At 41.1% G+C, this 228,569-nt stretch overlaps 12 protein-coding genes across 18 annotated transcripts; 6 read left to right on the top strand and 6 right to left on the bottom strand.

The window, feature by feature from the left end:
* Nucleotides 1-9,606: 9,606 nt before the first annotated feature.
* Nucleotides 9,607-18,076, bottom strand: rhcgb (Rh family, C glycoprotein b). Its single transcript, XM_069701928.1, has 11 exons — nt 17,784-18,076; nt 14,811-15,000; nt 14,114-14,264; nt 13,489-13,636; nt 13,200-13,366; nt 12,888-13,025; nt 12,389-12,525; nt 12,120-12,244; nt 11,871-11,944; nt 11,411-11,478; nt 9,607-10,723 (listed from the first exon to the last, which is right to left on the bottom strand). Exons 1-11 carry the CDS (start codon nt 18,004-18,006, stop codon nt 10,690-10,692), a joined length of 1,455 nt encoding a protein of 484 aa, XP_069558029.1. The 5' UTR covers nt 18,007-18,076; the 3' UTR covers nt 9,607-10,689.
* Nucleotides 18,077-21,781: 3,705 nt separating this feature from the next.
* gdpgp1 (GDP-D-glucose phosphorylase 1) lies at nt 21,782-23,817 on the bottom strand. The gene is made up of 2 exons (XM_069701834.1): nt 23,664-23,817; nt 21,782-23,206 (listed from the first exon to the last, which is right to left on the bottom strand). Exon 2 carries the CDS (start codon nt 23,196-23,198, stop codon nt 22,101-22,103), a length of 1,098 nt encoding a protein of 365 aa, XP_069557935.1. The 5' UTR covers nt 23,199-23,206; nt 23,664-23,817; the 3' UTR covers nt 21,782-22,100.
* Nucleotides 23,818-24,459: 642 nt separating this feature from the next.
* Nucleotides 24,460-32,260, top strand: LOC138622835 (titin-like). The gene is made up of 4 exons (XM_069701927.1): nt 24,460-24,576; nt 25,034-25,148; nt 25,508-31,756; nt 31,924-32,260. Exons 1-4 carry the CDS (start codon nt 24,556-24,558, stop codon nt 31,956-31,958), a joined length of 6,420 nt encoding a protein of 2,139 aa, XP_069558028.1. The 5' UTR covers nt 24,460-24,555; the 3' UTR covers nt 31,959-32,260.
* A 1,100-nt stretch (nt 32,261-33,360) lies between these two features.
* On the top strand, nt 33,361-35,197 carry LOC138622834 (calcium and integrin-binding protein 1-like). The gene is made up of 7 exons (XM_069701925.1): nt 33,361-33,514; nt 33,907-33,941; nt 34,046-34,145; nt 34,291-34,444; nt 34,527-34,645; nt 34,779-34,867; nt 34,976-35,197. The coding sequence occupies exons 1-7, from the start codon at nt 33,464-33,466 to the stop codon at nt 34,995-34,997; spliced, it is 570 nt and encodes a 189-aa protein (XP_069558026.1). The 5' UTR covers nt 33,361-33,463; the 3' UTR covers nt 34,998-35,197.
* LOC138622833 (RCC1 domain-containing protein 1-like) lies at nt 34,973-37,563 on the bottom strand. The gene is made up of 8 exons (XM_069701924.1): nt 37,262-37,563; nt 36,921-37,136; nt 36,655-36,814; nt 36,427-36,548; nt 36,228-36,332; nt 35,740-35,907; nt 35,623-35,652; nt 34,973-35,494 (listed from the first exon to the last, which is right to left on the bottom strand). The coding sequence occupies exons 1-8, from the start codon at nt 37,458-37,460 to the stop codon at nt 35,319-35,321; spliced, it is 1,176 nt and encodes a 391-aa protein (XP_069558025.1). The 5' UTR covers nt 37,461-37,563; the 3' UTR covers nt 34,973-35,318.
* A 43-nt stretch (nt 37,564-37,606) lies between these two features.
* Nucleotides 37,607-44,659, bottom strand: unc45a (unc-45 myosin chaperone A). 3 transcript variants are annotated; one of them, XM_069701921.1, is made up of 19 exons: nt 44,547-44,659; nt 44,206-44,398; nt 43,137-43,312; nt 42,948-43,037; nt 42,640-42,807; nt 42,209-42,377; nt 41,909-42,079; nt 41,651-41,822; nt 41,202-41,502; nt 41,027-41,121; nt 40,701-40,842; nt 40,334-40,474; nt 40,067-40,194; nt 39,923-39,989; nt 39,706-39,819; nt 39,491-39,606; nt 38,710-38,827; nt 38,469-38,624; nt 37,607-38,372 (listed from the first exon to the last, which is right to left on the bottom strand). In XM_069701921.1, the coding sequence occupies exons 1-19, from the start codon at nt 44,568-44,570 to the stop codon at nt 38,085-38,087; spliced, it is 2,829 nt and encodes a 942-aa protein (XP_069558022.1). In that variant the 5' UTR covers nt 44,571-44,659; the 3' UTR covers nt 37,607-38,084. The 3 variants fall into 3 exon arrangements, with proteins under 3 accessions (XP_069558022.1, XP_069558023.1, XP_069558024.1); XM_069701922.1 differs by having other exon boundaries at nt 44,536-44,602; XM_069701923.1 differs by lacking the exons at nt 37,607-38,372; nt 38,710-38,827 and having other exon boundaries at nt 38,487-38,624.
* Nucleotides 44,660-49,933: 5,274 nt separating this feature from the next.
* Nucleotides 49,934-65,292, top strand: man2a2 (mannosidase, alpha, class 2A, member 2). 3 transcript variants are annotated; one of them, XM_069701899.1, is made up of 24 exons: nt 49,934-50,183; nt 51,692-52,285; nt 52,401-52,638; nt 53,085-53,342; nt 53,465-53,609; nt 54,735-54,906; nt 55,146-55,273; nt 55,608-55,781; nt 56,278-56,464; nt 57,269-57,446; nt 57,782-57,984; nt 58,656-58,838; nt 59,020-59,134; nt 59,250-59,320; nt 59,412-59,577; nt 60,719-60,955; nt 61,190-61,312; nt 61,602-61,716; nt 61,858-61,991; nt 62,106-62,247; nt 62,612-62,745; nt 63,620-63,814; nt 63,907-64,020; nt 64,519-65,292. In XM_069701899.1, the coding sequence occupies exons 3-24, from the start codon at nt 52,507-52,509 to the stop codon at nt 64,669-64,671; spliced, it is 3,459 nt and encodes a 1,152-aa protein (XP_069558000.1). In that variant the 5' UTR covers nt 49,934-50,183; nt 51,692-52,285; nt 52,401-52,506; the 3' UTR covers nt 64,672-65,292. The 3 variants fall into 3 exon arrangements, with proteins under 3 accessions (XP_069558000.1, XP_069558001.1, XP_069558002.1); XM_069701900.1 differs by having other exon boundaries at nt 51,695-52,638; XM_069701901.1 differs by having other exon boundaries at nt 51,692-52,638; nt 63,910-64,020.
* A 5,216-nt stretch (nt 65,293-70,508) lies between these two features.
* furinb (furin (paired basic amino acid cleaving enzyme) b) lies at nt 70,509-150,604 on the bottom strand. Of its 3 annotated transcripts, none has more exons than XM_069701902.1 (16): nt 150,109-150,604; nt 140,797-141,076; nt 109,838-109,936; nt 101,896-101,991; nt 100,094-100,222; nt 99,459-99,535; nt 87,679-87,767; nt 84,199-84,371; nt 80,471-80,683; nt 78,178-78,278; nt 76,436-76,539; nt 73,634-73,751; nt 73,189-73,368; nt 72,837-72,964; nt 71,941-72,069; nt 70,509-71,461 (listed from the first exon to the last, which is right to left on the bottom strand). In XM_069701902.1, exons 2-16 carry the CDS (start codon nt 140,971-140,973, stop codon nt 70,749-70,751), a joined length of 2,526 nt encoding a protein of 841 aa, XP_069558003.1. In that variant the 5' UTR covers nt 140,974-141,076; nt 150,109-150,604; the 3' UTR covers nt 70,509-70,748. The 3 variants fall into 3 exon arrangements, with proteins under 3 accessions (XP_069558003.1, XP_069558004.1, XP_069558006.1); XM_069701903.1 differs by lacking the exon at nt 150,109-150,604 and adding an exon at nt 149,767-149,854; XM_069701905.1 differs by lacking the exon at nt 140,797-141,076.
* Nucleotides 150,605-151,321: 717 nt separating this feature from the next.
* On the top strand, nt 151,322-159,362 carry accs (1-aminocyclopropane-1-carboxylate synthase homolog (Arabidopsis)(non-functional)). The gene is made up of 16 exons (XM_069701892.1): nt 151,322-151,443; nt 151,616-152,277; nt 152,383-153,137; nt 153,223-153,282; nt 153,384-153,454; nt 153,585-153,654; nt 154,628-154,694; nt 155,326-155,423; nt 155,613-155,690; nt 155,896-155,996; nt 156,488-156,577; nt 156,685-156,730; nt 156,856-156,997; nt 157,390-157,532; nt 157,706-157,859; nt 158,897-159,362. Exons 2-16 carry the CDS (start codon nt 151,635-151,637, stop codon nt 159,313-159,315), a joined length of 2,937 nt encoding a protein of 978 aa, XP_069557993.1. The 5' UTR covers nt 151,322-151,443; nt 151,616-151,634; the 3' UTR covers nt 159,316-159,362.
* Nucleotides 159,363-159,374: 12 nt separating this feature from the next.
* On the top strand, nt 159,375-163,738 carry LOC138622819 (uncharacterized). The gene is made up of 4 exons (XM_069701891.1): nt 159,375-160,513; nt 160,649-160,851; nt 162,168-162,359; nt 162,800-163,738. The coding sequence occupies exons 2-4, from the start codon at nt 160,659-160,661 to the stop codon at nt 163,111-163,113; spliced, it is 699 nt and encodes a 232-aa protein (XP_069557992.1). The 5' UTR covers nt 159,375-160,513; nt 160,649-160,658; the 3' UTR covers nt 163,114-163,738.
* An 11,067-nt stretch (nt 163,739-174,805) lies between these two features.
* On the top strand, nt 174,806-180,005 carry rag1 (recombination activating 1). The gene is made up of 4 exons (XM_069701833.1): nt 174,806-174,857; nt 175,864-176,212; nt 176,297-177,423; nt 178,258-180,005. The coding sequence occupies exons 1-4, from the start codon at nt 174,806-174,808 to the stop codon at nt 180,003-180,005; spliced, it is 3,276 nt and encodes a 1,091-aa protein (XP_069557934.1).
* A 2,478-nt stretch (nt 180,006-182,483) lies between these two features.
* Nucleotides 182,484-184,085, bottom strand: rag2 (recombination activating gene 2). The gene has a single exon (XM_069701831.1). It carries the CDS (start codon nt 184,083-184,085, stop codon nt 182,484-182,486), a length of 1,602 nt encoding a protein of 533 aa, XP_069557932.1.
* Between the last annotated feature and the right edge of the window lie 44,484 nt (nt 184,086-228,569).

The following is a 228,569-nucleotide window of genomic DNA, read 5'->3' as shown; positions in this document are numbered from 1 at the left end:
CGGGGCAGCTGGTCAGGGACCTGTTGGTGAAGTCCCCGGTCGGCAGGGGTCAGCGGGGTCATGATCTGGACAGTCCCCCAGAGGACAATAAACAGGCCGGAGAGATGCAGGGGTCAGAAGCAGCCCGAGCCAGAACCAAAGGTCAAGGGCCGCTAATTAAGTGGCTATTTCCTACTACTCCCAAGTGACCCCTGGACTCAGAGAGAGACAGGGAAATGCACGAAGAAGTCAATATAAAGGAGGTTAATAAAACCTGTTAACTAGAAAAAACGGATTGGAGCAACACACAATAAAAGACAACAGTGGGTTCGCATAGTTTTACATGAGGGAATAAAATACAATATACTTTTTTTTTTTTACATATAAATATACCATGACATTACAGCCTATACATTTTCCCAAAAAAGTTAAACTTTTTTACACATTAAAACATCTTCAGATTAAAACCAATTACTGCTTCTTTAAACGAGAGAAACAGCCTCTCGGCTCAAGCAAACATTTTGGAGGGAAACTAGGAGTCGGTAGGAGCTGTTTATGCCTTTCCAGCTCGTGAATGAGCCTATGTGTATGATCCTTTAGCATAAGAAAGGAGATGGGGCCTGTGAACTCCTCTGACACTGACCTTTCTCCCAGGATGTGAATAGTATCACTCAAGGGCTGCGCGGCCGCCTTTCAGTCAGACCTGAGCCCTGCCCTCGCCTAAACTTCTAATCAGGCTGATTTAATGTATCCTACAAGTCCAACGTCCTTGCCACCCACCCCACCGCCGCTTCAGAGGAGTCACTGTGCAGCCATTTAGTGCAGGCGCACACAGCCCTGCCTCTGGGCCCCTGCACTTTGGTAAGTTAGAGGAGCTGGTTTGAAACAACAGGGGGCCCTTTCTCCTCCCAAAGAGTCTGGGTCTCTTTGTAATCAATTGGTTCCTCCACCAAGGAGCTGTTGCTTAAATCCAAACTGTTTGGGATTTCTTAGATTGTGTAAAAACTAAAGAAGAAAAAGATCCATACTTTGACGTTGCATTTATTTGAATTGTTGTTTTTTTTTGCTACCCCCTGAAATGAAGCGTCTATTAAAAATTGCTTGCATAAAAATAACTGAAATAAATAAAATGATACTATACATTTCATTATTATTATGGTATGATATAAACACAGTTCAATAAGAAATAAACATTATTATGTCATTGTCTGGTGGGTGATAAATGCTGTACATTATAAAATGTATAAACTATGTGCATATGTAGGCCTACATGTATAAATAACTGAATAAATGTGCTTGTAGTTGTTTAGTTAAATATCTTTGTTGAGCTGTTGATCTGTCTGTGTCATTGTATAAATGTGTTTTGTCTTTATGTTTGCTATTTCATGTTGTCATTCCTTGTAGGCTATCAACACACTTGGTCAATAAAGTTAATTGAGATTTTGACAAAGTTTACTCTGATTTTGAAATATTTCTAAAGAAAAGTAATCCTATAAATTTGAACTGAATTTCAAGGTAGAAAAGTCATTTTGCAGCATGTACTGTGTGCAGCCGTATAGGCACCTTAAATGAAGCTCAGCGTTACAGAGCAGTGCTGAAAGGACAGCGCCACGTGGAAACTGATCTGAGAACAGATGAACAAGATCTTCTACACCGTCATCTCAACATGAAACATCTTTTCTGGACCTGTTGTAAAATCACCACAGAGGGCAACATATTATTCAAATGGTTTTCTTTAAAATGTTTCTGTTAATAAATTGTTGTGTGCCTTTGTTTAGGGCTTTGTGGAAACTAGCCTCTGGTTACAATCTATAATCTATAAACTCTAAGATTTACTCATAGCCTCATAATTTTACAAAAGATTAAACAGTTTTCAGTTGCTTTAAAAAAAAAAAAAAAGAGGATATATATGACTTATCCTAATATTTTGTTAAATAAAAAAATATTGCTCTTGTTGTTGTTAATGGTAATTTACACTTTCTTTTTATTTACGAATACATGAGTGTTTACAGTTGAAGTGCCTCCTCCCCTGATTGGTGCAGCATGTCCCGCCTCTTGTTGCAGCTCCTTCCCTGGCTGTAATACAGTTAATAGACGAGCTGTGTAATGTACTGTGGGTCCTCTGAGAGCCAGCCTCTACACGCTGTGTAATCTATCAGTTTTCTGTTACAGGCTACGTGGTACATAAATGCTTGTCAGGTGGGATTTCAAATGGTAACAGTTTTTCAAAATTAAGAGATATAGGTGAATGTAATATTTGTTTTAATGTAAGGGCATGATGTGGAGAGACGTTATGTTACTGGAGTGTGTGGCTAACTGATTGTCTAATGCTAAATAATTAGAAACCCCCTCTAGAGTACACTAATACAATGACTCCTGTGTTAAATAGGCCTGTGTGTGGCAGATATTTTATACCAGAAATAGTCCAAACAGCATATAGCCCACATTTTTACTTTGACTCTTTTTGAGATTCATTTTAAAAACGTATTGGATTTTGAGGTAACATATATTTGTTTTAGTGGAATGTTGTAACAAAAATGAAAAAACACAGTCGCAGCTTAGAGAAAAGGCCAGTTAAAAAACACAATCAATCAGTTCTGACACGAAGTCATTAAATCATCAGCGAAGCATTAAATCATCTCTAAAATTGGCAAATAAACACAAGAAGGCTGCAAATTACTGAAAGAATACAATCTTTTATAATAACTTTTGCCATTGTTGCTACTTTGATGTGTATTTCACATATTTTTAATCTAAGGGGGATCCAGGCAAAATTATTTTCCATCCAAAATGTGACCTCAGTAGTGGCTCTATAAGAAGCTTTGTTCATCTTAAGACGAGAGGGTAAAGAAGCAATCAGTTGATAATCTGCAGGTCAAGGTTTTGTGGCAAAAATGAAGAGGAAAATCTGATGTTCCTCCAGAGTGAGGCTGAGAGAGGAGAGGAAGTTTTGTGTGTCTCAGATTTGTAACACTGTCTTTTGCATATATACAAGTCACTGTCCATGTCCACGGTAAATAGGGGCAACATTAAGAGTGAGATAAAACATCTGCTGCTGCCACTGCTGGCTTTGTTTTGTCCTGTGATGATGATTAAAAACTGTTAAACTCCAATATATCTTTTAAAGAAAACAGCCGATTTACAAATTTATATCTGAAAACAGGGAGGAAGAGGATCAATGTATGTTGTTTTTTTTATTATTAAGAAAAACCGAAACTTGAAAAATAAACCAGAAAGTAATTCCAAAGACAAAGGCTTCAGGAGACAGTAAAGAGAGTGGGTATTATGTGAGAGAGAGCAATGAGCCCATATTGAGATCCAATCAGTGCGCATGCTCACAGTGAGGCGTGGAGAGGCTGATCAGAGCTGCACAGAGCGTGGGTTGGCATCTTCCGTAAAGCCACGTGAGGCCTCAGCCATTCCCTCCACTCACAAATCTGTTATGACATGCCAGCAGCTTGGTTGTGATTGGCTGAAGACAGAGTGAGTCAGCAGTCAAAGGGGAAAGGTAAAAATGTAGCTTGTAAATGGTATAGACTGCAGCCCTGAAGCAGATTCGGTTGATCAAAAAAGTAAAATTTGAGATGTAATTTAAATCTATATTTCTGCACGAGAGAGAAGCGATATGCGAATGTAATAAAATCGAAACATTTGTTTTTATGGGCTTCATGTCTTGCAACAGTAATTTCTCCCGGAGGTCTTCGGGTTCGTCTCTGCAGGAATTCAAAGCCACATTCCAACAGGCTGATTTTAGGGTGATTTACCATTCGGCATTTATATGGACACAAGGGACTCGAACCGTGTCTGATGTGTGGCTGCTGTGTTAGCCTTTGACCCCAGACTGTCTGGAAGGCCACGGTGACAGAGAGTCAAGGTCGAGGGGAAGGGGGGGATGGGGATGGAGATGGGCGTGGGCAGCATCCGACGGGTGGAAAGGCTCCCCTGTCTGGGAGTGCAAAACCCAGACAGTCCCAGACGTCTAGCGAAGGGGACACAGTGTCGTGTGTGAACCCCTTTAGATCCCCTCGTCCTGCCCTGTCTGTTCCCACTCACCTCTGTGGCCCCGGCGGGGGGAACAGAGGCTGCTTACGCCCCGAGACTGGCGGGACGATGGTTCACACGCGTCTGAATATCACTAATCCTTCAGATGCAGATAAACACCAACCCACAGCCTCAAATATCCCCTTTAATTTACAATCTGCTCGTCTGTCTCTCTTCGATATAATCTTTAATCTTTACCGCCGACAGTAAAGCTCTTCTTTTTTTTTACTCAAAACAACTCCTAATATATAGTTTGTGACAGTTACATTTTACTTATTTCATTATTTCCATAAAAAAATGAACACTTTTAAACTACAGCCATATTTGTGTACATATACAGTATACATATACCAGTGTTTTACTTTTAATTCAATTTCTAGTTAAGATTTTGTTATTTATGGTGCCTATCCTCCACATTGATGTTCATTCAAAATTTTAAAAAGCCAAATATATTGATGTTTACACTGGATTCTGAATTTAGGCATTTATATAAAACACGTTGTGACATATTAACCTGGTGACTTTCAACCTTTTGGACCCCTTTTTTGTTTATTGCGGCCCTTTTATGAAGAGAGATTTATCTCCTCTGAATTTGATTTAAATAACTGTTTGAGGCCCAAATCCAATTTCAAAAGAAAATACAAATTTGAGTAAAGTCAAAAAACAAAATATAACGTGAAGCAGAACTTGTTTTATCTACTTAAATCACATCTTGATCCCACAGATTTATTTTGTGACTCTTTGAGGGTCCAACCCCTCGATATGCAAACACACTGGGGACTAAATTAGCTACTGTAGGCTTACATAAAATGCTGCTTTATACATTGATGCACCAGAATTAAAAATCTCATATTGCCATTTTCTGTAGGAGATTAAACTTTTGATGTCTTGTATCTTTGCAAAACGTGTACTTTCACTTAGTGACACCCTCTAGCTGTCTGGATCTGATATGTTCAATTAAATGCTTAAAATTACACTGACATCCCTTTTTTTCCTCATTGAAAAAAAACCAAAATTCATTGAAAATGTAAATATTTTGCATTTGAAAGGTTTGTCTGTGGCAGGGTTTTCCCAGGTTTCAGGAGGGCTTATGTGCTGTGGCAGTAGTGCAGGGTGCAAAGTTTATAGTGAGGCTATAGGTGGTGTGAAACCTAAGTCTCATAGGAAAATATGGACATAAGATAGGCTACTTCACTATGAAGTCAAGTCTCAGCGTGTGCAGAGTAGTTTTGGTTTCCAGATAACAGCTGCGCTCCTAACTGTACCATGATAAGCTTTCAGAGTGGTGTTTAATTTAAGATAATTCAAAGTGAGCTCATACAGTTTCATTCATAAAATTCATGGACACACTTCTGAGGTTCAAACATTCAATAAGCAAAATATATTTTCGACTAGAAAGGGGCTTTAAGCGGGACTTTAAAAAGCATTTTATTTTACCTTTCTATTCTGTCTTTTACCTCAGCAGCACCTCCAGTCAAAGACACGAGCACAGTAGATTATTACAGGGTGATTGAACATCATTGTGCAGAAGCAGCTCCCTCTGCAGGTATGAAACCGTTACATTTTATTTTTTTTATAGTGCCAGGCAGATATGCCTCCAAACCCCCTCTGTTCAACCTGCCATCCGAGAAACCTACCACACACACACACACACACACACACACACACACACACACACACACACACACACACACACACACACACACACACACACACACTTATCCAGACACACACATTCACGGTCACAGTCATAAGGCCCCCCAGACCTCCCGGGTGATCCGCAGTGGAGCGTGTAGCCACCTGTCAATCACCAGATCCCGGCCGCCTTAAGAGAGACATTTCGTCTGGGACAACGGCAGCCCGTCCCTCCCCATACATTCTGCCTCCCCTGGCAACCATCGCCGGATGACTGAGAGGCTTTGTCCCCTCACAACGGGAGTCCACCATTGAACCCAGAAGCCCGTAGCAACCAGAATTAGAGGGTGCCAGAAAGGGCTCTTTTTCTGTGAAACGGGGGTGAAAGCTCTGTTCTTGTCCCCACGTCTGGGATTCATATCACGGGCATGAATGGCGTACCCTCCTCCTTTTAAATGCTGGTGTAACGGAGCGTATGAAGGGGCTAGCGGCGAGCGGATAGGATCATGGTTAATCTGCTGTTCCTCTCCGCTGTGGTCCGATAGGGACACTTAAGCAGCCTCTGTGGCGTGGGGAGGCCTGGAGGTACCTGCGGCGGCCGGAGCTGGGAGGTTCACCACCAGGTCTGCGAACACTGATGGAAGAAGTACTTACACCCTTTACTTAAGTAAAAGTAGCAATACTACAGTGTAAAAAATACTCCGTGTAAAAGTCCTGCATTCAAAATCAAACTTAAATTACAGTATTCCATTTAAATACTGCAGCTGGAGTTACTTTTATTGACTTTACATGACATAACATTTATATTTCGTAGCCTATCTGAATCTGCAAAAATAACTAGTAACTAAAGCTTTAAAAAAAATAAATGAAGTACGAAGTACAATATTTACCTACAAAATGCAGTGGAGTAGAAGTATAGCATTAAGGAGATACTAAACCAAAGTACCAGAACGAAACAAATGTACAGTGTACTTGGGGGAATGTAGGCTTACTTACTTTCCACCACTGTGATCAGCACTGGAACAAGTACTGACATCATGAACTTAAATCATCAACAATATAAAAATACTCACCAAGTAAAAGTCCAGAATTTCTTCTTAGGTAAATCTGAAAAATGCAATTAACCTTTAAAAGTTTAAGTTCTGTTTCTGCAGAAAAATGTGTAAGTGTAGGTATGAAGGTGAAGGTTATAAAAGCCATGTGGTGAAGTATCAGTTCAGTGGTCCCCAATTTAAAGGGTACTGAAAGTATCAATGCCACTTTGTAGAAATATAAATTTCAAGATGAAGTCCTGCATTCAAAATGTTAATAATATATGTTATCATCATAATTACTAATGATCAAAAATAGTAGTCTATCTATAATTGAGATATGTTTCATTCCTGTTTTATTATTATTAATGTAGGAGGATTTCAGCGCTGCACAACACTGCTGCAGCTGGTGAAAGATTTTCCCCAGCTTAATATATGGCTGTACAATGTTATGTTGCCTGAGCTGATTGGCCTTTTTGCATGAAAAATCTGTAATGAAACCACTAACCATAATTTTTAAATGAATGCGGTGTTTCAGAATATCAATAATTTCTGCTGAAATGTAGTGAACAAATATAAAGTAGCTTAAACTTGGATCCCTCGAGTAGAGTAAAGTAAAGTAAAGGGTCATTGGAAGCTGCTAAAAAATTGGATGCATGTCTTCACATTTATTGCAACTTGTTATTAAGGACATTGAATAATCGTGGCTCTTTGGGCCTCAGAAAATATATTTAAATGGGAGGATCTGAGAGGTTTAGAGGGGAAATGAAGCTGGTGGAACCTGTAACAACCCAAACTGTCGACATGTGGCGCATGGAAACTTTGTATCTGTGTGTTTGTAGTGGCTACAAATCAAAATAATTTGTAGCCACTACTATCTAAAAGTACCATATATTAAAACCTTATTGCATATGTAAAATCTAAATATATCTGTCCAATAAATGCAATAAAAAGTACAGTGTTTCTGTCTGAGATGCAATGGAATATAAAGTAGCAGAAAATACCTCAGGACTGATGGTGGGAAATATTTGCTTTATGGTTTGGTTTATGGATTAGCCATCACAAAGACAGTCCAGGGCTTAATGGTCAGAGACGTTTTGAAACTCCTGCTGAGGAATCACCTTTAGGGGACACTGAAGCTGCACAAGACGTGAGCAGATTAAGTATAGAGAGGAAAGAGGAAAGGGCTTGAATAGTTTATGAACAGTTTTATGGACTTGTGGTTGCTTTCAAAAGGGATTTTACTGCTCTCTTTACAACAGAGAGAACATAGAGCCCTGAATACTACTCTAACCACTGTAGATCTTCGTAACTGTAAAGGGGATTCAGCCAGGTTTTACTGCACAGTGACCGACACGTATCTATAAACTGAAACAATCACATGAACATGTTGGCAGACTGCGCTTAAAAATAATAGAACAAATGCCAGAGAGCCACAACCAAGTGCTCCATCGTGACCTCCCACGTTCTATTTACCCTGTAGTGTTCTGTACATTTTACATTGCCAATGTGTAGAAGATTACAAACTAATCTGAACCTACAAACAACATCGCTGGCATGCAGAGAAAACATGCTTTTCCTGGTATGTTCTTTATCATTAATGAGCGTTGCTGCGGCCCCCTGTATGGGAGTATGTTTTGTGCAGCTCCCATTCTAAGCTCCCATCCTGCACCCTCGTTCCCACCCTCGACCTGTCAATCAAAGATCATGATTGAGCCCGGCTGGCAGGCAGTCAGTCATCAGTAAAGAAAGTGAGGCCTCATTCTGTGTCCGGACCTCCCCCCCTTTTCATGCCCCCTTGCGTCCTCAAGTTTTTCCATCTCACCTTCTCTGTGGCCTCTCGGTCCCTTTTTCCTCCCCTTCTGTCCCTGTACAGTGTCCCCCTTGTGGAAGTCACATCTGTGCCCAGTGTCTGTCCAGAGGAAGGTAGACTTCTTTAAACATGGACATAAGGCCAGGTTACCTCAACCTCAGAGCGGAAGGCCTGGTATCATTTAAAAATAAGTCTGATTTAGTTTTAACAGGCCTTTGCATTTGTCCTTTAAGTGGCTGATGAATAAACATGAGTAAAGTTGGGGCGGGAACTGCACGGGGTAGCATGAGAGGAGGCCCCGGTTTGTGTGTGTGTGTGTGTGTGTATTTGGGGGGGGGTATCGAGGGCAATGGGTGAGCCTTTCTTCCCAGCAGGGCTGCATCTCGTTTAATTGGAGCACTTGTGGCACCATTACCTCCTTTACTCAAACACGTTACTGATGACAAAAGAAAACAGCGCTAAGCCTGCCTTTGTTAGCAAGGAGACGGGATGAGGAGATGGATTCCTCGCTGCAACTCATGTGTGGGAATCATCCACACTCCCACCATGAGCTGCTTCTGCTGCTGCTTGTGACCACAGAGTGATGGACAGAAAGGCTGCTTATCAGAAATAAACTGTGGTGAAACCATATTTAGTATTTGTCGACAAACTGGGCCTCATGTTCTCTATTGGAAGATTGTTTCTGTCAGAACAAATCTGGCACTGCACATTTCTACCCATAAATGTGCAAACGAATGCACTTATATTGAGTGAATGACTTCACAGGAATTCTCCTAACCAATCAATTTAAAATGATTGACTCCGGCATACGAGTTCAGCCCTGTGAGGGACTTTGCTCTTTTGCTACACTTTGACCCAAGGTGACGATGATAAGGCTGGTGTCTTGTTTTTGGTCACCACAGTGTCCCCAGAGAGCAATAAGGGTGTGACCTTTAGCCTCAGTCCGACCCCGCTCAAGAGGGGACGCTGAGGGGCTCTTCAATGAGGGAAATACATGACCTCTCGGGCTTTTTAATCAGTAAATCTATAATTATTTCATCCATCGTTTAATGCAAAATTTTATTTTAAAGTGGTTAAATTACAAAAAAATATATATATATTGTAGAGATGTAGGTATAACACATTATGTCATTGCAATAGTTTATTAATAATTCTTCATTAATTTTCAAAATGACTTTACAATTAACAGACTTTTAAAACAGTATGACGAGTATAGTACTGTGTATAATTTCTAAATGTACAAATATCAGCTTTTGAAAATATCATTAATTTTCAGATCAATAACTCTTATAACACATTATAAGCAGGTATGTGTTAATTAATGTATTCATCAATAACTATAATTCCTGATGACCCAGAAGTGAAAAATGTTCTGCTGGACTACACTTAGTGTCTTAAAAATCATTTATTAAGTGCTCATGTGTTTCTAATAAACAAGAAGTGTTAAGGTAAGGTGTTACCAAATATTCTTTATCACAGCATAACTTAGTTCAAAACAAATATCACAGCTTTTATGTTTTAAAATTCATAATCAGTAACCTGATAAATAACTCTCATTGTCAAAATTCTCCATGACGACACCCAAAAATGATTCACGTTCTGTTTTAATGCAGCTATGCAAATAAACACAGAACAGAAGAAGCTAAATCTGCCTGGAAGTCTGTGTATTCTCTTCAGATTTTTTTACCTGCAGCTAGTTTTGTCACTCAGACTGAAACAATTTAGATGAGAAGAACAAAGAGGTGAACTCTCCAGTGGAAAATCGTACAAGTGTAACTCAACTTTTGAAGCAAATGTGCCTTTAAATAGTGTTTTGTGTAAATTTGACTCTGAATTTATACATGAGCCAAAACAATCCAAGATAATGCTATTTAATAGAATATTTGACTGAATAGGAATTGATTTAAACGTATAATAAATGAAAGATCTTATTCAGCTGGCAGATACACATTTAAAAAAAACTAATTTAAACAAACTAAGCCAATCAAGATTTTAAATGCAGTTATAAACTGACAATTACCAAAGTATTAATTGATATATCAATATTTCACATCATATTATACTGTATTAAAAAGAGCTGGTGTTGACTGGTGTTAATTGTATCAAATTAATATTTCAGTCCAGCGGGAGAATTAAAGAAAGAAAAAAAGTGCCATGCAGGCAGGAATCCATCAGGATCGAGGCCTAGCGTCAGTTCTGCTCCATGGTGAAATTTGACACCGCTCTGGGGAAAGAAATACATCACGTGTGAAAAACAATGACACTTCAGAGAACACGTAGCTCATTGTATATATGTAAATATCATCACATCAAATCATATCTTTAAATAAAGTGTGGTGGCTTTCATTTGTGACTTGTCCTGTAGATGTTCCTGTGCTCATTATGAAACAGGCTGGATTACGCTGAAATTAAAATTCAATCATTAAAATATTATCTGATTGGAAAGCTCTGCTCGTGTTTTCTAATAGTATCATTTTTATTTCCACTGTAAACATGACTGCTGTTGCATAACCTCAAGGTCACTTCGAGGAGACAAATATGTGGAGCTGTGCTGTGAAAAACACCCATCAACAAACAGCTCAGGTGAGCTTCACTTGGAAGCACAGGATCTGCGTCAGCGCTTCATAATCTTGCCCATGCTGAGCGGTTGGGGCAGTCTGTGTGTCTCTGTGGTGTCATGCTGTCTACAACCAAAAATATTTTAAAAAAAACAAAGATATTACCAACAAAAGGCAGGAAGCACAATGAGCCACATTCAGTCCCTCACGTTGGGCTCTGCTGCCCCCAAGAGGACAGTGATTGCAACATATTTTCTCAACAACAAAGGTAGCGGCTGCACTTTGTTTGCTATGAGAATAGCATATTCCCATGGCCAGAACGATGTTGACATATAAACGAAACAGATACTTACACATCTTTGTTCTGCATGTGGTTGTTGTACTGCAGGATTGATGGGATGCCCTCGTCATCTTCTGGTAACTGTAGGCAGAATTTAAACACTGTGATGCCAGGGGGAAAACAATACGCATGCAGACTACTATTAACAAAGATTGTTTAATGTCCGAAAATTTGACCAGTTTCTTGAGGCGATAGAATGACATTTGATCATTTGGAAAGGTAAATAAAAGGGTTGGAAAAAAGCCTCAGGGAAATATGACAAAACAGTGAAATGTTTCCAATAGCAAAGACCAAAATGTGTTTTTTTTTCCATTTGTGTATCTCCTAAAAGTCATTTTAAAAACAAAACCATTAAAACTTGTGTATTCTTTGTGATATGTTTTGGTCATTCTGCGCAACTTGGCTGAATTACTGACTGAATTGTGACTTGGTATTACTAATGCTCTATGTAGATTTAAGGATCTGCCTCTCACCTCCCAGTACGGCTCATCATCAAAGCAGTTGTCATCTGCAGGATCTCCCCAGATAGGTAATCTTAAAATAAAACCTTAAAAGAAGAATAAAAAGAAAGTAAAAGTCCAGACACAGACAACACACCTATCTGTGTAAACACACCTGTCTTATTCAAACACACTGACATCCCAGTTATTAAAGTACATATTTACAGTTATTCTGTGAAACTGATAGGGGTTTGATAAACCTAACAGTGTCGTGTTACCTACCGACAAGGATGCCTCCGCCTATACCAAAGCAGATAGCCACACAGAGGCCTGCTGCCTGGTGACCGCCCTGCTTTGCAGGTACCATGTTTTCGAAATCATCCTTAAAATCAAAGGTGTTGATCAGCCTGTAATACAAAAAACATTCTCTTTTTTTTACAGAACATAAAATACAATTGGTTACAAGAATACAAATATTACTAATATCAATGATTGACAGGAAAAGCAGCCATGGCCTCTGGCTGCTGGTTTGTAAGCAAAGAAAAACTCACCCTTCCCTGCCATAAACGGACTCTGTTGCAGCTGCGGCAGTAATGGCGCCCACAATACCACCTATGACTCCTGGCATGGCATGGAGGTTGTGGATTCCACATGTGTCCTGGATCTTCAGGTACTTCTCCATGAATGGCTGAAAGAGACAAATGGGGTCACTGAGTTTTGCTTGAGTTTAAGAATACGCAGATTATGACTGACTGTCGACTTCAGAGCAGTAAAAACAGTAGAAGTAACGAGTGGCAGATTTAGGAAAACACCAAAGCCTTTCAACAGTAATCCAACTAAGACAAATATAAACTAAATTGAAACTAAATAAGTAAATGAAAATTGTAAAAGATATTTTAGATAAGCACATTTTCATACACTTAAAGTGTTTTGCAATTTCAAAGACACTAGGCCTTTTTGTAGCTCATTACCTGTATTGAATAATGATAACTTAAAACTAAATTGTAGCTTATCTCATAATAGCTTGAGCACAATGGAAGAAGTTCATACAGAGAGGTAGATATATCCAAGTGTGGAGAGGATACCACAGCAAAACCCCACGATAAGAGAGCCATAGGGCATCAGCATGAACTCCGCTGCTGTTCCTACGGCAACGCCTCCAGCAAGTGTGGAGTTCTGAATGTGAACCTGAGAAACAGGTGCAGAAGGAAAACATATCTTGTGTTAATAACAGAGGAAATTGTCTTCAGTATGCAGTTACAACAAATGTTGGAGTTTGCTCAGGTGGGACAAATGTCTGGCAAGTAATTTTGGATAATTTTCTTCTTCCGCATTGCAGCTTTACAAATATACACATTGCACCATGTCTAGTTTTCCATGCTTCTGAAAGAGGCTGGAAACAGCGATAGTAGTGAGGACGGTCGAGGCCAAAGCCAGGTAGGTGTTGATGGCGGCTCTGTGCTGCCCGTCTCCGTGATCTGTGATAGCTGAGTTAAAGCTGGGCCAGAACATCCACAGGAAGAGGGTGCCTGTGCAGAAAGCAGGGTGAGGGTGGAGACACTGGTGAAATCAGTGCCTTCAGAATAATGGGAAGTATTGTGAGAGGAAAAGGAAATCTCATCAATCAATAGCAAATCTATGTATGACTCACCAATCATAGCAAAGACGTCTGAGTGGTAGACAGAGCCCTGCAGACGGCTGCTCTGGTCCATGTCCGGCCGATACAGCATCCATGACACGGCAAGACCATAATAACCTCCAAATGTGTGGATCACCATGGAGCCACCAGCATCTCTGGCCTTTAGGAATGAAAATATTGGCATTAGTTGTAATAGCAATGTAAACATTTGTTAAGCTATTAAATATTAATATTAGACTAAAAGATGAAAATCTACTGTGGGGCCAAAAATTCTGATTTATTAATTCATCACATTAAGTTCATCTTCAACATAATCACCATTATTTTGTGTTTCTCCCCATTTTTCATCACTATCTATAACAAGAAGTAGATTCTAAGTTGTTTATACTCCAGATGTGGTGAAACTCCGTAGCGTCATGTCAGTGTCCTACTATGGGATTACAAGGATGCTACTAAGTGGTTACTTTAGCAGCTGCAAGGTACCTTTCATTAAAAAAATAATCAAACAGAACAATGTACCCGTCTGACATCCATATATGTCGCAGAATTTATAGGATATCTCTACTGCAAGTCTGAGATTTTGGTTGGTTGTAGCAACATTGTCAGCAAAGTCACGTGATTGATTGTTACAACTTACATGTATGAGATTCAGGATAATATATTCCTCTACGGCAAACAGTGTGACCCCAAACAAAGTCAAAACCATCAGCTGGACTGGACTGACTTTACCCAGCAATGCCCCAAAGGCAATCAAGCAGCTGGCCACACAGAAATCAGCATTGATCAGGCTGAGGAGGTAAAACAGAAAAATTTAGTGAAATAAATCGATACCAGATCATTAGTAATGTGTGCTGATCAAATAGGGGACATTTTTAAATCGTAAACCTTCCCAGGAGTCACTGAACCAAACAGTTACCTAATGTTGAACACTGAACAACTTAAACACTCTTATGTACACAAAGACCTATCAGTGACTTGGCTACACTTCAACAGTATCATCATTTCACATTAGTGTGAGTTTCTGTTTACTTTCCAAACACAAACACTCACTCGAACGTAACTGGAAATACCTTGGTAACATTGTGTCAGTGATACTGGTGTCTCTGTCTCACTTTTTTCTTCTGCAAACCATGCAGGTGGAAACATATTCCCAGAGGACACATATTTCCCAGAAGTTAAACCAAAGAACAAGAAGTGATGTCACTTTCTAGTGTTGTGACCTTTTATGAAATATCACTGAGATCCAAGGGTCTGTTGTTGGCTGTATACCATCGTCAAAATGAATAATATGAGAGGATCATTTGAACTCTTAGACAATAAAACTCAACAATTACTTTTCAATTCCAATTTTGATCTTCCCGTCAGTGTCCAGTGAGTGGAACCAGCCCTGCATCAACAGTGCCCATTGGAGACCGAAGGCAGCGATGAGGAAGTTGAAACCCACTGCGCCGAAGCTGTACCGCTTAAGAAACGTCATCAGGAAGCCAAATCCGACAAAGATCATCACATGGACATCTTGGAAACCTGCAAGAGAAAGACCAGAGGATGAGGCGGGTGAGAGGGAATGGACCTGTGAAGGGCTAAAGGGATGGCCCAGTGGCTCAATGGTCGTAATATTTTTCCTCAAGTGAAAGAAATACATGGATTTGATCCCAAACACATTTTAGACGATGGTTTAATACCTCTTGCTGTCTACAAACATAAAACTATAAGTAAATGTGTTATGGACTGCCTCACTGCCCAGTATCAAATATACATTACAGTCTGTGAGCAAAGGCAGCAAAAGAATGGAAAGTAGAAGCTGAGACAGCTTACAATGTGTCCACATCCAAACAAATTGGAAGCAAATTAAGAAATAAAATAAATACTTTGGAATTTAGAAAAGATTTGTGAAGCAGCCTGACTTTTTTCCCGGTCATGTTAGGATATTAAGTGTTTAAGTTGTTTTTGTCACACTGTACTTTAGTGTAAAATTATTACCCATGCTTGTGTCTCTTTGGAATGGGTGTATGAAACAAAACGAATTGTGTCATAATATTAAATAACAAATACACCCAACAATCTCTTTGTTATTTGCTTACTCGGATACTTGTGGGTATAAGACCTTTTATCTTGTAAATAATAGATTCTTTCTAGATATATACTTATGAATGAATTCACACTCCTGTGGAGAAACTGTATACAGACAGTTTGATTTTATAACAAGACACCACAGTGCAGGTAACATGAGGGCATCTTGGATAATCACGTGCACATGACATGACTCAAGGACGTTTCAGTATGTATTTACTGTTCCTTGCTGATTAGACATGGATATGTTGCTATATCAAGATACTTTATACGGGCTCTAATCCTTGACCCGTAAAGGGACAAAAAATATCTCTGAAACAGACATAGCGGTAAAAAGACTGAAGAGGGCACGAATGAAACTCTCATGTAACTGAAGCCTCTGAAGCACAAATAAGACCTGCACCAAATTAGGGACCAACTATTTAATTCAAAATTATGTTTCTTTTGGAAATAAATTCATGGACTTAAAGGCCCATACATACATATACAGGTGTGTGTTTATATGTAAAAAAGCACAAGTAAAACACTGGAAAGAAACAAATATAAATACATTTAAAGGTTCCACTTTTCAACCTTTTCCATGTTGTATTTTCAGTCTTGGTATCCATAAAAATATATTTTTGTGGTTTTAAGTACCAAAAACCATCTCTATATAGTTTTACATCTCATCTCTTAAGCTCTACCAACAACGGGCTGTTTTGTGTCTCTGTCTTTAAGGCACATTTATATCAGTGACACTCACCTCTGATTGGCTGACTGTTTCTGTAAGAGACACATGCCCAGGCCAGCCATATGTTTTCTTTTGGCTTGTAGCTTTGCTAGCCCCTCGACAGAATAATCACTCTGTGATTTCTTCAACATAAAAAGTTTGACATTTGGCCTTGCTGAGGGCGGACAATTGACATGAGCTTGAGTTTGTGACATCACAAACTTATGGAAGTCCAAACGGTTCTGTTGCCGAACAGGAGCTGTGTGGATTTCTCTGTGGACTGAGCGTATTGACACTTTCACGGTAGCACCTAGAGCTGCTTTATAATCTAAAAAGAAATGGAAATCTGAATTTATACAATATGGACCCTTCAAATAACTTTAATCACGGACCACATGACTCCATTGCAACTGAGTATCTCAATCTGCCAAGAAAGACCATTCGATAGGCTTGAAACCTTCAAAAACTAAAAGTAATTACTGAACAAGCACAAATATAAAGATTTGCTAAAACAGCAAAAACATATTTACAAAAAACATAAATATATCAAGCAACTATTCAAACAGAGGAGTGACAAAGAGCTTGGTCTGCTGTTGAACATTTTAATTTACAGCTACATGTGGAGCAGTTGGCTCTTCTTCGTGAGCCCCCTAATATCTGTGATAACCAGGAAACAACAATATGTGGATACCAGCATTTGGCAGTCCGTATTATTTACAGCATAACACTGGAGCCGCCAGACACGTTTCAGGGACTTTAAAACACAATAGTTTCCATAGACAAATTTGCAACACCCAACCGACTGTGGTTAACACTCGATCACACCCGAGTCAATGCATTTTTTACAGGCAACAAAGGCTTCAGATGGTTTAGACTGTCTTCATGTCAACACTGACAATGGACGCTGTGCTGGAAAACCAGGTACCGTGACTAAAAGATCGGGTCTTATTGGCCTCAGATGCAAACTGTGTCAGGACAGACATTTATCATCTGACATCCAACACCACATCTGAGATGGTTTTATCATAGCCTGACACTGACACTGTGAGTTGCAGGTGTGCTCACAGTACAACCACAACTTTACAATACACTCTCTTTAATCTCTCTTTAATCCAAACAAACCACTGCATGACCAAAGTTGTTTTTAATCCAGACAGGGAATTAAATGTGGACCTGTCAGCTATACAGTTAAATTTGAAAAAGTCTCAGGGGAGTCAAACCTCCGGGGAAATATGCACCTGCGAGTGTCAGATCCTTGTCAGCAATGTGGGAATAACACAAAAGGTCAACACAATCTGAGAACTATCATCAACCTGGTAACGCAAAAAGAAATCTTACTACGATAAAAAAAAGACAATTTACAGCCATATATATATAAAATAATAAGAGATATCTAAATGTTCATAAATATGTATCCTTAAAGCGCTTCGAGACAAAAAAATTAAGACATCAAAGTGTTTCTTCAGAAATTAGACATTTGTTTAAGAGAAATTTTTTAAAAAAGAAGAAAAAAAATGAAGTCACTTACTTGGATATCTGAAGTAGAAGTCATTCTCAATGTCACTTGATATATTTTCAGCTTTTTTGTACTCTATCCAGTGCGCATCTGATTCGTTATTGTATCGAATAAAAACCCCGAACAAGATGATCATGGCTGTTTGCCACACAATGCAAACCGCTGGAAGACTGATGCGAACATTGGTATTCTTTTGACGGTCACACAACTCCCTGAAGCTTTGAACACCACCCATCCTTTCTGTCTCGTTTAGATCTTTAAAAACAATAAAAAAAGAGTCTCTAGACAGCTGAATTATTCAGTTGAGCTGCCGTTTGCAAAAGTGAGAGACACTTTCAAGGCCTGAGCATCTTAAGCTCAAGTTCAGGGTCTGCTGTGAGGACACTCCCACAGTCACTCCCTCCACGCTGCACATGGAGTTTACTCAAATTTTCAGTCGAGGACATGTGCTTTAAGGAAGTTTAGATCTTTTGATTCTACTGGAATGCTTTAATTTGTTATATATTTATACTTTTAACAGTTATAGACACAAACACAAGACCAAAACATCAAATTCTTCTGCTACTCAGGATGTGTGATCAGAGGAAACATGGTTACATGCCTTACATTCTGATCACACGTGAAAAACAAGATATTTACTGTGACATCTTGCAAACAGACTTTGTTGCTTTGATGCGTCTGCTGAAGTTACACAAGGTTGCAATAAACTAGAGGGATCACTCCCTTTGAAATATTCCCGAAACATCCTCCCTCAACACAAACACGCTTTGCATGTCAGACCAAGAAATACAGTCAAACACGTGAAGCTTTTCTCATCAGCAAATATACAAACAGGCTTCTGTCGGAGGGGTGGGGAGCACTCGCACCTTCTTTATACAGGAGCAGGTCCTGTGAAGCATTAACTGTAAATAATGCGCACCATGCTGGGCCCCATTAGAAAAAGGTATGACAGGTTTGACTCAGCCAAAACGCACAGACAGGTTTCAAGGTTGAGACAAGTGTCTTCTTATTTCTTTTAGTTTTTTTTTTTCAAACAAACGTGTCTATATTCTGCACTGCTGTGCAAGCTTATCTCATTATAATCAATTTTATATTTAATTTTAATTGTTCAAAGAACTCAGTATTGAAAGTAGATTAATCAATCTGTATTAATTAAAACTGCGTGGTTCTGCCCAATATGAAAATACACAATATACATGATTGGCAGCTGCTGAAGATGTTTGAGCTTAAACTAGATAAAGTAAAGTGGAAATAAAGTTAATTCATCCACAGAGAAGTGTTTTATGCAGGAGAGTGTGATAATATTTAAAGAAACAGCTCAACATTTTGGTACAAACAAATACGCCCATTTGATTTATGAGTTATGACACATGTGCACATGTGTACAGTGAGTATGCCGCAGGAGCAGCCAGTTAGCTGAATTTAGCCTAAACAAAAGAAACAAAGGTAAACAGTAGTGGTGGAAGTACATTTACTCAAGTAATAGTACAATTGAGGTATTTCCAGTTGACCCCTCTGATTTATCTGCTGTCCCTGTTTATAAAACTGCTCATAAAGTAATTTGAACTAGCTCCACCTGCAGCAGCTACAACAGTCACACTGATGCTTCACTATAAATAAACTACTGTCTTAAATAATAATAATATATCATTTAGAGCGCCCAAACCAGTACTTTTACTTTTATACTTAAACTACATTTGGTTGCTAATACTTTTGTACTTTTACATAAGTGGATTTTTTTTTTCATGCAGGACTTTTACTTGTAATGGAGTATTTTTACATTGCTGTATTTTACTTCAGTACAGGATCTTAATGTACCACCACTGGCAAACAGCTCGCCTGACACCGTCTTGAGAAACCAAAATCCACCAACCAGAATCCTACAGCATGTTAATTTGTTTAATTCCACACAAAACAAAAGTGTAAAAAAACAACAGGTTGCCATTTTGTGGCGGGTTATGTTTTAATCTATCATGGCAGTGTGACGCTGAGTAAAAGTGAAGACTCCAGATAACATAAGATGTTGTGAGCTTGAGAGATGTTGATAGGTGGATTTTGTTTAGATTTTTTTTTTCCAGTCTTTACGCTAAACTCAGCAAACTGCCTGTTGGCTCCACCTTCAGGCTCTCATCTAAATGTTGGCAAGAATACAAATAAGTGTACTTCCCAAAATGTCAAACTATTACTCCAAGAACAATCTGAGCAAAAGTGACTCGTCTTTGTAAATGTCTTTGTTCATACAGTATATTTATTTACTGCCTGAAATAAGTAGCATTTCCTGTCTGTCTGATCAAAACTGTCTTGAAGTTTTTATAACCGTCTCACCATGAGGATTTACTGTTTTTCCGAGAGCAAACTTTCACCGATTACTTTGGACTAAGTAACACTTACAAAAGAAAAAGAGGGAATGGATACGCATGGATGATGATGATGATCCTGACCAACTTGTCCTGCACTTGTATGTCGTGTTGAGAAAGTCAAATAGACAGGCTTTCAGAAAATACAGCAGGTCATGGGCTTGTTGCTCTTGGACAAAACTGTGATGACAAATCTGCATAAAACAAGTAAGAAAAAACTATGTTAAAAACTTCAACTCCCAATCAACTGCAAAAGCAATACCGTTGAAAAAAAAAAAAAAAATCATCTCAATGGGAGAAAAGTGAGTATGTCAGCAGCTAAACATATATATCAATGCACCGGTGTGCACTCACCGATGAGGAACCTCATTAAAATGAGTGAACCGGTATCTACGCTCACTGATCTGACTGCTCAGCTCGGTGCGGCTGCCTTGGTGATGTCACTCTGGCAGATGATGTGCTCTTCAGGGATGATGTGTAGCGCTGATTCGCTTTGATCGGAGCACCGCTGTCGGGCTTGGCAAAGTGAGTTCTGCATCTCTAGATTCAACAGTGATATCAGAGCTTCATAATGCCCAAGCATTATTTTTTCTCTCTTTAGAATGAGGGGAAATGTGGAGTGGATATTGTGTATGTTTTATTAATGCACCTCACTCTTATGTATCCTGTAAGAGTGAACTATGCTTCACTGTTTGTGATTATTCTCAGCGGATTAGGCCTTTAATCGTGAATCTATGGCCATGCTGTTGTGTCTAATGACTTGTGGCATTGTTAGTAAAGTAGTGGACATGCGGTTGAATCTGACTGATTATGACCTATCGCAGATAGATTTGCATCAGTGTTCTCCGATATATAAAAACACGATGCAGAAAAAGATGCTTGAGGTCATTTACAATCTGTTCTGTTTGTATGTTTATTATTGACAAGTGTTTGATGAGAACATTTTTGTCAATTTATCAATATTTTTTAATTGATATCTACATTTTTTTTCTTTTGCATTGGTATTTGTTAAGGCATCAGCCCGAAAAATACCATACCGGTGAAGTTTGCTTAGAACTGTGACTGTCAAAAGAAAGCACAGATTGTGCACCGCAGCAAACACAGTGATTATGGACACTTGCATTGTTTTTTAGACCTTAAAGTCTTTCTCACATTGTTGTCAGCACTATCTGTAATTTTCAATTTACACAACTGTCCTGTCAAACTCTCCTACTCCTGTGACTATTTCCCTTTGCATAGAGAACATCCTGAAAGCAATACGTATTGTGTCCTGTACATTATATTTCTTAAAGTAATCTGCCTCCATTAACAGGTAAAATCCACTTTTCTAAACCTCCTGCTCTTCTTGGTGTTGTCCCACTAATTAGGGCTCGACCACATATCAACAGGATTATCATTGTATGGGAAAACTACATGTTCCTTATGTTACTTTGTCAATAGAGATTACATTTGGACCTTCTTCACACAGCAGATATTTGGAATAGTGTAAACACAAATTCTAACAAGTGACATTAATGATTTCTCTGCGCCGACACACCTGAAATGTGTCTTGTGAAAAGGGTCCGTTAATGCATTGACTTGAATCAAAGCCTCAACTGAGAAGTGAAACTCACAAGAACAACAACAAAAAAAGATACAACCCTCATGTTTTAAGACACAATATTTTTGGCATTTTATTTGATACTAGTTTTGCACAGTCTCAATCAAAAATATAATTAAAATAAATCCAAATATTTGCGATCCCATTTATTGTTTAGTGGAGGCTGTGAAACCTATTCAGCAGGGTAGTTGTGTGCACATCCAGGTGCGGGACAGAAGATTCAGTGAAGTACTTCAAAATAGCCACAATCCAGTGTGAAGATAGTCCCTCTGTTTATTCATTTATGCCACCAAATCGTAGTAGCTTCCAGCGTCGTTGGTTTGCAACTCGGAACACAAGATTTAACACGGCACTGCAGATTTTGTCATTACATTATGAACTCATTAAATGATTAGTGAGCTGCTGTTCCAGCCTGTGAAACTCATCATCAGGCAGAAGATACTTCTGTATTATATCGGTGACATCCTTCTCGGTGGTGAGCTCATAGTCCTTCTTGTTCTTAAATGGTAAATGTCCAGCCAGCTCGCAGAGAGCAACGTTGAAGGCAGATTCCTCTTTGGCACCGAAGCAGGATATTCTGGGCCATATAGCAATACGCACGCCTTTTCTTGACCGGCGATCCTTTCCACTCTGTATGCGACCACATGGTGGACTTCCTCTAGTCAAGAACAGGTTGTGAGCAATATTATCGTCCACAAGAAAGTCTGTGACTTGACAGATGGTTCTCGCCACCGTCTCCACCTCCTCCGATTCTGCGTAAAACAAAAAGCCTGCAGGAAATTCCAGCATTTGGTAAAATCCTTTTTCAGGAAGTAAAGGCTTCACTGCCATGGATTCTATGTTGAGGTTGTGGTTTAGGTAATATCCATGAAGGTGTAAGTGATTGACAGATGCAAATGCTCCAAGGCTGTTGAACCCCACACGAAAACCAGGGTTGGAGCTCAGGAGCACAGACTCAATACCAACCTGGATAGCGAAGCGTGTCAAGATCTGTGGGAGACAGCGCGACGGATCCGGAACAAAAACACAATGTCCAAACTCCAGAGGGCTAACATTGACTAATACAACCATCCTGCACGGTCGACACAGCTGTCCATTGTCAGGCAAAGCCGTACCTCCCTCTGTCCCCTTCATCATCTCAAATATGATTTCATCTGGATTGATTTTGTTGAAATTAAACTGGTCGGCATTGAACTCCTGCTGAATGCTCAGTATCTCCTGAGGTTTTCTTCTCTCCAGTCCTCTTTGAACATTCAGCTGAGCCACATAGCCACGCGGGCCCGGCAGGATACGAGTTTGCAAGTCACCCAGATGGTAGCGGAAGAGACCCCTGTCCATCCTGTCTGTCCAGCCGGCTTGGATGGCGGCGTCAAACTTTGCTGGCGGCGTTGCCATCGCGGGACAGTTTCCATCGCTCAGACTCGTATCAGCGACAAAGTCCTGGTGGCTGTACACAAACTGGAGGGTCATGGCTGGATCTGCTTAGTGAAACAGGAAGGCGTGAGATGTGACAATGGAGCTCAGTTAGGTGTCATCCTGCTGAATCGTCAGATACAGAGTCTGGTCACATGTGGAGACTCTGAACATGAACTACTCTGTCCTCAATTTCATTGATAAACTGTTTAGTTGTTTATTTATTATCAGTAAAAAAAAACAACAAAAAAAAACCCGAGGCTGGACATTTGAACTTGATTTCTCAGTTTGGTATGAATCAATTAATAGACAAGTTGCTAGACAGTTCAATGACAGCTCTGAAATCGAGGTCGCACTGGTGGAAGAAAACACGTCCTACCTTTATACTAACAAACGTTTGAACATGAGAAATGAACCGGCCACTATACATTTCACACGAAGCAAACAGCTTCAGCGGACCTACACTATAAAGGCTGATCATGACGGAAGCATTATGTTGATTCAAATTTATCGTGTCCTCACCTCAGCTTTATTTTGACACCGCGTCAACGTCAGCATCTGGAAACCCACAGCAGATTAAAGGCACAGCTGCTTGTATCCACATGTCTGTTTTAAATACAGTCAATGGTATTTCTACAATCACCGGCCGGTTAGGCTAACTTCTTTGGCCACACGTGCGCTTCTTCGTTGGTGTTTATTTATGTATTTCCGGTTCATTTTATTTTTCAAAATAAAAGTTTCTGCAAACGCATGTATTTGCATAATATTTTTGTCAAACGCATTTTATGGAACATATGAACATTCATATAGTTGCATTTTAATGTGTTTTTACGAAAAAAAAATATTAGTTTGGTACAACGATTAATGTTACATCCTGTAGGCGACATACTCCGTAAAGCAGATCCCTGTAGATTTCATGAATTTATTTTTAATAAAAGTTTATATAAAATATTTTGTATCCCTGACTCACCACTGTTATTGTATGGCGCATTCAGGACAGCTGTTTCTCACTTAATGTGTGCGTTTGTGTATGTGTTCATTGGAGGGTGGGTACCCTTAGACCCTTCAAACACGCACAGACACATGTATTTATCTAAATTGTGAAGTGATATGGTGAACCCTCTTGTCACAGGAATAGCAGGTGCACAATATTTAACTGTTGAGCAACTTTCCAGTTTTTCCGAGCTGACCCATGTTGTCTAACCTAATTTTGAAAGTATGAGCAGCTGGCCAATCCCGCCCCATGCTTATTTTAGTCACTGCATGCTTCAGGAGATAAAGTAGGCAGTGATTGGCAGAGCAGTGTCTGTCAGCATTAGAGTTTTGGGACACACCACACTCGGTGGATCTTAGCTAACCAACTGAGCAAGCTGAAGTTTGAGTTCACATTTATTTCTCCTGTTTAAGTTTGAGGATGGAAGCAAGCAAAAATGAGGTAAGTACAACTATATTTGAAAACCAAAAACTTTAAAGTAAGGTATTGTATTATCACAGAAAGAGTTAAGGAAATCCTAGAAATTGCTTTTTGTTGAACTGTTTTCTTTTTTGTATTTTACCAAAGTAAAATGTTTATTGAGAGTATTAAGCGTTAGATAATAATAGAATTTCATCTGTTTGGCAGAGCAGATGGCAATCTGGTCCACCATGACTCAGTTATTTTTAACACCATCAAGAGTTTCTGTTACTACACTAACCCATTACACTCACTAAGATGGCCTACAAACTTGTTTAACGGCTTTGTATAACAATTTTTAATGTGGACAAAAAGCTACATCTAAATAACCAAACAACATAAGGGTCTTTGAAAAAAGGGTAAAATATTTTGCCCTGTTTCAGAGATTGCCTGTCTGTTCCTTCACTCTCTGACAGTTTTTTACCATTGTCTCTTGTAGGCGGGAGGAAAAGCAGAAGATAAAGCTCCCTCTCTAAATATAAACATGACACAGGATACTGATGCAGAGCTCACAGCTGAGGGTTCCCAGTCATCCTCCACGCTCATTGTCCAAGGTATGTCATGCATTCATCCCACATTGATAACATACTGCATATTCAAACTTTGCTTTAAATTGAGATGCAAACATGTTTTAAAAAAGTTATTACAAATAGTGTCAAAATATTATAAACAAATCCACAGAATTATATTGCTATGACCTACTTGATATACAGCATGCCAGATTTTTTTCTGAGGCCAAATTGTCTGAATACACAATAACTGAATGCAAATAAACTTAAAAATTTGTCCATAATTCAATATGTATTCACCAAAGAGAATCCATGTTTACTTGAATATATGCCATGTGAGTCTCTCTACACAGTGATTCTATTAAATGCTACGTCTACTGCATGCTTGTTTCTCCTCACATCAGGTCGACCCGCTACTTCAGCAGAGAACATCCAACCCACCCCTGTGACAGATAAGGAAACCGCTGTTAAGCCAAATCTCCAGATAACTTTTAGCACATTCACTGTGAAGAACGGTGACAGTCTAAAAGTGGAGATCCCAGTGTTTGGGCAACCAGTTCCAAAGATTGAGTGGAAAAAAGATGGTCAGCCGGTTAAAGAAACGTCGAGGCTAGAGGTTTTAAGTACAGCATCATTAACAGTCTTTCATATCAGACACGCTGCCAGGGAGCACTCTGGTCAATACTCTATCACAGCAGGCAACAGTGCTGGAAAATATACAGGAGAAATCAGCGTGGTTGTTCTTGAAAAGCCAGACCCACCCATAGGGCCGGTGAGGATTGATGAGGTCAGTTCTGACTATGTAACCATCTCATGGGAGCCACCTGAATACACTGGAGGCTGTCAGCTCGACAACTATGTGGTGGAGAAACGGGAAAATACAAGTACAGAGTGGCAGACTGTGTCAGCAACAACAGTAAGAACCACAATCAAAGTTACCAAGCTGAAGACAGGAAGTGAATACCAGTTCAGAGTGTTTGCAGAAAATAGGTATGGAAAAAGTACTGCAATCACCTCTCCTATCGTAACGGCACAGTATCCATTTAGTGTGCCTGCTGCTCCTGGCACCCCATTTGTGTCAACTGTGACAAAGTACAGCATGGTGGTTGAATGGGAGCCTCCCGTCAGAGATGGCGGCAGCCCCATCATCGGCTATCACCTTGAACGTAAAGAGAAGAACAGCATTTTATGGACCAAGTTAAACAAATTTATCATGACTGACGCTCGCTTCAAAACAAGTGGACTGGAGGAGGGCATTGAGTATGAATTCAGAGTCTTTGTTGAAAATATTGCTGGACTCAGCCCATCTAGCAGGATATCTGAATGCTATGTGGCAAGAGACCCCTGTGATCCACCTGGTAAACCTGAAGCTATTGTCATTACGAGAGAAAATGTCACACTTCAGTGGGCGAAACCCAAGTATGACGGTGGAAGCACCATCACAGGGTATGTTGTGGAAAAGAAGGAACTCCCAGATGGCAGATGGGCAAAGGCAAACTTCACCAATGTCATTGACAATGTGTTCACAGTCACAGGTCTGACAGAAGGTCAAAGTTATGAGTTTAGAGTAACTGCTAAGAACGGCGCTGGTGTTTGGAGCAAACCTTCAGAAAGTGTGACCATCATTGTGCAGGATGTCATTGAAGGGCCCTCTGCAGTCATTGATCCTAAGTTCAAGAGCACTACTGTTGTGCAGGCTGGAGAGACATTCGTTATTGAAGCTGATTACTTTGGGAAGCCTCTTCCTGAAGTATCGTGGCTGAAAGATGGAAGAGAAATTGACAAAGTTACACCGAGAATGGAGCTCAAAAACACCCTCACCCATACAACTTTGACTGTGAGGGACTCCACACGAGTGGACGGAGGACACTATATCTTGAGCCTCACAAATATTGGTGGAACTACATCTATTCCAGTTAATGTGAAGGTCCTGGATAGACCTGGTCCTCTTGAGGAACCTCTAAAAGTGAAAGTTGTCACTGCAGAGAAGTGTAATCTTCATTGGAGCCCCCCTTTAAATGATGGCGGTGCCTCTGTTTCCCACTTCATCATTGAAAAAAGGGAGACCAGCCGTGTTACATGGACAGGGGTCGAATCTCATGTTGAAGCTGTCAGCTACAAAGTGACAAAACTGGTACCCGGCAAAGAATATATATTCAGAGTGGCTGCCGTGAACAAATTTGGTGTTGGTGAATTTCTGGAATCAGACCCCTTCATTGCGCAAAATCCTTTTACAACACCCAGTGCACCTTCTGCACCTACAGCCAGCGCTGTGACTGGTGACTCTGTAGTGCTAACATGGGAAAGGCCTGAGACTGATGGAGGCTCAGAGATTGATGGCTTCATCTTGGAGAAACGGGACAAAGATGGTGTCAGGTGGACTAAATGCAACAAGAGAAGACTAAATGACTTGCGTTTCCGATGTACGGGACTCACAGAAGGACATTACTATCAGTTCAGAGTACTTGCAGAAAATGCTGCTGGCGTGGGTGCACCCAGTGAGCCAAGTGAGTATATAAAAGCATGTGAAGCTACTTACCCACCTGGTCCACCCACCAACCCCAAAGTGACAGACTACTCTAGCACTAGTGTGTCTCTGACCTGGTCAAAGCCCATCTATGATGGCGGAGCAGCCATCAGTGGATTTGTGGTTGACATGAAAGAAGCCGCAGACGATGAATGGATTACATGCACACCAAGCACTGGTGTTAAGGACACAAACTACACGGTGAAAAGACTACGAGAAAATGCAGAGTATAACTTTCGTATACATGCAATGAGTGCTGCGGGAGTAGGCGAGCATGTGGACCTACCTGGGTCTGTGGTAGCAGCTGAAAAACTAGAGGCGCCAGAGATTGAGCTGGACACTGCCTTGAGGAAAATTGTCAACGTTCGATCCTGTTCCACATTACACCTCTTTGTCACCATCAGAGGAAGACCAGAGCCTGAGGTTAAATGGTCAAAGGAAGGTGGTGCACTAAGTGAGCGTGCTCAGATTGAGGTAACAAGCTCCTACACTGTGTTACTGATCGAGAACGTCAATAGAAACGACACTGGAAAGTATGTGTTGATGGCTGAGAACTGCAGTGGCTCCAAATCAGCATTCATTAACGTCAGAGTGTTGGACTCTCCAAGTGCACCAACAAACTTGGAGATAAAGGATGTAAAGCGAGACTCTGTGTCCATCTCCTGGGAGGCACCCGTCATTGACGGCGGAGCAAAGATTTCACACTACATTGTAGAAAAGCGAGAGGAAGCCAGGAAGGCATTTACAAGCGTCTGTAGTAACTGTGTGAGGAATTCATATAAGATTGACAATCTACAGGAAGGATGCTTCTACTATTTTCGTGTGCTGGCGGTGAATGACTTTGGCAGTGGACTGCCAACAGAGACCACTGAGGCTGTTAAAGTGTCTGAGGTGCCTCTGCCCCCTGGCAAAATCTCTCTTATCGATGTCACTTGCAATGGTGCAAGACTCTCTTGGGAGAAGCCTGATCATGACGGAGGAAGCAAAATCACATGTTACTTTGTAGAAATGCAAGCTAAGGGAGATGACACGTGGATAAAGTGCTCAGAGAGTAAAGCACTAGAAGTGACTATCGATGGGCTGACTAAAGGAAAGGAATATTTCTTTAGAGTGAGTGCAGTGAATGAAAAGGGAAAGAGTGAACCAAAGTCCCTGTTGGCACCAGTTGTAGTTAAGGATACGAGTGCTGAACCTGTTATTAATCTGCTGTCCAACACATTCAGCGTGAAGGCGGGAAATGACCTAAAGATTGATGTCCCATTCAAGGCTGTCCCTCCACCAACAGCAGCCTGGAAAAAAGAGGGCAACGTGCTGAAAGAGACAAGCCGGGTAAATGTGTACACATCTGACACAACATCTCAGATCATTATCAAGGATGCAACCAGGATAGATGTCGGTGTGTATGAGGTGACCCTGACCAACTCTGTTGGAACCACATCTGCTGAAATCTTTGTTAATGTTTTTGAAAGACCTGGACCACCTACTGACCTCAGTTTGGATGAGGTGAGTGCTGACTTTGTGTCTCTGTCATGGCAGCCCCCACATTACACTGGCGGATGTCAAATCAATAATTATGTCGTGGAGAAAAGAGAGACAGGCAGCACAATATGGCAGACGGTGTCAGCTACAGTTGCAAGAATATCAATCAAAATTTCCCGTCTGACACAAGGCACTGAATATCAGTTTCGTATCGCTGCAGAGAATCGCTATGGAAAGAGCCACTTTGTGGAGTCAGAACCTGTTGTTGCCCAGTATCCCTTCAAGCCACCGGGTTCACCAAACAATCTTCATGTTGTGCAGGCCTCAAAGTCTGTAATGGTCATCGCTTGGTGCAAACCAGACAGTGATGGTGGCAGCCCTATTGTGGGTTATCATATTGAATGTAAAGATCAAAGCAGTATTCTGTGGACAAAGTTAAACAGAGGACCTGTGACTGAGAATCAATACAAGGTAACAAGTGTAGAGGAAGGTCTGATATATGAGTTTCGGGTCTGTGCTGAGAACATGGCAGGTATTGGACCCTGCAGCAAGGCATCTGAGCCTGTAGCAGCAAGAGACCAATGTGATCCCCCTGGCAACCTCACCGTCACCAATATAACTAACACTTCAGTTTCGCTCTCATGGGACAAACCAGAATATGACGGTGGGGCGAAAATAACAAGTTACATTGTCGAGCACAGAGAACTGCCAGATAGTTGCTGGCTTAAGTGCAACTTCACAAACTTACAGGACACCTTCTTGGAAGTGACCGGCCTCACAGAAGGTGAACAGTATGATTTTCGTGTTATTGCAAAGAACGCAGCTGAGCTCTTCAGTGCACCCTCTGAAACCACCGGACCGGTTACGGTACAGCATGATGTGGAGCCACCCAAAATTGTCATGGAGGACAAATTTAGACAGGTGGTGGTTGTCAAAGCGGGAGACCTCCTGAGAGTAGATGCTGACATCTCCGGCCGTCCTAACCCAACAGTGTTTTGGTTGAAGAATGGTAGAAATATTGGCACCAAGGGGAGGGTTGAGATAACTGCAACAAAGATGCACACTGCTCTACTTATCCGAGAGAGTGTAAGAAAAGACTCTGGACAATACACTCTGACCCTGCAGAATACATGTGGCACCACCTCTAAGATTGTCACCTGCAAAGTGCTGGACAGGCCGGGTCCGCCTGCTGGACCTCTGGAAGTGTCTGGACTCTCGGCAGAAAAATGCATGCTGTCATGGGGACCTCCTCATGAGACTGGCGGTGCGGAGATCATGTACTACATTGTCGAGAAGTGTGAAACCAGCCGTGTTGCCTGGACCCTTGTGTATGGTGACATGATGGCAACTACTTGCAAGATAGCCAAGCTGCTCAAAGGAAATGAATACTTGTTTAGAGTGAAAGCAGTGAACAAATATGGGGAGGGTGAGACGTTGGAAAGTGAGCCCATCAAGGCCATGGATCCCTTTACTATCCCGTCTGCTCCAACGGATGTTGAGGTCACAAGTGCAACCAGTGAAGTTATGACAATCTGCTGGAAGAGGCCTGAATCCGATGGAGGTAGCCGTATCAGTGGTTACATTATAGAGAAAAGGGAGAAGCAGGGTGTCCGCTGGGTCAGGGTCAATAAGAAACCAGTCTATGACCTGCGAGTCAAAGCTTCCTGCCTTCATGAGGGATGCGAGTATGAATTCAGAGTGTTTGCTGAGAACACTGCTGGTTTAAGTGAGCCCAGCCTCCCATGCTCACTCACCCTGGCAGAGGATCCAAAGTTTCTACCCTGCCCTCCAGCAAAGCCCACCGTAGTTGATTCATCCAAGTCCTCCATCACTCTGTCATGGAACAAGCCGATGTTTGATGGCGGAGCAGCAGTCACAGGGTACAAAGTCGAATTCAGGAAATCAACAGAAGAGGACTGGTCCGTTGGTGTTCACAACACAGATAAGACAGAGTTTACAGTAACTGGACTCACAACGGAGGCAGAATATATTTTTATTATCAGATCCATAAATAAGATTGGCGTCAGTGATCCCAGTCCTGAAACAGATCCTGAATTGGCCATGGAGAGAGAAGAGGAGCCGAGGTTTGATATCAGCCCTGAGATGAGGAAGACCTTGCTTGTTAAAGACAGCAGCTCTTTCACTTTAACTGTGCCCTTCACAGGAAAACCTGTTCCCACTGTGACATGGGACAAAGCAGATGTAGATCTGAGAGTCAGAGGAATGATCAACACCACCAACTTTGCCACCTCTATCACAGTGGAACGGGTGACCCGAGATGATTCTGGGAAATATGTAGTCAAACTGCAAAATGTCGCTGGATCTGCCTCTTTGACCCTGAGCGTGAGGGTTTTGGATTCACCTGGTCCACCAACTCACATAACAGTTAAAGATGTGACCAAAAACTCTGCTACGTTTACCTGGGACATCCCCGAGAATGAGGGCGGGGCCCCTGTGACGCACTACCTTGTCGATATACGGGACATAAGCAGAATGGGGTGGACAAGGCTCACAGACAAATGCCGCCGATTGTCCTACAAGGTGTCGGACCTGGAGGAGGGAGGAATCTACTTCTTCAGAGTCACAGGGGAAAACGAGTATGGCATCGGGGTTCCAGCTGAGACCAAGGAGGGAACGAAAATGACAGGTAGAATCTGACAATAAACACATTATAAGAATTGTTGTAGCTTACTTAATATGAATCAAAACCCTTGTTAGTGTGATGGGTTTAGTATATTAAACAATTACAACTTCACCCGCACATTATTGCAAGCTGTTTTAGAAATATAACCTGTTTCTATTTTTCTATTCCAGATACAACAGACTGGGAAACTAACCCAGGAGCTTAACGTATCTCCTTCCCAGTGCTGAGTCAATAATCCCCTGATCATCTCAGAAGATCTTTGTCTCTGTCTGATCTAAACTTCACTAAGTTTTGTTTTGAGTTGTTAGTTTAACTATAAATATCGGTGAATAAAATAAACATGGTATGGTAGTGAACACTGTATGATAATATAAGCAACTTCTTGTTGTTTCGTAGGTATATTATTACTGTTTTAAACTTTTTAAATGTTTGTTAACTTGTAACTTAACTTGCATTGCCAGCTGCTGTTTGAGGTAAAACTACAATAAAGTGAAGATGATGTGAAAAGTTACTTGCTTTACATAACCTGTTAATCAATTTAAACTAAACCAAAACAATGAAAAGCAGAGATAAGTAAATGTACTTTTTTACTGTAATATTTGAGGTAGAATAATGGAGCTCCACTTGAGTATTTCCATTTTGTATGCTTTTTACAATCCTGTAAAGTGACAACATTATTGTATCATTAGAGACAGCACGAAACCTGAACCTGAAACGTTCTGATCTTATTCTATGAGGGTATAGGTACTCCTGATACTTGAATATATTTGTCTGCACTACTGCACGTGGTGTGACATCCTATCTGAGGACCTACCTACAGTTTGCATATTCATTTTGACACCAAAGAGCGTGGCGACATGTAATTGTAAATGCAACAGGGGGCAATGTTTCACTTCTTGCATTTGAATATTTTCTGCTGTGCAGCATGTTAAGTCTCTGCTAAATAAAATGTCAAATAACATTTTCATTATCAAATTGTTAGAAAATTGCATTTGAATTTTAATTGGGACATTGAATTAACTTAAAAATGAAATATTGTCACCTGTACAGTGTGATGCAATTTTGAAAATTAAATTTAAAACACCTTTTCATGTAGAATTTAATATGGACAGAAAACGCCCATACAAGTATGTGAGGAAGGGAAATTGTATAATCGCAGTATGATTTTAATTCTCACTCAAATAACTCATACATACATGCAAAATTAGAACCCTATTTTGGAATTGGCCTATACTGTTTCGTTTTTAGGTTCCCATTATCATGATGATTTTTCCCCTTAGAGCCTTCTATTGAATTCTTCTTTCCTGTTATATTTTAATTGTTACTGAACAGAAAAAAATACACCAAAAATATTTGTTTAAAGTAGTTTGACGACCAAACTGGAAAAGTGGAAACAAGAACCGAACCACTGTGAGAGTCAGATGATTAAACTTGTGAACTGTGTTGAAATAAGGCAAGATATTGAATTGAAAAGTTAAAACTAAAGTATTTACTTAATGTCACCTGTTGACCCTTGGTGGGAATTGTTTGTAAGAGCGTCACTATAGAAACCGTTACGTAGCGACAGCACAAAAGGGAGAGAAAAAAAAAACAAGGAACGCTCTTGCCAGAAGCCGGAAGTAAGCCACGCACAACCTGTTAGCTGTCCAGTAGTTCGCTGGGTAACTATTTACAACAACAAAGCGACATTTTCGAGTCGAAAAGCTCGATATGGGAACGACGACAAGTCATCTTGGGAAGGATTTGCTGTCAGAATACCAAGTAAGTGCCGAAAAGAAAGTCTCCCCAAAAGAAAATATTAGTTACGTAGTTTAACCGAGTTGCTAAAGTTGAGAGCTGTAGTTTTTTTTTTTTACCCCCGTAATAACCCGAGGATAATCGTCGTGGCTGTCGTAGCTTCACGTTTTAAGACTAAATAAAACTATTACAGCCTTTTCATCAGAGGAACAGGATGATTTACTCTTAACAGTGTTAAATATTTCTATAAACTAAGCATAACATTAGTGGTAGATGTATTGAGAATCACTTGTATGATAATGAAAGCTAAAGTTGGTGCTGATGTCAGAAAGTCAGACTCATACAAGTATTCTTGTGTGGACATTTTTTTAATTTTGGATTAATCAATTATTGTTGTCAATAAAATTACTTTTTAGGAGCTGACCTTCCTGACAAAACAAGAAATTCTTCTGTAAGTGTCGAGAATCACAATTTGCTATTTAAACAAATGCATTTTAATTATTACCAAATACATGAATATAACTTTTGGCTTCTGTTTTTTTTTTTTTTTTTTAGGGCTCACAAGAGATTCACTGAACTGCTCACGAAAGATGAGAAAGATCTTTCAAACACCAGAGTGTCAATGGAAAGGATTCTTACTCTGCCCGAGCTCAAGGTGAAAAGACAGTTTAAAAAAAAAAAAGAAGAGAAAATATGTTATGTGATTTGGTTCATGCTAAGTGAGGAGGGATTTCTATTCAGGAAGAAGTGCTTTAATTACTGATAAACTGTACTGACCTTTGTACTTGTTCCTGTCACAGTCTAACCCATTCAGGGAAAGAATATGCCATGTCTTCTCCACATGTGAGCAAAAAGACGGAAGCCTGACATTTGAAGACTTTCTGGATCTTTTGAGTGCCTTCAGCGACTCCGCCACACTGGAAATCAAATCCCACTATGCATTCCGTATATTTGGTAAATAAGCTGATAAAACACAGGCTGGTTAATTGTGCACATATGGATATCGATCTTTGCCAAGTGGTTTTGATATTTTCAGACTTCGATGACGATGGAACACTCGATTGTGGCGATCTGGAGAAGCTGGTTAACTGCTTGACCGGTGACACGGATGACACGAGGCTGTCCTCGGAGGAAATGAGGCAGCTCATCAACAATGTGAGTTCACGGAGGCTTCTTGTCTTTGAGGTTGCAGAGAGGCACTCTGGCCAGTTGAATCAGTGGGAAGTTGCGGGGCGGTACACCGATGTGTCAGTGGCCTGAACTGTTGTTTTCTTTGCACGTCGTTTAGATTCTTGAAGAGTCGGACATCGACAAGGATGGAACCGTGAACCTTTCAGAATTTCAGCACGTTATCTCAAGGTCACCGGATTTTGTCAGGCGAGTAGAAATCCATCATCACTGATTATGTACATCTTATTATGTATCTTTACTCAGCACAATTTTGCTCGTTCTAACAGCTTCCATTATTATTCAATTTCCTTACAGTTCTTTCAAGATTGTGCTGTGAAGACCTCTAACAAGCTGTGGAAACGCATCGCCCTTTAATTCTATATATATTGTTTAATTTTAACTCTGACAAATTTTAAATTCTTGTCTTAAATTATATTTACCTGTAGATTTTATTGCCTTAACTGTTTTATGTATAATTTGTGGAAAATGACCCCCCTTTTTTAATATCAGTAAAAAAAAATTAAAAGGTTTACAAAAGGTTTTGCATTTGTTTTTTTTATACAGACATATGACCAAATAACATATTACAAAATATATGTATTTGTTGGTATAATTTACACTTCCTGGTCTGTTGGCCAAAGTTCAATGTCCATGTTAATTAGGTGGATTCAGTTGTATTTTTGGGAGCTACTTTCTCCTTGACAGCAGCTGCGAAAGTGTTCCATGTCCCACACACTACGTCAACCACGCGCATCTGCTCGGCCTTGAAAAACTCCACACGCTGGGGCTCGTCTGAACTCATTAAAGTTTCATGTCCAAGTTGACCATATTCACCTGAGAAAGATAGGCAGAAAAGCTCAGCATACACTGACCATATTAATGTTACGTTTCAGTTTGATTGGATTGGTACCGCTCCTGGCAGTGTTTATTAGATTTTATTAAAGTTGTCGACTCAGACTTACCCCAGCCCCAAGTGTAAAGATCACCTGTGGCTGAAATGAGAAAATATAAAGACAATGACACCGATTTCCCAAAACATATTCATCAATGTCAACAAATTGTCAAAAGAGATTTCTTACTTGTTACTGCGGCCGTGTGCCTGGAGCCACAGCTGACAGTCTGGATCTCACACGATGGAGTGACATCCAGCAGAGCTGGGAACGCCTGGATTGATATGAATACCTCTTCACGCTTCTCTCCCTCTTGTAGCTCTTCACCAGGAGATGTGCCAACATCGTGGCTCAGTTCTGTTCGATACAGTCGATGTGAGCAAGATTTTACGACTCAAGAGGTTACATTTAAGTGGTTTCAATATGTACATAACAGGCAACATACAGTAAATTATATACTATAATTACAGGGATGGTACATCCACAAACACCTTTCCCATACCCATCTTTACCATGATAAACAGATTTTAATGTTTTTCAGAGGTAAAAACCTGGCACGAACCATTCATAGATAGCAGTTCCGTGAAAATATTTATATTGAAATTAGGATGGATGTAACTATCATATATGCCATAGAGTAAACTGCATAGTGACCATTTAATCCTGACGGGACAGACCTGCTTGTTGGCTGCTTTTCTGTTGTGATGCTTTCCCCAGACCTCGTGAAGGAAGTCCGAGCTGGCCACTCTCATTCCAGCCCCACACATAAAGATCACCCCCGTCTGTGGACAAAAAAAAGAGGTAATTTGCAGTAGTTTTCCTCACAAGTTGTGGATATAACCTTTTGCACTGCCCGGATCTTTACTTTACACTTACCACTAATGCAGACAGAGTGCCAGCCTCCTGAAGCCACAGAGTTCATAGGCATCCCCAACAGTGCCTCCACTGCCTTGGGCTCCTCCTCAGAGGTGAGACCTCCATGCCCCAACTGTCCATGGCTGCAAAAAAAAAACAACAACATATAAACACACACAAAAAGATCAACATGTGCATGAGGGTATTATTGCCCAGATTTTCAGATGGATGTGTGAGTATGAGCTCTACCTGCCCTGTCCCCAGGTGTAAACAGCACCAGTGGCAGAGAGCAGGACAGCATGCTCTGCACCCAGTGCCAGGCTCTTGGCTTTCAGGTGTGTGGACACGGAGTAGTAGAAGGGAAATTTTGAGGCTACATATCCTCCAGGGACCAATGGGAATTTTACATCTATAGCAAAAAAAATAAAAATAAAAAAGTGTAGACTGTTGAGCCTCCGTCATTGCACACAACACGTACCTTGTAACTGTAAACAAATATCAAAAATACGCGTTACCAGAGCTCTCTGACTGGGTTTTTATCTCCATGCTCCATGACGGAGTATTGTCTTTCTTCTGCAAATCCCAGGATTCAATCCTGTCTGGGAAAGCGAGGATCAAGTGCGATTCACTGATGGAGGCATCTTTACAGCCGCGGCTCTCTACTGCAGAAATCCCACAGCACTCACCGGAGAAGGATGTCCCGAAGCCGGCCAGGCACGCACCGGTGTCCCCTTGCAGACACGGCAAAAATAACAACGAGTTTACGGGTAAATAAAGAGTGCTCGTCTATAAAGCCCGTTTCTATTTCCTCACCCGGAGCTGTTGTTCAAAGTTATTTTCTCTCGGACAGACTTACCATCCAAATGCAGAGATGCTCTTCGACTCCAACTTGCTCTGATTTTACTCGTCTTCGAGAAGCAGTCCACGTGACAGTTTATCTCTTTTGGATGACTCACTTTCACTTCCGTGATAGCATCGCTGCTCTCTTCTTTATCGGACTTCTCCTGGACGCATATCTGTCCAAACGCGTTAAAGCCAAACCCAAACCAGCGCATTTGCACAGCTTCACCTCGCGGGTGGTTTAGAAACACTCTTTGAGCGGCGCGACGCAGCTGTCCGCGTGATTAAACACTCGTGAACGCACCACCAGGAAGTAGTGCGCATGCGCGTCTGCGTAGCGTCACAATAACTTCACAGAGAAGATGGGTTAACTCAGCTGCGCAAGACAATGCAACTGTAGGTTTATTCTTTACAATCAGTGTGTTCAGTCCAAATTATAAAACCACAAACCGTACAATCAACACACTGGAAATGTAGTAATAGTAGTTATAAAATAATGAATAAGTAGTGTGTTAGATAAAGACAATCATTTTGTGAATAATAATGTCACTACTAAAATATTTGGACAATTAAAGGAATGGACATCTTAAGTAAAGAATGTATAGAGGTATCTTTTTGTTTTTGCATGCACACAATGTGAAACTGCAGTTAAATCTCCCTTGTGATGAAATATTACTGGTTTTACATTTATCACATTTCTTCATTGACTTTCTTACTGTTTTTGCAGGTTTTTAAGACACATAAACATTTCCTGCAAACATGAAATGACTTCACCAGTCCAGCATAATTCTTGAAACACTTACTGCCAGAAGGCAGCTCCACACCCTGCAGCTGTGTTTTTAGGATTCAGTTCCTTTGATCTTTTCATTTCCGTCCCCGCTTCTGATGAGGCAATACTCTACGGCTTTATCCAGACAGCTCTGAGCTGCGTTGGAGACAGGATCCGGTGTCCCCTCCCCTCCCTTTGCAAGGACAGAAAGAATCTCCAGAACTTCACTCTCCATGAGTGTCTCAGCCAGACTCTTCTCCGCCTGTATCATGTTCAGGATGATGACCACTCCACGATGACGCAGGTCGGTTATTTCACTGAGCAGCAAAGCCTGAAAAATCTCTAGCCAGTGGCTTGTCTGTGGAAAAAAAAAAAGGACAGCAGGAGTCATGTGAACTAGAACAAAGATTAATTATACTGTATGAGGCTGCTTTAAGTTTTTTTTTTTCCTCACAGCTAAAGGGATGCGGGCGCAGAGCCCCGGCTGCTCATTGGTCAGCATGGCCAGAGTTCCTGCAGCAGCTTTCCGCAGCCTCTCGTCCTCCTCTCCGCTGTAAAGCACCAGCAGCTTCAGACGGTCATTACCCACGCCCAGATACAGCCTCTGCACCTGAGGACACACCAAACAGCCGCTGCTGTTAGATTGACTTTTCTTCACATTCTTACAATAGATTCTATTGTTAATGATATCTCACCTCTTTACTTAAAATCAAATTACACATGCACTCTGTGGCAGAGGCTCGGATCAGGTTGTTCTCCTCGAACATGTAGTTATCAACTTTGGTTACAGCTTTCTCCTTTATGATCTTTTGTCTGTGAAACGACAAACCTAATGAATTCAAAAACTCTAACACTGTTATGAAAACTGTGATAATAAGATATACTCAAACAATAAATAAAACAGAACCAGACTTGCTTGCACAATTGCATGACTTTAAAATTAATTATCAGTTTATGCAGTGAAATCAGCTTTGGAGGGAAATTCAATTTCAGGGGTCAACCTTCAGTGACTTGAAATACTTTAACCTGAAGAAATGTGGCATGGCTTGGACTTGCTCTGAATAATTTGGGACTTGTATTTTTTATTTGCTCTCCAAATGACTGTTCATTTATCAAGTCATAGACTAAGTTCAAATGAAGTCTCAGTCACTTGGTCTTGTCCCAAAATAATTAAAAACAGCTTTGGTGGGACTGTTTTCACAGCATTTACACTTTTTTGGAGCCAAACTATGGTCCTGTGTGCCAAGCAATAAAAAAATAAAGAAAATCACACATATATAAGGAACTACATTTATGACAACACTTTTCCATTTAATTGCAAAAGAAATTTTGCAATATTTAGAAAACGTGAGAATGAAAACTTAGAATCTATGTCTAAATCTGTAAACACTTCATAAACTGTGTTACATGTGTCCAAACTAAAATTGGCTGCTTTGCACATGTTTTCTAAGGAGAGACTTCCCCCTAGTGGCCAACCTGAGTCTTTCACTGGTGCCGGCCAGGTTGGTGAGAGCCATTAGCGACTCGAAGTTCTGCAGCACGGTGCACTCAAGACTCAGAAGGATGACAAGTGGGCGCACCACCTCATAGATCTGACAACAAAATGTAAGTCAAGGTTAAACGAGGGAAGGAATTTATATTTTTTAACTGAAGTGGCTTTTTAATGGCTGTTTTTTTTTTAATTTATTTACCCTTTCTCCTGGAAAGGCGATCTCTGGGTTAGATGTGATGGTTATTTTTGCCAGAGCTTGAGCAGCTTTGAGTTTTCCTTCTTCCGTGTTGTCGGATGCAAGTGGGATGAGAGCCTGTGGAGGAGAACAGCAAACGTAAATCATTTAAACCTCCTAAAGCGAGGGGGTTGAGATCAGTGTGCAGTCTAAACTAAGTGTATTTGTCAGGCTGCTCTACCTTTCCTCCACCGTGCGCCACCACTGTGCCTCTGTCTTCCTGTCGTTCCACCAAAGCCAAAAACACCCTGCAGTGAAAAAATATCTTAACCAAAAAATCTAGAGAGAATGGCTCGTGAAAAAACAGCAATTACCATTATCCTACCTGGCGATACATTCCTTACAAGCCTCGGTGAGGGCAGCACTCTCCTGCTTCACCATACACACCAACGCAGACACCACACCAGCCTCCAGCAGCTTCGCCAGCCGTTTCTCCACAAAGGCAGGAGCATCCTGACATAAACATGCAGGTAGATTTAAGTGAAACAGCTTCTCTTATCTAAAAAATATGCATGAAACATGAGCTGCTGGGCAATAACAATATATGTTGTTGGGTACTAGCTCTACATGAAAACAAGCATTTAAACAGTACCTTGGGATGCTCCTCAGGCACGTGCTGCTTTGCATACTTGGCCAGCTCAACCATTTGAGGGTCTGGCTTCTCCACTTCATAGCTGTTAGTGCAATTCACTAATGTAGAGCTCACAGCAAAGAGTACAGTCTTATCCTCAGACTGCAGGACCACAAACAAACACAACAGGGCTGTCAATGCTTCACAGCCAACACCAGTATCATGCAATTTACTGAGGATCGTCATGGTTGGTGATTTTAAATACTACATAAAAAATAAATGTCACAGTAACTACCAAGACCCTCTTCAGGCAGGAATCCGATTTCATAATTGCCCGGTTTTATCCGTGTATGTTAAATATTAAAAGAAATACAATAGTCATTAAAACCTTTGCCAGTTCAAACATGGCTAACAGAGCATCCTTGTCTTCCACTAGGTCCATTTTCACATCAGCATCAAAGGTGAGGTAGGCAAGACCTTCCACAGACCAGCGGCGGGAGGTCGGGGGCAGAGACTCATTACACAGCCATCTGACAGAGAAAGAGGTACAGCTTACACATACAGTTTACGTAATCCAAAATTACTACCCAACTGTTTTCAAACATGCAAAGAATTTGACTTTGATTGAGAGTCTGATGAAGCCAATGTAGATCAGGAATGACACATCTCTCTTTATCTATACCCAGGTCCAAGATTCAACTCAGGCAAACATACTTCCTGCACTGCTTTGCGAGTTTAAGCGTAGATCCCTCTGCAAACTGCTTCATGCTGAAATCTGTCCCGCCTGCTGATCCAAGCTTGCACAATCCCTGCGTAATAACCCACACAAAATGGTTAGTTACATCTTTATTTGGAAAAGTTATTTTCTCCAACTATCTGCAGTACTTACCACGAGGGCTCTCACGCGTATCCTGTCATTCTCGCTCTTCTTGTAGAGGTCCTTCAGAAGGGTCACTCCATTGGCTGTGATGAAGGATGCTCTCTTGGCTTTGCCTGCAGCATGGATAAGAGCCTCCACCGCTAGCTGCTGGTGAGTTACATCTTCGGAGGCACACAGAGCGATCACTGCATCCATCATTCCTGACATTTCCAGAGTTCGGTTACCCACGTCACTCGGGCCTTGGAGGAGGACTGATACTGTTTGGATGGCTCGCAGCTTGGCATCGAGGCCGGATTGGCTGAAGTGTTGCCTTCCAGAAAAACATCAGATTCAAAGAATTATCAAGGACTGCCAGGTTTGGCTAAGGGGCCTTTAATAATGATTTTTCATGCTGACAAGTTACTGCAGTGGAAAAGCAGTTCTTAAATTAAACAAGCAAGTTTCGGTGGTCAACTCACTGAACATATTCTTCACATAGCTTGTTGAAGTTCTCCCTCTCCTTGTCGCTCTTCAGATCATTGTAGAGTTTGCTAAGCAAGACAGAGCAGCTCATGTGAGTGTTGTCTGTAAGAGGTGGTCCTTCTGAGAGCTCAGGGACGGTGCCGGCCACCTGCAGGATTTTCTTCAGCCCTGCAGGAGAACAAGGAGGCCTTTAATTTGGCTGCAATGATGCCAGACAAATAGATATGTGTGGCAGCAGGTCCAAAGCCACATACCCATGTCTACCACCCATAACGTGAGGGAGTTGTCAGGGTTTTTCAGGGACTTGCGTGGTACTTGTTTGACCAGGAGGTTGATGGCGCTGTCTCTGCCCGGCCCCGACACATTAGACGCTGTCATCATTTCCAGCAGATGGCGTAGCATTGAACGTAGCTCCATGGATGGTTCTGTGTCAATTTCATACAATGAATCACTATGCACAGAACAGAAAGCTGATACATACAAAAAGCACTAGTAAAAGGTTAAGTTTCATGAGTGTAGCCTAGTCCACAAACATTATCAGAGTGCAAACTCACCAGGAAGTATGGCTTCATCTTTCCCTCTGATCTCTCTTGTCATGCCCTCTGTCAGAGCCTCAAACATCACCTGCAGCAGATGGCAGGCAGCCAGAGACACAGTGGAGGTTCCTGATCCCATTACTGCACACAGCTGCTCCATTCCCAACTCATTCACTATAGCCATAGTCTGGGGAAAAAAAATTGAAGATGTCAGCAATAAAAAGCTGACATTGAAGATTGAAGTTTTACTAGCACAGTGAATTCACTCTTGTGTGGTTGTAGATATAGATCAGCATCTGTTGTCGACCAGACTTTACAAGAGATGGAAACAAGAATGAATAAAAACTAAAGGATACACTTCCTGTTTTATCTGTTTGTTTGCGTGTCTTTTGAAAAATGACCTTAAAGATGATGCCGTTGATAACTTTAGAGAGAATTGTAACACTTACTCTCGACTGATGTTCAGTGCACAACCCAACTAATGTCCTGAGAGCAGAAAGGACAACCTCCTCCACCTCCGACTGAAGCAGTTTCTGAATTAACTTCACTCCATCATTACGGAAGATCTGTTCGGCTCCTGCCGCGTCTCGAGATAACACCACCAGATTCTGAGCCGCCTGAGATTGATGAAAAGAACTGCATTATTTTTGATGAAATGCAGCTTAAGAGACATATCAAGACAAATGAAGAAAAATCAAACACATTAAGAGTGAATTACAGAAATTTCTTAAGACGCTGCCTCATGGGCCACTCTTACCTTCAGTCGATCTGTGTCTTTGGCAGATGCATCTAAGAGGAGGGAGAACATTTGCTGCACGCGACTATCTGTGGAGTTTAGTTCTGCTGACTAAAGGGTCAAGAGAAAAGACAGTAATTAGCAATAGTTTCATTAAGGGGGCTTCTCAGATGAAGACAAACCTTCATGACCTGATGAACATCACATCACCTTTATTTGGATCTGTGCTCCCAGCTGTCTGAGCAGATCCTGGAAAACTTTGTTTTTGGGCTCCAGCTGGGCACACCTCTGAGCATCCAGAAAGGCCTGTTCAAGCCGACCAAGTTTCTGACAAGCCTGGGCCCTCCGAAACCTGGCTTTCACATCACCCGGATCAGTGTCGAGTGCTGAAAACAGAGACAGCATTAACGATCACCATAACTCAGGGTTTGTCCATAGGTTTCTGGGGGTGCTTCGGTCATGACTAAAAACAATGCATTCTTACATAATTCTGGACAATATTTATTTTAAATAATTTTCTATTTGCCTGCAATTTTCTCAACCTCCTGTAGTCTGTAACCAGCAGCCAGCAGTAGGGACAAATATGGATAAAATGTTATCTTTATCTTTGAACCTTCTGGTCCGCAATTATAAATACTCTTATCTGTTTCTGTTCATTCAGCTTAGGCACTGTGAAAAAGGTAGGTAGGTAGTTACTTTATTAATCCCCAAGGGGAATTTGTTTTCGATACAGCAGTATACAGGAAAGCAATACAATAATAATAAAATAATAAAAAGCAATAACATAACAGCAAAAAAAAAAAAAAAAAAAAAAAAAAAAAAAAAAAAAAAAAAAAAAAAAAAAAAAAAAAAAAAAAAAAAAAAAAAAAAAAAAAAAAAAAAAAAAAAAAAAAAAAATAATATAAAATGCACAGTATTTTAATTATAAAATGCACTGTATATACAGTATATATATATATATATATATATATATACATATATATATATACACATATATATGTGTATACACACACACACATATATATACATATATAAACAACCAAGACACTTGTCAAAAGCACTTGGATGCTGCGCCTAAGAGTTATAAATGGAAGTGAAAACCTGTAACTACATCAAATCCTCAGACAGTTTTCAGACAGTTCATGCAACAATTCAATTTTATGTATTGTATAAAAATCACCATGGAACAGCCCCCCCTCCCCCCACCCCCGAGCTCAAACAGATAGCCGAGTCCATCAAAGATCGTGTGACTTCTGCAGGAAACAAAGGATTGACCGACCTTTGGAGGCATCAGCCTCGGCCTTGCTGCACTCCTCCAGCTTCAGGTAGCAGGCAGAGCGGTTGCGGTACAGAACAGCGGTCTCTGCCTGGATGTCACTCAGCTTTATTGCTTCGGTGTAACAGCAGAGAGCACCGTTCATGTCTCCCGCCTTGAAAAGCGCGTTCCCCATCTCCTTCAGGGCTGCGGGGCCCTAGATTAAAAGAGAAAAGGTGAACAATGGGACCGCGGGTTGAAAGACGTGCTCCGAGCAAAATGAAGCTTGGATAGTTAAGCTAAACAACAACAACAACAACAACAACAACAAAAAAAGGCTAAGCAGCTTCCTACTGTCGCCTTACCTTTTCTCCTGCACTCGTATTCATCTTCGAGATGCTTCACACAAACACACCGTCTCTTTGTCCGTTTACTATGAAGATTAATTTCATTCAAACACAAACACTGCCGATTTCTCTTCACGTCTCGCTGAACTGGAGCACGTTGATGACGTTTCCACACTGACCCCGCCCCTCCTCCCTACGCTGCATTACCATATAAGGAAGCGAGCAGCCAAACCTTCTTTGTCTCCACCTCTCCTTTGTTTGGTTGCATTTCCATTCTGCGGCTTTTCTCAGTCCACAAAGACACAGTTAGGTTAGGTTAGGTTAGGTTAGGTAGTTACTTTATTAATCCCCGAGGGGAATTTTTTTTTCGCTACAGCAGCATACAGAAAGCAATAAGATAATAATAGAATAATAGAAAAGCAATAAAATAGCAGTAAATAGCAGTAAAAAAATATAAAATGCACAGTATATACAGTATATATATCTATATATATTATATACAAACAACCAAGAAACACAGTCAACAGTGTTATTGTTATGTGATGAATATATCAAGTCACTTGCGTTGTAAAAGAAGAAGGGTCGTAACAGCATTTGGGTTGCCAGGTTGTGGAACATTGATTTTGATGGTTGGACTGGGGCCAAATACATTTTTCAATTATTTTTTAATTTGTCAAAATTGTCAAATTTACAGTTTAGAGAGAAAAAAAAACCTTTACTAGACTATACAAGTCTGGAAAACACAACAGTAATACAGTGCAACAAACATACAAACACCACATTTCTTTCAAACCCTGGGTGACCAGTTTTGCACGTATTGACAAGCATATTTCAACATCTGCAGCTGTCAGATAAATATAGTGGCATACATACTACAATATTTGATAGTGAAATGTAATACAGTATACATATGGTCACATGAAATTGACAATGGTTTTTCTCTATATCAAAACAATGGGGGTGGATTCATTTTTTGTGACAAATTCAACTTTTGGACCACGTTTGGAATAAAAGTATTTGCGTTCTGAATCTCAGCATATGAATTTCAAAATCAATAACATTGCAAAGAAATATGTTTGTGATGGAAAAAAAGGATTTGTCCCTTCCTTTTGTTTGCATTGTGTCAAGCAGGCTCCGAAAAGTTTCCTTTGTTTTCTGTCTTATTTGCAAATGATTCTTTCCGCCTCTCATTTGACGACTCCCCCGTGTCCTTATCTTGTGACCTACAACCAACTCTGTATTTTTGCAGATACAAAGGGAATGGGGGGGTGACTGTCAACTGTTTGTCACACTGTATAAAAGCTGCCTTAAGGAAGAGGACTGTGGAGAACGGAAAATGAGGACGGCGGAGGAGAGGACCTGCTGGGGAAAAGAGCCATGCTGGAGAGGAATGCTGGGGGGATGGGAGAGGCTGATGGAGAGCACTGCTGGGGGGGATGGGAGAGCCCTGATGTAGAGCCCTGCTGGGGGGGAGCACTGCTGGACACCTCTCTTTGAGGGTGCATGCAGTTGCTCTTTCTTGCAAGAATAAAATGTCCGATGTGTTTGATTTTGAACCAAGCCTCTTGAGTAATTTTTTTCCAACAGTTTGCATTATATGCAATGTATCACCAGCTCTGCTTTGTGTAACAGTGCAACCACACGGATTAAAAGAGTGAAGGAAGTATCCTGTTATGTCCTGCATCAGTCCCCTGGGAAACTCCCGTTTACCAGGACAGCCTAGCACTATTGTTGCGTGTCCTCCGTTGCCTTGGAGACAAGATGGTTCCCTTTGGGCTTTGTGCTCAGGTACACCTGTTAAGACTCTCACGTTACCGTGGCAGCTTTGTTAATTTAGAAGAATATCCAGCATGAACAATTGGTATACGTTTCCTTGGGCCTGGGCTTGTCGTCAGGCCTCGTTCATAGATCTGCAGGAGATCCACGAGGCTCAGGGACAGCACCTGTGACTCAACAAAGAGCCCCAGTTTGAAATCAAAATCAAAAGCAGCTGTGTAAACATTTGTTCCTTATCACCGCTTGGTTTTCTCTGGGGGGTGGTTATGCTTTCATAGCAGGATTCTGTCATTACTGGTGTATTTTCTGGAACCAAACCTATTTTAAATGGCACTCTCGCATATATACCTTAATTATTGCACTTTGAATGTTTTCATAGATACCGTGAGAAGTTATCGGTCTCCTGTAACTGAAGTGAAACCAAAACAGTCCCATCTGTTCCTGTCATGACAGTCTCCAAATTAACTATTGAAATGCCAGCTAATCTCCTGTTTCCATAAACATGCACAGTTTTTGAATGACCCATCAAAAAACAACAATGTGACTCACCTGCAAAGCACCACTACATTTTTCATGCAGGATTTGTCAGGTGCACAGTAATTCTTAGCAGCAGTCAAGGAAGATCTCTCAATACACGAATGGTTCAGACGGGAAGCCACTCCATAAAAGTCATAACATTTTTAAAGCTCTGTATTTCTTTTAAAAATCACTCCGAATGGAAAAACGTAATGGTGAGCCTGAACATCTTTAACTTACGGAGGCACGTTGGTTTTTAGTCATCCCTTTATTACAGCATTTCATTTATATGCAAAATTGCAATATTTATTAATTTATGCTCTAAATCGGTTAAGTAAGAGGTGAAAAGTGGACATTTATTGTTATGGATTCTTCAGTCTCTCACATACATGAGAGAAGTAGATCTATATTAGCAGAGTTTGAGTTATTTTTTTATTAGGGCCCGAGCACCGACGGTGCGAAAGCCATATTTGTTCTTCAAGGAATTATTATTCCGCGTTATTATTATTCTCTGTAAACAACTACATTTTTGGAGGCTTTATCATATTCAAAAACTCATGAAAGTTGGTACACGCGTCTCTCCTGGCGTATTTTAGTGGAGTCGTGAGGCCAAATGCCCCGGTGGCTTTCTTTTCTTACGGCACGGTGGTGCAGTGGTTAGCACTGTCGCCTCACAGCAAAAAGGTTCTGGGTTCGAATCCGGTCCTGGGCCTTTCTGTGCGGAGTTTGCATGTTCTCCCTGTGCTTGCGTGGGTTCTCTCCGGGTTCTCCGGCTTCCTCCCATCATCCAAAAACATGCACTTCAGGTCAGGTTACCTGGCGCCGCGGTCGTGGCAGCCTGCTGCAGCATCTCCCCCCTGAGAGCCCCCCTGCTGTAGTGAAGAAATTTCCCCTAGGGGATTAATAAAGTGTATAAAATCTAAAAAATCTACATGCAAGAAATTCGGTGGACACGTGTATCAACACCGAGATGTCCAAAAAATTTCCAACGCACAACTCAACAGGAAGTCTGCCATTTTTGATTTAGTCGCCATTTTTTGCCGATTCACACGTTATCTTTTAACGAACTCCTGCTACAGATTTTGTTGGGACTTAAAATGGAATTAAAAGTTATCAAAACCTCACGAAACTTTACACATGCGTCAGGCACCAACTTTCGTGAGTTTTTGAAGATGCTCCGACCCACTGGATCCCCGGCATGCAGCGTGCAAGGGCCCGCATATCACTGCTTGCAGTTTTAATTATTATTTTTGTTTTGTTTTGTTTAGACGCCCAAAGCTTGTAAGTTTTTTTTAGGGGGTAGGAGCACTTAATTTTAAATTGATTTATACTCTGTGACTTTCCTTGCTTTCAGCCTATAACAAGCAAAAGTATGCTACATTTTTTCATCAGAGAAGATAATCAAACAAAGTGCTGTTGACAACTACTATCACATTTACGCCCACCCACACCCATCGCCTTGGCTACACGTGGGTGTAAATGTGGAGGAGTGTAACAACGTAGACTACATTTAGTTCAATAATGTACAATTTCATGTACTTGTAGTTACTTGAACATTTCCATTTTATGCCGCTTTATACCTCCACCTCACTACATCTCAGAGGTAAATTTAGAACTTTTTACTCCACTGCATCTGTCTGATAGTTTTAGTTACTAATTAAACAGTCAAATTTGATTATTGCATCATCACAAATCTGAAAACAGTAATGTTTTTCTAAGCTTATTGACCTTTAAAAGATATGTGCTTCTCACATGACACCAGAACATCCAAATTATCTTATAAAAAGTGATTAATTACTGCAGTTTAAACTACCCAACAGTATAAATAAAGTTAGCGCAGCCTAATATAACCAAAGCAGTAAAATGCACATTAATGCAGAAGTGATATTAGTCTAAAAACATCATGCAGAAAAGCACTGACAGGGAACATTATCTGCATGTTTACTTTTACTTTTGATATCCTACTTCATGCAAATCTTTCTGATAATACTTAAATACTTTTGAATGCAGGACTTTTCCCTCGAGTAGTCTTTTTTCACTGTGGTCTAAGTAGCCGACTTTTACTAAGGACGTGAATACTTTTTCTGTCTGTGAACTGCTGACTGTAAATATTGAACCGATAAATGAATTTAGAAAACATACTGCAACCTAAGCCATGTTAGACTAAGCTTTGAATAGTGTTGAAGAGTTAAAAACGTGGCTTTACAAAGCAAACGTTGTCTCCACTCACGGTAGTTTTATAAGACGACAATAATTAGGATATCATTTTTTTTAATTACTTTTATTGTAATTTTTTTTGGCCATTATCTCAACACATGGCTGACAGATTATAGAATAATTAGGTTAGGTTAGGTTGTTACTTTATTAAAATTTTTTCGCTTCAGCAGCATACAGGAAGCAATAAGATAATAATAGAATAATAGAAAGCAATAAAATAGCAGTAAAAATATAAAATGCACAGTATATACAGTACAGTATATATCCATATACAAACAACCAAGAACACAGACAACAATAATAATTATTCACAAATTTACAAACTCGTGTCTAACCGCAGACAGCAAAACTGATGCGTTTACAAATGCCATTTTGGCGCATTTATTTTAAAATCTGCTGAAGCTTGTTGGTCAATCGCAGGCTGACAATGCGCAGCTCCTCTCTTCCCACAAGGCTTTGCGGCAGCTCAGCTGCGCTAGCTGCTAAACCAAACCTGCTAGTCCAGTAGGTAATCTGTCAGCCCGGAGTGAAACGGACGCAGACCGCTGGGCTCTGCACTCTTCCGGAATACTCTCCTTTTAAAAAAACGGGGTAACGTCACATTTTGTTTGTTTTTGTTTTTTTCCATTTGGTTCTCAAAGAGAAGAAGGAGGAGGGGGGAGAGAGAGGAGGGGGTGGGTAGGTGGGTGTCCCAAGGTCGAGCGTGAATGTTAGGCGAGAGGTTTGGAGGGAAAAAGAGGGATATTTGGTTAGCCAGCAAATACCAGCACCGCGTATTGTCTTCACGTTATCGAAGCTATCGACCGGAGCAGGTAGAACAGCTGCGCCCAGATGTTCTGTCCCACTCCCCCCCCTTTACCTCCCACCCCTCCAGATGTGTCACTCTACTACCCGCAGTTGTCCGGCTCTTCAACCCAGTTCGCGGACCAGTACGACCAGTCGAGTTGACACAACTTAAAGAGCACGTCTGATAGCTAGTGCTAGCTGGGGTTTTTTTTTTTTAGTGTTTTTATTTTTTATAGCTTGCATATTGGTGATGTGGACTGACTGACTGCTGGTTGAACGTCTCGGTGAAGTCGGACAGAGGACGTTTAATGTGGTTCAACAAGATCTGGAGCACGTTGCAGTAGCTGCACGGGTCCAAATGTAAGTTTTTTTAGTTTTTTTTTATTGTCGCCTTGGCGAGCTGCCCAGCGATAGCTGAATAAAAGTCATTAAACCTCCGGTGTCACCAGTAAAAAACAACAACAACAACAACAACAAAAAAAGAAGTACAAGCTTTCCTTAATTTAAATTTTTTGTTGTTGTTGTTGTTGCAATTTTTCATACCAAAATGTAAAAAAAACAACAAATCTCATGTTTGTTTTAAAACATTTTTTTATTATTATTATTATTATTATTTTTTTGCAATCTTTGTACAAATTAAACAAACAATGCAGAAAACTAAACAAAGACAAAAAAATATTGGAAAATGTCCCGTGACCCGGAGAACTATTAAGGGGAACTCTTATCATTCATCTACAGGCGTGTGAGGAGAGATATCAACAAATAAAATGTGGGGCAAAGACTGTGTTACCAATGCTCAGAGGTTGCCTAAAATTTGTATATAATATCTTTTCAATTTCAAAAATTATGGTTTGGCATTTAGCATGCGAAGGACTTAACAAATACATTTTTATTTGAATGCAACTTTTTCAACTCCCGCATTGGTGGTGTTGTCTGATTTGTCTGCTAGAAGTACACTACTTCCTCTCATCAGCAGCGAATCTGTCTGATTTGTGTACAATGAAACATAACAGGCAGGTTGTTGACATGGCATTTTTTTTTTTTTAAGTATACTGCTGGATGAGCCCAGGGTAGTATCAACGGAAAAAAGAAAAGAAAAGTAATACAGTTAGGTCTAGAAAGTGGTTTCTTTCTTCCGCAGTCTGTGTGATCTGCATTATTGGGAGTGCTGCACAGTGTAGTAAACACTAATTATTTCAGCTGCTGTTATCTTATCTGTCTGGATGTCATGTTTGGGTCCCAGTAGGAATAAATGTCCCAGATTGGGACATTTTGTTCGGCATTTATTGTGGGACTAACATGGGATAAGAAAAAAAAATGCCAGCGGTCCCATACAAAGCAGGGCCATGGATCATCTTGCACACATGCATAATTATATCATGAATAACAGGGACTGTTTCCCTTTATGCTCAACTAATGTGCTGTCATGTGAGCAGCTTAAGATCGGTTGTGCACTTACATTTTGTCAGATGAATGCAGGGCTGTAGTGAGCTGTGTCAGGCAGCCCAGCTAACAAAGCCTCTCATGCTGGATGTATTCTGGCACAGATGATCGAAGAAATAATCGTCTTCCTGCTGACTGTTTTTTTTAGTCAGTCTTGGCAAACGTAAGTGCCAGGTATTTATCCCAACTCCCTGTGGTAATACTAAAATAGTCCCAGTCTGGGAAATTAATGGATTTTGATCATTGATTTGCACACAAAGGAAAATATAAACACCTGTTAGTGGTGTGCTAAAACACACTGTGCTCAGCTGGAGTTTCTCCCACCTTGTTGTCATTACATGTCAGATCCCCCTAAAAAAGCATCACTCTGAAATAGTAGGCTGAATATGTTTTTGCATGTTTCATTGATCTGAAATTTTCCTCAGCAGAAGAAGACCCTCCAATGTGATTCCAACTCGTGATGAAGGACAGACGCACTTCCCATGCTGCCACAGTAGATATGCAGTCGACTATGCCACAGAGAGAAGAATGACATTTGCTTCATTTTAATTCCTGGAGTTGCTTTGGGCAGATTTTAGGCCTGATTAAAAAAGCTGCTGTTCTGGGCCAAGTTGGTCTTTTTCTCTGCTTGTTCCTTTACACTGCCACAGCCTAGTGTGCAAACTGTTATGGCATTGGAAGCCAATTGAGCAAAAGGGGACGCTGGCTGCACTGGTGGATTAGACTGTGCTGTGGGAGTGGGGACTGGACCAGGAGAGCAGACCCACAGCGACACACATCATGCTGCAGGGACACTAGGTTCCCTGTTCGAGCCCCCACTGTGTGGCGCTTGTTTTGTTTTTTTCTTTTCCTGCAATCTCATCGATTTGGATGGTTGAGCACAAGGGCTACTTTGAAGGAGTCCACCGGTGGCTGTGGTTTGGCCAGAGCTGTCAGACTCCTTGCCAGCTATTGCTGATTTAGCACCCTTCCCCACTGCTACCACTGCCGTAGCCCCCTTCGATGTGGTCTCCAGTATGGTGAGTGGAGGCTACAGACATCGCAGGAGTGGAACTGAATCATGAACACCGGTGTAGTTGGTTACTTTCCATCATTTTTTTTTTGAACTGTGAATGGTTGCATTCTGGTTTTCAGGGACTTTTTTCTCTGTGCTGAAAAAAAAAAAAAGACCTCAGCCAAGGTCATTTAAAAAAAAAAAAAAAAAATTGAACCCCCGGAAAGAAGACCGCTCGAGAGGAGGATGAAGCTCAGGAAACAGGTGACAGTGTGTGGAGGGGCCATATTCTGTGTGGCTGTGTTCTCACTGTATCTGATGTTGGATCGAGTCCAACATGACCCTGCAAGGAGACAGAATGGCGGGAACTTTCCCCGGGTAAGAATAATTGCTTTTGTGGTGGTGCATATCTTATGTGAAAACCCTCACAGTTAGTTTTATAGCACTTCTGTTGTTTTCACTTTTTCATTGTTACATGATGCACCAGAAGTTGTACCATCATAAATAGACATAAATGTCTCCAAGACGGGCTGGCTAATTACTCTGTCTTTTTAGTCTGTAACATAAAACTTAATCCGTGTCCTTGTTTTGAATATTAAAAGACAGAAACATCCAATCATGAATTTAGTGTACTGTATTTACAGATATACTGACTGGAATTATAAGTCTCTTACTTACTTTTGTTACTTTCATAAATTGTCCAATTCTTTGTCTTTTAAACTGAAGCTTTTTTTTATTAAAACAGTGGAGAAGAATGTGGGTTTGTCCTGCAGATGTTTGGTCATACAGCTGTTTTGACTTTATTATATTTGTGTCTGTCTTAGAGCCAAATCTCAGTCCTGCAGAACCGGATAGAGCAGCTGGAGCAGCTCCTGGAGGAAAACCATCAAATCATTAGCCACATAAAGGACTCTGTGATGGAGCTCACAGACACAGGAGCTGTGTCTCCCAGCGGCCACCTGCCGTTCAGAAGTGCCAACGGTTCCTGGGTCCTACCGTTCGATGGCCGTCCCACTTTCCTCGCTGTCAAGCCCCAGGATTGCCAGTTCGCTGTGGGCAGCCACGGTCAAGCAGACGTTCAGGTGAACCGACTACACTATCACATGAAATGCAGCAGACTGGTTGTTGTAGCTACACTGTACGTTTTACGCTGTGCTTATTTTTGTAGTCTTTCTAATGAGCAAACAATTGTGCTTCACTTTAGATGCTGGATGTGTACTCCCTTCTCAAGTTTGACAACCCTGATGGTGGTGTATGGAAGCAGGGCTTTGACATCACGTATGAACCGGATGAGTGGGCCAATGAACCACTGCAAGTATTCGTGGTTCCGCACTCTCACAATGATCCAGGTGAGTTGACTCGCTGTCACCTTGAAAGTCTGTGTGATCAGACTGGTTCTTGAGACACAGCCTGAAGCATGTCTGAACAGTTTGTTTCAAGAGGTTGGAAATAGTGTTTTGTTTGTTCAGAAAGAGTCGAGCCAGTTACTTTTGGCCTCACCTGAGTGGGAGTGTAGTTATAGGGATGCAGCAATAATTCAAAATGTGATTCATTCGTTCTCATTATTATTACCATAATGCTGGCATGACTGACAGTTTAGCCACAAACAATGGAATTAGGAAGATATTGGCACTGGAGCACTGTACCTATTTATAGACGGAACAGGCAGATATTTTATTTTAGACTGACATTTCCATTAAATTTGTTTACCAGCCTGCTTACTAACTTGACAGTTATTGATATGTTGACAGGTTGCAGAGACCTGCAAAATGTGTTCATCAACAGTAGGGATCGGCTTCATTTTGAGCTGCATTTAGCTAAAATTTGCTGCAAAGTTTTCTTAAGTGTTTTCTATGCAGTGTTAAATGCCCTGGATTTATTGACAACAGTTGCAGTAGCAGAAACCATGTTGTTAGCGTGCAACAAAGACACGTGTAAGCAGGGCCAAGCCTAATAGGCTCATTTCTCTAAAAGCAAAGACGGGATTTTAAGGGTTTAAGGTAAGCAGGTCACACAATGCGTAACAAGTTGTTGACAAATAAATGCAGTAGTTCTGTTGTCGTTCATTTAACTATTTCGGTTTAAGTGCCATTACTGAAACTGATTACTGCAGATTGATGTGGAACTTTGATCGCTGAAATATGTTAGTCTACAACATGTGTGATGACCATTTGACTGTATTTTTATGAGCGGCATTACTCTCCACTGTTGCACATTTAAAGTGCTTTTTAGGCATTTTCTCAGAAACCACTTTTTCTAAATGGCTTTCTGAGGGGAACAGCTCCACTTGAATAAAATATGAGTTTTATTTTTGATCTGTTGCAGCACTCTTTCCACCGAATGTCTTTACCTGCCCTATTCTTCATGTCAGCTGGCTGGATAGGGCCGGGTAGGAGTGTATTGTTTTAGAGTCCTATTCATGGTGGACATTATGTTTGCACAGATTGCTTAGATTCATCCTCTTGTGGTGTTAGGCTGGATCAAGACTTTTGACAAGTACTTCACAGACCAGACGCAACATATTTTAAACAACATGGTCGTGAAGTTGGCTGAGGATCCTCGCAGGAAGTTCATCTGGTCCGAGATTTCATTCTTCTCCAAGTGGTGGGAGACTGCCGACATACACAAACAGGAGGCCATGCGCAAGTGAGTCACAGCCTTGTGAAGCACACAGTTTTGCCTTTTATCTCTTCTCAAAAAAAACCAGAGAATTAGTTGTGATTTCTTTGACGCAAGCTGGCCCTAAGTCCAGTACTTTCCTCAGCGGGTGGTATCTGCTGGCAGATTGTGGAATCTCTAAAAATAGTTTATCTGACTAATGTGATTCTCCATGTTAAGGGCTGGATTATCCTCACCTTGCTTTCTTAATCCTTTCTTTTCTACAGACTGATCCTTGGAGGACAGCTAGAGATTGTGACAGGAGGCTGGGTGATGACAGATGAAGCCAACGTTCACTACTTCGCTATGATAGACCAGCTAATTGAGGGACATCAGTGGTTGGAGAGAAATCTAGGTACACAGTCGATCAGAGATTACTCCCTATTCAAGCAGTTTCATTTATATTCAGAGGAATTATGCTCAACTGTTTAAGATTCTCCAGTCTGCCTAAAAATGTTAAAACGTTTGACTTCACATGAGTCTAAACTTAAAATCGTACGACTCCTCACAGCGCCTGAAAATGAAATCTAAACTTGTCGTCGTACATGCAGCAGATGTAGCCCCTCTCTCAGTGGGTGATAAAATGCTTTGTGCTTCTTTCAGTGCATCCCGCTGTGCAGTGATTTCCTAAAAGATGCATTTCTTCCTTCATCCGAGCATAGATTTGAAATACTTGCTTTCTGTCATAGGTATAACTCCTCGCAGTGGGTGGGCGGTCGACCCTTTTGGTCACAGCGCTACGATGCCATATCTGCTGAAGAGGGCCAACCTGACCAGCATGCTCATCCAGAGGGTCCACTACTCTATTAAAAAACACTTCGCTTCCACCCGCAGTCTGGAGTTTATGTGGAGGCAGGCCTGGGGTGAGTGGACCAGAGCCAGCAATGTCATCTGATTCATGTGCTTATCTTCGTTAAGCTCATTGCAGAATGAGTCATGCCACTTGCCATGGCCGTTGAAAGAGTGGGGAAATTTTGGAAGGACAACTGCTGTGTAATGGCCTCAGAAGAGCTGTCTTCATTATTATTTCTGAATGATTTGGATGCCAGCCAAACATTTACTCTTCATTTGTTCCTAATGGAAAAAAATCTATTTGTCAGAGCGTCTGGGGAATCATTTTGTTATTAAATGTTGCCAGTTATATTTTGCAGCTTTATCAAGTACAACTTTTAAAAGTCCCCTGAGAACACTGTTGACGGGAACTTAAATTGCCAACAAGTTTACGAGCTCCAGTGTGTCTCTGATCACAAATATCACCTTTACTCCAAGCAAAACACCCCACCACACCTTCTGGATCAGTTGCAAGAGACGGATCAACAATCGATGTCTCTAAAGCTTTGTTTTTTCTTTACTCAACAGACTCTGGGTCAAGCACAGATATCTTTTGCCACATGATGCCGTTCTACAGCTACGATGTGCCACACACCTGTGGGCCTGACCCGAAGGTCTGTTGCCAGTTTGACTTCAAGAGGTTACCAGGTGGTCGGATAAACTGTCCGTGGAAAGTGCCACCAAAAACTGTGGTGGAGGCCAATGTAGCAGAGAGGTGAGCTTTTACTTTGTGTACGTTTGTATAGGCGCAATGGATAGCTCAAGACATCCTGCTGGACTTTAGGACACTGTAATTGTGAGAAATTTATAGTTTTATAGACCCAACAATTGATTGAATAATCATCTGACAAATCAGTAATGAAAATAGTTATTTACTGCTCTAATACTGGCTGGACGATTTTGTAAAATAAGAAATGTCATATGTTTGGGGTCATTTTGAAACATGCCTCCATTATATAATTTGTTTTTAGAGAGCTGACAGTCTAATCCTCAGCCCTAAAATGTCCCCACAATATCTATTAAAAACATTTGATTTCTTTTATGTTTCTGGCAAGAATTCGGTAGTGGTGAGGGCATCATATCTACAATGTTGAAACATTTATTCATTTTTGTTATAGCATCGGTATTCAGCTTCAACTGCGCACACGGACACACAGCAGATTGGTCACTGCTGGTACAGCTCTGTTTTCTGTAATAATCCCTTACAAATAAACTCAAATTGAACTTGCGCCAATGACAACAGCCAGAGAAGGGGAGTGAACAGAGGGAGACAGGCATAGACTGCTGATAGTCCTGCAGTCACATAAAGAAGTTTTAAAGGACTTAAAAGAACTTTCCAGAGGACAAATTCCAGTGGTGAATACTCCCAGGGCTAATTTCATCTTCATCTTTCCAAGGTCAAAGTGATTTCCTTGAAACCTGCTGTATGCAAAGCAGAGCAGCTTGGATGCCAAGAAAGATCTCCCCTCAGTTGTTGTTTTTCTTTTCTTTTTGTCCTTTTGTCCTCCTCCTCAAACAGGGCACACCTGCTCCTGGATCAGTACCGTAAAAAGTCCAAGCTCTACCGCAGCAAGGTACTTCTCGTTCCTCTGGGAGATGACTTTCGCTATGACAAGGTGCTGGAATGGGATCAGCAGTACATGAACTACCAGAAGCTGTTTGACTACATGAATTCTCAACCGGAGATGCATGTGCAAGTGAGAAAATAATTTGTCAACTGTCAGAAATTGTGTTGACAAACTCCCCCCCCTCCCCCCCATCCTTTTCATTGTTTTCGAGCATCTCAGCATGCGTTGTACCAAGTAGCTCAGTGTACAAACTTTATTGTGCTAATGACTCGTGCAGTGATATTTTAACTTGCTGACAGAACAAAGAATCTGTCTTGTCTTGATGTTTGGTTCAGGAGACGCCATCTGAGATGAAAGGCCCATGCATAATAATGAAAAATAAAATCTATGTCTTCTGTTCAGCTCCGTTTGAATAAGGACTTCTTTTTTTTTTTTTTAAACTGTCTGTCATCTGACTCCTCCAGGCTCAGTTTGGGACTCTCACTGAATATTTCGACGCCGTGTACAAAGCAAACGGAGTGGCCCAGGGATCCAGACCTGCTGACTACCCGGTGCTCAGTGGAGATTTCTTTGCCTACGCCGACCGTGAAGACCACTACTGGACTGGTTATTTTACCTCCCGACCCTTTTACAAGAGCCTGGACCGTGTGATCGAGTCGCATCTCAGGTTGGGCAGATTTAATCACACATCACTGATGTCTGACATTCAGAATCTGAAATGTGTCAGTAGTGTTCCTGCTGTTGGTAGCTGTTAATGAGGGTGACTTGTGGTTTGAGGTTTTATTTGCATTGCAAACAGGATGAAGGTTTGAGCATGCAGTGAAAATACAAATACATGTGCCTATAACATCCTCTATACAAATTCAAGGCAAAGTCCAAATAAGCAAAACAAACAAAAAAAGGACTTGAAACTACATTTGCTCCCAAATGGGTAGATGAGTCTTTTTAAACTATTGACAATCACTAAACAACAAGTAAATAAAGGTTAATAATGTTCTGACACGGTTTAAGGTTTGCATTATTTTGTTTGATGTAACAACAGGCCTTTATTATCAAATGCAACATAAAAAGCTTTTAATTTTTTTTTTTTTTTATACACTGTATAACAGACTTCACTTCACAGGTATGTTACAATAGTGTTCACATAGTCATGAAATCATTGATTAGGCCTTTGATTTTTATTTAGCTCTCAAGCAAAACGGCAAAACAAAAATCTAAATGGGTGTAATGTGTTTGTAACGCAGCCTGATCATGTGAACACGCCTTTTAACTGACTGAAGGAAACTACTGTTACGTTAAAGGTCTTTTCAGTGATGACGTTTTGTCATTGTACTTCAGGGGGGCAGAGATCCTCTACAGCCTGGCAGTTGCTAACGCTCGGCATGCGGCCATGGAAGGACGCTACCCGGTCTCAGATTATGCCCTGCTGGTGGATGCGAGGCGGACGGTCAGCCTCTTCCAGCATCACGATGCCATTACTGGCACTGCGAAGGAAAATGTTGTTATCGACTACGGCACCAAGTAAGAACCGGAGAGTTGAGGAAGAAATGACAGAATCCACTCTTCAAAAACCCCGTGCCTCCTCTTTGTAATCCTGTCTTTGTGGTTGTGTTAAACAAACCGGTTCACTACGTTTTCGCAAAACCAGTTTTCCGAGGTGACCGCTGCAGTGAGCCGTTAATTTGTTCCTCCTCTTCCCTAGATTACTGCGTTCACTTATCGGTCTGAAGAGGGTGATCATCAATGCTGCACATTTCCTGGTGATGAAGAACAAAGAGTTTTATCGCTTTTATCAGACGGAGCCCTTCCTGGAGACGGTAAGAGGAAACACAGACGGACATTTCTGCCACCTAATCACGAACAGAATAAAATAAAAATAAAAAAAGAAGGTATATTTGTGCCTTATTGACTGTTCAGTCAATCCTCCTGCAGGATGACAGGCGTGCTACTCAAGACTCTCTGCCTCAGCGCACTTTAATCGAGCTGGACCCAGCAGGGCCGAGGTATTATCTGCATCCCCTCACATCTTTCATCCCCTCAGCCACTCCTACACCATCCTGTGCTGATGATTGCTTTCTCCCATCTCTCTGCCAGGTACCTGGTTCTGTTCAACCCCATCGAGCAGGAGCGGCTGTGTGTGGTGACTGTGTTGGTCAACACCGTCAGGGTGCGGGTGCTCACTGAGGACGGACAGACGCTGCCTGTGCAGCTGAGTGCTCAGTGGAGCTCTGCCAGTCAAATGAGTGCAGAGGTGTTTGAGGTAAGGTCCTAAATTCATCGTAGCGATATTGGAATATCATTAGCGGAGCAGTCGCGTCTGCACAGTGCTTCATTAGTGCTTAGATTGGATCTGTTCAGCTGCAGCCCTGACGGGCTCAAACCCAACACGCTGTAAAGTCATTACGATTACATCGTGGAGAAGAATAGACTTAAAGACATTGACCAACATATCCTGTTAAGACAAGCTGGAAGCTGGCACTGTGCAGGAGATGGTGATTTGTAGCTCTTAAAGGGGAAAGTGCAGTAAATTTATACAAGCGGAAGTCCTCGAAGGTTCGACGGCATTATTACAAGCGCAATGCTAAACAGGTGGAGCCCTCATTTAGCTGTGTCTGTGCCATCATTCGAATTTGCCTGGCAAGCTCCCGTTGATAATATTTGCATGCATGAAATACAAAACCAACACACAACTTGGATACATAAAATAACAAAAAAAATGCCATGTTTTTGTACATGTTGTCCTCTGCATGACAAAATGTTGACTCATGGAATCGGAGCAGCTGAAGTGGTTGTAAAGTTGTTGGTTTGAGCACGACAAAAGTGTAAGAGTCTCCAATCGTGTGTGTTTATGCCAAAATTGTAAGTTGCCTTAGAGAGAAGCATTTGCCAAGAGAATATAGTACATTTGATGTAATTAACATCAATTTAGCAGCCAGTACTCAGACTAGAATTTAAACTTCCTTCAGAGTTTACATTTTCTCTTTTACATCTACATCCAAGCCAGCGCCAGATGTGTTCCCGGTGTCGAGTCACCTCTGATCATATACTGAATATGCAGTAGTTAAAAACATTCACTCTGCTGCAACTTTGTATTTCATTTCAATTTGTTTTGCTCTAATGAAATTCTCCCCACCCACAGAAGGTAATGAATTTAAATGTAAAACAGAAATAAAAACACTCATTACCACCAACTCCCATCACATTTTAATTACTCTTGCGAATGTGTAAATGCTTTTAACTTTTAATTAATGGCTCTTGGTCAACACTTGCTATTCTCATTAACAAGGAAAATGAAGCCTGCACTTTAAATCACGAGCTTTTTGTGTCTGGTCACGTTTATTGGGTTTGTGACTGCTTTTCTATTTGATTTATATCTAACTGTTTATCCGCCCTGTGTCCAGGCAACATTCATGGTTCGTCTGCCACCTCTTGGTCTGGCGGTTTTCCACGTCTACGACTCCCCCGACTCGCCCATGACGCTGCGCTCCGACACCGTGCTCAGGCTGTCTGGTCGGGACGTCACCGCCCGGGCCACCGACCCTCTTCCTGTGCGCTCCCAGCAGGCGGACTCTCAGACCCTCTACATCAGCTGTCAGTCTCTGACACTCGGCTTCTCCGGAACCACCGGCCTGCTGGAGGTCTGACGCGTTTTGATCTGCTCATACTTCTGTTGACTTGATATCTGGATTCAGAATTGACTAATCTGTATTAACTTTGATCTTTTGAAAGAAAAAGCCTGGGGCTCGATTTCGTAATAAACTCTGTCTGTTTGATCAAAGCGAACGCGGCACATTTTGTCGCCACTTTCATCTCTTCCTTAATTTGTCATTTTATTCTCGCTCTCTCTTCCTCTATTGCTTTTTCATTTGCAGAGTATCAAGCGTAAAGACGATCCTCAGGAAGTGAAAGTTCAGATGCAGTTCATGGTCTACGGCACTCGTCCCTCTAAAGACAAAAGCGGAGCGTACCTCTTCCTACCGGATGGAAAAGCGAAGGTATTCTCTCGGTTCTGCATCGGGCGTTTACTTCCCTCTCAAAAGGCTTTGATCGAGTTTCCCCCAGAGTGTCATGTCATCGTATCATGCTGGTAGCTGGGAGCAGAAACGCAGGCAGACTGGGTGCTGCTTCACATCTTCTCATGATTTAAAGACAACAGAGCACCGTTACCGTACCTGGCTGCTGATTCTTTCCGTGACTCCTTCTGCTTCTCTCGCCGTTGTTCCTCTTCCTTATCTCCCATTTTCAGCTCGACTTCTGCTCACGGTCGTCTCTTCCTTCTTTCAGCCCTACATCCAAAAAGAGCCCCCTGTGGTGCGCGTGGTCGAGGGGCCTCTTTTCTCGGAGGTGGTGGCACACTACCAGCACTTTCAGCAGGCCATCCGCATACACAACGTGCCAGGTAATAAACACACAGAGCTGCACACTGGAATCAGTTCAGTATTGGTTTGTTTTTTTGTGTGTGTTTTTTTTTTCCAAGATGTAGTTCATTTTAATTCCCTCCGTGGGTGAAGTTCGGTTCTGAATTGTTTTGTGTTTCCAGGGGTGGATGGGTTATCTATAGACGTCACTACCATGGTAGACATCAGAGATCAGACCAACAAGGAGCTGGCCATGCGACTGGTCACCGACATCGACAGCGGAGAAGTCTTCTACACAGACCTCAACGGCTTCCAGGTTGGCCTCATCCCGAACAACGAAGAAGATTAACTTGCATTTCTTCAGAATATAACACGATGTAACTCTGATTTTGTTCATATTTGACGTAGTGTGTCCATCTGCGATTTTTAGATTCAGTCTCGTCGACGCCACCTGAAGCTTCCCTTGCAAGCCAACTTCTATCCGATGCCCAGCCAGGCGTACATCGAGGACGGCCATCACCGGCTGACGCTGCACACTGCTCAGTCTCTGGGTGTGAGCAGCCTGGAGAGTGGTCTGTGTCGTTTTACATCTCATTCGGTGTCGTGCCATTTTTCTTCATGCCATCTTTTTAATGGAAGTGATCTTTTGAAATGCGTGGCATCTTTCTTTGTTTACCGTCTCTGACCATTTGTGTCGTAGGATTCGAAGCACTTATCTCTCCCTCTTCTCCCTTAAGAGCTTCCCAGAGAGCAGAACAGTTTAATACGCTCACGTCGGCGTGCGGAGCTTACGCTTTTATCATCGTTACGCGCAATAATGGAGGTGTTAGTAAATGACGGATAGCACGCGGTGTTCGTGCGCATCGACTGATGCCTCGCGGTTCAATACGCGGGCTTTGCGTTGAAGCTGCCGTCCCTGCTCTCCCCCCCCTTCAGGGCAGCTTGAAGTGATTATGGACCGGCGACTGATGCAGGATGATAATCGCGGGCTCGGTCAGGGCCTGAAAGACAACAAGAAGACGGCCAACCGTTTCCGCCTGCTGCTGGAGAGGAGATCCACCGGCAACAAGGTCAGTAAGATGACAGCGAAGGTGGTCATTTGAGAAGTTGCCCATCACGTCTGACTCGGTGTGTGTGGACTGCAGCACAGATTTGGTTTTCACCGTGTTATCAATAACGCCTTTCTTCATGTTTTTTTTATTTATTTATTTATTTTTTTACAGTCCTCATTACCACCCATCTGTCTTTTTTTGGTATCTTCTCCTTTCTCTAATTGTGTTTCCTTCTCTTCTCTTCTCCACCTCATTACCCTTCAGCCTGATGGCATTCTTGCCAAACTCTCGTACTTGTTTCATTCTTTCGTCTCTCGATTCTCGAGTAACGGAGTTCAAGAGGTAACGTTGCCATGGCAACAAAGGGGATGCTTGTTAGCGCGCATCATAGCTCTAGTTCCAGTTTCACATCTTTTTTTTTTTTTTTGTATTTCTTCCCTCCACCTCGTAGCTGTAGCCAAACCGGTTCATCTTTATGACAGCACCACTGAAAGAAACAAATGATATCATTTATCAAATAAATGGACGCTCATCGGAGGGCGCCGGGTGCCGTTTTTATCACCCAGCTCTCCATTAAAGCTGCTGATGGTACTTGGGCTGAAGTGGAGCTGGCCTGCCACGCAACATCACGTTTGACAACACTGTGACGCTCTTAATATATAATTTGGCATCACAAAGCTGTGATTAGAGTTCGTCTGGACTAGAATTAGAAGTTTCCCTCCTACTCCGGCACACTAATTAGAGCCTTGTTCCTCATGTAGTAGCACGAGAGCATCTCTAGAGGTGACTCATTGGAGCTGGAAGAGTTTCACTGTCAGTCGTTTGAATCTGTGTGTGTGTGTGTGTGTGTTCCCCCCCCCCCCCCCCCAACCCCCCCCTCTCTCCTCCACAGATGACGGACAGCGCAACAACCAGCTTCCCGTCTGTACTCAGCCACATGACCAACGCCGTCCTGAACCACGAGGTCCTGGCGCTGCCCGTTCTGCCCAAGAGACGGGGCGTCCCTCCCCTTCAGACCTTCGCCCCTCTCAAGTCCATCCTTCCCTGCGACTTCCACCTGCTGAACCTGCGCAGCATTCAGAGCCAGGTGACGAGACGGAAACGACCCGACGCGCGCGCAGATTGTGGCTTCGGAGATTCTGCTCATTGAATAGTTTCCTGTGTGTTTTGCGTGCGCAGCAGGACCCCCAGTCTCCGTCTCCGTACGCGGCCTTGATTCTTCACCGCCTGGCGCTGGACTGCGGACTCGAGGCTCAGAACCTCGGCTTCAACTGCACGACCACACAAGGACAGGTCAGAGTAGAAACCGGCGCGAACGAGAGAAGCACGAGGACGTCGGTCTGCTGAGCTCCGCAGCCTTTTTATATGAGCGCAGATTTGGTTTGGGGTTTCGACTTTATTTCGGGTCTGCGCTACTTTTACTGTCCCGCTCCGCTACATTTAACAGCTGCAGCGATTAGTCAGTTTCAACGTGAAGATTTTAATAATGAAAAACATTTGACAGGATATGAAGTGACATATTAAACTACCTCATTTTCTATAAAGCAGTAAAATAAGCGCCGCATTGCATCGACAATAATGATCAAATAATTTGATACTAACAGCAGCCGATAAGTACTTCTGCTGTTGATACTTCAGGAAAAGATCAGCGGAATTATCAACAATATGTTTCTGAAGTGGATTTTTTTTTTCTTTTCTTCCAACGGAGCATTTTGTGTTTTTTTTTTTTTTTGCGAATTTACTGAAAGTAACCCGAACCCCTTTTGCCTTTCTGCCCCCCTCCTTCTGCAGCTGAGCGTATCAGGACTGTTCAAGAATCTGGACCTGCAGCTGCTCCAGCCCATGTCTCTGACCCTGATGCACTCCGGCATGCCTCTGGCCAACGACTCCACCATCAGCCTGGATCCCATGGAGATCTCCGCCTTCAAGCTCAAACTGCGCTAAGAGCGCTGCACCGAATCAAAGCAATAAAAAAAAAACCACCAGACCCCCCCCCCCACCCCTTGGACCAACAAGCAGGCCCGCGGTGGCCACAGACTGGCAGCAGAGAGGGGTCTGGGTCTCTCTGTTATGTTGAGCAGAAACCACAAACACTTCGGCTCGGGAGAGGCAGGGTCCACTGTAACAGGACTGTCTGCACAGCAGGGGGCAGGCAATAGCTGTTTACTGCGGACGTCTCGGAGAGCGGCAAAAAAACAACAAAAAACAAAAAAAAACCCGGGTGAACTCGCGGCCGTTTCAAAACCAAAACGGACTGCCAGAATCGACCATCAGAACCTGCCGGGTGTCCGTTTACCGTCTCTGTGATGGAACATGAAATCTCTTTTTAGTTTCGCTTTGTAAGGACTTGTCTTTTTTTTTTTTTCTATCTTCACTCCATCCTGGACTGAACTACTGAATGTAAATATCCCAAATGAGGCGGGAGGGGCCCGGGGGACTGGTGCCACGTCAGAGTGCAATTTACGTAGCTTTATTTGGTGTATGGGTTCTAATTTGGTTTGTTTTTGTTTTATGTACGCAGTGAAGAAGACACAGATCACGGCAGTTTGTTTTTTCTACCTATCAGTCTGTTGTTGACTGCAGCTCTTGTCTGTTGTTGTTGTTGCTGTTGATGTTGACAGACTCGAATGCAGCAAAGAGAATGTGCGGTCTCTTATTCTCTCAAACCCGTCGGGAGACCCGAGCTGCGAATCCTTAAGCTGTCCCGATTCAGAGTGTGGCGCCACGACGGCGCGACCATTAATCATATCGAATGACTGTTTACTTTCTGTCCGCCGGTTTTGCTTGTAGATAGTCCGGAGACTTTCTTTCCCCGACTACATCTTTTTTCTTCTTTTTTCTTTTCTTTCCTCTCTCTCTCTCTCTCTCCCGTCCCCGAGTTTCCTCGTCGTCGATGAGAAATCTGTGAGAGCTCCGTGCGTCCGAAAGCTCCCCGTCGGCCATTCCCGCCGCTCGTGCTTCGCTGTGGAGAGGGCGGTGCCGCGCGCCGTGCCGTACGCAGCGGAAGACCAGGCGAAGACTATACCTCCTATATATATATATATATATATATCATACAGCAGATATATTGGTATGCGTGTGTCTGCGGAGTCAGTTTACGTGAATACTTGAGGCTTTTTTTTTTTTTTAATTTTATTTTTAAATTTGGGTGTGTTGAGGTTACAGCGTGCACTTATCAGGGACCATCCGTAGCGACGGCGGGCGTCCTGTGTGTCGAGCGGCGGGGTCATACCATCGCTTCGGGTTGGAGAGCGTAGCCGGAAGTAAAGGGTCAGTTCACCCAAAATTACAAAAAGCTAAAAAAAAAAAAGAAAAAAAGATGACTTGCATGGAGAGACGGGCAAAAGTCTCCACAATATATTAAAAAAAATATATCGGGCAAAAATAAACACGACTTCAGAGGGCTTGGTAATATGTGGCCATTCAGGTACTTAGTTTTGAGAAATCTGTTTAGGGCTCCTCGTTTTTATTAGTCGATAAACAAATGACCTTCACAGTTTCCGGTGTCCAATGAGACTTCTTTTATATTACTTGTTTTGTACAATTCAATCATCCAAAAACCTTGAAAATATTCCATTTATATAAGAAGAAACGGTGCTGTAGCACACGCTCGCATTTAACAAACAGGAAAAAAAAAAGAGACTGGTTAGCATTTTTTTTTTTTTTTTTTATAAATGGAGAGACGGTGACAATAAAAAAAAAAAACATGAATTGATGCCAAAAATGATCGTCTGAGATTTTCTGCCACGGCTGCGATACCACGAGGCGGAATTACATTTCACTTGCGGTGCTCTGTCTCTCCACGGAGACCTCACCACTCTCAAATTCACAATTCATACTAATTTGAAACGGTCGTGCGTTGATACTGGAAAAGAGACTAAATTAAATATCTTAAAATCAGTTTGCACGACAGGTGGCCGTGAATTCCTTTTATATTGTACGCAATCGGCGATTTCATTTTTAAGGTGCAGGTTTTTCCACACGATGCCGATGCATCGTTTGGTGCTTGTATAAAAACGGGGAAGGACGTTTCCTTAACATTTGAAGATCGGTATATCGCCGCGCAGATGTAGCTGGCGTGCAGTCTGGAGACGGCTCGCATCAGTCGTGTCTGTGAAGACTAAAGTGTGACGCCGTTTCTGAAAAGTGATTTCTTTCATAATGAGCTACGAGCCAAAATTTCATTGACGCCTTTTTGAGGATTTCTCAACTTGTCGCACAAGTCAGGTTCTTTGCGTAGTTTGGGTGAAGTGACCCTTTTAAAAAAAAAATAAAAAAATAAGTGGGATTCTCAACAATGAAGAAAATGCGCTTCTTCAAAACGAGCTGCAGTTTTTTTAAATTTTTTTCAGCTCCACAGTGCTTCTTATCCCGAGGCTGTCCTCGGGCCTTTCTGGAGTATCTTTGCCTTTCACGGCGGCGGCTGCGGAGGACGTCGTCATCTTGTGTCTGAAGCCGAGGCTGGACGTACGGCGGCCCCACCTGTGGCACACTTTGTACTGAGCAGCCATCTCGTCCTGCCCCACTGTGTCTCATCACTTTATCCCTCCCGTCGTCTTCATCTTTTCCACAGTGGGTCTCCTCCTCCTCCTCCTCCTCCTCCCTGATGTCCTGGCCTGCCGTAGTTCAACACTTTCTGCTTTGTCTCTCGCTGTGAGCGCTACAGACCCCCCCCCCCGTCCCCGTCCCTCCCTCCCCCTCCATCTCCATCTCTTTCAGAGCAGACCTCACTGCATCTTGAATTGCACTTTCCCCCTGTAATCTTCTGACCTTGTCGTAACCTCGTCTCACCCGCTGTCTCGATGTGCGTCCGACGTTCTGTTAGCGACGTCTCTTTCTTTTTAAATGTGATATCCGTCGTAGCGCTGTTTTATTTTATTTTATTTTTTTTTTTTTGTTCAGAGGTAATATATGAAGTCTCTTCTGTATTTGTTATTCATGGGGGATTAAAGCTGCAGAAGAACAAAGAAGATGGGACCTGATTAAAAAAAAAAAAACAAAAAAAAAAAACCCAACAACAACACAGTCTGTTTAAAAAAAAACAACAACAACAACTCCTCTTGATCTTAATTTGATCCTTTTCAGAGTTTTTAATGCTCCAGTAAATCCGGCTAATTTTGCACGCCGTTCTCGACGGCGTCAGTAAAGAGCCTAATTACTTCTCCGCCGGTAGGGGGCAACATTGAGTCGGCGTGAGCGGCCCAGTCCAGGCCGACAGACGCCGCCTTGTTGTCTGATGAATGTGGCCGTGAGACGTCGGCTCTCTTCAACCGTCCGAAAACGCTTTACTTTGTCAGCGGGCGGTCTTTTCAGACATCCCGCCAAAGAGTCGACCGGACATTAAAGCTCGCACTTCAAAAAAAAAAAAAAAAAAAAAAAAATCGCGCGGAGTTAACAGCAGCGCGTGGTCCCTCTTGTTTTACCCGCTCGTGAAGGATGTCGGTGACTTGAGTTGAGCGGGAGGTGAAGATGAAATGAAACGTTTCTTTGTTCACGCTGCATTAAAAAAACAACAACAACCAAACAACAACAACAACAAAAAAAAGGACAGCGAGATGAAAAGAAAACGTTACCGCTGCAAAGGAGGTGACAAGAAGCGGCTGTGTGTGTGTGTGCGCGTGCGCGTGTCGACTTCATCCCTCAGCATCAGCACCAACAGATAAAAGTGCGCGCGCGCGTGCGACCTGCCGGAAGAGTGAGACTTGAAACCTCGCGGTGTCTTTTAATTGATCCGAGTGGTGAAATCGGCTAACGAGGAGCCGATTTGTTAATGTTATTTTAATTAATGTAATATTTCTTGTTGCCAAGTCTCGTTACTAGACAGCTTTGTGTGATACATGGCAGCTAATTAATACAGGCTAAAGGGCACGGGGGGGGGTGGAGGGGGTGGAGGGGGTGGGTGGGGATCTGCAAGCTCATGGAAACCTAACGACGGCGTGAATGAGGAGATGAAAAAGAAAAAGAAAAAAAAGGCTTTCAAACGCATCGACTTGTTCTCCAACGCGCGCAGCATTTACAGCCTAATGCAAAGCGTGACACATTCACGGGGCTGTGTGTTATGAAAGTGAGTTCTCCCGGCAGATCTAATTACGGGACACAGAATGACTATATATATATATATATATATATGAACCCAGTCACCTGCACCTCTGTAGAGGAGAGCTGCTAATGAACAAAGCTGCTGACCGTCAGCAGGCGTCGTTTTTTCACGCCTTCGTATAAACCTCCATTTCAAGTTGAAGAGGGCTCCGTGTCGGAGCAGGACAAACCGGTGTCCCGGAGGTTGTTCTCTTGGCAGCGTGCTTCACCGCCACTGGATAGCGGGGAGAAGACGGGACTGCTGGCGCCCTGTTACGTGGGGAGGGGTGATGGGTTGGGGGGGGGGGGGTGAGGAAACACACTTGCAATAACGATGTATGCCCATGAAGAAGTGATGAACCATCTGCTGTCGTGTGATGATTGAAGAAGCATTAAACCCCTGAAAGTTTGAACGTCTGGCAGTCAAGACACGAGAAGTCGCAGCTCTGCAACAGCCAAGGTCTTTTTTAAAAAAAAATTTTTTTTTTATTCCAGCATTAAACTGATCTCCACGACATTAAACACCCATCAAGCAGGTGAATAAAAGAAGGATATAAAACAAACATAGAAAATGCAATACAAGAATCCCTCCCTACGGTCCGAGGCCTCCCGCATCCTCCCCCCTGCCCCCCTCCCCCCCACGGGCTTTAATTCAGTGCGTGGTGGCGCGTCTCCGCTGTTCTGCGTGGAGAATAAAAAGCAGGTTGTTGTTGAACTTTTAATGAATGGTGGGAGAAATGAAGGACCTTCACTTTTGAAAGGAGACGCTCTCCGAGAGAAGCCCCCCCAGCCCCAGCCCCCCTCCCAAAAAAAATAAAAATCAATACGCAGCGCGCTCTCTGGAGAAAACGAAGAGAAAATGATCTTATTTCTGAGCGGCAACCAAAATAGGATAAACGTTGCAAAAGGTCGGTCGAGCAGTTTCGGGCTGAGTGGAAGTTTTTTTTTAATTTGTTTTTTTTTTAATGTCATTAAAATGCAGCGCCGCTCCGAGTCGGTAAGCCTTTTGAGAGTGATGTATCTGGTACTTCTACGCTGCTGCGGCGATTCCCACTGCGTTTTGATCGAAAGCAGAAAAAACAAAAAACAAAAATAAAACACTCCGCAGTTTTGCTGCTTATCAAACAGCCTGCGGGGTGTTTTATTATGTCGACCCAGCGCTGCAGAAATCTTTAATTTAAAGTTGTTGTTTTTTTTTTTAAATTTGTATTATTAATGAACAGCGAGTCGGCGTGGTCACCCCCCCCCCCCCCTCCCTCGGCCCGCAATCTGACGGAATAGAACCGCAGCAATTTATCAGAACGCTTCCCGCACGCAGGACCCGCTGTTCGCATATTCGCAGCCAATCAGATGTCTTTTCTGATTAAGTAACTCGGTCTACGGATTCATGGGGCATTCTGCGTTCGCTCCAGTTGGCATCACGGGAAACACAGGATTCCCTGTTTCTGGGGACTTCGCCTGCATTTTGGACGAAAACTCGGGACGCCTCGGCCTCTTGTTGTTTTGATTCGGACTAAAAATCGGTCTCTTGTAAACGCCCAAAAGCTTTAGAGGAGGGCGCTGCTTATTTTCTGGGATAGCCCCTTTGATGGAAAGGTTACAAGCGGTGGCAGTACAAAAACAAAAATAAATAATGGAAACGTTTGCGTATCGCCTTAGACCGGTGGCAAAGAAGTGCGTAATAAATACCTCGGACATAAAAGTCAGAATCAAATCAGATAATTTATCAAATGTAAATAAATACACGGGACAAACAAATGACTGCGTTTGGACGGGGTGCTGACGGGACAGGAAGGCCCGTGTTTTGCGTTTTCCTCCGAGCCTGTGCGGTTCTCCCTCCCTCGCGAATCGGCTCCACACCAGTCAGTTTGAAACGCTGACGTCGCCCAGGGCGTCGCGATGTGGGACGACAGCAGCAGCAGCAGCAGCAGGCGCGTGTTCAGCTAGATTGAGCTCTGCGTCCTAATAAAAGCCGTCCTTTCGCTGTGACCGTCCACTTCCTCGCTGTCCGATTCAGACTCGTAGGCGTTCGCGTCCTCGTCTGCCCACACGGTGGGGATCCCCCTGTAGCATATCCGCGCCTTCCTCTCCCGTCCCCGGCGGAAGCCGAAACCGAAGCCCGCCCGCGTCCCCCTCGCGTCTGAATACCCAGAGGGCAGTTTGGTCCTCCGGCCGAGGAAAGTGCCGCCTGAGCGTATCTGCAGCAAGAGGAAGACCCCGACGAAGGCCGCCAGGACGAAGGCGCAGCCCAGAACGGCCACGACAGCGGGCAGCCGAGCGGACGGAGCCCCGCTGAGCCCCGGAGGCTCCTCGGATTCTCCTCCGCCGCCGCGGTCCGCCGCCGCCGGGACGTCCCCGTCCGGCTGGGCTCCGTCGCCCTGGAGTCCTGCTGCGAGGGGGGATTTTCGCTGGACCTGGTTCTGGTGCAGGCAGGAAGTGAGGACCAGGTGGCTGTGAGGCGGGCAGGACAGGCAGTCCGTCGGCCCGGCGCCGGAGCAGGTGAGGCAGGCGGGGTTGCAGGACAGGCAGGCCTGGACGGAGGACAAGTCCACCCAGTTCTCCAACGAGAGGTTGAGGAGCTGCTGCCCCGACGTGAAGCCCGGCGGACACAACTTCACACAACCCTGGAGGAAGAGGGAGAAGCCGGGGCTGCACTCTGGAGGGAGGGAGGGAGGGAGGGAGGGAGGGAGATTACAGTGTGAGGGAGGTCAAGTCTCATCCACACCAAACACAAGGAAAAAAATGACACCCGCGAATAACTCGTAACATTCCTGCATTAAATTATAAACTACAATGAATGTAATTTAGGACTGCAACTAAATGGATTACATTTTCTTCCATCATTTAATCTTTAGTTCTATAAAAGGTAAGAAAACATCTTTTAACTTTCCTGAATATCGAAATAACCAGCAAATTTTCACGTTTGAAAACCGGAAATTTGATCACATTACCACAAAATTTGCCGATTAATTTTTCTCATTTCAGCTCTCATGAATTTTTTTTGGTGCACATTTTAAAGTTTGCGACTAACGGCAGGAAAACAAAGTTCTCGAGCGTTTATAACAAAAACATTAGGAAACAGTTCAACGCTTGAAAAACTCATTTGAAAAACAACTAAAATCTCATGAATCTCACCGATGCAGATCTGCTGGGCGTCGAACGTCTTGCAGCTGTTGTTGGACGGCCGAGGGAAGTCGGGCGACGAGGGGTTGACGACGCCGGGCCCGGTGCCCCACAGGACGAGGCCGAACTGACTCAGCACACCTGCGAGACGGGGAGAGAGAGAGAGAGAGAGAGAGGTGGGGGGGGGGAAGGGATGTTTAGAGGCCGCAAGAACAAATCCATTTCGCACTTTCAGCACAGCGGGAACGGCGTGATCCGGCTGGGAAGCGGATACGGGGTGGGGGAGTTGGGGGGGGGGGGGGGGAGGAGAGGAAAACGAGCGACGCAAGCGGGCCAAACCGAACACCGGAGGAGGATCAACGGCGGCAGAGGGCGAGAGGCGTTCCCGTCTCGTCCCCCCCCCCCCTCCGCTGCTCCGAGGAAACAAAACCGCAGGAAAACCCCCAGAACTGAACGCGTCAACTCCTCCCGACGATGTGCTGCAGTTTGCCTTTTAAACTAAGAAGACTCGCCGGTCCAAACAACAACAAAAAATAAAAATAAAAATTGAAGTTTAGATAATCAAAAGGATACCAAATATTTTCTCTCAGAAGAATCCCTCTGTGACCAGCGACTGTTAACCTTTAATGTCTGCACGGATGCGTCCGAGAGCCTTTCCTTCTGGTGCCACAAATGTTACAAACTGTGCCATTAAAGGACCGGGGCCGGAAAAAAAACAAAAAAAGAGAGCTGAAAAAATAATAAAAAAAGGCTATTTAGAGCAGCATGAAAATACGCAGCCGGACTTTATTCGGCGAGGGGGGCGGGGAGGGGGCTGGGGGGGGGGTCTGGTTAATGCCGGCGTGAATGTTCAGTTTGATGCGACGCGACCATACTTGGACAATTAATGACGATGAGAGTGGGGTTACCATAGTCACGTCCATTAGCTGCTACGTTTTCTATTTCCAAGGTCCACTCTCCTTGAGGATCCTCGTCCCACGAGTGGGTGGTCATAAAGGCCCAGTCGTTGAAGCCCTCCGAGGAGTAGTCGTTGGGCCTGAGTAAAAGCACAGACGGGACATTTGTTTGTTGTTTTTCCAAAGAAGGAGTGTTGTTTTTCTCCCTCCCTCCCTCCCTCCCTCCCTCCCTCCCCCGAGGGAGTCTTGCCTGTGGGAGAATCTGTGTGCGACTAAAACTGCAGCGCGCACACGCGCACAGAGACAAAGAGAAAAAGAGATATACAGTAGGGTCGGCCGTACGAGGTGTGTTTTCCCTGCGTACCTGGGGAACAGCAGGGTGGAGCGTGTGCCCAGCGGGCTGACGAGATGAACGGCCAGCTTCCCCCTCTGGCTGTGGGAGAGCGTGAGGCGAGCCTGAACGTGTTCCAGGGAGCTGACGTACTCCGGCCGCCCCCAGCAGGCGTCCACGCTCTTGCTGAACACCAGCTTGTTCCCGATGTCTCTGCAGGTTCGACAGGTTTGAGGGGGAGAGCGGTTAACGTTGCGCGAGCTGCAGCGACGGACGCGGACGAAACGGCCGGAGCTGCAAATTCAAGCAAGCGGCTCGGCCCCGAGGAGGACGCGCCGACACCGGGCGGAGGGGGACGGCGGAGCAGCAAGTTGCCGCAATGACACTAAAACTCGCTGTAAATGACGCACGCACGCACGCACACGCACACACACACACACACACGCACACACACAGCTCCAAGTCATCCCACACTGACCTTGGCTCTGTTAGCATGGTGTTAACACACTGGTGCTGTGGCCCCACGGCCGTGTAGTTCTGAGCCATGGCCACCATCGCACCTGCATCCAGGAGCCCGTAACCGTACGAGTGACTCACTGTGGAGGAAAGAGATGGACGGGTGAAGAGCGAATGGCATGTTGGTGGGTGGTGGCGATGAGATGACAAGCACACACAGAGAGAGAGAGAGAGAGGTGACAATCAACAGTCGTCTCCGCAGTAAAAATCACATTTGTGCCTCGGTCCTGAGTGTACGGTCATAAATGAATAATAAATCCCTTAAAAACGCTGAGCTTTAGCTGTGCCTCCAACTGAAGTCACATTTATTGCATCATTTATTGTAGCAGTCAGTAATAATCTAAAGACGTTTATTTAATTTAATTGTAAATACGTTTTTTTTCCCGTTATCAAAATGGGAGAATTCTTTTTTTTTTTCCCGTCTCATCTGGCTGGAGGGGCGTGTCCGTGTTTGATTGACAGCAGCCGGCAGGCTGAGCAGCAACAAGGGAATGAAGGGACAAAGTAAACATACTTATCTTGTAGCGTCTTAGGCATGGACAGACAGACAGACAGTGTTGTCGGCACCACGTCAGTTCTAAACGGACATAATGTTGACGCTCGCTTATGTGTGCTGCAGTTAATCAGCCCGCAAACTGACACAAGCAGCACACTTTTCTTGGGTGAATGTTTGCTCGGGGACATCTTTTAAGAAGATAAGGTGCCAAACACGACGCTTTAAAATGAGACGGAAAGTCGAGTTTTTGCAGGAAAGCTAATGCCGTGTCAGTTTTAGTTGAGTGTGTGTTGTGCAGCAGGCTGTTAGTCATCCGTGATTGTCTCCCGGGGACAGCGCACCGCTTTATTCAGCGAAGGTTTATTTGGACGGCTCTATGGAAACGACTTCTCCATCGAAGAAAACACTGACTAACGGTGTACAAATGAATATGAAACTAGTGGGTGGCATAATGAAACCATAAAATGCAAACTACAAATTTCTCCCTTTTGGTTTCAGATGTTTTCTCTCTAAAGGAGACCACGGGACGTGACATTTACCGCAATTTGTATGCTGGTGCAGACCTGAATATTGTATATAATTTCCATTGGGACTCGGCTGTGTGGCAAACGAGTGGTGTTTAAGAGTTTGCGAACCCTTTGAAATTTTCTATATCCCTGCACAAATATAATGTCAAAACATCAGATTTTTTTTTACACAAGTCCCGAAAGTAGATAACGAGAACCCAATTAGACAAACATAAAAAATATATTAAAAAAATATATATTTACTTGGTAATTAATTTATTGAGAAAAATGATCCAATATTACATGTGCGAGTAGTTTTCAGTATCTGATGTGACTGTAACTAAACGTTTCCAGTAACTGTTGAGCACATCGATTTGGAGTAATTTTATCTCGCTCCTCCGGACCGAACAGCCTCAGCTCTGGGACGGTGATTACTTTTGCTCACTGCTCGCTTCACATCCTTCCACATTTCTATCTGACTGAGGTCAGGACTTTGACTCGGCCGATCCAAAGCATTTTTGTGTACTCGTCTTTCACCGTTTTTCAGTAGAGTGACCTGTGTGCTTTGGTCGCCGTCTTGCTGCATGACTTCCTGCCTCTTCAGATTCAGTTCATTGACAGATATTCTGACATTTTCCTTCAGTATTTGCTGGTACAATTCAGAGTTCACTGTTCCATCTATGATGACAAGCCGTCGTAGCCCAGATAAAACAAAACGGGCCCAAACCATGACACTACCACCTCCGTGCTTCACAGATGGGATGAGGTTTTCTTTACTTCAAACATAACGTTTCTTATTTAAACCAAGAAGTTCATTTTTTTTGTTTTTTTGTCTCATCTGTTCACAAAACATTTTTCCCTCGACGGCTTTCCGGCTTGTCCTTTTAATCTTTAGCAAACTGCAGGGGGTGAGCAGTGGTTTTCTCCTCGAAACCAAACCTTGCACAACGTTGTTCAGTGTTTTCCTGCCGATGGGCTCATGAACGTTGACATTCGTCAATGCGAGTGGGGCTTTTAGTTGCTTTGATATTAGACTGAGCTCCCTTGTGACCTCTTTGTCTTTTCCACACTTTGCTCTCAGCGTGATCGTTGTTGGTCGACTCCTGGGGAGGGCAGCAATGGTCTTAAATTTCCTCTGTTAGTACACAATCTGTCTGACCGTGGATTGGTGGAGTCTAAACTCTTAAGAGAACTCTTTTTCTGAGCTCCACAGAAATCTCCTTTGTTCGTGACGTGATTCACTTCCACAAACGTTTTGTGAAGGTCAGACTCAGATCCTCGTTCTTTAAATAAAACCGGGCGCCTATTCACCCCCTGATTATCATCCCATTGACTGACATTGAAAACACCTGACAACGTTCTTTTACCACTCACAGATATGTAATATTTGATCATTTTCCTCAACAAATAAATGCCAAACGTTATATTTTTGTCTAATTTGTTTAACTGCGTTCTCTTCATCTACTTTTAATACTCGTGTTAAAATCCGATGATGTTTGAGATCATATTCATATAGAAATATAGAAAATCCTAAAGCGTTTGCAAACTTTCCAGAACCACTGTATGTGGATGATCGCAAACACACTTGAGCACAGAACAGATTTTTGTTTGCTCCAGTTCATTGTGTGACGAGATATTTATGCATTTTCATTTATGTGCATTTATAAAAATGATTTTCTGTGCTGAGGATTGAAGCACAAATAAGATGCCATATGATACCATCTGTGCTGTATCGAGACTAACGATCGTTGCCAGTCGCTACCTCTGCGTCCCACGCCGTTGGTCTTCCAGTCTCCGGCGCTGAGGTGCCCGGGCTGTGACGTTCTCACCACCAGGTGCTGCATGTCCCTCCAGGTCAGGTTCATACTGCACAGAGACAGGAAGGAAAGCAACGTAATCGTATTGACTCCGTCTCATATAATAGCTGAATATATTACTTTTCAAAATTATGCACATAATCAGAAAAGTCAGGTTTCGCTGACATCCACTGTACAACAAAACAGCAGAGGAAATATGAGGAGCTGCGGGACACAGAAAAGGTCAGGAGACTGTAGACACACCTGCAATGGGATCCATCTGAGCATAAACAGTAAGAACACCTACACATTTATGGAATACCATATTGAGACGAGGAGGAAACCCTGAGGGATACACCAGTCAAACATAATAAAAGTAGGGGCTCACATTGAGGTTCTAACATCGGCGTAAAACCACAGTATTAAAGGTACATCATAGCCTGTTGTGTCGAAAGGTCAAGGAAGACAGTAAAACAGTGGATACAGAGGAGTGCGTCTAGACCTCTCTGTAATGATAGTTTCTAATGAGGTCTGGGACTGAGGGACGGGGGTCACCTTTCACACAGCAGAAGTCCAATAAAAACGCTTTTTTTTTTTTCTTTTTCCGAAGATTTAATAAGAGAAACTCAGAGAAACCACCAGAAAAGCCTTTGGGTCGCCAATGAGGAAAAAAAAACTTTCCGTGGGTTGAGATAATCAAACCATGCATCATGTGGCTTACTGAGTGCAACACCACCGACGACAGAAATAGAAACAGAGTATTGCACCAAGGCGCATCACCTCCGCCACTCTCCACATCAGCATTCACATCTCGCATGCTCTCATGTGTTATTAATGGACAAGTTTCCCCCTGATCTACTCAATGTCACCTCAGCCAAGAGCAAAGGGGAAAATAAATAAAATAATAAAACACCAGAAAGCCAAAACACTCCGCCTATTAAATGATTCAATCTCCATCCAGTGTGGTCCCGGTGTGATAAACTGACTACCGTGTCATTACTGCGGCCTCACGGGAGGGGCGTGGGCTGACAAATACTGACTCTACTTTGGTTTCAAAAGTGAGTGAAAGTCTGAGCTCTGTCAGTTACCGCCCAGCTCTTCTGATATCAGGGGTGACAGAGCTGAGGATACATACCTGAACTGAAACCAGGCCCTGAGGTACTACTGGATTCGATCTGACACCTGTCAGCTAATCTCTAATATGGAAATGTGGAGAAATTTCCACAAATTATGCATAGCAGACAAGTTTATGATAAAACAGGTTTAACACACGCGAGATATGACTAAAGATAGCGCCATAATGGAGAACACATTAGAGCTGCAGACAGAAACTCTGATTGAGACACCTGGAGTCCTGAATGAGCGATAATGAGAAACATTCTCCAGTTTAAAATCTTCACCACTGGCCCTTCAGGTATTCAGATGTCTGCGTGGGCTGCAGCTGCTGATTTGTCTGGCTAATTAACTGATTATCAAAAGCTTAATTTGCTGTAGAAAGAATTTCTGTCCTGGGATTTAGGCCAATGTCGACTCTCAGTAGTGCCTGCGCATTTCCAGACGAGAGCGTACGCACAAACAGACACACCCAAAGGCTACACAGCTGAGCTGATTAAGTTTACAGTCAAATTAAATAAAACAATTTTTAATTTTTTTTTTTTTATACTTATGATTTTCTAATGTAAATAGACACCTGCTCATTCACACTCACTTGGCCTCCAGAGCCAGAGCGATGATCCCAGCAGCCAGCGGGGCCGAAGCCGACGTTCCTGTGTGAGAGTCTGTGCATTTTTGCCTCAAGTCTGTGGTCACCTTGGAGACGAGAGAAGGGAGAGAAGTGCACATAAATACGGGATGTAGACACATTTAATATGACACACTGAATTTCCCACTTCAGCTTGACGGTTCACAATGAGAGAAGTTGAGTGTTAGATGCGGGAGGGCCGGGGACAATGTGAGCTCTGCCTGCAGCAAAATCTGAGATGTGAGTGAGGAGGAGGAGGAGGAAGAAGAGGAGGAGAGAATGTTTTGGTAGGTTCAGTCTCAGGTCTGTGGACGTCTGCCAAAGGGTCGCAGCCGGGGCGGCAAATGTCAGCCAAATCAGTCCAGTCAGGTCGGGCGGTGGCGAGTCGAAGTATGTTAGCGCTCCAGGTACGTCTCTGCTCTTGGTCTGTGCCGGTGCCAGAAAGCTAATGAGGCCTGTCTGGGTCACGATGAGGACTCGTCAGAAATAACAAAGAAGCCGGAAGCAAGGCGGGCTTGAAGGTTAGGGACACATTCTCGGTTTGCAACTTTTGGGCTGACAGATTGTGCCACTAATGACCATTATCTGCGGGAGGATGTCGACGTGTCGGAGGAGTAAACAAAACGGAGGGCAAGTGTCTGCGCAGACCAGCTGTTAGATCTCAGAACTGGACCAAAGAACACTGACGCACTCTCATTTCAAAGATTTACTGTTGAAACAATTGATCATTTTGATAATGGAGAAATCTGTGAAGTCATTTATCAAAAAGACTCAGAATATCTACTGGTTTCAGCTTTTCAAACAGAAGGACTGTTGCATTTCTTAATTTTATGACACTGTAAACAAAACATTTTTTTTGGTTTTGTATCGTTGAGGATCACGTTACTATGTTTTGTGATATTGTAGCAATTCTCCAAAATACTGTATTGATTTCAAATGATTTGTTTTCTTGCAAAGATTTGTGGCAGATGGCAATCGCTCCTCAGCCATTTAACTCTTCCACCCTAACGTACAGCAACGTAAACTGAAACAGGAAGTAGTATGATAGGAAGTAGTGCCAACTATAATAGGATCCCTAAAAATAGATTAAAAAAAATGGCAGTATAATAAATCTTAACCCCTATATTATCGTATCATATGGCAAGATTCTTACACAGCACTAATTTTTGACATTTAATAATAAAAACAGAGATGGATTAAGTAAAAAAAAAACGATAGACAGATTAATTAATAAGGAAGAGAACCATTTGTTGCGGTTCTGCAATGATAAAGGTTTTACTTTTACAAACATAACAGGCAAAGCAATTAGTATAAAATTAGAAAAAGGCATTACGCTGCATCCACTAACAAAGCAACAATCTGTCCTGTAATTGTGCTGTAATATACAGATTTGGTGAAAATAAAGTGTTTTCCTTTTCGCTGTTGTGTGATAATTACACTGAATCAAACACAGAGCCTGGAAGGACAATTAGTATTTTTGCCACGTGTTAATGTGTTTAGTTTTGCAGACAGCTAAATTTTCACACAGGTTTAATTACAGCAGAGCAGCCAGTGACGTTATGCTTACTTAGAGAAACTGGATTCAACGTTTGTTTTTCTGTCGCTCTTTTCGCCAAAGTCTGTAATCTCAAGAGATGACAGGTCACCAAATCTGTCCACTGAATGAGCTACTTGTTATTCCAAATTGGATTTGTTTGAAAGCCACAAAAATCCACCAAAGTGAACACAAATACAGTTTTGGACAAAAGAAAACTGCATGAGCTCACTGGTACAACAAGTGACAGCTTTTGACTGCTCAAGCAACAATACAAAGCGAGCGGCTGCATATTTTAAAATGTGTTCAATTTCAGCCGTTGGATGATTTGCATTAGCTTGCCTGCAGCATGCCTCTGGTGTATTTTGGAGGGGATGGCAGATTTATGGTTGTTTTATGTTATTGTATGTCCCTGAGGCAAGTCTTTCTTCAGATGACAAGCAGCTTGAAGGAAGCATGTGGCATCTCTCAGTGTTTGTCAGCTGTGCTCATCGTATGCTACACATCAGTCACTCTGATTTTAACAGCATGATGCCTATTTAAGAGATACAATATTAAAGTGAATATTCACTCAAAATTCACTTCGGATGTACTAGCATCAACTTCTGGCAGGTGTAAGATAGATCCTTGCATTTTGAAAATTCGACATTCACAGCATGCTGAAGATTCAAAGTAGAAAAAGAATGCTACGCAAAATTGTAAAAGTGCGTTTGTGTGTACACCCACTATCTGTTTCTCCCCCGGGTTTCCAGAGCTGAAGGTGGTAGCGAGGGTGGAGGAGCAGGGCTCGCTGTACCACGGCACGTTGCCGGACTGCGTGGTGCTGCTGATGGACAGGGTGTAAATGCTGTTGGTGTAGCCGTCACAGTTACAGCTGTCCTGCTCCCGGCCACCGTTACCCGAGGCCCAGACGAAGATGGAGCCCAGCCCGCTGCGTCCCTGTGGCACAGCAACACATAGTCGCCTCCGTGAATCCAGGAACAGAAGAGGTTAAGAGAAATAGTCTAACAAGAGCTGGTTTAAGTATGAAAAATTGCCTTTGACAAAGACGTTTGTTTGACTGCTTAAAAGTTTCGTCATTCATGTGCTTTCTTTAGAAACACGGAGCTGCTGTGGGCACAACTCTGATTAATACATCATAATGCCAGGCGACTTACTGCAGCAGAACATCAGATAACAAACGAACGGAATGTAATTACCAAATGTACCCAAGCTGAATATAATGTCGGGGCTGACAAATGACAACATGATATCTAGCAGCGAGGTTGCGCTCCAAAGATACACGCAGTTTATGAGACATACATGCGGGCGGGTCTGGAATGTCAACAGCAAGCTGGGAATCTCGGGTTGGTTTAGGACTCGGATCAAACTAGTTTTGCAGAGTAACCAAAACAGCAGGAACAGCACCAAGATTAGATTTCTGTAGTTGTTCTAAGACCCACAAACCCGTTTTTAATGCATTCGTCTTTGCCAGATTAAATCATTGCAGCGCTGTATTTGCCGGAAAAAGCCCCAGAAATCGATGGACTGCCTTTAGCTGGTATAAAAACCAGCTGCCGTGGTACTCACAAATTGTAAACAAGTTTGTGCACACTGTGAATTTTGCGCCTCCCTAGTCTGGTTAACTGTGGCCTTAACCATCGATTTTTAAGCTTTACTGCTTATTTTTAGGGCAAGGTTTCGTCGGCCCACTTCCAACACTGCTGACCTTCTTTCTCTCAATATGTGGCTGCTTGTAGCCTGAGGTCTGCTGACCAGTTCTTGCTGACTGTCCCTGGGGCCCGGCTGGAGACTGAAGCAGAGGGCAGGGGGCGGGGCGTCTGCTGTCAGGGCTCCGCGGCTCAGAAATATCCTCCGGGAGGAGAACGACCTCAGTGTCCCTTTGTTCACGTCTTACAGACGTATTCTTTTAATTGGCTTTAATTAGCCTTACCTCTGCTGCCACGTTTAATAGCACTTTTCGCTTTATAAATATTATATTCAGCAAGAAGAAGTTTCGTATTCTCTGCTAAACCTTATCTTTGTCTTTGATGTGTACTTCTGTGAAGCACTTCTATTCTGGAAAAATGCCCAATAAATCAATCAAAACTAATTTACTCACAGTTGACATTTCTCCTGAGTATTCATTACAGCTTGACATTCAAAGATGAGTGAAACCATTAAAGCTGAATCTTTTATCACAGCATGAAAGCAACAACCCAGACACTGTGATGTTCAGCGTGAAGGTGACCAATAAAAACATTTCTTATTCCACCTACAATTTGAACCAAGTGGGCGGATAACATATTCCTTTTGGAGAACAACAAAATAAACAATATTTATAAATATATATACATGCTGAGGGAAAGAGATAGAAGAAAGTGATCTCTAACATTCCTCATACAGGGAGCATAACGAATTAAACAAAACAATTGCAATATAGAAATTAATAAGGAGAGAAAAAAAACAGATGTACAGTATACCGTTTCACCCACTGATACACACAAAAAAAAGAAGCTGTTTTCAGTCAGAGTGTTTGATGGAAAAAAAACCCAGCAGGGATGTTTTTCTATTGCTTTTGTCAGGGATTGTGAATGTCTCTCTTCTGCTCTCTGTCTGCTTGAGTCTGGCCCGGTTGCTAAAAAAGTTGAATATTCTCGCTGGTGTTTACAGGCTTGTCAAAATCAAAGATACTGGCATATTTTCTTCTTCATCACTGCTGCTGCAACACTGCTTTCGCTGGTGTGGTTAATCAGAAAAACGTTGAGCTCCTAAGTGTGCAATGGGGGCCTAATTGGACTTGAACACGACTTTAAATGAGCTTGTTCAGAGTGTTTTTAAAAGGATTATCCATATAAATTCTTCCTACATGCCCATCTCACAAACGAAGAAGAGGAGATGACTGTGCTTCTGCTGTGTATTTGATGCCATCTGAATCAAACTGTATCCTAACACTGGAGTCTTGAAGCTGGAACATAATACCTCTAAACCTTTCCAGCCCAATTTATGACCGGGCGGTGCCTTTGCTGCAGGTTACAGAGGGCAGACGATAACACTTCAGTGCCAAGGGTTATCTCACTGCCAGGAGAACACACGCTGATTCAGAAAGGTCCTGTTGTGGTGCTGTCAGGCAATTTTTCTTCACTAACACGCCATGATATGTGGAGCATTTCACATTTTGGGATGTTATATATGAATCATTCTGTTCCACAGAAAATCGGCAGATCCATTCGTTTACACGGCAATTACTGCTGCCTTTGAGTCGAACTATTGTTCTGCATCAGAGACTGCTGCTGAGTTTCTATTTCCCCCACCTCACATTTATCATTTAGCTCTTCTGCTAACTTCTTTTGATGTAGCATGCTGACTCATGAAAAATGATGGCATTATACGGAGATACGACACCATACCCCTGCATGTTTTTTCCATCCATCCCTAAAGGACCAGTCAGAGGGCAATTAACAAACTCTCCTTGAGTTTGTCCTTTTACACAGTCCATCTCAGAGATATCCCCCATTAAAAACTACAACAGTACATTTGTATATGTGGAAAAATCTGCAAAGTTCTCTTATTTTAACTATATACTGCAGAACAACAACTTTCCAACAGCCTTTTTTTGCTGATATGAGAGAATTTACCACATGGATACGTAACTTCGAAGGAATAATTCAACATTCCTGAGGAATACACTTATTGCTTCCTTGCTGAGCGTTAGATGAGAAGATCAATACAACTCCCAGGTTTGTACAGTAAATACATATGAAGCTGTAGCCTGCAGCCCCGCTGGCTTTGGCATAAAGACTGGAAACAGGGGGGACCTGCTAGCCTATCTCCATCCAAAAAGGAACAACATCCACCTACCAGCTCCTTTAAAACTTCAAAAAAAAATTACAATTGTGCTGGGACCAGTTACTGGGGGACCATAAGAGACTCCAGGTATTTACTGGTCATGGTGCCGTATTGAAGCCTGTTTCCTCTGTCCTAACCTGAGCCCAGATTTACTCCTAATCCCAACCAGTCATTTTCTGCAATGCTTAACAACCACTTATCTCAATAATTTATCATTGTGGAGAGCAGTAGCACAGGGACTACTCTTTGAAGGTAAGCAGACTTCTACATAGTAACAATAAAAAAATAGTCTCCATAACAAATACAACTGGTAATTTTTACACTTTTGTATGTACTAAATATATACAACTGTTAAATGGTAAAATAATAAAAAAACAAAACAGCTTTAGATATGTTTGGCCAACATATTTCATTTCTTCAGTTTCCAGCATTTATGCTAAGATAAGATAAATAGCTGAATCAATCTTTTCATCTAACTAACTTTCAGGTAAAAAAAAGGTGATTAAAGGTCTCCTAAAACATTAATCTATTACCTCAAAGAGCTGATGTGAGTTTGATAATGATACTATAAATAAGAAATAGAAGATATTAGTTGATTAAAAGTCCAAGCTTATGCTCTGACTGACCTTGGTGATTCCCTGGAGGAATGCCTCCTTTGCCAGCTTGGCAGGGCCGTCCAGTGACTTTCCGTCGTCTTCGGGGCCCCAGCTGGCACTGTAAATGTGGATGTGTTGAGGGTTGAGGCTGAGAGAGTGAGCCTCCACCACGTCTGTCACCTCCCCGTCCAACATACGAACTCCTGTAAAATGAACAGACAATGCAGTGTATATCAGGTTACCACACAAGGAAAAAGTGATGAAGACGGAGTGACAACATGGCAGATGGTGAAGACAGTGAGCGTTTGAATTTTAGCATCAGATGGGTGGAGAGGTGTGAAAACCTGAGGGACAGAAGAACAGAATGAGACGATAAAATGTTGTCATAAAACGAGAGAAAGAAATTGTCTGATGCAAATATTTTCAGCCGCAAAACAGAAAGACACAACAAAATAGAAAAGTGGTAAAAACAAAAGGCTGAAGAGGGAAAAAAAAACCCCAAAGAGTTCCAGTTTTAATGAGTAAGTGCACAAAGCTAAACCCACGGACACAACAATATTTTACCATCACATTAACAAAAACCCAGCTGCTTGTTCTACCAAGAAACGCTGTTTCTTGACCTCAACAAACACAGAAAGGACAAGTAGACTAATTTAACAGATTGCAGACGGTAGAGAGACACGCACAGGCACACGCACAGGCACATGCACACGCACACACACACACACACACAGAAATGCGAGTTTACACACTGGTGTGTCCACAGGGCAGCACTGAGCGTTGTCACCTTTCATCATAGTTGAACGCAACCCTGTCTGAGCCTTTGAAGTGAGCAGCCTCAGATCAGTCCTCTGAACATTAATGGCTGTAGAGAGCCGTGAAATTAGCCTCCCTCAAATAAGGTCCATTACTGGTAGCGGACCCCCGGACGTCAGAGGCAACACTATGACTGGCGACGTCCATATTAAGACTTCAATAACCCGTTCCATACAACCTGCCTGGCCCAGGAGGCAAAAACATATACGAGTAGGGATGTGGCCAAGGCAGTAATAACTCTGTTGGCCCGGAGATTCTTTGTAACACAAGTCTGAAACAAACTTAATTGAGGTAAACCTTATATTAATAATAATACCACATTTTATTCGTAGAGCGCTTTTCCAAATACTCAAAGACCCTTTACATGAGTTAAAAACAACGCACAACATTAATCACACATTAAAGGCAAAGAAAGGTGAGTTTTGATCAGTGATTTGAACACGGACAGATCGGTGCAGTCTTGGATGTGTTTGAGGAAAAGCGTTCAAGAAAAAGGAGAGAGTCGTAAAGAAGACTCCGTCGCCCCAGGTCCAGGGTTTGGTCCTGAGTGGTAAAGACAGGAAGTTGGTGTCAGAGGAGCGGAGGCTGCAGAAAGGAGTGCGTTGATGGCGCAGGCTGGTGAGGTAGGAGGAGGGGATGGTTATGGAGGGCTTTGTGAGTGAAGAGAAGGACTTTGAACTGGATTCAGTGGAGGTTCAGAAGGACGGGGGTGACGTGGTCACGGGCGCAGGAGTGGGTGAGCAGGATGTACTGGAGGTTTTTTAGGACTTTGGATGACGTGCCATAAAGAAGGCTGTTGCAGTGGTCAGTTCTGGATGTGACGAAGGCAGGGATCGGAGTTTACACAGCAGAGAAGGTGAGTGAGAAGTGGGCAGAGACGAGCTACGTTATCAGGAGGAAAAAGGCAGTTCTGGTGATTTGACTGACATAAGACTGACGTTTGAAGGAGAGGTCACTGTTAAAAATGAGATGGTGGATGAGTGTGTGTGTGTGTGGGGGGGTGGGGGGGGCAGAGTGGAATTATTGATACAGAAGTTGTGAGAGGCTTTAGAGAGGGATTTTGAACCAATGAAGATGATTGTATTTATCACAGTTTAGTTTCAGGAAGTTGGCTTGAATCCATGATTTAAACATGCAACATAAAATGCTCAATATTATTGTTTTTGATTGTTACGCGAGTGCTGTACTGCAGCAGTAATGATAATTACTGTGGTAACAATTCTCATCAACTTCCTGCGGCTTGACGATTCCTTATTAACACACTGCTGCGCCAGTTCCCTGCAGCTCCATTGACTCAGAGGCAGTAGATGCAGTCACGAGTGTGTGTGTGCAGGCGGAGGGAAAACAGCTACAGTAGGTGGAAAGGGAGCCCAGAGTGAGCCAAGTTGGGTCAATTACAGGTTTAAAAACACTTATCACAATTCAGTACACTGTAAGGATATACACAATTTAGCGTTGGCACAAACATGAGTGCTTCTGCTCACACGCACACACGCACACACACACACACACACACACACACAAACCACAAGCCTTTGGGAGCAAATCATAGCTGTTTATAAACAATCCACTGACCCCACGACGTGAACAGATTCACAGGGGGAGAAATTTATGAGAATGGGGCCAACATGCGGCTCTGTTGGGAGATGAATGGTAATGAAGACAAAGAAGGAGAGTTATGAGTAACATCTGTGAACGGGACTGCTCAGGGCTTCACCGGCTCCGCTGAGTCTTGTTGGCTGCCGTCATGGCGTTGACCGATTATTTGGTGACAAAACTTACTAAAAGCCTCCTTGGAATACTTTATCAAGTGCAAAAATGTTTAGGAGACAAAAAATAAATCCTTTCGGACATAATTTGTTATCACAGGTATAATTTAAATGAACTGCTCTACATATCTTTGGATTTCTTAATGCGTATCTGCACAATATGACAGCTTTATTACTGTTTAAACAAGAGGCTGCCCTAAGAGCACTTTTTTGACCACCAGATGATTGGCAGATGATTTACACAGTGGCAGGTATAGATGTCCTCTGGGTTGTGAAGCCGTGAACTTTTCTTGGCATCTTTGTAATACTACATTTAGGCTATGTCCTTACACAAATCAGATTCACCCTGTCATTAATATTAAACGACATGCTCATATGCAGCGGTGAGACATGATTTCAGTCATTTTCTTCAAGACGAGGCTTTTAACACTTGTTTATTAACTGGCACAAAGCAATCTCAATGAAGTCACGATCTGATTATTTCCAGACAAAAAAAGAAAACAGCAAGTGATCAAAAGCTGTTGTTCTCATTGGCATCGAATCAGAAACTATTCACTGCATGCTGCTGCCTTTCTCTGCAGCACTCTCTTACTTACAGTCTGAACAATACAGTCAGTAATCGGTTGGTAAATGATGATCAATGGTCCGGAAAGAAACGTTATGGGTATCAGTTTTTAAAATCCATAACCGGATCATTATTAATATGTGAAGACACGGCTCCTGTAAAAGTGTCGTTCTGACTCGGGTGTCAGACTGAAGTGATCCCACATTAGCTAAAAGAAATGCACTACTAAGTTAATGAATTAGAATGTGAAGTTTATTGTGCAAATTAGTTCTAATTAAAATGATATGAATCACATTGAAATGAATGACACTAATTAAACATTGTGCCTAATTAGAAATATTAACAATATGCGTCACTCACCTCCAATTTTAGCGTTATAGGCCACACCTACACCACACACACCGTTGTTGGCTGCAGCTGCGACTTCTCCTGCACACCGAGTTCCATGTCTGGGAAGGGAAAAGTGAAAGTCCATGAAAGAAGAGTAATAAGAAAAAGGAAAGACGTTTAAAAAGAAGCTTGAATATTATTAAAACTACAGCACAGTGAAAAAGAGAAACATAAAACCGTTTTGTAACTGCAGCCGTCTCGTGTTACAGCTGAAACAATAGTTGTCAAAAAGCTTGATTTGCCTCCCACATTATTTAGACAGTATTAGAATTGAAGACTAATAACACAGCGCTTCGCCCTTCGAGGTGAACATGATATGCAATTAGAAGCATCAAGGACACGTTTTATTTTATTTTTCCACACAGCACAATATGTGTCAACAAGCAACTTAGTGGTTACAATGGAGCTGCAAACACCGCAATCATGCATACAAAAGAAAAATCATTATGTGGAGCATTAGTGTGTGGAGCAGCTGAAAATGTCACTTGCTAAATTGATGACAATAATGTCTTGCCCCCCCCCCCCCCACCAAGTACTGCACTTCAATCTGTAAATGCCTTGAAAACATATTTTCAGAATCCATGTCAATCTTCTGATGAACGATGGAATCGCACCATAACAAACTACGTGCTGACAATGTCTGAGCAGTTATTTCACAAACGTTTTCTTGTATTTGTGCTTTTTATTGTATATTTGCTAGATATAGTTACATTTTTATAACTGGAAACGTGTTATGCACGTCCTGCACTGAGCAGAGATTAGTAACATTTGCATCAAAATGTGATGTTGGGAGACTGAGTCAGATCAAAAAGTCCTGAAAAAGCCAATTCACTTTCAATAAAGGACTTTAACTTTAACTGTTGATTATTTTTTCATGAACAGTCATTGTTCATAACATTTTCTCACTAAGCTTTTAACAGCGTTTTGCTGTTTATTCCCCCCCCACCAATTTACGAATGAATGTTTATATGCATTTCTATTAGCATGCACAATATCTAATATCTATGTACTTGTGAGAAACTGTGGGAATAAAAATGACTGTTTTGGTTAAACAAAGTACTTGAGGAAGCTTCTCTTTTGACGTTCTCTCAATATATGAGACAAGCCTTTACAGCGAAAAACAACTGCATTGAAACCAAAGCCCAAGTACAAAGGCCCGTCTGAAACTAACCTTACCTAGACAGTCACTGGCCACAGGCTTTCCAAACAAAATATGAGATGTTACTGATATACATGAATTATTCACCGAGTTCCACATTAATTCCTTGAACCAGTCTTGAGCTTCAGAGAACAGACAGGTTCCCTATAGAGTGTTGTCTAGATGTCAAACACACCAACACTTCACAGACAAAAAACCCCAGTCCAACCCCCCAAAAACACACTTTATCAGGATTCTCATCAGATCTGGTTAAGAAAAATCTAAATTGAAAACTTTACAGTTTTGGATGATACCACACTAAAAAGTAATCATTAGTGAAACGGTTCTAATTTGTCTCATTGACGTTTGGGGTTGAAGCGGTGTGATCAGACTGCGAATAGATGGAGCAGAATGAGCATTTGGCATTTAACACAGGTCATTAAGATTGTCTCCTGATTACTGTGCTGATATGAGATTAGGAAGCGAACAGTTTCACACCCATCTCTGGGACGTGCTGTGTGAATGTTATCGGAACAAAGCTAATTACACCCTCAGTAGTGTTTTAGAAAAAAATCCCCCCCAAAAAATCACTTCCTGTTTTGATCTCCCAACCTCACTGATGATGAGGCAGAGGACAAAGTTGTTTCACAGGGTCAGAGCACAGCTCCACCTCCAGCTGGGATCCTGATTAGACTCTGAGCAGTTCTATGATATATTACCCACCCACTAATTCTCAGTTTTGTTCACTGTAAAACACTTCAGCAGACGATCTATCTCCCTATTACTAATTCTTCTTCCTGTATTTTTTTTGTAAAACAAAAAAAGAGTATAATATAGAAAAAAAAAAGAAAAAAGAATGGTGCGGAAATTTGGCTGTTTAACAAATCATTTATTTCATGACCCATGCTATCAACAACTACAAGGATTAAAGTAATTTTTAAACAAGCACTCAACCTGCCTGACAGGTCCTATTTTTCCACTGACAGATATGCCCTTACACAAGGACCTTGGCACATATGGGAGGGTGTAATATATCATCAGCACAATTAAAATGCTATCATTGTTAACAAAAGGTTAACTAGTTTCATACTGCATGAATAGCAGCAGTTGATGATGGCTCCTCCCTCAAGAACAGTATGAGCTCAGGGGTTAAATTGGGATTTGTTAGATGGGGCATCACTTTCTTACCAGCATTTGCAACGGGACAGTAATGTAGCAGCAATATTATTTGTGGAAAATAGGGCTCCGAAGACCATGAGAATCTAATTAGCATTAGTGAATCATTAGCCTCACATACACAAATCAGTTCATTTATCTCATTATTAAAGAAACATTTAGCATAACAAAAAGCTCGAGGAAAAGTCCACAGTCTGAGTTAATCATACTCCAGACATGTTGTTCTCTGTAGAGCTTCTCTATGTGCATAGCATAGTGGCGCGCAGACCTTTTAGTGAGCGCCCATTGTTTAATCAGAGCACTAAAGAGGAACAGACCTGCCCACTCATTAAATTTGAGCTCACAACTGCGTGTCTGACAAATGTCTGACTGACTGGTTGTACGTGCTCCTCCACACATATCCGTCATGTTATTATGTGCTCAAACAGGGCAGAGTGGATGCTGAATGGTGCCCGTCAGTCTCGTCAAATCACGAAAACATGCAACTATAAGACCACTAATCTTACTATTAGTATACTTATTTCCACGCTACAAAAACATGAGTGAGAAGATTTTATGTTGATGGGAGACGCCAGGGTGGAGCTCTCTTTAATGACTGAGAAAGCAGAGCATCTGTTCTAATCAGGGCACAACTGGCACTATTTAACTTTCTGAATTTGTATATCTGTGTTTACCAATTTAACATAAAAAGATTGGAGATGAGATCTATATTTGAAGACATCCAAGACACTAAGTGGTTCTGCTGTAATTTAATGTACCAGTTGGGCACTGCTACAAACCAGTCTGCTTTAATGTGAAGGGATCCAATTTATGAGCAATCTTTTTGAAAACAATACTTTAAAATGATATATACAACATGCACTTGTTTGTTTTAGCCTGAGGCGCAATTTACAATTTGTCTTTGGCAGTGTCGTTGATCTCCTTCCGGTGTTACACTGCTGAGTAAACACAGAAGAAGCACTGATTTCAAAAGGGAACACATTGTTTTGCTCTCCTTTAACACACAGGCCAGAGAGCCTGCAACTATCCACAATGGCCCAAATCACATAGTCAGCACTGTGGCCGGCCAGATGGCTTGGCCCAGAAAGCTATATGCATGAAACAGGCAGACATTTGCAGTTCAACTGCACTGCAAATAGCAACTCCATGTGTCATCTGTCATTGATATTTGTTCACAAACACAATATCGGATCACAGTGTTATCTTTCACAAAAAAAAAAAAAAAAAAAAAAAAAAAAAGACCCTTTGATTTTTTAAGCTCTTTTAATCACATCAACATTGCTGTGATTTAACGAGCCAATCACAACCAAATCTGAATCAAAAGGTTTGTTATTTTGAGATTTCAAATGTGACCAAATTGTAATCAGTGGCAGTAGATATCCGCAGGAACGGTTCATGTTTGATACAGAGCATTATAAAAAAAGCCTTCATGCTCCAGACACCACATATTCTCAGACCAAGGAGCCACAGATGTGATGGCAGGCAGGGGATCCAGCCAGGGCAGGCAGAGCGAACGCAGAGCCAAAGGCCTATGAAGACATTTATAGAGAGTCTGTGCATACCAAGATTCAGCTGTTCTGAATACTATCTGTGTGCTCGTGGGCATGTATGTGTGTGAGTGAGTGAGTGATTGATCTGGACTGAATTCAGCTAAAACAACCAGACAGTTTAATATATCCGGGGAGGCTCAGACGTGCCAGAGCAGACAAAAGGGTTTACGATGAAGCCGCAATTTTATCTTTTAAATGTCCATGAAATTAAATGATTCCCGAGACAATTTACTGAATGCCTCCATTTTATATCCATTTAAAACAGATTGGAAGAGGTGTCGCAGGCACAGCAAGTGGTGCGGTCAGCCATAAGTGTATTTTGAAAAAAACGAGAAATTTAAACTTTGCACGAGAGACTAAGAGATTTTTTTGAAATAGTGCAGCGCCATCTCCAAGAAGCACAATCACTGTAAATAAATCATTAGTATGCGAACCGGTGGATGGCAAAAGCTACACACTTTGTCCAAAATACAAGCTGTGGAGAAAAGACCCAACAAAGCTTCAACAAAGCTTAGATAAAAGGCTGCTGAACTAGAGATGCTGTCTTCACACAACCAATGTGACCTGCCTTATCTTATCAGAAGGAGCACAAGGGACAGAGTAAGGTAATGCTTTTATCTCTTCTCTTCAGGACAAGGCATCCTATTTGGGGAAGTCATTGCACTGCCATTTATTGGAGAATGTAGATATGTCATATAAGACAATCTCTGTGGACATGATGCAATGTAACCAGAGACCATATAATGAACTGCACAGTCAATTGATGGATGCACATCCATCTAGCCTTTACATTCTATAAAAAAATTTAAAAAAAAAAAAAAAAAATTAAAAAAAAAAGCTATTATCTTATTGGAGGTGACAATTGAAAACAGCCTTCATTTTTATCTTATCATGAAATCAGCCTTAACCTAAACCTAACCTGAAAACTGGAATTCAACTCAGATTGTTTACTCGCACAATGATTTAACATTACACATCCTCACCTATTGCTCATGACTAATTCTATGATTTTACCACTATTTTTTTTCTTCTTTTGAAATCATTTTGGATATTTTTTGCTATTGCTATTAGACACTGGGATGTATAGTGAGCAGATGGAAGTAAATTTGGCTTTAAACTTATTGTAAATACAAGGCATGCTTAACATCCAAAGCTTAACACAAAGGGTTAACTGCTACTTATGAATTATATTTTGATTGTTAAATCAGTGTTGGATTTCTTCTAAATTGAGGGGGCCTGATGCACAGTTCCATTTTTGATGAGACTAGCTTAGCTTAGCTTAGCAACTATTTGTAACCCCCTAATGCCTATCAATTCACCATAAATGTCGGCTCAAGTTATTTAGCAGTGTTCTTTCAAACAACAAGTACATTTTGGGGACTCACATGAAACAAATTTAATAAAGAATAAGAGCTAATCAAACAGTAGAGGCCTGAGGATTCTGACTTTTAGTCTGTAACATGGGTCAGGCTTCAAAAACACTGGATCATACATTTCTCATAATGCAACTTGACACTTTCAATTTTTAAGGCAGTTTTGAGCCGAAACGGAGGATCCTGGTGACCACATCAGGATTACGATTCAAACTTAAGAAAAGCCCAGAGACCCAGAAGACGTCATACTGCTGTTTTGTTACACCAAGTAGTACTCTTCAGGACATTTTATGTTTAACATCAGTCGCAAAGCTAAATCAATGGACCCAAACGAAATAAAAAATCTTTCAGATATTACCATGGGTAGATGAGCAACAGAGACATAATACCTCTAAAAGCCAGCATGACACACTTTTTCAAATTTTGAAAGTACTTGGAACAGTAAGATGTCTATTAGAGCTTGGAGAATTTATGCTTATGGAAGGTAGACAAATGGGACCCCACACACACACTAATGCAGTGTTTGTGTTGCGATGTATAGAGCAGTGTGCTAAAATATGCGTCATTTAGTGTGACTAATGTCTAACCCATACTTGGTTAAACTGTAGGATCTGTCTGTTGGCATTGCTCTATTGGTTTAGATCTGTTTTAGAGGGATTGAATAGGGTCCGTTGATTGTAGCTGCCAAAAGGATTAGGCTATTTTCTGCTCCACTCGGCACAGCTCAGCTGTGGCCTCAGGCAGGTCTGTTCAAACGGTTACACTGGAGAGCGAAGTGGAGATATCTGCATTGTGTGGACGAACACAGAGGTTCTGTCTCCAGCATTGTAAAGAGAAAGATCAGATTAATTTTGTGTCATATTTCAGATTTTCATAACCCGGGTTTGAGTAAACAAACCGTAAATCCTTATCTGTCCTGCCCACTTGCAGTGATGGCTGCCTATTCATCCATCCAATGAGCAGAAGGCAGGAGAACCACAGTGGAAAAGTTGTCGGTCCACCATCAGCCAAGTACAGATAGACACAGTAACTAGTCATGACATTCATACCTATCGGCAATTTAGACTCTCCAATCTATCTGATTTGCATGTCTCTACATGGGTGGAAACTTGTGCGGACCTGGAGGGAACAAAATTGAACTGTCTTTTTTACTTTGTGTTAACACCATAAAAGCTGTGCTACTCTAAAAAATAAAATGTATTATCAGTGTGTTTTATGGAACATTGTGGTAGAAGAGGAAATAAACTCTTTTAATGCAGCTACTGTGGTTAAAATGATCATTGTCGGATGATAAAGTAACTGAAAAGGAAATGACCCACCACAGCATCTGTGTCTAAAGAAATTAGTTAAACTCATTTACACAACAAAGCATGTTTAAATGACTTCAAATGGCTTCGGACCGATCACAGTAACTTAATAAGAGTAAATAAATAGCTCAACATCGAGTAACACGCGTAAACTGAACTATCGCCACACGCTGCAGACACAATCTCTTTAACATCCCATTCATCAGTATCAGGTCAAATGAGCAGAGTAATATTGATTTACTCTCAGTGATCAGTAACGTCTTGTAGAATCTGATTTGGCTTTGGACTGCCACCTCCAATCACTATGGGCTTTACCTTAATGAAATGTTTAGACAACAGCAGTTTTCAATCACGCTGTACTTTTCTTTGGCAAAAATAATAGCAGGAGGGCAGACAGTAAGCCAGAGGATTTTGGTGTAAGACTGAGGTCCCTGCCAACATCCCCTCTGAAAAGTCTGTCTGGAAAATAAACAGGCTGTCCACAGCAGAATAAACAAGACAAGGAGAAGCAGAAGCACAATATTCTGGCTGGGGTAAGAGTGGCAGCTTTATAAACAATAATTGATAAAACTCTTTAAATAACAGGGGAAATTTACCTCTGGCATGCGATGGCCAGAATAAACAGAAAATATTTCTTGTGTACCCATCCCCTACTCTCTTCTTGATTTTTTTTTCTCCTGTGACAGTAAAAATGTCACCTTAAGAGTCTGAGAAAACCTTTTGTCAAACTATCAAGGCTCAGAATTATAAAACGAGTCTCGTAATAGGAAACGCACAGCGTTGCTTCTGACTCTTCATTCACTGAATGCAAAGTTAACTTGTTTATCTACATGGAAGAGCTCATCTTCTACGTGAAATGACGGAGTGAGAAACAATTGCAGCTAATCAGACACACACAGACTGCACCAAAGTTCGTCTATTTAAAAATATCTTCTGCTCTTTAAACCACTGAGGAAAAACAATCACTTATTGAACGCATGAGGAATGCCAATTCCACAAAATGCTGCGTTCTAAAATGTGTCAGCAGTGGAGACAATGCAGCGCAGAAGCGACCTGCTGTGTCAAACACTGTAACAGAGGTGCGAAAGCCGACAAGGCAGGAGGAAGCTGTCTTCTTTGATTTGTGCCCTCCTTCACTCCGGTTTGTCCCGTATCAACCCCTTGACAGAGATTTATTACCTCTGTACAGACTTGGATATGCATGCAGCGTATGTACAGCAGGGATAAGGATTTGCAGGGCATAGGACAGGCATTTTCATTTCCATTCACACATTAAAGCAAGGTTCATTTCAGGCCTTAGTCACTTGTCTTGGCCAAGGACACAGTGCCTGCAGACAGTAGTTAACCCTGTAACCACTTTCCCTCTTTTCTTGCGTTGCAGTCAGAATTTAAATTGGATTGAGATTTATTTTCTGCCAATTAGGTGTCCAATAACCTCCAGTGACAAATAGAAAAAATGTTTTAAGACTTGCTGTCTTGACAATAGCACACTGAAACATTTAGTCACCTTTTGATTTTGCAATATGGTTGGATTGAGATACTGTTAACATCATGAATAAATATCTATTCAGCCTTTTAAAGAAACTTAAACCGACAGCAGTTTTAGGTATAATTTGTTAATATCACTATGGTCCATACATTGTGGTCATGAAATATGTTTAATTGAAGTTTCACATTTCAGATGACCTTTACTCATTCCTTTTTTAAATAGCTTTCTTATTTGTTCAATCCAAAGTATGTCCAGTACTATTACTGATAAATGATCATCCTAAATACATTTGCTTGGATTAAATAAAAAAGGGCTCCACTAAAAGTCACCTATGACTTTATCTCTTAATAACTGTAGGTCTTCCCACATCCATCTAATGCAGAGGACGACTGGCCAACCTTAACTAATGTCAGAAGAGATTAAGAATGTAATTGAATTAGACTTCAGATGTATGCGTTCAGCAGTGACTGGTACATTTACCATTTTCCCATCCCATACCTTTCTGCTGAAAAGGCACTTTCATGGTCAGAGAAAAAAATAGCCAGGCGCCCACCGAGGACAAAGCAATTTGTTCGGGCAAGAAAAGCGAGCAAACACTTTTCTTGGTCTTTCTCAATACCATCATCCAGTTTAGCCAGTCCGCCTCCTCCTTCAGCCTTGAGTTTCACCGGAGTTAGTATTCAGGTGATGAGTGGTAGGTTTTTAATGATGGACAAAAGGCTGTGTAACATGCCAATCATTTTCTAATAAAGGCTGTCTCCATACAGACTTTCAAGCAGGCAAGCAAACAATATTTCCTGCAGAAACTAATAGCTCTCAACAGAAAAGTTTGAGGGACCGAAACTGTGTGCGTATAGCTGAATACGTCTGAAGAAGAGAGGGAAGTAGTCAAGTGTGCCGAAGTGTCTGGTTATATACAATACGTGCTTTGAAAAAGTCAAATCACTTTCCTCTACTTTCTCTACAAATACTCAGAATTTGTTTTAGAGCTTAATATACGATATTATAGACAACCTGAAAGAGAAAAAAAGAAACACCATGACCTTGCACATGAAAACGAGTCAACTAAAAATCTGCATAATAGGGATGAGATGTGAATATGGCTGCACTGACCCACGGTGGTGAGATAATGAGCCTTTATCCTTTAACCTTTATCCTCCAGAGGTAAAGGAAAATAAATATAACAAAGTTAAAGTGGCTCCTATTAACTTAATGACTCTAAACATTTAGGTTTTTAATAGACTGATTTATAGAGATCCTGTTAAAATTGTCAGAATGTGTTTGAAGATCATGTTTTATACATTACAACTGTAACGTATTTTAATCTGTACTTCAGTGACAATCACTAGAGGCCCAACGATACAACATTGTCACAATACTTAGGTCATGATATAATATTATTGAAATTTTTTAATATTTTGTGATATGCTGTGTATTGCCATATCCTATATTATAAGGAAATATGATTTACAATTTTTTTTTTTAATCTACAAATTATGTCCCCAGAGGGAAACTGTCAACGTCTGTTTTCTCTCATAAAATAAAGATACTATGCTTTATTGATTTTTCTCCCCCACCCCTAATTGTATTTATTAAAACCCATAAAACATTTGCACAGAATAATGCGTTTTAAAGACATTATATAGTTCATCACAATGAGAATTGTTATTGTTTAATGCATATGCATTATATTTACAGTAAATAATGTAATTATCATTTATCATCATAATACCCAAATTCAGTGTGGCCAAAATTTTAAATTAATAACATTTCTTTTAAAGTTTTTATTTGACATTCAGAGTTTTCTCTGTCTTGATATGTATCGACAAAAAACATGGACATTATTACAATTAATATCCCGGTAATGATATTGATAATACTATTGACCATACTGCACAGTTCTTTCGTCTCTGATTGATTTTTATAAAAATAATTCTCTTCTGCTGGCATGTGGTGACGGAGGTGAAATCAATCCTATTATCTCCTGCTCTAAACCGAGCCCCATACGTCTGAATCCCACTGGCATAATGTAGCAGAAGTGGGCGAAAGTAAAGATAAAAAAGGACAAACATTTCCAAGATGAAGCACAATGGATTACCTGCTTGACCAGACTTCAACCAAGCTTCAACTAAGCCTGCATTCCCTTCAACAATAACTGCCAACTCAAGACAGAGAATCTCGATGGATAAAGCCTGAGAGGAAAATTCTAAAATCAGCCTTGCGTGTCATCAGACCAAATGAACTAGCCTTCGTGACTCTGGAAAATGCCTGCTTCTGACTCTGCCCTGTTTTTTGTTGTCCTATGAATATATTCATATAATCTCATTGTGTTGGGGTTGTGAGCATTACTCACTGCCTGCCTGTATTACTCTGTGGTGATTTACATAACTTATTGGATATAATTTGTCCACAAGTCACTCCAAACACAGAAGCTCCACGCTGCAGACACAGAGACACACCCTTCCTTTTCATTACATGCCTATAAATTGATCGAGTCCAAGATAATTGCTCTGGCAACGCCACTGACACGGGTGGTAGACTGTGTGGGTGCAAGCCTACAGGCTGTGGGTTTATTATAATACATGTGTGCCTTCTGAAGTAATAGTGTGGTGCCGTTTGGGAGCCGAAATGTACTCGCGTCAGGTAGTCCCAGCCCAGTAGTGCTTTGTTCCATCAGCACGACAGAGTGGGATCTACTCTACACCGAGAGGAAGGGCTGGGATCGCTGTGCATGGCTGCTCGAGCAGTTGGCAAGGACAAGAAACAAAGCCTCTGCTCTAAACTTGCTGATGCTCATCCCTTTCAAGATAAATGCATATGGCAGATGAATAGATCATGTTTCAGATGAGGACAGAAAAACAAACACTACCTGTGCAACAGAAACGGCTTAGAGAGAGGAACGTTGTGTAAGTTCAAATTAGAACAACTTCCCAGAAATGATTCTATTTTCACACAATAGCTTCCACATGATCTTATGAACTTGTTAAGCCTATTTAGGTTCTCCCTCGGACCAACTGCAAGTGGATGAAAAAGAAATGAAGCAGAAAAACAAACAAAACAACTACAAAAAGACTTAGTGGCAGGCATCCTAGAAAAGAAACAGATTTGAAACAAATCCTGCAGTACATTTCTGAGGCGGGATGTAGCTTCTGATGTGCTCCAGGGGGATTGGACTGAAGCAGAGGACCATCGCGTTTAAAGAGACGGCAAGAAGGGAGGGGATGGATTTTTAGGATTCATCCGTGCTGGAGCCTTAATGCTCCATCATTAAATTGGAGAAAACATGTTTTAATGTGATCACCAAAGACTGGCGGGGGAGAGCATGAATCACTAGGGGCAAGTAAACAAGTATTGTATTAGCAACAAATAAGTGCTAGTGTGGCTAAAGGGCTGTTATGGGCTGGACCTTGAAATGCTGCTCCAGCAGCTTGGCTTGTGTACTGAAGCAAGAAAAAAAGGGAGCAATCTTTCAAGACTTTGCAAAGACTACACCAGTGCTAAACTTATATAATTGCTTTCTAAATGTAAATGCTTCAGGCAGGAGCACAAAACCAAAAGCTGTATTGACCTTCTTTGTTACCAGTGCTCTTCCCAGTCAACAAATGTTTATGCGAAGCTTGTGCTAAGTAAAAAAGGACATCCGTAGTTATTTGTCAGATTATAAATGTGCTTTTGCGTGCTTGCAATGAAATGAATCATGTGTGTTTGTCATATTACCTGTTCTCATTTCGCTGCGTGTATCTTGGCTGAGGGTCGGCATCTCCATCATTAACGTCATAGCTGGCCCCTGGGTCCTAAAACGGATATGTAAAAGTTTAGCACATCAATAAAGTCCTTTTAAATTTCTCCTCAAGCGCTCATTTAATTTAATTTCTTCTCTGAAAAATTTCTGTAACTGTAAATATTGTAAAGGAGGCTACTTTGTATGATACACTACATTTACTGTTTGGGATGTACCTTGGTTTTGGGATTAATGTGTTTAAGATTAAGCAGAGAAAATGAAAGAAAAGCAAATAAATAACATTTTTGTCATTTATTTGAAAAGATGTAAACATTTAACAGTGTTTCATTGGCCATAATATTTACTGTTACAAATAAGGCACTCAAATGCTAGCATATACAATAAATCTCCATTAAGACGAGTGGATCATATTCATAATTAACAAAACAACCATTAAGGCCAGAAGTGGAATCTAAGCTATAAAATTGCATGAAGAAACATTTCCCTTCTCTCTTTTCATCTGCAGTAAGAACAAAGCCATCTTGTGTGCTGGTTTCACTGTATGCTTTGGAAGAAAACATTTGATCCCTTGCCCGCTCCTATCTTTTACTATTTTGTATTTTTGACTTACATAATTGCTGATAAGGTCAGGATGGTCCTTCTCAATGCCATCATCCAGGATGGTCACCACAACCCCTCTTCCTGTGTAGCCTTGAGCCCAGGCTGCTTTTGTATTCAGGTCTTGATGTGTTGGAGCAGACTGGAAGAGACATACAACATTTGTTCATCTGTCAATCTGCTGTGACTGACACTTCCTAGACAAACCACAGACAAGGACTATCAGCGAGGTAACACCTTAAATCATCTGCAGACCTTTCACTTGCCGCATAGCACACTGATAAAACACACATCCGTGCTTGATACAAAACTATACACCGAGACAGAGAAGGGAAGATCAGAGGTGGTCGTGAACACTTAAAAACCAATTTCAATGCATCACTACGACATGTCTGCTTCCTCAGTATGAGCTGCCCAGTGTGAGCCTCCTAGTGCTGTTACGCTGTCAACGAAAGAGACAAACAACTTGTTGCAGGTCAGAAATCTTGGTGAGGGTATTTGCCTTTGATGCAGAAGAAATATCAATCAGCGTGCATTTGAGATGTGCGGAAGGGAGACAAATAGGCGATACGGGGTGGTAAAGCGTGAGTTGGATGAATAACGGAAACATTTGTGCTGTGAGAAGTATGAAGAGGAGCGAGCGCTAGAGGTAACAGAGATGGTTACAGATGAACACAGAGGAATTGGGGAGGGAGGGGGGGCAGGGGGGGACAGAAAGACATCAAAGAGAACCTCCTCTGCTCCCCTTTATGTATCCCGCTGATTTCTCTCCACAGGTGACAACTCCTGCATCTGCATTTCTGTGACAGGATGCTTAGGTAAGTATCTTAAATTCCTGGATATATATTCAACTGGCACAATACCAATTTTAAGTAAATGTTTGGTGCAAACTGATGGTGCCGTGCACCCAAACAAACCAACATAAAAGAACTCTGAATTCCAGAAAATTGGTCGTGGTAACAAGACGAAGCGTCAGCACTGGAGATATTTGAGCTTAACCAGCTTCGTTTTCTTCAAGAAAGAGCTGTGTAGAATACTTTAAACATGAGAAAAAGGGTTTAAGTCCTCATACGATTAGAGGTCTAATGCTGAATGGCAGAGGTGGTTTCACTACTTTTATTCATTGGTGATTTAAGTCTGGAGTAGTCAGTGTTGTCATTAATCCGTTGCAGTGACAGAGGTTTTGTGCACATTAAGAAAAAAGAAAAGGGGGAGATTACGGTAAATAGAAGCATCTCTGGAAAAATGAAACAGACATGGTGCCAGGACCATTTGCTATCAATGTTTCACAGGTGATACAGTTCAGTAGTGGATCTAGCCTAGACATATAATTTTCCATTCAACACAACATCCCAGGATGCATTATACATTTGACTCAGAAAACCTTGGGTTGGTGGTAAAGATTACAGAACTAAGCCTTGGCTCAAAACACAGAAATTAAATTTGTGATTATCTGACTGACCATGAGCAAATTAATATGTTCTGTCTTCTGCAATAATGAATACATCTTTAAATCAGCTTTGTAAACTGCAGAGAAGGATCATTTCTGAAGCTTTAAAACCTTAAGTGGCACAAAAAGATATAAAATCATTATATGTCTACTGACTGTGCACCTATTTTATTTCTTTGTTGATAATGTTACACAGATGTTCCTTCTATACAACCACAAGCATACTACTACAAATTTCATCATGCATGCTATTTCAGAACTATTATAGTACATGTACTGAATGTTTGACATTGTTAACATACCAGTCGTAATGACAGACTAATGAAATCTAAGCTACTGTATAAAGATAAGAGACCATTACACACCAGGTACCACTGTTGGGGGAAATCGGGGTCCGTTGGGTCTTCATAGACATCCCTCTTCTTCCTTTTTCTTACCAGCTGCTGCTCTGCCCACAGCACCTGGGGAATCCAGACGCACACACAGACACACACAGCGTACACACAAACCCACACGTAAAGAGAAAATTCACAGGTTACACAGCTATCCTTACGTGATATTGTGTCAGTGCTAATGTTCTCATTTCAGAAATTGTTGCAATGTCCCACAGACTGAAGACGTGGAAAAACATGGTACCAGCTGTGTTCAAAAAGTAATAAATAGAAAGAGAAGCAGAGATGTGAAGAAAATCTAATTTATTTCATTGCTCTGATGCAGAGGGAGAGTGGCTCCTGTGCAGCGCGCCAGAGTATCAGCCTTTGAAGTTGCAGGGCTGCTGGGATATGCACAGGCTCGGTAAGGTAGAGTGACAAGCACTGCCAACATTACACTGGAAAATGTAATTTTATAGTTTTGCCTCCTAAATTGAAAATATCAATTCCACACATTCTCGACAGACAAAAGAAAATATCTAATGTCTGTCCACTTCCAGTTTTTATGCCTGTGTCTGTACAGTTTGACGGGTATTTTCTCTCTGAACATGACTGACAGCAGTGAGAATGCTTGAAGACACTTGGTAAAATTTGATACATTTCACTGTGCTGACAACATTTCAGCATTTCATATCAAAACTGTGAAACAAAATCAGATAAATGGTTGTCGTTTTGTAAGTTTAATAAGAAACACCTCCTCAAAACTGTGGTCAAAAACATACCTCCACAACAGACACCTTTCAACTTCTCATTTACAAAGAAAACATATTGTTTGTTAGGAGTGAGGTTTTAAAGCACAATCAAAGTTAAAGTCGTTAGTTGGAGTAAGGAAGACACCAGTGAATACAGTACTTTCTTGCAAATGCAGAGGTATGTGACTTTATATCCTCGATGAGAAGGATTGTGTCTTGAGAATACAATGATTTTTATATAAATAATTTATCTCAAGATATGTATGATTCAAGAACAAAGAGTGAAGCTGAAAGAGGGGGACCAGAGAAAGGTGGATGTAGGGTGAAGGAACTGTCCTGTTGATTTTTTGCCACATTTGGTTTGAATTTGTGGTTCTTCTTTTATAACTTAATTAAGGTCCAACACATTCAAAATTATGTTAAAAAATGAAGTTGAAATGTAGCATTGTAGCACAGTGCACACATTAGAGTGAGCTTAGAGAGACGCTTATCTTCGGCAAGAAACTGCAGCAGTTTAGGCAAACGCTGGTGTGCAATATTTGGGTCAAAATTAATCCTCTTCTGAATTCTTGTTTACGGTGACAAAGCTGAAACTGCCTCCATTTATGTATGAAAAAGCCTGAAGTGAAGTGTGTCTAAAGTTGTGAATTTCCTTTGTCGGAGTACAACTATAGTTATTTGAGTATTTCAGTTATTTTCAATAGTTTTTTGCTTCCCATGGCGCTGTGAGTGTTGTTTGTAGTGGTGAGGCTTCTCTGCTTGCTTGATTTCATGATTACATGCTTCTATGAGGAGCATGGTCTGAATGTAAATGGTTTCAGTACAGCTGCACAGGGTTCTGTAGCTCCAAATCCAATTGAAAACTTTGCCTTCGAGAATAAAGCCATTAACCTTATTCGAATGACCCTAGACTAATTAAACATTTATCTCATTTCATTATATTTATAACGGCACATAACTGACCTCACTGCACTGCTGCCCAATACATTATTAACAGAGCAAAATTACAACCAATATATGAATCAGATGATAATCTGGATACAACCATCAATTGTAGGTTATACAGTGTTTCATTTATACAGTTAATTATGGCGAATGATTAAACATTAGCACACTCAACTTACTCATATAAAATCATCTTGAGGAAACTGACACCAAATACAATTATTGTAGCGTAATCTTTATAATTATTGCAAACTGTGGAATATTTTGTGGAACATTTCAGCAACATCGCCTACTCTTATGTACTAGGAAAAACAAGGTGTGATCCATTTCTTGCGAAAAGATACAGTAATCTATGATCATTTAAATACAGACAAATAAGCACCACCTTGAGGTTCGGAACATATATAAAGATGAGACAAACACAAAAGAGGCAATCATGAAACAAGACGAGGTCTTCAAGTGGGCCAGGATTGTAATTTGCACGAGCAATAAAGTATTTGTTCCGTGTCTCGCACAGTGTCCTGAGGGCTTTCCTGTCTGATGACTACACAGAAGCCATGCGGGTATTATTTTTTTTATTCGATGAGACTGGAAGAATGGCGCCCCGTGCTTTGATCTACAACTCTGTTTCCATAGTATACAGAGAAAGAAGCTAGGTTAAGGGATCATTTTTTGACGTTCCCAATTTTTCTTAGTTTTCATGAACATGAAAAGACAAAACCCAACAATGAATTAATCCTACTAACAAGTAAGGCTCGGTCTTCGAACCCCAAATCACAATTATCATATATTCATTAATATTGATGATTATAACAATATGCATTTAGTACCACTAATGAGAAAGGACACTCAACGTGTCTGTTGGACCTGGAGGACACATTGAATGTAAACCCAGCTAGTCTGTTCACCAGAAAACTTCACAGGAAATGTTTTAATTTGAAATTCAGCAGGTAACTTCATATTCATCTTGATACGGAATCCTAAACAAACAAATGCTTGTTATGGTTCAAAACTATCATTTAATTCTAAAATAATAACATGATTTTTTTCTGCGATCAACATGGTTTATAACATCACACAAAAGATCATGCTACACAATGACTTTACCACACTGGTACTGGCAGATGTATTTACATTTACATGCCTTATAATAATACAAAATATAAATATATAAATACAAAATATAAAAAATGAAGAGTGGCAAATAGACCAACAGCTACAACTCTGGTTCCTATCACAAACTCAGCAATATCTAAAAAAGCTGTAAAAATATTGCACCGTGCAAACCTGTTGTCTGAATTTATGGAACACGAAGTCCTCTGCCGACCAGTAAAGTTGCAGTTTACCTCCATGTCTGTCCAGACCCATATCATATATGTAGGGAACACTTTGAAGGAATTTGGCCAATAAATGTGATTCTGATAAGGGACTCATTTGTAGCGATGACAGTTCAAATACTTCAAATATGAATGTCGCTGCAAAAAAAGCTACAAAAAACATGGATGCCTCACACACATCTTCAGCCTGACAGCACGGAATGTCCATACAGTCACCACAATTTCAAGGTGGACACCCAGGATTAGTGTCACCAATGCAGTATCTGATCAAATGTTAAATTTGGTCACAATCTCCCCTCCTGTTCTACAGTTATGGCTTAAATAATGGCGGCAAAAGTTTAGTTTTTTTTTTTTTTTTTAAACCATTATGATGCTACAATTAAATTGATCTTTTGGACATATTTGTCATAATTTGATCCTATTAGACATTTGTGTGAAATCTTAATCATAATTAACGTATGAAGTCTCAAGTTAGGGCAACAAACCTGTTTCGCGAGGTCACTGACTTTTGACCAGCAAATTCTAATCAGTTCATTCTTAAGTCCAAGTGAACATTTGTGCCAAATTCTGAAGAAAATCACTCGAGGTATTGCTGAGATATGGTTTTCACAAGATGGAGACAGGCAAGTCGAAAAAATAATGAGTCTGGCCATGGCTGTTGCGGACATGGAAACATAAAAACAATTTGAGCTGGAAGAATTACTCTCTCTGCTGAAAATAGTCCGTCATGGTCTCCAACAAATACATTATTTCTTGTGACTCACAGTTAAACATTTACGTCAGTGGGCATGAGTGGACTTGAGGCTGAAATCCACAAACAAGCTTGGTAGGTCAGGCAGTACTGAGAGGATAACTAATGTATTGGTTTTGATCTCTCCATAGGATTTGTTGACAATAACACATTAACCAGTACGGCTTCATGCAGCATTTACAAATACAGCCAGAGACAAACTCTGTAGCGAAACTGCAAGAGAAAGGAGGGGAGGTGGGAAGGAGGTGGTTGGGGGAGGGAAGGAGGAGGGGGAGGAGTATGTATTGTAAATTCTCTCCAAAACACGTTATGCAGTAAGCTGTCCTATACTGCTGTTTATACAAAACCAGCAGCCATCCCAAAACAAATCGATTCTTTCCCTCATAGAAAAGATGTGGGGTGTGGAGAGGAGAAAACAACCCTAGCAAGCATAATGGAAAAAGCTTATGCTGCTGCCAATGTCATCATGCCACAGTGGGATTATTCAAAAGGGGATGCTGATAAGCGACATGTTCGTACCATGGAGCAGAGGAAAAGAGACAATGGAAGTAAAGAAGAAACACTGTAACCAGCTCAGAGCTCAGCATAGACTAATCCCAATCCAACCATTGTGTTTTCATTGCCTCCTAGAGCTTTTTCCTTTCAATGAGGGGAAGCATAACATTTTGCTTTCTTTTTTTGTACCAGGAATCAGATACTATCATATGAATATACAAATGCACTTAAATAAACACATGAATGCAATCCCACTCACGCATGGTGAGGTTGTTTTTTTTTGGCAGTGGTCATGCTGTGCATGAGGTTTGCTCTGTTTCTGGTTGTGTGGGTGGGTGGGTAACCTCGGGACAAACTGTTCTTCTTCAGCCAGAAACCCAATGCCCTAAATAGCTAGAGGTTCAAGCGGTAACTTGAACCTCTGACCTTCTGACTGAAATGAACCTTTGAGGTGGAATCTCTCTCGTCAAAAATGTCTTCATACTAGATGATGCTTTATTTCCGCAGCTCTGCTGTTACCTTTCCAGTATTACCTTTCCAGATGCTTCCACTCTCATTTGGTGTTGCCAAATGGCTTACCAAACACAAAGTAAGCGTCAGTGTCCATCTTGCTGATTCATTTTTGGTCCTTGCCAGACACTTATTAGGAGCACATCAACTTTCAAAAGACCGTTTCTCATTTGTGTTGTAATGTTGCTCAGTCCATTCTGCATTTTGTCCGTAACTGTTGCCATACCTACCTAAAATCCAGTATTGCACATCATTAAATCCTCTTCAGCAACAAAGACAAAATCCCTTCCTTTGTCACCGCTCATACTAAAACTCATTTATTGCAGATGTTTTGAGGTCTCAAAACAAATCTCGGAATCATTTGAGAGCCCGAGTACTCTCCCAGCATCCAGTCAGAAACCTACAAGCCCATATGTTCTCAGAGAGTTGTTAATGCCCATTCAGGCTGACCCCTGACAATAGTGGCTTCATCGAATGTACCCATATATCACTAATGATGTCTTGAGGCCTTGGCGGTTGTCAGACCACATCAGTCCTTTCTTCAGCCAGCTCAACTTACGTTCAAAGAAAGCCACAGAGCAGTCTTGGGGCTCAAAACTTGACAGATCTACCTTGCTACAGATAGCCACAGTCTGTTCTCACGTCATAACGGTCTCCTTTTTAGCACCAGTTAGATACCTCTTAAAATGCTTTACAGCAGCAATTACTACTTCTACAAGCCTTGTTTCCTATGTGAACATGGCAGCACTGTGTTTCTGAGTGGAGGTAACACCGAAAACAGAGGGTAGCTCAAGCAGATGTGTCCAAACCTACTTATGCTGCTGCTCCCTGGGTTAACAGCTATTTAACTTTTCCAGCTTGCCAATAAGTTTGGCTCTGAGTGGCGAAAATCTTTAAGGAGTGGATTGATTTAATAGATTTTTTACCATTTCAACATTATGTATGGCAGATTTAAAAGGTCAGATTCATAAACAGTATATAAAAATGGATGCAGCATGTGGGTCTGAAAAGTGAAATACCAGTGAGAGTTATCAGGGGCTTGTTCCAAGAACCTCGAGCTCCAAAAGACTCCAATTCAAAAAGTGTCAACTTCTTTCATGAAAAACAGAGTTAATAATTTTTTTTCCACAAAGCTTTATGGTGCTTTTTGTTAAATTCACTCCTGATTAGTGTACTGGTGGTCCATCTGAAAAAAATGTGGCAATTTGATATTAGGACTCAAAGAGAGGTATGTTTGGGGGCGTGTCTGGTGTGACTGACATGCCAAGGGTGTAGTCAGGTTGTCAATATAGCTAGGTGGAAAATAGCATCCTCGAGTTATCAGTCAGATCCCCCCCCTTGCTCCTCTCCAGCTCACCCAAATATGGTCACCTGTGGCTCCAAAACACCAACATTATTTCGGCCAAAATGTCAGACTTGAGGCTTCAACATAGCAGTTAGGTGGTTGTGACAGTGGGTTGTACCTTGGTCAGATTATCCAAATCATACAGAAAGATATTTTGACTTTTACCCATATTGGTACTATATCTTGCCATGCAAAGGGATTTGATTTAACTAAAACAGGTTTTAAGATTTCCTGCCACTGATGATTCACACTCCCATACAATGGAAGTAAAGGACGTTTTGGTTTTGGCATTCAAAACGTCAAATCACTGTAATTGAAAAACCAACAGCAGTGCCTCTTTTTAAAATCCATGTTCCACAGTTCTCACACTGTCAAACTGACTATTTTCTACATTGTGTTCTAGATGACAAAGAAAGCTATTCACTGTGAGGTTTGGGGAGTACGCCTATTCTTGTTATTAGGACCTGTGTGACATTTTGCCCACTCAGGTCTGAACCATTTCCTCCCTCAGCAGCTCAGGTCTGAATAAAAAGGGGAAAGGCCATGAACACAGCTTGAAAAAGGTTTGACATTCTTGGACTCATATATATCCTATTAACCTTTATATTTATCCAGCTTTTGACACCACACGCAAATGCAAAAAGTATAAAGAACATTTGACAAGTGTATTTGCTTTTTTTTTTTTTACTAGAAAATCTCGTGCATTGCTTATTAAATAATACAACTCAAATAACAAGAGCTTTTGATAGATGATCAAATTAAATTGTTCATACAGGCATGTGGTAATTGCAAATTTCCTGCTGCCTTCACAAGACAGGGGTGTAATAATCTATACATTTCACATCTAATTTTATGCACAAGCAAATGTCTTTTTAAAGATCATGTCTGGTGTTCTATCACGTATTATTTTCTCTATGGTTAACATGACATCTGGATGCTGGAGATATATATGCAGCTGTAATAAAGATTCAAGTGTAATGTTTACAATGTGAATCGGTGTAAAGAGTGTTTTCTAACGAACAAACAAATGTGGTCCTCGCCAGTGGATGAACTTGATCACACAAGAAAAGGTTTGGCTCTGGTGGTCTCCGGTGTCATTTTCAAAATGACTCTATAACATTTTTTAAAAACGTTACCTGAATTTGAGAAATGTAATTTAAACACAGACTTTTTTGATTGGATATCACCAGACCTCTCTCTAGGAACAGGAACAGTACAAAGAGAGACAGTTTGTCTCTTAATCTTTGCCAAGAAAAAAACTTCTTTTATATTGGAACTTCTGTGCTGACTGAACTACATCTGGTATTCACAGAAAGTGCGATTTTTCACAGTTATCGCATGCCAATTCTAATTTGGTGTTTGGTCCGTGTGCAAATCTGTAACCAGATGTCCAAATGAAAATGGCACTTAGGGTGTAGAACATGTTCCAGTTTTTGAATGTTAGACTGATTAATGCCAATTTTCCTCTCTAGTTAACATAGGTGCAAATAATGATGTGAAAAGCCTGGAAGAAAAGCATGAGCAATCATAGAGGCACTCCCAGCTGTTGTGTTGGTTGGGTGCATCTATTTTGCATATTTACAGCTATGTGGTTCCTTGGATTGGGTCAGGGGGACAGATGGAAGGACGAGTGTGGACTGCAAAGAATACGGAGTTGGACATGCTGTCATTGATGCTGGCATCCTTTTTCTCTTGTGATATACAGTACATGCTCTCTGTGTGTAATCCAATCTGTCTTTTTGGCCTTTTGTTGCCAGCATTGTGCTACAATGAGGTGTGTGAGAGCTGACAACAGTCTTACCTGTGGTTCTTTTCGCAGTCTGACGTGCATCCCCTTGTGGCCAGACAAAGCCCTTTTTTCTACAGCATGGTGCCTGAAGTGATAATAATCTCCAAAAACCTGCACAAACAGAAAGGGAAAGGCAATGAGTTCACCTGCAGCAGCAGGATGGCCAGATAACACTCGGTGCTCACCAAGGCATTCACGTTCACAAAGCCAAGGTGCAGGTTGTGAAAAATGAAAAGAGCTGGAAACACACATGTCCAGCTGAACATCAAATAGCCTTTTCTGTCCATATTCAAAACTAAATGAGTATCTGTTATTCCTATGTTTATAATGATGTAAGCATCTGTTTAAATGATCACAGTTAAAACCATTACTTCACTGAACACCCATAACATACCACACAAAGGCACATGAGATTTACCGTTTTATGTCTTTGACATCTGTGTTGTATTGATATTTAAATGATGTGTTAAAATTCCACAAGCCAGGACAGTTTTAGAAACCTTTGAAGGATATGAACAGGATCTTATCTCAGCTTTTCAGAAGAAACAACAAAAGAACCTGCCTATTCCACACAGCAACAAACAAGCAGAGTAATAGAATCCAACCTGGGAGTGAGGTGAAGAAACCTCTACTCTCTGCAGATTGGAAAACATGTCAGACACACAGAAGTGAACCAGCCTAAAGACATCCATTACAAAACTGCAGATGGACATAAAAAATTAGACGCCTCCATCAGAGGTACAGTCACTTCAGAGTTATTCTGAAGCATTCCTCGTACTGCTGTCACTGTTCCCTGCACGTCCTGCTCATAAAAGAGCTTTTAAGGACAAGAGATTGTGTGACAGCTGTCACAAAACTGGCCTAAAACCTCAGGGGGTGCTTCCTTTTTGTCAGCCTTGCTCTTAAGTGACACACAGAGCAGCCAGAGCCTCCCCCTTGTTATGTCAAGGACGGTTGACCTGAGAGAAAGATAGAGACTACTTATTAAGGACACAGATAAGAGTGTGGTAAGGACAAAAATAACCAAACAAAAGGTGGAGGAAGAGGAGGATGAGGAGCAGCCCAGCCACTCTTTGCACGGGTATTCACCAGAGAACAGCCTCCATTTGAGGAGGAAGCAATGCAATCTGTACGGTGGTGCCACTGGGGACTGGCTCACCTTCACAAGCCCAGTGGAGCGGAGGAAGAGAGGGGGAAGATGAGGAGGAGGGGATGACGGAGGGAGGCAAGAGGGGAGGGGGCGCAGGGTTTGACAGGCCGACCAGGCAGGATGGATGTGTGTGAGGAGGGAGAAGAGCAGACGCAGCAGGATGGAAGGCTCTCCTGGGGCTGCAGGCTGATTCTGCAGGCAGGCTGTCTGCAAGCCGACCAGACTGGAGGTTGGAGCTTAGCGGCCTAGTCTGGCAGCACTGATATGAAGCTGCCGTCCGAGTGCCAGCCAATTTGACTTCATTTGTCAAATATTTGTAATTAAAACTTGATTTTATGTAATTTGTTGTGATCATTTTCATATAAAGTGAGTGAGGACGACTCTAAAATTACCATATTATGCAAAAATCTTAAGTTTATACTGCAGGCAATTATGGGTAGAACAAAAAAATTCAATAAGGAGACCGCTTTGCAATCATGAAATGATAAAAAATGTGGCAAGTGTACAAAAAAAAATTTGAACATAAAATACATTCTTTGCCGATTTAAACGCATATAGACAAGTGGAAAAAAAGCTTATGTGTTCAAGTCAAGCGATATAGTCTTGGATAGCCAAATGTATCTCCACTGGCAGCACCAGCACTCGAACCATATATCATTCTGGTATAGGGGAAAAATGCTCTGGCTAGTTTGACTTTCTTTAAACTAATCACAATCCTCTTAACATTTATCTATGAAACAAATAAGTTTGTGAAATTTTACGCATGTCTAAAAGACACAAAGGCCTGGTAGACCTATCATTTTTGACTTCTAAATTTTAATAAGGCTTAAGTTCTTACATTTGGCCCTAAACACCTGAAAATATTCTCTATGTAACTGTATAGTTACTCTATATGATATTGCCTCGGACTACAGCACCTCTATAAGTCCTCTTTGATGAGGAATGTCCTTATTATGACACAAAGCAAGTCTAGGTCTGCTTTCTTTCATCGACGCAATATTATTAAAATCAGGAACATCCTGCCTCAGTGCAAAGTTATTTCCTTGTTGTCAGAATGTCTCAATAAGTCTTTAAAAAGCCTGCAGTTGATCAAAACTGCTGCAGCAAGTGTTGACAGGATTTAGCAGGAAAGATCACATTTCTCCCATTTTACAACATAGCTTCTTTTCATTGTCTCTCCATAAAAACAAGAATAGAAGTCAACATTTTCTGCTGACTTACAATGCTCTTATTGGCCAATCTATAGTATCTCAAAGATCTCATAGTACTATATCCTCCAAATAGAGCGATTTACTCTTACAATTCTGGCTTGTTTGGGATTCCTAGAGTTTATGGGAAGCAGAGCTTTCAGGCCACTCTCTTGTGGAAGCTCCTTGTTTGGTCTGTCTGGGAGGCAGACACCGCCTCTACTTTTCAAATTAGGCCTACAACTTTCCTATTTGACAAAGCTGATAGTTGGGGGTTGGCTGAGGTGAGCTTTACTCATCCCTTCGTGCTGTTGCTATAGGCCTAGGCTGATGGGGGACTTTCAATTGAGTTCCTCTCCTCTCTCTTTCACTCTTCATGAATATATATATGCCACCAAATGCACTTTACTTATATTATGCTGTCTTTCTTTATTGTTTGTTATCTCATTATCTGCAGTTTTTTGCTGCATGTTTTTGGTCTGCGGTTACTGGCACCACCATCAGTTTCTTCTTTTCTCTCTATCGCTCCTCTCTCAACAAGTCTGGTTCTGTCGGAGGTTTCTCATATGCTATATAAATAAAACTGAATTGAACAATTGCCTTAGGTGGTGCTGAGCCCAGGATGCCACAGTATCTTGCAAGCAATATAGAATAGTTTTGTTCTGTCCACTGTTAACTGGAAGGTGAATTCATGTGAGCATAACATGATACTTGTCTTCGAGACAGTTTTGTGCCAGGTCCTCAGTTGATGCTGACTTTTTAATGACATTGTCAATAAATTAGACGATTCAGCAAATGACCTTAAACACATCCGATGTAAAAAATATCGTCGAGCAGAAAAGGGAGAAGCCATTGACTGATGCATGATTGAGATGAGATTAGAGAAGTGACCTGAAAAATTAATGAGACCCACTTTCTCGTTGATTGCGGCAGGGCAGAAAAGCTCATTTGCGCTGCACTGGGGTGACTTTTTGTGGGACAAACCCATTTCCTAGAGTGCTGATGTCCTCATTTAGACCAGGAGTCTACAGGTTTTTGGGAAATTGAGATGGGGGACGAAAACATTGGTGTAGCTGGACATAAGTGCGGCTGAGTCATGCCTCTCCAAAGCCTGAACTTCGAGTGAATCATAAGGGGTGTGAGTGTGTGTGTGTGTGTCAGTGATAATAATTGAGAGCACTGTAGGTCATTAGTCACCCTGCCACTATGCTCTGAGTCTGCATTTAAGACACACACACACACACACACACACACACACACACACACACACACACACACACACACACACACACACACACACACACACACACACACACACACACACACACACACACACACACACACACACCATTACACTTTTCACTGGGCAGTGCCAAAAGTAGCTCTATCATATGATCCTTACTTTAGCAATTTCAGTGCCATTACCATGTCGTCTATCCCTTCACGTAGTCTTGAGGGAAATCTTTAACATAGGGGTGCATTGTAGCCCAAAAAATAACGCAAGGAACTGTGGTAGCAACTAACAACTATTGTCAATTATGAGTTGTTAATTGTTTATTCGATTAATTAGCTATTTATTCGATAATATGCTGTAAAATTATGGAAAAGGGACACTTTGTCAAATCAACAGTCCAAAAACTACTTATATATATATATATATATATATATATATATATATATATATAACATTTATTATATATTACATTTGACAAGCTGGAACAAGTGGCATTTAAATGAACTGTTACCAAATAATGGCCCTGACCTCTGATGACTCAATTAACTGAAAAATGTTTTAGCTCTATATAACCAACAAATATTGGAGTCTTGCATAGTAATCGCCACAGTATACTGCAACTCTTTCAGATACAAACTATAAATAGTTAATGCAAAATGATTGCACTTTCATGTAAGTTTACAGCACACACTTGTACATGCAAGGCTCTTGGTATGATCTATCTTCACAGAACATTTTGAAAGAACAGTCCATGTCAGCTCTGTGAGAGCAGAGAGAAGACGTGCCAAATTTACGTTTTTAAGACATGCCCAGAGGCTTCCCTCGGGTCAAATCCGAATCTGCACATCACACTGAAAGGGCCATTGCATCCCTCAGAAATATTTCATAAAAATAAGACAGCACTGTGAGAATCAGAACGAATGTTGTACTTTACTGAATGTGCGTCACAACATGTGTACTAAGAAAAAGCTAAATAAAAGCTGATAAAAGACCTTGATGGGATTTGAATATAATGTTGATGTATTATAAGAATAGGATGGATTTATATTCTGAAAATAGAGGCATAATATTGATTCACTTATAAATGGCTTTAAAAGGTTTTCAGATTTCAAAGAATGATGTATTATCCCCTATTTATTTTGTCTTAAAGTATATTTCTGTGAAATGTTTTGTCTCAGAAGTAGTAGATCGTGAAAAGACAGATCCCAATAAAAATGCCCTTGTAAATTTCAGTGACAGTAATCCATGTAATGTATTTTTATTAGATGTAGTAAATTGGACCAAAATAATGTACTTTTTAAAAATTTCTTCGAAAGGCCTGAGCTCCAAAGCTGCCTAAAATTGATGCACACAGTTGACAGTGTTTCTGTCTCTCATCCCACATTCAGAATCCCACTGAGAGCGGAATTTTAATGAGAATCAAACATTTTTAATAGTGAGTCATTTTCAAAACTTGTGGCTGCAGCATTAAGAATCATACAGAAGCAGCACAGTGTATGAATGTTTGGGTGAAATATTTGTCACAGACTCAAATCAGCCACAGTGACACAAACATACCTTTTCAAATTGTTATTTCTCCTTTAGAGCGTCAACATTAATATTTCTTAATGACAACAGTATCTGAGCAGGCATTAAAATCAGCTGCATGCTGAGCACCAAACAACAGACAGACCCAATAACAAGCTGTTGAATATAGTTAGTAGGCAATTTTAGGGGGAATGAGGGGGGGTTGTCATCACCCTTGTTAGAAAAATAACAAACATGCATCCCACTGGTTAACCACCCACCTCCCCGTCTCCATCCCCCGGTAGCCGAGGGGTTGTTTAGTTGAATGTCTCGTCTGTCTGACTCATTTATCCTTTATCTGAATGAGGTTTATTCAAGTTAGAATCTATGGCACTGAAATATCAGTAGCCTTGCGGAGTTTTGATGAATCCCACTGTATTGTTAATGCCCCACTGGGTCTTCCAGCTGAATGTATAGCAATACAGGGATCAGCTATTTCTCTCAGGAGTTGGTAGAAACAAAAAGCAGAGATAAAATATAAAGTGATAAAAGTGGACTGACATCGGCAAGTTGGAAAGAAACATGATTTCAAATGACCTGTTATGTAAAGTCATGCACTGTTTAATGATCACTTATTGCAGGTTGCATTTTTTTACATGTCATTAACTTAATTAAATAAAAAAAAAAGATATATTGTATTGCTTTGTTATAATACATATATTGGTAGTTACTTAATTTAAAAGTAAGTAATTTTGTAAAAAAAAAAAAAAGTATGCACAGGCATGCTGATTCCAGAAAATTGCTTTTTAGCCATTATAGGCTTTATCGTGAAGGCTTAAAAGTTTGGCTTATCTCAGTACATATTAGAAGAGAGAAAGGCTCATGTGAGCTGGTCATTTTGGTTTGCTGAGAATGCAACTGCAGCTTCCACAATGGGCTTCCCTCTCGTCTGGTGGACTTTGCAGGAGTACATCTGAGTCTGCAGGCATGGATGCCAAAACAGAAACCTCGTACATCTGTGCTATTATGTTCATTAGTACGAAAAAATATATCTCTGTATCTGCGCCACAAGAACTTGAAGTCTTTTTTTTTCTTCTTTTTTTTTTTTTAAATGACAGTATTTATGAACCGAGATTTGCCTAAATTAGGTTCATCTGATGTGAATGTCAAGTAGTTCAAACTTGTAATTTGAACAACTTTGAGCTCACAAGCGTGTGCACTTGTGTGATACAGATGGCTGTGGGAGTCTAGACGTTGGCTGAGTTTGAGTGCAACTGACATTAAGATCGCTTATCAAAAGCTTTCTGTCAGTCTTCAAGCTATGTAGAGCATCAAAGAGGCATCAACCAGCGCTTGCTTTTTTCACCATTTATTCAGCCCACTCACCACATCACTGTTTTCAGTTCGGATTTATATTTCTCTAATAATTCTTACCTACCGCTTACTTTTGGGCAATGAAAGTGAAAGGACAGTGTTTACAGGGGGGTGTTCTGATTCAGAGGTCATACTCAAAGTATTTCTCTACACTCCAGAGAATTTACTCTGACATTATCAGTCAGAGTCGGTTTTAAGACTTCAAGGTGACTGAAAGCAATGTCATGGTGTGTCTCCTACATCCCATATTCTGCCGTGCCCTGTTCTGGTCCATGTTATGGTGCCTGCCTTGGTCACCAGCCACCTCCAGCCACAGTTGTTAGGTCAATATTTCCCCGAGGGGATTGGCTTCAGATCAGTGGTGTTGAAAAGAAAAATGCAGCAAGCTTTCACTGGGCTGTAACCTAATGTTATTTCACATTGCAGTGTATATGCATACAAGTGTTTGGGCAATGCTCTAATTTCACAAACGGATTTGAAATAAGGGAAAATTTCCTTTTCACTCTCACCAGGCTAGTGAGGATACAATTATACACAGGACCTGTTGAGAAATGTACGTGAAATTTGTTCCGCGCCAGGAAATCTGCAGTTGTCTCAAGTGTCAGGCGACAAAGTACACAATAGAATATAATTTTTCTTATCACCAAACTGTAATTCTGCAGAGAGACTCAAAATAATTATCATATTCAGAGAGGTGGTGGTGCAGAAACTGCAGAGCATCAGAGTATGTGTGTGGATTCCAGTCGACTCAAACAAAAATGTGTGCATGTGTGTATGTATTCGGCATTGGGACCGAATACAAATATTAAGTCTCCAGCATGGGAGCTTAAAGATCTACTTCGCTGATATTGACTGTGACAGAGTTCCGCATTAAGTGTATTCCCTTAAGCTTGGGAAAAGTGCATAGAGGCAAATCAGGCTTATTGGAATTGCCGTCAATCAAACCCATCTTTCAAAGAAAAACACTGGCGTCGATAGCTGGTTAGAGACACAGCAGCAATAATCGTAATTAACTCGAAACACAGAGCACCTTAATTCACAGCCTGTGATAGCTTACATAATCCCACTAACCTTGATGGAAAATGCTTCAGTAGGCACATAAATGTGTGAGACACACAATGCTTCTGTGAACTGTAGAAAGATACACAGACATAGCTTCTGTTGCACATCTGAGATAGAAATGTCAGTGGCTCATTGATTACCACACAGCCCACCAGTCCTTGCTTCTCTTTCGCTTTCCCTTTTGTGCATGTTGCCTTCCCTTTTATTCATGTTGCTTATTCACAGAAAACATATGAATGCAGAACTCTACAGAAATGGGTGGTTTCTTTAACTGCATACAGCTTATGTATGCAGCAAATGTGTTCTTGTGTGTTGGAATGGAGTGATGTTTGCTCTTAGGTTGTTAAAACAGTTGTGTTGCTGGTGGCTTCTGAGCCACTGGGCTGCCATCTTTTGGTCTAATTGCAGCTGAAACTCAGGGGGTTCCGCTTAGTGGAAGCAGCTCATTATTTTACTCTGAAATAGAGGCTAATTGAGTGTTTTCTAATGAAGGGTAATTATTTGTTTGCATCTTAGCAATAATTTTGGATGTTGCCTGCCTTGATTCTATTCACCAGCTCAGGAGACTAGTTGTCTTGGGAAAAGCTGAGCCACACAAAAAAAATAGTTTTTAGCTAATCATGTGGCTGGAAAGCAAACATTTAACAAAATGCCTATGAAGACCGTCGCTCCAAGAGTTGTGAAATAACAAGACAGAGGCAGCATGAAAGGCGTGAAAACTGATATGGGCTATTGAATACATGTTCTTCAATAGAAATAAAATAAAGGAGAGTTATGCGAGCAGCTTTGGGGAAAGCACAAAGACCTTGAAGGTAAAGAAACATTAAATCATGCTATGTCCATCCAGACCTATTCCTATTCTGTGGGAGTAGGACACAGTGGAATATGGAAGAAAGGAGGGAAATGAAAGTGAGGCAGTAGAAAGAAATGTATCACAGCAGAATAGATGAATGGAGAAGGTGGTAAACTAACTAGGAAATAGCTACAAAAGGCATGTGTCACTATGCGAGCAGAAATACAGAATCCCTACTGATGCCTGACCTCTGGTTATACCATATATTTACACAGTTCTGCCTCTGCAAGTGACCACAGCCTAGATATCTCAATCATGGACGGTATCACCCCCTGATTCCTTGCCTGAATATACATGGAGTATCACAGTATCTCTTGTGTTTTAATGCAGTAGGCTTACATTTAAATTAGACCAGAAAATTACAAGTTTATGAATCTTATGCATTTGCTGCAGATGTAAAAAAAAAAATGTAGAAAAGAAGCATTCCTGATGTAGCTTATCTCTGTGGTGTGAATTTTCAGAAAACAGATAAGGGGCAGAGCAGGAGACGGGGCTTATCAAACACCACAAACACACACACACACACACACACACACAGGTACATCATCATTCAGCCAAACCTTGCTAAGAGAGGCGCTGATACATCCTTCTAGCATCTCGAACTCACAAACACGCTGGTGTTTAAAATAATTCACACACACACCAACGATTTTGAGCTATGGCCTTTCGAATGTGAGACTGCAAGAGATAAAAAAGAAGTAAGGAAGATTGTGTGTATGCGTGTGTGTGAGTGTGTGAGAGAGAGACATAGAGAGAGAGAGAGAGAGAGAGAGAGAGAGAGAGAGAGAGAGAGAGAGAGAGAGAGAGAGAGAGAGAGAGAGAGAGAGAGCAATAGTCAATATTTCAGATCTTTCCTTGCCTTTTTAATTTGAGATTTATCCCACTGGGCTGATTCTTAAATCTCAAACCCCTGTATTGGTTGCAGAAATGTGCTAACCAAATTAGTACAAATTTGACTTTAACTATGCTTTACCACAGTGTTGAATATTTATGTAGTCAAGGGGGAGTTGAATCCTTTACTGCTTGCAACTGGGCTCTCCTTGTATTGGTAATATCAGTAATCATACTGTTAACCTGCTCTGCTATTATTGGGCAATGATGTGACGAGCCCAGGGGTGAAGGAAGCTATAGGCATCACTCCATGAAATGGTGCTGTTACCATTCATTAAGTAAGAAATAGAGAGCAGAAGAATACAGCAGACAGAATAGATGGGGGAAAAATGAAGAGAGCATGAGAGAGACTAGCACAGGTTCAAATGCATTGTTAAACAGAATCTTTGCTAGAACTGAGGCCACAAGGGGCCTCTTCCTCTTGCTATGGGGGAGAAGCAGGTGAAGATGTTATGTTTCACGAAAACAACATAGCGGAAAGCAAAGGGCTGAGATCAAACTAGGTTAATTTTTCAGCTGTTGGGAGTGGGGTAGAGTAAATAGACTAGGATCATCCCTCCTTGGATCCGAAGACACGATGGAAACAAACGTGTCACTGCAGTAAGTGCATCTAACAAAGAGCCCTGGCAGTGAAGTATAGCATTATGCAAATTAGGAAAATGAAAAAAGAAAATGCTGGGGAGTGTTAAAAAAAAATTATATGGCAACTGGAAATCTTCAGATGCAGATATGTTACACGGTTTAGTATTCAAAGATGTTGGGCTGCACATGCACAACCCGAGTGCTGCTGGCCTTTAGTTAATGCCTGAAGGCAGTATGTTGTCATGATTGTCGTGTCATAATTTAAAAAGCAATTCTGCTCAGAGGTGACTGGTACACAAGCTGCTGTCAACTCTGACATGAAAAATAGAAAAATACATAAAAAAAACAAACATTTCTCTTTTCCTCCTCCAATTATTTATGTAAGTAGCACCCTTATCCTCCTTGAGGACTTTGTTTCAATCTTTTGTCTACAGGGTTGAGCCGGAAGAAGCACAATTTCCCAAACAATGAAAACCCTGCAACTTGTTAGTACAGAAACTACAGTCCATGAAAAATCAATGTGAAGAGCACTCATAGGGTTGTCCTATTGATTTTTCATAGACTCAGATCAGTCAATCTGTCAATGGATGCAAGAGGGGAGACAGACACACTGAGAGAGGCGCCGTGGGTGTACAGCTGCAGTGATGGACTACTGAAGGAAATGTGCAAAATGTCCTTTGCCGAGTATGTGTCCTTCACTTCAAGGGCTCAGCTCAGGAAAATGGAAACCGTCAGCACCTTCAGACATACAGCAAGACGATGCAACCCTGCTGCATTAAAAAAAAAAAAAAAAAAAAAAAAAAAAAACCTGGAGAGAAAAATCACCTTAAACTCTCGCTGGGACATCACAGAGCGACGCGGAAAAAGTTGCGTGGCAGAACACCTACTGACACACCCACGCCTCTAGAGCGCTGTCTTCCACTCTGTGTGTGATGAGGTCAATAAAAAAAGACAACTCCAGCCTCCAGCTGTCGCCTCCGGTTTGTTCCTCTGACGGCGGCCTGCTATGGAGCGTCAGGATTGCGTGAGGCTGCTGGATTATTAATTTGCAGAGCGTAACTCAGCCTACTACTTTTTTTTCCACTTCACCTATGCTGAATTCCCTGGTGCCAGAACAGCTTCTGTCAGGCTGCATCACATTATTTTTCAAGAACTGAAGTAAATAGGTTTCACTTCCATTTCCATTCAGCTCTTGTCAGTTTAATCCCCTTACTCTCTGTCTTTCACTCCCCCCCCACCGCCTCCTCGTCTGGTTCCATCTATTTATACTGACATGTTCAGTGCTTACATTTCATCCCTCTCCACATGTTGAGACCCATATTAAAATAATTGGCGTCTTCCTATCTGTTCATCATAAACTTGACGGATTCAGATTGTATGTGAACGCATTACAAATGACCACATCTACAGTATCTGCAGTGTTCCAGGACCTCCTGGATTCTATCTTTGTAATGTCTTCCTGATGTTCAGCAGTGTTTCTCACCTTACCTGCACCACTTCAGCATTTTGCACAACACTGCAGTGGGTCGAAAGGCGTAGTGGGTTAGGTACGTGACTGGTAATTCAGCAGCACATTGCAATTTTGGCATCAAGATTCTGCTGTCTGTCTGCTCAGGGTCATTATCCCACCTCTATTCTTTGGTCTTTCTATCATTTTAACAGACGGAGGCACACATCATATCAACGTATTCAGAAACTACACTGACCACCTTTCATTTTTGAGTCAGTAGTCATTCTCCAACAAGTAGCCACATCTAATTGCAAAGAAAAAAAAAATCAATTTATTTTCCAATTATAGCAACAATGCAGCAAGACAGAGTGAAGATTATTGTCTGATTCCTTTCAAAAAAACAAACAAACAGCAAAACAAGCAGTATTTTATAATGCAGACAGAGTCTGGCATTCTATAAGCACAATGCGAAATTATACTTTGCAGTATGTGGTTACTGTCTAGACCATTGCTATACATTGTAATAAATGCCATTGCACAAAGGAACCATGGTAACCGCCAGACTTTCAATATGTTCAGAAATGTGAATTCAACATAAAGAGAGACTTTCCACTGATCTAATCACACCTTTACAGCATCCTTGGGCTGCAGTATATCAACACCTGACTTTCCACCTCCCATATGACAATATTAGTTTACTCTGACTGTACATCATGTTGGGGTGCACTGCTTTTCCTACACATGAGATAGGAAGAGCTGATTATTTGGTCATAACTGTGACGGCCCCTGATACACTGGCTGACCATGTAATGGATTCCTTATCTCAACCTGTTTCCATGCGTGGTCAGCAATTAGCTTGTTCAGTCAAAAAATTAGCTGCCTTCTGTCTTTCTAAGTTCACACTTGATTCAAAGTGCTGCGCAAAAAATACTGTTATGCAGCCAAATGAGTTAATAATGTGAAATGACAGCTCAATTTTCTTCTTCTTTTAACCTTTGAATTTGTGCTATCATAGATCTATGGCTACTGTACATGCACGATTGGGTGCACTGCACACCACACTATAATACTTCATAGAATTTATAGTTTAATAATATACCAATTAAATAATTGCATTCAACTTACATGTCTGAACATGTTTTCTATTTCCATTTTATCCTAGTCATTATAACTTATCAAGTCCCTATGCTGCAATGATTAGCACTGCATCTATGTTGAGGACATTGTGTACATGTCCGTACACGTCACTGTATGTGAAGTGGTTCAATAGATTTCACTCGGTCTTTGGAGAAAAATCCATATGTTAATTTTTATTGCAAAAGCTGCGATGGGTAAATTACTGCAATACATATCTAGTCTGCTGACACACTACTCCAATAGCTATAACAGTAGATCATGAGAAAAAATTCTCCTCATGGTGCCGAGCTCGGGTAGTTCGGGTGAACAGACCTTGGAAAATCTGCCTTTTCTTTTCATGCGGCACATGCTTGGCATGAACTGCAAAGCATTCCTAACTTTATATCTCCTCTCGATATGTTAACAATTATTTAAAAAAATAAATAAATCTGTTTTGTAGAACAATGCCATTGCTTGTGTGTGATGCGTGATTATTTTCAATTATTTTTAATTGCCCTGAATTCATTTGTTATGTGTTTATTTATTGTGTATTTGCTGAAAATGTCTGAGAAAATGCAGAAATGCAGGCGCAAAACTATAAAATTGAAAGCTGAAGATAATCGCTTAAGCAATGCTAAACATGGCTTAAAAAACTGTTGAAATGCAGAACCTCCAAATTTGAAAGCCAAAGCAATTTTCTGAAACGATATTGAAAATGGCAGAACCAAATTCATAAATGCAGAATAAAAACTTTGAAGCTGAAAGTTAAAGGATACTGCTGAAAAATGCAATATGGGTGAAGAAATGAAAAGTAGAATCTTGTGAGTTGAAAGCTGAAGAAAGTTGAAAGATGAAGGAAGTTAATGAAAGAAACTGTTAAAATGGACAATTGAAACTTTGAAGCTGAAGGCTAAAGGATATTGCTGAAACAATGCAAATGGTTGAAGAAGTGAATTGTGGAACCTTGCGAATTAAAAGCTGAAGGAAGTTGAAAGCTGAAGGAAGTTGAACGCTGAAGGAAATTGAACGCTGAAGGAAGTTGAAAGCTGAAGGAAGCTGAACGCTAAAGGAAGTTGAAAGCTGAAGGAAGTTGAACGCTGAAGGAAGTTGAACGATAAAAGAAGTTGAAAGCTGAAGGAAGTTGAATGCTGAAGGAAGTTGAACGCTGAAGGAAGTTGAACACTAAAAGAAGTTGAACGCTGGAGGAAATTGCTGAAGCTGTGCAAAAAGGCAGATAACCCCCCCCCCCCCCATGTAGAATCAAACCTGGGTAGTTAAACGCTGAAGGAATTGTTGATACCAAACAGCTAAAAAATCTTCTTACTGACAAAAACTGTAATCTGAACCAGTGAAGTAATCTGAACATGACTGTGTCTCTATGTCAGTTAAAACATGCTTATTAACAAATGTCAGATCAAAGCAGTTAATCAGTAAACTGCTTTCAGCTATGTAGGCGACACACAGGCAGTCACCATGGAAACAGTTCCACACCTGGGGGAGAAGCCTCTCCCATTCATAGGTAATGGGTTTCACGAGTGCCAAACAAATGCTTGCCGTTTCCAAACGCTTCGTTTTATCGGAAAAATTACCCCATTTTAAGAAGAGATTTGTTTTTTATTTTTTAAATCCAAAAGATAAGGAAGCATCTGCTTAACTGCTCACAATTTTAACATTGCAGTCAATGGGGAGTTAGGTGGAGTTTCTACCACATGGAGGCAGATTATTCAAAAACCCCAAAAAGTCAGATTGTAATAAGACACATACTGGGTGAAAGCTAACAAAAATGCCTGCAATTTGGTGTATAAATCATGCTGGTAGAGTTAAATTGCGTGGGCGATTTGGCATTTTACAGAGAAAAACTCCTGAAACCAATTTCAACCTGGTACATTCTCGCGATGACATCACCCACTCTAACTGGCGCAACACACACCCATTATAAACTGAAAAATGGTCCAAAAACTTTATGATACTTCAACTGATCTCATTCAAAAACTGTAGAAGATATCAAAAAACTGTCAGGTTAATAGCTGAGGGGCTGTTTAATGTTTGAATGGTGTTTCTAGGTGAAAGTATGCTGAAGGAATTACATTTTAAAGAGGAGGCAGTTTTAGAGTTCAACATTCTCTCCATTCATTTCAATGGCAAAAGGAAATCATAAAATGCTTAATATTTTAAAAAGTAAAATTAGCAGAACAAAAGTTGAATAATAGCTGAATTATGTATGATGAGCTGAACATTTTGATCGTTGAATGGTTTCTGCAGCACAAATGGTGTAGAAGTAGTAACAGGCGGAAAAATGACCAAATCGCTCCATTGACTCCCATGTTAAAAAAAAGCTGAATATTTAAAAAAGTATAAATGTCAATTGTTTTAAATGATAAAGTAATACATTCCTCTAACATTTCTTACTGAGCTTGTGAATACCAACAAGTGCCCTTGTATAGAAAGAAAAAGACTGTCATGACTGTCAAATCTACACCTCCCCCTATTTCTTTCCAAGATACAACATACATGGGCCATGGAACTAGAGGAGCACACTGACTGTAAGAGTGGAGGGGTGTGTGCGCCTTTTAACAAAGCCTCATTCAAATTCATGGAACATTACAACTGTTGCTTGAACCCTCAAAAGTACAGACAGTTGAGGACATCAAAATATAGTGTCTTCAGACTTTGAGAATTGAGGGTCGCTGTCTATTGAGAACGGGAACTTGAGCTTTGCATATCTTCACGACAGACTGAAATAACTTCTGTAAGGGAGCCGGCTTTGTGCCCAAATCTGATGGAAAAGTGGAGTCTTTTTACGCACTGAATTAGTATGTCTCATGGCACAAATCCAAGAGATGCACACAAAATCATATCATACATGTAAATATATATAAACAAACCATATTTTATTAAATATAAGCCTTATCCAGGAGTCACTGAACACTTAACTCTTCTGCCATGTCAATAATAAGTCTCCAAAGTATTAAAAGGCACAGTTGTGTGTATAGGAAGTTTTGTAAAGAAGCAGGCAACATCAAGGCATCGTTGTCCAGGGTGAAGACAAGTTACTGCCTTGATGATATTTCACACTTCTTTTAAAGGGTGAAGAATAAAGTAAGAAAATACAGCCACCGAAATAGAATAGTACACTGTATTTCCATTTATAGCTACGCTTATCCATGCGTGAAATCCTTACCTTTCAACTTACACCCACACCAGAACTGACAGCGCAGAAGACATTGTATGATCACTGTTTAATAATTTCTATATTTCTATTTATTGTCGTTAAGGCATGAAACCCCTGGTGTGACAGTATTGCTGAGACAATGATCAAAACAACCAGGCATAAATTACACTGTTACAGAGAGCTTTCTCACTTGGCATTGAGCAGCACCAGAAATGCTGTGCTGCTGTGTGCTGTTCAAGGCCCTGCCCTGCAAAGAGCGTGACATTTATATCCAATTCATCTCAAAATAACACGTGTGATCAATAGAAGTAGGGATTTACAGACTAAATGCCTCTAATCCTTTTACAGCTAATCAAAAACACTGTCGGCAAACATAGAGAAAATGTTAATAATCGGAATATAATTCAAAGAATTTGGTTTGCAATAAGGGGAAACGGTTCAGGCTGAGCAGCTTTTTTTCTTCATAATGTAAGAGTTTAAAGATATAATATTACAGCAGGGTATATAAATCTAATGCGGCAGAAACACAAGCACTAAACCACCACTCATATTTTCTGCGTGGGGTGTATGCATTTGTGTGGCGGCACTGAAAACATAAGAGAACAGAGCACTTACTATAAAGGACTGCTGTGCAAGGTCCCATGATAACCTTCATAACAATGATAAATGGCTGAAGCATTCTGCTATGCCACATCAAGTGACTCGCACATTTAGGACTTTTCCGTAGGATGAGAACATACAGAGAAGGATTCCTGCTTCACAGAACAGGGAGATTAACATCTGGGGACAATTATATATTTTTTTAACCTTGTTTTGTTTTTCAATTTTGTTTCAAACAACCATAACAGAGCCAAGGACATTTTCTGAGGGCTGGTTTGAGACAGCCTGGTGTGCTGCGCTGTTACCTCTTTCACAAGCATCAACACAAAACAGCAACAACGGAGCAGTGGGGCTGAACGCTATTAGCTTCATAATGAAAACCTGAGGAGTTTCAGTCATTCTTTACAGCTTCTACGATGCATTCAACAAATCATTTAAAAGAAATCTGCTCAATTGCGTATGGCCATGTCTCAACAAAACATACTCCACTACTTTAGAAGCATGACCACATCATGCCATGCTTTCCATGACAACAGTATCCATTTGCCTGATAAACAGACACAAACTATTTTCTTCTGCATAAAGCAGAACTAAAAATGGATTCAGCACTACTCTAAGTTGGTGTAGCAAAATCAAAGTATGTACAATGGTCAGTGAAAGTACTTGCAAGTAAAACTGTTCCATTGCCGAGAGGTGTTGTCTGGAAAATTAAGAATTTTGTTTTGCAACATTCCCAATCAGTTCTAGTGTACAAGAATATCCTGCAGCCTCCACTGCGGTACAAATGCAGCACAGATGGAGGTTAGATGCATCTTGGTGGTGGGCTATCGGTGGGTACTTAACAATAGCTCTACCATTGTACACAAAAAGTAGACATAAATAATGCAGTCATCTTTCCCATTATAGTATAATGTAGACTAGAAAAGTATAGTGCTTGCTGTTCTCCCCAACCTCTTAATGAGGATGTATTTAAGTAGTGGGTGCATTACTCCTCAGCATAACCCATTAGTAGATATAAATAAACTTGCTTGTCCAGTAATTGCGATGAAACTATTAATCAAATATGTTGAAACGTTCTTTCTTTTATTAGAGCTGCAGAACAGAGTCTGAAACAAAGGTATATGTTTTAGTTAGCGCACACTTCACCTACAGAAAAGAAAGTAGGTTTTCAGACAAATGGGAGATTCTGTACGAAGTGGAGTAGCCCTGTAGAGACCATTCTCCACAGTCGCAGCTTAAATTACTCAATATCCGAGACAAACTCTTTATCAACAGCTAAGAGCCCAAAGGTTGTCCTACCATTTGAATGAAACAACCTTGATATGTTCTGGGTCAACTGCTCCATTCTTTCATGTCAAGATTTATTTTGGAGAATACAATTTGAAGAGCCTCTACATCGTTTAAATGTTTGAGAGAACTGCTCATGCGGCACCACAGTCGGTCTTTGCCGACAAAGAATTCTAAAAGGAGAATGAAAATGGGGGTGAACACAGCGAAAGTATTCTGCATTCATCCTCCGCTGTGAATGGTATTCTTTCCACATGGCAGGCGCTCTTTCTACATTATTCAGGCTGTATTATGACTACTACTCACAATTCCCATCTCTGGGTACGGAGCTGCATGGTAGCACCTCCGCATCCACTCATACATAAGAACTCTCTAATGGCTGCACATGGATCATTAGCCACTAATTACACACATGTTAAGATTTTGATTTAAAATCCATACCTTCATTTTAAATAGTAACAGGAATCTTAATGTACTTTCTATAACTCTTTTTTTTTTTATCAAATTAAATAAAAAGGGTTTCAGCCACACGTAATGAATGACTAATGCTTTTCACTTGTATTGGAATAATGTATGAGCCACTGTTCACAGTAAACAGTTATTGATGATAAACTAATCCACCTACTTTCTGTAAACTCTGGGCAGAAGCTACCGGATCACTAATATTGCCCGAGTCAGGGAGGCCCAGCTGCCTTGTTATTTCACCATCACTCTTTGTCTTGTCTCTGCTAAATCGGATCAGTCTGCAATTGACCAAGTGTTACGCTTCAGTGGGGAGCCTGATATCTCCAGCCTCGCAGACCTTTTCACGTTTCCATTCTGCTTTCCTCAAAAGGTCATACTTCTACATTTACAGCAGCACAAAGTACACGATGCTCCGCACAACTTTTGTTTTGACATCGTGTCAACTTGTCAGACTTTTCTTTAGGGATAAGGAGAAACAGAGAGAACAAAACCTAGCTGTGTACGACAATGAACAGTCTTGGTGCTGGCTGATAAATGTTTCACTAGATTTTTGTGCTACTTAAAAGTTACTCAAAAGAAAATTAATACATTATTTCTTCCTCCCACACAAAGCCTTAAACACACCAGAACACAGCAGTGAGGTCAGGGATCATGTTCCGCTTAGAAAAACACTGCTCCATGTGTCTGAGGGATCCCCCCCCTTTCTTAGATTAAGGTAAAATAAAAAAAGATAGCATGCTGGTTGTTGATACAGTAGATGCACTGGTATCTTGTGTTCCACAAGCATCAAAAGTGTGAAAATCCATAATTGAATTGGCCCATAACATGAAAACCTACTTTTCTTCTTAGTTGCGTTTGTTAGATAAATCAGTTGCCACTTTGATGCATCAGAATTGGGCTGAAAACTTATGTTGTCTGGGGAGCTTGATGTGAATGTACGATGAGGGATTCCAAGGCAAAAAGTGTACAAATTATTTATAAGTACAGAGGCCTATCCCCCTTCGCTTTCATTTATAGCCAGTGTTCCCAGTAAGTTTCTGAAACTGTGGCCTGAATGCTTTTATTCAACTATAATATATCATCACTGCTGGTGTAGTTTTAATCAATATGTCTTCAAATTAAAAGGAAACTTGAATCGTTATGCATGCACTGCAGACTTTAAAAGATGAACCCCCGCTGAATGTATTTTCATAACCCTCTTTTATCCAAATTAACTCTGTGTACCAAGCTTTGATTTCCATTTCATAGGGTCTTAAAATATTCATGCCAAATTGACTGACAGCATGTTGAGAAATCACAAGAAAAATCCAAAGAATTTTACGGGCATCCAAATAGGTTAAAACAAATCAGAAAAAGGAAAAATAAAATGCTACAACAACAAATAAAACATAACATTATGAGAGAGTAATCCAGAAGTATGAAACATTTCATGATACAGATGACAGAAGTTCTGGGGTTCTCACAGTGGGATATAATACTGGAAGAGCACGCATTTGATCTCTCACTGATATCTCCAGGTAACAAATCTCTTTTTTCATTCATTCCCTCCTTATTCCTACAAATATTACATTTTTAATAGTATTTGCTCCAAGCTAGAATTGGAATGGTCCCATCCTGTGAAAAAAGAGAGGAGGTGAGAAGAAATGTAATTTGATTGTATGTTTGCGTGTGATCCTATGGGGGGGAGGGGGAGGGGGGGGGGCAGTGATTTCTGGAATCGAAACAGGGTATAGGTTTAGCATGTTAAGCTGGAGGTACATGACATGAATGACTGTGGTGCTATGGGTGAGCTACCATTTTGCCCGCATTGCTTGAACAGTGCTGTTGTTGGCATGCAGAATGCTTGGAGGTGATTCTCTGTCTCAAGGCCGAGGCTGTCTCAAGGCCTGTGCATTTTACCCTGCGGGCATGAGAGGGGATGAGCGACGGAGGTCTGCACTAGAAGTGCAAAGAAAGAGGAGCTTTTATCAGACATGCAAACATGCTTAGCAGGTGTGTGGATTGCCGGCTTGACAGCAATTCTATCTAATTATTTGAGCTGGTAATTTGCTTCTGGAGGACTCGGTTTTCTGTATTGGAGTGCTGAATATTCAGAATGACAATTTGAGTAGGTAATAATTATGCAATTGTTTTTAGATTCTGATTAAAAAGAGAACTATAACAGCTACAATTATTAAAGAAGTGTGTTTACTTTAGATCGCCTCAACAAGGTTGAGCACAAATTTTACTCTGAGCAGTTGTGTTTTGGGGGAGCAGTGGCTGTAGCAGTGACATTAGCAGAAGTAGTCATAACATTTACTGACAGTGGCAGCAATTGCAGTGGCAGTAATGGCAGCAACAATATCAATGCCAGCTTCAGCTGTTCAATCCTGGCAAATGAGTGAGTATTTTATTTTCAATTTGATTATTGCATTTCAGAATGTTTCATACTGATTGTTGTTGACACCAAATAAAAGATAACAATATGAATCATTCAGAGATATGAGACATTTCATGGGAGATGACAGAATCTGGGCATACAGCAGGAAAAACTGAGAGCTTCCTAATAGCTTGTCTTGTGTTTGAAGTCACAGTCAAATTCATTATTGTTTGTACACTTGTAGGGTTTGGATTTTTCATGTTTTAGCATTGGAGGAATACATTTTATTATCTTCACTGCAGAAAAACATTGAACATGTCAACACTTTCAAATGACACACATGGAATCATGGGGAAAACAAAACAAATGTTGAACAAACCCAAGTACTTTAGATTCCTCAAAGTAGCCACTGTTTACTTTGGTGACAGCTTTGCACACGATTGGCATCTTCTTAAACAGCTCAGTAGTCGTCACCTGGACTGATTTTTAATGAACAGGTGTGCATTGTCATAAGTTTAATTGGTAGAATGTATCACCTTTTTAATGTGTCTAAGTCCATCATTTGTGTTGCGGTAGGATTCATAAAAATCCACACATAAAAATCCATATTTGATTACCTTTGTTATCCTTACCATGGCAAGAAACGCTTCACTAAGTAAAGACAAATGCCTGTCTACTTTAAGTCATGAAGGTCAGTCAGTCTGAAAACTTCCACGAAAACAGAACGTCTCTCAAAGTATAGATACACAAAATCATCAAACACAATGATGAGACAGGCTCTCATGAGAATTGCCTCAGGAAAGGAACACCAAGTTCATTAGAGTTAGCAGCCTCAGAAATCAACAATAGTCACCTCAGACTAGATCCTACATACTTCTCAGAGTTGAAGTATCAGGCACATCTCAACATCAATTGTTTGGAGCAGACGGTGTAAATCAGGCCTTCACGGCCTGCAAATACACCACTACTGAGGTAGACCATCAGGTCAGGGCCATGAAACATAAAGAATGTACATGAGACCAGAAAAAGTCTGTACTTTCATCTGATGAGTCTCCAGTGTACATGTTTGGCTTCAACTGCTGTATTTTTGTGAAATGCAGAGAAGGTGAACAGATTGTATCTGCATGTGTGGTTCCCTCTGTGAAGCATGGAGGAGGAAGTGTGATGGTGTGTGGGGAGGGGGGGATTTGCTGGTGACACTGTTGGTGATTTATTCAGAATTTAAGGCAACACTAAACCAGTGGGATTACCATAAAATTCTGCAGTGACAAAGCCCACCTCCAGGCAATGTAAAGGCTATTTAACCGAGGAGAGTGATGGAGTATTGCATCCGATGACCTGGCCCTCCACATTCTCTGAGAGGAGTTGGACCGTAGAGGGAAGGAGAAGCAGCCAACGAGTGCTCAGAATATGTGGGAACTACTTCAGGACTATTGGAAAAGCATCGCAGGTGACGACCTTATGAAGCTGTTTGGTAGAACGCCAAGACTGTGCAACGCTGTTATCAAAGCAAAAGGCGGTTACTCTGAAGCATCTAAAATTGGATTTAACATATTTTTGTTAACTACAATGTGTTATTTCTTAGTTTTGATATCTAAAATAATGTTCCACAATGAAGAAAATAGTAAAAACAAAGAAAAACACTTCAATGAGTAAGTACATTTTACTGTACATTTGTTAACTCTCCACTGTGTTGTGTTAGAATTGGTTTAAAAAAATTCTGTCCTTTTCTAGTTGCCTTTACTTATGTTGCCATTTGCGTTAGATGCTTATTTAAGAAACCAACTGATGATAAAATGCTCAATTAAGACTAAGCTGGAAAAATGGGGATTTGACAGTTTTGAGGAGCTTTTTCCAAAAGCTAACCTTATCGAACACAAACTAAAATCTCCAAATTCACCATTAAGGTCTATCAAAATCACTCAGTCTCAGTAAAGCCCCAGGGTTACAAATACAATACAATTATAGACAAGAAGAGATACCCTTCCATGCAATATGGAAGGGTATCTCTTCTTGTCTATAATTGTATTGTATTTGTATTTCCATGCAAAATCTGAAACACAGAGAGCTCAACAGTAGCTTCACAAGTAGGATCCCTGCCCGTGACTCACAAGAACTGTTTATTTGTAATGATACCTACTCTAGGGCTGGAATTAAGATTTAAGAGAGAGCTGAACAGTTGCCACTGTGCTCTTATTTGATGTTCAGCTGTTTTTACTCTCTAAATTTCCCCAAGGAACAGCAACTACACGTACAATTATTTAAGATACTGACATAGTAAATAGGTAAATAAAAACATGTATAAGTGCAAGCAAACAACAAACTTTAGAAAAATCTGAGGTTATACATCAAAATATGTTCATGTCGTAACCAGTCTCCCACAATATGTTGCTTACACAGCATCATGCTATAAAACTCTAAATGAATGCAACATAAAATATCTGAAAGTAAAATATTTTATCCAAAGAAGAATACAAGGGAGAGAAACTGGTGGCCATTGTGGCTGAAGCTAAATAAAACTGTATCTACATTATTCCCTGTGAGCAAAAGTGAGTGCCTTACAAAATAAAAGTTCCATCTTCAATTTACTCCTAACCATAAGTCAATAATGGCCAGATTATGAATGCGAGCAGTTCTAAAAAGCTCTCCCTGAAGAAAAAAGACTCGAATGAAGGCAGACAATACACATGCATGGCTGGCTTCATATCTCCAAGTAACAGAGGGCAAGCAGCCTGATGGACTTAATCCTTTCCCACAAACTTCATCTATACTCACTGGTCTTTGAGTCATCCAGCCACCCTCTCTACTAGAACAACCGATCATTATTCTGCAGTCCAAAACCTGCCAGCAAATTTATTACCAATGCACTGATAGTAGCAGGCGTAACTAGAGTCTGAGTTTTATAGGTCAGATTCTAGAGTTATAAAACATCGTTTTCTGAATCTTTTGAGCAATGACTTATGTCTCTCTGGCAAAGTACCAACCCATTTCCAGGAGACATTTTTGGAAACAGCTAAATGCCCTGTGGCTGCAGGCTCCATATAATGAAGTGGTACATTCAAATGAGAGACAGCTCAGGGACAACTGAACTTAACTCAGATCAGTAAACACTGAAATAAAGTAGAAGCTTGAGGATTAAGAAAGGTAGGAGAGGGAGACAAGGATCAGAGGAGTGAACGCAGGTGCAAAAAAGAGAGACTGACGGGGGACCAGACCTCCAAACAACCTGCAAATATTGGACATTTTAAGACAGGACAAGATTAAAGAGGATAGGCGGTAAACATGGCAAAACGCTACTGGGAAATGAGAGAATTGCGAAACAACATTTCCCAGAGGATTCTATGGGGTAAGATAAAGAGAAGACGATGCGCCTATAAAATCCCTCCAAAATGACAAAAAAATAAATCTGTGTACACTGTTAGCACATTTTACATACTTCAAAGTATTAACTGACTACTTCATTTTCAAAAAAGATAGGAAAACAGAGAAGCATACATAAAAGACCCATCGCTTTCTTAAGAGTCTCATTTGAATTCTGTAATTAGGCACAAGTCACAGTTGGGAGTTGACCACTGTGGCCTTGAGATGTAGGATAACGCAGGAAACTGTATTGCCCAAAAATAAATCCCCTCCATCCCCCCCGAAGTCAATCTGCCGGAAATAATGTGCTGTCAATTTTCTCTCCATGGCAACCTAATGCCAGAACAGGCTGTGAAGTGGTGTGCCAGTTTGGAGACAGTCACCAGGGCTTTAGAGTGTAGCGCTGAGGCAGTGAGCAGGAGCAGCAGGTTGTACCCATCCGTAAGATAACCATCACGAAGACAAATCTGGACACACGCACACGCAACTTTTCAAACCCTTGCCTTAACATTACACCAAGTTTTTACCCTGAATTGTAATAGTTTACTTTAATGAGAAGTTGCTTTTGGTCAAGAGTGTCAGGTGTCCTCACAATATAACTGCACACCGATTTACAGTATGTCACTTTACCAGGAGTAATACAAGCACGCACGCACGCACACACACACACACATACGCAGACACAAAACAAGTCAGGTAAGGGCGGGTAGAGAAAATAATAGAGATTTGTCATGCTATCAAGTCATGTTGACAGGAACCAAGGTAAGTGGTTAGGTATTTAAAATATGAATAATGTCAACTGTGAATAAATCCTTGAATTAAGAAATTATTTCTACAGTAATGTTTTCATGTTAAAACTCAAAGTAAAACATTACATCACTTAATTCTGCGACATAAAGGGCAAAATAAAGAGTAATGGGTAATGAGTAGAAAAACTTAGATTATAGTTTATGTTACTTTTGGATATCCTCACTTTCCTCTTTTGTGTTCATAGGAGCAAGGAATTTGGTTGACAGACTGAACCAATCCTTTAAATCTTGAGACAATTTTTTTCCACTCAATCATGCGGTGAAGCTTTACAACCTCTGGTCAGACTTTCAAATGCACTAATTAAAATTCATCATAGACTTCGGAATGAGGCAGCGTCTGGGTGAAAAAGCTGTGGCTTGCAAATATACGCAAACTATTGCAGCAAAGATAAATGTCTTAAAAATCATGAGGGATAAAAATATCTACATTTAATGATTTTTTTATTCACCAAAAAGGGCTCTCCAGCCCGACTGTTTTTGAACACACTGAATGAGAAACAAGCGACAAAATACCACTTCAAACTAACATGGCCATTCAAGTTCACAGCCACTTTCATTTTACAAAGTGTTTGTCAACTTCAGTTTTATGGTAGCATTATTTCTGCTTGTAATGCTTTAGTGTTGGATTGGTACCTATGGAACTGGTTTGTTATAAGTGGAACATTAATGAAATGATGATTAGGATGTTGTTGTAAGCATGTCTCTACTTCGGTTGATGAAGTGATTTGTAGTTATAAGTCTTACACTATCTTACACATCAGAGAATGATCTCTAGTCTGACTTTGTGAGGTTTAAAAACATGTTTAATTGAAGAAGAAAGAGAGAAGGCAGGAACTAAGGGCAGTGAGCAAGAAATAAAGACACAAATAAAGAAACAAATTAAATGTTTGTGACTGAAAATGGGGGCTCTGGGGTCTTCCTGTAATTTGGGGGATTTTGGAAGCTCATTACATTCAGTTCAAAGATGCTGAGGATGAGATGGTGCTGTGAGAGCAGAAATTAATTAAGGCAGTGTCTGTCAATCAAGCAATGAATTAATAATGATGAACACAATAAGAGTGATGACCTAGCAAGCTGAAAATATTAACATATGAAAAGCAAAACTGCAAAGTGCATATTTATTCTCTCCACTTAGAGCAAAAAAGAGCAAACACAGAAATACAGTATTTATAAAACACAATGCGATGTGTTAAATGCCATTACAACACTGCATGTACTGTGCTGCCAGGTTGCTATTGACCCCAGAATATTTCATCTTATTATCAGAGGTAAATCAAACTAAGCTTCACTCATCTTCGTTCGACCTCATTCAAGAGTTGCTCTGCTTTTTTCAATTTGTTTATTTTAGCAACTCCCTTAGGGCTGTGATTCTCATCTGCTGTAGCCTGAACACCCACATTTTTCATAGTCATTAAGTTGCAAATAATTTTTGCAGTTTTGGGCCATTAAAACTCAAAACAAATAGTGCACAATACCTTCATGTAAGAACATGGAAAAACAAGTGCAACAAAAGTGAAACTAGGGCTAAAACCCAATGGAATAACACGGCAGACTTATCTTGAACTGCATGCATAAAGCTTTTCAAACACGGTTAAACGGGTGATGCTCATTAAGTTTTAAGAACATACAGTGCATCCGAAAAGTATTCACAGCGCTTCACTTTTTCTACATTTTGTTATGGTACAGCCTTATTCCAAAATGGATTATATTCATTTTCCCCCTCAAAATTCTACACACAATACCCCATAACGATAACGTGAAAAAACTTCTTTTTTTAAAAATTTTTTTTACAAATCTATAAAAAAAAATTAAAATCATCACTGACCCCTATGAAATAAATATGAAATAAAAGGCAGACTTGTCAAATCCTAACCCTGTTTTTAAATGACAGCTAACTTCTAAGTTGACTTTAGTTTTGGTCATTAATATGATAACAATGCTGGCAGCAAACGCCGACAGAAAGCATGCTGCGTCATAGGAAACATACGTCTTTCATAGTAAAAGCACAGCATCAGAAATTCTGTCAACTTTGAAATAAGTCTACAGAATTTTTTTCCCCTCAAATTTTTCTTGTTCATGCACACATTTGAAATCTTTTGGGGGGCAACCCACAAATTGAGAACCATTGTTTTAGGATGTACCTAGTGCAGATGAGTCCAAGGATACCCAAGATTTGTTTAAACTTACTTGCTTCTTCACAGTGACCATTAGAAATGATCTAAAATGTCTCTTCAAAAGTGATTATTTATTGTGGTGACAAAACTGTAACAAAAGTAAAATGACAAGTACCTCTAAAGTACTTAAAATGACCTATAGGACAATAGTTTGACTGCAAAACAGCTAGGATTTCTGGCAAGAGACAATCTTACTCTTTCTTACAATAATCTCTTGAGTGCTAGAATTATAATATATTAGCATCTCTTCAGACTCTATCTACTGAGATTCATTAGTGCCAATGGCAAGACTTCACAGCTTTTATTCAAAGAGGCACTCCCGAGTTTCCCTTTAAAGCCCTGTGGGAAATAGAAGACAGCAAATACTGCAGGTGCTGGCAGTGCCTGTCTACATGCTGCAGAACTGTGCAGTATGAGTTTATGAGCGAGACTACAGTGTTCAAATGTGAGAATATGAACACCTCGGAACAGCTATGAACGGGAGAGAAAACAACAGGGACAGAATATTTGTGTGTGTGTGTGTGTGTGTGTGTGTGTGTGTGTGTGTGTGTGTGTGAGTGAGTGAGTGAGAGAGAGAGAGAGAGAGAGAGAGAGAGAGAGAGAGAGAGAGAGAGAGAGAGAGATGTTCCTGTTATGAAACTATTACCTTAAATAATCAGGTAAACAAGTAACTGACACACACGTACACATAAAATAAGACACGTCTCCAAAGCGCACTTAAGGCAAATAAAAGCATTGATGTTGTCTGATGTATGCAGCCTATCTGACAGAGCTCATTTTGCAAATAACATTCAAGTAGAAAATAATCAATCTCCTCACACCGACAGCACTAACACCCTTTTTCTGTCTTAAAAGCATCAATGCCATTCCTTTGTGCACTCAATGCTGATGTGTTGTGACCATCTCCCGCAGCCACCAGGTAAATCGATGACAGAGAGAAAATGAGTGTGTTAGAGTTAGATATATTTCATGATTTTGTTTTGTTATATTTCCTGCCAACAGAGCTCGGTGAATCACATCAAGAGGGAGAAAGAGAACTGGCCAGTAGGTTTGTGCGTCAGACAGTTGGCGGAATATCATGTGCAGAATAATGGACAGTGGTCCACGATTGCATTACATTCCACCTAGCACGGAGGGTTTGTGTGCGTGTTATGGAAAATTGGATTTTGAAAGAGTATTGTGGTATCATCAGTCGGCACAAAATAACCGCAATCAAACATTTTGCCTGTCACCTGGAAATGACCTGTTAGCTGTGCAACACAACAGCCAGCAGAGTGTTTTCCTGCTACTTTTGAAGAGGGCCACAACCAGTTGAAAAGACAATGGGAAGGTGGATAACAAAACCTAGTTTCAGATTACACTGTATAATCCACATGTTCTGAGTGAGTTAGCTATAAATAGACAAGACACCCTCAGCCCTGGATGGATGGATATAGAAAGAGAGATAGAAAGACAAAGATACATGGAGTGAGGCTCTGGCATTAGCCGTCGACTCCAGGGTGATTCAGTCTGTCAACGCCTACAGAGCCTGCCCATCCTCATAAAAACAATGATTTTGACTCGGCTCACCGAGAACACAACATGACATTTAACTCAGGAACCCTGGTCTGGAAGTCCCACTCAGACACAAAGCGTTATTGAAAAAAACATTAAACACATTACTGAGGACATAACAGAGAAACAGATATAACAACGTCCTGTGACAACTTGTAAAATGTTGATGCACACAAGGAAGCGCTGATGACATTTACACTTAAACCCTGGTATTCAGCACGCGTACAAACACACACAATACACTTTCTTTCCTTCATAGTCACTCAAAAAGGCTGAAACATAATAAGTGAATCTGTGGATACATATAGATGCACTGAGACAATAAGGCATTCTAAGCGCTGCAGTGAACAAATAATCTTTTACTTGATGATCCCATAATCACATTAGTGATAAAAATCCCATTACCTCCTGATTATACCTCAGCCTCTTTGCTCTCTACAAGTGCCCTGTACAAAAACCACCAAAGATGATGGGAAAATGACTAAGACGTTTTCCCTCTAAGCCCCGAGCTCTGCAAAGCCTTTCCTTACCCATATACTCACATAACCCACACTATACTGTCAAAGCGCAGATACTGCACATAGCCTGCAGATCATCACTCTCTTATAGCACCCACTCAGGGACAAGAGACTAAACTAAAACTTATTTTGGTGCCTCTGTTAAACAATGAGTGAAGATGTACTCCCACAAAATCTAATTCCAGACAGCAGATAATACTAAATTTCAATCTTTTAGTCACCCAGCACTCAACTGAAGCTTTTCAGTCCATAACACCAAACCACATTTCCTTTTATTTTTTTGTTTTGTAAGTCTTTCCCACATGCTCTTCAAGCCATCTTAGCTATCACCATGTGTCTCATTTCCACTCCTCTTCTCTTCTTTTTTTTTTTGGAACTGTTAACTGTCTCAATTCATTCTACAGTATTTCCTAGTCCCTTTTTATTAATCAGTCTCAGCTTCTCAAAATGTGCAGGCCTCTCCAGTATATCCTCTGCTGGAATAGTTTATTTTACATCAGAACTGCAAAAAGAAGCTTCTCCATGCACCAAGAACCAGATAGAGGTTGTCTGGAGTAAGATTGAGCCCCTGATTCAGGGCCCACTTTGTGAAATGGGGCTACACTCCTCTTTTACTCTCCGGGAGCTGAGCCGCTTTATGTCACGTGCACTGCATTGACGACCTGCCATATAGCATCAGATATTCCGCAAAAGAGAATCATTTTTGAGGATTCATTCCTATGCCTTCTTCCAGCAACTCTTCTTTTGACGCAATCACTAATTAAACAGAAGGTAGAGCTGAACACCTATCTATTTATCTAGTGGTATAACAGGCAGAGTAGAGGCCGGAAATGTCTTTGTGGTTGGCTGAAATACAGGAAAGAGAAATAAACAGAAAAAAAAAAAAAGCGATTACAGTTTATTTAGGGAAAGTGATCACACAAGGGGAATAGGAGTGAAAGAAGTATTGCATCTTTCTGATGTGTCTAGAATGCATATGCATCATTTTAACCAATTTACTTAGACCACAGATTGATTCTTTATCTCGAATTAACAGAAGCAATTACAAGTGCAAATCTGTTAGGGACCAGCATACCTTTTCTTTCACTGCAGTACAATAATTTGACTGTTTAAGACTGAAAGAACAGCAACTGTTCAGGTTAATACCAAAGGAAGTTCGATGTAAAGTTACATGGATATGATTTAATATAATAGGGTGGAACGGAAAAGACAATTTATCACTGAGAAATCTAATCTTATCCAGATTATCATAAACCCATGTGACAACTGTTTGCTACCATAAAAGGGACTAAAACATCTGGTTCTGCTCTCCAGACAAAACTCTATCTGTGACGAAATTAAAAAAAAAAAAAAGCAATGATAAGCCCGAATTAATTTTGCAAACCTCTCTTTCAGAAAATCCTCTTTATTTGAGGTGGGTATGGTTGGGATGGGAATATGCGGAACCCCCTACGCATATTCCAAAGAAGTAATCCAGAGGGCTGTTCACTGGCGTGTGTTGCACTCCGGCAACTCCACAAAGACACATACAAATGAAGTTAAGTCTCATGCGCAGCAACAGGGGAAAGAGCGGACCAAATAGTGACTCACTGTCAGTTGTGGAGCACACATATAAAAAAGCTTAGTCTTGGAAGCCTTTTGATATTCAAGGGACCTAACACACCACTGAAAGAACAATACGTCACTCCTACTCCTCCCTCTCGCTTCCCTGTTCTTCACTTCTTCTGACATTTGTTTTTCTTTCCACTATCTGAAAAATGTGTGCCACAACAACTCAATTAATTAAAAATGTCTTGGCAAAAAAAATAGTTTTTAAGTGCTAGCAATAACATTAAACTACCTTTATCATAATAAAATATAAGAACCTTCCTTCAGAACCAAAAATAACAGCCTTATTATTCCTGTCTAACTTTATTTCTAACACCACTCTAAACACAACTGTCTGCCAGTGTGTTAGAAATTCAGACATGTCCCACTTTAACTACAAGAAGAGGAGGAGGCCCCACTTAGACAGTCCGCTGCACAAACAGGATGGCCTGCGGGTGTCATGTCAGGCTCTCTGATGCTCAGCTTTGATGTCCAATCGTTTTCTAACACTGATGTTCAGCTACTGTACACGCTAAAGCTGTGTATGGATACAGCTTCAGGTGAAGTCATGTCGGCAGGTATTAAATATAAAAGAGACAAATGAAAACACACACATACAGTACATTGTATAATAGCTTAGTAATTGTAATAATAATACATTTTAATACAAGTAGAGCTTACATTGCCGTGGTTGATGAAACCATGTTCCCTGGCGATGCGGTCAGCTTCCCCTGGTCCCCCATTAATCTGGACAGCCCATGTGTTAGTGTAGACCTCTGCAGCATCAATCCTCTTCAGTTCAGCTGTCAGGAGGACAAGACCTGTCCATAAGAGCAGCAGGGCCACCCTGGCATCCATTAAAAGGAGAACTCTTCACAGGTCAGTCTATCCGTCCGTCCGTCACTGCTTCCCAGGCAGAGTGGGGCCGCTCTACCTCAAAGCAGCAAAGTAGAACAGTGGCCTAGAGATGAGAGGACAGAGCAAGCTATAAACAAAAACATGGCCTTCTTAACTGGGTCACTCTTGGGCTGGAATTACCTAGTGCAGATACCATTTCGAAAACAAACCAAAAACTTCTGCAAAAATAAACAGCACACCCACAGACCTCATCTTGCATCTAACATAGCTCACTATTTACTCAGAGAAAAAAAAAAAGCACATCTTAATAAGTGTGTGAAGGATAAATATTAGGTCAAAACAGACAAAGGCCCCACCAAAAACAAAATAATTTTTCAATACTTCTTCATTCTTTTTTTTTTTTTTACCTTAAAAAGGTAATGTATGATAATGATATACAGTAGGCTTGATGCTGCAATACAAGAAGAGCTTCGAGCAAACCAGTACACAACTAATGGCAATGAGAGAGGAGAAGCTTCAGAGGGAGAGGATATTTAAATTCTCACCCAGACACTGATTTTAATTTTATCATTTTCCAAAATGTATATTCAACCAACGACTGTTTGGGCATGAAAAATATGTTGAACTGCAGTTCAACATATTTTAATTGAATACTAAAATAATAAGCGTGACAAAAAGAACCATTATTTGAGCAGATGTTCAAACGAAAGAGATTTTCAGACTGGGACATTCTGCCAACCTTTGATTCGTAGCTCTTTGAGTCAAAGGAAAGGAGCCTGTAAGTCGCACATGAAAAGGAAAGCTTAAGGTAAGTTAACACACCGAATGAGAAGAGAGATGAGGTGTGGGTATCCGCTAAGTATATCAGTTCATCCTATAAAGATGAAGAGGAAGGATGTGATGCAGGCCTAAATGCCTGTCCTGACACACTGCTGATCCCACCAATTTGGCATCACAAAGCCATTCAGTGAGGCAATCCCTGACACACCACTAACTGATGGGAAAAGAAATTTCAACCTACTCTAAAGAGTTCGTTGTGCATTGAAATAATGTAAACCTACTGTGGTTATGTATGACTTCTGCTGTTGCTGTGGGAGGTTTCAAAATTCGCAGAAACTGGATTTCCAATATAAATTCCCTTAGAAGATACAGAAATGGAATTAGGATGATAGTTATTCTTTTTTTGAACAGACAATGACGGCAACCCCATGTCTGGCCAACACTTTAGAGCAAGATATCTTGACAAGTTTTACCCTAACCAGAGATACATGCAAAAGGTTAGGTTAGGTTAGGTTAGGTAGTTACTTTATTAATCCCAAAGGGGACATTTTTTTTCGCTACAGCAGCAATAAGATAATAATAGAATAATAGAAAAGCAATAAAATAGCAGTAAAAAATATAAAATATAAAATGCACAGTATATACAGTACAGTATATATCTATATATATGTTATATACAAACAACCAAGAAACACAGTCAACAGTGTTATTGTTAAAAGAAAAAAACTAAATGAAGTACTTTGGTCGGGCGTTGGGCCACCACAAGCTGCAAGAATAACTTCAACAGGTTTGGAAAAAGACTCAAACTCTGTTGGATGGCATTGTCTAATACCGCCAAATTCTCTAATAGGTGTTCAGTTTGGTTGAGATTTGGCAAAGGAGACACCCATCATCAGGGACCTTTAAATAGCCTGGAGACCCCCCCCATTGCCTTTAAAGCAGTTTTTTTTAGGATACTTGGCAGGTAGGCTGTTCCAAGCTTTTTGGAGCATGCTTTATCTCTTCATGTAATCCCAGACTGACTCTGATGTTGAGATCATAGCTCTGAGGGAGCCATACCATCTGTTGTTCTTGTCACGGAAAATTTGATGGATAGAATGACTGTACTATCTAAAGAGCAGTCTGGTAACACACCCTGTGCATCATAATAGTCAAAAACAGCACACAAAAAAAAAGCATAAGGCAGCACAAAGACTCCAGTTATACTAGGGGAACAGTTTGAGGATATGACGACATGTTAGTTCAGTACTCAAGCACATGTACCTAAAATAACCTTAGCCTTTACATACTCCTAGGAAACGGGGTTGAGATTTGTTGGCCTTTATTTTTGGATTGAACTTGGAAAACAAAGAAAAATCTTAAAAAGGTTCCAACTTTAGTGAGTGGCTCGATATTGATCGACCAGAGCTACTATAAGTATTGTCAAATAACTGGCCGTTTCCTGAGGACTTTAAAATGAAACAAACTCTAATTGAAAGAATGCCTATCGGCACTGGGCAATTTGCAGGAGGCTGTTGTTTTTGCATTAAGTTGTCCGTAAAATGCATTGTCCACAACTGCCATTTTTAAAATGCAGAAAATGCCCCCGTTCTTCATTCTCCCAAATAATTATCCCCTTCCCGGAGAGTTTCACGCAGCCGAACTATTCAACGAGAAGCTCACTGAATACGTCTGCGGCTTCGCAGATACATTTCGAGGTGGGTGTGATTTGAGCACAGCTAGAGAGGTGGTGGAAACATGACCAGGGGCTGTCACTCTTCCCGTGGAGCAATTCTTCTGTGCTCATTAGATGCTGGAGCCACAAAAACAGGAGCAGGGGTCTGCTGTCACAGAATGAATGGAGAAAGAGGGAGGAAGAGAGAGGAGAGGAGAGAGGGCCCCTCCCCCTGTACAGCATTGCTGAAAAATAACGAGCATATTATAAAACGACACCAAAAACACCTTATCTCAAAACACGGCCTGGAGAACAGTTACAACAAGAGGCTGCTTACTCTTACAATATACATCAAAGGCCTAAAACTCAGATAAAACTTTAATATTCAAATCACAAAAGAATTAAGTGTTTGAAATCTAAACTACAATGAAAATAGAAAAGCAGTTGTGTAACCTCCTTTGAGCTTAGCACCACACTGGAGTAAATTAACCAGTGGAAATGCAGAGTTGGATGAGTGGCCTGTTACAATAAGGGGACCACTTTGAATTGTTAAGTCAGTATCTTCTGTTTCAAATAACTGGGTGGGCGATATTTCCCAAAAAATATCCTAATCTATTTCATCGTAATCATGGCCCACGATCTAAGTTGTGGCAGTGTTTCGTTATTTTTAAATGCCCTGTAGACTATTGCCAGGCTTAAAATAACCTATTAATTTATCCATTTCTAAAACACAATATTGCATTAGAGAATTATACAGGTTTCAAAATGGTGATAAAAAAAACAAACGGTTAATTCGAAGCTCCAAACAGGAGCCAAAAGAAATAATCCTAAAATAACACTTTTCAAATATTCACGACACAAACAGAAAGGGTGGGAAAAATATACACACACACAATACTTGGTAAAATATAAACAACACAAATGCACTTTGAAAATGTAAAATGTCACACTCGCCAATAAGTTTTAAAAATTAAAATAGTATTCCCATTTCTGACTGTTGCAGTTATATGTCAACAACACCACTGTTGAAAAGAATAAAAAAAATACACCAACAACAAAATAGCATAACAAAGACTTACAATAGGGAAGATGTGGTTTAAACAGGGTAAGCCTTGTAACATTTATAAAAATAACAATCTTAAATGTCAACAGTAGTTTTCATTTAGTTTAAAAATTTGAAGTGTACAGTGCAAGCTCATCATTGTATCAAAACCAGCATCAGGAGCTGCTGTTAATATTCCCGAACATGAACAATTCTGTTATTTGCATTCTCTGTCATTTTGCTTTTTAAGGAGATTGAAAAATCACATTTGGACCTAAAAATTCAAAAGAATTTGTGAGTAAAATAAGTTGCTTTAATTGATGAGGTTTTGGAGTTGCCCTCTGGCAAATCAATACTATCATCTGTGCTGAAAACCCTTTCTGACTGTACACTGGTTGCTGGTATATAGAAGTAGGTTTTTGCCAGGCAACTAATCTGTGGAAAGTTTGCCTGGCGCACTCTCCACCACTCCAAGGCATCCACCTCACTGGTGGGGAAGAAGGTGGGCCTGTGGCTGTTGAGGCGCTCAATGCCTTGAAGAGTCTAGCTACAGTGTTCTTCTTCTTCTTTGTTGGCCCCTCAGCACTTTGTGCAGCAGATGGTGTTGGCAGCGATACTACAGTAACAGTGGATGCAGAAAAGAGGGCCCCCACCTCCAACATAGCTCTAATTTTAACCCTCTTTCTCTTCTCATCATCCATGTAGTGGAGCTCGAACCTGGGGTTAAGCTCGGGCTGCCATATCCAGCATGTCGTCTGTGTTTGGATCCTTGAGGCCGAAGTAATCAGTTAGAAATGGTTTCCTTGTGTGACTTAGAAAGGGCAGTGTCCTCAACATCCACCCTCAAGATAATCGTTTTCAACAGGATGAGCATGAGCCTAATATAAGACACACTCTCGTAGTCCCCACCTGACAGCACGTCTGTGAAATCTCTGAGAGGACTGAGAGCCTTCTTGACAGATTCCAAAACATCTATATCTTGCTATTTTGGCACAAAGTGCCTTGCTTTACTTTTTGCCTTCAGCACCTGTTGATTAGCTTTCTCCTGTTCCAGAACCCTTTCAGTCATCTTTACTCTGGACCCCTTTGCGTTGCACTCTCCGTGATCAGCTTCTGCTGAGACAGGCGGAGCTTAGTCTGAGCTTTCACAACATCCCTCTGCTGAACAGCTGAAAGAGAGGGTGCTGGTTTCTTTGCACTTTTTTTTTTGGAAGGGGGAAACACATGTTTCACAAAAAATGAATCATGGTCATATCCGAGGTTCAGAACTGATGTCTCTTTACAACAATTTAATCATTACGTCAATGATTTAAGTGAAAAATAATAAAGAGATTTTCTATTTTTAAAAAAAAATATAAATAATGAGTACTTGATGTGTTCATGATTCATATAATAATGGTTAATAATGGCTGAGTTGCAATGCCCTCACCATGTTTTCAACACTGTCTGTGGCCATTGCAAGTCATTTGCTCTTCACTGTGACTACAGTCCTCTGATGCTTCATTCAGGTTATAGAAAATGAGTTCCCTCGTGGTCTTCAGGCCAGTAATTAGGTTAAAGACATGCCCTCTTCAAATTCAAGTTACCGATAAAATGGATTGTGAGACTCAGGTATGGCTCAGATGTACGACTAGACCATGAGTCACTTGTCCATGCAAAAATAAAATCTGTTGAATTTCAGCAGCAATCTTCTGTTGGTATTTGGCATTCATATGGAGAATGGTGGAATTGGACAAATATTTACAGCTTAACAGCTCATGCGGCAGATCTTACATTTTTGCCATTTAAAATCCCACATTGTCAACAGCTTTAATAAGCCCCATATCCTTCGCTAAATAGAATGGGATCGCCTCAGTTACGTCCTTCCATTGCTTCCTGCTTTAGTCATGTTTATTTTCACTACTCAAACGATTCAGTCAAAGAAAACTCTGTTTTGTTTTTTCTCACGGGATGCCGAGGAGTGAGGTGGTGCCGCCCTGAATGAAGCACTGTCGGCACTGTCTTTTAGGGTGGATGAAGATGCTTGTTGTACTACCCCCAGAGAAGACCGACATCGCTCGACAAAGTTCACAGATAACTTTGACATGAAAAGTTCCAAACACTCAGTAGCCAAACCATTTCCATGCCCCTGACGTTGAATGTATTTTGGGCTCCTCATCCAACATGCTGCTGGTTATACCTCATAGTTGTACTGTTAAATGCATCACTTAAGAAGGAGTCATGTGAAGTAATTTATCCAATCAGCATAGCCATCCTGGAGGCTGCACCACTCGATTGGTTTGTCTACATAAGGCAGATCCACTAGTCAGTGATGTTATGTGAAGTTTGGACACTAAATAGGACACTAAATACCGTGACGTCTGCCATTTGCCTGGAAAGTAGGTTATTAATTACGATAATGATCTGAAATTGTCACGTCGCCCACCGCTGCTGCTGCTGAAAGACCTCTGAATGTCATTCAGTACGTCATAAAGAAAGCATCTTATTTTGATCAAGAATTTCTGTTATTCACAAAACACATTTTCACTTGTCGGACAGAAGAGCAGCAGCAGCGGTGGCACCAGGTAGCTCCTATCAAAACATTTTGCATCGACATTCTGTCTAGGAAATATATAATGAGCAAGCAAGCATCGACAGCTGAGGTGCCCTTGAGGAGCACACTTCACCAGTGAAGGTGTGCAGTCGATAGCAGGACAAGGCTTTGTTCCACAAACTAACCACAGAGTAACTCCTGTGCTTTGACTCCTCCTCTCTATTCTGCTACACTGAGAAGGGGGGTGGGGAGAGGATGGGGAGGGTTGATGGATCAGCCATACATCAACACTATATTAATTATAATTTTCATAACCTCATTGGGAAAGAGCCTGAAGACTTGGGGATTTAAGATTCATTATGAACCAGACTGCTGAAAATGGATTCTCATGCAAGAAGGTTTTGCATAATTCTTTTGTTGTACTAATATAAATGTAGTGATATCATTACTGTATCAATATGCTGTTGATATAATAATCATTATGTTGTCTTTTACTGATCTCACAGGTTTAATTCTAGTTAATACTTAAGGTCTAAACTGATCTGAATGTTATAGTTGCAGCTCAGAGATGAGCAGGAAGAACTCTATTGGCCACACTGGCTTACACAGATTGCAGTTGTAGCATACACATATTTTTTATAGGTTGCAAGAACTCTAACACTAATTTCAATTCACGTCATGCTGGCATTATTTATAGTTATTTATAATAGTTGATTAATTTTATTTTCGGTTCATTTCCTTCATATATTGTAGTTGTAGTTGCTGCTATCTTACACAGGAGCTTATTGCTCTGCTGTAAAATATCTGGCCGCAATATGTGTCTTTGTCAAAAGTCTCTAATGACCAGATTTGAGGGATTCTTGCCACACAGCTCACACAAAAAGCAATAACATCCAGTTGTTCACTATTTCTTTAATAACGCTCATATCTGCCTTAGCATTGAACTTGAAAATCCATTATCTGCAGCTGAGTGAAATGATTAATGAACGACTGGGCAATCTTTGCCAATAATAATTAAAACACCAACATTCACACAAATGCAGTCATATTATACATTTTATTGCAATGAGTCAAAGTCATTGCTTGAGACCAGAAAAATTGCCAATTTCATTTTCCTGCACCCTTCTGGAAACCACTTGAACCCCCGCTACGCCAGTGAAACAACCTAGGTGAGCAGCAGCAGAAGCCTAACGTCACGTGAGCATCTCCAGCAGTGCAAATGTGATGTATCTGGCATGTGCGCATTCAGTTTTCTCTCTTAGCATTTGAATAAATCTGGAGACACGTGATTATAATGTGACAAAATAACACACTCTTGATGGGGATGAACAGGCAATTTCCAATGGTAATGACAAGCACATGAAGCTGTGACAGACCATACTTTATGAAGCACTTCAGCTCTATTTCAAGCTGCTCACCAGCCAAATCAACACCCACTATGTGTTCTGGGCTGCCCTCTCACACAGCACCAAGGCACACAAACGAGCTGCAGCATTTGTGAAGTACCACTGACACAGCCAAGTGTCCTCTCCTGAGAGGTAAAATTGCTCCAGTGTGATTGGAAAACCTGGGCCACCGCGCAGGCATGTTGTGCTGTCAGGACAGCGGTGCACAGCTGGAAGTGAGCTGTACGGTGATCATCTGAGACACACTGTGAAGTGAGTGAGGATCGCCATGACTGAGTGCCACTAAAGCCTGATCCATCCTAGCGCCTGCTGTCTACGAGTTACACACAGATGGAAAAACCTGATAAACTGTTGTCTGGGGGCAGCAGCAATGTGTCCAGGAGAAAGAATCAATTCTGTGAGTAATGTCCCACAGAGAGATCCAACCCAGTTTTTACCCCCCATCTGAATCTTGGCATTGTTCCTTGTGTTAAACTTCCCCTCATCCACAACACTCTGTGCCCCAGTTTATATATGAGTTATATTGTTGACAGGTTTGTCTTCCTACTTCTTTCTCCTCCACTGCATTCCTGTTTTATACCTCTTATAAAATAAAATGTTTGCTCCCAACCAAGAGCTGAAGGATCATAAGTATTGTTAAACCCCAGTAACTCAGCTAGAAACTTGGTATTTAGAGTAAAAACCAATCCAACTTCCTATAATAAACATAAGAACAAACCCTTTTAATAGCTCTGATCTTGCACATGGCCAGAGCAAGATCTCGGCCTACCAAAGAGATGCGCAAAAGATTAGTTTTGTGGGGTAATCTTTGATGTTTTGAGATAGTGTAATCCAAATGAGAAGGATGCTGTGAGCAAAAGCTGGTGACCTTGACTTCCTCCCTTGTTCAGATCCTAGTGGGAGCGACGCCAGAGGTAAAAACAATATGAATCATAGGGCAAGAAAGGGTGAGTTATATCACTTAAGGCTTAGTTTTTTCCCCAGCTGGTTTGCTTTTCTTCTAACCGGCACACATGCAGTATTTAATGCCAGTGTGAAGAGAAATAAACGGGTAGCTATTCGAGAGCCAAACAATTTCAGCCTTGCCTAAGAGCCCCAACTAACTCAAATTAAATTCAGCAAGTCACATTTTACACAGATAAGCGCACTTGATGATGGGTTTTTAGCCTGTTAGGGCTTCGGGTGAAAAGTGAGAGAATCATTAAAAAAAAAAAAAAAAAAAAAAAAAAAAAAAAAAAAAAGCAAACGTAAGAGAGAAAGGAGAGCGTGGAAAGCAAATCATAAATCTGAATTAAACGAGTCAAACGATGCATGATGCAGAAAACAACATTGTAAATACAACAGTTAGAAAACAACAACAACAACAACAACATCTTACCAACAGTTAACTTCAAAGAAGAAGCGCTTCACGTCAAAGCTGGTCAATGATCTTGCCAGAAGGAGATTCTGGATATTACAGCAAAAGCCTGTTAATCCAGACTGGGGGCGGGGGGGGGGGGGGGCATCCACCTAAACTGGGAGGACTGGTGAGGGCTGCTGGCAGCGCCGGCAGAGACTTAATACTGAAAACGCTCTCCGCAAATACTCCCATTGTTCCCACCCACTCCGCCACAGCTCCCCTCCCTGCTTTGAACACATCAAAACTCGTGCGTTTCAATAAAAACTAATCAAAAAAAAAAAACCAACAACAACAACAACAATCAAGCAGCTGTCAAGTTACCTTTCAGCAAGTCAGACGCCAGTAAGGACCGAGACGTCATGCCTCCTCCTCCTCATCTTTTCCTCTTGTCCCTCCGGGCGGAGACTCCCCCCTTTCCTCCCCTGTGGTTTCGACTTTTACATTTAACCTCACGTTCCTTTCTTTACTTGGTCCAGAAGAATAGTTGTAATCTTATCTGCGCGCACCCATCTTGGTCCATGAAGTGCTGAATTTAACTGTCCCGTCCTGCTTGTTGAACCGCCACCAACTTGTCCATCGGCCACCACGGTCACATTTTTGCCAGTTAACTTCAACCGACGGCCGCCGGTAAATTTCTTTAACGGGTCCTTCTTATGGTTTCAGTCATTTCTTCTGCTTTGTTTGCTGTCCCAGAGTGCGTCCGCATTAATTCACACACGTGAAATAAATGCACGGATACAATAAATTAAAAAAAAAGAAAAGGGAAGGGGGATAAGAGGCTACATGCCAACACGATATAACGGCTCACTATTGGACCGAGATGACAACAAACTGCCACTAACCCTTTTCTTCAGGAAATACGTCACACTTGGAACCAAGCGGATTATCGTGTGTGCTCGATTTGGTTCACGGAAATAATCGAAAGGGGCGGTGTCATGTTTACGTCAAGTTAACCCCCCTTTTTTTTAATCGACAGTGCCAGTTTACACCTTTAAACATGCATTTATGTAAGAAAACAAAATCGTCTTTGGTGACAAAACCGTGATCCGCGATTTTCTAACAGTAAGGTTATGTTAAAAGCGTATAGTTTATTTTCAACTGCTGTTTGGATTATTTTATTGTTTAAAAAGAAATCCCGGGCCACGCCTGTGTACAAATCGCGCACACCTTCCCAGTTTTGAATCGCGGTATGTGGTCGCCATCTTCCGGGCATAGTCTGGACGCGCACACACACACACACACACACGAACAGAACAGCATGCCGCACGGCAGAGGGGGCCATAACACAAAGCCCTCAGTCCGACTAACTCGCATGGTTGTGTCTCCACCGTCAGAGCCTGGTCTAAGTGAAAAGCAGCCTGCTTCCAGCAGCTCCTCCGCTAACACGGGCCAAAGTTATCCCGGAATAAGGACAGCACGCATGTGCCGTCAACCCGGATGTAGATATGTTTGTGCGCGTCAATTCCCCCACCTCTCCCAAGTTGTGACTAATTTGCTGTGAGGAAGTATTATATTTTAGCGCAAAGCTTTTGCCACCCCGAACCTGTCCGAACCGGGTTAGCCAGCCGCGACATGTGTCGACCGACGTGGACGTCACACCGGTGACAGCTCCCTACCACGGTGCGTGCGTACGAAGAGCTGCACTTTTGATTCACGGTGAGAAAAACCGTAGTGGGTAAAAAAAAAAAAAAAAAATATCGTGCATATATTTTCTGTTGTCATAAACTACGACCTTAGGAATGCATTAGAATCTCCTTGGTGATCCTGTAGTTTACTAGACGGCGGTAGGCTGCTCGTTGCTTCCTTTAAATCTCGCCCCGTGTTGCAGAACACGTCCTGGAACTTCGATGATGGACTTTCGCGGGAGGAGGCACGAGCGAGGCAGCAACTGGACCGACCCGGAGATAGTGGAGCTGCTCCAGCTGTGGTCCGACGAGTCGGTCCAGATAGAGTTGGAGAGCTCATTGCGCAACCAGCGTGTGTTTGACCGCATTGCCCACATTCTGCGCGAAAAGGGCATCTACCGCACGGGTGACCAGTGCAGGGAGAAGATCAAAAAGATGAAGCTGGAGTACCGCCGCATTAAGGACAACCATAAAATGAGGTCGTGGAAGTTCTATGACGTGATGGACAGGGTGCTGGCGAACCGACCGGCTATCACCTACTCCTCCCTGGGCGGAGCTGTCATAGCTCAACAGGTGTTTCAGAGCCCCGGGGTGCCCGACGCATACCTGCAAGGAGTTCAAGCAGGCGCTTTTGGTCCTACTTCCTCTGGCGGGTTTCTGTTTGGCCAGCCTCCTAAAGCTGGAGATCCACTGGATATCAAATGTGAAGATGTTGAGGACAGCATGCTGAACTCGGGCGTTCCGCCCCCTGAGATGTACTATGGATCTGGAGATGATCAGGAAACGGATGGACAGTCTCTGCTGGGGCCAGAGGACACACTGGGTCGAGCAGAGAGCTCAACAAATACAAGAATCTCACCATCAGGTTGTCAGTCCAAACGCTAACATTATTATGAGCAATGTTATCATCAGCATAGTATTAAAAACAGACAGCTAGTTGAAATGTTTATCCTCTTCTTTATATTCCCAGGCTTTAGTGACCTGAACATTGCCGGCTCCACAGCTGCCGCCCAGGCTGTTGGTGCTCCAGTGGCACAGGGCACATCTGACCAGCCCTGTAAGGAGAGATCTCGTCCTCAAACCTCTGTGAGACAAAGGAAGCGACGGCGGGGTGGCAAAACATCTTGGGCCCACGGGGGTGGCGGCAGATGTGGTGGTCAGGGGAGCCTGGATAAAGCCCTGGCATGCCTTCTGAACTGGCAGCAGTCTGCAGAGGAGCGTCTTCTCTCCCTGGAGGAGGCGCGGCTGGAGAGAGAGTTGCAGGCGGAGGAGCGCAGGGAGGAGCGGGAGGAGAGGAGGGCAGAACAGGAGCGCCAGCACGAGCTCCGCCTGTTCAGCATGCTGACGGGGGCGTTGTTCGCTGTCAGACAGGTCGCTCCAACTGCAACACCGACCGACCCCTCCGTCTCACCCTCAGCTCATCCGTCACCTTCACTGATGACCACAACAGCCCCCTCTGTCTCGTCATCTTTATCTCAGCAACCTTCGGAAGCTCCCGCAGCACAGGTTGTTTCCGCTCAGGAGACAGAGAACACACAGCCCAAGTCTGTCAAAGGCTGCAACATATCTCGGAACATTTTGGCAACGCTGACGGGTGGAGAAACCCTTGGTCGCAGTGTGTACCTGTCCAACCGTGGTAACGGCATCCGACAGCATCAAGGCATTCTCCAGGAGGGCTATGCCCAATATGGAGCGGACAGACACCACGACACAGAAAACCCTGATGTAAGTGAGCGCCATTCTCGTCGCTGGTGCTGAACCGTCTGATATCAAGAATGACACTGTAACGAGGCCTGTTTTCTGTTTCCAGGGTATAATCAACATGGGTACCAGTGAGAACAAACTATGCTATGATCTTCTTCACACACGGGTACTATAAATATTACAGTATTATGGTATCATGCTTCAGAGTGCAGTCTACTCTAATATGTGTCAATAATCATAAATAATTTCATTTTCCTTCTGCTACAGTTGACCAAGCCCGACATGCTACATATTGACCCATCCTTGTTGCAGTATTCAGACTGGAGGGGACACACTTTGTATGACCTTTTTTTTTTTTTTTTTTTTTAATTTTAAGAACCACTTTTGTTTTGTGACTCAAAGTAAACATTTTACAGTAACCTTTCCCAGTTAACCTTCTGACAGCCTTTCCATTTTGTTCTTTTTCAGCCTGAGAGAGGTCGTCGCAAAGTTTCTGACTCACTTCTGCAATTCTCCAAACCCACTGAAAGCTGACAATGTGAGTGACGAATATTGCTTGTATTACTGGAATTCAACTAATATGAACAGTGCACTGTAAGTAAGACAACAGCTACAATCATTTGAATATATTAAAACCTAAGAGAGTTTGGGGAGTGTGTATATAAATAGCAGAGATAAAAATGTAAAAGCTTACAATTATTCACACACTATTCTGTGTGTGTAGTGACAACGTTCTCGCACATCAGAGTATTTACCTTTTTCTCCACAATATGTCAGAGGGAAATCTTAACACTTTTTCAACATTTATATAATGACTGTAGATAGTGGCCACTTTGTATATTAAGATTTGTTCTCAGCATATTGTACAAAAATATAATGAATCTCCAGGAGTTTAAACCACTGAAATGTATTTATAAAAGGAACCATTCATCAAAATGACTAGTTGCACTTTTGACTCTTAATTACTTAATAATTGATCATTTAATAATTTAAATAATTATTTGCTCTAAGGCAAGAAAAAGTTGACCAACACTTTTCATGTCGGTTACATCGTGGTCTTATCCTTTTAAAGTTATTAAAATACATTTTCCACCGCAGACAAATTTTGTACTCGTGTAATCTCCGAGATATTTCTAAAGAAGATTCTCTTTCTATAATTGATAGAGATATCCAGTAAATATGTAATTACTGACAATAAGGCTTGTCTTTTTTTTTTCTTTTTTTTTTTTACAGTTTTATACTGCTGCTACAGACGACACTGAATTATAGCCTTTCATTATCAGATTTGATAGCAATGGATCCAGATCGTTTATTTGAGACACTCACTAATGACTATAAAGATGCCAAATGTATCAATTGAACAAACATAATTTTTAGGGTGACCAATTTAATTAGCAGATGTAATGAATGGCTGTTTTAGTAGGTGGATGAATTTGTAGCATATTCATCAGGCTTCCTTCTGTGCTCCTTAATTGGGTCTTTCATAATGCTGTGGATGTGTGTTCCTTCAGGTTGTGGTGATGAATGGCTGCGGTTCCCTCTTCTCATGTATTGCTGCAGTGATTTGTGACCCCAAAGGTTGGTTCACAAATACATTGACACACAGAACACACACAATACACGTATACGAATACAAATGTGTGTGTGCTATAGAGAGAGGAAATGGAGCCAAGTTTCTACTTTGCTTGTTAATTATTAAACACAATGATGATGGTACTAAAGAGAAAAGGAAAGATTTAAACAATTTACAGTTATTTAGGCAACTGCATAAACTGCATAGTCTTTAAGGCTACTGCAGGCAAGTTCTCATTTTAAGCGATGTAGCATGTCTGTTTTGCCCAATAACTACCTTAATATAAAAATGATAAGCCTGAGAGGCAGCCCATATTCACCTATTTACTACCAGCTTGGATCACTAAACCACAGTAAGTCATTCATTTGTGCTCATTTGCGTAGCAAAATGAGATTAGCAAATGTAGCTCATTTGAGAATTTGCTCACACTTCAGCCATGAAAATTACCACTAATAACCTAAAAAGTATCCAATATCCTTCATTTAAAATGGTCATATATATGAATATCTCGAATGAACATACGGTTTATCATATGTGTGTATATTTTTTAAAAATAAGGAGTCATTTATAAATTGTCATTTGCAAGAAGATGAAATATGTGTGCATTTAGATGTGGTTTTTTTTTTTATGTTGTAGATGCCATTCTTATTCCTACTCCTTTCTATGGCATTATCACTGAAGATCTGCATCTGTATAGTGGTGTAAAACTCTTCCATGTTCCTCTCGATTGTGAGGTAGGAATACAAAACCACATTTACTTGCAGTAATGTTGTGTTGGAAATGTTTGTTAAATGTGTGGGTTTTTTTCTTCTATTTTGCATTCACCTTTCCATCATGTGAGGTCATACAGTAGAGTAGAGTTTTGTCAGCTCTCCCGATCGGATGTTGATGTGCTATTTTTTATTTTTTTCTCTTATTTATAGGCTGATGGCAAAGACGGCCGACCCTTCCACCTCACTGTAGGGAAACTAGAAGAAGGTCTGAAAAGGGCTAAACAAGAGGTAACTCATAACAGTATGTGTTGCCAAGCACTTCCCTGTAATGAATATTTAAAGAAGGACAGAATCACTCCAGAAATGTTCGGGCAAAGTTTATGTAAACGTTCTGAATGCTCTACTTTTCTCAGAGATTTGTTTTTCCAGCTTCATCTCTGTGGACTGTGAGGATACAGTTTATATTTACTTCGCACCTGACTGTTTATTTAAGGGGTTGACCATTCGAGCTGTGATCCTGATGAACCCCCACAACCCTCTGGCTGAGATCTACACCCTCAAGGACATGATTGCCTTCTTGGAGTTTGCCAAAAGGTATGTTTGCCCAGCTATTATCTCACGCTGTGGCCAAATACTGTAATCCCCCTGGTCTGCGGTCCTGTGGTTCCTGTAAGCACTTTGCCAAGTCACTGCATACAGTTCCCACTGTGATCTCTTTTATTTTGCAGCACTGTCCCATGTGTGGAATATCAAATGCTCTTGATAGAGTTTTATCACCTTGCCTAACCATCAGCATATTGTCAAGTGCAGCCATGTGCCAAAGAGTCTCCTGCATCGTCTATTGTTTCCTAAATGATCTTGCCAGAGTAATTCCCTTCACAGACCCTTGCAGCCACTGAGCTGTTGTAACCATAAACTATGGTGCTTTTACTCTGATGAAGGACGTTGAAGGAACCATTCTGCTCTAATGTTGCCTTTTCTTTGACATAAACAGTCACTAACACTATAGAACCGAGACTTATTAAAGCTGCACTGAAAATATGTGTATAACTATACGATCTTTCTGCCCCTCGTTTCCTGTGTAGACATCAGCTCCACGCCATTGTAGATGAAGTGTACATGCTGACGATCTTTGATGAATCTGTCACCTTTCACAGTGTCCTCAGTATAGACAGGTACGGCATGAACCTAACATCTACATGATTACTCTATTAGACCCTTAATCATTACATTTGCAGCTGAAGACATCCTCTTATCGCCTAATGATGTCCCCTTATTTCAGTTTGCCCGACCCGCAGAGGACACATGTAATGTGGGGAATGAGTAAGGTACGTTCTGTGCTGAGCTCTGACAATGTGAGCCTGTCAGACTTTTTATATCCGCTGACATTACAGTAAAAGTTTTTCTCCAGCAGGTGTTGTTCCCTCACAGTTCTTTTTCTTTCACTTTCTAGGACTTTGCAATGGCAGGTATCAGAATAGGCACTCTGTATACTGAGAACAGAGACCTTGTGGAGGCTTTGGCTCAGCTTGGCTCCTTCCATGGTATCCCCGGGACCTCCCAGCACCAGGTTGCACAACTGCTTCAGGACAGAGGTACAAACCAACCTTCATGAGCGTTTTCGCAAACAGACTGCAGCAGTAATGTCATATTTACCATAAACACAACTGGGAAAATAATCCTAACATTCAAAACAGGGCAGAATTCCCAATCCTATAATCAGCTGTCTGTACACAAAGCAAGCAGTTTGTATGCGGGCGAGTTTAGATTCACAAATGCGAATTATTTTTGTTGCAAGCTTTTCAGCAATTCAAACGTGTACTTCCCAGTGCTTTCCCTGCTTCCAAGAAATATCACCCCATCTTCTTGGCTTCCTCTGACATGACAGGAGCACAGCATGGGGTTCTGCTGCGCCTCAGGCTGTATTAAGACTTGTAACATTTAATTTACACCGACCTATTAACGCTTCAAATCCCTAATGTTGTAGAGTGGATCAGTGAGGAATTTTTGCCTGAGAACAGAAGCAGACTGAAAGCAGCTCACAACTACCTGACCGGAGAGCTGCTCAGCATGGGCGTCCCCTACCTGCACAGGCCGGCAGCACTGTACGTCTGGGCTGACCTCAGAAAGGTAACAAGAGCAAAGTCTGAGTAAAATATCATTCCATTTTAACTTGTGCATAGGCAAATGTTGATCAAACAATCAATTTTGTTTTGAACTCTACAGTCCCCTCATTTCTTGAAAACGATACATGTACATTTCTATAGGCTGTGTATGTCACTTCTTTGTGTCTGTGTTTGTAGTACCTCAGACAGTCATCGTTTGAAGAGGAGTTGTCTCTGTGGAGGCGTTTCCTCAGACACAAAGTGGTGTTGAGCTGTGGCCAAGCGTTCTCCTGCTCCACGCCCGGGTGGTTCCGCATCGTCTTTGCAGACCAACAGCACCACCTTCAGCTCGGTCAGTCTGTAATGCATCACTCACGACACACACTGTTTCTTCATTTTTAAAACGTTCTATGCCAACTCAATAGTTCAATTACTCTCCGTCTCTAATTATATATTGGTAAGGAATGTGCTGTTGCCAGTTCACCTACCAGCTCAATGCTGACGTAGCGAAGAACCACATGTGAAAAACAACCCTGCAACATGAATTGACTCGGCAACATTTTTTATTTCACCTATGTGTTTCAGCATAGGGCCTTCATCATTACTCATGCTGTAGAGAATGAGTAAAAATAAAAACCTATATATGCTCTAAAGGAAGGCTTAATCAGTTATCAAATAACAGATTATGCAAGGATTGGCAGCCTCCAAAGAATGCTGCACCCCCAGCCCTGAGCTTTCAAAATTTAAGGATTCAATAAAATAAAACAAAAGCAAGGAATATCTCAAAGTAACTAAATAAAACGGGAATCATAATAACAATATAATAAAAAACAATTATTGATTATTTCTCAATTGTAAAAATGAGTATAAAAGTCTGATGCTAAATTCTTTATGCATTCCCCTTCAAACTTTAATTTCTGAAATTGTAACACCTGACAGCTTTTCTTTTTCTTTTTTGCATCCTAAGTAAGTTAAATAAACCCCTCTTGGTCTGAAACTAACCAGATCATTTCCAATAAAAGATAAATGCTTGGTTTCTGGATATTTAATGTCTCCTGTTTTATACTGTGTTGTTCTTTTTCTGATGGCTATATTTTCACTGATGAAGCCCCAGTGCTGGAACGTTTTGAAATGAAAAGAATCTCCTGTGAGTCGATTAGTGCTTCCGAGTTATGTAATGAAAAGTTTATATCTATTTTTTAAGTTTTCAAATGTGTTGTTGTTGTTCCCTCTAATTCCCATATTGATTGATGAGACCATATATATGTTTTCATTTATTTAGTCAATGGTTTGTGTTATTCTGGCTCATTTTCGGCTCCGTATTGTATACAAGGTATTGATTGGATAATAGTTACTGGCTTGTTCTGGTAATGTTTCGTGTCATTTCAGGCCTAAAGCGAATTAGGGCGGCTTTGAAAGAAACGGAAGAAAATAGGACCAGCCCTGATTCACACTCCACCAAAGAGACCATTGAGGAGAGCAAAAAGTCAGTGAAAGAGGACAGTGCAGACTCAGACAATGCTGCGATTGTCAATTCAACATCATCACCCCAGAGCAAGTCATCAGACCAACTGAAGGAGAGGGATAGCCCCGTTCCTGACACAGCCTCGCTGGCCACTGAGGAGTTTGTGTTGCTGGACTGCCAAACATCCAAGCCCGCAGAGAGTCTGGATTCGCTGATTGGTACTCTTAGGCATCAGATCCGTTCCTCTGATTGGCTGGAGAAAAACACTCCGGAGCTCTCTGCCGGGGAGGACCCAGAAATTCTTGATGTATTCAAGGCCCTGCTGCAAAGAGCCAGAAAGTAAACTTAAGATAAACAGGCAAGAATGTAGCGGCCAGATTTCGAGAGGCAGTACTTGGGATTAAGAGGAGAGGTTTTGAAAAATAATGTATTAAAGGCCAGGAAGTAAGAGCAAGACGGAGTACCTCTACTATATGTGTCTGGAGGCCTTGTTGTTATGCTGCTATGGGAGATTGCCTTGTTTTTTTTTAAACCAGAATAAGATTTGTGTTAATTGACTCATATTCTAAGTGAATGCCAAATGTAAGTCGACCAAGATCAGTCACGTTCATCTCTCAAATATTATAAGTTTCTTATCGCATAAATTGTACATCTTTATTTTGGTTGTATGCAATTTATTTTATCAGAATACTTTCTGTAAAGTTAATGAACTGTGAACAAAGAAAGGAATTGTGTCTTTGCTTCAATATCTTTCAGTCAGAGTATATCTAAATCTGCCCCAGTTCAATTAATTAACCTCTCTAAGAGTTATCTTACACATTTATGTTTTTTTTTCTTAAGATATAGAAAAGGTTATTTTGTGCGCAACGTGATCGGCACGAATTTCAGCAACCTTTTTTTAAACTTTAGTTTGGGTGGGCTGTGGGTTGCTGTTCCGTTGCAACAAAGGAAAGCGAAGGGGGCGGTATTTGGGTGACGAAGAGGAGAGTTTAAAAAAACGTTATCAACCACAACACAGTAAGAACTTCAGAGTGGGATTTCCTATGATGTGTTGTCATGCATATTGACCAAATGACACCCCCCACACAGTTTCAACATGACATAAACAAATGTCCGAGTTCTATTCTTGAAATATCAAGGGGTTTTAGACTTTTGAAATTCCCTTTAACATCCACTTTTCTTTAGCCCCTTTTGCTTATCATCAGCCTGACAAACATCCTCAAATATTGAATGGCAGTTGCTGGAGCTTTCACTTTCTCTACCGTGTGGAAGTCACAGTGGAGAATTCTAGGGGAATCTTCACTGCTGGCTGGGGGAGTTTCCATTACTGTAGAGGTGGAGTTACTCCGAGGGGTCTGATCTGTGGGTAGATGCCTGTGGTCATGAACAGTACAAATCGTAATATGTCAGGGTCGTAAAAGTGTTTGTACAGTAGTGTTAGAACAGCGGTAAACACTCCTTCACTCTAAACCCTGATATACTTGTACGGACTTAAATCTGATCTTAGTTCCTGACAGCTTTATTCCTCACTGAAAACAAAGGTAAGACAGAACTTTTATGCTTTCTTAAAGCCAAATTTTTTATAATCTGAATAGTTACGAGACAGATATTCCTTATGCCACCAAACTTCAGTAGACCCTAATTGTACTCCTGTTTTCCCCATCCCTCTCTTTCAGTGGTGTAGAAATGAAGTTTCTTGAGCTGGGGGACTCCATCAGTCGCTTCAGGCTTGGTCAGTCCTGTTTGGGGTTTGCAGGTTGCCTGTTTGTGTGCTATGCAGTCTGTACACCATTCTGGCTGAAGGACAGGGGACTGTGGACAGAGTGGAATACCACCAGAAGTGACCAGACGAATCGTAAAGATGATCTTGTCTTCAGTGGTGAGTAAAAAGCTGCGTTCACCTCTCTAACACCTTTCTGCAGTCAGCAAATCTAATTTATCATCTGTCTAAAAGTGTCACTCTGTTAAGTTAAAGGTCTGAATGGATGGGGTTAGGGAAGACAGCATATTTAATGAGGCATAAATATGTCTTTGCTTTTCTAAATTGATAAGACACTGCTTTTGCCAGAAATCAGACTTGAGAGGATTTATTTTACTCCTCTGAATCTCGAGTGGAATCCATATCAAAAAGAATATTTGGCAAAATGCTGGGTTACAGAAGAGCTTCTCAGCAGAGGAAAACAAGTTTGAGCTTGCTCTCCTTCTGGAGAATTGCATTCCTGGTATCTGCTGAAGCTATCACATCTGGCTGAATGAAAATGAGCTGAAATGTTTGTGCCGAAAACCAAATCTTTGTCAGTTAAATCTAGTTTCTTATTGCTAAAGAGTAGCTCTCCAGTTAATATCTTTTTTTTGTCATTTTCATCATGAATCTCTACTCTCACTACTTGTGTTAATACACATATATGCAGCAAGCTAATGAGGCACCTCCAAAGAGATTGGCTTTTTAAGTTTTCACTAAGCTGTTTTTAAACATGACATTAAATTAGAAAAAAAAAGTTACACTAACAAGACTGCCCCTAATGCCTGGAAGAAACAAACTATAACCAGCCAACATTAAGTTTAAATATAGTGCAACATTATTAAATCCAAGAGAGAAAAAAAAAGAACTCTCAGCCCAGCAGTTATCAATTCAACTGTTAGCTAACCTGCTTGGCTGTGTGTTGATTTAGCAACACGAACATCAGACAGGTTGCTCAACGGCCATAAACACACAAAGAGCTCACCTGACGATCACAAGACTGGTATAATACTAAGTGTACCGTCAGCTAACACTCCAGCATAGATGTCTAGGCACTCAATAAAATATACATGTCAATACTTGCTTGATCACAGATAATGGAAAAGTGGTGGGTGATGTGGAACGGCGCCAGTTATGGTTGCAACCACAATGAGAACACCTGCAAACAAGTCAAAAAACACAAAAATAAGTCACTGTTTTCTTCCAATGTTCTGTTTTTATTGCACATACACACTTTCAGAAAGAATGCAGTGGGAGGAACGCTCCATTTACACAATAACTACTCTAAAAGTCCATGAACACTCCTCGTGTCAGAGGCATGGACATGTGGGGGCATCCAGGGGACTGTTTTCATCATGCTGACTAATTAATAGAGACATCATGTGAAACGTGAACATCAAAGTTAATCATTCTGATCTTGGACCTTCTGTATGTGTCTGTTGTTTTGTCTCCAGCCATGGAAGCAGAGAGAGTGTTTGGAGTTATTTCCTTCCTGATGGCTGTGAGCACTGGTGCTCTGTGCCTTGTGTTTGCCCTCTGCTGGACATCTGAGACGGTGCGTTCCTACTCCAACACTCGCTCCCTCCTCATGGCAGGACAGGCACTCTACCCCACCACCCTGCTGCTGCTCACCATGGCCTCCACAGGTACGGATCAGGACACACACGCCACGCACACACACACACACACACACACACACACACACACACACACACACACACACACACACACACACACACACACACACACACACACACACACACACACACACACACACACACACACAATTTTGTGTTTCACTTTAATACACTGTTGTTGTTGTTTTGGGAGTTTTAAAATAACATGTACTTGGTTGGGATAGTTCATGTCAAAGCCACACCGACAGGAATTCTTTCATGTACTGCTCATTTACATACCCTGCAGGCCAGCAGTTTTTAAAGAGACTTTTTTACTTTCTTTGGAATTGCAGTTCATTATCATACAAACTCTTTTCTAAAGCTCCAGGCATGTAATAATTGATCTTAATGACTTTTCCCTTTTTGTAGCAATGTACTAGATGTGACTAATTGTTCTCACTTGTCTACAGGTTTCTTCTTCCTCCTGAGCTGGTCTTTTTTCACCCATCAGCACCTAGAAGAGATCCGCCAGGACTTCTCCAGCCTTGGCTCCTCCTACTGGCTGGGGGCTTTAGGTTGGATCCTGCTGTTGGTCGTGGAGGCGATAGTCTTTATCGCCGAACAAATTATTGTGCCAGACATCTTACCTGACCTCGAGAAGGCTGTGGAGTCGTGGCGGATATCCTCTCAATTTGAGGCGGCTAAACGGTCTTTCAGCGAAGGTTATTACCCAGCCAGCACCAAAAGCATCCTGGCTCCAAAGAGGTATACGTCAGTACCTTGAATGGAAAGTCAGAAAAAGAATATGAATACATACAGACACAATTTGACCCACTGTGTTAAGTGTTGGCTGGAGGAATTAGGATTCTCTGAATCCTGAAAGTCAGCTGGATTGAATGCTCCAGGCTTCTGCAGGGCTGATTGTGGAGATCGTTGCCCAGTTTTCTTTTTTCAGCATGAACTGAAATAAAACAAAAACACACTAAGGACCAACAATATTGACTACAAAACTGGGCACTAAGTGCAAGATCACAACTGTTTACTGACAAAGTGAAGTGTAAACTTGTGTTTGGACAGTTCTGAGGTTCATAAGGTTTTGTTCAGCTCCTCGGCCAGGACCAGATCCAGGTATGGAGGGGCTTACGAGCTGAATGTAAACACTGCCACAAAACATTCAACTATTGCCTCATCCTGAATATTTCAGTAGGTGCTGCAATGGACTTGATGAATGTTAAAATAGTGCCATCTTGTAATGACCATGTGGGACTTCAAACATGTAAAGAAACATGGCTACTGGTAAATGTTTTACTCTTATTTTTGTAGAAATGTAAGCTAAGATGACTGAATGTTTTATATATGGCACATCATAAATCCTACAAAATGGCAAATAAACTTTATGTTGCATGTGACTATATTGTTTCATTAAAAGCAAAGAATTGGAGCAGTCCTGTTGTCCTACTGATGGTGAGTAATGTGGAAAAAGGAGGAAAATTGCACTTTGCACAACATCTATGACCATCCCTTTGTTTGTTGTTCAAGTATCCCATGGTCAGTTCTCACTTAGCAGTCATTTGGTTACAGCGCTCAGTACCAGACAAAGGTTTGGGAACACCTCACGGCCTTTTCTTTATTTCTATCATGTTCAACAAAACTTAGTGTTTGTGGTACCATCAGCTGTCCACACTCTATGCTAGATACTGACGAAGCAAGCTGCTATAAAAGTTTTCAAAAGTTTTCATCCTATAAGATGACCAGTCTTAAAAACAACAACTCTTATCTGACAAAAGGGACCAACAAGAGCTCAATGGCTCACTGTTTGGACAACTGCCCAGCAGGACTTGCATGGTTAGCGAAGCAGAACTTTTGCCAGCCAGTCCTACATCTGTCTCCTTCATGAAACACTTACCTCATACATTTATCCCATACAGTCCCTGGTTCTGCAGAGCTTTTGGACCACCAGAAAACAGACTTCCGCCAATGTCGTTATTTACTTTTCTCTCACACCTTCCCAGGAGGCGAGGAAGCACTCAGATGCTGGACTGCTCATGTTTATGTTCTCAACCTGCCAAAGTAGGGGAGAATTAAGTGGCTCTGGCTCTGTTAATTGGGCGTTAATCAGGTGTTGCTCTAATTAAAAGGCAGTTCCGCCCTGTTGGGCCCTGGTAATGAGTTTGTTATTAAATCCACAGAGGATTTTTGTCTCTTTTTCAATTTACCAACAGGGTAGTGCTTAATTGCTGTGTAAATGAGGGGAATGTCCTTGAAGGTTGTGTTGCATCAGCATGCGATCCATGAACAGAACTGTTCTAAAGAGCTTCGCCATTCAAACTTCAGATTGTATTCAATTGACTGTGACCTTGTGTCCAGATGTGCCTCTCAACAGCAACTGCAATTTTAGTTTAATTGTCATTTTTAAAAGAAACTTCTTCAAACCTAATTTGAAAAATCTGGTAACCCACTTTCCTTTGTAACAAAAGTAATTTTAAAATTGATTTCCTTTTCATCTTAAGTTGCTTTTATTTCCCCTGGTGGGTGATATTTGAGCCCTTGGAAGCACACAGTCTTTTCTGGCTAACAGTGCCTCATAAACAAACCCTCCCCTTTTAACCTTCCACCCCCACAAATCTCTTTCACCTTCATGAAAGAAACAGACCAAAGGTTGAGAATGCCTTCAGAGAAAGACCGGTCAAATCAATATGGAGATAGAAAGAAAGAGATAGAGAGACAGTCAGGCACAAAGCAAGAAATGACAGATGAATGGTAAAAGATGTTACACACTGATAGACAGGTGGCCTGATAGACGCTGAGCGATTGTGGGTGCTGATTGTTGAAGGGCATTTGCTACAGAGACATCAATCAGAAGATGGCACCAAGATTGAGAGTTTACTGCCTATGGGTGGCAGCATGTGTAGAACACAACCCGGGCTAAACCACTGCTCTTTATATCAATTAGAGACCAATTATACAGCCATGTCCTACTAATTATGCTGCACCACCACTCTACCATCCCCCAGTATAATATAAAGTGTGTGTTTCTGCGTACTCCCATGTGTCTGTGGTTATGTTCATTGAGATTAATAAATAAACTCGCCGGGTGCCAAGACGAGGCATTCTTAATCTGATTTTCAGAGCTACAATTTAGTGTTTTGGTGGGGAAGAAAAATCAAAGGAAAAAAAGAAGAGCCAAAAAGTGTTGTTTTCTCTTCTACCTTTTGGTGGTGCTGGTGTAACATCTATTGCTCGGCCTTTTGCAATGAAATCTGGTGAAATGGGGAGACAGTGCTTTCATTTGATGAGTAATGAAATCACAAAACGTCTGTGCGTGTATGCATGTGTGAGTGTTTGTATATGTGTGTGTTTGATTTTTATTTGCGAGGTAGACAAAGTGTGATTAATATTCTCGAGCATATTTCAGAGGATTTTGAGCCCGAATGTGCCGGACTGCTTAATAAGTCAAGTTTTATTTGGCTCGATCCAGGAGCATGATGAATTATGAAATAAAGCGAGAGCTCCATGCTTTTTGCAGTTTTATTTCTCTGTGGTTTACATAATTCACTCAGAACATTTGTAACTTTCCTGACAGGTTAATGCTGTTGGGTTCAAAGTGAAGACACAGAGGAAATACGCAGAAAGACAAGACAGCAGGGGAGTAACAGACACAGAGATCAGAGGAAGAGAGAACAAAGGGGGAGAGAGGATTTGAGATGTCACAATATAGTTTCACACTGTCCCTGTATTCTGTACTGCCTCATGTAGTGTCAGATTTTGATGAACTTTGTACCTTTCTTCCTTTTTTCCATCCCTCATCATCAGCTCTCCGTAACCCTGGATGCTCTGATATAGACTAAAGCAGAGATTGACCACTGCGGTATTGTGCACTCCGCTGCATTGTCATCAGTATAAGTGGACACTCTTTGAAAATGGAAGTCAGGAAATTTGATGTCTGCAGTCCAATATTCTCAGAAGAGGCAGACAGAAGGAGGGAGGGAGAAAGAGAGAAGGTGGATGAGGATGTGGGGAGGGTGCACCTTGTGTCCTTCAGTCATTTTTCTTGCAGGGACATCTTGCCTGTAGAATCTGCAATGAGCCTTTGCTCTTTGTGACTGACATCCCACCCAGACCACCCTGCTGATTACATTTGTTTAGCAGAACTGAGTGTGAAGAAGACAAACAGACAGACAGAGCTTGGATCAGGAAGGAAGAGTTTCTTGATTATTCTGCACTTACGTTCATACACTGGATTTGAGAGTGCAGGTTTTTGTTTTGTTGCGTTGTGTAATTCTCTCCACTCTGGCACCAACATTGTTTTTGTCTTTGAGTTTAGACTTGCGAATCCCTGTGCGTTTACCATATCTGCCCACCGGTACGCTTGTTCATAAGTGGTGTCGTCTTGGACATCTCAGTCCAGACAATGAAGCTATAGTCACATTCTCGTCACTCTATTCATCCCCGGCCAACTGTAGCCTCTCCCTTCTCTTATCTCTGTGTGACCAAGGAAATTAAATTACAAATATAATCACTTGGCGCCAGTTTCTTTAACAGTGTGTTTCTGCTTTGCATATAGAGTGTGCTTGCTTTGGGGACACGTTGTGTGAAGTTACTTATTGGCCTATTTACGATAACGGACTCCGCTCTACTTGGGAGTCCGACACCTTTTCACAATGGCATGAGGAAGTGAAGTGAGAGAGGGCAGAGGGGAAAAAAAAAATTGTATGAGAGGCAGACATTGAAACTTGGTTGGGTTTTACATGGGTGAATAATCTAAAAGGCACTGAGGAGATATGAGAATGAGACAATGTAAACAAACAGCAACTCAGGGTGTGCACAAAATCACTTGGTCTTTGCACCCAGTTTACTATTTTAATTCCAAAAGCAACTTTTATCTCACGTGGAGACATTTTTTTTCATGCACTTTACTTTTAGCCACACCAGGATTACCGTGTTGGCCGAAACACTTTGGTTAAGACAAAAATATGTAGGTATTGGTTTGCTGTGGAATTCTGTGCAAATAATCTTCAACCACAGAATGCTGATCTCTTGAACTGTCCTCTGGTGGAAGCAGGTCAAAGTTTTCACACTTGGGAAATATATAAACATTTACTCAATAGATCGGTACCAGGTTTAAGATGTTGTAACATCTTAACTATTGGTTGTATTGTCATGAATTTCGTCGGTATCTTTGGTCATTCCCTGATTTTTTGTAAACATCCAATACTTTGGTTTATAACAAAACAACAAAACTGTTATGTCTCAGCTTTGTGTTTTGTGCTGTTTAGCAAACATTTTCATTGCTAAACTATGATGGTGAATAGGGTAAAAATGATACCTGTAAAACATTAGCATTTTAACATGCAAACGTTAGCATTTACCTCAACATGTCGGTATTGTATTGTATAAAGTTTACTTAAGCTCCTTGAAATAAAACCACATGGCTTTTTATTTTCTCACGTACCTGAACACCGCTCTCCTCGGGGAAAGTCCTGTGTTTTATCCATACACCTGCTGCATTCAAATGGAACCCGTGAGCTTGTGGTTATGATATGGAAAGTCATTTGCACAGTATGCTTGGTGCTCAAGTGATCAAGGCATGAGAACACATTGATGGCTTGCAGAAGCCACAGAAACTAACAATTTAGCAAGCTAAATGCAAAACATTTAAAGGCTTAATTACAGAGGGAAAAGTTAGGGCTGTTGGTATGATCAAGATTTTTCTTCATTGTGTAATTAAGTTACAAAGAAAAACTAAAGACTCAAATTAATAACTAAGATGAACTTCTGTAACCTCCACCATTTCTGTTAAGACATAAAATAAGTCACAACTCGTGAACTCAGAGCTTTCAGGAAAGTTTTGAGGTCCGTTGTGAAATAACAAGCAAAGGGAGCTTGAACACTGTAAATATGACCCCATTTGAGGGCAACAACTGTCACTTGTCCTACTTCATCACATGACTCTTTTCTTCGACAACCCAGTTTTATACATAGGCATCTCACAATTTTTGATTTGCTTTTGTGAAACTAATATATTTTGCGCGGTGGACCAATGTAGCTGTTGTATTTTGATGCGAGACTGGGCTGATCATAATGTATGTTTCATCTTAATAGTTGTGTCATTGTCATTATGTGACAGTCTATGCATCAGTTATGAGGATGATTCATCAGTGTGCAAACTGTCAGTTTATGTCCCCATAGGTGAAGTATTACTTTCTTGTTAATTCTACAGTAAATGAGTGACTGAGAGTGTCATTCTCTAATTTACTGATACCAACTGCCACTGTGTGGACGGCCTCCTCTTCAGCTTAAATCTATTCCACACACGTTAGACCACCTGACTAGATAAACAGTCCCCATCGCTTTTCCTCTCCCCGTCTTTCCTGCAGGTCTTTCACAAAAATGGAAGGGATGAAAACCTGTGTATATTATAATGGTGCCTTCCGCAGGAGCCGAAAGAGAAAGTTTGTAAGGGAAGACTGGGGGGGAGAATGAATAGAAGAATTGCATTTTTATCATCGTTATTAGGAGAAGGGTATCACAGGGCTCTCTCGCTGCTCTCCCTTATTCCCTATTCAGTTAGGAATTTGTTTGCTTATGCAGAGACTGTTATACTTGCTTGTACAGGCAGGCCAGCAAATGCAAAACTGTATCAATACCTTCAGATCTACCAGGTCCCAAAGCAGTTGCTGAGCAGGTGGATGGTCTATTTATTTGTGATCTTTATGTATTCAGTGATAGTTACTTTCCCCTCCAACCACTACAGGGACCACATGTTTGACAGTCCCTTCCTGAGGCGTCTCTGTGTTCTGCTACAGTGAACAAATGCCATATGCGCCTGAGTTGGACTCAACTGTTCAATTCATTCTCAGTGTGGTCTAATCCACAGACTACATATGACTATGTGAAAAAGAGCTACAACTGTTCCCAAACAATTACTGTACATGTCTGTTCCTGTGCTCTTGAAGCCCACAGCTATCATCATCATCCTCTCCGCCAAGCAGGATGCCTTGAGAGACTGGACTGGTAAAAAAAATGGCTCCCTGCTGGATCATGTGAATCATTGCGATGACTGGTTGATAAATGTTTCACCACCCAGCCTCTGGCTCCAATAGCTATTTCTCTTTCCAACTGGACTGGCTGCCAAATGACAGCAACTTCTCTGCAACAGGCCCCCACCTTTCCACAGCATCCTTAGCAGCTCCCCCCTTCACCTCCTATAATTACTGTACTCTATAAGTCAGGTTTAAGACCAGTCACTCTAAATCAGCCCTGAATCGGCACGTTACTGTGTCCATTGTTCCCTTGTCTGAGCTCTGGCAGGGCTAGTGCAGAAAAGGGCATGGCTGTCCTGGCATTTCCTATAATGGACTTTTTAGTTAAAAGACAGGGGAAATAATAAGCAGATCTATGTGCGGGAAAAGACCTCTTTGTGTTTGGTGGGAAGTTAAGACCAGCGACAGTTGGGGGTTAGAGTTGACAGACAACAGCACTGCTCTTTTCACACAGCTTGACACATAATGGGACCAATTTTTCTCTCTACATCTCTCCCTAGTGGCCATGATTTGCTCATTACATTGATGGAAAGGGGACTGAGGGAGGGGGGAGGAAAAGAAACAGGGAGAATGACCAGTCAAGAGACAAATAGTGTGAAATTTAGCACTGCAAATTCAATATTACTCTCATTTCATTTAAAAAAGTGTGTGGATGTAACCCACTCATGAAGGTGTTTAACAATTTGCCCAGAAATCCTCCCTTCATGGATCCTGAACGTTTGAAATCTTGAGTTGTTTGCAAGATACTATCCCTCAGCTGGCAGACCTTCTGTGTAAACCATCACCAGGCAGTTTGGGAAAAGAGAACTAATACGTGGTTAAACACAAGACAAATTCAAGGAGTAGATGTTTACCTGACTGGAGGTCCCTTTGCATCAAAAGTACTCCTCTTCAATCAGGGAAATCTACATTTAATTAACACAGAATTAAAGCGCATTGTTATTTTGATTAAAGACACTGGTTGTGATTCCCCACTCTACTCGAGTGCTCCTGAATCTGGCTTAGGGTTTAATTTCTTTTGGTTTACTGCGAGTGGATCAACATCCATCTGGATTGTCTGCTCAGATGCAGGTCTCGCTTTTCAGATGGCTATACTCCAGCACAATCCTGCCATGTATTCACACAGCAATCTATGCATGTTATTGACCTCTATGTAGCCTATCTGGCTATAATAGGATTAGTTTGTTTTTCAAAAAAAGGGTTCTTAAAATGGGCACGCTCAGTTTCTGTAACTTAAGTTGTTCTCCACATTGTCTAACATACCAGAAAAGAAGAGACGGGTGGAACCAGTCCAAAACCAAAATAACTCTGCAGTGCCTCGGGGACAGTTATAATGCAAGACTTGGAATGAACTAATATGGTCCCAAGACTTGACTATCCAACAGAATGAATATTTGGAGAGCTGGACATGGAAGATATTGTGGTGTCAGGCTGTCAGCAGATAGTGGGGGGGATGTTATTTGTCGAAGCCGTGATGTTGCGGCATGTCTCTGCTCTCTGTTAAAGCTCCATCAGTCAGGATGAGCCGACAAGTGGTGCAGCCAAGTCATACAGGGTCACGCAAGACCTCAAGACGGCATCACTCAAGTGGAAGTCACTGTGTGATTGTAAGCACACTCACCTGTGGTACAGAGGGAGAGCGAGAGCCAGTAATTAATCACCTCATTGGAACAATCACATATTTGATTTTTAACAAAACCTGAAGAAGGAGAGGGGCGAGACGAGGGTAAACAAGACATTGAGCAGAAGAGACGGGGGAGATGAATGAGGGGGGGTTTGAGTAGTGGGGTAAAGGGTTTGTTCTGGCAGGTAGCTTTGACGAATAGCTCTGCACTGAAGTCTACCTCTTTGAGCATTAATCTACCAAATCATGTCTCCGGCAGATGAGGGATGGACAAGGTGGACAGTGGGAGGTGAATTGGCTGGGGGAAGCTGCAGAAGTCGTCAAACGTGCTATAAAATTTCTATAAAAAAAATTTGCATTCCAAATGCTCAATATATTGCATGACACACAGTGGAAATATGAGAGCGAAATGCACTCTTTAACCTTAATACAATCACAAAGATGCCCACACACTTCATGACATTTTGAAATATCATGCTGCAATTTTGGTTGGTCTATTCAAATGTGGACATCGTTGACATTTTATTCCCTGTGAGGAAGATAACAATGCTGATGTGGAATTCATTCATTGTCCATGTCTGCTATTGACACTTTTCCTTAAGCTCCTATGAGCTGTCAGAGGATCTTTTTTGGACCTTTGGCTTACATAGTTCTGCCTGGAAAGCTTGATCTCTTTCCCCCGTTCCTTGTCACAGCCTGCAATCAGCCTTAAGCCCTTTTGTGTTCTCCATTCTGAGCTAAGCCTGTTATCCTGTGCAACTCCTTTACACAAGATCACTACTATATCCCATTTCTCTGTCTTTCACCTAGTACACCTTGCCTCTTGTTCCCTTGTCCTTCTTGTTCCCTGTCTGTCTCTTTGTTTTAGAAACAAAAGTAAAAATGCTGAAGTTTCTCAAGGATGGATTAGTGGGACTTTTTAAAAATATTTATTTAGTCTTGTTCCCCGTCATAACCCACACACCAGCACCGATACGAACACAGCTCTCTCTATCCCTTTTTTGTCCCCACATCCCCCTTTCCCAAACAAATGTACTGGTCCAGCTACATTCCCACTCATCCCTCCCACTACACACACACCTGCTTCATGCTTACACACACACACACACACACACACACACACACACACACACACACACACACACACACACACACACACACACACACACACACACACACACACACACACACACACACACACACACACACACACACAGGGCCACAATGTTGTTTGAATTTATCATATTAGAAAAAAAAACACTCTCTCCCAGTGCAAGGTGTCAGTTCGGTGGTGCATTGCAAACTCCTGCATGTCCTCCTAAACTGCAGCCTCTAGTCCCCCAGAGCCTGCTCCTCACATTCATAACACTCCGCTCCATGCCAGGTGGCTGTCTACGCAAGTCCTCTCGCCCATAAATCAGACTGTCTTTGAGTTGATCAATAACAAGTCAATTAGCAGGCGTAGAGAGATGAGGGTCTCGGAGGGTCACTGCTTGTTTGTCAGGCAGACATCTGCAGCTCTGTCCCTGTCTGCCCACAGAGCTAGGTGTGTCGTTTACCTTGCAAACATGTGGCTACTTGGCGATCATAAATCTAAATATCAAACTATAAATAGGCTTCGAACATCTTGCTACAATCCATCATTTGCTTGTTCTTGAAAATGTAATGAATCAAGCATTTGTGCGCTTCAGATCTTTCAGCTGTGTCTGATGGATTTGAATAGGCTGAGAAAACAGCACTTTTTTTTTTTTACAAACTTGTCCCTGTATGTGCTCTTCAGCATTACCTGTGAATAGGTATGCACGTCAGAAAGAAAGAAACAAACAACAAAAATATACTGCTGCTGTCTTAGGTCACACTTGGCCATACGCACCAAATATAACCTGCAAAGCCTGCCAGTATTCATCCTGCTCCCCTGTTAAGCTGACAAGAGTGGGAGAGACCCAACTGTTTGGTGCCCACTGACTGTGTATCTAATGACTTGGCTGGCAAAGACAATGCAGCAGCAACAGGCACCTGTGGTGAGTACTCCAGATTAATGCCCTGGATAATTACAAACAAGAATGATCTTGGGCAAATACTCCCCATACCTGCTGCGACATTACATCAAATAATGCTGTCTAATTAAAACTCATTCTGAACGCTGACAGAGACAGTAATTGAAGAGATGAATGAAATATGCTGCTTTAGTGCTGGCTTTATTGCGAGATCAACAGCTGATTAAAAACTAAGAGGAGTGGACAAAATAATGGCAACAAAAGATAATTCCAATAGACAGTATCCTGTATTTTATGTTTTGTAGCTTTGCAGCCTCATTGCACCTCTCCAAGTTGCTTTGAAAACTAAATTATCATACATGTAACTGCCAAGTGAACACTCATATTCCAACGGCACACACACTAATTGGTATTCACCCTAATATGAGTCACTTGTGTCACTGCCTTTGTCATTTTGATTCACAGCAGTCACCACCTGAATTGCTAATACATCATTCACAAATACTGAAAGATGGCGAGGGAACAAGTTAGAACACTAATTAGAATGACAATAATAACTATGACTGTCATTATTATTACGACAATTCCTATTATTTCTGTGCCTCCGTTGTGATGACAGCTGTGGCCGGAGGCATTACGCTGCCTTCATCAGTCCATCCGTCCCATTTTTGTTGGCTCAATATTTCAGGAATGCCTTAAAGGAATTTCGTCAAATTTTGCATAAATATTCACTTGGACTCAAGGATTGATTTATATTACATATAAGAATTGATTATAGTTTGTTTGATTTATATAGTATAGAAAGAATTGATTATAGTTTGGGGGCCAAAGGTCACTGTTACCTCACAAAACTTGTTTGTGGCCATAACTCAAGAACTAACGCGCTAATCACGACAAATTTTCACACAAATGTATAATAAGATAAAATGACGATGCTTTATATCTGAAAGATCAAAGGTCACTTCACGGTGACACCATAATGTTCTGCAGAAACACTTTTGTGGCCATTATTTAACACCATAACTCAGGAACAGAAGAGGAGACACTAGTCTGATGACAGTAATCTTAGGTGTGGTCATTATATGGATATTCAGTGCTGGAATTTGTAGCTTCTTTGCAGCAACATACACCTTTTAAGCATTGTCTACTGTCATGGTTACGACTTTGTGTTCTGTCCGAATCTGATTTATTGGACAAATTCCTTCAAATTCTTCACTTATATCATATCATACAGTCAGAATAGACTGTAAACTGCAATTTAACTGGTTGGCGAAGTAATACCGTAATTCTATGTAAATCTTTTCATTTATTTTTGCTCTAAAAATCCTACAGCATCTACCTTGATTACTTATTCTATGATCTGCTGTGTCTCTGCACTATTAGCCTTTAACAGTACCCCCTTTTCTTTCACAGTGAACCACCTGGCTGAGGCGAGCCTGTAGATGGATATGAGGAAAAGAAGATAGAGATGACATACAAGAGTTTACAGCTGAGGAGCAGTGTGTTGTGGTAAAAAGTTGTTTGTTTGGGGTATACTGTTGGATTCTGTACATGCACATGTGTTTGCAACTGTGCTTTGGGGTTGACCTTGTTTTTTAGTTTTTTTTGTCAGCTGCCTGTATCAGGTGGCAGGAGTTGACAGTTGGGATTCCATCAAAGGTATAAATACAAGGCACAGTGAGCCAGAGAGGAGCAATCCCACTGTGTGGAACCACAACTCCTGGTGACAGAGGCTCCAAGCTGTGACTGACTCAAACATATACAGTACATGTAGTGTGTAAGGCCTGGCTTCAGGGTTTCCCTTGTGCTCCCATGCGGAGAGGGCCCCCGAGGGAGCTAACGCCAGCTGAGACTGAAAAACAAGGTAAGAGCCCAGCTGACACACATGCACACAGGCTCAGCTGTTTGTCTCAAAGGAGAGTTCAGCATGTGAAGCACACAGAGAGACAGGAATTGGAGGAGACTGACAGATTAATGCCTCCGAGGGTAATATCGTTGCGAGGACACTGAAAGATGGATAGACGGAAGATTCTACCGTGTGTGTCCTATAGGTGTGCCATGGTAAGACGTTACAGTTTCTAGGATTGTTTGCTTTATCGTCAGAGCTGGTAATGGACCCTAGAAAGGATGGGAGGCTTCAGTGTCATTGATCTTACTTGTCCTGTATCATAAGAGTACTTGGCTGTTGAAATATGACTTCTGAATTGAACAATGTTGTTTTTGGAAAAATTCTTTATGATGTGTATTCAATATGATGTTTTCTTGTTTTCTTCCCCCCCCCCTGTTTGGTCAATATCTATGTATTATGAAATTATTTTGCTGTGTCTAAGATTTTTCCTCACATTCAAATTGCCAGTTTGAGGCTCCCAGGGCTCCACTTTTCTCTCCAGCCAAGAAAATGACTAATATAAATGATTGACAGCCCTGCAGGGATAAGGTTGCCCATTTAGCAAACTTGCTGTGTCAAAGGAAAAAAAAGTCACAATGTCTCCCTGAGTGATGGGTCTAAAGATGGAAGAAATGAAGATTTTGGTGTTGTATCGATCCCCCAGTGCTTGTCTCATGCATTTTACACAAGATCTAAATGCCACTTATGGTATAATACAGCAGTCTAGGTCAGGGCTCACTCTCCTCCGTTCAGTGGGATTTCAGGGTACATGGTGTATAAATCCAACAGGAATCAAGTAAAGCTTTTAGATTGTTTCATAAGCTCAACACTGAGAAGGGACTAGGTTCAAATTCTCAGGGATTTGAACCTTCAAATCTTTTCTTTGTATCCATTATCTTATGGACAGTTGAGGTTATTTTCATACTTTTTACAGTGCATCAAATGAAGCTCCTCTCCTCTCTTCTCCTCTCCAGGGGCTAAGCTCTAAGTGCCATCATGGCAGCAGAAAGCCTGGAGACAGATGGTCCCAGATCCTCCATGCCACCTGAGCTCCACCATCCCCACTCCAAGTTCTCTCAGTGGAAGTTTAAACTGTTTAGGGTGAAATCCATGGAGAAGGCCCCTCTTCCCAGTGAGACGCAGTCTGCGAAAGGATGCTCGTTAGGGATCTCACCTCCTGCAGCTCCAAATATAAAGTCAGATCATTGTATGGGTCCTGGGAGTGTTATGAAATTATGCCTTGGGGGAAAAGGAAAGGAAAATGTGGAGGGCCCTGGCAAGAGAGTAGATATAAAGCTGCAGGAAATGGAAATCCACATGAACCACCTCAGGTAATCAAATTTAACTATACTTAATGACAATATTCTATACATTTCTAACTATGAATTTAACTACATTGTTTTTCTTCTATGAAGGTGCTTGTGTCGCATCTGTGGAATGGTCCTGAGGAAAGTCAAAGGACCAGTGCACGATGTTCATGGAGATCTGGATGAGGCCAGCAAATGTGCCCTCCGTAAAATGGGCTGCAAGTTTACAACCTGGACAGAGGTCATCCTTAAAGTCTTCAAAGTGGACGTGAAAGAGGACACAGAATCTGTCCACCCTCTTTCTTTCTGCCATCGCTGCTGGATGGCTGCCATACGAGGAGGGGGGGTCTGCAGCTTCACCAGAACAAGAGTCCCTGAGTGGAAACCTCACTCTTCCTCCTGCCACCTTTGCTCCCCAAGGAAACCATCATTCCACAGGAGAGGGAGGAAGAGGAGGAAAGTAATTCCCAAAGCTCAGAGCTTGGCAAAGAGGACCAGGTGGGACCACGGAGACAGCATTGCTATTGGTGAGAAGAGGGCTCTGAGGCCGTTCGGAGACCGTCATGGTCCTGTGCTCACGGCCAGGAGGAAACCCAGCATCCCGAGAGAGCAGTGGGTGAGGAACATCACACACTGCCAGAAAGAGCACCTAAGTACCAAGCTTATCTCTGAGAAGCTCCCAGTGGACTTCATCATTTCTTTCACCTGCATGGTGTGTGACCACCTGCTCTCTGATCCAGCTCAGTCCCCCTGTGGGCACCTCTTCTGCCGCAGCTGTATTATAAAATTCATCCACGTTCTGGGACCTCACTGCCCTGCCTGCAACATGCCCTGTGCCCCTGATGACCTCACCCCACCTGCCAAAACCTTCTTATCAGCCCTGTATTTCCTGCCCTTGCACTGCCCCAATGACGGCTGTGGAGTACAAGTAAGGCTAGACTCATTTAAGGCTCACTGTCTGAGCCACGAGTTGGAGGAAGACGCCAGCCAACATTTATCACAACTCGACAACTACCTGCTAACCAACAAAGGGGGAAGACCCCGCCAGCACTTGCTCTCGCTAACCCGTCGTGCACAGAAGCATCGGCTGAAGGATCTGAAGAACCAGGTGAAGGTGTTCTCGGACAAAGAGGAAGGTGGTGACCTGAAGTCTGTGTGTTTGACTTTGTTCCTGCTCGCACTGAGATCTGGGAATGAACATCGTCAGGCAGATGAACTAGAGGCCATGATGCAGGGTAAGAGGCTATTATAAACCTTTTGTTCAGTCAACACAGCCCTCTGTAGCCCAGAAACAGGGACACAAACAAAAAAAGTTATGATAGTGTTTGCTCATTAATATTTCCACCTACCTCTGAGGAATACAGTTATCTCATAAATAGCAATGGGTTGAAAAGTTCACTAGTGAGGAGAGAGAAGAAAGTTTTCTGTGATTTTGATTGAAAAGCATTTCATTATTGTCCATCTCTGTCTATTGAACCACCGCTGTTACACGCCCAACCCCTCCGTGATTCTCTCCCACTCTCACTCGTCTTGTCTGTCAGTCTCTCATTCTCACACTCCCTTTAATGCAGAATAACAACTCTTGTGAAGGGGCTGTTAGAATCAAAACAACATCAGCAGCTCTTGTATCTGCAAATTACACAGACAGCACCATCCTCCTCTCTGTGGAATAGAAGCCAGCTGGTGTCTGTTTTCATCTGCAGCCAATACATCACTTTTGCCAGCTTCACTGATTCACCCTCTGTCCCCTTATAACATTTGAAAATTAGGAAATATTGGATTTTGTAATCATGGGCTTGTGGGCTTTTGACAATGATACATTCACATATGGGTGTTAAATTTGCGATTCTTTCTGTCTTGTACTGGAAATTACTCCAAATGTGGGATATCAAATGAGGACATGTTAGATTCTGCAGTTCTTTTCAAAGCACTAGAAATGGGCTTCTGCAGTTTGGTGTTAAATAATTCTCTTCATGTACCAATCCCTTCCTCTTCCTTTCTTTTCATGTTTTTATTTTGCCTGTTTCTGTCCCTCTGAAACTTTCTCTCCTTTCATTTTCTCTCTGCAGGCAGAGGCTTTGGGTTGAATCCCGCTGTGTGCCTCGCCATTCGGGTCAACACTTTCCTGAGCTGCAGCCAGTATCACAAGATGTACCGGACTGTCAAAGCCACAAGTGGCCGCCAGATCTTTCAGCCACTGCACACCCTCCGAGCTGCAGAGAAGGAGCTTCTTCCCGGCTTTCACCAGTTTGAATGGCAGCCAGCTCTCAAGAATGTGTCTGCATCTTGCAGTGTTGGCATTATTAATGGGGTCTCTGGATGGGTTCCCTCGGTGGATGACGCCCCGGCTGACACCATGACTCGACGCTTTCGCTATGATGTGGCACTGGTGTCAGCATTAAAGGATCTGGAGGAGGACATCATGGAGGGGCTGAGAGAGAGCGGGATGGAAGACAGTGTTTGCACTTCAGGCTTCAGTGTCATGATCAAGGAGTGTTGTGATGGCATGGGTGATGTCAGCGAAAAGCACGGTGGAGGACCAGTTGTTCCTGAGAAGGCTGTACGTTTCTCTTTCACTGTTATGTCTGTGTCTGTCCTGGCGGAGGATTGTGAGGAGGAGGTTACCATTTTCACCGAGCCGAAGCCAAACTCAGAAATGTCCTGCAAGCCCCTTTGCCTCATGTTAGTGGATGAGTCAGACCATGAGACACTCACAGCTGTCCTGGGGCCTGTAGTTGCAGAGCGCAATGCAATGAAAGAGAGCAGGCTCATTCTATCCATTGGTGGCCTGCCTCGCTCTTTTCGCTTTCACTTCAGGGGCACGGGGTACGATGAGAAGATGGTGCGAGATTTGGAGGGTTTGGAGGCATCAGGGTCGTCATACGTCTGCACTCTGTGTGACTCCAGTCGAGCAGACGCCTCTCAAAACATGGTGCTACACTCCATCACACGCAGTCATGAGGAGAACCTAGAACGTTATGAAATATGGAGAACCAATCCCTTCTCTGAGTCTGTTGATGAGCTGCGAGACCGGGTCAAAGGGGTCTCTACCAAGCCATTCATGGACACCCACCCCACAATGGATGCATTGCACTGCGATATTGGCAATGCCACTGAATTCTACAAAATCTTCCAGGACGAGATTGGAGAAGTGTACAAAAAGGTGAACCCCAGCCGGGAGGAACGCCGCAGCTGGAGGGCAGCCCTGGATAAACAGCTGAGGAAGAAGATGAAGCTTAAACCGGTAATGAGGATGAATGGGAACTATGCCCGCAGGCTAATGACCCTGGAGACTATGGAGGTGGTGTGTGAGCTGGTGCCCTCAGAGGAGAGAAGAGAGGCCCTGAGGGAGCTCATGAGGCTCTACATCCAGATGAAGCCTGTGTGGCGTGCCACCTGCCCAGCCAAGGAGTGCCCTGACCAGCTGTGCCGCTACAGTTTTAACTCCCAGCGCTTTGCCGACCTCCTCTCCTCTACCTTCAAATATAGGTACAATGGAAAGATAACCAATTACCTGCACAAGACCCTGGCCCATGTGCCTGAAATCATAGAGAGAGATGGATCCATTGGAGCCTGGGCCAGCGAGGGGAACGAGTCGGCAAACAAACTGTTCAGGCGTTTCCGGAAGATGAATGCACGTCAGTCAAAGGCCTTCGAGCTGGAGGACGTGCTGAAACATCACTGGCTCTACACGTCCAAGCACCTGCAAAAGTTTATGGAGGCCCACAAGGACTCTGCCAAAGCTTTCCAAGCTACCATTGACCCGGTAGAGATACAGGATGACGAGGATATGTCTCTGGAAGTGACCGATTTTTGATTTTTTTTCTCAAGTATTAACATTTGATTGATCTTAAGAGCTGTATCTGCCAGTTGCCTCTATGTGTATGTATCTTACTCTTTGATGTCGAGAAATGAAAGGAGCCAGTCTCATTCCGGTTTGGGTAAGAGGCTAGACATATTTTCACGTAAAAAAAAAAAAAAAGTACTTTGTTGTGATTCAAGTATCTGTATTAATTTATTGTTGTTGGGAATAACAAAATATTTTCTTTAAAGAACCAAGTTTTTCACCTGAATAGACAAATTCTTTACTATTTTGAGCATCTACATTGTCTTTGAATTGCCTTGCTTTGTTAAGTTACAACACTGCAAAGATGGGACAGAAGAGAAATATACTGTAAGTTTCTTTGTCTTTTCTCTTTTTCCTAGTTCTTTTTTTTATCTTCACCATCTGTGAAATATGGTGCATTTTATTGTATTGCAAGAATATGACACATTTATGAATTTATATTGAGGGGATATTTATGGAAACAGATGAAAGCGCTGTAAGTCATGGAGCAAAATTGTGTTAAAAAGACCACATTTGTGGCCACTGTATTAATATATCATTTTAGCTGGAGAAAAATGCAATCACAGAGACCCAAATGTTCTTTGTTTCATGAGTGCCCTCTGAAAAAGATGACTTTAGTGCTTTATCGTGGGATCCCTGAGGGGCAAAATAGATGCCAGGTCACTTTGAACCAATTTTTATCTATTTTAGTTTTTTCACAGTGGAGGATAGATTATACTTATTTGAATTCTTCTTATAAAGCATATACTGACCTTTTTGTTGATATCATAAGAATACAGTATGGTCCATTACGTAGCCTAATACCCCATGGACTCTCTTGCAGGCAGAGATTTTTCTTGAGTTCTGTATATAACCTGGCTCTTTTTCACAGCTGATATTTCTTCACTGCCATGGTTGACAGAGAAGAGGGATGGGTTGGTCGCCAGAAAGACCTGATGTAAACTGATTTGTTGGCAACTTTATTTGTTTGATTGATTGATTATATTGTCTTTTTCTGCCCTCACCATTTTGAATTGTGACAGGCAATTTAGTTTTCTTATTTGCTTGAATGTTTGATTTTGTTTTACTGTCATAAGTGTAACCAGATGACAGCTGTGAAATATTCACATTTCATTACATAGTTGTCACAGTCCCACAACAACACCATGTTTTAGAGTGCATTATATTGCAACTTGTCTCATATTTGTTTTTCCTGCAATGAATTGCATTTCCAAAGTAATGGATGATGGATGATTCACAAAATACCACTTGTTCACATTTCACAGTGTATTTCCTCATTTTGTGCTACCATGCATACACTAAATATCCGCTAAACTGTTTACTGGGATTGCAGAGGACTTCCTCTGGTGATTTATTTTGCATGCAATTAAATATTACACTAAGGTTGTACTACCTTTTCACATTTTGTTTGTTTTCAAATACAACACTGCATATAGATATTTCTATTTCTTAACCAGACAACATCTTTTGGAAAGTTACTTTTTTATCTTTAACTTTGTACTTTTTTTTATCTCTGTTTTCGCAAAAGAATAAATAAAGACAAAATCAGACTCAACCTTCTAGTTTGTTTTTGTTAAACAATTGATGACTGATTTATTGTTTTGACATTATATCATGGCACATTTTCCTGTGTCCCTGGAAGACAGTTTTAAACTGCTTTATTTTACTGTAGTCCTAAAAACAACAAAATGTTAGATAATAAAAACACAAACTAGAAACACTGCAGAGAGACATGCTAAAATGTCATCACAAAGATTATGAAAACCCCTAAAAAAGACACTGTTGACTTTTTAACGCTTTTTCTGAATGCAGATTTAACTGACTACATTTCTGTATAATGTGCATTATTTATCTATTTATTTATTTATTTTATTTTTTTTCCCCGTAAAATGAATGTAGGTACATTTGGCCCCTCAAAGCCAGAGCTAGTGTTAATTGTACCACTTTTTCACTGTGGCCCTCATTTGAAAACAAAATAACTTGCAACTGTTATAAAACTGATAAAACAGAAACACTGTTTGGCTAAACACATAAGAAATAAACAGGCCAAGATACAGAAGTTGAGTCTTTTTCGAGTTTATTGCCATCACAAATTTTAATGAGTAATTGTCAGTTTAATTACAGACAGAACCATATAAAGAAGATAGTGTTGGGAAATAAAACCTGTAGTACTTAAAAGAAACAAAATAACAACGACCTGTTTTACAGCTGATAAAAAACAAAACTGGAAACAATGCCCAGAGCTCTGCATTGTTTTGTCACACAATGTGAAATCCCAATAACAATATACAGCTGATAGTCATGAAATATAAGGTTCTTTCACAAAATGTTTCACATTGAATACAGATCAGCATTTTATGATCGGCCATTTATTCATTGAATATAAACATGAGATATACTAAACATTGTGAATAGTAAACATGGGTACACATCATCATGAGAGGGGAGTCAGTCAAAAAGCCTTTTGAAAAAGCTTTTTTTGGTGGGGGACATATTGATAATCAGAGGGGTTTTTCTGTCCTTAACTTTCATTGGGGTGCGCTTCAGGGGCACCATCTGTCGAGGTGGGGTCAACTCCTGGTAGGGTAAGCCTCCGTGGTCCAAGCAGAAGTACTTTTTGCTGCCCTGAGAGAGTCTGAACAGCAGAGTCTCAGACAGCTCCATGCACTGGGCATGGACCCAGTGTCCCTCTTCCCCTCTGGAGCAGAAGATCATGGCCGGCCGGTGGAGCTCAGTGGAGTAGAACGGTTCCCATGTGTTGGGGCACACTTGACAGCCGAGGCGGCATTTGATCCAGTAGCCTGTTTGCGATTCATCCTCCTCATCATCTTCGTTGTAAGTATCCCCTTCTCCGTGACTGCTGTCCTCCAGCTCATGTGGCTCACGACCGAAGTAGAGCTCCTCAGAGTCCTCAAGGGGAGTCGAGTCGTCGTAATCTGTCGACTCCTGGCTGCAGCCCTGCGTTCCTCCTTCCTCTGTGCATTCGCCCTCCTGTTGGAAGCTCACTTGATAGAAATAATGCATATCCGGTTGGGACGGCCTTCCCTCGGTGGGTAAAGCTAGTAAGATGCTTCCCTCCCCAGTGCTGCCACCAAACCAAGTGCGACTATGGAGGATATCTGGGGTCCACTTGGGAGTCTCAAGGGGCTCAAAGTGGATCCCTTTTTCATCCAGACTTACTGTGGTGCACTCCAACCTCTTCTGAGAGTCGGATTGATATCCACCTAAGATAATGTATCTGTGAGCGGGGCCTGTGCGGGTGAGAATGACACTAGAGATAGATATGCCAGTTTCTAGGGTCTCACAGGAAAGTAAAGGGCTGCCCTGCAAAAGCTCAACTCGCAGGCGAAACAGTCGAGGTGGACGTGAGTCAGAGGTGAGTGAGTGACCTCCAATGAAGTAGACACACTCTTCTCTGGCAAGGGCTAAATGGAAAGACTGTCCGTCACTGAGCTCAGGTAAAGTGTGAGCAGATGAGCACCCAAACTCCAGGTCAAACAGGAACACCTGAGGAGGACAGTCCACTACACTGTTCCAGCTCTCTGTGGTCCGCTCTGCTGTAGGCATGTAGGACCTACCCCCAAACAGCACACAGGCTGTCTTCCCATGGCTCTGAACCATGCTCATCGTGTGGCCGTATCGGGCCCCTGGCACCTCTGCCACCAGTTCTTTCTCTTTGCAGCGCAGCATCAATTTACGATTGCAGCCACGACTATCCATGGTCAGCAGGTACAAGCTAGATGAGATCTCATTATTTGGGGTGCGGCCACCGTGGATGAGATAACTCTCTGGGAACCCGTCATACGGGTCGAGGCGGCACACAGCCGGGCAACGTAATGGAGGGAGGTAGCACGAGTCATTGGAGAAGGAGATGGCCCTCAACTTCATCTCACCATGTTTGAATCGTACCCCAAACACTCCTGTCGGACATGAGCGCTTGGGCCAACCTTTCTGGCCGAACAGGAGAATTTCCCCATCTAGCTGCAGCAGAGAGCAGCCGGGCTGCAGAAGGGCTGCACAGTTCACTGGAGTTAATGGCTGCAGGGTCATTTTCCGGCAGGTGCCTGCGTCAAAACAGCGACAAAACACACAAACACAATGTGTCAGTCAGCTGGTGTTTGTTTTCATTCATGCAGGGGTTCTACATTTTTACTTCCTGTTTTATACAATAACACATGGAAGAACAATGCATGCAATCATAACATGCACTTTAGATGCCAAAATGTCTTTCATCCTTGCTGCAAGTCACAATTAATTTGTATAATCATGAATGGTGGCGTATGTAACAGCTACCAACTACCAAGCTACAGACACCAACATTTTGATAATACTTATACACTACATGGTATAATAATGGAATAAAAATGATAATAATGAGTAAAGGATGACATAAAATGAATACCCGTCACAAGCAGTTAAGCTACAATGCTGGCACACTTATCAAAACGAACTTACTATTACTATTATTGCATAATATGCTGTGCTGTCTGTATGCTGCTGCTGGTGGTTTGCAAAACAAAGTAACAATTTACAATGACACACAAAAGTGCAAAGAAAAAATCTAGACCTTAAACTGAAGCACAAGACAGGAGCATTTAAAGACTTTCTGGAGATGATTTTATAGGAATGTTTATCCTTCAATAATTGTCTTTTTTTAAAGTCTTTAACGGCAATATGAGTATGACTTCACATGCAAGCTCAGACTCACAAAGTCGCAGCATTACAATTGTTAATTCTTCCTTAAAAACAGTGTAATAACTTTTAGTTCGCTTACCTTGCAGCCAGTGGCAGGATGCAGTGCTTGAGCTCACTTTCGAGTGAATCTTACACAATGTAGCTTAAGGGGTGTTTATGTGGCTGAACTTTGACAAAGGCAGACGGTGGTGGAGTCTGTGAAGCTTCGTTGACTCACAAACACTTGCAGATCTTGAGGTTAACAGTCTGTGACTGCTGTTCACTGGCAGGTGTGCTGTCTGAATGTGTTTACTGAGTCACTTCAATCATATCAGTGGATATCAGTTATATTAAAGAAGATACAACTGGCTATTGAGAGACTCTTGTCTGTTGAGAAATCCTTCAATACCTTTATAATACCTTTACAAAATTCTTAACTGTCTTCATACGTTTGTGTTGTTGATTTTTTACAACTTTCTTTGAGGAGATGTTTACGCTAAATAAATAAACTGTGTTACACACATACAAAAATTGCTTAAATTACAGAAGCAAGATAAATTATTAAACAAGGATGGGAAACATTACCTATAATGTGGGGGAAATGCATGTTGATAAAATGACAGTCTCTTCTCCACCAGAAAAAGAACAAGACACACTTTTGATATGCTTTTTGAATGCCAGAGGGCTAGAAGCAGACAGACATTAACAATACATAGAAATCCAGCGTGTGTGTGTTTGCAATATATGTTCCTCAACATCTATGACACAAAACTCAAAATAACACAGTCTGAAAGAATACCTCTATTCAACCATCTTATATTAATTACTATATTAACTGAGGCTGACGCAAACAACCATTTTATGATATTTAGACAAGCTAAGGGTTCATTAGTATGCTTCCAACTTTAACGAGGAAATTAACAAGGAAATTTGGAAATTCCTTAACATCTTGTACTTGATTTATTGTGATTTTTTGTTGTTTTTATTCTCCACAATGCCAAACTGTTTACTAATGGTTGAAACTTAAGATAATGAACTTATGATTGAAATGATAGTTTATTCACCAAGGCTAGGACTCCTAATTCACACATTATTTTGAAGCCTATTACTGGACCTACTCAAACTGTTTCCTTGTTTTAATTAATTATGGAGCAGTTTAAAGCAAAAACAAAAGAGTATGTTGACAGCAACCACTTCAAACATTAAAACAGAATGTACTCGAACACTATTAAAAAATAGTCTGTCCTTTCATTATGTCTGTTTTATATTCAGTATTTTTTGCTTTCCACTTACACAATTACAGCTTTGTTTTTGCATCTGATGTGTCTCCTCATTTGACTCCTCATTTTCCTCATTGCTTTACTTATTTTTGGCACCAGAAATGATCAGAACTTGTAAATACCGACAGACTACTACTGGCTTCCCAAACTCCTAAACCATGAGCTTATTTATTTCAGTCAACTTTTTGACATTCACTGCTGAATGACATGCTGGGAGTATGAGTCATTAATTCACACAGTACACCCAATCTGAATGTATTATCCTGCTCTGACACTGTTTCATGAAGGGAAGGTAGAGGAAAAGAGAAACAAAACATCATTCCTTAACAATGATGAATACATTACATTCTGAAATTCCTTTGCATACGCCTCCGATTTAAAGATTTGACCTACTGTAGGTAAAAGCAGATCCCCTATGTATGAGTGACAAACACATGCCTAAACACCGAGAGAAAAATCGAGCTGGAAGCAGATGTCTACCCACTCATTAGCATAATGTTTTTGTGTACCGAGTGGCTGAGAGAAAACTTGAGGAGTGTGCAAAAACAAAAGCAGAAACCACAAGTGCCTGGAAGACCGTTACAGTCTGAGAACACAAAACAGCAGAGCACCTGCGTGTCTAAGCTGATGCTTACAGGGCTGAGTGGTAGAAGATCTATTCCTTTTAGAAGACACGTCTGTCAGTGGGAAATGATGGACATTTTTTTCGTCTTTATATTTTTGGAAAACTGCTCAATCTGTATAAATTCACCCTCGGAAAAATAAACCTTTTTAGTCACCTGAAGGCATGCACACAAAACAGTGTTGAAAAGTCTGCCTGCCATGCAGCCACAGCTGTGATGGTGCACAGAGTGTGTAGGAGGCACAGTAGTGTGTGGCATACCCCAGGCCATGCAAGGATTTCTGCATAATTGATAGAACAAAGTAATTAGAATCTGCAGCAGCACCTGTTTCTGTCCCATGTAATGTATCACCACCTGACTGTTGCTACCCTGAAGTGCGGGTTTGACGGATGACGCCGTGACAGCTCTGATGTTCTGACGATCACTGTGCAGTGGTGTTTATCACTATTTAATGTTACAGTAATTGCTCCCCTTGTGGTGATTGGTACTTCCACCTCACTCTGCTGCAGTATGATGGTCATCATTTTGTGATAAAGGGACCTCTAATACCACAGGTCAGTTTTGACACAACTGTTTTAAATTCCAACACTGTCAACCCAAAAATCATGTTCACATACTTCTAATTTGCATGACAATTTCATTTTGTAGGAAGCCTAATGCCACCAATTTAATGCCACCATAACAAGGTAAATTATTTATTGAGCGTGTCTACACACGATTCACTGTCACTGAATGTAAAGTGCAGCAAAATATTCACTGCTATTTGCTGGTAGCAACTTGAATCTATCATAACTGATGTTTTGTTGTGTTCATTGGATTCAAAGCTCTTGATTAGGTTTACAGGAAGTCATTTCATATGTTAAACCTGTACTCATCATACTTGTATTACTGATGGAACAAAATGACGACTGAATTGTGAAAAAAGTTACAAATACACCGGTAATTATAACCTGACTCTTGCTTCTAGCTTATATATATTCTCCATAAAAAACAATAATGTTTCAATATTGTGTTGCCAGCTTGTTGTACTACCCACGCCTGGTGTTAACCGACCCAAATTTACAGTGTGAATTTATGGGTCTGGAACGAGTGGTGACTCAATCTGATTGGAAACCCAATCAAGCTGAGCCCGCCCACCTATAGTGGAAACCTGACTGCACCACAGGCAGGCATTTCAATCAAACAGACACCCCCCAAAACAGAAATTTTGAGGCCTAATTTTTAACTGATGACTGGATTACTTTCAGATAGACCGCCAGACAATAAAGAAGTAGGGGCTTTAGCTAGCAAAATCAAAATAACTTGACAAAAACAAAATATTGGCTTCCTATTTCATGAGAGAAGCTGAATGAAAGTCTATAGAGCCGGAGGGTTTTTGGAGCAAACCCCTAGCGGCCCTCGCTGGTATTGCATATTAAGGCTCTTCTGCATTGGCCCTGTTGTTTGTCAAAATTCAAATCTGATTTAAAGCAAAAGCCTAATAAGTGTTTTTGCAATTTGCAGTAAATTTGATGTGTGGGAAATGGGACACAACCCCCTGCTTCTGGTGTCAAAGTAAGCCCACAATTAATCCTCATCCTATTACTTTTGTCTGATTCCCGGACTGGAAATAGTGCTGCTGTCAGGAGTTCAGTTTTGTCCTCCATTTTGCCCCGATCACCTCTCCTCCTGTGTCCCCTGTCTTTGTCTGTGGCCACGCCACTCACCTCCCGTGGCCACGCCCCCTCACCAGTCCCAGCAGATGCAGCCACTCATCCCTGATCACCACCTGCAGGTGTGCTGCATCTCCCTGATCACCTCCCCAGACTATATGTAACCTGCCCCTGCACAACTCTGGTTGTCGGTTCATTGTGTGTGTTTTTGTTAGCCACCCGTCCGTCTTCCGTCTGCTGCCCGTCCGTCTTCCGTCTGCTCCCCGTCAGCTCCCGGTCAGTCCTGTTCCTGTTCCCGTTCCTCCGGCCTCTGTGTCTCCTGCGGATATTCCCGGTCAAAATCACTAGTCGGTGGAGTTGCCCTCCCGGCTAGGAGGATTGTTGACGCCGTCCCTTCCGCTGGTCTGCCGGTTGCCCTGTTACCCGTGTCCCCGCAGGAGCTGTCGGTTGAGTTGCCCTCCCGACTGGACGTAAGGTGGACACGCTCGGTGCCACCCTTTTGGTTTGTAGTTTTTGTTTGTTTATTTTTTGGGACAATAAAGACAGTATTTTTGGAACTGATACCTCGAGTCTGTGTGCTTGCATTTGGGTCCTGGAAAAAGATAAATTCCACCTCATAACAGCTGCGAGTTAATGCAATCCAGGTAGCATTCCTCAGACACAAATTTGACAAACCAAATTCCTGAATTACACAGTGATAATTTTGTTGCATCCACAGTGTCCAATTCAAGCTTGATGTTCCCTTGCTCCAAATCCCTCTACTTCTTTAAATTTTGTATTGTTATTCTTGGATTCCTCAGTCCACCAAATGTGCTTCTCTTCTCCTCTCTTTCTGTGTAGGTGAGCAGTGAAGTTGAGCCGCCTTGCTACATGAGGATGCCAAGGGGTTCATAATGCCTTGGCAACACCAGATGCTGTTGGAAACCCCGGAGTCGTTCTGCAGCCCCGCCGAGCTCTTCTAGGTCTGCTTCATTTAGCTGTTCATGGGACGTGACTGTTATATGTTGGACAAGCAACTGAAAGCCATGTTTTGAGTTGATAAGCTTGGACCTGTCCTCACCCTGCCTCTTCCTTCTCCCAGTAGGTAATGCGATAAGTAGACACATGACTGCGGCCCGACAACTTAACTTGTTCCCAGAGATGGAGGGATCAAGAGACGGAGGGAGAGCAGAGTGGTCAGAGCTGAGAGGGAGCGAGATGTGACAGTAACATGATAGCTGTGTGGCTGGATCTCTCCTTTGAATCAGGTTGAGGTCAGTGCTTTGGTGGCTCCTCTGCTGCACCCTTGAAGCTTGATGGATTGAAGCTTTGAGTAAGAAAACCTCTATAACAGTTTTAAATCACACAGAAGCCCCTCACTGAATAACACCTCCTCTCCTTCAGCCGACTCACTTCTTTCCTCCTTTATCTCTGTCTGTCTCCTCCGGTTTATCTCTGCAGTCCTTCCTATTGCAGTGAGTCTCGATTTTCTTTAAGCAAATGGCCAGACTGTTTCAGCGCGGGGGAGTTTACTTCAGATGTGTACACTGAAGCATGAAGAGGACTTCAGGCAATGCCAACTATTGATTTTACCATGATTCTGATTAGAGGGCTCCCTGTTGCAATCGATATTATACATCAGTGAACTGCACAGTAAAACTGATGGCCCCAGATAGGATCCCATATTTGGTTTCCAATTAATTAATCTGTTGATTATTTTTAAGATTAAAAGGCAGTTGAGTGAGCACAAGATTCCTTTTACATAAAAAACTGTTCAGCATGAGAGGCTGCCGGCTGTCCAAACACATCGGACACCTCATGTAACAACTACAGTCAATATCACCACTTGATAATCAAGATAAAATTTGATGGGCTGCTACACACCGTACACTGTATGATATGAGTAGGATGAAAGATATTCCTCTCACACCGCTTCCCACTGAGTATCTTATTATCTTATATCGTAATGAATGATGGTGCTGCAGGTTTGACAGGTACCAGCAGTGGGAGTGAATGCTACAGTGCTGAAGGCAAGGTTGGAGACCCTGATTCAGTGCACCCATTATTATTTACTGTACAGAACATTGATGCTGTTTATCATGTGAAATATATATACACACACATCTATATAGTATAATATACTGTACAGTGTATTAAATGTGTTCATTCTATTTAAAAACTAGTCTTTAAAGAATCTATTTTCTAAAGTTAAAGTTCAGCATTTTAAAGTGGCACAAATGAAAACCTTTAAATTAAAAATGGATCAAATGTGTAATGCTAAAAGTGTCCCAAAGAATTATCTTAAAATTTTTAGAGTTCTCCTCAGTTCTACGGAACATTTAACATCTTTCAGCTCATTGCTTCAGTTTTAGGTCCCACAACTTTAATGTTTTTGTTCAGTGTCATTGATCTCATCTATCTTGTTTCCAGACGTAGGCAGTGAGCAATTACAGAACACAATGGAGCTGCAGCTAACATAATTGTGATTGACCCCGCTGTAAATATTTTTCATGGGCCCCTGCCCTCACCTCAAACGTTGTAAACATAAGCGCACACACATATACATATATTTAGCCTATGCTGCTAAATTCTTGTCCTGAAGAGCTTCTTGCAAAAAGGCGAGACCTTTGATAAAATTCACAATGTCAATGTAAATGATCACATATGACAATTAGCGAGGTCATTGTACAAACAAACTAGCATTTCCCTTGTTCTTTCTTTTGAGAACAAAGCAACCAAATTAAATGAACCTAAATTATGGGTATGAATAATAGCCTCTTTACTTTTGCTTATTAAAGACAAATGAAGATACCAAAATATACATATGCACACCAAATATTTGGTTAAATGTTACTAGAACTGACACCTTCGGTAACTGTCAACACGTTTATGGTCAAATTCTGATTGAATTGCTGAGTATTTGATCACTCTTCTTGGCAGAATAGATTGGCACAATCTGGTAAGGCCCAAAACGGAGCAAAGAGAGTTAATATTGCACCTACACTAGAAAAAACAACTATTAAATACCCTAATTTTTGTTACATTCATTCTCTCCACAGTGAACCTTCATGATTTTTGTGATTCACTTTTCATCTAACATCATCATCAGGTCAAATTTGGAGGACCGAGACTGAGACCGGACTGGTGATTGACTGGCGGCGAATGATTGGAGAAGTTGGATGGTGAAAACTATACAGCAAAACAGTCGGAGGAACCTGATAGATGATTCTGTCATAAAGGCACGTCTGTCAGGTGGAGGTCGAAAAGGAGAAGTTTCCAAAATGGGGAAACACAGTGATCTGAAGAAAACCGTGGCGGGTCGGTACAGCGGTGTTGTGAATGGACCAGAGTGGGGAGATTCTGATTTGGTGGAGAGTGATGATAGCATGGAGATTAGCCAAGGTATTGAGAGAAGGAGGGAGAAAAGAGATAATAATTTTGTCACAACTGGCACAAAGAAAATCAGGAGTAGTGGAGAAAGTGGGGGAGGACCGGAGGGTCCAGATGGTTTGGAGTTTAAAATCCTTCTGAGGTTTGGAGAAGAGAGAGGGGTTTCCGCCATGAGCCCGGTGAAGCTAACCACGGTATTACAAAAACAGATTGGAGATATTCTCATGGCGAAAGTCTTGAAGGATGGACATTTGTTGATTGTATGTAGAAATGAAGAGCAAAGAGAGCGAGCGGACAGGATTAAAGAAATAGGGCGGTTTAAAGTAATGAGCACAAACAGTATCCGAAGAGAAAGTAAGTGGAGTAAGGGAGTGATTTTGGGGGGTGCCGGTTGGAGTCACGATAGAGGAAATTAAAGCAAACTTTAAAGGAGGAACTTTGAAAGGAGCCCGAAGGCTGCAGGTAACTCGAGAGGGGATGAGGAGAGACAGTGATTATGTTGTGCTGGATTTTGAGGAGCAAGAACTACCAAAGAAAGTCTCCTTAGGTTACCTGAGCTACACTGTTAGGGAGTTCATTCCAAAGCCTATGAGGTGTTACAACTGCCAAAGGTTCGGACACACAGCTAAAGCATGTAAAGGCAGAAGGAGGTGTGCGAGGCGTGGAGAAGACCACGAGTACGGGCAGTGCAGACATGGGCAACCAAAGTGTTGTAACTGCTGGGGGGAGCACAGTGTGCCTTACTATGGGTGTGAGGTATTGAAAAGGGAGAGGGAAATACAGCAGGTGAGAGTGCAGAATAAAATCACGTATGCAGAGGCAGTGAAGAGGGTCAGCCAGAGTGGAGGAACTGATGGAACAATTAAGACAGTAAAACAACCCACAGCAGTCCCAGATCAGTCAAAGGAGGGGAAAATATTGATAGACTTAAAAAAGCTAGTCACTTTCATAGCAGGGGTAGTAAATGCTACAATGGAGGTAAAATCAAAAACAGAGAGAATCCAGATAATTGTTAAAGCAGCAGTTCACCACCTAGGTATCAGCGGACTAACATGGGAGGAAGTAAGAAATGATCTCAGTATGCAAGCTAGTCAAGAGCAAATAGGGGACGGATAGGTTTAATACGCAATGCTTTACATACTACAATGGAATGCTCGGAGTTTGTTGGCTAATGGACAAGAATTCAAGAAATATGTTGAAAATGTTTCTAGTAAATCAGATGTCATATGCATACAGGAAACATGGTTAAAACCAAATTTGGACTTCAGACTAGCTGGATACACGTGTGTTAGGTGTGATAGGGAGGGTGGTCAAGGAGGAGGATGTGCCACATTTATTAGTGAAGACATTACATTTAGGGAAGTAAAGATAGGGACTGAGCTAGAATATGTAACTGTGGAGATCTGGACAAGTGAAGGAGAGATCATAGTTATTAATTTTTATAATCCCTGTAAAAAATTAGAGGTGAATAGATTGGCACAAATTGAAGGCATAGGTGGCAACAAGGTGGTGGTATGTGGAGATTTTAATGCACATAGCACATTATGGGGTGGAGTAAGAACAGATGTAAACGGGGAGGTAAAATAATAATAATAATAATAATAAAATAATTTGGTATGTTTAAACGATGGTAGAGAGACTAGATTAGATGTGCACACGGGGAACACGTCTGCACTAGACTTAACTATTGTATCTAGGAATTTAGCAGGGGTATGCGAGTGGGAGGTAGAAGATGAAACATCAGTGATCATTTTCCAATAAATTGTAAAGTATCATTACAAAGGAGTAAGGAACAGGGAGATATGGTAGGTAAGTGGGTATTTAGTAAGGCAAAGTGGGAACTTTTTAAGTATATATGTGAGCAAGAAATGGATAAAAAAAAGACTTAAATTAAGATATTGATGAGATTGATACAAAAATGACATTTACAATACTGGAAGCAGCAAATCATACAATTGCTAAAAGTAAAGGAAAAATGAAAAGAAAGGTTGTCCCCTGGTGGACAGATGAGTGTGGGAGAGCAGTGAAAGAAAGAAACAAAGCTCTTAAGTTCTTAAAAAGATCACATAATTTCCAGAATTTAATACAATACAAACAAGCACAAGCAAGAGTTTGGAGAATCATTCGGAAAGCAAAAAGGGAAAGCTGGCATAATTATTGTAGCAGAATTGGGAGATCAACACCTGTGGGAGATCTTTGGGGGATGATTAGAAGCATGAGAGGAATTAGAAGAGTACGGGAGTATCCAGTATTAAAGAGAAGGGAGGAAACAGCAGCGTCAGATGGGGAGAGGGCAGAGATGATGGCAAAAGCGTTAACAGAAATCCACAGCTCTGCCAACCTGACAGTAGAAGGTAAGAGAGGAAGGAAAAGGACACGGTCAGCTCATCCTGGTATTCTGGAAAGAAGAGACAATACTAACAGTCCAATTGATGCCCCATTTAATTCGGAAGAGTTGAAAAGAGCAATAGAAAGAGCTGGATTGACATCGCCAGGGAAGGATGAAATGTGTTTTATAATGCTAAAACATCTGGGTAGGTTAGCAATGATGAAATTGTTATTGTTTTATAATAAGGTTTGGGAAGTGGGGAGACTACCTAGTTCATGGAAAGAAGATGTGATTATCCCAATCAGGAAACCAGGTAAAGACTCATCAAACCCAATAAATTATAGACCCACAGCACTAACATCTCATGTAGGTAAGATTATGGAGAGGATGATAACAGACAGATTAACATTTTATATGGAGACCAGGGGAATGATAACACCTCATCAAAGTGGATTTTAGAAAGGTAGAGGAGCTATGGACCCAATTATTTGTTTAGAAACAGAAGTAAAAAAAAAAGCCGAGGTAAATAAGGAGGCAGTGATGGCTGTGTTTTTTGACGTGGAGAAGGCATATGATGTGGTTTGGAAGGAGGGGTTGTTGATTAAATTAAATATGATGGGGATAGGTACTGTATAATTGGATTAAAGACTTTTTACTTGACAGATTTATTCAAGTCAGAATTGGGACAGCACTATCGAGAAGATACCCGGTAGAGAATGGTACACCTCAGGGTAGTGTAATTAGTCCGATACTGTTTTCCATCATGATAAATGATGTGTTCCTTTAAGTTCAGGGGGATATTGGACGATCCCTATTTGCTGATGATGGAGCATTGTGGAAGAGGGGGAAGAACATAAACTATATTAAAGGGAAAGTACAAGAGGCTGTGAATGAAGTAGATGGTCAATAATCCTGACCACCCTCTCCACCACCTGCTGCAGGGACAGCGGAGCACTTTCTCCAAAAGACTCCTCCAGCTCCGCTGTCACAAGGACAGATACAGGAGATCATTCCTGCCCACTGCAATAAGACTGTACAATAACTCACCTCTGGCAAAATCCATCACACAACAATAACACCGTTGGTTGTGTTTTCTTGTTTGTTTAAATCTTTGCACTATTGTTTAGTTAGTTTTAATTTAATTTAATTATTCTATTTTATTTTATTATATTTTAGTGTATATACTGTGCATTTTTATATTTAATATTTTTTACTGTTGTTTTATTGCTTTCCTGCACCTATAATATTGCTGTAGTGAAAAAATGTCCTCTTGTGGATTTAATAAAATAACTATCTATCTATCTATCTATCTATCTATCTATCTATCTATCTATCTATCTATCTATCTATCTATCTATCTATCTATCTATCTATCTATCTATCTATCTATCTATCTATCTATCTATCTATCTATCTATCTATCTATCTATCTATCTATCTATCTATCTATCTATCTTATTCATGGGGATTCAAGTTTTCTGTGGGAAAAACTAAAACAATCTGGTTTACTAGAAAGAGAGGAGTTGATGCTCAGATAAAGATGTATGGACAAAAGACTGAACAAGTGAAAGTTTGTAGGTTTGTAGGTGTGTGGTTCGATGAGAAGTTAACATGGAATGAGCATATTCAGAGGATAGTTATGAAATGTAAAAATATTTTAAATGTGATGAGGTGTCTAACAGGGTCAGAATGGGGAGCCAGCAGGTCTGCAATGAAAAATATTTATATCGCTCTGATGAGATCAGTTCTCGATTATAGTTGTGTGGGATCAGTGGCAAGAACTTCATTAAAGAAGCTGGAAGTGGTGCAAACCCAAGCTCTGCGACTCTGTTGTGGTGCTTTTAGAACAAGTCCTGTGTCTGCTCTTCAGGTGGAGGTGGGTGAGATTGCCGCTGCATTTGACGCTATTAACGTTGAACTATTGGGCCAATCTGCAAGGACATTCTGGAGACAAGCATCCAACCACAAAGGCGCTTCTGCCAAGTTGGGAAAGTGAAAAGGCCAAACAGGACTGCTTTGCATGGAGCAGTGGAAAACTTGCAAGAGAGATGACATTAAATCAGATGACATTCACTTCTATAGTACCGCTATCAGCAACACCACCATGGCTATTTCACTCAGTGTCAGTTGATGAATATTTGTTGAACAAGACTCAAGCGCTTAAGGATATTGATAATATTGCAGGAATGGTGGAGGCTAGACTACAGACAACATATCAATTGTTTACCCCAGCATACACAGATGGATCTAAAGATCCGAATACAGGTAGAACCGGTTTTGCTATCACCATTCCATCCTTGCATTATGAGGTCAAAAGGAAAACATCAGACCATCTGTCGGTGTATACAGTTGAGACGTTGGCCATTTTAACAGCACTGCAGTGGGTGGAGGAGGTTCAGATCAAAAAGGTCATCATCTGTTCAGATTCCAGTCCAGCATTATTGTCATTACAATCATTCACATCTCATAGCAGGCAGGATTTAATCAATGAAATATAACGAAACACTGTTCCGACTTAAACATTTGGGGATTTTGGTATCATTCATGTGGGTGCCGGCACATAGAGGGGTAAACGGAAACGAAACAGCAGATAAATTAGCAAAGCAATGTCAGAACAAGACAGACATTTTATTCAGCAAAACAGAAGCTAAATCAATAATCAAAAGAAACATTATTGAGGAATGGCAGCACAGTTGGGACGCAGGAGACACAGGAAGACTATCTGTATCTGTATAGACATCTATACGCTATTCAGAAAGAAGTTGGCAAAGGGAGGACATCCAGAGGAAGCACCACAGAAGAAAACATATTAACCAGACTGAGGATTGGACATACAAGGCTGAACAAAACAATGCAACTAATAAATAAACACCCAACAGGACTATGTGAGCACTGCAAAATAGCAGAAATGGTAGAGCATATCATTTGTCATTGCCAGAAATTCACAATCGAGCGAGACCGGTTGAAGAGGAGGCTGGCAGTAGAGGAAGTAGATTTAAAGGATGCATTGACCTTGGGGGCAGGAAAGATACTACAGTACCTGAAAGAAACAGGATTGGGTGAAAGGATTTAGAGCATCGAATTGATACAACCTTTTTTTTTTTTTTTTTTTTTTTTTAACGGGATAGGTAACGCTGGTCCACACTCCAATGCAGTGGGTGGCGGTAATGCACCTTTCGTTGGATGCCATCCGCCATAAAACTTAAAAGAAGAAGAAGGTCAAATTTGAATCAGACCTAAACTATGATTAAAGACCAGAAGCAATGTTACAGACAGTTCTTTCAGCTTCATCTGCACTATGTGTTTTGAAATCATTTGTAAGCATACTGTTGAAAAGGCCAGGCTCACTTGGACTTTTCCGCCTCACCCCCTCGGAATGGTACGTTCCATCGCTCCCGTGTGAGCCTGCACACCTGTGCAGGGCATCCCTCCTCTGCTGCGATATGCCAGAGGTGGTAATCGTGAATGTGTGTTACCGCGTTTGAAGGCTTCATGTGTGCATCCCTTGACCCGTAAGTACGACGACTGCAAATACACCGTTATGGTCACTCTTACCATAGTAGTCGTTAATCGTGTTGTAGCCTGTAATGCTGAATGGTAGCGCGATGTAGCGTCCATTCATTCTGCACACGTGGCTTAATTAACACACTGCGTGCTTTCTCCAGCGCTCCTTTGAAATCTTGTTTAGTTAATCACTGATGTATGATATGTGTTCCTGAGTCTCATTGTTTAATGTATCCTGGCTGTGTTTTTTGTTTGTTTCTTGAATTGATGTAGACACTTTGTGTTAGTTATGCCACATGATGTTGAGTTACCATGAACTTATTCTTTATTAAGTTACATTATCCTTACGTTGTGTGTTCTTCTTCTGTTTCAGAAACCACGCACCCCACACGAACACACGAATGCGAGCAAACCCCCTCCGTTCTGTATGACCAACTAAGTTGAATGAAAGTTCTTTCACTGGACCCTCTGGACTCGGTAGTGATTTCACCAGTCACTTCGGTGGGGTGGGGCCTGTGATTTCCAGAACCCCATGTTTATAGAGAGGCCAATGTCGGCCAATCTCTTCGTTTCACATACTACAAGGTAATATCATAAACTAAACATCAGCATATTATCGTACTGCTATTGAAGACTTTGCGTTTTGTCAATGAAAGAGTTCGACTTCAGCCTGCATTTGAGAAATTTTCTCAAAACTTTGTCCTCTGCCAAAATTCAAAATTGCAAATTAAGGAGGTATTCTTTGAGGAGCTCATGGTAATGGCGTTCTTGTTATTTTAAAATAGGGTTGTTTAATTGTGCATATGGATCTTCATTAACATTAATGTATCCTAATTTTTCTGATTATGCTGGAAATGGAGAGGTAGATTTTTTCCATGCTGTATTGATATGAGACTTTGAGACGGCCACAATGCTATTTCACGGAGAATGGTTTCTGTAATCGAGGCTCCGACAGTAAATTGCATTCACACATTTTTTAACAATTTGTGCTAAAAATAATGAAAAACTCAATAAAAGTCAAACACTTCTTAATCCAGGGAAGTGTATGCAACACTTCTTCAGTACTCCTTTGAAAGGAATCCATGTAACAACCTTTAATTTAAATAGATAACAATAAATGCATATTAAGAATGTGATTAGGCAAACCCTTTTTGTTTAAATAGCGTTTATTGCCATTTTTATGCATAATCAAAATGCAGATTTTGTAGCTGTCCTGCCATTAGTGTTGAAGTTGCAGCTCTAACTATTTCTCATTCTCACTGCCCCTTCCATCACTTTTCATTGCTTGTGAGTAAGTAAGTGTGTTTTATATAAACTTTTTCTGCGGAACCTACTCGGTCATTAGCATGTGTTTGATTTGATGTCGACTGTTTGACACAGCAAAGCAGTCGGCAAAGATTGTGGGGTGGTCTCTGTAATCTCTGCAAAATGGTACAGATGAGATTTGGCTGTTGACTCTGTTGCCACTCAGAGATGCTGACATAATGAAATGGATCACTGTGAACTCCCACCTTGATTAGCATTAGTAATTATGATTATGCTGCCGTAAGCATAAAATCAGAGTGAAAGGAGGCGTTCTGGAAAATGGCTGTGTCTCTTAGATGCTGAGCGGCCTGTAATTGCTTCCACCACACAATCAATGACTGCTCAGCATTTGGCACTTGGATGAATCAGCTTGTCTGGATTATCTGGGGAGATTTAAGACAACTTTTGACAATAATGATTTCTTTTAGTTACTTACACCTTAACCTTACCTGTAGTTTGTCTAAAAAGGCAACTCGCAACATGAAGAAACAAATAAATGTCTGTAAAAATAACAACAATTTGTAAAAGTTTAAACTTTGGGTGGCGATGGTTTACATTGGCTATATCAGCCCATTAAGGGTGTGTGAGTGGATGTTGACATGTTTTTATATTCCATTTATTATAATCATGTTGGGTGACAACCAATGCTGAGTAAGAGACACAACATGATGCTCCTACATTGACTAGCATGCCAGAGTTAGTACAGTATGACACTTCCACCTCCTCCGTGACACTGTTAATTCCTCCCAATTCCTCCTCCTGTCAATTTCCCTCCTCCCCATCTGTGCTTGTTTGTGTTAAAACATTTTACCTGTTGACTAAAACATGCCAAGAGATTACTGTCTGGCTCATAAACTTATATGATTAAAATTACAATGTTGTTTAGAGGGGGCTTACAAACGGGGTTAGTGGAACTATTCAGATCCTGTACTTGAGTAAAAGTACCAATACAGCAACGTAAAAATACTCCATTTAAAAATGCAAGTCCTGCATGGAAAATCTTAATTGTATATCTATTCAAATGTATTTACAGTATCAAAGTACTTGTAAAAGTACTGGCTTGGTTCCACTGACTGATATATTATTATATATGAAACCTTTTCTTTCATTGATACTGAGGCATCGGTGTGTAAGCAGCATGTTAGTGTTGTAGCTGCTGCAGGTGGAACTAGTTCGAACTACTTTGTATCCAATTTTATATACAGGGACAGCAGCAGATGACGACAAATCAACGTTCTCATCCAAATCTGTTTTCAGTTTTTGACTTTTTCTTTTATCTTTGATTTTGGGTGAGATATTGGATCATTGATATGAAACCATGTGAGAAGTTTGGAAAAAAAAATATCTCTATTTGGTGGAGCTGCTAACAACTTGTAGACATTGCGCCGTGGCCAAACAGCTGTTCTTTGTAAGACATCAAAAGACACAAAGGTTGGAAACCGCTGGTTTAATCTTTAACAATGTGTTGTATTTTAAAAAGCCTGTTATATCATCTGTTTTGTCAAATCTTCATCTCAAAAGTAACTAAAGCTGTCAAATAAATGCACAGGAGTGCAAAGTTAAATATTTAAAAAATGTGACTTGAGTACAGTACTCGAGTAAAAGTACTTTCCACCACTGCTCACAATGTGTGCATGCCAGAAATGGTCATGCCTGTGAAGTTCAAGACATACTGGGGGGTATTTTGCTGTGGGTGTGATGAACACTTGGTTGTAGTAACTAAGGCCAGATTTAAAAAAAGAACAAAAAAAACTAAATGAACACATTGGCTACCCTTTTGTCTGACTCTGTGCACATCTCTGCTCCTGTCTGTGGCGCTGCAACCTGGAAGCCATTTTTAAGGGAGACAGCTCATCAAGAAGAGTGACAAGAGAGGCTAATAATACGCTTCCCACTTCAAGGTGAAAAGGTGCATATACTTATCATGACACATTCCACTCCTGCATCCATCAGTCTAAGGCCATCAGGCCAAATGTCTTTTTCAATACTAGTTTACTTGGGTGTTTTGGGGATCTCAGACATACTGCTGTGTTTCCTGGGTCCCCTCCCAGTAAGCAGCTCCTCTTCCACCTCCTTAGTGAGCACACACTCGTAAATAAAACCTTGTTTCATCTCCTTGTATTGGCAATTTAATTTGTAACATTATGATTCTTAACCTTGGTAAATAGCTTATTTAATGACTTAAGTAGTATAACTGCTTGTGTTTAATGTGTCATGCTGATTATTGTGAGACCTTATGCAGCTCAAACGCCTCATAAAATGAGGACCACCACCTTCCACTGCCAATAAAAGGGAGATGTTCACAATCAATGAGACAAGAAGGGCCCTTTTAAGCTTCACAAATAACTTTTACTACTGCTAACTGGTGATGTCCACCAGTATTTAACTTGTGGGGAGAAAATTCTTATCCAACTAATTAATGGTACTAAAAGGAAAGAAGGGCTGGCTGTTTAATTATGACCAACATCGTGTCTGTAATTGCCAAATCGAGGAAGAGGAACGGTTAGCAGGCAAGCAGGAGGAGGAGACTGTCAATATTTAATAGTGTTGGCTCCTTAAAATTGATTGAAATTCCCTTTTATGAACATAGGGGGTACATAATTGTATACCCTCATCGGTCTGTGACACACCTTCTGTTCTCCTTTGAGCATGCTCTGTCTGGGCTTTTCAAGTGCTGCAGTGTTTTGTCAGTGCTATTATCGGGAGTTTTTTTTCTCTCCTTTTTTGTGTATTGCAGTTTTTGACCCTGTTTGCTCTTTCGTCTCTGCTATCTGCCTTTAGATACCATTAGCACAGTGACAGAGGGGTGATTACAGACAGCGCATGTCTTTTAATACAGATTAGACGTCATCTGTGATGCCTTTCTTACGCCTGCCATCACAACATCCCAAGTTATTGTCTGGGACCCTTTGCCTTGAGCTGTTGATATGTCCTGCTGTGTGCTCCTGTAATACTGTCTGTATTCTGTGCACTTTGCCATGGTGGAATATCAGTATTTGACACAACTAATAAGGCCTTTCATTTTGATGGAATTCGCTCTGAGCGGAGCCATACTGGCTGAAGTGTGTGTTTTCTCTTAGTTGAGACAGAGCTGTTTGCTTGGGTTGTGGGTGGAGCTGAGAGACATATTGCGTCAAACAAAATAGTTGTGTTTGGCAGGCCTTGCTAGCACTCTCTGCCACTTTCCATTTCGAAAGGTTATAAAATGTACTGCTTGCAATGTCCAATGGTGTAGACTATGAGAAGGCAAAAATAATTACTTTTCAAAATTATCATTCCCATGCATGATTTACTGGCAATACAATTCAATTACATTGACAAGCAACCCTTTCAGAAATAACTGGAGCCTGATTTTAATTGAACGGCGAGTCAGCTCTCATTTCCTCTAATTTGATTGTCACACTCCTGAATTGCATTTGATGATCACACAAAACAAAGCCAATGAGATATTCATTCACATTGTAATGCTGTTCTTATTCTAATCTTAAAGAATACAACAGATTTGCCATGCAGGTAAGAGAAGCTGTCATTCCAAATCAGGCCGAGCCGCTGGAGCATGCAACGTGAAGATGGGAAAAGCTGGAAAAGGACTTAATGGTTTTGTCTTACCATATTTCAACATGTGCCAGCCTGAACGCAATTCAGTGTCCTCAGGTGACAGCATTCATTACTGTGCCGACGTACCTGGAGTGACCGGGGGTGAAAGCATTTACCTTTCCGTGCACACATTATGTATCTATAATGCTTTCATGTATCCTGTCAACTTGTCCTCTGTTTGTTCACTCAATTATGTTCTAGTTTGTGGTGTCCTACCAGGAAGGTGAAGATAATGATGCGCTGAGTCACCAGCTTCTGCCACCTGACGCAGCTGTAACTGACCCTCAGTGACAAAGGCTTGAGGACAAAATGTCACAATCATGAAACCTGGGAACCAAAAAACCTTTTAAAGTAATTTAAGATTGCACAGACAGATAATAATGATTATTGTAAAAAGTTTCAGCAAAAATCTGGCATAATATAGACACTTTATGTTTTTAATGGCAAAACAAAAACTAAAATAACTGGCATCAACAGACTTCATATTTTTACAGAATTTCTGTTGATGTTTGTATTTTGATGTGCACATTGATCAGACCCCAGCTTTTGCTTCAGCGTGTATCAAGGTCCCTCCCTTTTTTATTCCCTTTTGGTTCAAAAATTTGAACCAACTGACCTACATGTAATATTCACCATTACTTTTGCACCCACCAGGTCTGTTCATTAAAGCCAGTTAAGGTAAGCAGCACAACTACTGTATCTCAAATTTGTAAAGTAAAGTTTTAAAAAGATTTAAGTTCTGTCTTGTAACACCGCTTTGTGTTAGGAGGCTAGTGAGTCACTGTGGTGTCCAGTCTGCCCTCAGTTTTGGCAAATTGTCGTTATTTGGTTGATGCCGTCTTTTATTGTAACAGGATTTTAAAGATACAGTAGATTCTATGAACCCAGTAGTGTAAAACAAACACGTGTTTAGCCTATAGTTTACATTATAGCTGTTTTATCTGAGTTTTAACCAGACCATAGTAACAAGAAACTAGCCACAGCAAAACCATATATTGACTCCATTCAAAATGTTTATTTTTAGTTTTTTTTAGTTTTTTTTTAAGTGCAGTTTATGTTTTTGTTAGCTGCAATAAAGATCACTTTTAGATTTCCTCAAGGTCAATACGCCTGGTTTGTTTGCTACATAACGTCTCAGTTTAGTAGATAGCTTGATCACAAGCTAATTGAGCATGTCAGTGCAGCGATTCTAACGGGTCGGAAAAGACTAACAAACAGCTAACATAACAAAGGCTGTAAAGTTATGAAATCAGCTACCTTCATGAGCGATCACCAGATAGCCATTGTTCATATTAACAGCTGTTTACTTACCAGTTTAGAAGAAAGGTGATGACTTAAGCATCAAAATCATTCCTTTACTTGCCAAGAGACGTCTCCTGCGTTAGAAAGCAACACAAGTATTCACTAATATTTTACTTATATCTTTTCTTTGCTACTGAACATGATTTCTAGCTGCAAACGGCTGTTGTTGGTGATCAAAGTTGCCATCTTTGCATTAAGATGGGCTATGTGAAGTTTGACATAATGCCAAACTCTCCTTTTTCCCAACTTTGCTCATGATTCTAAACTCATATTTGAATATTTTAAACTAAAGATCTTACGTTTGGTACCTCTAAGGCTTGGTATATAAAGAAATCAAATCATTCAGAAAACATGTGAACAGCCTTTTCTTGCCAAAGGTTATCAATACTACTACAATACTTAATTTAGGTCAGTCACTGTAGATGGTGATAAAGACATTAAATGTCATGGTACAGGAGTCCTTTAAGAACTAATGTATATAGTGTGCGTATGAACAAAATAGAGCATGTTTCTGTGTTTGCAGTGAGGGAAGTTCAGGTTCAGCTGGGTACAATGTCATATTTTCAGTGTTGCCCACTTGGTGAACATGCAGCAGTGTAATTAATATAATGTTGCTACATCCTCTCTCTCTCCGTGCTTTTCTGTGGAAACAAATGACTTACAAAGGCTAGGAAGGTGATTTGAAATTGTATGTGTAAGCTAATATAATGTAGGTTACATGTACATGTTAGTACCTCCTTAATGCTGTGACTTTTTTTTTTTAGCATCGTAATTTAGTGCTTCAGTTTTGCTCCCTTTGCTTGCTAGATTTCAACGGCTTTCTGTTTTGTGTCATTACTTTTATGTGATATTTTTTTCTCATTCACCTGGGAGTGTGTTTTCCTGTATTTGTGGTTGTTGAGGGGCAAAAAGGCAAAATAAATTGAATGTTTGAGCTCGGAAGAGAAACAAGAAACATGACAGGATCTGACAAGAGTTCATACAGCAGAAAATCAGAACACGTTACAGCATGCATGTAGCTTTTCTTCACTTCAAAACATTTAGAAGAATCTGTTCACATTTGCGTAAAGCAATGCATAGTTAATGTCTGTTCCTGATTCCTCACATTTAATTGATGGATGTCAGTGGAGCGAGAGCAAAAGGCCAAGACCTTTCAGGGTCATGCTAAACTTTTAAAGCAGCAGAAGAAAAAAAATCTCACTGCAGTGACACACATCCTGTGGCATCCTTTAGTATTATCATTGACTCTATTATCCATGTGTGACTTATAGTATATGATTTATACATAGACACTTGCTGAAGATCATATATTAACATATACAGTGAACCCTCGCTATAACGCGGTTCACCTTTCACGGTCTCGCTGCTTCACGGATTTGCATCGTGCATTGAAATCACATTACGACTATATGTAACGTAGATATATTTAATGTCCAGTTCTATCTATTTCAATTGTAAAATAAAGGTTACTACTTCACGGATTTCGCCTATCACGGTTTCTATTTGGAACGTAACCCCCGCGAAAAACGAGGGTTCACTGTATTACAAATTAGTCCCCCTGATCTATATGTTTTGTTTGTATTCAATAGAGCACGCATGTATTGGCGTTCTGCTGTTTTTATTTTGTATTTCTTTTGTATGGATGAGAGAGTGATTCTACATGGATATATGGGCTTTAGTGCTGCAGGAGTCCTGCCGCAAAGTCCTGCAGCACTAAAGCACAGACTCATTCTCCCCCCAGGTGGTGCCACTGCCTGTGGCGGCAGAGAAGTAAGGGCCACGACCACAACCTTTCAGTTGGTGCTACCCCACAGGAGAGATGAGTATTGCGATAAAAGGGCACCCCCTGAGCCCCAGCTTGCTCCCACTGCTGTTTGCAGGTGCACTGTTAGTGGGGCACCAACAGTAACACCCAGGTGATAGGGCTGAGAGAGAGAAAATCAACAGAAGAGACAAATATGGCCTCCATCTGGCACAGCTGTTCAAATTAAAGCTCCCTTTGTTCCTCTACTGTTCAGATTTCAAACAGTAGTTTTATATTATATATTTGTCCCTTATAGGATCACTGTCAGATCAAATAGACTCACAAACATTAAAGGGAAGAGAACAATGCAACAATCATGATAGAATCTAAATTCTAAATAACAAAGTTGCACAACTCTCTGCCAATACCAAAACTATTCACATAAAAAGTAATTTAGGTTATTTACAGCTGTCAATTTTCTGGCCATGTCAAAGCGTTTGGATATAATCAGCGTAATCTGCATGATGGACTGAAACTGGAATGTTTTTCATAAAAACAGCAGCTAAATTTCCTACCACTGTGAAACACTGCGTCTTGGCTTGTCGCAATGCAATATTTACCACCCAGATTCAACCAGCAACATGGCCGTTTAGCCAGTTAAGCTAATACATGATACTGCCAAGCAGACAGCAGCTGGAGTACACACAGCTGAAATTGTACAGGCAACATTTGGCATTCACAGGACATTCACAACAAAATAACTTTGAGCTTGGCCAGATGGGTAATTGATGAGAGCCATTGTAATAGATAGAAAGTGATGCTTTTGATGCCTACATGTGTACATTGAGGACAGACGAGGTGACTGCATGTTACCTGCCTGGTGTTATTTCAGGCCTGCATGGAGGGCAGAGTAATTTGTCCATTTCACGGGCAGATGGAAACCAGCGTGACAGATGATTCACTTTACTTCCTCTTCTCTTTGCTGTTTTGTGTCTAATCCTACAGCTGAACCCTTGCTAATGTCTATACGAACACAATCAAACAAGTACAAATGCTGTACACTGCCGCGGTGCACTCACAATGATGATGAGCATGCAGCTCATTTACCAGCAAAGGAAGCAATGCCACAATGTAAAACAACTCGAATACAAATCAAAGTCAAAATTGCACCTAAGGGGCAAGATTGAAAACATGTACTGTCAGTATATTATGTGGAAAATAAAAAGTGTGCAATTTAGCGAACTCGTTCCTGTTAGTGTTGCATTATATGTTATGGGGTATTGTTTCTGAATTTGCAAGAAGTTTTTTTAAAATATTGCAACTGTTTGAGGTGTAGACAAATATGTATTGCTATTCTACTGTTAATAAGTGCATTATATTATCTGTGGTTATGATAGTCTTTTAAAATCCTAATATGCAAGTGAGTACAGAGTGCTTTCAAACAAATATAGTATACATTACATCCCACTAGAATGTTGTCAATGTTGTACTAACAAGCTTAAAAAAAACACTTGAGGTAAAAGTACCTCAGAATTATACTTAAATTAATTAATAATAAATTTGTATAATCTTGGCTTTGTGCCTCCACAACTGATTTGCTTCTTTCAATGGAGAATTAAGTAACATCGATACCAAAAACAAACAACAACAACAACAAAAGCATCAGTAGTAATTATGATGATATTGTATGAGCTTTGGTTAAAGGAAGATGATATCTCAGTTAATTGATATGCATTCTAAACTAGCCCACTAGTCTGCTTTGGACCATACACAGAGCCTTTGTGGATCTGGTTTGTTTACAGCTTTGAGCTCCAGCTTACATTAGTAAACACACTTCTCCTTTACTGCAGTCCCACTCGTCCCCCGTGAGCCACAAATATTTTATAGCTGATGATCATTTTAATATTTCCCAAGTTGTGTCAGACGTATAATGATAACATCACAAGAGATCACAAGAATCCTCCGCTGGGAATTTTCTCCTCAACAGTTACCCTGATGCCAAATGAAAGAACAGCTTTGCTTTGTGTTGAGCGAGACAGACTATTGTGAGGTACAAACAGAACTGTGAAGCATGCAGCCACCGGTAAAAACACATCATGTCACCCTTAATATTCTTGCTGAGAAAGTTTTCTCCTAGCCTATTTAAGATAGGGATAAAGAATTGCTGCCATTAATATTAAATTATATTGTCCTTGCCCAATATGTCTCCATGAACTGCTTGCACCCAGGGTATAATCAGCAAAGGTGGTGGGAATTAGTTTCCTCTGTCAGGAAGGTCGGTATATTTCTCCTCCTGTGGGGGTCACTGTTACCACATCTGAGGCAATGAGCCTCATCCAATAGTCCCACTGCACTAATGAGTTATGGTGGCGGCTGCACACAAGACCACCAAATTTCTGCAACGCTGAACACACACACACACACACACACACACACACACACACACACACACACACACACACACACACACACACACACACACACACACACACACACACACACACACACACACACACAAACATGACACATGACACATGGCCTGGACACACAGACACACTCCCTGTAGATGTATGAGCATACATACTCTGACCAGTGTAGACGCACACACACACACACACACACACACACACACACACACACACACACACACACACACACACACACACACACACACACACACACACACACACACACACACACAGAGCAGAGAGCTCTACACTCGTACGAGAGTCTGTTAAGAAATAACTTCAGCTCTGCTTTCACTTGTTAGACAAACAGAGGACAACCAAGCAATTGGTCCTAAATAGCTGCAATACTAAGTACATTTCAAAGCTTTGAAGATAGAATAGAAGCCCTGCTGGTTCAAGTGAACTTTACATTATTGCTATATTAGACCTTTCCAACCTGTCATGTTACTTCAAGCTATAAATGAATGGACTGTGGCTGCTGTAATTCATCGATACGTCCTTTTAATCTTGTTTGTACATACATGAACACAGGAGGTTTGTGTGATTTGATTTTCTCTCCAGTTGCTCTTTTTTAACACATAGGCTATTTCTGTCTTTTGGAGCAAAAAGCTGTGATTTATGTTGAAATATACTGATGTAGTAATAAAATGTAGGGTAGTTAGGCATCTTGCAAGTGACAATACAAAGAAAGAAAAATCTATTCAGAGAAAGAAACAGGATTCAGTACTCATATCTGTATTGCAATACTTTTAGGAGTTACCCCCACTGTTCCTTTGAGACAGACATTCACCTTGCCAGTACTCAGGACGGCACCACCTGTCAAAGCTTGCCTTGGGCCCCAGACAGAGCCCTCTGTGGTTGAGACTGGATTTTGTGGCGGATCAGTGGGATTTATGGGGACAAACAGACTGCCACTGTATACTTCCACGTATGCTGCCAAAACTCAATTTGGTTGTGCTGCTCCTCATTTGTACATTACCTGCTTGAATCCTGACGAGGACAGGGACGGAGGGGAGAAAAGCAACGCATGGAGGGTATTTCAAATCCAAGCCAACATCTGTAGTGATTTCATACAGAACTTTCTGTTTTCTCTTTCTAGATTATTTATAAGAACATTATAAGAAAATTTCTATTTTTTTCATTGGAGCTTGTATGATGTCTAATGAACTTGACCTTTACATATGAAGCATAAGCTTGGATCGTTAATGTGGATCAAAGCACATTGGAGGAGAGTTGTTGCAATGGTATATGACACAACCTTTTCTTGACCTTGTGCAACCAAGCATGATTGTATCTTTCTGAATGAGTACACTTAATATTAAGGGTGTGAAGCGAAGCTGCAATCAGCATCTGCATGTTATGTTTCCAAAAATATATGGTAGGCCTAAATGGGGTTGTCCTTTCTATGAAAACTTCTAAGGTGCTGTTGGTGGTAATTGAAAGTGGAGGGATTACTGAATTTAGCTTCTCTGTAAAAATCTGTTCCCTTACGTTTTGTCTTTAGTTCCTTTACGGGTGAATATGTGCTCACCATGTTGCTCTACTTTCTTCACCATTTCTGTTTTCCAATGCTGCATAATTTACTAGTCCCTGTATTTGTCCAATGATTTTTCTACTCGCCAATTGGTTTCTGTCCTTTAAATGTTATTGTACTGCTGTCATTCTGCCTTTCAGACCTGCTAACTTGCATCCCTCCTCCTCCCCATCACCACCTCATCATTCTGGTTATCTGGGGAGTCTCAATCAAAGTTTCCATCAAGCAAGCGCTAATTTTACTCCACCACCAGCATCTCGACTCCAGGGGTCCTGTCTCCTACCTTCATTTGGGACATTAAATTAAGTCTCCTTGTCTTCTCGTCAGAACTATTGTTTTTAACTGTTGTTATTCACTTCCAAATAATCTCTCTTCAGAGAACTGGATTTGTCCTCTGGACACCTTATATCTGTTCAAAGTTTCTTGGGAATTAATTCAATGTTTGTGGAGATATTTCAGTCTGGATTAAAGTGGTGGACTGAGCCACACTGCAAGCGTGGCATTAAAAGCATACAAGTAATCACAGTCTGGAACTATTTTAGAAACACAAAACGCAATTCACTATTGGATTAAAAAGTCAGTGAATGGAATATGAATGCAACTGATGACTCAGTGGAAAGCAGGACGGCAGATCAGGGTTCAAAGAAATCCTGAGATCAAACTCAACTCGGGTTTCGTAAGGATCACGTACAATGACAGTTTTGTGATAGTTATTATGTGAACCAACATTGTTGATTAAGAATATCTCATTTGCACTTGACGCTGATTTGTTGAGCTGTTTCCATTTTGAAGAGAGTAGTGACAGAAACAAAAACAGTGAGAGTGCAGTTGCTTATGTGTGTGTGTGTGTGTGTGTGTGTGTGTGTGTGTGTGTGTGTGTGTGTGTGTGTGTGTGTGTGTGTGTGTGTGTGTGTGTGTGTGTGTGTGTGTGTGCGCGCGCGCGCGCGCATAAAGCCCTCGTATAATCCAGGCCTGACCAACAGCTCTGACACACATACACACATGACCTCAGTGTTGAGATAACAGAGGCACCGTGGGGAGCTCATGGAGTAGAAAAAGCTGCGTTGGGACTTAAATCCATGAGTTTTCTGCTTGCAAACCACCTAAAACATTGAGGCAGATGCACACAGTGAGGCGAACAAACAACAAGAAAAAAAATACAATATCGCTACTTTAATTTGGATGCCATTCACATCTGTTTGGAGAACATAATCTGTTTGTATTGTTACATCCCCACAGTATCCAGTAACTATCCCCTGTGCTATTGTGACACTGCGAGATAACACCTATATATACACCTAGGTTGAACAGAGCCACTGCCACTGTATGATACCCTGTGAAAAGACTTCCAGTTAATTCCCATTAACCAGAAATATCAAACTGATTCAATATGCAAATGAAAGGGGTGCCACTGCTGGTGATCATTACAGACTTTTCAGTGTAGAAAGAATCAATGTCTTCACATTAACAACCAGCTTGTTCTCATTCCCGGAGCGTCAAATACTGCCATACCGTTAAAGCCTTTGGCATCAGAGTTACGCACAAGTTGCCATTTGGCATTGACCACCCAGGTCGAAGACGGAGGTTAAATGACAAAGTAGAGTGACAAAGTCCACGCAGAGAGGAGGTTGGGGAGGGTTGGATAGAGCAAACAAAGCAGGGGGACTGGTGTTCAATACATGAAAAAGCAAATGTCAAAGTGGATTTCTTTTAAGTGTCGTTAGTACTTATGTGATGTAATGTATTTTTACTTAATAATATCAAAAATGTTAATAAAATCAATGATCCCTTCCCTCACTTTACCAAGTCATTTTGGTGCCTCACCCTAACCACATTGCAACCATGTCACATTTAACCCAAACTATGATCTTTTCCTGAACCTAACCATGTGGTTTTTGATGCCTAAATCTCAGGCACCTTGTGCATATTTCTAAGACAACATTTATCCTGTCATTCAGCCGAAACAAAATAACATACTAGACGTGTGACACAGCTGTGTTCCGGACCAAAAACACCAGACACTCGCTTTGATTCAAAACAGCATTGCTGCATTAAAATTCAGCAATTCAGCACTGTCTAGTCCCCACACTGGGGAGTTGGTCTAATGTGACACTGTTGTATGTGTGTAACATGTTTCCTCTCACAAGTGGGGGGCTAACTTGTCAGCCTTAATCTCTGGTCTTTCTCCCTGGTGGCTCTCTGCAGGCTCAGGATAATCAACACTTGTTTCTGTAGGAGGAGAAAACGGAGCGAGGGAACTTTGACATGGTGCTGAGGCTCCTCAGGGTTCACTCATCCTTCTTTTCCCTGGAAGGCCCTTTGCAGGCACAGTGCAAGGAACAATGAGAGGATATGTATGGTGTGTTTAGAGGTCAACCATTCCCTTCATTTTTAATAACCGTCTGGCGTCTGGGTACCATGAAGTTACAATATTTATGAAGCCTGTATCTGTTGCTAACAGGATATAAAATGCAATAAATGCTACCATATTTCTTCAGGACTAATTAGGCCCTGAGTCATGGATATCAGTGTGACCCTGGTGAATGAGACTTCCAGGCCTGGCCAGTGTGCAGAGGACAAAAGGATATTGTGACATGCATGGCTCCTTGAATAATAGGCCCCCAACACAAGCCCCTCTCAGCACAGGCCTTCATGGTGGCCTACAGAAAAAGTGAGAAAAAAAAAGCAATTTTGTGTTTAGTTTGTGGTTGGAGCCGAAGGGCTGAGCGATATGTATCACCAGAGGAACATTTTGTGCTTTGAAACCTTATAGTGGCTGTAGCAGACAGGAAATGAGACAGGCTTTTTCATTTCCCTGTTGCTATCTTCACTCACAAACTAAATAAGGACCCCTTTGCCACAGGAGCCTGATTACATCTAACTACTATTCACATTGCTGGAGGAATACGGCAGTTCTGTAATCAGGAATGTAATCTACATCATGAATGTCATATTCATGGTAGATGCTAAAATGCAACAGGGTCAAGAGCTCAGGGGAAAAAAAAGACTGGTAAGATAATTGATTTCACTTTCTGTCTTGGTTCTAGTGGGATGTGAGAACCATTGAGTGATTGACACATTGGTAAACTGTAAAGATGTATGCTGAATGATAGATAGATGTCATCGCTAAGGTAACAAGCAAGCTGTCTGATTTTATCACCTTATTATGTTGTCCTGGCTGGTGGAGGGGAAAATTGCACATCTCTTGTCCTCAAGTAATTTCCCGTTTTCTCTGCTTGTTCCTTCTCTATCCTATTTCATACATACATGCATGTATTTTCTAAGTTGTTGCTGTCCATCACTCATATTTTTTGTTGTTGCATACAAGCAGTGCAAGTGGCTTTTTATGCAGGGGGTCATACCGTATAGTAAAACCTGTGTCTATCATGTGCAGTTATTTAATGTCTAATCCTTCTGGTGGGTCCTTATTTTCTGTCTGCTTTTCCTTCCACTGGTTCTGTATAACAGCAGAATTTCTCTCCCACGACGCCTCCCACATGGTCTTATCACTTCTCCACAACAACCAGAGAAAATCTGAACTATTTTTCACATAGGGTATGTTGTATTGGGACAATTGAAATGCATTGCTTCAGACCATTGATAAATATATTCATACTAAATAACTCAAGACTGGTTAAATACCTCTGTGCAACCCTGTCTCCTTGAAATTTCATTTATATGCAGCTCATCTGCAAACATTCAATCTGTTCTGAAGGTTGCGATTGGATTATGTTTTCTCTCAACAGTGAGGAGATGTTGATAATTTACATATTTGGCAAATCGTAGATATGTTCATAATATATGCATCAGTTAGATCTTCACAGACAATGTGCTATTTTCCACCAAAAACATGCAGGGCAATGTACACACCCACAGCACTGTCAAACATGTTTATGATTATGTTTATGATTGACAGCAACTGGTTTAAGGTAAGGGAGACATTGTAGTGTGGCTTAATATGGAGAAAGTTCACAATGACTTGAAACACAATATATTTATTACTATTTAACCAAGTAAAACAATATGATGCTTTAACTTGTTTTCATTCCAGGAGCGGGATTGTTGGATTACTCTCCATTTAGCTTTATTTTAGTCTCCTGCAATTTGTGATGGAAACACCTGCCTCTTTACAAGCATTTACAAGCTGGCTGCTAACCTAGTGTTTCCCTAGTGACATAATTATCAGATCGATTCTAATTTGGCCCTTAATCTTTTTATGGTAACTACTCAGAATACTGAGCCCCACATTGTGTACGTAGTATATCACCAGTCCCACTTATCAAGTGCAAATACAGCTAAACTGCCCCTATTATCTGATGATAAAAATATTGTATTATTTTAGTAGTCCAGACAATTTTTTGTGGACCAATGTCAGTATGTTTTGGTTTGACAAAAGTAAATGACAGTAACCTTCTTTTGATATTTTGAACATAAAAAGATTACATGTACAGTGAAAGCACCTGCTTCGCTTCCACAAATAAACATAGAGGAGAGTAAGCTTATGGATCAGAGGAGAAAAAACAATGAGCAAGGTAACCTTTTCATTGCCATCTAAAAGGTTAACAAGCAGCCAATAAAGCTTAGGGCAAGGTCACTAGTCTCATTTGGAAAAGAACAAAAGCATGCAGGGTGTTGTAGCAACATGATACTGCATACATATAAATAATATCTAAAACTGCACAGCTGTCAATCTGCCTCTCAGTCCCTCCTCTTCATAAACAAATTATTCAAATCTGGTTTCACAGCAAATATCTCAGGCGCTGGGGGTTTTCTAAGCAACAATAATCTTTTATCTTTAAATGTGCTATCGTATTATTTGAATTTACGCAGATGACAGTGTTTATTGCAACAGTGGGACTCCTGGGCCCCTGCCGGTCTACACTTTACACTCATGCAGCTGACTCAGATGGTGGGCAGAAATCCTGTGGTAAAAAAGTGAGCCTGGACAGTGGGGGTGTGTTTGAGAGACAGAGCCCATTGATTTCCAAGCGGACGGATGAATAGATCAAATGCTTTTGCTTTTTGTCCTCAAATCCCCCTGCGTCCATGAAGGCCAAGGCCAATCAAATAGCCACCAATTGTTTTGGTTTTGCAGTGAATAGTGGGCCTAGTGGGAGCAGATTTTATATTAATCAGAAAGACAAATAGGAGAGGGCATTTCTCATCTAATTTGTTGATTGCTTGCTGTTTCGGGACAGCTGATGTGACAGTCACAGTTTGGTCCTGACGTGTCGCATAAATGACGTAAAAAAACCTGAAAGTTGGCATCAGGGCACATTCTGAGGGAATAGAGGGACGCACAGTGAAATGCTGATTGAAAAGAGGAGAAAATCAATCAAGCGAGCCTGTCTGATTGACAGCTTGCCAAGGTGTTTTCTGTGGAGGTGTCAAGAACAGCACAATTCCTCTCCCTCATCCTCCCTCTCTCTTTCTGTTTCACCCCCTTTCTCTCTGTCTCATCCATCACTTGCCTCTTCACCCATCATCACACTGTCGTCTCCTCCTAAATGTCTCACCAAACTCCTCCAATATCTCTCACTTTTCACTCCATTGTTCCTCCTCTTCCACTATCTCTCGACACAACCACCCATTTTCTCTCCTGGTCGCTCCCTCATTTTCTTAGCAGAGAAGCATTCATTGCCAGCCATTTAAGGCTGCAGACTGACACTCCTTTAATCTTGTTGTTCTGTAACCTTCAGAGGGAGAGAAAGAGCTGCTCCACTTGTGTTACCTTTACACATATACACTAATCCATCCTTTATTTTCACACTTTCTCATTACTCAACTCTGGCGTAGTGGCTGTTTTTGTGTTATTTGTTTTCATTATACTCACAGATACATTGAATTGGCGGAATGGACAAAAACAGAGCGATGGACCGCCACCGATGCTGCATGTGGAGTCCCATCACGTCACCCAGAGGGCATGGAGTGCAGTCGGGATACCTACAACATGCAGGGTGTGGCCACATTAAAAGAAATGGGTCTACAAATGGTTCTGTCACTGTAGTGGTAACGCTGAAAAAAGTGTGAGCAGCTTTTGGCTCATTTGTCTCGTAAAGGGCAAAGTATTCGGTTTCAGTCACTTCTAACGTTTCACTTCCAATTTTTGGAGTGATTATATGAGCTCTTCCTCTTTTTAAAAGTGAAGAGGAAACAGCATTTGGGCACTGTTTCAGAATTTCATATCATCATAAAATACATTGAAAGCTGGCCACTGTAACATCACAAACACACTTTTTAAATATGTGGAAAGTCTGTTTGGTGATGATAAAGGATGAATTCTGCTGGAGGTGTTGGATAAATATTTTATTTGTTTATGTTATTTGTCTTTTAGCAGTGGTAACAGTTTCATCTCCTGATTCCACACAGGAAACACAACACTACAAAGCTAGACATGTCCTAACTATTGATGGACCACATGCTAACACTGACTATACTGTTTGACAACGAAGTACTCATAACAACAATATAAAGTATAAAATATAACATACAATGAAATGTATATCGAAACATACAGTTGCTGCCTGGCTTCCCACATTTTTGTCAGTATTAGGAAACAATGAAACGTTTTAGAGAAAATGTCTTCAAAATATAATACGTGTATATAATATTTTAACTAAATTCTAACTTCATCATTCTAACATGCTGTGCTAGCGTTACACAGGTACAGTATTGTTTACCATTTTACTAGCATGCCAATTAACACGGGAGAAAAAGTCAATGGATCACCAAAGTCATGGGAACTGTGAACATGTGTACAACATTTAATGACAATCCAGTCAATGGATTCTAAACCGGGCAAAGGTGATGGACCAACCATGTGACACTGGGATCCTTAGAGCCACTCTGCCAGCGTAGTTGACAACATGTGTGTGATGTGCACCACTGTCTCCAGTGTCATAATCCTCTGCTTTGTGAATAACAGTAAAAGTTGATTTTCCGGTTAATAACTAAGACCTTAATCTGTCCCTAACTTTAATCAAATGTTTCAGAGATTTATAAACATGTGGAACGGTCTAACATTACTCTCCGGTATCATCCTGAAATTCCCCTCTATTCAATATGAAAAATGTTACACGGCAGAGATAAAAATGCCAGCTATTTTCAATGTAAAGCAACTAAAGCCTGCTGGAAAAGTACATTGTTTGCACATCTGTGATGTCATCCAATTACTGTTTACATTCAGGATTTTAAGAAACCTCAAAAAAATATGTTCATGTGAAAGATGTAACTGACTCTAACCAGCTCTATCGTGAACTGTGTTTACAGAGCTACATTTTTGTCCGATTTTCTTTTTTTTTCTTTGGGCTCCGTTCTCTAGCACATTCAATTTCAAATTAAATACCAAATTAAAGAGCCAAGTCTTAGTTTTAATGAGCTGGTTTAATTAATATAGAAAGAACTGTGTGGGAGTTACTGTGTTTCTTCTTTAAAACATAGTGCCCACATTATAATCATTGAACACTTTGACTATTTAATGTGTAGCTGTGTGTTGTTTCAACATTAGTTCATGCACAACAGCGCTCAGAGATGACGGAGAATTGACATTTACATATGAGGCATAAAGAGGTGGCCTTGCTTACAACTGAACTAGATAAAAACAGAGCTAAAAAAAAAAAGCAGCTCTATCTGTGAGTAGTTGATTTGCCTAAATCAGCAGATTCATTGTAGGTATAGGGTCGCACTGCTGAAAACCACAGACCTTTTGCAAGTAACATTATGTTACTATTCTTTGGAAAGATTTTACCCCAAATTGCCATGATATTGCATATCAAGATCTATTTACAGCAATTTTAAACCATTTTAGCCGTCTGTAACTACTGTAAAATTGAGTGTGATATTACTAATGCACAGTACTGTGACTGAAAAGTGTGACATTTTCATTTCAGTTTTGTAAGTTTTTCTCAGTCCTTGAAAATGTGTTGAAGGTAGGCTGAAGCAGCTGCTTTGTGTCACCTCCCTCTGTAAGAGACTGCACTGTGAGAAGAGATGGGAATCTGGGAATCAAGCCCTGTTGAAATGACTTGTCAGTCAGTCTGCTCTTCTGTATTAAAAGTGCGGAGAAGACATATTGACTCAACCATCCCTGAGTGCCCTTGCTGGCTGGCTGTGAGACAGAGGGAGCCTTGATGCTAATTATAATGGGAAGACAAAGTCTCCCCAGCGGGCAAGCAAAGAGAAATATAGTAGGATCACCAAAATGATGAATCATGTCTTTTACTTCCGCAGCTATACAGAGTTTATTATTTTATCACTCACTGCTCGCAGCATCCAGTCATTTGGTACTAAAGTGATTAAGTGTGTTTGTTTAACAATACCAACAGGAACAAAGTTTTCTTAAGGGCGGAGGACAAAGCGTGTTTTGTTTAATGACCACACTGGACCTCGTGGAGCACAAGAGCAGACACACTTGGATAGATTTGCCAGGCAGACAACTGCTGAACCGCAATCACTACCGCTAATTTGAACTGTGATTAGAACTTGCTTGAACCAAAACACACCCCTCTGTAGTATCCAGCAATAGTCTGCCAACATAAAGTGGCTCCACCCTCCTTGGTACCACTTCTCCACGTACATGCCCATATATTGGAACAGTAAAAGAGTATAGGTGAATAGAAATTCTGACAACATATTTGGATTCAGTGTACAGAAATACAAAATAAAAAGGTGTTTTACTTTGCATTGGACAGAATCTGTGTTAACCAGTGTGTTTGGGCCTTAAATTTGTGGTTTTTGAAACAAATGTCATCTAAATGTAAATCTGGAGACAGAAGCTCTCATCATACTGAGAGATGATTCAGTAAATCAGAGTAAATCTCGAGAACCCTTTATCAATTTTGTGGAGAAGACAATTTGAGTAAGGTGCCTGATTTGTACGCTGCTAGACAGGGCAGTAACTTGCAATCAATCTGCTATTAATACAAATTTCACAATCGCAAAATCAGTGCAAAATCTTCCTTGTTGACTTGTCAATCTTCAACACAAGTGTTGTGAAATTACAACATTTGTATTGTTGAATCTTGATTATAATCTAAATCCAATGATCTGAAGATGAGGGATTTACTCACCAATCAATTTACTAATTATCTAAAAAGTATTACTAGTAATGACAAATCAAGCATTATTTTACCGTATGAATCAAGTCACCTAGAACCCTGGATACAAAATGTTAGATTAAATAATTATAAGATAGAAAATTGCAGCACAGAAGATAAATGAAGAGTAGGATGAAATAGAAAGTATTTGAAGATAGATGTGGGATCAGACAGAAAGTAACTGCAATGAAAGAAGAAAGAAGACAGGAATAATTGATCGAAAGCAAGGGAATAGAAGACTTGACTAGAGATGTGTGATGTGAATAGTAGGAAGAAGGAAATCAATAAAACTCTTCTGATTAGAGACTCCCACCAACTTAAATGTGATAGTGTAGTTCTCTTGTGGATTGTAGTGTTTTAGTGATCATCTGTGACAGATGGGTTGAATCCTTAGATCCTCTCTAGTCTGATCATCTGCAGAGTTTATAAATGGAATACGCTTCCATTTAGAAAGACGATTCTCAGCCAAAGTATGGCAAGGCAAAGGTAAAGTATGTAATATTTTGATGAAAGTGGCAGTCATTCAGTTCAGGGGTGAAATAAGGTAAAAAAAAAAATAAAAAAAAAAGTATGATTGTTGAGACAGAAGATTAGAAGAAAAGTGTTGGGTGTGAGTAGAGGTGACTGAACCACGGGCAGAGATGAGAACACAGGCAAAGCAGAAGAAGGGCTGCAGTAAGAAGAAAGGAAGAAAGATGTAATAGAAATGAAAGGGCACTCCTGCTGTTGATAATTGGAGCAGTGATGTGCCAACACAGTCTGAAAGGTTTTCCACCTGAGGGTACTATACCACAGGGGCCCAGACAGTGAAACCACATTACAGCCCACCTGTGTGCATTCTGCAGTTTCCTTCAATAGCTGGAGCTCGAGAAAAGAAGAGAAAGCTGAACAGAATGAGCAAAAGAAAAAAAAAATTCTGCTCTTTTCTACCAATTTTCTGCAAAGTACATACACCTGTGGTTCAGTGTGGACGTTTTTTCTGGGCAAAGATGAGTTTGAGATATCACCAGTGTAGCCAATCAATGTTTTTCACAGCAGACCTCTTGAGTTTGTCATCAGAGAAGAAGCACTTGATAATGTTAAAAATGACTGCATTTCATTTAGATTAAATAAATATCATTTTACATTTTACCTGTATTTTGCAATGCTCCATTTGTAATCTCAAGTTTAATCATGTTTTGTTTAATTTGTATTTTTTCACCCTCTTCTGTAACATATGGTGTTTTACTGTGCAAATGGCTTTAACACCTCGAAACAGTCCCTCCAGGATTTCGCAGAAGTTTTTTGTCATTGTTTGGATCAAAAATGCTTGGTTTTGAAGCGGACTCTCAATAATTGCGATGTAATTTGTGGACATCTAAGACTTTTTTTGATGTAAAATTGCGGGAATTAAAATAGATTGTATTAATTGAAATAACATTTCTGATGGGACTGTCAAAGATTTTGTTGATTTGGGGTTTAGCATTAATGTGGTACTAAGGTCACTGCACAGTAGGTGACCAAAGTTCAGCTTTCCCACATTTCTTTTCACATTTCAAACCGTGTTGCCACCACAGAAATCTATCACACAATGTGAGCTGTGTAACTAAGAGGCACTAAGCTGTGATAAAGTTGCTCTTTGACTGATGTGTTGTGTGGTACACTCCAGGTTGCGTGTGACCCAGCCTTCTTATCACCGTCATGACTCACTGTCAATTGCGGACCATAATTTTCTCAAGTCATTGTCAGCAATTATGTTGCATGTGATGACAGCAAATGTTCAGAACAGAGTACACACGTGGGTAAGAAATGACATGTGGATAATTAACTTATTGTTGTACAGCTGTGGGAGGCACAAACGGTGGCAGCGTTATGTAACTCCACAATGTTCTATAGGAGTCACAAAATAATTGATGGTATGTACTATTCAAGCGCACTTTGACAGTTATATGTACAGAACACTTTCATGTTGCGTAATCTGATTATCAAACGTGCTCATTTTGTTTTGCTCCATCTCCTGATCTGAAACATTGCAGATGCAAACCCATCTATTTGATACACAGTTACAGTCCAAGAGCATGTTGGCAGCAGTGTGAAACTGAAGTCTTAATAAATCCATCCATCCATCCATCCATCCATCCATCCATCCATCCATCCATCCATCCATCCATCCATCCATCCATCCATCCATCCATCCATCCATCCATCCATCCATCCATCCATCCATCCATCTATCCATCCATCCATCCATCCATCCATCCATCCATCCATCCTTCCATCTATCTGTTTCTCGTGTGTATTTATCTAGAATTGTTTGCCACAGTTGTTCCTCCTGGTGCATCACACCATATTTTGCCTCTCATTCACTGTTCAAGAACTGTTGAAGGACCCAAGGCTACATGTTCCATTTTCTCTTGGAATTACCTTTTTCCCAAACTGTTTTCATTGGTTTGGTCCCAGTTGATATGTTTTGCTCTGAAAGTGTGGAGATCAATTGTAATCCCTTGAGGGTCTCTTAAAGCTAATAGTTTTACATTCACAGAGAATTTTACTTGTTTGTAGGGATAGATGGGTTTTCAGAACTGTTCAGTAAAAAGAAATCATTCCCCAATACAGGCAGTGAGGCGAGGTTTGATGCTGGTTCAGACTTTTTGCTTTGGCGTTTATGTCTCTCATGCTGTTCATAAGGACCTTGAGTCTGAACCAAAACATTAACTCCGGTCTTGTCTAACGTATTATGATCTTGACTAAGTGCTGAGTCCATTTCGCGGTTTGGTGTCCCAATTATTCCAACTCATCTCCATATCTTTATCCTCAAAGGTCACAGAAACTAGTAGTGATGATGCAGAACTTTTTAATATATCTGCTTGATTTTGTAAGACTCAACATTACTGTTTTGGGGTCAACCTGCAATAGTCAATAGTTGAGGAGATTTTTTTGTATTTCACAGAGCAGTTGCCTCAGTTTACCTTAATATTTCTGTTACATACTTTTTACTCCACTGTATTTATAGTTAGTTGTTTTGTTCCATGTTACCTTCAATAAATATATTTGCTCCTGTGAAACCTATGTTTGCTGTCCAAAAATCGGGGCAGTTTCATCTTTAGATAAACGAAGGTGATTTTTATGCTTTTATGTTCGAATCCATTCTGTGAAATCCAACATAAAGTACAACCAATATGTGAGTAATTTATGAAATGAGATATGAGTGAATTATAAGGATGTGCACCATGTTCACATTAATTTAGAGCATAATCAGAATTAGTAAACAGAGACCATATCCATTAAGTCCAATTACTATTTCAGAAATGATTATACAACTCATTATTTATATCTTATAACACGTTTGGCTTCAAGTGATTATGAGTTACTGTATTTTAAAAGTTCTTTGTAAAAAAAAACAGAAGGGAAAAAACAAGAAAAAGACTTGATACCATCTGGACTCAACTGTTCTCGGTCCTAAAGTTAAACTTGCACCAAGTTTAAGGACAAGTTTTAGGAGGGGCATTCACTATATTAGGTATACTATACTATTTGTTTGTTTTCAAAGTAAAAAAAAATCGTTTTAATGACACGTTGAAGTACATTTCATACTGTTGGGTATACCTACAGAATATAGTGTACGAAGGGTGAACAAAAGTTACGAGACTGTTCCTGTTGCATGCGAATGGAGCACAGCACAGTGATGTACAAGGAGTAGGGGAAAGCTATAACCTCCTTGAGTAAGTATTCCAAGCTATGTCACATGATCAACATAATCACCTGTTTTACATATATGTTTTGCAGTGGTACTTCAATATTTGAGATTTCACCAACTTTAGCAAAGAGCACACACCAAATTTTGTGTCAAACTCGGGAAATCGGCAATGGAGACCCTGAAATGTTTCACAAAGCCCACGGTGTTGAAGAAATGAAAGTGAAATTTGTGTTTCAGAGGGGCAAAACGTCACTGTCCAAGACCGAAGAAGGCGTGTCAGGTCAGAAGCACAACCAGGTGGGATTTCTTTGACCTTTGCAAGGTTGTGCACTGTAAATTTGTCCCCAAGGGTCAGACTGTCAACACCAATTCTACTGTGACGTTCTGAGTTGTCTGAGGGAACATTTGGATCAAACGACTTAAACTGTATTGCGCTGATGCTTTAGTTCTCCAACATGACCTGCCCACTCACAGCTAGTTAAAAACAGGCAAATTTCTCACCAGCAGCAACACAATCACTACTTGCAACGTTTGGCTCCTTGCAGCTTCTCTGTTCCCCCAAAATTTGGCACATATTTTGATCTGCTTAAGTTTCACCGCAAATGCAAACATGCCAGTGATCATAAAAACGTGCAACACAGGTGTTGATAATGATCAGGCAACGTAACTTGAAATACATACCAATGAGGCTGTTGCTTCTCACTGTACTGCGCTGCTTTTGCACTCAAAAGAAACAGTCTCCAAATGTTTTGATTGCCCCGCATATTTGTATTGTATGCAATGTTCGATAATGGTAATGTGCCATGTAGCCACCTTATTCTGGCAAGCACTGATGTTGGACTTTAACATCTGTGTTTGCCCACACTCTGACAACACACTGACTCGCACACTCTTGAATAATGTTAAAATGTCTGCATAAATGCTTGACCGCAAATTACCCCAAACACCCGGCTCTGACAGATGGGGCAGTGATCAGTGTCCTGATAAATGTCAGGCCAAACACTAATGACCATTAGCAGCTACTATTAGTCAGGTTGGTAAAAAATGTGTTGATATTTTTGCCACCAAGGATTTCAAGACAGCAGACTGTGGCTGCGTGGTTATATGTGACTTTTTCTCTGTATTATTTTGCCATTGCGAGACCTCTAAACAAGATTCCCATACAAATACAAAAAAACAAAACAAGACAAAATGATCTGAGACGTACACCTGGGGAATAGAAAATCTCAATCCATTTTTCACTGAGAAGTAGTGATAAGACAAGGTTTCAACAGGCTGATGAAACTGCTGATGATTTAATCTTTTTCATTCTATTTCAAAAAGAATCCCTCCACCCCTTCAGTGCCTCTCACTCAACCTTGTGCTTTACTGAGTAATTTACCATTCCTTATTCCTTTGTCCCTGTAAAACCTGTGGCACAAATTAAGTCAGAATTGAAAAGAGTGACTCTTTTGGTGTTTCAAATGAGGATTTTGTGGATAAGCAGTGTATCCCTGTCTCTTTACTCCATGTTATTGCCAAAAGGCTGATAGAGTGGTGAAATGGTGCATGCTAACAAGTTTCAGACTGTCCACGGGGCTGATCCATCCCAGAATCACTGACATTAAGATCACATTGGGCGACATAATGTAATTTACCTGCCTCATCAGCTAATGCAGCGCAAATCCATTTTCGCCCAAACAGGAAGGGCCACATACATTACCTTGATGACTATGCAGAGTCAAGGGGGAAAGACTAATGAGACTAAATGTAATTGCTGTCCACCTCCAATTTGAAAACAAAATAAACCCTCCCGCACTCCCATATGAGAATAAACCTTCTTCACGTCACCACTCAGCGCTGCAATGGGCTTTCCTGGTATTATTTAGACCAGTGTTCGCGCTCTTGATTAGGATTCCCATTAGCTGATGGCTCAGCCACCATACTCCTCTTGACATCCATGAACTGATTAAAAAAAAACAACAGAGCATTACAGGAGGTGTTGAGTTATTGACATTCTAACAATATCTCACATAAACTTTCCAGTTAGTTTGCTGAAGTGCTTCGTCAGAGCCCAATAAGATAAAGCTCACCCCTCTCCCTCCCCAAACCTCATGCATCCCCCATCAGCCCGATCTCCTGGAAAACAATGTATTTTACTTCTTGCAGTTTCTAAAGTGTACTGAAAACTGAAAAACACCTGTGTTGTCTTCATCTCTTTCTCGCTCACACTCCCTCCGCCTGTCTTTCTTTTACATTCTCCTCATACAAGGTGACTTCCAAACTTCTCTGGGATTATAATGTGCCACGGAGGTTAAAGCGTGAGTTGAGTACGCGCCACTTTTTTTCCCCCTCCTTTTTCTCTCTCTCTCTCTCTCTCTCTCTCTCTCTCTCTCTCTCTCTCTCTCTCTCTCTCTCTCTCTCTCTCTCTCTTTTCTCTCTTTGTTTCATTAGAGGCTCTAAACCTTTCGGCATCCGAAAAGCAGGTGAGACGTTTTGAGCCATGCAGCCATTATACTTTGTGTGATGCGTGTAAAGGGAGATGAAATATTTAAAGGTATGAAAGTTGTTAAGTGAGGAGGTTAAGATCCTGAAGGAACTGACATGTAAAACCTCCTGTGTTTCCGACTCACAAGACAAGAGTCTAATTTCTAGGGAGACAAGTTTAGCCTCTAGCTTGTCACTGAGAATGTTTGTACTGACGATAATTTATTTATTTATTACTATTTTTATTTATTTATGTTATACCTCATTTAACGTATTGAGGAGGAGAAAGTGGAGTCGGTGATCGTGTGGGGGTATGAATAATTATCAGGAAATAAACAAATAAAACTACAAAAAATGGTAAATAATCTTATCGTATCCAACAGCTGCGTTGATACCCCGACACCCCCACACCCTCGCCTGGTAAAGAAAAAGCCCTGTCCGTGCAGTTAAGCTGCTTATAAATATTTGTAATTAAAATCGGAGAGGGGAAGCAGAGAGAGTGGCGTCTTTATCACTGGAGACACTGCTGCTGCAGGTGTCTTTGATGCCCAGAAAGGCGTTTTGATCTGACAGTGCAGGAGCGCCGAGACTCCAATCGGCTTGTCCCACTCAGCAGCTCCCCTCCCTGCTCTTACCTCACCTCCCCTCCCCCTGCACCCTCACATGTTCAAGAGTTCATTACCCATTTGTTTTGCATTTCCATCTATTTCTACCAGAACTTTGAAATCTCGTCAGCCCAAACGTCTAAATTATTCATCAACACTATTTTAGTGGTGGACAAAACTTTGTGGTTTTGCAGAGATGTGCACAATACTGCATCCAACTTTATGTAATTGCAATTATGTTTAAATATAATCACTGAATTTTAAATCTGCACCAATCAATGTTTTTAAATTAACAATGGATTTGAATTACATGCAATGTCAAAAGGGTCGCTTCTAGTGACAAACCCATTGAGAATTATCACCTGAATTATCCATAGACTGTCTATAAAAGAACGTAGCTTCTGAGTTGGAAAAATTAGGCCAATGCAGAAGTGCCTTAAACTGCAATACCACCAAGGTTGGCTCCAAGAAGGCTCTGACTTCATAGACTCCCATTCAATTTCTCTTGTGAAATACAAAGTGAATACATTTTATAACAGTGTCATTTGCTAAAGTCACCCCTTATCAGTTTTCTGGCAGCCCATTTCATCAATCATTAGATATTAGGCCTCAAAAAGTTAATTTTTTAAGGGTGTGTCTGCTTGATTGACAGGCCTGTGGTGCAGTCAGGATTTTGCGACAGGTGGACGAGGCATAGTGTTCCAATCAGATTGAGTCAGATCCACTGTTCTCTCCTCCCCAAACTACATGATCTCTTCTGGCTCCAAAATAGCAAGATGGTGACAGCCAAAAAAAACGCAGTTCAAAACCAATTGGTGACATTACTGTCGGTTCCCGCTTGGAATTATCACTTCATTATCATTATTGACCTTCGCTTCTATGTCATTATTTGTAGTTTTTTTCCACCGTCCCTGCCTGTTTGTAAAAATTGTTTTCCTGATTATGAAAATTCTATTTTACTTGGTGATGCTTAATCTTTGTTAATCTAAAGGTTTACTTTTCTTTTTCTCATACTGATAAGTAATAAGCTGCGATATTAGCAAAGGGCTACCAGTTACACTTTGCAACCAAAACAAGAAACTATGAAGTGGGAAGGATAGAGGAAGAAAAGTCATAAATATAACTGCCCCGGAGGCTGGTCCTTGGCTTTACTCTAGCATTTCACCTGCTAAAATGACTTTTTGAAATCAGCGAGTCATGCCTCAGCCAGGCCAACTATTCCCATGTTTGGACATAATAACAGAATGTAGCTCCTGCTTATGTCTTTTGCTTGGCTGGATATTTTCTCCTTGATACTGCAAAATACGACCACTTTTTGCAAGGTTAGAAAGCAAGCGTGAATATATGAATATAAAGCAAATACAATAAATGTTGTGCATTTGAACACACTGTATGCTCAAGTGAGAAAACTCGCTATGGATGTGATGACTGGATACATGTATTATTGCCAGCGCAATATTTTACGCCTGTAGGCACAGTCCACACTTGAAACACTGCTGTCAACAGGAAAGCCTTGCTGCTTGTCAGCCATGATTAATGTGAAGTCCCTCAAAAACAGGGAAATACATCAGAGAAACTTTCAAAAGAAAGGTTACTGAAAACACAACTGCACTGGATGAGGACATTGCTGAATTTCATACAGTTTTTCCCATCTGTCCTGAATCATCCCAGATGCTTTGTCTCACAAGAATTATGAAACCTCTCTCTCTTGGAGAAATTGCTTTTACAGAAACCTCGTACCACTTTTCTGGCTGCTTAACAGCCATCAAGAGTGTATGTGTCTGTGTGTGAGCTTTACAAGTGCTGACACAACTGAATAAAGTGCCACTCCTCCTGGACCTAACACAAGGTGAGCGCACGTCCTGTCACACATCCCTTCTCTTCTAATTTGTTTGTGTCATCTCTCTGCACCTGTTCATGTCATTTCACATTGGATGTTGAAGTGTAAAAGACAGTTGGTTAATTTCTTTGGCTCATCCGATAAGGTTGTTATTAACCTGTTATTGCCTGCGTCATTTGCTAGTGACGTTGGTGTGATAAATATTGTGCCAATGTGAGGAGAAACTTTCCCAGTGCCAAATGAATTGGTGCGTCCCAAAATAAAGGTAATGGAAGATGAAAATCGGGACCTATTGTGATGGGGAACATTAGCAGAACAGCACAGGGCTGCCATCTGTTTGTGAAGTGACCTTTCAGGAAAAATGTGGTTAGCGACTACCATTAACCCCAATCGCTCTTTCAAACTCCCCCCGTCCCCCTTCTGCCAACTTATTTCTGCTTTTTTTCTGCTGGATTTTATATATATATATATATGTATATATATATATATATTTCTTTCTATTTTTACTGAAGCGTGAATTTGGTGGTGCGGTGCTCTTTATGTGAGCAACTCAGGGGTATGACCGTAAGGGGAATGATGGAAAGACACTTGTCTGAAAGAGACATAAAATCAAACAAAGACCTGAGCTGACTATAAGTATACAGTGAGCTGAAGATGTACCCTATGAACTGAAGAGCAACAGTGCAATGAGTAGAAGGATGCAACAGTAAACATTGCTGCATTTAAATAAAGGAAACAGTCTCCTTTTTTAATATTTACTCTCCTGGCCGAGATGTCAGTTCATGATGTCAGTGTTGCACTTGTAACAGGCAAAGAGGAATACAATTTGCATAATCCGAGATTCTCCTTCCTCCTTGTCACAATCCGAAATTACCTATGATGTGGCTAGATCGCCAACAGGTCAAAATCCAGCTGAGATTCGGATGTGTTCTGCAAGTAGCAGTGAATGTAGCCTTAAGCATCTCGCCTGAAGCAGAGATGAGGACCCGGCTGCACAGGTCTGGTGAACTCACTTTCTCTCAACTCAGCACATCAGATTCATACTTGTAGTCTTCAGTCCCAGCTGAATGTGACACCATGTGATACAATGAGATCAAAGTAAAGAAGTTTGTAACACTTCTTTTGTTTTGAGAAGGGGGATCTATGAAGTTAATGATTATGTATTCATGGAAGACATTATATAAATTACATAAAGAATATAATTTTACAGCTGCTGTAATCAATGTCTTTATATTAAGAATATAACAAATGACTCTGAATGCTGTGAGAGGTGTCTAAATGATCAGTGACTCTGCAGTTCCTTTTCTGAAATTTAAGCTTTTTACTCTGGTTTGGCTTACGCTCTCAGGAGTTCTCAGCAGGCAGCTGTGTGTAGAGAGGAAGAGAAACTGACTCACTACATTACCTTCATTCGTACATTGGACTTAGATTTGTTTGGCGGCCAGAAATGTGACTCCAAATGAATGCCAAT

This window comes from Brachyistius frenatus, unplaced genomic scaffold (genome assembly GCF_029030835.1).
Source record: "Brachyistius frenatus isolate BFR_SWC_R1_liver_20210118 unplaced genomic scaffold, ASM2903083v1 Contig_39, whole genome shotgun sequence".
In the NCBI taxonomy this organism is placed as follows: domain Eukaryota; kingdom Metazoa; phylum Chordata; class Actinopteri; family Embiotocidae; genus Brachyistius; species Brachyistius frenatus.
This window is presented reverse-complemented; position numbering and strand designations above follow the sequence as displayed.

Excerpts from the sequence above, each read along its gene's own strand:
- unc45a (XM_069701921.1), bottom strand. The coding sequence starts at position 44,570 with ATGAATACGAGTGCAGGAGAAAAG. Across the intron at positions 43,038-43,136 it reads GAGCACAGATCCAAATAAAG|TCAGCAGAACTAAACTCCAC; the intron begins GTGATGTGATGT and ends TTGACCCTTTAG. Across the intron at positions 38,828-39,490 it reads GGCACCAGTGAAAGACTCAG|ACAAAAGATCATAAAGGAGA; the intron begins GTTGGCCACTAG and ends GTCGTTTCACAG.
- LOC138622819 (XM_069701891.1), top strand. The coding sequence starts at position 160,659 with ATGAAGTTTCTTGAGCTGGGGGACTCCATCAGTCGCTTCAGGCTTGGT. Across the intron at positions 160,852-162,167 it reads AGATGATCTTGTCTTCAGTG|CCATGGAAGCAGAGAGAGTG; the intron begins GTGAGTAAAAAG and ends TTTTGTCTCCAG. Across the intron at positions 162,360-162,799 it reads GCTCACCATGGCCTCCACAG|GTTTCTTCTTCCTCCTGAGC; the intron begins GTACGGATCAGG and ends ACTTGTCTACAG.
- rag1 (XM_069701833.1), top strand. The coding sequence starts at position 174,806 with ATGCGGAGAGGGCCCCCGAGGGAGCTAACGCCAGCTGAGACTGAAAAA. Across the intron at positions 174,858-175,863 it reads AGCTGAGACTGAAAAACAAG|CTCTAAGTGCCATCATGGCA; the intron begins GTAAGAGCCCAG and ends CCAGGGGCTAAG. Across the intron at positions 177,424-178,257 it reads ACTAGAGGCCATGATGCAGG|GCAGAGGCTTTGGGTTGAAT; the intron begins GTAAGAGGCTAT and ends TTCTCTCTGCAG.
- furinb (XM_069701902.1), bottom strand. The coding sequence starts at position 140,973 with ATGGATGCCAGGGTGGCCCTGCTGCTCTTATGGACAGGTCTTGTCCTC. Across the intron at positions 84,372-87,678 it reads CTATAACGCTAAAATTGGAG|GAGTTCGTATGTTGGACGGG; the intron begins GTGAGTGACGCA and ends TTCATTTTACAG. Across the intron at positions 72,070-72,836 it reads AGCTAATGGACGTGACTATG|GTGTGCTGAGTCAGTTCGGC; the intron begins GTAACCCCACTC and ends CCCGTCTCGCAG.
- rag2 (XM_069701831.1), bottom strand. The coding sequence starts at position 184,085 with ATGACCCTGCAGCCATTAACTCCAGTGAACTGTGCAGCCCTTCTGCAG.
- accs (XM_069701892.1), top strand. The coding sequence starts at position 151,635 with ATGATGGACTTTCGCGGGAGGAGGCACGAGCGAGGCAGCAACTGGACC. Across the intron at positions 153,138-153,222 it reads ACGACACAGAAAACCCTGAT|GGTATAATCAACATGGGTAC; the intron begins GTAAGTGAGCGC and ends TTCTGTTTCCAG. Across the intron at positions 153,455-153,584 it reads GACTGGAGGGGACACACTTT|CCTGAGAGAGGTCGTCGCAA; the intron begins GTATGACCTTTT and ends GTTCTTTTTCAG.
- LOC138622833 (XM_069701924.1), bottom strand. The coding sequence starts at position 37,460 with ATGCGCTGGTTTGGGTTTGGCTTTAACGCGTTTGGACAGATATGCGTC. Across the intron at positions 35,653-35,739 it reads GCACACGGCCGCAGTAACAA|CCACAGGTGATCTTTACACT; the intron begins GTAAGAAATCTC and ends TTCTCATTTCAG. Across the intron at positions 35,495-35,622 it reads TCTTTACACTTGGGGCTGGG|GTGAATATGGTCAACTTGGA; the intron begins GTAAGTCTGAGT and ends TATCTTTCTCAG.
- LOC138622834 (XM_069701925.1), top strand. The coding sequence starts at position 33,464 with ATGGGAACGACGACAAGTCATCTTGGGAAGGATTTGCTGTCAGAATAC. Across the intron at positions 34,445-34,526 it reads CTATGCATTCCGTATATTTG|ACTTCGATGACGATGGAACA; the intron begins GTAAATAAGCTG and ends TGATATTTTCAG. Across the intron at positions 34,646-34,778 it reads TGAGGCAGCTCATCAACAAT|ATTCTTGAAGAGTCGGACAT; the intron begins GTGAGTTCACGG and ends CACGTCGTTTAG.
- LOC138622835 (XM_069701927.1), top strand. The coding sequence starts at position 24,556 with ATGGAAGCAAGCAAAAATGAG. Across the intron at positions 24,577-25,033 it reads TGGAAGCAAGCAAAAATGAG|GCGGGAGGAAAAGCAGAAGA; the intron begins GTAAGTACAACT and ends TGTCTCTTGTAG. Across the intron at positions 25,149-25,507 it reads CTCCACGCTCATTGTCCAAG|GTCGACCCGCTACTTCAGCA; the intron begins GTATGTCATGCA and ends TCCTCACATCAG.
- man2a2 (XM_069701900.1), top strand. The coding sequence starts at position 52,507 with ATGAAGCTCAGGAAACAGGTGACAGTGTGTGGAGGGGCCATATTCTGT. Across the intron at positions 59,578-60,718 it reads TGAGTGCAGAGGTGTTTGAG|GCAACATTCATGGTTCGTCT; the intron begins GTAAGGTCCTAA and ends CCCTGTGTCCAG. Across the intron at positions 62,248-62,611 it reads TGTGAGCAGCCTGGAGAGTG|GGCAGCTTGAAGTGATTATG; the intron begins GTCTGTGTCGTT and ends CCCCCCCTTCAG.
- rhcgb (XM_069701928.1), bottom strand. The coding sequence starts at position 18,006 with ATGGGTGGTGTTCAAAGCTTCAGGGAGTTGTGTGACCGTCAAAAGAAT. Across the intron at positions 12,245-12,388 it reads TCCGTTTATGGCAGGGAAGG|GCTGATCAACACCTTTGATT; the intron begins GTGAGTTTTTCT and ends TTTGTATTACAG. Across the intron at positions 11,945-12,119 it reads AGGCGGAGGCATCCTTGTCG|GTTTTATTTTAAGATTACCT; the intron begins GTAGGTAACACG and ends TCTTCTTTTAAG.
- gdpgp1 (XM_069701834.1), bottom strand. The coding sequence starts at position 23,198 with ATGACCCTCCAGTTTGTGTACAGCCACCAGGACTTTGTCGCTGATACG.